The 272,846-nt window shown below is 39.6% G+C and overlaps 3 protein-coding genes across 8 annotated transcripts in view; 2 read left to right on the top strand and 1 right to left on the bottom strand.

The window, feature by feature from the left end:
- Positions 1 to 24,163, top strand: part of LOC114647068 (adenosine kinase-like) — a 594,211-nt gene extending 570,048 nt beyond the window's left edge. For all 4 annotated transcript variants that reach the window (XM_028795583.2, XM_028795585.2, XM_028795582.2 and 1 more), the window contains 2 exons: positions 3,541 to 3,627; positions 23,278 to 24,163. In XM_028795583.2, coding sequence (XP_028651416.1) covers positions 3,541 to 3,627; positions 23,278 to 23,402 — 212 coding nt within the window. In that variant the 3' untranslated portion in view covers positions 23,403 to 24,163. The remainder of the gene's footprint in view (positions 1 to 3,540; positions 3,628 to 23,277) is intronic.
- A 31,899-nt stretch (positions 24,164 to 56,062) lies between these two features.
- On the top strand, positions 56,063 to 243,060 carry kat6b (K(lysine) acetyltransferase 6B). Of its 3 annotated transcripts, none has more exons than XM_051922955.1 (17): positions 56,063 to 56,287; positions 64,586 to 65,472; positions 139,992 to 140,100; positions 160,449 to 160,564; positions 170,814 to 170,895; positions 171,144 to 171,276; positions 185,009 to 185,943; positions 192,802 to 192,923; positions 203,362 to 203,474; positions 203,722 to 203,863; positions 206,303 to 206,464; positions 211,952 to 212,045; positions 224,835 to 225,066; positions 232,031 to 232,190; positions 235,257 to 235,544; positions 236,832 to 237,126; positions 239,343 to 243,060. In XM_051922955.1, the coding sequence occupies exons 2-17, from the start codon at positions 64,855 to 64,857 to the stop codon at positions 241,760 to 241,762; spliced, it is 6,021 nt and encodes a 2,006-aa protein (XP_051778915.1). In that variant the 5' UTR covers positions 56,063 to 56,287; positions 64,586 to 64,854; the 3' UTR covers positions 241,763 to 243,060. The 3 variants fall into 3 exon arrangements, with proteins under 3 accessions (XP_051778915.1, XP_051778914.1, XP_051778916.1); XM_051922954.1 differs by having other exon boundaries at positions 56,063 to 56,316; positions 64,614 to 65,472; XM_051922956.1 differs by having other exon boundaries at positions 56,083 to 56,316; positions 64,614 to 65,472; positions 185,009 to 185,064.
- Positions 243,061 to 247,469: 4,409 nt separating this feature from the next.
- Positions 247,470 to 258,514, bottom strand: LOC114647063 (dual specificity phosphatase 29-like). Its single transcript, XM_028795573.2, has 3 exons — positions 258,336 to 258,514; positions 248,227 to 248,447; positions 247,470 to 247,915 (listed from the first exon to the last, which is right to left on the bottom strand). Exons 1-3 carry the CDS (start codon positions 258,512 to 258,514, stop codon positions 247,659 to 247,661), a joined length of 657 nt encoding a protein of 218 aa, XP_028651406.1. The 3' UTR covers positions 247,470 to 247,658.
- Positions 258,515 to 272,846: the final 14,332 nt, after the last annotated feature.

The raw sequence follows: 272,846 nt of genomic DNA, 5'->3' as shown, positions 1-272,846 counted from the left end.
TGCCAAGAGATTCAGATTATGGTCTGAGATGGCACAGTCAATCTTTAGTCTGAGGATTAACTGCACAGTATACATTTTCATTTTGCAGGGGATTTCATCATCTGTTACTCAGAACACACTACTCCATTACACGATAAATTTGCATTCACCCATTTTAAAACCGCTTAATAGGACTCAGGGTTCTGACAGTATTGGGCACAATGCCAGAGCCAACCCTTTATGGAGAACCAGTCTTATACAGAGAACATTCACGTACACCAGTGACAACAGGCAAATTTAGGCATTTTATACAGGCATGTTTTGAGGGTATGGGAAGAAAACCACTGGTTCAATACAGAATTGGCAAAGGTGTATTCTTTACTGAGAACAATATAGGATGTATTAGTTTCATAATGCTGTTTATAAAAGGTGGAGAAAACAACTAGGTTGAAAGAGCATGGTTGCCACAATGGCACCATACTGTATAAGTCGCAATAGACAAAACAAAGTATAACATAACAAAGGGACCAATATGGAAAGTCAAACACAGAATACAAACACAGTGAAAATGAAATATTTTAAATTGAGGTCAGCATTTCCGCTTGTTAGTTTTTTTTTGTTTTTTTTTTTAAATGAGTTATCTACTTATATTTGTTTCCAGATAACCAACTTTTGCCCTGTTTTAAACTTCTGGCACTTGAAAGTGGTAATCTAGACATGTACCAATATTTAACAGGTTCAACCTGTTCCCTACTAGTTGTATGGAAAGCTGTCTCTCTATCAGAGATTTTAAGCTCTTCAGAGGAAAAATACAGTATGTAATACATGGTTTAGTGTAAAAGGAATGTGCAGAATATGGAACCTAAGCTCAGTATTGTCATAACCTCCACTGTTTTGGTGGTCAGTCATCACAATTAGGCCACACTTTTTATGTGCTGCAAAACTACACTAAGGTCTTTGTATTTGAGAACTGTGTAACAACCAAAGCACCTACTGATTACCCTTTATTGGATACAACAGTTAAGACTAAAATACTGATAGCGTGTAATAAACTGATAAGTGGCTCCTGGGCTCAGGGTTCAACCATCACCCTATATGAGTTTGTACTGTACATGATGCCTGTGCCTCCCACCTCTGAAAGGCGAGCTTGTTACTTAATGGCAAACTGTCTTGTACCCAATGCTGCAAAGATCTGAACTCGATCAAGCATGTTTGAAAATGGGTGGATGTATTAAGTTAGGTGTTCCAGTGCCAATTTAAGGGGCACTTCTGTTGGACTAATCTTATTTAAGATGTGAAGACATATTAATGGAAGAGACTTGCCCTTACCATCAGTTTTGGAAACACTCTTAGCTATCTGATGTTCACACTTAGACTATTAAAAGCTGATGAACTTGTTGTGGGTGTAAATATTTGACTGGTTGTTTTCTTGCCTGTTAGCAGATTCAGAAAGAGACACCTATAAAAAAATGTAAATTTCAGTTTAGTGGCTCTTTGCTGTATGATAAGGCCCCTCGTGTAGAAGTAAGGTTTCCTTGCACTTAATAAGCAGTAATTATCTAAAAGAGTGGCAAAAGAAATACTTCTTGTTGTGCTTCATTTTACAGAAGGTAGCATCGTGCATTTTGCAGTTACTTTGCCAAGGCTTTACGTGAAAGCTTTGTGACCACTGGACAAGGCTTCTGCTTGCAAACATTTGCATATGGTTAATGTGGTTTTCTTTTGAGTTATTTATAATCCTTTACAGTAAGCAGCAGCGGGTGTGCTCTGTAAAATCTGACTCATTACTACCTTTAAGACTGCTCAGATCTTTCAGAAGCACTTTGTTCCAACAGTTCTGGTCTTGTACCTGTAATGTAAATCTGCTGCTTTAAAGAGAGCCCAGAATACAATTATCCATTTTCTTCTTTAATTGTTGAATAACAGAAATTGCTGCTAGTGTAATTTACATATAACATTTGCCTTTAATCATTTCAAGAGAGAGGTGGGCTTGTGTGCTTCATCTACAGAATTAATTATGCCAAGTAGTTTTGTTACTAATTAGCTGATCCTAAAAGGATCTTTATTTTAAATTAATTAGTTACCAAAGGAACAATCAACAGCACATTTATCTAATGGGAAGGGAATATCTATATTAAGAATGTTTCACTTATCCTGTCGTAAGAAAGGGTAGATTATTTCTGGAGAAGAAGGAGAATGTGGTCATTTGAAGTCCGGTGAGTTAGATTTGCTTTTAGGAAGCTATTAGGCTGTAAAGATAATGTGGACCTTTGATTTGTTCTAACTCTCAGTTTCCTAACAGACTAAAGTAATCAGAGATATACAGTATACTTTGTTTGTGTTTTGATTAAAATGTCCATCATATTGCAAATTCAGCCATCTCTATCAACAACTGTTTGATTCGTGCTAGGGATCTTAAAATTGTCATAATGCCTTTTTTATATACGATTTTTAAGATGCAACTCTGATCAAAGATTAGACCGGTTATGCTCCAACTGTGAAGTTGATTCCCATGGCATCCTAATAAATGCTCTTCTCATTATGGTTTAGTAGATAGTAGCATTGTTAATTTTTAATTGAGGAATGTGTGTGTGAGAAATGTTGTGTGCAAAATGCGTGAGAACATGTTGTGGTCAAACTAATGGTTCCAATGAACTAGTAGTAGATTCTGAGAGATTTAAAAAAAAATCCTGTCATCTAAAATGGTGGAGTTAAATGATCCATACAGAATTGTTTAGTTTAATTCATCTCACGTCAGGTTGTCACTGACATACTGCTTCAGTGAATGAAATGCCTACATTAAAAAGAGAAAAGCAAAATCCTTTGTTCCGCATGAAGCCAAGAGGAGGCTGCTGCCAATGTATTATTTCATCCATATGTCACTTTGCTAGTGATGACTTAAAAGGTAAAAGAACAGAGAAGCACCTGAGTATGTTTTGGAAATGTAGTGAATACAGTGTAAAGGACACACTTCTTGGAAGAGCACTTTGGAAGCCGCACTGGAAACAAAAGTGATTAGTAGTCAGTGTAGAAACGGTCGATAGGGCTTTGCCTTTGTTTGCCTTTTGAAGTGGTAATTAAACTAAGTCATTATCTCCAACTCGCTTAGCCACAGAATCCAGGTTGAGAAAATATGTAAGAGACAACCTTGTCAGTGGCAGTTGTAATTGTTTCATTATAAAGCTTTCTAATAGTTTCATTGCTAATCCATTCTGTTTGAACACAGACACAGCATGCAAGTTGCATATATTTATGGCAGGAAAAGAAATTGGGTATTTGAGTATCAGGATTAAGACTGAAATATTCTCTTATACTGAAGTGTTTGGAGTAAATTGTTCATTTGATAACAGAGGGAGAGAAAATACTGTTGAAATATTTGTTAAAAAAAAAAAAAAAAATTTTGACTAATCAAAATATTTATCACTCTCCTTCAAATTATAAGTGAAAGCTTGATGTAAGTCAAGGATAATGAAGTGTGTTTGTATTATGTGACTTACTGGCAGATATTTAACTGCAAGTACCAAGGAAAACTAAAGATGGTATCTTTCCTCCTGTTTCTAGGTGATGAAGTAACCATTTACCCTGTTTTAGAAATTGACCAGAAAGATATTGTGGACACTAATGGTGCTGGAGATGCATTTGTTGGAGGTATGTTCAATGTGAAGGTGACTCTGTTTGTTAAAATTAAGTGCCAACAAAATAATGTCATTAAAGAAATTAATTTTGTGAGTGTATTAGCCACTGTTTAAGATTCACCCTGAAACGTTAAGGATTCCTGCACGATGCAGGATGTTTAAACCATAATTTCTTTCTTTGCTAAGATGAGACATCAAGATCTATCAGCTTACGCCAGCCATCTGTCCACTTTCAAACCCACTTAATTAAACTATAGGGTTACAGAGGGCCAGGAACGTTGGGCTAAAGACAGGAATCTACCCTTAAGCAGGCACCACATTTGATTGGTATACTCATACATACTAGCCATTTTAGAGTTGCCAGTTAACACAGCTAAACACATGGAAATTTCAAATCAACAAAGATCATGCTATGATTCAAACTCAGGCTCTCTAAGGCTCTGGTGCCACTGTGCTGTTTACCAGTTATTACAGTATGCATATGTTAGGTTCAATTCTAAAATCCAGAGGATTTGCCTTTTTAAGTAGACTGTAATTAAGATGTGTTTTGGTGTGTTCAAATTATTCAGCTGAAGTGTGTCAAGAAACACTACTGGAGCTCCTTTAAACCAACAGCAATACATCTGCGTAATGCCTCACTATGACTGTGATAGCCAAGTCAGAACTTATCTTTCTTAAGAGTTTTCTTGCTTTATAGTTATTCCAGTGTGTGTTCAGACCAAAGTAAATGTGCTTATTTATTTATTTAGCTTCCCACTGGGAACAAATTTAGTTCTGTCCATCTATAAAGTTCTGTCTTTCTATTCGTTGATAAAGTGCAATAGCTTTAATACAACACTGAATTTGAGCACAAGACTTCGGAGTCTTTTTGAGGTAGCAGTGCTAGCTAGTGTGTTATTACGTTTCCCAGTCTAAAGACACATGGAGTCAATGCTAATGCAGCAGACTCTACAAAGCTCTCCTGCTGAACTTCAACATCCCACACAGAAGGTCTTACTGTACATCCTTTAGGGCCTCCATGATGTGTACATACATTTCTATTAAGTCTTTCTGGTACATGACCTGCATAATGGTTCAGAATCCAAAGAGAGAGCCATCCCTTTTGTTTAAGCTATACTTCTGATCAAACAATCTCTTCTGACATCAGCAATTTACTTTTTTCCCCTTGTACTGAAATTCAGGATTCACACACACACCTACCCCCAAATCTAAAATGTTGGACTTGGGGCCCGTTTGTCTGATGTGTAAAATGGTAACAAAAGAAAAAAAGGAGTGAATATATTATTACATGAAAATAAAAGCAGTTGCATGCTTTCATGTGTTTTTGTGTTCCAAATAAATTGTCTGTTGCTGTCACAAATTACAGTTTTAGACCCAATGTTAGGCAAAGTAATCACACTGCTTGATGCCATATTGACTGCCAAGGAGAGAATTTAACAAGGTGCAGAGTGATCGAAAGCCAAAAAAAGGCTAAAACAACCCGTGAATCATCTATATATTTCTTTTTTAAGCTCTTTCTATGGCTCTGTTTCTTAAATATTTAAAGTCCTTTTTAGCTGTTTTCGTTTTCTCTTTCAGCTTATCTTTATACTTTTTACCTTTGCAATTTCTCTTGTTTCTCTTAGGATTGATTTAAATACAGTGGTACAGCCCAATAAAATGTATTATTTTTCTTAACACTGTAACTGAGAGACATTTTTCTTGCCTTCTTCATTTCTCTGCCTTAGTTGTTACTGCTTTAGTAGAGAGCATCTACTTTGTAATCTTGTCACTGCTGTGTGTACTTCAAATACTGAGAAGTGCAGTCCTCACAACAATGAACAAAAACCTGAGCTGATGATTATGTGGCTGTGTTCCATGACCCAAAGCAAAGAGCAGGCAAGCTTAAAAGAAATTAACTTGCGGTTCAATGACAAATATTAAAATGACTATAGTGTCAATTGACTATATGGCTTTATTACAATGTGTTTAATACCTTTTTTCTGCTCTGTCAATAATCAATGAAAACGTCCTTAAATCAGCTTAGTCCAGTTTAGGGTTGTAGAGTAGCAGAAGCCAATCCCATCAGTATGGTGCTCAAGGTAGGAACCATCCCTGGACAGGGCAGCAGTCCATGTAGAGCCCAGACATCCCTGGGGCCCAATTTAGAGTCACCAGTTAACCCCATAAGCACATCTTTGGGATTTGTAAAGAAAACCTGAGTACACTGTGAAAAACATGGGGAGGACATGCAAACATGCATATGGTCAAAACTGGGCTTCATACTCAATGCTCGGTTCGTTAAGACAATATTCTCAACTTCTGTGTCACCCTGGAGGGAACCAATATTATTCAGTTGTAAAAAAGAAAAATTTGAAAGCCACTAAGGACATTTTCTGTGATGGACTGAACCCTGTCAGGGGGTACTGTCTGCCTCATGCCTAGAGATTGAGGGAATAGGCTCAAGCCCCAGCCCCCTGCCACCCTGGATTGGATTAACTAGGTTGAGAGTGTATGTTAGAAAATGATATCATAAAAAAGTGAAAAAGTCATTGCGAAATGTTGAAGAAAATACTGCAGCATTCCATTAGGCTGAGTGCAGGATTATTAGCTGTCAAGACGATGGCTGCTCTTGAGGCTTTAGCAGGAGGTTTGTGAAATACTGATAGAATACTTCCTTGTCACTCAAGTAAGATAATTCATTATTCAATTAAAGCTCCATGTCTTCTGTCTAACAGGAAAAGCGCTGGTAGAACTTTTCATTATTTTTAATAATTAAGTTCTCTTCAGTTGGGGTTTGTTTCTACAGAAAATTGGCAAGCATTGCTGCTGAAAAACTGTATCATATACAGAAAAGGCCTGCATACATTTGAATATCATGTATATAATACATCTATTGTACATATATGATGTTTTTTATAATGTGTTTATATTTTACAGTAGTAGTTATTAAGGCTCCATTCTGCAAGCTGTTTTGTTTTGCATGTGGAATGCCTAATACAGTTATGATAGTACATAAATGTGAGAAATTAATAGAATGCTATTGATATGTCTATGAGCTGGAGTTATACTTGTCAACTCCCAGCTAAGTATTTCTGCAGGAGTAAGTCAGACATGTAAACTAATAAAGAACAATGCAGATAGACAGTGAAGGTAAGATTCACTATGTAATCAGTTTAAATTAACGAATACAGAAGACAGCAATGGAAAATTTAATGGAAGATTGAAAATATGTTATTATGCTTCCAGATAATAAAATAATATAAAAATAAATGTACATCTTAACACCGAATAATTGATATAATTAAAGACTGTATGGTGTGAATATTTTTTGTGTGATAAATCTGGATAACTGGTATAATAAGAACCATTTTACTCTAATTGCCAAAAAGACCAAAGAAATGATATTGTATTTGACTTTTAAGAGGCAGAAAATTGCGTGTCCATTGTTCTGGGGAAGGAGTTAGAAATAGTTACCAAATATAAATAATTTGGAACAAACTAGATAATAATCATTTTCAAATACAAAAAACATATACAGGGTACTCCGAATGTAATCGTTAGTTATTTCTTTTCCATAATCTCAGACTGTTTAAAGTGGACAAGGACCTCAATATTGTTTTAGTGAAGTGTGATCCAGTCCATCATCACTTTCAATTTCATCTCCTAGTTTAGTAGTCTGACAAACCAAACCTTTAAAAAGCTCCAGCAGATAAACAAACTTGCCCCTAAAGTTATTGAGACTGACATAGATGATGTGGTAAGTGTGCGTCAGAGGGCAATGTTTAGAAAATTAAAAACTACCTCAACTGATGACAGTCACCCATTACAAGCAGAACTTCAGTAAATCAGGGAGAATGGTCACTTTAAAGACCCACACAAATTGTTTCAGAAAATTCCTTTCTTCCCAGTGCCATATATCTTTTTAATAACGAATATCAGAGATAACAAATTTTTAATAATTCCATGAGTGTATAAGTTTTTATGTGTATCATGTAATCATTTTAGGTAAAAATGCGTTATTAAATTGCTGGAACTAGTTGGCAAATAATATTTTTCAAATGATATAAACGTTTTAGAATTTCTGTACCAGCTTTTAATCTGTCTTGTCTGTATTTGTTTGCTTTATTTCATTACTGTCTATAGTCGTTTCCTCCAGGTGCTCCATTCTTCTCCCACCGTCCAAAGACATTAGGAGAAGTGGTGTTGCTAAACTGGCCCACATGTATGTTATGTTCAACCCCTGTGAAGGACTGGTGCCTGTCCAGGTCATGTTCCTGGCTTGTGCCCAATGATTGCTGGGATAGGCTTCAGCTTCCACACGACCCTGCCCTGCATAAGCAGGTTAGGAAAATGAATTAATGGATGGATATATTTGTGTATCAGAAACATAAGAAATATCAAGATGAAAGGATACAAGCAGGAATTGATCCATGAAGCCCCTGACTGCAGTCTGACATACCACCATCTGCACTACTATAGACCTGTACTAAGATCGCCCTTTCTGTCTGTTTATGTAGAACATCATCAAGGTTTTCTCAGATTTATCTAGATTAAATGAGTTTTTCCATGAGGTTGGAGTCTTAGGTCTCCGGTCCATGAGAATGATCCATTTGTGAAAACACTTTACCTTATGTAGTCTACAAATGGCCAAAAATTGATTGCCATTCAGTGACTCATGTTACTTTATACCACATATAAATATGTATAACCTGTATATATAAATGATTGTGTATTTATATTTAGTTTTACTACTCGCTCAGTCCTCCAAAACTCTGTTCCTACCCACATCACTGTGATTTGTCATCTCCACACATCCAGCCTGCACCTAAAATCTTCTGACTCTGCCAGCCTTGTTTGTCATTTACTTGCATGTGCTCTAACATTGCCACTCCATTTTCTCATGCCATTCACCAAATTTAGTGTGCTTTCTTACCACACTTCACGTCTGCTGACTCTGTTCCCTCTTTTGTGTTTTTGTCTTTTCTGTAAAATCTGTTTCATTCTTTGCAATCAGTGTTTTGAAGTTGCATCCTCCTATCTATACTTTTCAATAATTTTCATTACTTGAATTATACTAGTTTGTAGTCATTCTTATGTATATAATATTTGAAACACTGACTATGTGCTGGTGAAGTGCATAAAATAAATGATTTTTTTTTTGGAAGAAAGGAATTAGGAATTGTGAATATTAACAGAAAATGACAACTAAGCATTAAGTGGTTTTATGTTGTAAGGTATGCAAAACATTGACAGTTGCCACTGCAGGGAGAGTGCTTCAGTAGTGTAGCAACATAGAGAAGTATGATTGAAAATTAGCTGTGCATACACACAGGGTGTAAAACAAGCAAACATAAGAGTTTCTGCGGACAGTACAGTCATGAAGGTGATGGCATCACAGGTAACTGAGTCAAGCTGTGACCAATAAATTAAATATTAGCAGCAGTGTCAGGGAAGACTTTCAGTTTCTTGTATAATTCTCCAGAGTTAATCTCATAGAGCTGCTGTAGTGGTAGAAACAGAGACAACTGGCGGTACTGTGAGTTGAAGTGGGATGTGATGACGAGAGGGGCAGAACACAATATACTAATATGCACCAGCAACATCAAGCTCAGAAGCTATTCGTGGCTGTGGGGAATGGTTGCCTCATTGTCAAGGTTATCTATGAACTTCCCCTGACTAGGGAATCCATTCCCGGACGGATTTATCCATTCCCGGGAATTTGGGAATCCCGCATTTCATTCCCGGGGCTCCCGGGCATCTCGCATGTGAACGGTTTTAGAACGACCGACACTTATTTTTAATAAAACTACTGCAATATGTTGACACAAATAAAAGACTAACCTTATCTACAAGTAGTTCATGCTGTCATATAAGTACATGTATCTTTAGCTGCGGTAATAAGAGCGTAGAAAGCACAATGTCCTCACAGGTGACGCAGTGGTAGTGCTGCTGCTTTGCTGTAAGAAGACTGTGGAAGATTGTGGGTTCGCTTCCCCCGGTTTCTCCCTGTGTGGATAGTGCGCTTTGAGTACTGAGAAAAGCGCTATATAAATGTAATTTATCATTATTATTATTATTAACGTGTCCAGCGTGTGGTCGTCCAAGCAAGAGCGCACCTTCATGCAGAAGTACGCCAGCAGCTGAGAAAGCACGCTCTGCCTCCACTGAAGTAGGCGGCACAATCATCAGATACTGATACACTTGTTCTAAACAACGCCCGCGCTTGCCGTTGCTCTGAAACACCGCCATTTCAGCTTTTACTAATGCATCCAGTTTCATGTCATCATTCTGTGATGGCAAGTTTCTTGGCACAGATAATGCGGATGCAACAGACTGACGCATTGCAATTTCAAGTTGCTGTTCAAAGCTGTTGTCTGATGAAGTGCAAGCTGCAGCAATGGCGCCACCTTAATTATTTTCAACTATAACTCTGTTATTTCTCAATCGATTTTTACACTTTTACACGCTATACTGTATATGCGAGCTTGGCTGTTCCCGTTTTCCCGGGAATTACAGCAGTTTCCCCTGACCAGTGATTTCTTAAATTGTTTTTTCCATAAGGATGATTGTTTGTCTTGGGTCATATACTCCCAATCCAGTCTGTGTATTGCTTTGTCTACAGACTTCGACCACCTCATACATTACATGCATACTTGCAGATAAGGTGACTGAAAGTTTTACAAGCATGACTAAATCGCAGCTAATTGCAAGTTTGGTGCAAACTTGGATTTTTGTTCAAAGATGTGACAAAGTATTTACCTTGTCTGATTATTAATATATTTTCATAGTGAAATTGGGCACATTTTTTAATGGTCATTTACTATATATACAGAAGAATCAGATAGCTTTTCTCATGTGTTTGGATGAAATATTGTCAGTAATATAGTCTTCAGGAGTGAAAAGGTATTTTCTCTAAATGTCCACTTACCCCAGTTTATAATCAAAGGCAGATACTTGAATATGTCCTGCATCTCCAAAGATGCTTAGGTTATGTTAATTCACAATTCTAAATTGAATGTTCATAAGTGAAACTGTGATGGCCTAACGTCCAGAGATGATTACTACGTGTCTCCAGTGCAGCCCTGGTTTTAGTTAAGCAGAGTGTTGTGTGATGTTTATTGGTATGGTATGGGGGGTACTTTAAGTGGCAATCAGGCCTAATTTAGACCAGTTCATGTTAATTTAAGCCTGACTACCTTTATGCCCTTACCATTACAATAAAAGTTGCCACATCATTTCTACAGGTACATAATACAAATTAAAGGTTATAAAGAAAATTTCCAGACAACATTGGAACCCATATTTTTCAGATAAACGTAAAGTTGCAGAATGATTACTCTTTCTTAGAGCTAGGTGCCATGCCACTGTCTCTTTAAAAGCAGTGTGCCAGGTTTTTTTGTGAAGTCAAAAAGGACTACAGAAGAACAATTAGGGAACTGCAGTATTGTGTTGCCAATCCTAAGGTCAAAGTTCATTGCTTTATCATTAAAAAGGTGGGGGGAGTGGGTCAGTAAAAGAGCAGCATTGCAGAACTCAGCACTTACCTCATATTTGCCAAGATGCACCTCAGTTAAGATTGTGACCTGCACTGGGCAGTTTTGAAAAATCCCTGAACTCAGAATTCTGTGAGGAGACAAAAGTGGATAACATTGATTTATTAAATAAATAATAAATTTAAGCCGAGACAATTAAGGTAGAACTTCAAGTAGCAACATATAGGGTAACATAATAAATGTGTTCTAGGACTTGGCTAACTGTTCCTGTCTCTGCCTAACACATGTGCCTCATGCACTTACCTACCACAAACACATACTCACATTTTCCCTTCTCATTTCCAACATCTTCTCCTCACTCTACGTGTTCTCTTTTCCTCAATCTAGTTGATCCCTTGTCCAGCAATCTTTATGATTTAAAGTTCAGAGGCCCTCTGGTCGCACTGGGCCTTTAAGCTCAGTTCAGAAATTGTTTCCAGATTTTCTCCAGAGTCAGGAATAATCTAGGAATTGTCTGAGGCCATCCTCTTAGAGTTCCCAAGTGGCCCAAGTTATCCCTGCAGTCCTAGACCGCAACCTTTATTAAATGGCCATGGAACCCCAAGTTACCTGTCTGTTATTGTGGTTTTTGGGAGCCAATTATATAAGAGCGGGCCTTTGTGCTGTCCTTCCATTATACCAGTCCTATGTTGTAACTTCCTTTCATCAAAGCCCTGACCTATTACCTTTATTTCCACAAGATTAACATTTCTCAAATAATGCTTTATGTATACATGGGTCAAAATGTTTGGCTGGCGTGGACTATGGTGCTTTACGTCAGTAGAAGATGTAACCCTGTTTTACATAGTGAGAATCTGTATTGATTTGTGTTGCTGCTTTGGGACCTGAATGACTTGCCATCATTGAAGGAATCATGAATTCCACTCTTTGTCAAAGGATACTTCTGAAGACTGTGTGGCAGAAAGACAAGAGCGTCATAATTGCTTTAAGAAGTAAGAAATGTAACGTTTTTAAATGCCCTTGTCAAAATCCATTCCCAGATTTAGCTCAGGAGTTTTGACAGGACCTGAAGTAAACTGTTCATGCTCACAAAATTACAAATATCAGTGTATTAAAGAACAACTGCAAAAAAAAAGAAATGTTTGGCTGTAGTTATTGCTGCTGAGGTTGGCAATTGGTTATTGTTAGAGGGGCAATTACTTTTTTGTATCAGATTTTGGGTGTTACATAACTATATTTAAAACATTAAAGACAAAACTACATTTTGTGTTACTGGTTCATTTGGGTACCCTTTTATTATTAGTTTTAGGTTGACTGCTAACATTCAGTGTGAAAAGTAATCAATAAGGTGTCAAGTGCTTTATTATGGTAGTCATGGTGGATGCTAGTCTTGGGTAAGGTACTGTTAGAAAAACTGTGTTAGAAAGAGCCATTTCAGGCTGTAGTTAAAGTTGTTGAGTTTCTTACTGATAAGAGGCATCTATTATGTGGACAGGAAGACCTGTTGGGGATGCGATATGTGACATTTACCTAAACATCTACAAGTTATTGCACAGTTTGAAATGTGGGCCAAATGAAGCTGCCCTACATGACATCGTCTTCTTAAGAATTGGTTTTCTTAATGAGTTAGAAAACAAAACAATGATTTAAATTGAAAGATAGTAGGTTATTAACATAACACCTTGGGCCTCAAGTATAATGCAGTGACACTATAACATGGTGTACGGACAAAAGTGGAAATAATGCGTACACACAAAAAAATCCACATGCATAAATCTGTGTGTACACCAAGTTCCATGCACTTCCCCATTACAAATCCCAATGAACATGAAATTTAACGCATGTGCACGTGCCTACAGCCCCACCCTGACTCCTCCCAAAATTTTGCATATGCAGATCAATATAAATATCACCTTCCATTCAGTGTTTGGTTAAAAAACAGTGGAAAAGGCATGTGGAAAAAAAGAAGAATTTCAGCGAATGCAAAGTGTACTCCTGGGCGCTAGCTCCACACACACCTCTGCCTCGAAACTGCTGGGAGGCCATCTAGCTATGTGCTGACGTACTGTTCTGGAGTCACAAAATGCCATAGTGGATGCTGTAAGAGATGTGGCCAATGAACTAAGGAATATAAGGGCTGTATTATGTGATATTGACCAAAATTTAAATGAATTGGTTAAAAAATAAATGCTACATCTGATTACCTGTTTTTACATTCAGCAAATTACATGCAAACGAAATTGTAACGCTGTCCGATCTGGCTGATCATATGGTGGGTCAGATTCATCAAAATGTGTCTGTTCAGGTATATTCTTACACACTGTGACACACTTTCTGTGCACTATAGAGCAGCGCATTAATAGAGTGGAAATGCTTTCTGTTTACATAAGCAAATTCATTCTCTGAAGGTGCCTTTATAGAGTTGCAACAGCATCAAGCGCCACAATGGACTGTTTCTCTGCTCTGTACTTTGAGGTGACTCTCTATTCTTAGATGGACTGTTTGCCTTTTGCTGGCATCAGTTCAGCATACAGCTCTAAGAGGACAGATCTTGGAAATTGAAATCTACTTAGTAGCCAATCATCATTATCTGTAAATACTCTTTTAATTTTTCCATTTGCGATGTCTTTCAACAACACTAAAGCATCCATGGTAGTTTGGCCATTCTGTGTGTCATTATATTGTTACAGAATCATTACAATCAAGTGATTTAAATGTGTAAATGATGTACAGTTAATTTTGGTGTATTTGATAAAACCCGCATCATAGATGTGAATCTCAAAAAGAAAAGAAGACCACAAAAACAGTAGCACTGCTTTGACGCTGGGTGCCGCCAGTTTGCAAAACAAAACAGAACAGAAAAGTGCATACGCTAGGGGGGACCCTGCTATGAAATTGTGCATGGATTTATGGCAAGTTTAGTTTTTATACATCTCGAAGTGTGCATGCAAACAGACATACGCAGCATTTTTTTGTGTATGCACCGTTTATACATAAGGCCCCTGGTCACCACCATTTTGTCAATGATCAGGGCAGAGTAAACAAATAATTAATTGATTTTAAAAGTTCTCAAAGTTCTTTACAAGGATTAAAAGAAAGAATTATAATTACAAAATACAATAAATAAAAACAGACAGCATAATTAGACAAATAGATTAAACGAAAATTGATGTGTTCCTGACAGAATTAGACATGAACTTAAATTTCATTCAAATACACAGTCTTCAAATCCCTCATAGTTACAGTGTTAGATGTTTGAGATTGGTGCTATGGTCAGATGGCCAGGGAATAGAACAAAACAAGAATTCCAACCGACAAGAAGTTGGAGATCCAGTTGGTGGTCTCAGGCAGCTGAAGCCTAACTTTTCGCCATCAGGCAGGAACCAACCCCAGATGGGGCACTATTCCATTGTACAGCTTCCTCTGTTGCATCTCATAGTAAAACATGGAGTTGTACTATAGAATTGTGCCAGTGTAATATGAGAGGCTTCGGAAATGTTGTCGTTTGACACTTAGTGGCATGGCCTTAGGCCATCTGTCAAACGTAAGAAAGCAGACAATGTGCAAATGAAAGCTCTGTATGTTATTGTGCTCTACACATTCAAGGCTTTTAAAAGCAGCATGAATTTACTGAGTATAGTGTGAATGCTGGATTGTTTCATGCTCATGTTTTTAGAATTTCTGGTAGAGCAGCACGCTGAATTTGAAAAACGTGTTTAACGTGTGGTTTATCCATACTGAATGACAAATGGAAAACTAGTTTCTGGTGAGTCAATGGACAATGACATTTTACTCAGTGATGTTATAATCAAGAGGATGAAAACAAACCTATCACTACCTCCTGTTACTGGTGGGCATCTTCTTCCCTTTTCACTAAATAACTGTAACGGTTATGAGCATTTTCTATATAGTGAATGTAAAAAGAACTGAGGAAGTCATTGCATCAGAAATGGCTGTTAGAGTTTTTCTTCATAGCTGTTGATTATGAGCTTATGAAGGCGTTAGACTTTGAGAGCTTATAAGAACAGACTCAATGCGGAAGTACTGCTTATACAAAGATATTAGCTTTAGTTTTTCACAAGCTTTTTGTATCATTATCTCAATTGTTTTCCTATATAGTTTAAGATATTGGTCTGTCTACTGAACCTGCTTCTTCCAGTACAGAGGCACTAGGAAATGGAGTCAATGGGGTAGCACTGAGCACAAAGCAGGAACCACTTTGGCTGGGGTGCAGTCCATTTAAGTTGTAGTAGATTGTTTTGTTGTTGTTGGTTTTTCGTTATACTGTGGCGTGTTTTGGTTGTATGAGCTGGTCCTGTTTAAAGGTTCATCCTAAATCTAGTGATTTGTATTTGCATTTCCTCAGGGTGTCATTACTAGCATTTGCACAGTTATATTACCACTGTCATAAACAGCAGCTGAATGGCTGTCCTTGCCGACAGTACTTGTTTGTTTACTGTTGTGGTGATGTAGCCAGTTGTTATTGTCAACCTGCTATACGAATAAGAGATGTGTTGTTGACATGTGCCAGTTAGGCTGGCATGGGTGCTCTATGATGCGTGTTATAGGCTAATACCCACCACACCTTACATTTTAAATGTTGACTGCCTCCTTGTCTGTGATTATATTACAGTATACCCGTTTAACTACAAGGTCAGGATTTATAAAGATGGAGCTTTGGATTATTAAGGGTACACTTTATTTAACATTTAGATTTAGAAGAAATCATCGTGGGACACTGGTTAGCATTTCTGCTGTCTCACATTTCAAGAGTCCTGGGTTCAAGTTTTGGTCAAGTTGGCCCTCCATAGATATCTGCAGTATCTCCCCATGTCTGCATGGATTGCTCTGCCAGTTCTCTGGTTTTACTCCCACATGATCAGTTAGGTTAGTTAGTTGCTCCTTGCCCCCGATGCTGGATGCTGGCAATTGATAGATAAAGGATATATAGTGGGCATTTCCTTATCTTAGTACTACATTCTGAAGGGGTACCCATTAGATCCTGTCTGGGGGGGATTTGTCTTCAGTCCTCTCACAGTCCTGTTAAACTAACATTATGTAATTGTGGGTGTTGTGCATTGGTGTATCCTGTGATCATATTGGGGTTTTTAAGCTTTCTGTTGCAAAAATAGACTCCCGACAACCCCCACCCACCCATGACTGAAAAAAAGTGATTTTGGAAAATTTTGATCAGTAATTAATACACTAAAAATACAGAGAAAACCAATTTTAATATATAAAGTACATTGATACCAGTTTTAAAATCAGTGTTATGGCAGAAGTCATAAATTTGTGATCCACTTCTACAGCACAGTGTATTGACAAGTTACAGTGACATTTATTTTTCTTTTTTAATGCTTAGCTTTCTGTTTTTAAAAGTTCTCATCATCATCTCCAAATTTCCTATTGACTGATTTGCTTGTTAGGCGTTCATTGAAAACACAGAGTGACGTGGCTCTGCTTTTCAATTCCCTCAGTTTGTCTTCTTCAAATGAAGATATCTCAGACAGTCCTTTTTCATCGCAGCTCCTTCACTGTCAGATTGCTTTGCATTTTTTAACACTAAAAGTATTATTTGTCATTCAGTTTGATCTGCCAGGATATTTTTTTTCTTCAGTTTGTGGCTCAGTAACCAAGTCAGTGTGAGGAATTTTGGTTTTCCTTACAGGATGCCGAAGCTTTATTGTAGCCCAAGACAGATTTGTGGTTTGTGAATATTCCAGCATGTGACCTCTTATATTTTACCACAACTGGGATTTCCTTTTTTGTCGTTTTGGTCACAGTATTCAGCAGACAAATAGAAGGCCACTGACTACAGAATACATCAGAGAAATGTGCACGCTGTCAGTAGCAGCTTCAAAAACTGAAATCTCAAAAAAAAAAAAAAAAATTATTAACAGTCCGAAGAATACACACTACTGTTATACATGGAGACATTTTACTTTGGCTGTGTATTTCATTGTTTTTGACACTTGATGTTCTCTGAATACTTAAGGCACAGTAGTCCATCATTATCAGACTCATTGAATCTAGTTTTTTGTCACTGGGGGCTGGAGCCTATCCTGGGACCATCTGAGGCAAGGCAGGAATCAACTTTGAAAAAGGTCAATAGCCCAATTCCATATCACTTTATTGCCACACTGGGCAAATTTAGAGTCACCGGTTAACTTGACATCGAAGTGGTGGGGTGGGAGGTTTTAAGGGGGTTTGAAACCATAAGCACATGAAGAAAGCTCCACAAAGGAACAAAGGCAAATGAAAACACCACAGGACCCAGAGCATTGAGACTAAAACTTAGACCTCCGTAAGGCAGCACTTAAAACGTGGAACAAAACCTTCTCAAACCTGCTTAATTTATTTCAAGGTTGCTAGAATTGTAGCCCATCCTGACTGCACTAGGCACAAGGGAATCAACCTTGCACCAAAGTTTTTTTAGTTCAACATTCTTTTAATTAGTTTTTTTTATTCTGCTTTTACCTATCATTTCATTTTCAGTTTAGTTTTATGAAGTTTTGAACATTTCTATTTTAGTTCAAATTTCTGGAGACTTGATTTTTTTGAGAGAATCATTTTAAGTTTTGATGACTGAGAAATGCATGTAATGTCTCCATGAGGCTAGGATTGTAGAATAGACACAGCGAGTCTCTTTTTCCTCCAGCCATCTATTGCATTATCATCCGAGACATTTTGTAAAATGTCATACTCACATTATTGCAGTGTCCATGTCCTCAAGGAGCAGGCTATTTATTTTTAAACTTTAAAGTACTTCACTGGTACTTTGTGTCCCAGCATTCTAGACGTTCCTGATTTAATGAATAAGCTCTTGAGTTCGATCAACTAGTATGTCGTGGCAGCAGCTAAAAGTAAAACTTTTTTTGAACAATGTAGAATGTTTTTTTACCTTCTGTGGTAGGTTTTTGTAGTGTGTCACAGTCCCCAACCTCTTTATAGTCATCTTTGTGAAAGCAGTTTATATGAATTTTTAACTTAGTTCAGTTCTTTCTCTTTAATTTTTCTTCATAAAAATGTCTGTCTACTTCAGTAATACATTTTTCTTGTTACTATCTTAGTTATATTCACAGTACTCCCAGAAAATCCTTTCCCATTTACAAATAGTTCCTTGGTGTGTGTCTGTGATTAAACAAATGTTCCTTCTAGCTAGATGATGACCGTTGTGCTCATTAGGCTACATGTGGTGAGCAGCCAGTTAGTGAAAAAGGAAGTACAGTCAAAGGTAGGAAAAAAACAAATTGGTGTTTTTAAAAAAAACAGAAAAAAAAGTTTGTTTCCATCCATTTTTTATTTTAGTTTGTTTTGAAATATGAGGTTTTAATTTCCCTGTAGTTTTTATTTTTCATTATGCATTTAGTTTTTTTTTTTTAATTTGATTAACAATTTATCTCAAGTTTTAGTAATAGTTCTTGCTAATGATAACAACCTTACCAGGCACCAGTCCTTCACAGTGCCAATTTATGCACACTCTCACATTCACGCTCAAACAGGGCCAATTTGGAATCACTAGTTAACCCAACACAGGCCTCTAGGGGTATGGGAGGAAGACCCTGGAGAAAAAGCTGAGTTTGTGATGCAGCAGTGCAGCACTGCCTGGCCACCATGCCATCCACTCTTTAAGCTTAAAAGGAATGTTACTTCAAGAAACTGCACTCAAAATAAGCCATTTTCTGCTAAATTATTTATGTATTTTATTGTTCTTGAAAGGTGCCAGCATGATGGTAAAGTGCTTAGCACTGTTGCCACATAGCTCCAGAAGTCCTGTTGAAATCCTGGCTTGGTCACTTTCTGTGTAAAGTTTTACCAGTTATCCCGGTTTCTGTGAATTTTTCTTCCACATCTCAAAAACATGTACAGCAGTATGTTAGGCTAATTAAGTAAAAGGCATCTTCAGGCCCCGACCATGCACCGGGCCATCCTAGGGCATTTGAAGTTACTGCGTGACACTTAACCAGAATGGCAGGTGTGGGTGTGTGAAACAAGTGGGCAGGCACCCTATCCAGGGTTGGGTCCTTCTTTGCACCTGATATTGCAGGGTGGGTAGGCTCTGCCTCTTCACAACCTCATTATTTTATGGACTCACGCAAGTGTAATTTATACACAAACATGTTTGGTCATTAGTACTGTACTGTATTAACTAAACTGTTAGTTGTTCATTTTAGACTTTTTATGTTTTGTTTTCTCACACTATCTAGTCTAGTATCCTCTTAAATGAGAAGGCAACTTCTGCTTCAACATCCTATCCTGCCAGATTATTCTGTCATCTTCATAACAAAGTCCCTTTGTTAACTGCATGTGGCACTTTACATATCTTTACTGGAGGCCAAGCTGAATTGTCTGATCCTAAAATCTAGCCAAATTTTTCTGACATATTTTGCTGTCTTTTCATTGTTTGTTATCCTCACTGTTGTAGTGTCATCAGCACAGATTTATTCACAATATCTAATGGAATTTAGGACTGTCCTGAAGATTCCATTAATGACCTCACTCTCAATCGAAGTATACTGCTCTTATAAATAAGCAGTGTTAATGCGTTTACAATATGTGTAGGGTTATACTGATTTGGAAATTTTAAAAGGAGACGACAGCTCACACATATCGGTTAATATGTCTGTTCCTTATCTGTTTGAGAACTGCTGAAGCCATTCAAACCAAACCTTATGTGAACTTCCTTTGGGACTTGAGAAATGTCATGGGCTGAAATTGCCCTCACTTCCCCTTTTGATCCCAAGTGGATGTGATGCTGTGGAGGATAGGAAACAATAAGGAGATCAGCAGATCAGAGTGGAAGGATTACTTCTGAGGTGTTGGCCCGTTGTAAGCGTGTTAATGAAACAAACAGCCAATCTCTTGCACTCCAAGCTCGGTATCACTGACCTCACTTATACGCTTCAGGGTCTCAAGTGTAACAGAGAGAATGTCCTTAGGGCTCAGTCAGGGTCTCTGGTTGCTAATTTGATCATACATTCCATTCATACATGTTATTTCCTATGCATCCGTGCTGCTCGTATCCAGTAGTCTTATTTGTAGGTTACTTTTCTGCCTGCCTCTTAAAAGGTTAAACATGCTTCCAGCTTGTTTCCTTTGTCTACCTGTATCTTGGGGCGCTACCATGTCTGTGCCATTTGTATGAGGGCCTCGCTGAATTAAACAGTTTGGCTGCTCTCTTTTCTAATGGAAAAAAACACCAACAAAATTCTAAAACAAAACCGCAGACACGTGTTAATGATATTGTTATTATAGTGAAATATATACGTTAAAGAAATATTGATTAATTTTATCAGAGTGGTGGCTCTGAGGCTAGGGATCTGCACTGGCAATCAGAAGGTTGCCAGTTCGAATCCCGTAAAATGCCAAAAGGGACTCTGCTCTGTTGGGCCCTTAAGCAAGGCCCTTAACCTGCAATTGCTAAGCACTTTGAGTAGTGAGAAAAGCGCTATATAAATGCAAAGAAATTTTTTTTTCTCACTCATAAGACCCTAAAAAGAAGAAGAAGAAGCTGAACTGACTAGAAATACTGCTGTATCAGAGAGGAGAACCCTTAGGGTATCCACTCACAGCTTGAGGCTGCAGTATTTACACATGAAGAGCTCTAAATTTGTTGGCTCACAACATGACATGACATTCTTCAGCCTGCATAATCTAGTCCAAAGTCATGAAAGACCAGTTGCTATTTTAGTAGCAGTAAGCGTAATGCACTCTCTCCCCCACCCTGGCTGGGCCGCCAGTCCATTGCTGTACCCATACGTACACACGTATGCCCCCACTCACATGGCCAATTTGGAAACTCCGGTTAGCCTGACACAGACATTGTGACCTTGCATCTCTGCAAAGATCCTGGAGGGTTAAGCTGACTTAACCAAAAGGCAATTTCAGTTTTAATGTAGATGTAGGAGGCACACCCATACAAACACAGGGAGATCATGCAGGTTCCACACAGACATTGGGAAGGGTGTTAGATTTATGAGGCAGTAACTCTAACCACCAGGCCACAGTGACATCCTTAGACAAATCACAGTTGATTATTTTAGATCAGGGGTCTCCAACCTTTTTTCCCCTGAGAGCTACTTTAACAAAATGAAAATGGCCGAAAGCTACTCATGTTTTCTAACATTTATTCTCATAGCCTATTTCAACCCAAACAAACTGAATAAGCTTGTTTTGCCTGAACATTTACAAAATGTTGGTGTCCACGACTCACATTTTGCATTAAAACATCACAAAAAATATTTACGTCACCTGCAAGTGCATTTTGTATGTCTGTATGCATTTTCTAGTGTATCTCACACTACTGAATTAAAACATGAATGCTGTCAAAACAAAACAATGCAATTACAAATACACAGATATTACTTACTCATTTGTCATTTTGTTACATGTCACTGTTTCACTTCACAAGAGTATTCGCATGTCCATTTGCATGTGTGATGTGTTTTTAGTTAGTCTGATGACTGGCACTGCATGGAGTCAACAAGAGGGGTGTATGGTGGAGTGGAGCAACTTTGGTTCACTCTTATGGAGTCATTTAAATGTCCATCTGTCAGTCTTGTTCTCAACTTTGATTTCATGACATTCATGTCAGAAAAGGCAGACTACTCACAGAGGTATGCAGATCCAAACAAAGCAGACATTTTCAGAGCTGCTTGGTGAAGATTCTTATAGTTATCTGGCTCTACTAAGCTACAGAAATGCCGAGAATGCTGTTGAGACTTTAACTGCACATTATTTTGAAGGATTATGAATATATAATATATAAAATCCAATGTCAGTCTGTCTGTATGTCTCGTTCCTCTTTTCACGAGAGAACTACTTAACGGATTTAGATCGTTTTTTTTCTATAATTTGCTTGAACATTCTGGTTGAATTTGCAACTTCTCTCCTTTTGTTATGTATCGTAGTTCACTTGCGGCACCAATTTATTTGTGTGAATCCGATTGAAACGCAACTGGCCAAAGGGAGGGGTGGGGTGCCTCGGGGTGTGTTCCTCAACTCCGCTTAGCTAGCGAACGAGAGAACAATTGAATTCAACTTTGTTTAATATTTTAAATAAAGTGTTACTTAGGTCTTGATGAGTTTGAGTCTGGATATTCTCTTAAGTGTATGCCACATTGAAAAGATAGATTGCAGTTCAGATTGTGGATTGTGATTATGTGTTAAAAGGATCGTGATAGGATTTTTTGGAAAGATCGCCCACCCCTAATTTGACTAATCAAGTTTTCAAATTTATGTAGGATTCATTAACCTTTTGGCAAGCTACTTGGAAAGGGGTTGCGAGCGACGTGTTGGAGACCCCTGTTTTAGATATTATATAAGAATTAATTACCTTTCCTGCCTGCCTTTTGAATGAATGACTGTCAAATATATAAAATAAGCTAACATCACGGGGCTAATTAAAATGTTCAATACGAAAAATATACAGAATAATGTAATCAAAGTGACTGATATATATTGTAAAAAAATAATAAATTAGTACGATAAATATAAAATAATGAAATCACAGTAGCTAATATCTTTATCTAAACTTGTACTGCTTTCATTCTAAGAGCACCTTTCCAATGCTAATACACTTGACATATCGGAGTATAGCACCATTTTTTTAACAGCTAAACAACAGGCAAATGACATAACTTGCTCAGGGTCACACAGTGAGTCTCAGGCCGGAATTGCACCTGGCAGCACCTTCACCACTACAGCTCAGTGCCTTCTATTTTATGCTTTTTTCATTCTGTATGTTCAGTGACTAGAGTGAGAATTATTTTAACTAGCTTACTAATTACAAGTAAGAATCCTGAAAAAGAGAAGAGCATTCTGTCAGTCATATAGTTTTTACTCATCTACCCATTCATTTTCTGTTCAGCCATTGGTCTTTACTGCCTGTACCTAACCCAGGAAGAACCAAACCCTGCAGGCCACACTTACATTCATCCCCACTCAATTAACCTGACACACACAAGTCTTTAGCATGTGGGTAGAAGACCACTCAGCCATGGTACTGTGATACTACATGCTTGGGGGCAAGTGAAGCAACACAAGCCGACTTGGTGGAGTAATTAATTAGGACCTCTGCTGGCCGTTTTTTTCACACAATTCTTAAATCATGGCATGTGTTTCAGGCCATAACCTTTTAGTTACCATACCTGAAGGCTGTTCCTAATTTATTTCCCCTTTATCTGCAGGTTTCCTGTCCCAGCTTGTATACGAACGGCCCCTGGAGGAGTGCATTCGTGCTGGCCACTATTCAGCCAATGTCATCATCAGACGGGCTGGGTGTACATTCCCAGAGAAGCCAGAATTTCACTAAAAGCTGAGAATGAGTTCGGGAACAAGAGTCATCCCTGTTTCGAGGGGACAGCTGCCTCATCCTTTTACCACCAACCCCTATCTTTCTTTTTTTGCTTTTTAATTGAACCACACTTTCCCTCCAGTGCCTGCATTTTGACTTCTGTACTACTTTTCATCACATTCTGGTTAATTTCCGGTTCACAAAGGTGCATTTTGTGGATATTTTCTAATTACTTAATAGGAGACCTGGCATTATTTACAGCTCTCTTATTAAAAAGAAAAGTGTTACCTTAATAGCTTTATTAAGCAGATACAGTTAAATGTAATGTTCTTGTAATTGTATTTTAATATGTTGACTGACTATGTTTGCGGAATTTAAATGATACATTTTAGGCACAAATTCATGCGATCTCATGAATAATGCGAATGTGTCTATTTAAGTAATGTATTTTTACAGTTCAATTGTAATTACACGGTTGTGGCTGTTTTAAGGGAATTGTTTTATAATAATAAAATAACAAGAATTAAAAGAAAATTAAAGTTAAATGCAGAGATATTTATGCAGGATTTTATATCAAAACATACCAAAATAAATCTCGAAGCGCACAGGTTTCAAAACTTTATTTTTACTTTTTTTTTTTTTTTTTTTTTTTTTTGATGGTTCTGGACTTTTGGATGATATGGTCAGTGTGTGTTTCTGCAGGGATCAATTCTCTGTCTGTATTAGTTCAGTGCACTCTGCCATCTCAGACTTGAAGAATAAAAATGTCAACAACCCTACCTTGCCAGCTCTTCCTTTCTTAGTCACTCTGTTCATTTCCAGGGTCTGTGAATTCAGCTTCATGGTGGGATTGAGCACAACAGCTCCTCTGCTGCTGACTGAAGTGGCAGTCCAACAGCAAGATCACGCAGCTTTCGGCTGGATGAAATGTCAATGAATTCAGAACGCTGTGAGTCTTTAAATCTGCATTCTTAACCTGCTTGAGGGTCTTGTTTCCAGTTATAGGATTATATAAACATGCCTTATAAGGATTGTTACGTACAAGAAAATAAGGTTGCTATTTTAATAAGCTATAAAACATTGGATAAAGTTGGAAGAGTTAGTGGGCTCTGCGGTGGGTGGCACCCTGCCCAGGGTTGGTTCCTGCCTTGTGCCCTATGTTGGCTTGGATTGGCTCCAGCAGACCCCCGTGACCCTGTGTTCGGATTCAGCGGGTTGGAAAATGGATGGAGTTAGTGGGCTTGTTTGGACAAAAGATCAGAAAAACAGAAAGAAACCATATTGAGCTGCCAATTTAATTATAAGCTGCTGTAGAATATGACAAAGGAAAATTGACACAGCTGTTCCCTTAGTCCTCCCAATTGGTGACCTCCCATGTCCCAGCCTGGCCACCCTCAACCTGCCAAGTGTTAAGCAGTGCTAGCTGACAGCCTGACCATGATCTGGTTTGGAGGCAGCAGGAGCATTTTGAGTGCTCTGTCAGCCATGAATGTTAATGTGTCAACTAATGTAGACACCTGACATTAGGGAACATCTTTCTGAATGGTTAGCAAACATTGCTTTGTGTAATTGATTTTAAATGTATATCATGACACTCCAGACAGATGTTGTTAGTATTAAATGCAGAAAAATAATTTGAAATCTCAATGGGTCCTCCACTGTGATTTGAATCTTATACACCAGTCAGATTTGAATTCTGCAAATACAGTCCATGTGGTGTGATTAGACAGGCGCTGCCCGTGGCACTGCTTCATTTTACTTACCTCTTGGCATCCGGTGGAGGGGGCAAGCAACAGATGGTCAGAAAAGTGGCTTTTATACTTGAGTGGTTTAGGATTGCAGTGGTAGAGTAAATATTCAGTTATGCATTGGAAATCAATTATATTCTTGATTATTAGGAAATGAGATTTAGTCTGATGCTACAGTATGTAGTTGTCAACAGGTAGGAAAATGTGGAGTAGAAACTGTACAGTTGTTGGTTCATTCTTCTCCTTTGTGTCACTCTGTAACTCCAAGCTTAGCCTAGAGCCTACTGTCCTATAGTGCCTTACTTATAAAGGCCCTTGGAAGGGCGTGCATTATAATGGCACTTGATAAACGTAGTTTGTACAGTTAGGTCCAAAAATATTTCGACAGAGACAACTTTTTTCTAATTTTGGTTCTGTACATTACCACAATGAATTTTAAATGAAACAACTCAGATGCAGTTGAAGTGCAGACTTTCAGCTTTAATTCAGTGGGATGAACAAAACGATTGCATAAAAATGTGAGGCAACTAAAGCATTTTTTTAACACAATCCCTTCATTTCAGGGGCTCAAAAGTAATTGGACAAATTAAATAACTGGAAATAAAATGTTCATTTCTAATACTTGGTTGAAAACCCTTTGCTGGCAATGACAGCCTGAAGTCTTGAACTCATGGACATCACCAGATGCTGGGTTTCCTCCTTTTTAATGCTCTGCCAGGCCTTTACTGCAGTGGCTTTCAGTTGCTGTTTGTTTGTGGGCCTTTCTGTCTGAAGTTTAGTCTTCAACAAGTGAAATGCATGCTCAATTGGGTTAAGATCAGGTGACTGACTTGGCCAGTCAAGAATTTTCCACTTCTTTGCTTTAATAAACTCCTGGGTTGCTTTGGCTGTATGTTTTGGGTCATTGTCCATCTGTATCGTGAAACGCCGCCCAATCAATTTGACTGCATTTAGCTGGATTTGAGCAGACAGTACGTCTCTGAACACCTCAGAATTCATTCGGCTGCTTCTGTCCTGTGTCGCATCATCAATAAACACTAGTGTCCCGGTGCCACTGGCAGCCATGCACGCCCAAGCCATCACACTGCCTCCACCGTGTTTTACAGATGATGTGGTATGCTTTGGATAATGAGCTGTTCCACACCTTCTCCATACTTTTTTCTTGCCATCATTCTGGTAGAGGTTGATCTTTGTTTCATCTGTCCAAAGAATGTTTTTCCAGAACTGTGCTGGCTTTTTTAGATGTTCTTTAGCAAAGTCCAATCTAGCCTTTCTATTCTTGAGGCTTATGAGTGGCTTGCACCTTGCAGTGCACCCTCTGTATTTACTTTCATGCAGTCTTCTCTTTATGGTAGACTTGGATATCGATACGCCTAACCCCTGGAGAGTGTTGTTCACTTGGTTGGCTGTTGTGAAGGGGTTTCTCTTCACCATGGAAATGATTCTGCGATCATCCACCACTGTTGTCTTCCGTGGACGTCCAGGTCTTTTGCGTTTCTGAGTTCACCAGTGCTTGCTTTCTTTCTCAGGATGTACCAAACTGTAGATTTTGCCACTCGTAATATTGTAGCAATTTCTCGGATGGGTTTTTTCTGTTTTCGCAGCTTAAGGATGGCTTCTTTCACCTGCATGGAGAGCTTCTTTGACCGCATGTTGTCTGTTCACAGCAAAATCTTCCACATGTAAGCACCACACCTCAAATCAACTCCAGGCCTTTTATCTGCTTAATTGATAATGACATAACGACGGACTTGCCCACACCTGCCCATGAAATAGCCTTTGAATCAATTGTCCAATTACTTTTGAGCCCCTGAAATGAAGGGATTGTGTTAAAAAATGCTTTAGTTGCCTCACATTTTTATTTTGTTCACCCCACTGAATTAAAGCTGAAAGTCTGCACGTCAACTGCAACTGAGTTGTTTCATTTAAAATTCATTGTGGTAATGTACAGAACCAAAATTAGAAAAAAGTTGTCTCTGTCCAAATATTTATGGACCTAACTGTATGTTTCAAGGTATTTGGAATATGATGCAAGTAAACCTTATAGTTTTAACATTTAAAACTTTTTTTTTTAATTCTTTGATCTGTTTGCAAACTCTGCTGCTAAAATAGGCTTCAGTTCCAATGTGATCAGTGACTGGGACACAGTGGGCTTAGAAGCTTGGTCTGATCTTCAATTCACCCATTTTCTTAATCCATTTCATTCAAATCTGGCTTGTGAGCAGCAGCACTGGACACAAGGAAAGTGGTAGCCCTGGATGGGGTGCCCATCCATGGCACGTCACATTCATTAATACCAGTTAACCTGTCTAAGGGATGTGTGAGTAAACCCGAAGAAACATCCACATAGGTAGAGACTGTTCATCCATGCTCAGAGTTCTCAGCTCTATTTTATACTTAAGGTTTACAGATGAACACTGTGCAAAAAATACAATCTGCAGAGATCAATTCAAAATAAAGGAAAAGAGGATTTGAGATATGTTCAGTTTCACAGTGACTTGTCTGTGTTAACTGATGGTCTTAAAATATTCAATAAAATAGGAGGACGTATTCATGTTGATACTTGAATGTTTAATGGTAGACTTGACTGGTACTATGCTTAGGGTTGGTTATTAACTTATGGTTGAAACTGGGCTGGGCTGGGCTGGGCTTCAGCTGCCATGACAGTGAACTGGAGAAAGTAGGTTTGATAATGCATAGGTGGGGTGCTGATGGAGGTGATTCCATGTACTCTCACTGAGCTAATTCTTAGGAACACTATGCTATTTTGGGTAGGGCCTTTTTTTGCTCTGAACAGTCTCAGTTCTTCATGGCATGGATTCTACAAGGTGTTGGAAACATTCCCTTGAGATTCTGGCTCATCCATATTACTAACCGAGAATAAACCGGATATGGACGCAGGTACACGGCGATGGGACCATGAGACATAGTGCGCAGGCGCCTACAGCGCGCGTCTCATAAACCGCAAGCGAAGTGTGATCCACCGCAAATGAAGGAGTCACGGCCCAAAAACGAAAGAGCTCAACTAACGTAAATAAGACATGAAGCAACAACGCGCCCATAGCTAATGACTAACGACACAGCCACACAAAAAAGAGGATTCTGCGCTGCACCCCAGGGTCAAACGGAGGAGGCTACGGAGGCCCCACAGGTCCAAAAAGATAGTACGGAAGGCGCGGGAAAGTACGACAGGCGCCTACAACGGGTCCGGGTAACACGAATAAACGAACTCTCCGTATTAAACGTACGGCATCCTCACAACGAATACATATGAACTTCACCCAGATATTATTTAAATCCCTCAAGCCTTTATCTGCGACGACTTAGTGACGGAGGTGTTTGGAACAGCAATCACATTAGACCAGATACCACTATTAACACAACGGGCTATATTATTCATTAGGATTAATGAATATACTTCCTTTGTTCGTCATCTACACCTTTACACTCCAATATATCTCATACATTCATCAATGTATTTCGGATTACCCAACACCGGGGGTAGGCGAGCGACGCGAGCAGGGGGCAGAGCCCCCTTGTGTTGACATGATTGCATCATGCAGTTTCTGCAGATTTGTTAGCTGCAAATTCATGCTTCAAATCTCCCTTTCTACCACGTTTCAAAAGTGCTCTGTTGGAATCTAATATGGTGACTGAAGAACACAAAACTCATTATCATGTTCATTAAACCAGTTTAAGATGGATTTTGCGTTGTGACATGGTGCACCATCATGCTGGAAGTAGGCATGGGTAAATTTGTGGCCATGAAGGGATGTACATGGTCAGTAACAATACTCAGGTAGGCCATGGCATTCAAGCGATGATTGAGTGGTATTAACAGGCACAAAGTGTGCCAAGAAAACATTCCCCACACCATTACACCACCACTACCAGCCTGGACTGTTCACACAAGGCAAGTTGGGTGCGTGAATTTGTGCTGCCAGCACCAAATTCTGACCCTGCCATTTGTGTGCCAAAGCAGAAATCAAGATTCATCAGCCAGGCCACATTTTTCCAGTCCATAGCCATCCAGCTTTGGTGAGCCCACTGCAGCTTTCTGGTTTTGACTAACAGAAGTGAAGTGTGACATGGTCTTCTGCTGTTATAGCCCTCAAGGGTCGACATGCTAAGGATTCTGAGATGCTTTTCTGCTCTCCACAGTTGTACAGAGAGGCTATCCAAGTTACAGTTGCCTTTCTGTCAACTTAAACCTTTCTGGCCATTTTCTTCTTACCCCTCTCATCAATAAAGTGTTCCCATCCACAAAACTTGTGTTCACTGATGGTTTTGTGTTTTTCGCACCATTCTGAGTGGAATCTGGTGACTGTTGTGTATGAAAATTCCAAGAGATAAGCAGTGACATACAGTAAATACTCCAACCAGCCCATCTGGCACCAACAATCATGCCACGGTCCAAATCTGTGATGTCACACTTATTTCCCATTCTGGTGGTGCTGAGGTGTCACCTGCTGCACCGCTGCACTCGGGTCCTAAGTTGGGATCTTGAGGTGGTTCGTCGTGTGGTGGCTGTGTCAATGCACTGTATCAGTACCTGCTCCTTGTGACGATGCGGGTTCTGCTCCATGCTTCTGCCGCCTTCTTCCCTGCAACCTCTGTCTTTCTTCATTTTTCTATCTTTCTTTCTCTCACACACACTCTGGTTTCCTCCTCACTGCCTCCTGCAACCTCCGTTTCTTTCTTTTACTTTTCTTCTTCCCCCTGCTAGCTGTCTCGAGCTTCTATTTAATTACAGGGACGTGGATCAGCTGTGGCAAATCAGCAGCTCCCGGGAACAATTCTGGATGCGGACGACTCCTCATCTGTTCACTTAAGCGAGAATCACCTGCATCACGAATCACCCCAGGAACTGATCCGCAACACTTACTATGCCCTATCTCTAAGTCGCGATTGCAGCGATTATTTAATTAAAACTGGCCCTTTTGACATGAGCTGTGGACCCGCTATACCACATTCCACCCCCCATAAGCCTCCAGCTGCACAGGAGGGCTCCATGCCACAGACAACCCTGTGCAACTGGCGGCCCAGGTCCACAGCTCGGCCACACTACAACTGCACTAAAAATCGATTAATAAATAAAAGCACTGAAACAATCTCACAATAAAGCCAACCCAATCCCCCTTTAAAACAGGACATAAAAGAATAAGAACTTTTAAAAGACAATAAAAACAATCAATAAATAAATGTCCATTAAAAAAGCTCTGTACTTTACAATGTCCTCCTCTGGCTTGGGTCCATGGTTTCTTTTCAAAAAAAAGTCTGGCACCAATCCTGCTTGCTGCTCTGTCTCCTCTTCAGTCCCCACTGCCAGCTCATCCCACCGCTGCCACCAAATGTGACAATGGGAGCATGGATTGATCCCGCATCGTCACACTCCCAAACTCTCTGGTGTTTGAGATGAACATTTTCTGAAGTTCCTGCCCTGTATCTGCACAAGTTTATACATTATTGATGATTGGCTCATTAGATTATTTTTTATTTATGTATTAATTTACCAAGCAACTTCATCCAAGGTTACTTACAATGCAAGTATAGTACTGACAGAATGAAGGTGCAAGAATCAAAGCAACAAAGCTGACAAATTACCAATTACAATCAAGTACGTGCCATCTATCTATATGTATGCTATACAGTGTATTTCATAAGTATCTCTCCTGCTTTACAGAGGGTTTCTTGTTTGTTTGTCTGTCATTAGTTTCTATCTGTCGTACAACACCTTTCTTATCTACTGTATCTCTCTATTATTGGTTAGGCTGCATTTGCCTATTATTTCATATAGTGCCTTTCTTGTATATCCATTTTTATATTAATTTATCTCTCTCTCCCTCTATCTATAGTAGAGTAATAACCCGATAAATTTCTAATTTTCACTTAAGTGTGTACACACATAATAGTGTCCTGTTGTAACTTTCTGAAGATAATGAACTGTGTTAGATGTCATTTAACAACACACCAAACTGATCCTTTTTAATCAGACTAAGAGTTGCCAGAATGAAGCGCTCAAGTGTTAGTTCCTGTTTTAATGAAGCAGATCACAATCGACATCATAAGGTAGGTCTGTAGATAGGCAAGTTGTCATGTTGGTTTCTGTTCCCAAATATTCAGATGTTGCATATTGGAGTTCTTTTTAATCGACACTCAGTGCTGGTTTGGGTTGTTTTTGTTCATCTCCAGTATTATGATGTGGCACAACTTACTGTATAGCACAGCTTCCTTTACTTCATTATGAGTCAGAAGGGACCATTTGATTACATCAGTCTGATATATGTTAAAATATTTATGCTAATATATGCTTCTGAAAAAATCAAAGGAAAATGCAATTAACAACTTGTTACAGTGTTTTTTTTTCTTTCTTCATCAGCATTTCGTTCAGCTTCTTGCAGATGCTTTGGAAACTGATCTAACTGCTGATTGGTCCAGATCTTCGTCTTCATGCCAGCTGGCTGATTTGTTGTCCAATGTGGCAGATGGCAAAACATGAATGTACAAAAGATAGATTAAGAAATAAGGACATGTAATTCACAAAATGACTTTATTTAGTGTTGATAGTTATTTTCTGTTTATTTGTTTGTATTGTGGTGAAAAAGGAGCTTATTTCTTATTTCTGTGGCTTGTGTCGAGGCCTTGTAAAGGTTTGCATTCCTGAAAAGCAGACCTTCAATAAACAAAGCTTTGTCTGCAGTCTGTGACTTGATGCCAGACGTGTATATCACGAGTGCCACAGTGACAACTGGTACTCTGCAGTCTCGTTCCGCAAAGCGTGTGCCAAAGCTTCCTCGTGTAATCATCAAGTGTCTGACGCCACCACACAAGCCTGGGGTATGGAGAGGGACTCGCTGCTGGATTTTCCCTCAGGATCGTATGTGTTCAGAAGCACAATTAAAATTGGGGAGGCAGTGAGAATCCTCACTTCTCAGTGTGTAGAATTGCATGTGTTCGTGCACTACTAATGCCACCAAGTTCGGCTACTCTGAAACTCAACTGAAAATGAGTAGATTTTAGTATTTTGATTTATCCTCTCCACTTGTGTTTGTCTTCATAATTAACTACCCGTCTGATGTAAGTGATCGTTGTTAAATATAATTTGAAAATCACAAGTGAAAAAAGTGGCCTGTTTAAATAAAACTGTCGTAAGGATACTAGGCCTTTGTCAGGCTGCCGCTCTGGTCTGGGCAGATTTAATATTTACTGTTTCAACTCTTATGTGATCAGTAGGCTGTGAGAAAATCCAGACGTGATTTAAAAAAAAAAAAAAAAAAGTGAATGAGACTCGCTTACATGCTGAACTGAATGTGTCCTCAGCCAGAAGGAAACGCCAGTCCCAAGTGGGGAATTTGTGACAACAAACATTGCTGCTCTCCGCTGCCAGTAAAACGAGCTGATTCAGTACGAGGCGTGTTTGCATTGGTCACTTACCAATCTACGCTTTTGTTGTGAAGGAAACACATTGAGCAGGAGGTCATCTCAGTCACAATGTCTGCAGCTCCTTTCTCATCTACTTTGTAACCTCAGGAATAAGAAAGAAAGGGCCGCAGAGGAAAGGCCTGTGCCAGTGCTCATGTGCACATAGACAGTGACTGCGCTTGTGTGTGGCGGCTTATCTGCGATTTGTGCTGCATGAGGACAGAGGCCATCATTTGCTGCCAAAAGTTTCACAGTACAGTACTTAAAAAAAAAAAATAGTAGTGGAAGGGATTTACTTTTTTAATGGCAAGAAATTTTCTTTTTGCTCTTTCTCTGAACATGGAGGTATTTTTTTCTTACTAAAAGTTTTTAAGTATTAGGATTAGTTGTTTCAAAGCATAACGCAAAACATTCTGAAGTGTGGCGTGTTATTGGAAAAGACAATGATGTGGTTGGTATACAGTGTGAACAGTCAAGTGAAAAAGCAAGTACACGCCATGACTTTTTCTTTTTTAACATATGTGACATATCAAGACTGAGCTTTACTTAAACAGTGTCTTTCGATTAAGGTGTGGTGTACTCTGAAAGAAAAATTGACTTTGCAATATTTTGTTCAATGAAAAATGAACAGATACGCCATTACCTTCTGTGGCAAAAGTAAGTCCACCCTTGGCTGTAATAACTGGTGTTGCCCTCTCACGTTGGCGTTTCCTTTCACTGTCTAGCACAGGGGTCGCCAACTCCGGTGCTGGAGGGCCGCAGTGGCTGCAGGTTTTCATTCTAACCCTTTTCTTAATGAGTGACCTGTTTTTGCTGCTAATTAACTTCTTTTGAATTCATTTTAATTGACTTGCTCTTGAAGACTCAGGCCCCTTGTTTCTTTTTCCGTAATTAGCAGCCAAACAATAATGAGATACAAAATGAGCCAAAACAACTGGTGTCCATCATCCAGCCATCCATTATCCAACCCGCTATATCCTAACTACAGGGTCACGGGGGTTTGCTGGAGCCAATCCCAGCCAACACAGGGCACAAGGCAGGAAACAAGCCCCGGGCAGGGCGCCAGCCTACCACAGGTGTCCATCATACAATATCTGAAAATAAAGAAAGATGAAGGTCTCAGGGAATGTCGATCTGCTCAGGTCCACAAAACATTTTAGCAGTGCTCTTAGAAAAGAGAAAATCAATAATCTTGGAAATGTCTGCTGTTACACCATGAGAGCAGCAACAAGCCATAGAATTAAAGAGCGGGTTTCATTAACAACAAGAATTGGCACCTCATTAAGCAGCTGGTTGGAGTGAAATTGGCTGGAGTTTCAGGCCCTGACTTAGTTGGCTCACTCACTTCACATTACATTTCTGTTTGGGTGCCATTTAAGGAAAGAAATGAAGCAATTCAGAGGAGCAACTCTTTAAAAAGCAATTCAGTTAAAATTAATTCACAAGAAGTTAATTAGCAACACAAACAGGGCACTCATTAAAAAAAAGGGTTAGAATGAAAACCTGCAGCCACTGTGGTCCTCCAGGACGGGAGTTGGCGACCCCTGGTCTAGCAGTCTCTGCCATCTACTTGAAGCAAGTTTTCCCCACTCCTCCATGAAGAATTCTTTTGTTTGTGTGATGTTTGAGAGGGGACTTGCGTTCACAGCCCATTTCAAATCCCACCACAGCATCTTGATGGGATTCAGGTCCAGGCTTTGACTTGGCCATTCCAGAATTCTTTGCAGCCGTTCCCTGGTAGATTTACTGCTGTGTTTAATTGCAAGGTTGACTTAAGATTGAGCTTCAAGTTTCTGACAGATGGTCTTGCGTTATTCTCAAGAACCCTCTGGTACAATGAAGGATTCGCAGTTGAGTCTGTGAGGCTGAGCTACACAGGCTCTGATGCACCATAACATTTCCACCAGCTCGCTTTACAGTTGATATCAGGTTTTTCTGCTCAAATGCTGTCTTTGGTTTTCACCAAAGATGTCTTCTGGTACTGTGACCAAATAACTCTACATTTGCCTCATTTGGCCAGAGCACATTGCTCCAGAAGTCTTGGGTTTGTCTCGGTGTTCGTGGGAAGAATTTAGTCTTTCGCTGATTTTCTTTCTGGGAGACCCATGTAGATCTAAATTTTTGCAGCTTCTTTTGAATGTTAGACTACTGCATTTTGACAACAACAGTGGCAAGAGCTACCTGTAGGCCTCTTGAGGAAAATATGGGCTTCTTTGAGACTTTTTTCAGCGTTTTGCTCTTGGGCTAAATTTGCTGGATCTTCTGAAAGGTGAAATGGTTGGTTTTTAATTGGTTGGAGATCTTTTTAAATCCCTTCCAAGACTCCTAGGTATCTATAACCTTCTTTCTAAAGGCCTCAGAGAGCTCTTTCAACCTTTGGAATGATGATAACACACACTTTCAACAACGGAGAGCAAGCCAAAGTAAAGTCTGAGGTTTAAATAAGACAGACATCAGTGTGGTTCAGATGCAGCTGATTCTCATTTGAGGTATGGAGGTAGTGATAAACGTAGCGGGTACTTACTTTTTCAACAAATTTGTATTTGTTTATTTCAATAATACAATGATGTGATGTTTGTTACAGTATATCACTTTTAGCTATATATACCATTTAACTGAAGATCAAATCGTTATCTCCACATATTTAAAAAAAAATGTAACTTTTAATGTGGTGTACTCGCTTTTCCACATGACTACATACAGTGACTCTGTGGTTGTGACTCACAGCTCCAGGAGACTGGCTGCCTGAAGTGGTTATCTTCTGTCTGTACCCCTATTTCGTTAGATTAACTGACAACTATACAACTTCCTCATAGGTGTGTGCCCTGACGTAAACTGGCATACAGTCCAGAGTCGTGTCCTGCCTTACACCCAAATTTTCTGTAATGGATGTCAACGCCTACAACCCTGAGCTGGCCTGTTGTTGCTACTGGTGCTGTGTATGGGCGTAGTGAGTGTTGCTGCCATCTCACAATTCATTCCCCATGTCTGCTTCTTCCTCTGCTTGTGTGGGTTTTCCTCCTACGCACCTGCAGAGATGCTACCAGAGGTGACGGGGTGATTTCAAACTGTCCATGTGTGGTCTCTGCAGTGTACTGCCACCCTGGTCAGGACTTGTGCTCAGTGGTGAGGGAATAGGCGCCAGCCCTCCACCACCCTGAACTGCATTAGAGTGTTGATTTATATCCTTGTGAATTTTCAATCCTCAATCGTGACACAAGCCCAGTTCAAAATGGTTGATTCCCAGCTGTTGAATGAATCCGTATACAGCATAGGTGCTCCTCTAATGCAAACTGTAACCCAAAGCAGTGGTTACTCGTAGACGGCTTTTATTCCCTTGCCATGAATTGAAGAAGGTTTTCTGGGGTTTGTTGCTTTTGGTGATATTTTCTAAAACAATTGCTTAGCTACTGTGGGAAGTCCAGGATCTCCCCAAGTCATAGAGCCATTTCTGTTGTTATGTAACATGTGTGTCTTGGCATGTTTCTGTGATGGCAGTATGCCTCAGCCATACAAACTGAATTTCCGACAATCTGTAATCTTTTAATGAACGCTGGGCTAATTTGCATAAAGAGACACCTGTTTACAGCCAAATATTTGTCTGCTGTGCACTTGCCTGGTGTTTAGTTTTATAGGCCACACGTCTTTGCTGCGAGTATGTTGCTGTGTACACGTACTTTCAAACAGACAGTGGATAATTTCCAATTCGGAAACTCGTATTCCAGTTGTGATGTAACGCTGACATTTCACTTTAATCAGTTGATTAAAATAAAATCTATAACCTTGTCAGCCCAAAAGGCTATATTCTTTGGTCAAATTGCCTTTGGAGTGCTTATTTTTTTAATGTGCTTATTTTGCTCTTTTGTTTCTATGAAAAATGTAGTTTATCTCTAAATGCTCTTTTGTTTTTGAAGACCTACAGCATCCCTGCTTTTCTTTGAATAATCTATCTGGAATCTATCTGCACTAAAGTGGGAAGGTGAAACGTCACAACTCGGCACTCTGAACTGGACTGAGCACATGAATGCGGCATATGACATTAGGGGAGGGGCCCCAGCAGCATGCCCCGCCCACATCTCCACCCCTCCAATGTAAGCAGTAAAGTGTTTGTGGTTGGACACTGGCAGATCCTGCTGTGCTGACTGAGTTGGGGCACATGTGTACTCGAGGCGATGCAAAAATGAAGTCCTGTGGTCAGACAGGCCCCTGCACAGGCTTGTGCATACAGACAACATTGAAAACTATGGAGAATGCTGAAGAGCAAAGATGTGAAACCCATTTACATTACCGATACATCCTTTCAAAAGGCTTTGCCCAATTAACAGAAAACACTTAGGATTACAGTCATTATTGTATAACTCCACATAACTCCAGTTCTTAAATCCTTACACTGGCTCCCAGTTAAGTTTAGGGCAGATTTCAAAATCCTTCTTTTAACATATAAAGCATTAAATGGCCAAGGTCCGGCTTACTTGTCTGAACTTATCATGACTTAAAAACCAGAACACACATTAAGATCTCAAAATGCTGGTCTGCTTAGGATTCCAAGGATTAATAAAATAACAGTGGGAGGTCGAGCTTTTAGTTATAGGGCCCCTAAACTGTGGAATGGTCTGCCTGCTACTATAAGAGATGCCCCTTCGGTCTCAGCTTTTAAATCCCAGCTGAAGACTCACTACTTCAGTTTAGCACACCCTGACTAGAGCTGCTGATTAACTGTACATACTGCATCTCTGTTGTTAGTCATAAGCACTAAAACATTAGTAACATGATTGTTACTAACCCTCACTTATTCGGTTTCTCTTCTCGGTACTCAAGTTTGGCATTTGGTGCCACTGCCCACCTGCCAAGTTGTTTTGTCTGCCTAAGGTAAAGTCATCCCTGATGGAGGATCGCAGGAATCGTCGGGTAGATGGGTCCTTTCATCAGATTGGCTGGCCCAGCGCTGACTCAGCTGTGGAATGGCCAATGGGGGAGGCTGATGGCTGAGGTCTCCAGGACTCTAAACAAATCTAAATCATATTATGTGATACCATCTACTGTTAAATTCTGCTCCGTACTTGTAAAATGTTTATTTTTATGCTGTACTGAGAATTTGTTCTGTTCTGTGTATTGAATTGTATTGACCCCCTTCTTTTTGACATCCACTGCACGGCCAACCTACCTGCAAAGGGGTCTCTCTTTGAATTGCCTTTCCCAAGGTTTCTTCCATTTTTTCCCTACAAGGGTTTTTTTGGAAGTTGTTTCCTTGTCTTCTTAGAGAGTCAAGGCTGGGGGGCTGACAAGAGGCAGGGCCTGTTAAAGCCCATTGCGGCACTTCTTGTGTGATTTTGGGCTATACAAAAATAAATTGTACTAGCCAACCCGCAGTGTAGCATACGCAGCATAATTATGTATTGATGGGTGAACACTTCCTGAACAACACAGTTGTCCAAATTGGGTGGGTTTGTGGATACCACTGTGACTGAATGAAAAGATAGACCTCTGGGGAGAGCAACATATAATTGTCCGTGACTGAAAGTGGGATCATCTGTGACGAAGAAGGCCACGCTGGTGAAAGTTACTTCATCGGTAGGGCTAAGTGTCAGTACTTGTAGATTAAGGTGTAGCGAGTCTTCGTTGTTGACGCTTAATATAGCTTGTGTACTGAGATGTTCCGGAGTCACAGTTGAGAAACACTTTTTTAATGTCTTTTAAGCACAGGGGAAAAAATGAACATATGAAACATCCGTAATGTAATAAGCCACCAAGAAAAGTAACATTGCAACAATGCTATCTACGACCCGATCTCTGTAAACAGAAGTGAAAACAAAATCGAGCCCGGTGTATTCTTTAACTGCCTTGTGGCACTGTAGTAGTGCTGCTGCTTTGCAGTAAGGAGACTGTGGAAGATTGTGGTTTCGCTTCCCGGTTCCTCCCTGGGTGGATAGCGCTTTGAATACTGAGAACACCGCTATATCAATGTAACGAAGTATTAAGAGGAAATTGTGTTCGTGTAATAGTAAAAGGCAAATTATCCGTGACAAACAAACTGTTTTAAACGCTGCACACCAACCCGCGACGTAGTATACGACACATAATCACACCACTTTTTAAATGTTTTTTAAGCAGAGGGAAAAAAAAGAACATTTGCAAAATCCGTAACACTGCTTTCAGTAAGTACAATGCACACGCGTTTAATTTGTCGGCCACTTTTTGCCAGCCGTCTTTTCTGGTTTGGGCTGCTTTTGCAGTATTACCGCTTGGGCATATTAAATCTTGAAATCCTTCGAGTAACTAATTAACTAACTAACACCAACCCACCCACACACACAGCTTGTGTGAAACAAATGCGCCCATACTTTCATAATTTTGTTGCAGCCTATAGTGGAGTCAGGCACAGAGAAGGTCAGCTGGTGAGAGAGCATCTCGACTGTTGCAGGGCCTGCATCGGTGAAGCAGGTGAGACGCTAATGAAACAGAGGCACAGGGCTTATTGGTTTTTAAAGACTGCTTCCTTCATTGTGTTTTAACCTCAGTTTTAAAGAATTGTTTTAAGGATCCCATGGGATACCCCTCGCAAACTGTTTTAGACGCTGCATTCAGAAATTCACATCCCAGGACATTCACGTCCTGCTTTGGTGGGCGGGGAAACATTTTCCGTGTTCCTGCAGGACCATCTAAGAAGACGCATGTTTGTCGCGGATGCGAATTGCTGTATGTAGCGTGTAAAACAGTTTGCGATGTTGCATGCGGTCGTGCATTGTAACCGAAAAGTCAACGTGGCTCAGAGCTGCATGTGGACTGTAGCACAGACAAACAGAAATGACGGCGTGTTTTCCAAGGTGTCGCATCCGAGTTGGTGGGCGTGGCTCTGCGAGTTTTCGTCGTATCCAATGGTCTTAGAGTTGGTGGGCGTGGCTCCTTCCTGCATGCTTTTATGGGTGTGGGCGTGGCTCCTTCCTGCGTGCTTTCATGGGTGTCTTGCCCGCTCTGGCGGCAGCTTAGAGAATTATATAAATTGTATTGATTGTATTGTATTGTTATAGCTTTCCCACATTTGTAAAGGGAATAATAAAAAATAATCTTTACAAGTACACAAATGATACTGTAAGATTAAAATACTGACATAACCTTCAAAAAGGGAGAGTAGATACCACCAGCCAGAGTGGGGTTTCACTAGGCCTGAACCCAAAATGGGCCTCACCTCAATCTCAAAAGGCAGGCTTAAAGGCCTGCACACGCCAAAAATAAGCAAAGCCAACAAGTCCAGTCTGTAATTCAAAGGCACAAATCCACAGAGAATGCATAGATTACCATAAACCAGAAAAAGCCAAACAGTACTAACTGTGACGCACACTCCATCGCTGTCAGTGGTGCTCAACCTCAAGACGAAGGCTTAGAGTGGTTCTGCCCTCAAAGCACAAGGAAATATGGCCTTGAAGCACATATATGCAATAAATAACAATGCAGACTATATATGAAATAATGAACTATAATTAAATAAAAAAATCACATCAAATATCATTCTAAAACAATAATAAAAAGAAATATGAATATAAGCCAGGGAACCAAAGCGGCCGTAATATAACACAACCTAGTTCTTCGAGCAGCGGCACATCAGCACTTTGCCAGCACAGCCACAAGTGGACGAATGTTGTCACTTCTCTTAAGGCCCTGTCACATTACATGATTTGTGCAGCAACTTTTGTTCACAGTCTTCATTCATATAATCTTGGCAAGTCCAAGGCAATCTCCGTTGTGTAGTTTGACACCCCCCTGTGACTCAAGCTGACAAAATCTTTGAAGTCCTGGAGGTGAGCTTTGTGTATGTTTGGAAGCTGAAAGCCAAGGAGTGCTCACCTCAAAGTGCAACGCCTAGAATTCAGCTCTGAGGAATAAGGAACGTGGGTGTTTTGGACATAACAAACCGAAGAGAGGCTCGTTAGCTTGATGCCTCGTTTTACATATCAAAAAGAAAATAAAAGTACAGAGTTTGTAGCTGAACTTGCTGTACCTGCAAAGCCTTCATTCGTACTCTATTGCCACATTTTATCCCGGCTTCATCGACTGCATGTCATGAAACAATGTTGAGGAATTGGATTATTTCATCTGCTGGCTGCAGAGGTGACTGGCGCAATCCCCACCATTGACTTGCTGTGTGACCCCATGTAGGTAATCCCAACATACTAATTACAGAACTACAAATGTATGTAGCAAAACCAAACCAAAATCTCGTGATACACCGGTGTTCTGCCCATCCCAAACATGCAGATCAGCTTCACGGTAGACTCTTAACTTGTCCCTGTGAGTGAGTGTAGTGTGTCGGTGTGCTCCATGGTCCCCTTCACGTTTGGTTCTGGTGGGCTCCTGTCACCCTGATTTGGATTAAATATTAAAATTGTGTGTTTGTACCTGTACATCAGAGTCGTGGAGAGCCAAACAATAACCCAGGCACATAGCAGGAGCCAACCTTGGATGGGGCACCATAATGGGGGACTGTGTCATCGGGGGACATTGAACAGGAGGGCTTAGATTTTAAGGCCGCTGTCTTTAGTCTTGTTATAATAACACAACATTTTGGCAGTGCCTTAAGTTTTGCAAACATAAGATTGAGTGATTATTTTAGTTCACCTCTCCTCTAATAGGTTTCTTATTTATATAAAATAATTGAGAACCCATTTAGTGTCTTCACAGCATAAATTAGCACCAAGCAGACCATGCCAATCTTACCACGTTGACTTTGAGGCAGGCGTTGCTTCCATCATCAGTTGGAATATCGTCTACCCTGTCAGTGGTTGTTTCTGGTCTTTATTTTATTTCTTCACCAACTACGTGATCAGGCCAAGTGGGGAGATCCCACCCAGAAGCCTGAACCGCATGCATCATTCACCGGGCACATTCATTTTCTCTCTGAAGATGGTCGTGTCTGCTCTTGAGCACCACTGGACTGATTAGCTATCTACTCTTTCATTATATTTTCTCTCGCCATTGAAGCCTGAGGTTGAGCACTCATTAGCTGGTGGCTTATTTCCCACAGACGTTGCTTCGTCCTGACCCGGCCAATTATAGAGACATCTGATCCTTTACCTTTAAGGTCCCCAGTGCATTTACCTTGGATTCATTTCACCCCGGATACGGCCTGCCTCACAAGCACCCTCCAACGGCTTTATTCCCAGCAGTCCTAATGATCACTTAGTGCCAACTGAGTTAATCCTCACTTCCTTTGAATAAACTGAGCAGTGCTGGTGAGCCATTTCAGCACTCGGCCGCAAAGATGGCTCATATTCCTCTGTTAGTAAATCAATGACAAGTCATTTTGGGGCAAACTGGGAAGTCGAGTTGTTGCATAACGAGGGCCCCTCACACATTCTGTTACATTTTTTTAGTGAAATGTTTAAATGTTTATTCTCAATTCAATTCAAACCTTTATTGTCATTGTACACATACCTGATCAATGCAAATCCAAATGGACAACAACAGTTGTAAATGCTAATTTAGATGTAAAGTGTTATATCATTTGTATTTCTGTACAGAAATTAGAGTGTTGGATGACACTGGATACAAGAATTTAAGTTGCATTGAGCCTTCATAAAAAAAGAAAAACTCTTTAAATCTGTTAGTTTGAGTGTTGATTGACCTGTAATGCTTGCTTGAAGGAAGTAATTCAATTAAGCAATGACCAGGATGAGAACAATCTTTCAAGATATTAGTAGCCCTGTTAAGGCAATGAGAAGTGAAAACGTCCTCTAGTGAGGACAGTGGACAGCTGATAATATTCTGTGCCACAGTTATAACTCTTTGTAGTGCCTTCCTGTCTGCTAGTGGCCAGCTGGGATACTGGATACCACACCAAGGCCCAGTGTGTCAGCACACTCTCAATGGAAGAACGGTAGAAGGACACCAGCAGTTTCTCCACCATGCTGTTTTAATCCTTGAGTATGTTCAGGAAGTGTAGCCTCTGCTGAGCTTTCTTAACTACTGAGATGGTGTCAGCAGTCCGGGAGATGGGAACCCTTTCTATACAGACCCCATTTATGAAAAAGTGGTGTCAGGTCTGTACTGTTCCTCCTGAAGTCGTTGACTAATTCTTCTGTTTTTGTTGTGTTTACTGTCAGATCTCTGGACATCCTACCTGAAGACCGTTTCCTGTTCTTCTGAAATCACAGTTGTGTCAGCGGCAAATTTAATTTTGGTGTTTGTGGGATGGGTAAAGACACAATAATGGATATAAAGAGTGTATATCCATCCAGCCATTATCCAACCCGTTATATACCATACCATACCATACCATACCATTTTTATTTGTTAAGCGCTTAAAAACACAGCATTACAACTGACCGAAGCGCTGTACAGTTAAAACAAGCAAGACTAAAAGCAAAATATTAAAAACAAACATTAAGAGAGAATTAAAACAGAGACACTAAAAACAGGTCAGGGGACCCAATAAAACAGAGAAATAGCAAAAAGCAAGTGGAAATAAGACAGGTTAAGAATTAAAAGCCAATGTGAAGAAGTGCGTTTTTAGGTGTGATTTGAATGTGGCGACTGAAGCGGCTTGCCTAACCACTAAAGGTAAGGAGTTCCAGAGCCTAGGTGCACAGACGGAAAAAGCCCTTTCACCACGAACTTTAAAACGTGCCTTGGGAACGGTTAGGAGCAGCTGATCTGCGGATCTAAGAACACGAGGGGGATTGTGACGATGGAGCAAGATACTCAAGTAGGCAGGGGCTAGACCATTTAGTGCCTTATAGGTTAAGAGGAGTATCTTAAAATCAATTCTGAAGCTAACCGGCAGCCAGTGTAGGGTTTTTAAAATCGGTGTAATGTGTTGGCTTCTGCTGCTTCCAGTTAAAAGCCTTGCAGCCGCATTTTGAACCAATTGGAGTCTAGAAAGTGTGGCTTTACTAATACCATATAGGCAGGAATTAGAATAGTCGAGCCGGGACGTAATGAATGCATGGATTACTGATTCCAGGAGGTGGTAAGGCAGAATTGGTTTGAGTTTGGCAATTCGCCTGAGATGGAAAAAGCTGGATTTTACTGTGCTGTTGACTTGAGCATCCATTTTCAGGACCATATCCATTTTGATTCCAATATCCTAACGACAGGGTCATGGGGGTCTGCTGGAACCAATCCCAGCCAACACAGGGCGCAAGGCAGAAAACAAACCCCGGGCAGGGTGCCAGCCCGCTGCAGAAGAGTGTATATTGTGAGAGAAAATAAATGAGATCAAGGGGTCACAAGTTATTTAGGGGTAATATACTCATTGCACGTGAACTGTTTTGGTATGCTTTCCACATTAAAAATACAGCATCTATCTTAGATGTAGCATAAAGGGTTAACAAATATAGTCTACACTTGTTTAAGCATATCAGGAAACCAGATAAAGGTCAAGTGAACAACAACAAGAAGGTTCTTGGTGGTTTAGGAAATTGGCTGACTGTCATGTACACAGTAAGACTTGACTAGTTATCGTGTACACAGAAAATTTTATAACAGAAGGCTAAGAGCTGAATGTAAGAAATGTTTGAGAAGGACAAGAATGTAGTGGAAGGGGACTTTTATTTTGGGTATGTAAGCCGACTATGCTCTCTGTTGAAAATATCCCATGTCTTTTAAACAATTAGAATAAATGATGGTTGGTCATGGTTGTCGATGGATGGTTGTGCAAACTAATGGACCAATCAGAGTCAATGGCAGGTGATATGTAAGCATTAATTCAGCACTGTTATGTAAGTTCAGTTGTTCATAAATTTGAGCCTGTAACTTTACTCATTGACAATTCCATCAGCTGTGGTGAGAGATTGTATCCCTCTTCATGAAGAGAAATTAAAATATGCCATGGACAAGCTTCCTTCTGCCTGGTTCTTCAGGCTGATTATTTTTAGATTATTTATATATTTAGGTTAACTGCTTCTACCAAAATAATAATGGACTGAGGACACATCCATGCTGAGGATGAAGACAGGCAAGACAGCAGAGCCGAGTTTGACACTAAGTGGTTGGTTGGTAAGAAAGTCCTTAACCTAATTCAGACAGATTTATCAATAGTCTGTCCGGTAAAGTTATACTGAATGCAGAGCTATAGGCCCTACTTACTTATCTTACGATCTGCCTTCTACTGGAGAGGTACCCCTTTAGTCACAGCTTTTAAATACTGTCTGAAGACTTACTACTTCAGTTTAGCATACCCTGACTAGAGCTGCCGATTAGCTGTGCATCCCGCATTATTGTAGTTAGTCATTAGTACCAGATTATAAGTGAAATGATATTTATAAACTATTACTAACACTCATTTGTTCAGGAGAAAAACGCTCAGCTCAGGCATTCATGTGGACAAAACCTGGATAGGTAGAAAAGGGTTAGTGTCAGGAATTGGCGTCCAGCTGTAAAACGTAACCAAAACCTTAAAGATGGAATCAATCCCATCAGCTTTGGAAAAGCATCATTAAGAGATTAAACTCGCTAAATTCAGTATATGTTCGTTTCACATTTCTCCAGATTCCTATGTGGCATAGCCAATCTGAAATTATATGAAGTTGTCTATCATCCATCCATCCATTTTCCAACCCGCTGAATCCGAACACAGGGTCACGGGGGTCTGCTGGAGCCAATCCCAGCCAACACAGGGCACAAGGCAGGAACCAATCCCAGGCAGGGTGCCAACCCACCGCAGGACACACACAAACACACCCACACACCAAGCACACACTAGGGCCAATTTAGAATCACCAATCCACCTAACCAGCATGTCTTTGGACTGTGGGAGGAAACCGGAGCGCCCGGAGGAAACCCACGCAGACACGGGGAGAACATGCAAACTCCACGCAGGGAGGACCCGGGAAGCGAACCCAGGTCCCCAGATCTCCCAACTGCGAGGCAGCAGCGCTACCCACTGCGCCACCGTGCCGCCCTTGTCTATCATCATCACTGGAAATTTGTCAGGAAGCAAAACTTTAAAAAAAAACAAATGTGTTGTGCAGCATTTAGTGTTTTTGAGTGAGCTGACCATGATTATAATATGGATGGAATGTCTACCACTTCAGAGCATAATGAAAGGAGCTATATAAAGCACATACAGTATTGATTAATAAAGCAAAATAACAAAACCATACAAAGAGAAAGTTACATTTTTATGATTTCTTTTATTTGATAGTCAAGTTGTTTTCCACCTCTTAAAATGTCTTTTGGCAGAAAAGAACGAGACAGCTAAAAAGATGACAGGACAGTTAGCTCCTTATCCATATGCATAGTTGTGTAAAGTTTCGGGAGGATTGGCCTCATCTAAATTAATATGTTGTTTAACTTTTGTTTCTTCTTTATTTTGGCAGTTTGCTGGTAATTGCAGATCTCAACAGGAGATCAAAACGATTTACCCAAGGACCTTATGAAGGATGTGAGCTGTGCCTGTAAGTGTGCTGTTCTGCTGATGGATGGCCCAGGAACATCTTTAGGTTCTGATCAAATCTTTCCTTCAATGAACCTAATAGCCCTGTTATAACTGGCACAACACTCATTCTTTAGTCCCACATTCTGCTGATCTCAATTTTCAATTCCTTGTATTTACTGAGCACTTCTTTTTCCTTTAACATGATCTTCAAATTACTTGGAACAGTAATCTCGATCATATCAGGCAACACAATGTCAGGACGATTTGCTAAAATGATTCTGTCGGTAATTATTGGCATGTCCCACATGATGATGACTTCATTGATGTTAATGACCTTGTCGGGCACATGTTCATGGTATTTATCAGGCACTTGAACCCCAAGACATTTGTACTGAGCTGGCCACTTTATTATGTCTGTGTGCGTACTCTGCCTGCCTGCAGCAACACCACTTTTGTGTTCTTCAGCCTTGTTGCATAATCTACATTTACCATCAACTGACTGCTTCATGATGTTCTACTGATGGTGTCTGGTCCTGAGCTGCCATTATCAACTTCTCTGATTCTCCTTTAGATAGATAGATAGATAGATAGATAGATAGATAGATAGATAGATAGATAGATAACTTTATTAATCCCAAGGGGAAATTCACATACTCCAGCAGCACCTTACTGATAAAAAAAACAATATTAAAGAGTGATACAAATGCAGGTAAAACGGACAGTAACTTTGTATAATGTTAACGTTTACCCCCCCCCCGATGGAATTGAAGAGTCGCATAGTGTGGGGGAGGAACGATCTCCTCAGTCTGTCAGTGGAGCAGGACAGTGACAGCAGTCTGTTGCTGAAGCTGCTCCTCTGTCTGGAGATGATACTGTTCAGTGGATTCTCCATGATTGATAGGAGCCTGCTCAGCGCCTGTCGCTCTGCCACAGATGTCAAGCTGTCCAGCTCTGTGCTTACAATAGAGCCTGCCTTCCTCACCAGTTTGTCCAGGCGTGAGGCGTCCTTCTTCTTTATGCTGCCTCCCCAGCATACCACCGCGTAGAAGACGACGCTCGCCACAACCGTTTGATAGAACATCTGCAGCATCTTATTGCAGATGTTGAAGGACGCCAGCCTTCTAAGGAAGTATAGTCGGCTCTGTCCTCTCTTGCACAGAACATCAGTATTGGCAGTCCAGTCTAATTTATCATCCAGCTACACTCCCAGGTATTTATAGGTCTGCACACAGTCACCTCTGATAATCACGGGGTCCATGAGGGGCCTGGGCCTCCTAAAATCCACCACCAGCTGCTTGGTTTTCCTGGTGTTCAGTTTTAAGTGGTTTGAGTCGCACCATTTAACAAAGTCCTAGATTAGGTTCCTATACTCCTCCTCCTGCCCACTCCTGATGCAGCCCACGATAGCAGTGTCATCAGCGAACTTTTGCATGTGGCAGGACTCCGAGTTGTATTGGAAGTCCAATGTATATAGGCTGAACAGGACCGGAGAAAGCACAGTCCCCTGCAGCGCTCCTGTCTTGCTGACCACAATGTCAGACCTGCAGTTCCCGAGACGCACATACTGAGGTCTCTCTGTAAGATGGTCCACGATCCATGCCACCAGGTATGAATCTACTCCCATCTCTGTCACCTTGTCCCTAAGGAGCAGTGGTTGGATGGTGTTGAAGGCGCTAGAGAAGTTCAGAAACATAATTCTTACAGTACCACTGCCTCTGTCCAAGTGGGAGAGGGATCGGTGTAGCATGTAGATGATGGCATCCTCCGCTCCCACCTTCTCCTGGTATGTGAACTGCACAGAGTCGAGGGCGTGGTGGACCTGTGGCCTCAGGTAGTGAAGCAGCAGCCGCTCCATGGTCTTCATCACATGTGACGTCAGTGCGACAGGCCGGAAGTCATTCAGCTCACTAGGACGTGATACCTTTGGGACTGGGGTGATGAAGATGCGCTGTAGATGACTCCCCAGATCCAACACACAGGCCTTCGACAGTCATGGCAATACTCCATCTGGACCCACTGCTTTGCTGGCACGAAGTCTCCTCAGCTCTCTGCTTACCTGGGTTGCTGTAATTATGGGTGGGGGGAAACTCTCTCCTATGCTGGCATCAGCAGAAGGATGGGTGGAGGATGCAGTACTCTGAGTTGAGAGTGGGTTAGGGTGGTCAAACCTGTTAAAAGAAGTTGTTCATCAGGTTTGCTCTCTCCACGTCTCTCTCTTGATGGTGGCACCCCGCTTCGAGCTGCAGCCAGTGATGATCTTCATCCTATCCCACACTTTCTTCATGCTGTTATTCTGTAACTTCTGCTCCAGCTTTCTCCTGTACTGCTCCTTCGCCGCCCTGAGCTAGACTCGGAGTTCCTTCTGCACGTACTTGAGCTCATGCTGATCACCGCCTTTAAAAGCCCTTTTCTTCTGGTTCAAAATTCCCTTGATGTCACTTGTAATCCATGGCTTGTTGTTAGCATAGCAGCGTACTGTTCTTACTGGAACTACAATGTCCATACAGAAGTTGATGTAGTCAGTAGTGCAGTCAAAAACCTCCTCAATGTTCTCACTATGTGATCCCTGCCGGATATCCCAGTCCATAGTTCCAAAGCAGTCTTGCTCTGCCTCAGGGGACCACTTCCTGAATGAGTGCGTGGTTGTAGGTAGTTCCCTCCCTCTTGGTTTGTAGTGAGGCTGAAGCAGAACCAGGTTATGATCTGCTTTCCCAAGCACAGGCAGCGATTGGTGCTGTATGCGTCTTTAACGTTTGTATACAGTAGATCAATAGTCCAATTTCCCTGGGTGTTGTATACTGGGAGAAGGTAGGTAATGTTTTGTCCAACGTTACATGGTTGAAGTCTCCAGCGATTCGCACAAGTGCCTCAGGGTGCTGCGTTTGTAGTTTTGCAACTGCGGAATGGATGATGTCATCCATTTAGACTATTTAGACCGGAGCTACTTAGCCAAACGCTTCTCCATCACCTCATGGTCTTTCCAAGTCTTGACAGAACTGTCCATGTAATGGCTTGCTCTCGTGTACAGTGGAACCTCGGGTCACAAATATCTCGGACCACGTACAAATCGGGTTATGACCAAAAAGTTCACCAAACTTCTGCATCTGTTCATGACCACACACTCGGGTGACGAACAAGCCAGTTTCCCTTCCGGTTCGTACATGCCGATGATTTCCGTACGTGTTCAGTCTCTCCCTGTGCATTCCCTGTGCAGCGAGCAAGCGAGAGAGAGAGAGAGCTGGCTACGTAAGACCAAGAAGGCAGTTAAAGAATGCACCGGCTTGTTTTTAAAGAGACTGATTCGAGCAGTGTTTTAACCTCGTTGTATTTAATGAAGACTCTTTTCTATTGGATTTTAACCTCCACTTCACTTCTGTTTACAGCAATCAGTTCGTAGCATGCATTGTTGCAATGTTACTTTTCTTGGTTGTTTATTAAATTACGGATTTTTCAAATGTTCATGTTTTTCCCTGTGCTTAAAACTCATTAAAAAAAAGTGTTTACAGCGAGCGGTTCGTAGTGTGCATTGTTGCAATGTTACTTTTCTCTGTTCAAGGTTTTCTCAGTGTTATTCAATGTTTTTATATTTAGTTTACTATTACGCTGTGCATTCTATGGTATTATTAACTATTTTTATATTTAAAATCTTTACAAAAATATATTTACATAGAGTTAGTACAGTCTGGAACAGATTAATTGTATTTACATACAATCCTATCGGGGAAATTACTTCGGGTCACAACCAAATCGGGTTACGACCAGAGTTTTGGAACGAATTACGGTCGTGACACGAGGTTCCACTGTACGTCTATTTTCTCCTTCTCGATACAGTTCTTCAGTTGTGTTTTCTCATTCTGAGCTTGTTTCTCAGCTTCAGTCAGGTATTTCTCTTTTGAGTTTCTTTCTGGAGACAATATTTCACATGGCGGCATCATGTGCTGCATTCCACTTGAAGTGGAATTTTCAACTGGAATTCCCCTACAAGTTGGATTTCCTACTCAGAAACTGTGGGCTGGTCTGTCAAGTCCACATTTGTCCAACTTCAGATCATGACATCAATCTAAAATGGCGACGTACACTGCTAACTTTAGTGAAAGCTGTGCTATTATACTGTTTATTAGCACTTCTGTCTGCTTGTGTCTCATCAAATCAATTGTACACACCGCACTGTCCAATTATATCCATGGACATGTTGCTACTGTGTTTGGACGAGCAAAATATCACGTAATGCGTTGTTATCAGCTGCTGATTATTCTGATGGAGCACAACAAAGATTTTCCTGGACACATCCATATTGGTTTTCCAAATGTTTTTATTAAGTGCTGTCAGCTTGGGTGTGACATCATTCCCAGCTCTGACATTCAAATTCCGGGGTAATGGAATGCAACACATGTTCACACAAGCAGTTAGAGACCAATGCTGCGTTCCATTTACCTCAGATATCGAAGCTGGGAATGACGTCACATCCGAGTTGACCCACGTTCCATTAAAACATTCAGCAAAACAATACGGATGAATCCAGGAAAACCTTTGTTGTGCTTACTCGTATGGAATACAGACAACTACTGAACAACACATTATGCAGTGTTGACTAATTAATAAGACCTGAATAGACAGACGTACTAATAAACAGCAGATTACAACAGCTGTTATTAAAGCTTGCAGTGTAAGTCGCCATTTTAAATTGATGTCATAATCCTAAATCGAACAAATTCGGACTTGACAGACCAGCCCCGTGTTTTTGAGTTGGAAATCCAATGTACGGGGTCGTTCCAGTTGAAAATTTGAGGAGCATCCAACTGCAGAGATGCCAAGCCAAGCATTACCACAGTTTTTAGTCACTGGATGTAATGCTCAGCACATTCACTGCGTTAGTGACATTACCTTACGTCAGTACTACACGCTAACCACACTGACCTCTAACCTTAAATTACTCTTATCTTACAGCCGCCAAGAATCTGCACAGACGTCTGGCTCTACGGCTCAGCAGTTGGATACTGTATTACTGAAATTTCCGACTAGAAACTCGGAAGTTCCGACTTGTCTGTTCAAATGGGGTGAAAGCAGACACGAGTTCGATTTGTCCACGACCAACGCCATGTCTCTTACTATAAAGTCTAAGGACGTTAGCCTCCGATGTATGTCCCCGGTTGTAAAGACCTTTCTTGTCTTTCCATCCATTTTTTCGGTATCAGTTCGACTCTTTATTATTATTTTTATTACTATTATTGACCTCGAGTAATATAAACGCGTTTTTGGTTTTGTTCCATTCAGCAGCTCATTATTTCAGGCCGTGTTCGTCTTTCACAGAGACTCTAAATTCCGTCGGGGGCCGGGGCCAGAGACGGCTTCGTGCTGGCCGTTCAGATGCGCCGAGTCAAAGCGGAGCCCCGGGGTGTCCTTCACTGTCGGGTTCAGCGATGCACAGGGTGATGGATCGAATACGAGCCGAGATGCTGTCCGTGTGTCGTTCTGCTGGTAATTTTACGGAGCGCACTCTTGTTCAAAAGTAACTCACACGTCCCGTTTCGTTCAGTGTTCCTCTAAGGGTCTCACGGGCAGGTCCAACAATTGAAACGGCAAGTGCGGCTTGAACGAAGAGCCTCGGGCGAATCGGTGCAGCACTTTAACCGCTAGGCCAGGCTGGTGGTTCTGTCCGGGATAATTACCTGATAAAACAATGAGGTTTGGAATAAAAAAATGTGATTAGGCAAATGTGGAAATAAACGATAGCGGCGGAGTGAGACCTCCAGCAAACACCTTAAAAGTAATTTCGCGGCCAGAGCGAATGAGCTGCTGTTACTTACAGTGAATATTTAAAATGGGTGACGCTTTAAAACCGGGGGCCTCCCTGTTAGAGCCGCGCTTGTGCTTTGTTAGTGTTATGTAGGAAATGGTGGCCACAGCAGCCGCCCCATTGTAAAGTCAGGACGTCGTGTTCTTCAACTAGCGTAGTCCACTTTAGAGTCGAAGGTGGACTGGTGGTTGGTCTGCTCAGGCAGGGACGCTGTAGACGGGCGCTTCAGTCGGTAATGCAAGGAAAAGACCCGCACGGCAGGGGACAGCGCCTGCCTAGGACGTGACCTGTGTGTTGCCGCGCCGGTGATTTGTTCTGAACGGTTACTTTAAAATGTCTCGCAGTATTTTAGTTTTTACAGAAGTTTTAAACATGCAGCAGGAACAAGCTGTAAATCAAAAGTCAATGTTTTTTCCTCCTTTATCCAAGCAATGATAAAAAGGCATAGGCGTGGGCACTGCCGTAGTCTAGCGTTCCTTCCAGGGTTGCTTGCTGCCTGTACTGAAGATTTCTGAAAGGAGAAGAATTCTCACGTGTTGATTACAAGAAGCAAATAAAAGAAAGCCCAAAGTAAAGTGGAATAATTCCAAGTGCCGCCTTTTGTCACTTCACACACAGATCGAGCAGAGCCGGCGCCTATCCCGGCAGCACAAGGGGTGAGGCAGGGCAAGAGAGGTCTGGGATTAAATCAAACGAGCACGTTGCGGCAGTGAGACGGACACGAGGCAAGTGCTCGGGCTGGGGATCAAACCCGCGATGTCAGGAATGGCAGCGTTTGTAAAAGTGGATTATTTGTGTGTGCTCAGTGACAGGCGCTATATCGATCGCATATTACTGGAGGACCATCATTTCGATAGGGATGTAGTAATGCGTGCTACGGTGTGATTTATAATCACACTTTGTGTGATGTGAGCCTTAGAAACCCTGAACAGTGGCCTCTCTGAGTCCGGCAGGCTTTCAGGTTGTCGTTTAATAAAGCGTCCCATGGTGGTCGCGGAGATTGTGCTAAGTATGAATGTTAACCAATGATTGTGTTCGCATAAAAGAAAACATCTTACGATGATTTAAGTAGAGAAAACGGTGCCTTTTATCCAGGTTTGGTTTCTAAAATCATGGATCAATCCATCTAAACTCCTAACCTTCATATCCAGGGTACTCTCTCCGTTTGGCATAATGTGCAATTAATACATAGAGAGACCCGTACGCACTTACAGGCGGGAAGTGCGTTTATTAATTTAAGACCCGCTGTTTTCCAAGAAACTGAAATTGTCCTCCTTTTCATACGTATGTGAGGTCGCGGGTTGAAGTGGCGGCCAGGCCATGGTGGTTTCCTATATAGCGCCCGATGAGACCGGGATCAGCTCGGGCTTTCCAACAAGCCCTTACCAGGATAGGGAGGTTTGGGAAAAGAATTGCTGACCACTGGACTGACTGATCCACTTTATTTGGCCCTGCCTGGGTGCACACGAAAGGACGCCATGGGAGTGACCCACATTCAGCTCTGATGCCGCGGTGGGGCTGCGCCGCCAGCCCTCGAGCTCGAGTTTCCTTGGAGTCCGTGAAGTGACGAGAGGGATCAAAAGGTACGGCTCGGTCACAGGCGGCTTCTCAGGGCTTGGTCTTAAGGGTGCCACTGGAGCCCACCAGAGCGGGTATCAGCCAACCCACGATGACGGGCAGCGGAGCTTATTGATTTAAATGTGAAGAATTGAACTTTGAAAGTCGGGCGGACGTAAAACATAAGTTCTTGAATAGAGAAAAGTGGTTTGTAAAGACCCGAACCGGCGTATGTAATTAGTATTTAGTAAAATAAGAATACAACGGAATTTCTCGAATACGCAAAACGCTTAAGTGACGGTGTATATGTTAATGAAGACAATTGCCGAAACTCTTGCCATCAAGCATACGAAATCACATTTGCTTTACTCAAATAAATCACTGCTTCTTTTCTTACTGGGTAAGGTAGACGTTTGTGTTCAGTAAAGTTATCACCAGCACTTTCACACTTCAAACACCGCTAACAGAAAGGGGGTTTTCAAATAATTAGCACTTTGCAAATGTTGCGATCTCCACGATGGGGTAAGTAATGTCTAGCTTGACTGAGTGGGTTGAATGGATTTTCGTTTTATACCACGAATAATAATCACTTTTAAGCGATCGTGTAATTGGATTAAACCTGTTGCAAGACGAATCTGGAAAGTAATGGGAACGCCCCGTTGAACAGACCACGCCCCTTGCATAAATTAACGCGACCATTTGGAGAATGCACTCTGTTACGCTCTGGGAAAGAACCAACACTGGAAGGGACACTTGTTTTCACCGCGGTCACCAGCTACTTTCATATTTACGTTTTCGGCATCTGTTATTATGACTTTCTTATTCGGATGGCACATCAGAGGGACACAGTTAGTCGTATGTTTTTCAGGTTGGCGCACAGGCAAGGTGAAGAGATATGGTCATGACCATACAGTGCCATTTGTGGTATATGAGCCCATATTTTGCCATCCTGCCTCTTATGTTAATATACGTATAAAGTGGCAGATCACTCTCAAACCGGACTAATCCGGTTTCGAGAGGGTGTGGAAGCCAATCCTGGCGGCACTGGTACGAAGCGGTGCGAGTTCATCAATGACACGGTCAGGAACGCGTCACCAATTCAGAACATTTACACACAGAAATGGGGAACGAAACCCGAGTCCCTGCACCTCAATCCGTGAAACAGGGGTGCTAATCGCTGCGTAACCTCGCCTCACAGTGTCGTGGATTTCAGAAGAAACTGAAGTGCACAAAAAAGCAGAAAGGTAGGCACAGACGGGGATAACGTGCACATTTTGCGCCTACACTAACTAGTTCAGTACTAGAACCCCAGCTCCGTGGCATTCCAAGACAGCGCCGCTTATCGCCGGCCACCAGCTTTCTTGTATGTTTGAAGTCGTTTCTCCTTCTCAGTGACAATCAAACTTTCGGCGCAGAAGTTAAGGTGGGGGGTGGGCAAGGGTGCAAAATGGCACGTCCCTCCCGACGACTCACATGTCGATTCCTATGTTTGTGGATTGCCGAGAGCCGAATACAGAATCAGGCAAAGTGACAGAGGGGAGGGCAGTCCGCTCAAGTTTGGTGCACCGGTAGGTGCCGCTGGGGGAGCGAGCGACTTTGTCACAGCCCGCTATGTAGATTAACCTTTCAATTAGTTGTTATCAGGTCCTTTCTGCCTCGACTCGAGCTGTCGCGTGCGTCTGTTCGTTGCATTGAAAAGAAAGACAAGAGAGGAGGAACCTTTTGGAATTTCTCATTTCATCTGCGCATGAGAATCGCAGCGCTCTGCAAGAAGAGGAGGCGCACCGCTCGGAGACCCCCCATCCAACCTCCCCCAAAAACTTACAAAAAAGGTAAATGCAGAAATGTTTGGTCAAGCAGGCATTTCCCCTTCCCGAGCATCTGCGTTTCATTGCTCCGACCTGAGATTAGCTCGCCCGGCTCTGTCTTCTAGACGATTTTCCTGCTGATCCCACCCCCCCACTTAAGGATACAAGCTTAGCCGCGTGCACTTAAAAATAAAGATGCGAAAAATGCATAATCTTGACAATGAAGTGTGAAAATACACGCAAGTGTTCGCTTTGACGGAAATGCGAGCAGTGTTTTAATTGCTTCTATTTTGGAATGCGTCACTTGATCAAATTATAAATGTAACACGTTAAGCGCATTCGGAGGTGGGGGGGCGCAAGTGTTAATGAAAGAGAAGGGGGTCCTGTAATGTTAAAAAAAAAAACTTGACCCTCATTTTTAAGACGAAACGCGACCTCCAAAGCGCTTCCATTCACAGCATCTGTGGCCGCCGTTATGTGAACGTGGAGCCGCGACAAACTTCGTCGCAAGTAGTGTAGCCCTCTCGCGCCGTTCCAAGTCAAGCATCGATCGATCGATGATCCCCGCCATTAAAACTCAAGTGCGCCGATTTACTGTAATAAAAGTGGCCACTTGTTTAGAAAGCAGCGCTCGAGAATGGCGTTCAGATGGGTCATAAATAATCGGTAATTTTGTTTGTCAACTGTCAAGCTGGTTAGCCCGACGGCTTTTTTTGCCCGACGTCTGTTACGCGGCTCAATCATTCTGCACCATAAATCATTGGGCTAATCGCGAATTCTACTGCGCTTTATTTTTATCCAGTTAAGGAGATGGGATGTTACTCTCACAAGGTATGACTGACATTTATTTGAGCTAATCGTGCCTTTAAAGAGGCGTGTCGGCTTGACATAATTGACAGACACGGAGGCCAACAAGATATACAGCTGCTCGTAGGTGGGCGGGGCCCGAGGGGGGAGATGATTGACCGGATCTCTGCCAAACCAGCGGTTCGAGTTCCCCCTTGACGGCCAATATTAGCGTTGCTAGGGAGGGCTCACTTGTGTTGTAGGTAAGGTTTAATGAGACTCCATTGGGCTGTAATCAGTGTCATGTCGGATTCATGTAAACTACAACATTGTAACAAAATGGCGTCTGTTTAGGTAACACCAGCAGGCAGCAGCGCCGTCAACCCGCAGCCACTCAGCTACAAGAAGTCGAGGTTTGTGATTCGTCTCTTCATTCATTGTAGTCAGCGCTCAGCTGCGGCGTTAAGTTACCGTCATAAATTATTCAGCTGTCTTCCGCTGGAAGCGTAGATTTAAGCGAGATGTTTATTAGCAGGTAATTGAGTGGGAGCAACTTGAAATTCCTGGATGACATGATAATGATTTTTTTTTTTTTTTGGGAAGTGATGTTTTTGTTTCTGTTTAATTGAAATCCGACGCAGATACGCCGTTGCGTTCTCTGGGCGCCGTGGCTCATTAAACAACTTTGGACCGGCTCAAACGTTAAAGTTGACAAACAACCAAATTTAAAAGAAAAGGTAAGAATCAACGAACTGGGGGAGAACGAGTTGGTTGAAGAGTGCCGCGAAGTTGTTTCTTATTTTTTGGCGGCACGGTGGTCTCGAGCCCTGGGAAGGGATGCGGCGGCGGCGGCAGCTGCAGCTGCTGCCACCACCACCGAGACGCAGCTTGTGCCGATGCGGCCGCGGCTCTGGTGGCTCTCCGTTCCCCTGCAATCCTGGTTTGACCCTGCTGCTGCAGTAGAGAGCCGCGTTTGATGAGTGATCACAGGGGCTCGGGAGCAGGTAGAAGAATCCGAAAGAAAACTGCACCGCACGGGTCACCTGCTGGCGAAATGATGTACTGTACGGTTGCCTTTTTATTTTGCGCTTTCCGTCGTGCCGCTAGCTGCCGTTGAAGTGATGCGCTGGAATACACACCGCACTTTCGGAGCACTCCAGTCGCATGGGCACACGTGCGAGAGAGAGAGAGTGGGTATGTGTGTGGGGTGTGAGTGAGGGGGGCGGTGGGGGGTCTGGGCTAGCTAAGAGCAGTTTGTCGGCGCGATTAACACATGTTGGGTGTGTGTCGACGAAGCTGCGACCCTTTGTACCGAGCTGTCTGTCTGATAATTATCTCGTGCTTGAGCATCTGTATCTTGGCTATAAATTATTCATGGTGCGCGCACGCGTGCGTGCGTGCGAGAGTGAGAGCGTGCATATGTGGCTGCACTTTCCACAGCCTGCGCAGTAAGTGCACGATGGGTGGGTGCCGTGGATGCCACTTTGTACAGATCTCCGCCTGCTCTTTGTTAATGACTGCACGGGCTTTGCGGATGCAGATCGCCGTCCTTGCGATCACACCGTGGTGGCATCGAGAGGGGGACCGTCTGTCCATCCATGCAGAATGGCGTGTGCCCTGTCCTCTGTCTCTCCTATAAAATGCTTTTGATCCCCACGTGGAAAATGTAAGGAAGGTCGTTAACGGTCCGAGTGTATAGATATGTGCGCGTGAAAGGATCAGGCAGTGTGGCGTGGAGGTGAAGACTGTGGGTTCAAGTCCCGCTAGTGACCCCGTGTGACCAATTGGGGGAAAAACGCGAGAAGGGTGACCAGTGTTCTCCCTCAGATGTTGTAAAGTGAGCCCTCCACATTGCATTTACCCGAGGGCGTCTCAGCTGAAGTTTGCACCCTAGAAAGACGATCCAAGAGGGTCATTTTATTTGAGCGCCTGTGCCGGGACATGCGCGCTTCCTGGATGCGATGGCCTTCACGATGGCGCAGCCCCTGTGCGCACTTTGACTTTGGGTACATCCCATAGGTTTTGGAATGTGCTCTCCATAAACCTGCGGACCGGGTCGGCCAGTGTTCCTGAATGTTCTAAATCTGTGGTGCTCAACCTTTTTTTGGCTTTGATGGTTGCATTTTCAGTGATAATTCTGTATTGATAGTTGATATTAAAATCACTGCTAACATTTTCCATTGAATGGCATGTAATAACAAATAACAGTAGATGCATATTCTGCATTTAAAAACGGTGTGCATGATAGGTACTCTTCCCCCCCCCCCCCCCCCCCATTAGGAAGTCAACACTGAATCCAATTTAGTGTCGTTTTTGCCTTCTTACAGGGTAACCTGGGCTTGTCTGGTATTTATTTTATGTTCTTCACAAGTTCATCGCAGTCAGCAGTAGGTGAAGAGGGCGCCCAGAGGAGTGAGTTTCAGTTAGCGGGCCGCTGGCCCGTCTAGACTTTCGGTGCACACGTCTGCAGCACAAGGCCGGGCAAGCTGTTCTGCACTTGTGTGCCCTTTCTTACATTTGGCCCTCATTGAGGTGAACAGCCCCCCCCCCCCCCCCGTTCTCCTTGTGCCAGCTGGCATGACATGGCATACAAACACACTAGCATTGTGAAGCCTTGAGGTTTTTCATTTTTAAAAAAGTTGGAATGGTTTTCTTCTGCAGGTAGCATGCTTTGTTTGCAGATGTCTAACGTTTGGTTTTGTACCACACTGCCGATGATGTACAATGGCCACTGGGGAAAAGTTTATTTTGTACCTTGGGAGAAAATCTGCATTGTTATTTCTTTTAACATTCCTGTTTGGGTCCGGTTTTTAGAACGAATCTCGTAAGGTTGATATGGAGCTGGAAGAGTTTGAAGTAGGAGAAGCTGTGGGGCATTTGAGGAACGTGTCCATGTTTATTGGCTTTCTTAATGAAGCGTGTGGTATTTTAACAGGCGGGCATCTGCTCCTAACTGGGCTTCAGTTCCTCGGTATGCAGGAGCAAAATGCCCCTTAGAACTGAAATGCGCAATAAACGTTAAAGTGATGACTGGTCTGATTTTTATTTTTGTAAGTAGGGTGTCCCAGGGCCGTCTTAATGTATGGGCACTGACTGGGGGGCCCACAATGTTTCTGATGCTATCAAAACTGGGGCCCCAGCGCACTGCTTTGCCCGGGGGTCTATGATGCTGCTAAGACGGCTCTGTGTCCAGGAACGCCGGTCTGAATGGTACTGGGCATACGGTCCATTTGTCTGCCATTATTCTCACTTATACCTTTTTTGTAGCTCTGTGAGCTTTGCAGAAATGCCTGCCTTCTCCTTCTGAGTGCTCCTTAATGCACTTGGCCCATGCAGACGTTTATTTAAAGAAATTCAGGTTCTTAGTGTTTTCATAAGAGCAGCCATAAATTAATTTATTTGACAGCGAAGAACTTGACCCCGCGAGCTGACTGCACCTGGATCTGGGCAGCGCGTCCTCCAGGAGTCGGCCAGCTCCAAACCCGTTCTGGGCCAGACGTGCGCTTTTAATCGTATTGGGATTTCTCCAGCCAGACTTGTAATGTCTTTGGCATATTTGTGGGCTCTCGTGAAGTGCGGCTTTCCTTTCCATCTGTGCCGTACTTCAGCTGAAATGTGAAGGATATTAATATACACGTGAACTTGAGCCATTTTCTTGTTTTTAATGCTTATTTTAGAAGGCTGCCTCAAGATCCTCCAGTTTGCACCTCAAAGCCAAATGTTGTAACAGAGCTGCCTGTTCTGTGCGGGCCTTCAGGGCTCCTGTTTTCCTTGGGCTGAAAGATGGCTCATCTTCTGACTTTTCATTGTTTTATCTTATTTTAAATTTGCACACACTTGTCACAGCAGATCTGTGTTTGTTTAGTTCTTGGCCCTCGTCCTTTTAAAGGGCACCAAGTTTGAAGTCAAAAGTCTGTCCACCTCCTTTGGATTTGTGTGCCCTGTTGGCGTCCTGCCTTGGTTGCTGTTTTGTGTTGACGTGGACAGATGGATTGGCATCGGGGTGCTGAGCTGTTCGACATCGAGAATCTCTGGCTAATGGCGGCCATATTGATTAGTCTGTATGGCACTTGGCATTCTGTCATATTTTGTAACCTTTTCACTTGGTGACAAACTCAAGTGTGCCTCGGAGTCCACTGCTAAAACGTGTGGCTCAGCTGATTGTGAACCAGTCTTTGTAGCGCTTGATGTACATTTCATGATGCAGAGTTTTGCCATCCACATTCAGCAAATGCCATGTCGCTTTTATTTTTACTTGGCCGACACCTTTGGTAACTTGCAAACTGGTTTAATTTCTTTTTGTTTTTTTGCCAGTTAGAGCACAGGCAGGTGACACTGGTCTACAAAAAGTATTTTTTGTTTGCTTCTGGGAACTTCAGATCATCAATTTATTAAGTTTTTTTTTTACACTGATTTCATATATAAAATCGGAATTAAGCTAGCACTTCAGGTTTTTGAGATACACGTCATTGCCATTTTGACACTTTTGAATATCACTATAATATATCCACACAATATCTGGAGTTTGGACTATGTCCCACCAAAATTGTTTGAATGTGTTTATTCTGAAAACAAACCAGAAGATGATACCAGAGACACGTTAAAACACGTTTATGTCAATTGACCTCAATATAAAAGTGAGGTCAGTGTGCCCAAAAATGTCGGAGGCTCTTGCTTTTGCGCTTGTACTGCACATCCGTCTCTCTTTGCAAGAACCAACAGTAGTCACCCATCATGCTCGGAGTGAATTTTCCCCGATTATCGGTTTTCCATCACCTTTTCTATCTTGATGAAATCCTTCCCCATGCTCATCTCTGACATCACTTAGATTGGGTGGAAAAAAGTCGAGATGAGAATGTAAAAAATGCGTCTTCATTGACATTCTGGCTCCCGTAAGCTGATCTACTTTCAACATGATCTCCACAAGCTCAGCATAATTCTCTGCTCGGTGACTGTCAAGAATATTCTAGACAACTAAGTCGAATGAGGATGCTGATTCAGTGGGCTTCAGTTTCCTTATGAACTCATCGTCAAGCATCAGTTCACGGATTTCAGGGATAGCAAAAACACCGTCCTTAATTTTGACTTCACTTTTCTCGAGACCAAACTTATTTCTTAAATGCTGAAACGCATCGCCTTTACTGTCCAGTCACCCTAGTTGTCCTGGAACATCATAACTAAAAAATGGGACGCGCTGGACGAAAACGGTTTTCAGATTTGGTGTCAGCAAGTGAAATTTGTTAAAGTACAGGTGAAAGAATCCCAGTAGTAAAATGCTTGTTGACCAGTGTGATGTGACTCCCTCGTGGTGTGTCAGTGGTCAGTAGCAGGGTTTGAACCCACAACGTCAGGATTTGCAGCTCCATGTCGTAACTGCCGCTCTGCTCTCTTCGTGCTTCTTGGCCGGCAGGAGCACAAGTGTCCTTTTTTTGTTGTGAATTTAAAGAAAGTTCCGCTTTACTTGAGCAAACTTTGAAATTTTAACTTGAAAGTTTTGATTTTTTATTTTTAATTATTTTTGGTTGCATGTGCCACCGCTCGTGCTGGTTAGGCATGAAGTGTGCTACTGAAGTAGAGCTTCGGCACTGACATCCCCAAGGCCTCAGCTCCAGTTATTTGTGCAATTGGGGGGCATCACAGGAAAAAATGTTCTATTAAATGAGTTAGTTATTGGTGAAAATAAGCAGACTTTGCCGTGAAATTTTTGCCGGCTGGGTTTGGCCAGTCGGTGGGTACTTGTGGGAGCCCGTGGATCCTAGAGGTGCTGCTCTGTCCACAGCTCTGCCAGGGTAGGCTTCAGCATACTGTGACCCTGGCCTGGGTGAAGTGTGTTTGAAATGACTGGGTGGGCAGTTGAGGCCACTGTAGAAGCACAAGGGACCCTTGGTTAGCCAGTGCCCCTGTTAAGATAACTATCAGTCACTGTCCCCATGGTGCTTTTCTGGTCCTAAATCCAGAATAAAATGAGCCCAGCTTAGGCCTCAAATTTCAGTTGGGGAAAAATTGTGCTAGTCAAAGTGAATAGCTTCATGAAAAGTTAGAAATGGCCCAGAGAGCATTGCTATGTTAAAGTCCATGTCGCATTACACAACACTTCGAGTGTTTATTTGTTCTCTCTTGCAGACTCCATTTATCTAAGATTAGCAATTCTCAAGCTGCTGGGGTTTGCTCCTGTGATCGGCAGTTGTGCACTCAGACACACACTGGGGCTCGCTTCTGTGAGATTTTGCTTTAAGTGGTAGCGGTGGACTTGTGTGTATTTGAGAGCTGACAACCAGTGAGGACTCGGCCAGAAGTGCATTACATACAGTCCAGCTATGTGGAATAAGCAGTGTGGGTGTTTAGCACCTCACAAATGGGGTTGATGTTTTGTCGTTTGCATATCATGATTGAATGGGGTCATTTGGGTTGGGTTTAATGTTTGGGAGTTCGGCTGACATTAAGGCCGATCTCACCTTACCTGTAAAAGTATCTCATGGACACCGGCTTTCATCGTACATTGGCTGTCAGATTAAGTGGTGAGCTTGCGATATTTGGAATGTGTGAAACCGTGCTGGGAAGTCGTCATCCTCTGTTGTCTACTCTGACATACCCTGCTGTTTTAAATCACATAATTGGCCATCTTTGGGTGGTGAGATCAGCAGTCATCAAATCTGACCTCCCCTTGACTAGAGGTCATGTAATGTAACAGGGGTCAGATCTTTGGGCGGCTCCCTCCGTAGGTGTATACCGCAGCGTCTTTACTGATGAAGGCTTGTTAAGCAAGCAGGGAGCTCGGAGCCCTCGGATGAGCCATACTGGCTGGACTTGTAGTCCGCTGGAGGGGCTCCAGTAAGAATCGACATGAATCGTGATGGTCCTGGCTGTTTACAGTGGAAGAATTTTAAGCTAATCCAGAAACGGTTCAGGAGTTGTAGTCGAGATCAGACTTGCTGATGATGGTTCTTTTTTCTCCCCTGAAGAGATTCACTACTTCATATCAGTAATGCATAACTTTGTCCCATTTAAGTATCATTGAATGCCAGGGTGGGTGGTCGTTTGGCTTTGGCAAACCTTGGGGTTTGTCCAGCAGCATTGTCAGCTGGAGTTTGTCTTGTCCTCTGTTTTTCCTGGCCAGCTGACCATAGTGTAATGTTGTCAGACTGAACTCGGACTTTAGCCATTAGACTTACCATATATACTCATGTTAAAGTTCTCCTGCGGATAAGTCGGGGCTTGTATTGTATAATGTCGGTCATATAAGTCGAATGCGGAAAACTCCAAGAGATTGATATGCTAACGCCCACCTGAGAGAGTAACCACGGAGCACACTGCCTTTTTTTCTATGTATTGTGCCTACGTGACCACACGGTAATACCCAAACTATTCCAAAGTGACGTTTGCACTGATTTGTGTTTTGTATCTCACACCCTCGTACTCTATCGTAATCTACGATGAAGCTATCAATCAGAAGAAAATATGAAGCTGGTTTTAAATTAAGTTGTTGATGTGGCGAAAGAAATTGGTAACTGTGCTGCTGCAACAAAATTCGATGTGTCTGAGAAACTGGTGCGAGATTGGAGGAAGCAAGAAGATGTTAACAAAATATATATCTATCAAGTGTCATTTTTTTGAACGGGTGTATAAGTCAGGATCTGATTTTTTATGATTGATTTTTCAGGTTTCGAGACCTGACTTTTACACAAGTATATACGGTATTTGAGACTTGACTGCCTGCAATTAAATGTAATTTCATTTATGCTTAACTAGCTGCGTGTGGTGTTTGGGACAAAAAATAACCCAAAGACTCCCTAGCAGTTTTACGATTTGGTGAACTTTCAGGGCTGTGACGGGTCGTATTTTGTCCAAGATGGACATGTAGTCGAGTGCAGCTGACACAAACTGAGCAGGACAGATGTATGGTAGCTTGTTATGTGAACGTGTAACGTGCTTGTACCACAGAACTGAGTTTGTCTGCTCGGGTTGAATGAGAAGTGAGGTGCGTGTAAGTGCCATCTCCCCATAGTGCAAATCACACTTGTATGAACTTCTACATCTTCTGTGCAATTCACACCATCTCCCGTGGCTGTCGTTGAGTGTGAGCAGAGCGGGCTGCTCCACACACACACACACACACACACACACACACACACACACACACACACACGTCTATATGTCTAATTCCAGTAGGGGTTCTTACTCTGTGTGTATTTCTTCACCTATTTATTACATCATTATAACTTTTCCATTGTTTGTTAAGCATGTTAAGATGTTGTTTTCTCTTTTCACCCCCACTCCCCCCACATAGGAATTTAACAGCCTGCACCCCCACCCTGAAGAGAGTTCCCCCAAAAGAACCTTTCTTGAACTGCTTTATGATGTGATGTGACACACCACCACCACCACCACCACTGCCGCCCCCTTAAGTGTGAGTTCCTAGCATGCCAGGTTTAAGTCTGATGAAGTTTGTAACTTTTGTCTGATTTGTTTGGTTTGTCTGCCTCTGTAAATAGGACGGGGTGGAATGTGGCAGACGTGTCGCGTGTTTCTTTGTTCCGTTGTGCTCGTCGTGTTGAATTAAACTAAGTGTAGTGATGCCAGAGATGACTTGCATTGACGGCTGCTGCACCAGGCTATTTCCGACCACAGGAAACAGATTCACATTTTTTAAAAAAAAATTTTTCTAAGTTTTTGATTGACTTTTATTTAATTTTTTGGTTTTTGTCTTCCAGGATTCTGTCTCTTCTGGATTTCACCGAGGTGATCGAGACGATTCTATTGTGCTTTTCTTGTTTGCCTTTCAATGGCTCATTTTGAGGATTCCTTAAAAATGTGTCGTCCTCTTGGATACTCAAGTCCTGCTTTCCTTGGATTTACAGGAGTGCATTAAATTGTTGTTTTGGTGTAGTTACCTTTCTTCGTGCTTTGGATGCATTTAGTTAGATCAAGTGCAAAGAGAGAGCTCTATGGATAACTTGTTGTTGAAGGTAATTGTTCAATCATGGTAAAACTTGCCAACCCACTGTATACTGAGTGGATTCTTGAAGCAATACAGAAGGTTAAGCGACAGAAGCAGAGGCCGTCTGAAGAACGAATTTGCCACGCGGTTTCTGCTTCTCATGGATTAGATAAATTGCTTGTCCTTGAGCAGTTGGAATTAAGTGTTCTTGATGGCTCCATTCTTAAAGTCACAAACAAAGGCTGTGCATCATACAAAGACCCCGGCAATCCTGGTCGGATTTCCACACACTCATACGGAAACCCATCAGCATGCTTAAAGGGATCTATTAGAGGCTCTCCAGATCTTCGAAATGTGGATTGGAATAAACTGTTGAAGACGGCCATTGAAGGCCTAGATGAGCCCAGTGGTTCTTCACTGAAGAACATTGAACGATTCCTTCGGAATCAGGAGGACTTGTCATGTGTGGTGAGCAGCCCGCAGTTCCAGCAGCGGCTTCGTTTGGCAGCTAAGCGAGCCGTTAACAATGGGAGATTATTAAAGGATGGACCACTTTACAGGATGAACTATGGGAATTTTGAAGGGATCGGATCATCCAAAGCCAGTGCTTCCACTCGCTGCCCCCCATGTGTAACTCTTCTTCCGCATGAGAAAGACCAGGTAGGTTGCATATGAAGTCCAGCTTTTTCTTTCTGGTCTGAAGCTAATGGCATGGGAAGGCTGAGTACGGCCTGTTCTCTTGTTGAAGTTGACTGTTGCTGCCCCTGTTTAGCCAGTTCTTCTTTTGGTTACGTTTTAGACTGTGATTTGACCACATGTTTGAGATTTAGCGACAGTTTTATATGTACTGTGTCTGTGTATGTATATACATATATATATTGTCGTGGATGGCAGAGCCCTTAACCACCCAGGACGCCCTATTTTCAAGAGTTTCTACCCTGGACTGGCAGAAGGCAGCCCCCTTGGCTTACAGCAGGGCCACGGGTTATGAGCATGGAAGCTCAACCCTGCTGGGGCCTGTGGCCACTGCCAGGGGGCACCTGGACATTTGCAGGGCCCTATTTGGCAGCACTTCCACCACACTGAGAAGTGCTGCTGGAAGAAGCTCGTTGGGCACATTAACACCTTCAAGGTGCCAGTCACCATCACTCAAAGCCTGAGGAGGAGTGGAGGCAGAAGGACTGCTGGCAAAAGGGACTGTATTGTGCTGAGATATATATATATATATATATATATATATATATATATATATATATATATATATATAATATACACACACACACACACACACATACTTTATATGTATGTTATCCTACTTATCGGTCCATATTGGAAGTGTACTACTGTGCTCATTATGTTGAGAATTTATAATACTGTTTATTATCTGTAGTATTGTACTTCTAGTTGACACTGCCTGAATGATGAGGAGGAGTAGGAGATCCTCCTGGGTTTATTTATTTATTTATTTATTTTTTTGTGGTGTGGATGAGGTGATCTTTTATTACAAGGTTAACACTTGGGTGACCAGACAAGGCAAAAAAAGATCTTGCAAACAGTGTAACGGTAAATCTCCCGTCATCTGAAAGGGCGTTGGCAAACATTTTAGAGTTCAGTGTTCACTTTGCTGGATTAGCAGACTCCATTCTCTTTGTTGTCGTCATGCTTTGCTTACTCCTAGCAAACAAAGTTCAACTTGACTCAACTTAAGTCTTTGATGGTGACAAACCAATTAGTACAGTATTAGGCCATGTTAAATTTTCACATTTTTATGGATGGCTGTACGCCCAAAATGTATTTTATGTATGACTTGGTGGAACTTGGGAACTTCTCACCTTAACGAAAAAGTCCTGTGGAACCATTGATTAGTTTTAATTAGTTCATTAAATTAAATATTGAATGCCTTATGGGTTAAATTACAGTTAGGTCCATAAATATTTGGACAGAGACCTCTTTTTTTTTTTTTTTTTTTTTTTTTTTTCTAATTTTGGTTCTGTACATTACCACAATAAATTTTAAATGAAGCAACTCCGATGCAGTTGAAGTGCAGACTTTCAGCTTTAATTCAGTGGGGTGAACAAAACGATTGCATAAAAATGTGAGGCAACTAAAGCATTTTTTGAACACAATCCTTTCATTTCAGGGGCTCAAAAGTAATTGGACAAATTAAATAACTGGAAATAAAATGTTCATTTCTAATACTTGGTTGAAAACCCTTTGCTGGCAATGAAAGCCTGAAATCTTGAACTCATGGACATCACCAGATGCTGGGTTTCCTCCTTTTTAATGCTCTGCCAGGCCTTTACTGCAGCGGCTTTCAGTTGCCGTTTGTTTGATAGATAGATAGATACTTTATTAAGTGGGCCTTTCTGTCTGAAGTTTAGTCTTCAACAAGTGAAATGCATGCTCAATTGGGTTAAGATCAGGTGACTGACTTGGCCATTCAAGAATTTTCCACTTCTTTGCTTTAATAAACTCCTGGGTTTCTTTGGCTGTATGTTTTGGGTCATTGTCCATCTGTATCTTGAAACGCCGCCCAATCAATTTGACTGCATTTAGCTGGATTTGAGCAGACAGTATGTCTCTGAACACCTCAGAATTCATTCGGCTGCTTCTGTCCTGTGTCGCATCATCAATAAACACTAGTGTCCCAGTGCCACTGGCAGTCATGCACGCCCAAGCCATCACACTGCCTCCACCGTGTTTTACAGATGATGTGGTATGCTTTGGATAATGAGCTGTTCCACACCTTTTTCCATACTTTTTTCTTGCCATCATTCTGGTAGAGGTTGATCTTGGTTTCATCTGTCCAAAGAATGTTTTTCCAGAACTGTGCTGGCTTTTTTAGATGTTCTTTAGCAAAGTCCAAACTAGCCTTTCTATTCTTGAGGCTTATGAGTGGCTTGCACCTTGCAGTGCACCCTCTGTATTTACTTTCATGCAGTCTTCTCTGTATGGTAGACTTGGATATCGATACGCCTACCCCCTGGAGAGTGTTGTTCACTTGGTTGTCTGTTGTGAAGGGGTTTCTCTTCACCATGGAAATGTTTCTGTGATCATCCACCACTGTTGTCTTCCGTGGACGTCCAGGTCTTTTTGCGTTGGTGAGTTCACCAGTGCTTGCTTTCTTTCTCAGGATGTACCAAACTGTAGATTTTGCCACTCGTAATATTGTAGCAATTTCTCGTATGGGTTTTTTCTGTTTTCGCAGCTTAAGGATGGCTTCTTTCACCATGGAGAGCTCCTTTGACCGCATGTTGTCTGTTCACAGCAAAATCTTCCACATGCAAGCACCACACCTCAAATCAACTCCAGGCCTTTTATCTGCTTAATTGATAATGACATAACAACGGACTTGCCCACACCTGCCCATGAAATAGCCTTTGAGTCAATTGTCCAATTACTTTTGAGCCCCTGAAATGAAGGGATTGTTCAAAAAATTCTTTAGTTGCCTCACATTTTTATGCAATCGTTTTGTTTTCCCCACTGAATTAAAGCTGAAAGTCTGCACTTCAACTGCATCTGAGTTGTTTCATTTATAATTCATTGTGGTAATGTACAGAACCAAAATTAGAAAAAAGTTGTCTCTTTCCAAATATTTATGGACCTAACTGTAATTTAGGGAAATTGAGTGCCTTTAGTTTAGCTTGTTGTCCATGTTTAGTTTTTCACCCCTAGTTGTATGTTGGCCCTCTGCGTGATGATGCAGGTTTAATTTTACTTAACACACGCATGCTGGTTATGAATCTTATTGTGCCAGGAAGAGCTCATTGTGCAGGTTTGGTTTAACGTTGCCATCCTAAAATTGTCCTCCTTTTGGAGCCTTGTGTTTCGTCATGCCCATTTCCATCTTTTTATTAAAGATCCTCGCCTTCTCCCTGGTACCGGACAGAGCCTGAAATTTGTCCAGAATTGCAGATATCCCACAGAACTTCAGTAACTCCCACAAATTCTAAATTTGAACGTGTTCACACTGATAAGCAGTCTTTCTTGGTTGTTGCAAGAATATTCAATGTCCTTCTGGAAAGACTTTTTTTTTTTTTATACTTGCAACTATCTTGTTGGTTAGGAATTTATTTTTCATTGTGTACATTTAATTAAGCTCCCATGCATAGCAGGTCCCCGTTCTGCTGTAGTTGCTCTTGACTGGAGTGTTTAGCTGCGGAATTCGGCAGTTTGGCTGTTCAGTGGAGTTGTGCAGTTGTGAAGCAGGAGTTGAAGACACGGGCCCCACTCAAACTGCACCATCTATATAAGAAACTGTCTTTTTTAAATTGAAGGTTAAAAACGGGCTAAAGTACATTCTTGTGCTAAAAGCAATACAAAATTTCGAAAAGTGATTTCTTAGAAAATACATATTTGGTTTCATTTCTTATTTGACAAACCAACTGCTTTCAATTTGTGGCTTTGTTTTCTTTATAATGTCTATGTTGGGCTGACTGCCTTTAAACCTGAATTCAGTTGCACACACAAATCTGAGAGAATGCTCAAGGCTACCTTGCACAGTAAAATACGGCTATGGCTGCCATCTCTTAACTCTTAAAAAAAAAAAAAAAAAAAGGACATTTTGGCAAAGAAATGAGGACTTTGTAGGACGCTTTACCACAAATCCTCTTTACTTTTCCAATGGTTTACACATTTAGTTTGGTTTTGGCAAAAGTTCATTATTGTCTCAAAGAATATGTTCTGTTCACTGGCAAACTAATAATAGTCTGAGTCATTCTCAAACCCACTTTCTCTGATTCAGAATGAAAGAGACTGTCCTTACAGCACTGGGCACCGTGCAGGATAAAGGCCCAGACAGGGCACCAGTTCATTGCAGGGTCCACACTTGCCCACCAGTTCACAAAAGCCTGTGGAGCTTTGAGAATGTGTGAGGAAAACTGAAGTACCAAGGAGAACATTCAGGCTCCACACAGACAATCGGGTGCTGGCAGTGCCAGTCAGTCTGTGCCAGTGTGCCACCTTAGCATCCGCTGTATTTAAGTAAACATCTTTGATTGTTTAAACTAGGGGCATTCATGCTTGGAGCCTTGTGTTGACCGCTTAACACCTTAAATCGTCTGAAATGATATCCAAATAGGAAAACCGCAAAATGTTTTTCTCTCCTAGATTTTTTTTTTTTTAATTTTTATTCTGCTGGTGCAAATTTTTTGGAATGTCTGGAATTTTGATCAAATATAAGTGGAGATCTTTACCTGTAAAATTGAAGATTTACTTATTTAAACTTGTAATAATGGCTGATAACTTTATCTATGCAACATTTTATAAACTACTGTAAATTTTTTAAACTGATTTTGCACTTACCCCCATATGTTAAATTTAAATGGGAATTTCCCCCCAGTTTCAAAAATGAATTTCAAGCCCTGCTGGAGCTGCGTCTGTCTGGTCTTTATGGTTTGATGCCAGCTGCACATTTGCTTTGCTTTCGTTGGTTATACAGTGAAGCGAATGCTGGCTTTTATTCCAGCAGTTTCCAAATTGCTTCTGATTGTTTTGTAAAAGTGAAGTTTGAAGTTGTGCATTAACCACCAAGGCACTGTAATCATCACATTTCTTCCAGTTTTTTTTGTTAAGAGGGTGGGTTAGGGGGGACCTAAACAGAGGTAAATTTGAATAAGGAATGTATACTTCTTCAAAATAAAGTTTCAGTGACTGTGAAGATCGGAGACTGTCAAAGTTAGCTTTTGAAACTTAGGCGAGCCAAAAGAGAACTGGCAGGGTTGGTGCCGCTGGCTGGTGTGAGAAGAGCAAACAAAGTGTTTTCAGATGGTGCAAGCGGAGTTCAGGATATCATCTACTGTATTGATTTGTCCAATAACGTGTTCGAGTCCAAGCCGATCCCTACGTCTTCATACGCAAGGTGGAAACCACCTCTGGATGGTACCCTGTCATGCTCAAAATCGCACACTCCCACCAGCTCTTTTAATAATAATAATGATGATGATGATAAAGGTTGGAGATGTTGGGGTATGCTGAGTAGTTGTAGGCGATGTACGAAGTTACATTAATGGGGGGGGGGTTGGGATGAGATGGGAATAACATAACCTGGTGTACAACAGCATGGTATTGTAGCTTTTCACAGTGGCAGTGTTAATTGGTAGTAGGCTGTCAGGCTTTGGTGTAAAAGCCGAATTTAATGCTGTTGGCAGGGATTTGCTGGATTGCAGTTTGCCCGACCTTAGAGGTGTGTGTGTGACGTGGGTGGAATTCTGTAATCTGGCAGGCCTCGCTGCAGTAGCATTTGGTGTAACTCTGTAGCGGTTGATTTGTAAGTCAGGTCCCTCAATGTGGGTTTTAAAATTTTTTGATATCTCAGCCCTATGGGTTTACTTGTTTGGTAACAAACGTACTGCAGCAGTCAGAATAGTCTTCTGGTGTCTCGAGTATCTGCTGTGTTGTGCTGCTTTTCTTCAAGTAATTCACAAAGTGAAAGCCTATTTCTGTATGGCCTCACTGCTGATCTGCTCCTAGTATCTTCCAATTGCTTCCCCATTATTGTTAGCTGGGATGAGATTCATTCTGTCTTTTCGGCTTGATAGTGTGTGCTGTCATGACAGGAATGGAGCTGTAGCACTGAACTTAAACCACAAGGTCACCACTCTAAGCAAGTCTTATTTAATTTATTGTACTAGCCAACCCGCGGCATAGCATACGCCGCATAATTATGTATTGATGGGAGAACACTTCCTGAAAGACACAGTTGTCCAAATAGGGTGGGTTTGAGGATACGACTGTAGGTGAAATGAAAAGGTGGAACTCTGGAGAGGGCAACATACAATTGTCTGTGACTGACAACTGGAGGACCGCCATCGCACGCTCATTCAGCGATTCACATCCGCGACAAACGTGCTTCTTCTTAGATGGTCCTGTTGCGTCCACCCTCGTTCTCGAAGCATACACACCACCTGGTCATGTGCCCACTCGCAAGAGCAACTCATGGAGACCCACCCACCAACTCTAAGACCATGGCGTGTAAAACAGTTTGCGATGGTGGACGTGGTCATGCGTCGTAACCGAAAAGAATAATGAAAGTCAATGTGGCTCAGAAGTGCATGTGGAGTGTAGCAGAGATGATCGCAAATGACGCCCTGCTTTGTGAGTTGCTGCGTCTGAGTTGGTGGGCGTGGCTCTGCGAGTTGTCAACGTATCCAATGGTCTTAGAGTTGGTGGGTGTGGCTCCATCCTGCGTGTTCCATGGGTGTCTTTATCGCTGGCGGCTTAATGAATTGTGATATATATATATATATATATATATATATATATATATATATATATATATATATAGATGTACACTGATCTTGCAAGCTGCCTAGGTCAAAGACCATAGCCACATTATAATACAAAATGATAAATGGAGCGAAGCTGCAAAACCACATAGTCTAAGCTGACTCCGCTTTTTTTCTGTCCAGTTTTGATCATCTTAAGATTACTTCAGAATCTGAGCAGTCTAATATTTTGTGGTTATTGTTATACTGCCAGCTAACCAGAGTATACTTGTTAAAATTATTACTTCAATTTATTAAGTCATCCTCTGTTTAACACTTGTGATTTATGAAAGAACGCAACAACACTTTTGGTCAGAGGCAGCCGTCTTGAGGAGCTGTGGCGTGATTAATTTTTGGCTTAACTTTTGCACTTGTCAGATCATTAAGAAACCCGATATCCAGTTAAATGTAAAGCTTTTTAAAAGTCGGTTGTAGCTAAGCATGAACTGTTTGTGAGAAGAGTGTAATTAGCCAGTTAAGTTCATTGACCCTCCTCTGGCAGCTCTTGATTATTTGTCAATTCAGCCAGATCAAGGATGATTCTGGTATAAATTGGTGGTAAACGTCAGTCTGAAGAGAAAATGTTTGTCCTGCTGGTTGTCTTTTTCACCAGTCCAGCACCATATTCAGCTGACCAAACTGTGTGTCTTGAAATCGATTTTATTTTCTCAAGTCTCAAAGGTATTGATGGTTTGCTTAACTTAGTGGAGGAGGGCACCACAGATGAGTGTTCGAAAAGCTATACAGTAATCCCTCGCTATATCGCGCTTCGACTTTCGCAGCTTCACTCTATCGCGGATTTTATATGTAAGCATATCTAAATATATAACGCGGATTTTTCGCTGCTTCGCGGGTTTCTGCGGACAATGGGTCTTTTTACTTCTGGTACATGCTTCCTCAGTTGGTTTACCCAGTTGATTTCATACAAGGGACGCTATTGGCGGATGACTGAGAAGCTACCTAATCAGAGCACACAGTTAAGTTCCTGTGTGCTGATTGGCTCAGCGACGGAGTGCTGCATTAACCAGGAAGTCTCCTCTCACTCATTCAGCATTAACGTGCTCCTGCTACTGCTTCAGGGGCCGTGTCCAAGCGCCAACAGAAGATGCAAATGATTGCAGAAAAGGTAAAAGTTTTGGATATGTTGAAGGAAGGGAACAGCTACACTGCTGCAGGACACCATTACGGCATCAATGAGTCCATGATTCTTTTTATTTTAAAAAGGAGGAAAAGCATATAAGATCTACGGCCACAGTGTCCTTTAACCAGGGCGCAAAACGAGTTGCAAGTGGACATGATAAGGCAGTAGTCTGGATGGAATCTGCTTTAGGGATTTGAATTGAAGAGTGATGGAAGAAGAACGGCTGTGCTACACCGTTGCCTGAAGAGGCTCCTTTAGAAGAGCTGTAACGCTCTCCTGTGGGATCCCTGTTGTGCAGTAAAATTAAACTCATCGTTATCGGACAAGTCGTCGTGTCATTGTTGGTGAGTAACCATAATTAATTATCTACGTACAGTACTTATCACATGTACATAGTTTAGTGTCATTGTACACACTTTACTGTATACAATTTTTTTTGCATTGTACGTATTTATTGCTGGTGGCCTGTCTGTCGTAATGGCTGTAACATATGTGATATCGGAGACGCTCGATATCTTTAATATTTAGGTTTTACTGTATATAAACTGTGTTTACATACATAATTTCAACGAATCTTGCCTAATATCTAAGAGAATACAAAGGGTTTATGCTGTATAATTGTGCGGGAAATGCTTATAATAGTGTGGGAGAGTTTTTATAAGGGCTTAAAAATATATAAAAAGAACCATATGAACATATGGTTTCTACTTCGCGGATTTTCACCTCTCGCAGGGGGTTCTGGAATGTAACCCCCGCGATGGAGGAGCGATTACTGTATGCTGTATAAAAATGCAGGACATTGCACCAACTTTGTGTTAGTGGGCATAATCTAGTTTTTCCTGCAATCCTAAAGCCATATTTTATGCCAATTGTAATCTGACATAGTGGGTTTTCTTTGGATTACACTATATATAGATATAGATATTTGCTGCTGGTGATCCACAAAGGGAGAGAAAGAATCACGTATCATAAAGTAGTTTTTATTCCTGAGCTTTCAACCCCTGCCAGGGGCCTTCATCGGAGGATAATGCTTAGACATAAAAGAATCAAAGGCAATATATAGCAAAATTAGGTGGGGGTATGGCGGTTGCAGCTAGGTCAGTGTGTGTATGTGGTGGTGGGGGGGGGGGTATTGGTTGTAAAGTATTATTTATTATGAATATGTTCTTAAGTTTGCATATGCTGGGTCTATGTCTAATTAATGGCGTTTTTCGTCCAATAGCCAAGATTCAGCCAGCTCTCTGGCACTTTTAGTACTGGCATTAAATCTTTCTTGTACGTTTTCCCAGTTAAATGTATGTCCTGTTGATAATCAGGAATCGGAATGTTCGTAGGCTTGTGTGCTATTCTACGCACTGTCCTTTTTTTAATGCTAAAATCAAGAAATCGACAGCAGGAACATGAAACGCAGTTTATAGCATTCCATGCAGTTCTTGCCCAGCAGTGTATATATAGGACAAACCTCAAAAAGAATCGCAACACATATACAGGAACATTGCAACACTGTTAGAAGGAAGGACTTGTGATCACTGATCTATATGCATACAAAATCAAAAAAAAATATATATATAGATATCCATTATCCAACCCGCTATATCCTAACACAGGGTCGTGGGGGTCTGCTGGAGCCAATCCCAGCCAACACAGGGCAAAAGGCAGGAAACAAACCCCAGGCAGGGTGCCTGCCCACCGCAGGGCGTGCGCACACACACACACAACAAGCACACACTAGGGACAATTTAGAATCGCCAATGCACCTAACCTGCATGTCTTTGGACTGTGGCAGAAAACCCACACAGACACGGGGAGAACATGCATACTCCACGCAGGGAGGACCCAGGTCTCCTGACTGCGAGGCAGCAGCGACACCGACCGTGCCGCTATATAATATAATAAATAAATATATATATATATATATATATATATATATATATATATATATATATATAATATATATATACACTGTGTGTGTGTGTATAATATAAATATTGTTTGTGTGTGTGTACTAGCATCCCGTCCGAACGGCTTGAGCGATTTTCATGAAACTTGGTACACACGTTCTTCATTGGTTGACTAAAAATACTGCAGGGTGAAGTCAGCCCTAACCCACCCCCTTCTGGGTAGGGTGGGGGGGTGATCTTGCACTCATGTATGCATGTTATCAGGGCAAACTGGAGGTGACTGGCAGCATTCTTTTTATGTTTGAGCACCACCGCGCCCCTGTTGCTTTTGAAATTAGAGTTCTGTGTGTGTGTGTGTGTGTGTGTTTGTCTGGCCCGGAAGTGAGACGTAGAGTCGGGGTGAGGGCTCCAGCTCCGAGGATATTCAAGCGAGGCCAGCACATCGGGGGGAAAAAAAGAACCCTCCTAAGAAATACAGTCGCTTAGCTGCTAATGCACAAACGATGCGAGCACGTTGAGAAAACACGAATCCTCCTAGCAGAGAGATGCTCGGAGTAGTTCTGACCATTTCGGTACTTTCTAGGATCCCGTGCTTTTTAACAGTACGTGCTTACACAGTTAGTATATAGCAGGCAACTGCCAGCATTCTTTACGTTTGAGCAGCACCTCGCCCCTGTCGCTTTTCAAGTTAGAGTTGGCCGGTTCTGAGCGTCAACTGGATAATAACATTCATACATATATTACAAGACCACAAAACAAGCACATTAGTGAGTCTTTATTGTTAATTTATTTTTAAAGTTGTGTTTTTTTTTTTTGTTTTTTTTCTCAAACAATTAAAAAACAAAAGACACTTCATTTTCCTTTTGGGCAATGCTGGTATTTCAGCTAGTAGGGTATAAAATTATTTATTTGTATTTCTAATATAATCAAAATTAATAATTAAACTATGCTTGACACATTTTCTGCATTTTGCTTTCCTTAAACCTGACCGTGTATTGCATTGTAGGTTAGATGTCAATACCCTCGCCTATAAGATTTGTATAGACAAGAATGACTAACAGTCCCCAACATTTCAAAATTCTGTGGGATCCCTACAGCCATTAGAAGTTAAAAATGCTTCACTTTGGGGATAAGAGTTGTTCTTGTGTTGCATTTGACCCTTAGGAACCAAAGACTGCAGTCTGATGGAAACGAATCAAGCTTTAAAAATAAGACTGACTCGGCTCTGCCTGACAGCAGCTTTCCTCTTTCCGTCCGTGTTTGTTATAAAGTCATCCAAGTCTGTGGTGTGTTTTAATTTTATTTATTTATTTTTCCCCTCCTCCTCAAATCTTGTTGGGCTGCAGACTTTTTTTAAAAAGCAGCTTCATTTATTTCAGTACTGTTGTGGCTTGGGGGTTTGAGTTGCTGCCTCATGCATCTCACCCTGTGTTCTGTGCAGTTTACTTGTTGCTCCTGTAGCTGTGCAATGTGTTTTAGGCGTATTTTAATTTAATGTGCAAATCATCTATTGCAATAGCCCTGTCTGTCTGTCCAGTGCTTGAACCCCTGTGGATCAGTTTTGTTGAAATGTGGCACATTTAATCTTCAAGGAAATTTGTCAAGTCAGTTTTCGTTGAGGTATCTTGAACAGATCACACTGTACAAGTTTTTCGCATGAAAAGTTTTTTAGCAAGTTTGTAAAGTTGTGCAGCTTCAAACAGAAACATTTCTGTGTGTATTCAATTACAAGTAAATTTGCAGCTTCAGTTTTACCTTGACAGTGGTTATACCAACTTGTAGATTTTCTTTTCTCCTTTCACAGATGTCTCTAACAGCAAACGCATTTGCATTTGTGGGGGTAGGAAGCTGCTGTCAGTGGCTGATTGCGCGTGTGGGTACAGCAGCCCTCTTAGTGGCAAGTCCACTTTACCATGCAAGTAAACCTCTGTATGCATCTCACTTATCCCGATGCTTTAAGTTGTAATAGGTGCAATAAATTATCCTACTAACCTTAACAGTAGAAAATGTAAGCAAGAACAACAAAGGGGTATCCTGATATGAAGTACTCTGTGCCGTGTAAGTTGTTGTGCACAAAGCAAATATTTGGTACTGTTTACCTTGCACTAAAACTAGCTTGCAGCTCCATTATCTGCACAGTATATTAATTTACTATTTCACTGTCACTACGATTTCCTAGGGTGGCCAGGCATCCAGGTGACAGGGACAGTACTGCTCAAGGGCCCAACAGAGCAGAGTCCCTTTTGGCATTTTACGGGATTTGAACCGGCAACCTTCCGATTGCCAGTGCAGATCCCAAGTCTCAGAGCCGCAAGATATCAAACATCCACATAATATATTTAGAACAGCACTTTTGAAACTCCAAAGAGGGACGCTCTTATACCCCAGCTCCCAGTTTGATGTAATACAAGTATAATCGCATTGTTCAAACTCTGGTAAGGAAAGCTTGATTAAGACCTTTGTGGTAAATTTGCACAGCATTGCAAGGATGACCAAGAAGCGGGCAGAAACACAGCACTGCTATTTATTTGTTTCCACTTTTAAGAACTGTGTGGAATCCTGTATGGTCATTTGTGAATGGTGCTCCCCCTCGGATGAGATAAAGCAGTTGTTCAACAAATGACAATGGCCTTTATGCATGGGCGTACATGCTGTACAAGTGTCCCGGTTTTGGACTTTGAAAATCTGCTAACCCTATAATTTACAGAGCTACGTTCACTTCATATCCATAATGGCCAGTAACTGTAATAGAATTTGACTTTCACGTCAGTAATTTCCTAACATTTGTCATAACTTAATAGCTTTCTAAGTGCCATTTTATGAAAATTACTATGGCCAGACATGCTTAAAAAAATGTGTGTGTGTTTTTAAAAAAAAAAAAAAAGTTTATTTAGGTTATGTTAATTGGCATTTGCAGATTGTCACTGTCTGTGTATACAGGTGCTGGTCATAAAATTAGAATATCATGACAAAGTTGATTTATTTCAGTAATTCCGTTCAAAAAGTGAAACTTGTATATTAGATTCATTCATTACACACAGACTGATGTATTTCAAATGTTTATTTCTTTTAATGTTGATTAATTATAACTGACAACTAATGAAAGTCCCAAATTCAGTATCTCGGAAAATTAGAATATTAATTAAGACCAATGCAAAAAAGGATTTGTAGAAATGTTAGCCAACTGAAAGGTATGAACATGAAGAGTATGAGCATGTACAGCACTCAATATTTAGTTGGGGCTCCTTTGGCCTGGATTACTGCAGCAATGCGGGGTGGCATGGAGTCGATCAGTCTGTGGCACTGTTCAGGTGTTATGAGAGCCCATGTTGCTCTGATAGTGGCCTTCAGCTCTTCTGATTTGTTGGGTCTGGCGTATTGCATCTTCCTCTTCACAATACCCCAAAGAGTTTCTATGGGGTTAAGGTCAGGCGAGTTTGATGGCCAATCAAGAACAGGGATACCATGGTCCTTAAACCAGGTACTGGTAGCTTTGGCACTGTGTGCAGGTGCCAGGTCTTGTTGGAAAATGAAATCTTCATCTCCATAATGTTCGTCCGCAGCAAGAAGCATGAAGTGCTCTAAAACTTCCTGGTAGACGGCTGCGTTGACCTTGGACCTCAGAAAACACAATGGACCAACACCAGCAGATGACATGGCACCCCAAACCATCACTGACTGTGGAAACTTTACACTGAACCTCACGCAACGTGGATTCTGTGCCTCTCCTCTCTTCCTCCAGACTCTGGGACCTTGATTTCCAAAGGAAATGCAAAATTTACTTTCATCAGAGAACATAACTTTGGACCACTCAGCAGCAGTCCAAAGGCGAGACGCTTCTGACGCTGTCTCTTGTTCGAGAGTGGCTTGACACAAGGAATGCGACAGCTGAAACCCATGTCTTGCATACGTCTGTGTGTGGTGGTTCTTGAAGCACCGACTCCAGCTGCAGTCCACTCTTTGTGAATCTCCCCCACATTTTTGAATGGGTTTTGTTTCACAATCCTCTCCTGGGTGCGGTTATCCCTATTGCTTGTACACTTTTTTCTACCACATCTTGTCCTTCCCTTCGCCTCTCTATTAATGTGCTTGGACACAGAGCTCTGTGAACAGCCAGCCTCTTTAGCAATGACCTTTTGTGTCTTGCACTCCTTGTGCAAGGTGTCGATGGTCGTCTTTTGGACAACTGTCAAGTCAGCAGTCTTCCCCATGATTGTATAGCCTACAGAACTAGACTGAGAGACCATTTAAAGGCTTTTGCAGGTGTTTTGAGTTAATTAGCTGATTAGAGTGTGGCACCAGGTGTCTTCAATATTGAACCTTTTCACAATATTCTAATTTTCCGAGATACTGAATTTGGGACTTTCATTAGTTGTCAGTTATAATCATCAACATTAAAAGAAATAAACATTTGAAATACATCAGTCTGTGTGTAATGAATGAATCTAATATTCAAGTTTCACTTTTTGAATGGAATTACTGAAATAAATCAACTTTGTCATGATATTCTAATTTTATGATCAGCACCTGTATGGGATGGAGTTGTGTGAGAGTGGTCTTTGTGATAATCCTGTCTAGGTCTGTTTTCAGCCTTTTGCCCAATCTTGGTGAGGTGTGGGGGTTTTTTTTTTTTTTTTTTTTTTTTTTTTGGCTCCCTCATCCCTGAATTGAAGTGAGAAAGTGCTAGAGTCGACCTGCTGAACTCCATCCATTGAAGAACCGTGTTTGCACAGCCCTTAAACGCACCTGAAAGTTAAGCCATGTGTACATCTTTTACTTTGCTTCCCATGAGTACTCCAGGCATATTCTTCCATCCCAAAAAACTTACTGTGTGTTAGGTTAAATAGCAGTTTTTTTTGTGGATACCAACTGCTGCTTACCTCAAACAAGAACAAAAATGGCTGATCACAAATAGTTATCAATGGTTATGAGGGAGGAATATAAAGTAAAATAAGATTCCCACCCAATCCTGCATAGGAATAAGTGAACAACAGTGACTGACGCCAGAACACACGCTTTGAGGCACAGATGTTGAAGTTCGAGTGAGTGAGAGGTGATTATGAGCCATCCAGCATTGGACCTGCCACACTACAGAATGCCAGTTAGCTGGCAAATATGAATTGGTCTGAGTTGTGTGTGGGTGTTTCAGAGGGCATTTCGGTTGACTCTCTGGGTTGGTCCCTGCCTCGTGCCTAAAGCTGCTGGGATTGGCTCTGACCCCCTTGGATTAGGTTGGTTTGAAAATGGTGTGTAAATGTGTGTCATTAGCAGGAGAACAACTACTAGCATTTTCAATTTCATTCTAACTAAACATCAGATATGAAGTCTTTTTGGTTTATACTAGTTTGTGTGTTTGTTTTTGTTTTTTTTGTCGGTGAATAAATGAAACGTCTTGAAGCTTTGTCAATCTAATTTTGTGCTGGGTGTGCTGTGGCCTATTCCAGCTGAAATGGGCATAAGGCAGGAGACTGCCTTTCACAGCACTAACATTGACGGACACCCTCACTTAATTGAGAATAAGGTGAAGGTAAAAGCAGAGAGCTGCTGTTGGTTTTGCCAGATGTAGTGCTTAACACGGGTGATTGTCTGAGGCTCCTTAAGGGTCAGCTGGTCCACCAGAATGTTTTCCTTTTCTTAATCTGTTAGCTAATTTGGTTAATTTTTCAAAAAATGTATTAGCTGTAGCTTCCTGAAAATGTTAAATGAGGGGTGAAAGCCAAATGGCTCTGAAAATTTTTTGCCTGCTTTCGAAATAATAAGATGTGCTTATTTATTTGTTTAAAGAAAAAAGCCACTTTTCTGCCTCCTTCGCTGCTGCTTGTAAAAGTGCAGCAGCTTTCACACTGATGATACAAGTTTATATCACTCACTTCAGAGTGCTGAATCTGCAGAAAGCAAAGTGATGATGGAGGATAAGAAAAAAACATTCACTTCCCATCTTTACACAGAATCCCTTCTACTTTTTGTTATTTTATGCTTTGGTCATTAAGGACACCATCTTTAGTTATATGAAGGCCTGCACTATGTTGTTGTTTTTATGTGGTTTTAAACTGCACAGTGATGCAGTGCTTCTGCCTTTTGGACCCACTGTTGTGAGTGCAGATCCCATAATCAGTAACTAACTCTGTGGGGTCTGCACATTCTTACCACGTCTGCATGGTTTTTCCTCTAGTCCCCTTTCTTTTCCCCTGGGATCCTCAAGTCTGTTTTGTGTTGGTGAGTTTATGAATAGACTGGCTCTCTGCACATGATTTTTTTTAAACCCCCTTTTAAGCAGTTCTGAGAATGTTACAATACATTTTGAAACTCCCTTAGCCTAAAGTGTAGGGGGCAGTGGAGCACTTTCCAGCATCTGGCTGCCAGACCATGGAAAAACACACACCCGCACTGGGTCAATTGAAACTGGCAGATAACCTACTCTGCCTTTTTTTGGGTGTGTTAGGACAACCGTATTACTTGGAGAAAACCCCAGAGAACCGACGGAGAGCGTACTCCGTAAAGACCACAAACCCACGCTGTTGTATCCATGAGACTGCAGTGGTAACCACTGCAGTTGGCTTTTATACTTTGTATATGTGTACTCTCTGTGATGTATGTATGTATGTATGTATGTATGTATGTATGTATGTATGTATGTATGTATGTATGTATGTATGTATGTATGTATGTATGTATGTATGTATGTATGTATGTATGTATGTATGTATGTATGTATGTATGTATGTATGTATGTATGTATGTATGTATGTATGTATGTATGTATGTATGTATGTATGTATGTATGTATGATATAGCTGCTTAGGCATGGAGCAATTCTACTGTTTCAAGAGCTTCTTCTAAATCTGATGTTTATTTTTCTTCCAGTGTCCATGGCTGTCATGGAGCGTGAGTCCAGCAGTTTTGAGCAGGAATGCAATTTCATCTGCTTGTTCTTGCAGTCTCATACTTGGAGTTATAAATTTGAGTTTATGACCGTAGGGGAGAATCCAGGTGTAGACTGACCAGTTAATCAAAAGTTTAGTCTGAGGACTTCACGCCTCCATTACCGTCAAGGTCTGGTACATCATTATTAAAACCACTTTTAAAGCCACTATGCTGGTTATTTGTTCAGTCTAATAATTGCTTCAATTCTCTTTTGTGAGGAGGACCTCAAGGTACTTGAGCCCTTCCATGTAGAGCAGCTACTCACTCCTTGCCTACAGGAAACAAGCTGCTGCTGTTTGAGTGAGATGCAAGATTTTAGATTTGGAAGTGCCAAGTCTCTTCCCATTCACATCACACTCCGTTGTGAATATTCCAGTGTATGCCAGAGATCAGTCTGAGACCTAGATGGCCGCTTCATTTGTTAAGCAGTGGAGATTTAGCCCTTCTCAAACTTGATGCATCTTGATTATTAGCGGTACCATGATATCCTGTCAATGGGGGAATACCACACCAGTCTCCTAATCCAGAGGAACTGTGCTCCATTTCCAAACACCATTGCAGAGATGTGTTTTCAATAGCAGTCCCACAGTATCCAGTGTTTGGTCTATTTCTGGACTGATCTTGTCGACTTTTTCAGACTTTTGTCCTTAGAACTTTTTAATCACAGAAGTCACCTCAACTACAGAGATGCCCCAGCCAACACTTTGAGTGCCTCCTTCATACCCAACAGGTTTACAGGTTCTGCTAAGTGTTTTTTTTTTTTTTTTTTTCCTCCCACCCAAACTCTCTGCAAACCCACCTTTTCTGAGACTTCAAATGGTTTGAGACCGCCTATTCGAGATCTTTGGAAAGTGTTTGTCCATGGCTTCCCCACAGGTTTTTACTTGGCCTGTTGGTATTTCTCATGCATCCCTGGAAGACCTCCTTTCAATATTGCATGGAGGGCCTCTTTCTTCAATTTGTATCACAACATGCACTTATAACATTTTTCCCTTGTAGCTCCCTCCATTCAGTGTTCATTGATTTAAGGTCCGTTCAGATGTCCCTGGCTAGTGTTGCCAGGTCCACAGTTTGCTCACCTAATTGGGCTGTTTTTGATTGGTTTCATATGGGGAAATATTTACTAGTTTAGGGTTTTTGGGCTTCTTTTGTAAAAACTACAAGGTGTTTTGGGCTATCTTTTAAACTCCCTTTGCAATGTTAGCAGCCACACTCATTACACCAATGGGACCCTGACCAGCTCTTCCTTGAAATGGTAATACTGTGCTCAAACCTTCAAGGGGAAGCTGCTCAATAGTATGCTGTATGCATATAATGTTGCTCTCAAAACCCTGGGAGAAGAAGCTCCGCTCCCCTGCTCTTCAATGCTTTAACTTGTATACGTTAAGTATTGGGCTGGTTTCTTGTGGCACAAGGTGCTGTCTTGGATCTGGGAATTTTTCTAGGTCCTGGCAACCCTGTCCCTGACTTCCCCAAAATGCAGAACAATTTTCTTCCAGAAATCTGAGTACAATTCCTTTCTTACCAGAGACGTCTGCTGGTTACTCATAGCATACCATTACTTTTGATTTGGCTCTTCGGCATCTGGCAGTTGCTCCATCTGTCTTGAAATGGCTTATAACTGAGATGTGATCAGCTGATCATTCTGTGCATCTCTTTACCTGAGGGTCCAGAACATGTGTTACCTGTTCAGAGGCTGTGATTACAGCATCTCTAACAAAAACAGAAAAACATACTATGAATTGTTGTCTGGTACATACATGCATTATGTAGTGAAGTTTTTATTTGTGCAATTACTTAGAAATCCTTTTTATTTGCCAAAATAAGCTCCAGTGTATAACATCCATCCAGGGCAACTTTAAAGGAGGAAATGAAGAAGAGAGATCACCCTTGATTCAGAAGTTTGGTTTCAGAGCCATTGTGGAGTGTAGAGAGGACTCCACCTATATTTGCTCTTTCCCTATCAGAAGTATAATTCCAGGACCTAAGAACAAGTTTCCATTGCCATGGTCTCCATTTCCTTCCTGGATTCATCCCACTCTAGCCATTCACAAAACTGGCGCTACACCAATCCTTATGCTTCACCTTATAATTTAGATGCTCCATGCAGCTTTTATGGACTGTGCCTGACCTGACCACATGCAGTTGTCAATTAATGGCAATTCCAGGCTATTCTCCTGGACTGAATCCTGGTGTTCCAAATAAATCTAAGAGGACCTCACAGTGAACAGGAACTTCCATGACGTTTCATTTTTTTGAAATGTTCTTTCCTTCAACTGTCTCATTTTTAGAGTAGTTTACCATAGGAAACCCTGTTTGCATGGCTGTCAGCTGCTCTACTAAGCTCACTATTAGTAATAGGAGGTGTATATGCATGTATTAGGAGCATTATTGATTAAATGTTGTTTTTGCTTTTGCACAACAGTGACAGACTTGTTTTAAGGCATTCATTGAAATGGAAAGGGAGCATTTAAGATTAACATTTTACATCTGGAAATGGAATAAAAACCCAATGGCAAGCATGTTAAGAGAGCTCAGGTGGGGATCCTTTTGAGTGAAAGGAAGACAAAGGTCAATGCCAATACTAAAATACTACATTGTAAGACAAAGAAATTCTTTTGAGCCAGGGCATAAGGTATCCTATCCTATAAACAAACATTATAACCCAACTTATTTTACTGAGAAGGTACAAGCACTCTAAAGACTTAAGAACTGCTTTACCTTCCTTTGACAAGTTGGCAAGAAGCTCTAAAAGGATTTCCACCACAAACTGTTTTTCTACTTTATCTCCATGTTCCATTTTTTGGGAACACTGTCTTGTGCTTCCTGTTAATCGTATTTGTGGTGTTCTTGTCCAGTGAAATAAGTGAAAGCTCTGACAGTTAGCAGTATGTACATGCAAGTAACTTCCAGATGCTCCTGTTTATAAGGGGAAAAGTGCAGGTATTAATTTATTTCTGTCCTCTTGCTCATTGTTGTCTGGGTAGGTTCGGACTCCTGGCTGAAATTTCAGTTTCAGGAAATGATAGATGCCACTTTTTCCATCTGCAATGTGGAGTTTACAGGTCTGCTTAAAGCATTTTGGAATTTTAACATTCATACTACATCACTACACGTACCCAAGCAGGCAGCTTTCCAGTGTAAATATTTTGCCACATCTACAGTACATGCACAGGTTTATCCAATTGGAAATCCAGTGCTGAAAAGTGTCCTCATTATTAGAGGCCCTTACCAAGTGCCTTGTTCAAGTTAGAGTGATGGCTGTATAATGACATTTACATAATCTACTGTATACTCCCCAATTTAACTGCACCTACTGGGATCATTTGTGAGTTATTGTCAGCCTTGTCTTTTTACCACCTTCTCCTAGGTTTAATTTCCATTTTGAAAGAGAAGCTGGCTACTTTTTATTGGCTTTTAAATTGTAATTATTGACATAGAAATGTTCCCAAGCTTCTTAGGTGTTTAAAGCCCATGTTTAGTATATTTACATAACAGTGCAGGGTCAGTTATCCCTACTGTGAGCCACTTGGTGAAGCCTTCTTTCCAAATTGTCACATTGTTTGTTTTAGTTTAGTCCATTTTAATTCCTTATGTTTTAAAATGAGCCATTGTCAAAATAACAGAATAGTCTAAGAAAACTTTTTATCATTGTAGAATTTACAAAATCAATTCTGTTGCACCTTTTTAATAGCATGTGTCATCACAAGGTCTTTTAAAGAATGATTATCACTCAAATATATGCACAAGTCCATACAAAACCAAAGCTGATGCAGCATTGAGATAGGAGGGGAGCTGTGGTATTGCAATGACTGCTGCTGTTGATTAATAAATTAATAAATTTAAAAGTGACGAGGTTTGTCACTTCACTCTAATGCATGATTGCCTCATCAACCTCAATTGAGGTTTACTGTAACCTTCACTGGCCTACAGCTTCGCTTTCTTAATGCTTATGTATAAGGCAAGAATACAGTACAGTGTGTGTGTGTCATCATGGAATTTAATTGTATGTAAGGATATTAAAAAAAAAAAAAAAAAACTTACGCATATTTGTAAATGATTCATCTAGTTAGAGAATGTATTTTTGAGAACCATTTCAAATGCAGGAGTTTTTGAAATATTTGAATTTCTTGAATTCAAATGTGACTAATGATTCAGCACTACAACTTTTTATTAAATTGATGTTTGATTTTATTTGGGCAATTTAAGTCCCCATGATAACTTTTTTTGTGTGTTTTAAATATGAGAATATTGGCTTGAATTGCATTTAGTTTTTCCTTATAAAATACCTGTTCTGCCATAACTGTAATAAACATTGTGGGAAAAGTGCCTTGTTGCAAGAGCATTTTTAAACATGTTAATGCTCACTTTTTTGTTATTGACTGCTAACAATGGAAGCCATTTGGTTTTCAAGTCTTGGGCTTTGAATTGTATACTGAATACAAGCCCCTGGTTTCTAGGCATGGAGCTTGACTGTTGCTAGGAGATAAATTTCATTGACATGAGGGGCATGAGGACATGATAGCATGGTGCCAGTTATTTCACAAGGAGCAAAGTCTGCCGTCTTGCAGATGGTTTGGAAAACTCCTGGTGGTAGTTAGATGTGTGCTGATTAGCTCATTGAATTAAAAGCAACCTTTTGTTCCTTATTGTGTTCTGTGAACTGGTCAGTCTGCAGCTGCTCCTCTGTGCTTTATTTTTTTCCCTCCTTTATTAAATTACTTCAGGAGTTAATGTGGAGAAGAATGTCCATCTTATGAATGTGAGATAATGTTTCCTTTAAAAAAAAAAAAAAAAAAAAAAAAATTGGTAAACCAAATTGAAATAACCTGTACCCTTTAAGTACGTCTTTTAAATGGTGTTTAAAAAAAATACTTTGAACATGGCTTTCACATAAACTTGGGTTACTAATCTCTTTATGCTCTACTGAGGCAGTTCATTTGTTCTCTGTAATGGAAGTGATTTATTGAGAGAAAGAGAGAGAGATTTTGATATCCAATTAATCTAAAGTAAAACTTTTTGGATGAATGGTAATTTGTTCTTTTTATTTTAAATCACTTAAGCTAATCTTGTTTGTGTCGATTCCCATTCTAATTATCATGCAGACTGTCTGTGTAATAAACCTTGGAAGTTCGTAAAATATTAATACATTTCCACGATTGCAGATCCAAGCACTGCCCCTGTGCAGAAATGATATCCTGATCCTGTAAAACTGACGTCCTGTTTCACTTTTGTCACAGCTGCAACCACAATTAATTAATCGGGTCAATAAAATGTTCATTAAGAGACACATTAAGCCAGCTAGCCAAAAAAAAAGGCACAAAGTCCAGGGGGGACTAGAAATAATTGGCTCGTGATGATGGATGGGAGCAGATCTCATAAATTGAGATTATGAAAAACCGGATTTAAATTGTGAGTCAAATATATTTTGAGTGTTAATCAAATATTAAGTAAATGGCATTTAAGAAGGAAAGGCTATACAGTACAATCCCTCTTAAACGGCCACCTCAGGACTGGACCAATGGCCAGTTGCTGTTTTGGCCGGTTAATCCGACGCATACCTATTTTCATGTAGAAAAATATTTCTAAGGTATGTACTGTACCTCTTCGATGTTCCTGAAGAAACCATATCCACAAGGCTTCATCCATGATTTCGCACATGGGTTTTTTTTCTCGTACAATGACTGGACAGTGTGGTGTAGTGGGTCCACAGCTCATGTCAAAAAGACCACTTTTTAAATAATCGCCACACTTGCGGCTTAGCGAGTATGTGTGGCCAATTGGTTCCCGGGGAATTCTTGATGTGGGCGATCCTAGCTCAAGTGCATAGGTGAGGAGTCATCTGCATCCGTGATTGTCCCCATGATAAATAGAAGCGCAAGGTGGCTAGGGGGAGAACAGGAAAGAATGGGAGGTTAACGGCGAAGGAAGCAGATAGAGGAAAGCTGGTGCAGAAGAGCGAGAGAGCAGATTCGATAAAGCAAAGGCAGGCAGCTGGGAGTTGAACCCCTGCTGATGAGTGTTTGGCCAACTCTCGGTGGGGCTGAAGAAAGTGGTTGCTCCAGCTGAGTGGTAACGGAGCTGGAGTGACCGGTATTGAAGACGACTGGCTGTCGTGGAGGCTTTGGGCTGGTTAGCCCCGGCGTGAGTGTCCTGGCTGCTGTGGAAAGAACCCAAGTCTCGATCCGGATGGAGCCCAATGTAGCCAGGGATCGGAGGGCTACCGGACCAGTGTAGAAGGCAGCTGCACCAGCAGGTAGGGTGACTTCCCTGTTGCGAAGCCCAATGGGAGAACCAGGGGTGCTGCCAGGTAGAAAGAAGGCACTGTGGAAAATTCATAAAGGAATATGTAAACGGCAATCACTCTGAAAGTAGAAGCCCTCTCACCTTCCAGGAAAGAAGGAAGTGCATACATATAATATATAAAGAACTCAGGATTCAAATTTTTTTTATTTTAACAGGCCGGTTAATGCAAGGCCAGTTAAGAGGGATTGTACTGTAGTTGGAATTATGGTTTTCCTTTGGCATGCACATTAAATATTTGTAATTTTTAAAAATATAATATCTAAGTCCAGCCAAGCATATTGGAATGATATTCATTAATATGATCTTTGGGTGGGATATGTCTATTTGGAGGAAATAATAATCTGAAACTTGGATGCCACCCACTCTACATGGCACATTCTGCTGAGATGGATTTGATGTGAATGCAGCAGCCTGTTTAACGGGTACTAAAAGTGTTCTGAATCACAATGTTGGCACCTCAAGTAGCAATAAGAACATTTAGTGCCCTGATAAGACAATGGCATCTGTCCATCCATTTTTGGGGTTAGCCAATTGTATAGTCAAAGGGTTAAGAAGTCTCCTCAAAAGTTGTATAAGCATACTATATAAAATAAGTTGGATGTAAAATATTCTTAAGAATATGAATATAAAATATACATGCAACATGTACTTAACACCCTAAATAACTTGCTGAAATCTTGGTATGCTCCCCAACACCCAAATTCCTCAATATTCTGTAAACTAGACTCCATTGTCAGCATGCCATAGACTTGGGCTGAGTTCAGACACTAGTTTTGCAGCTGTAGATTGTTTTTGCTCACTGGACCTTAAAATGTCGTGATTAGTCACCAGCATTTCTTGGATGTTTGTTTACATCGCATTCATGTCTGAATTTTGGATATATTTGAATGTATACTTGAAGTTTTGTAATTGTATTGAAAATTTCAAATATTTAATTGGGATCATATAATTCTGAATCGTGCTGAGTATCAGTGTAGGATTTTTAAGGTTGCCATCTTTTATTATGTATGACTTCCAAGTACGGCCTGTTTGTGTTTTGTTTGCATAGCTACTGTGCTCCTCTTTGAAAGTGACGGCCTTCTGTCCCGTTAGCAGGGGCTGCCCTTTTTCCTTTTTCAATTCCGAGCTCCACTGTGGTGTAACTCTCATCCCCATCCCCCACCATCGGCCTGTTTGTATTATTGTCACTGTTGTGAGGAGTTATACTTGTAGGAATTTTCATTGTATCATGTATACATTATGATAAACTTGACCTTGAATCTTTTTATCGGTTGTGTCAAATATTTGCGTATCAATTAGAAAATTGTGCAAAGTTAAAACTCCAACAAAAATTTCTTGTGGAAAACATGTAAAACTAGCATAAAAAATTAAGAGCAAGGAGTCTGTTCAGTTCCAGTGTTGGGATGTGTGTGTGTGTATTGGGCAGCATTTTGTGTTATCTGGAAGTGCTGGAAAGTTTACTTGTCAAGCAGCAGATTCAGTTGTGGTCTTGTAAAGTTTATGTACTTATTACAGGGACATATATAAATTTCAGAATGTTAACCAATATTAGGATATTTTCAAGCTGCTTTTTTTTCTTTTTAAATGTGAAACATTTGTATTCTAATTATTGGCCCTGATGACCGCTTTGATACAAAATAAAGAATCACGCTTGGAGTATTTTCACAAAACCCATACCATAACTTCCCTAAAGTTTGCCTCTTTTGATGTGTAAACTATGTGCATTCTAGTTGCCCTTAGGAATGTCATTTGCTACATCAGATGTGTGGAATGTGCTCTATACTGATTTGAAATGCATGAGAATGGAGCCCAAGTTATTCTGAAGATTATCCTCTGCGCAGTTTTACTACTTATCATGTTTAGTCTAACAGTACACTGGGGACTTCTTTAAATGTATGCAGTGCTGTGGTCTGGGCCCCCTGTGACTTCTTAATTTACTTTTTATATTTAGCTTAATTGTCATATTGACTTGCTTGGATACAGTTATTAAAAGTAAAGCACTTGAATTCTGATTCAAACTAACCTTTATGGTTAACGACCATGGAAGAAGTAATAAAAAAAAAAAAACTCCTCCTGATTTTAATAGTTTTGTTTTACTGTACCTGTTTACATGTGCACACTTAATAACTTTCAGCCTTTTTAGCATGCAATGAATAGCTTCAACCACTTTTTTTCAAGTTATGGCACCGCTCTCTGTCAAACTAAGACACTAAGATGAGACTAGGACACAATGTGCAGTATTTAAAGTCTTAATACCCCTAACATTTTTATTTGTATGCATTTTCATGTAAAGCCATTCCTGTGAATATTAAAGTTTCTGTTGAATAATGTACAGTAACTACACATTTAAAAAATTACTTTTCTGTAAGGTGACCTTCCTAAAAGGCAAACCTAAAATGCTGAGGTGCAATTCTGAACCTTAAACCGCATTCTCTTAGAAGAGGCTAAGGCAAATGGCTTTTTAGGGAAAACGCCTGACAATGTCCCGAAATAGAATAGAAAAATCCTTCTTCATAATTTGTATGTTTTCATTGGAAGGCACTGCACATCCACAAAGTGAGCAGTTAGGGCTCCAACCCGGTCACCCTTGTTTAATTGAAACAAATGATCAAACAAAATGTGCCCTTGATGGCGTTAAATATACCAAAAGACCTCCGGGTTCCTTGCTTTAGGCTCCTTTCTTGGCTGTTAAAGCCACTCAAAGTCACGGAACAAAAGAGGAGAAGGTTAGTCCTAGTGTCCCCCCTCGATCCTGGTGGAAGTGCATAACTTAAGAGAACCCAGAGGATGATCCACTGATGCGCATGTGTGATGGGGTGGGAAATAATACTGGCACTCCTCCTTTTAGGGTAGATTGTAACTGTAGGCCATTGAAAAAACGTACTCATTAATTCCTGACCTGTGAGAGGGAGTGTTTTTCTGGTGTGGAGACTGGCTCGGACACAGACAGGCAGACACGTTCATGTCACCCAACACACGTTTATTTACAGTATTATATACAGTCATATTGTGCACACAGACCCCAAAGTCCTGGCCACAACACAATGCCCTCTCTCTCTTCAGGCCGCCTCCTTGCCATCCTCCCGACATCATCTTTCTTCCTCCCGACTCTTGACAATGACTGGAGGGAGGCGGCCCCTTTTATACACCCCTGGATGTGCTCCCCGGCAATCTTCCACCGGCACTCCCCAGTGTGGCGGAAGTGTCGGCTGTGTACCCGGAAGCACTCCGGGTGTCCCTTCTCTTACGCCACACCCGGAAGTGCTGGGGGGGGGAAGCGCTGGGGTCCAGGGTCCCCAAGGCATCAGGGTTACCCCCTGGTGGTGGCCACGGGCCCCTACAGGGTAGAGCTTCCAAGCTCTGTACCCGTGGCCCCCAATACAACCAGGACGGACGCCCCCTCGCGTTCTGGAGGAGCAATGAGCCCTCCTCCTGGGCGTCCCGGCCGAGCGTGAGCCCCGTCCGGGTGCCACACTGGGTTGAAGAGCATATCTTTTCATCAACCAAATGGACAGCCTTCTGTTCATTGACAGAAGAGCGACCCTTTTTTCTTTTAAATATTCTGACTTCTCAGTGGAGTCTTTCTGTTGGTGACACTGGCTGCGTACATCTCCCAGTCTAAATGTCTGCCAGTTTAGAGTGCTTGAAGGCTGGTTTAAACCTTACGAAAAGACAGATTTCTTACACTTGGCTTGTAAGAGCTGATTAAATCAAAGTTGAGGTGTGTAGATCACAAAATGTCTACATCTGTGTGTTGGCGAGAGTGGAGCCACAGGCATTTTTCTCCAAATAAATCCTGGCACAATAATTTGTGATTTAGTGAAACACCTTGCATGCCAAAAGCTACATTAGATAGTGTCACAGCCAGTATCTCTAATATATGAGCTAGTGCGTTGAGTTTTTACATGTTTTGCGAATTGAATGTGCTAAATATAATAACTACACACTGATAGAGACATGATTGTGGTCTTAATGCTAAGAAACCTAAAATTAATGTGTAAAAATGTGTGCTTTGAGCATGGAAGACAAAGTTGAGACCTGCTTGGGAAGGGTGTTTTAAGAGTTTAACAAGTATAATACTGTTGTAAGAAAATGACTCCAAAGTCGTCTTTCTTATCCATTTCAAACCCAACTTGTGGGGCATATGCACTAACATTCTTCATCACGCCTTCAATTTCCCGCTTCATAATCATCACTCTGTTCAACACTTTTTTTTTTTTCACCTCCAAAACACTCTTGACATACTGTTCCTTAAGGATAACCCATACCCCATTTCTTCTCCCATCCACACCATGGTAGAATAATTTGAACCTGCTTCCGATACAATTGGCCTTACTCCCCTTCCATTTAGTCTCTTTTGTGCACAATATATCAAGCTTCCTTCTCTCCATCATATCAGTTACCTCTCTCCATTTACCAGTCATACTGCCAACATTCAAAGTTCCTACCCTTCCACTCTCCTAACCTTCCTACTCTTCTCCTGCCTTGGGACACACCTTCCCCCCCCCAGTTGTTCTCCTTCGGCAAAGAATAGCCCAATTTCCACCAGCACCCTGTTGTCTAACAGTACTGGTGCTGGCTGTTGTTAACCTGGACCTCGACCAATCCGGTATGGAAATCTGGACTCTTGTACACACATTGATCTGGCAAAATTTTACACCAGATGCTTTTCCTGATGTAACCCTCCTTATTTATCTGGGCTTGGGACTGGCACAAAGAAACACATTGGTTTCGGCATCCCCCTGTGGCTGGGTTGGTTTATTGTAGAGAATCATGGATTTTTTTTTTTCCTCCTTTTGGGTTTGTTTTGAGTTGAGAATTTGGTCTTGTTGTAATAAGACTACTGTCAAAAGATTTCAACTGAGGTCTTACTGTATGTGATTATGCAAGGACAATAAAAAAAACTTTACATGTGTTTTAAACGAACAGGTCTCAAACAGGCCTCCGTTCAATGATCGACTTTGTGGTCGTGTCGTCGGACTTGCGGCCCCATGTCTTGGACACTCGGGTGAAGAGAGGGGCGGAGCTGTCAACTGATCACCACCTGGTGGTGAGTTGGCTTCAATGGTGGGGGAGGATGCCGGTCAGGCCTGGTAGGCCCAAACGTGTTGTGAGGGTCTGCTGGGAACGTCTGGCAGAGCCCCCTGTCAGAAGTAGCTTCAACTCCCACCTCCGGCAGAACTTCGACCACGTCCCGAGGGAGGTGGGGGACATTGAGTCCGAATGGGCCATGTTCCATGCCTCTATTGTTGAAGCGGCTGACCGGAGCTGTGGTCAGTGCCTGTCGTGGCAGTAATCCCCGAACCTGTTGGTGGACACCGGCGGTGAGGGATGCTGTCAAGCTCAAGGAGTCCTACCGGTCCCTTTTGTCCTGTGGGACTTTGGAGGCAGCTAATAGGTACCGGCAGGCCAAGCAGAATGCGGCTTCGGTGGTTGCTGAGGCAAAAACTCGGGCATGGGAGGAGTTTGGGGAGGCCATGGAGAACGACTTTCGGACAGCTTCGAGGAGATTCTGGTCCACCGTCCGGCGTCTCAGGAGGGGGAAGTAGTGCAGTGTCAACACTGTATATGGTGGGGATGGTGCGCTGCTGACCTCGACTCGGGACGTGGGGGGAGTACTTCGAAGACCTCCTCAATCCCACTAACATGCCTTCCAATGAGGAAGCAGAGCCTGGGGACTCGGAGGTGGGCTCCCCCATCTCTGGGACTGAGGTCACCGAGGTGGTCAAAAAACTCCTTGGTGGCAGGGCCCCGAGGGTGGATGAGATACGCCTGGAGTTCCTCAAGGCTCTGGATGTTGTAGGGCTGTCTTGGTTGACCCGTCTCTGCAACATCGCATGGACATCAGGGACAGTGTTTCTGGGTTGGCAGACCGGGGTGGTAGTCCCCCTCTTTAAGAAGGGGGACCGGAGGGTGCGTTCCAACTACAGAGGGATCACACTCCTCAGCCTCCCTGGAAAAGTCTATTCAGGGGTCCTGGAGAGGAGGATCCGTCGGATAGTCGAACCTCGGATTCAGGAGGAACAGTGTGGTTTTCGTCCTGGTCGCGGAACAGTGCACCAGCTCTACACCCTTAGCAGAGTCCTGGAGGGTGCATGGGAGTTCGCCCAACCAGTCTACATGTGTTTTGTGGACTTGGAAAAGGCGTTCAACCATGTCCTTCGGGGAATCCTGTAGGGGGTGCTCCGGGAGTATGGGGTACCAGATCCCCTGATAAGGGCTGTTCGGTCCCTGTACAACCGGTGTCAGAGCTTGGTCCGCATTGCCGGCAGTAAGTCAAACCCGTTTCCAGTGAGAGTTGGACTCCGCCAGGGCTGCCCTTTGTCACCGATTCTGTTCATAACTTTTATGTACAGAATTTCTAGGCGCAGCCAGGGTGTTGAGGGGGTTCGGTTTGGTAGACTCAGGATTGGGTCACTGCTTTTTGCAGATGATGATGTCCTGTTTGCTTCATCAGGCCGTGATCTTCAGCTCTCTCTGGATCGGTTCGCAGCTGAGTGTGAAGCGGCTGGGATGGGAATCAGCACCTCCAAATCCAAGACCATGGTCCTCAGCCGGAAAAGGGTGGAGTGCCTTCTCAGGGTTGGGAGCGAGATCCTGCCTCAAGTGGAGGAGTTCAAGTATCTCGGGGTCTTGTTCACGAGTGAGGGAAGAATGGAGCGTGAGATCGACAGGCGGATCGGTGCGGCGTCCGCAGTGATGCGGGCTCTGCATCGGTCTGTCGTGGTGAAAAAGGAGCTGAGCCGTAAGGCAAAGCTCTCAATTTACCAGTTGATCTATGTTCCTACCCTCGCCTATGGTCATGAGCTATGGGTAGTGACCGAAAGAACGAGATCGCGAATACAAGCGGCTGAAATGAGTTTCCTCCGCAGGGTGTCTGGGCTCTCCCTTAAAGATAGGGTGAGAAGCTCAGTCATCCGGGAGGGGCTCAGAGTAGAACCGCTGCTCCTCTGCATCGAGAGGAGTCAGATGAGGTGGCTCAGGCATCTGATTAGGATGCCTCCTGGACGCCTCCCTGGTGAGGTGTTCCGGGCATGTCCAACCGGGAGGAGGCCCCGGGGAAGACCCAGGACACGCTGGAGGGACTATGTCTCCCGGCTGGCCTGGGAACGCCTTGGAATTCTCCCGGAAGAGCTAGAAGAAGTGGCCGGAGAGAGGGAAGTCTGGGCATCTCTGCTCAAGCTGCTGCCCCCGTGACCCGACCTCGGATAAGCAGAAGAGGATGGATGGATGGTTTTCTCATTAGTAGCAGCCTTCAAAATGATTTATTATTTGTTAGAAATTCATTTGAAGATGATTCATCTATAATGTGGCTTCAGGTGTTTTTTTTTTTGGGTGAGTTCTCTGGTAGCTACATTCTGTTCCTGATGTACAGTATCTTACTGATATTTCGCTCAAGAAGGTCCATTACAAAGAGAATTGCAGCTATCAAATTGTGTGCAGGTAAAAACCACAGCGGCAGACTTCAACATCCATTCTAGAGAGGTAAAGATTGTGGCCGTTTTCCATATATGAGGATAATGGGGTTACATGAGGGTCAAGCTGTTGACAAGAACAGTGCATAGCTCAGAGAAATGGAGAACAACAGTTGTGTATTGGAATACCCCAGAAGGCAAGTGAGCAGTAGAATAGCTTGTGCGACCTGGGAGAAACTGGGTAATAACATTAGAGGGTAGTTTATCTACCAGGTGCAAGGAATGCCTGACTTTCTGTATTAAGTGGCAGACAGGACTTGGAGAATGGCATAAGGAGGAAGTATTTTCTGGAAGGTTAGTTGGGAAAGAGAGAGAGAGAGAGAGAGAGAGGAGGTGAATTGGTGGTCTAAGAAGACCACAGATGATTGACATGTTTAATTTTGTTCTTTACATTATACTGTGTATGTATATAAAAACAATAGCAGCAGTGATGTTTTCTCTGCCTACGTCTCCATATCAGGAGGATTTTTAACCCAAGGAGGTCAAGGTTCAGGCCTAATAAAGACAACTGATCCATATTTTGCAAATCCAATGAAAGATGAACCTCAGACCCCACAGGTTAAAAATATTCTGGACTGTCTAATAACTACCTTCCCCCCCAACAGTTACAGACAAAACTACAATCTGGGCTGCAGGTTGGCTAACTGAGGCAAACAAACACAAATGTAATGTCATTACTGAAGTCATTAAGTGCCGCTACAAAACACAACTTGAACACCTAGGTCGCTCGGAGCACATTCATTTAACCAAGATATGAACGTCTGTATGGACGGGGCCAAAAGAGTACAATAGACTGAAGAATAAGAAGCCATAGGAATGTCATAGCGACGGTTAGCCATGGATGGCTTGAGTTACTGCTGTTGACAGATGGTCACACATGGGACAAAATGTACTGAATTTGGATTTAAAGTCAAAATGAAATAAACTGGCCAGCCTGCTTTAGGCGGCTTTGTCTGAAATAGTTAACTGTTTGCACACCTGTGGTGCTCCATTTTCAAGTGTGAGTTTCTGTTTTAATAGGAGTGTTTTTATTATTTGTACTTTGTGTTATTCAGAGATTTGACATAATAAAACAAGAACATGAAAATTGAAATCCTCTCCTCTGTTTGCTAATAAAGGTTTCCATGAGAGTGTTTAACTTTTAATACTTGGCTTTTCATGTCCGGTGTGTCCTTTCCTCCCCAACCCCCCTTTGCCTTCTGAAATATACAAAACAGATATTGTCTACTGGCTTTTTTAAGCATTTCAGTTTAAGCAGTAATAAGTAATAAAAATAGTTTAATTTTCATTGTATACTGTTAATGTAAATATATTGGATCACTAAAAGTTCATCATGGAAAAACTGTCATCTTGTTTATCATTCAGCTGTAGGACTGTGCTTTATCCAGTGGGCTATTCCTTATCTCTTACAAAATTTTGACATGCTTCTAAATGATGAAGTGACCACCCATCTTGCTGTGTTGTAGTCTTCTCGCTGTAAGTGGTCTGTGAGTATTGAGAACACTGCATTAACAGTATGTTAATTGAGTGCTTGAAGTAATATATTGCAATATTACTCCTAGTTGAACAAAAAAAAACTAATAATAATTAGTGCAAATTGGTGCAGTGCCCTGTTAATTAGTGTGTAGCAACCCCAATGGCATTATATCTGAAAACATATGGACTCAAATTGCCCATGTTTGACCCCGTTATATTTTTAAATGCAAGTATTGCAGATGCCCATGCTTTAATTATTGACCTTCAATGTCTTAAACATTTACTTGCTGAACATTTGTTTCGTATACACACTTAAGTATAGTTTTTTTTCCCAGCTGTGATGAGTGGTCTGTGGCTTCAAGCACATTTTAAATAATCCTGGCCCGCAATATGCAGACTCTGGTTGAGGGGTAGGTGTGCACGATCACGCTCTGCTCCAGGGATGATGGGGGTGCACCTGGCTGATCGAGTATGCACGGTAAGTACGAGGGTCAGTCAGGTGCCTCATTACTGCAGAGAGAACACTGCCGCACATCTGTATCCCATTCAGAGAGGCAGTATATTGGGAGCCTGCATGGCAGAGAGGGGAGAAGTAGAAAAAAAAAACAAATGGCTGGAGAGAGAGAGTTAAAAGATGGAATAGAAAGGCAGAAGTGAGAGCAGGTGCGATGGGAGGAAGTTGGCAGAAAGGGACTGGAGCCCCAGGAAAGGAGTTGTAGCCAGTGCTCAATATGGGGCTAAAGGTTGGTCCTGCTGAGCAGACAAGGAGCAGGAGCAACCACCGGTTCTCCAGACGATTCTCCTGCAAAGCCAGGAATGGCAATGGAGAGTGAAAGGGGTAGAGACTGGGTGGTGCCTTATGGATTGCCATTGGATGGGTGGCAAGGACGTGAGCAGATCAGAAGGTTGTCTGCGCCTGTTGGATGACATCTCACCATGCCGCAAGAACTGAGCAGGCTGAGCCAGATAGATATTAATTTTAAAGGGAAGCCTACCATGTTTTAACCTTGTTTTTGTGGATTTATTTATTGGGTTTTAACCTCCCACGTTCACTTTGAGTCTTGATGGATTATTTAATGGATTTGAAGCACTGCACTATTGATTTGAATGTTGATTTGTTTTTGGATCTTAAATAAAAGCATTTGTTCACTTTTTCATCTACCTCTTGCCTGGCTGCATATGTCCTCATCTGCCCGGCTCATCTTGGCAATGTTAAGATGGTTGCAAGTCCCAGAGTCTCCTGGAAGGGACTAGTAGCGTGGAACTAACCCGCACTGTCGCACCAGCATAATTTGTGATTTAGAAGACATTTAATAATTTAATAACCCATGGAGCCAGGGTGTACTGTTTTTTTTTTTTTTTTTATTCTTTAAACTCCAATGCCATGAACCTCTAACCACAGCTTTTCATGTCCATAGTCCTTAAGAACTTTCTCCTTTTCAGAGTTTACCTTGCTGCTTCCTTGCACCCAGTACTGCAGCTACAGACATCTGCCTCCATGAACTGAAATATGCACTTTTCAAAAATGAAAGTTTTTAACCCAAGAAACCTTAATAATAAATTATAGAAATTTCATACTGTGCCGTCTGTATGGTTTACCAATTGAGTATCATTTATATGTTGAAATTTTTGTGGTGTTCAAGGCTCGTGTTATTGTTCACACGTTTGTGTTGATTAATCTTTGCTGTACAGCATGTTTTTTAATGTTTAAACCCTGATTTTGTTGGAAGTACCAGTACAATAAATATATACAGGTAGTCCCCGAGTTATGGACATACGGCTTACGAATGGGGCCGCAGCTGCTGCTTCATCTGTCTGGGGGATGCGACACAGGCGCCTCGGTCATCTCTGGCCTGGGGACGCTGCAAGCGGTGGCTGGAGGGGGGCAGTTTCGATGCTCGCACAGTGTAGTGTCCCTCGGGCGGCTCTGGTTGATTCATTCTCAGTGGGTGGCTGGTTGCGCGTGCAGAATGGAGGCTTGATGGGGTGGAGGGGGGCAGTTCGCTACACACCCACCACGCCACCACAGTTACTGCTCCTGCCTGGACGGAGGCTGGATGGGGGGGGATGGGGGGGTTTAGTTTCACTGCCACCATTTGTTCTCGGTGGCCGGCTGGTGATGATGCAAGCAGTGACCTGGTTGTGGCCGAACGGAGGCCATTGAGGGTGAATGGGGGGCGTGGGGGGGAGGATAGCATTGTAGTGTACCTCAGGTTGCTGCCTGTTGAATGGGGACGGTGGTGGGCGATTCACTACCCGCCTTTGGCCACACCTTGCTTGCTCTCAGTGGGCTGACACTGCAGGCAGCATACTGTATGCAAGTGGAGGTGACTGTGTGGTGGGCAAATGGTGAATCGCCCCTCGCCGCCCCCATTCATTCTCAATAGCAAGCCTGCTTGTACTATGATGTACTAAGCAGGAAGTTGCTTCTCATTCAGTACACCAGACGTGCTGACGAGGGGTGCCTTCCTGCTGTGATAGCGTGTACAGTGCTGTGCAGAAGAGCTCATATTAACCTTTTGTCTTCACCCTTCAAGAATGTCTCTAAAACCCAAATCTGATGCAAGTGCTGGTGAGACAGTAAAGAAGAGAAAAACCATCACCATGGAAAATAAAGTAGAAATAATGAAAAGGTCAGAAAGAGGTGAAACTCCATCATTCATTGGACCAACTGTAACCATTTATTAAAATAATGTACCTGTTCCGACTTACATACAAATTCCAAAAGAAATGGTGACTTTGAATATGCACAAAGTCATCTAGCTGATCTGAAGGTGACAGTAATGTCCACATTTCCTTAACATAGAAAATTTAAATTAATCAATAAGGAATCTTCCATCTCTGGAATTTATTATTTCAGTTGTTTAAAACTAGTATATTACAGTGGAACCTCTAGATACGAGTTTAATTCGTTCCAGCACTGAGCTTGTATAGCGAATTTCTCGTATCTAGAACAAACTTCCCCATTGAAAATAATGGAAATCCAGTTAATCCGTTCTGCACCCCAAATATATTAACATAAAAATCAATTTTCCTAACAAATAACACTGATAAATTATATATACTGTAGTCTACCTTTAATAAATAACACTGGTAAATAATATAACTGATTATTAAAAGAATCAAAACAGGTGTCCAAAATGCAGTAGAGCATTCAATAAATGTTTAAATAAATAATCCTTAAAACAGTTGTGAAGTGGAGGTTTAAAATACACAAGAATAACAATCCTTTAACACGAGGTTAAAACGTCAAAATGATGCCATCTTTAAAAAACAGATGACAATCCCCGGTGCTTCTTCTCTGTTAGCGTCTCACCTGCGGGCTCTGCAACAGGTGAGACACTCTTAATGCAGCTGACCTTCTCTACACCGTCCTGCTTCAGCTGTTTGGCTCGCCTGTTCAGCTCACTGTTCAGCTACACGCGAGCCTGCAGTCACTCACTCGCCCTGCCCGCCCGCCCGCCTGCGCTCGCGCTCTCTCTCTCTCTCTCTCTCTCTCTCTCTTTTCTTTTACTTCTTCTCCCCCTTAACTGGCTCGCGCTTCTCTATATATGCGGGGAGGACATGGCAGCTGCAGCCCATCGGCCACAGGAACAATCATGGATGTGGGCAGTTTCCCACCTGTGCACTTAAGTGAGAAACGTAGACACCGCAGATCGCGGCTCGCAACTGCTACCACGCCCCCTCGCTAAGCCGCGAGCTATACCCACAGCCTGGCTCGTGGCTCGTTACGCGAACCAATGCTCGTATTTAGATCTGAATTTTTCACTCATACTTTCCTCGTATTTTGAATTTCTCGTATACAGAGGTGATCGTATCTCGAGGTTCCACTGTATATGTAATTGTAGCCCATTTATGTCATAAAGACAAATGTAAAAATATGTTAAAACAAAACAATGTAGCAGTACAGGATAAGTTTGGTATTTTTCAAGTTGAAGATATTTCTTTACGAACATGGTATCGTATGTGTTGGTGGCCATGTATGAAAAGCAGGTATTGTATAGAATGCGTAGGAAATTTAGAATGTGTGACGTTTTAAGGCAAAGCATGAAATGTCTGTTACTTTATATATATATATATATATATATATATATATATATATAAAATATATTTTTTTTTAATATTAAAAAAAGCCAAATACCACTCATCATATAATCTCCCAAGCCATGAGGACTTGGGAGTTGAAATTTGGAATGTAGGTTACCCTTGGCCCATAGGTGCTCGCTAAGAAACGGTTTTAAAAATTTTGTGGTTCAAGGGCGAAATTTCATAGTTTTTTTTAGACCCGCTCGTATGTCTGTCCTCTTTTCACGAGAGAACTACTTAACGGATTTAACGGGGTTTTTTTTTTTCTTTTTCTATAATTTGCTTGAACATTCTGTTGATTTTGTGACATTCTCATCGCTTTAAGTATCATAGTTCGCTTGCGGTACTGATTTTTATTAGCGCAAATCTGAGAAGAGACTCATTGGGCTGCGGGGAGAGGGGTTGGGGCCCTCCATTCACGCGTCTGCCTCAGAGCGTAACCTTAACTCTGCTTAGTCAGCAAATGAGAGAATGACTTAACAGATTTAGATCTATTTTTTTTTTTTTTTTTTTCTTTTTTTATATTTAATTTGCTTGAACATTTCGGTTGATTTTGCAACTTCTCTTATTGTCTTAAGAATCATAGTTCGCTTGCAGGGGAGATATATTTGTGCTAATCTGAGACAGAGGCTGCGGGCCGAGGGGAGGAGGGCAAAGAGTGACGTCAGGAGTAGAGAGCTGGGCAGGGCCCTCCTCACTGTCCTGTTTCACTAATATGAAGGCAAAACTGCGGGGGATGGCTAGTATGCTATTTACTTTCCCTAGGCATTATACAGAACGATCAATTCTTTTCATACTTTGCCTAAAAAGTAAGTCATGAAAAGGCCTTTATTCAAAAGACATGAAAATGAAAAAAAAATATAAAAGTACAGGACTGTCTTAGGTTGCCAAAGACAGAAGTGCAAATGGCAGAAGTACTCGAAGTTGTGTGGGTGCCCAGTCACTCACTATTTTGTATGAAATTGCACATTGTATTTTATTTCCTGTGTGCTCAGCTAATGAACTAATTTTAACTACTGATAGAATATAGATATTGTGCCTATTTAAATTTAGGATAAAAATATTTTGCAAAATTTGTATAATTTATATAGCAAACCTATGACAATTAATTAATTAGTCCCCAGGTTACGGACATCTGACCTACGACATACGAACAGGGCCACAGCTGCGACGCATGTGCCTCAGTAACTGCTGCTCCGTCATCTTCGGCCCGGGGACGCTGCAAGCGGTGGCTGGAGGGGGGCGATTTCGCTGCTCGCGCAGTGTAGTGTCCGTCAGGCGGCTCTCGGCGGCAAGCGGTTTCACTGCCCGCCCGCCCACCACACATAGTTCTAGTTGGGCGGCTGGTAATGCTGCAAGTGGTGACCCTGTTGTGGCTGAACGGAGGCTATTGAGGGTGAACGGGAAGGCGGGGGTTAGCATTGTAGTGTGCCTCGGGTGGCTGCGTGTTGAATGTGGGGTCGGTGGTGCGGCAGACACTTCAGGCAGCATACTGTAGTGGAGGTGACTGTGATGTGGGCTGGTGATGAACTGCCCCTCGCTGCCCCCATTCATTCTCAATAGCAAGTCTGCTTGTACTGTTACGCACATAGCAGGAAGTTGTCTCTTGTCAGTACAGGGTGGTCCTGATATAATTTTGCAGATCCAGATCTGGATGACTTTGATTTATGCGGGGACGATTCCAGTTCGGCGTGAAAACGATTCTTCGTGTTGTCATTTCGCACACTTCTCGATGGTACAGAATTTTTCGGGGGATTTTCTATGTAATAAACTGAATAAGTTTTATAGCATAATGAAAATTGCATAATTAGATCTGGACCACCCTATACATCAGATGTGTTGACGACTGGTGCCTAATCTGCTGTGATAGCGTGTACAGTGCTGTACAGAAGAGCTCATGTTAATCTTTTGTCTTCACCCTTCAACAATGTCTCTGAAACACAAATCTGATGCAAGTGCTGGTGCTACAGTAAAGAGGAGAAAAACCATCACCATGGAAAATAAAGTAGAAATAAAAAGGTCAGAAAGAGGTGAAACTCCATCATTCATTGGCAGAGCACTTGGTTAAACTCGGTCAACAATAACATTTAGTGTACCTGTTCCGACTTGCATACAAATTCAACTTAGAGACTGTAGGTTTGTACTTATCTCGTACGTAACCCGGGGACTGCCTGTAGAGGAAATATTGGTCACTAGTGGAAGTATTTTATACTTTGCCGGTTTGCCTTTTGGCATTGCATAGAATGCCTAGGAATGTTTGAAATTTTGTTTCATATTTTGATGTCCCATTTTCAGCATTCTACACAATGCCTAATTTCACACATTGACGGTTTGCATTTACCACCACCTGTGTTCCACACTGGACATTTACAATGGAGGCTATGGGTCACAGAGCAAAAATTTAAACTTGCTATTTTTTTTTCCCAAGCCAAAACAAATTGAGTTTGATCTGTGTGTTGTGATTACACAAATATTGTAAAATAGTTTATGCATGTCATTGTTGAACACAAAAAAATTATTTTGAAAAACTGGCCATTTTAAAAGAAGACCAGCAGTGTGCAATAGCTCATCACTTAGTCTTCCTGCACAAGACCCTTTCAAGTGAAGACCAAATTACAGTATGCCAGTTCATACCATGTTATTCATTTTTGTTTGATTTACTTTATGTGAGAACTTACACAAGCGACTAGAAAACTTCTTGTCTTACCTTGTTAAAAATAGTACCAGGAATATGTGATAAAATTACAAACATACATGAGAAAAACGGAAGGCATATTTCTGGATATTGAAACTTTTTTCCCCCCACTTAATCTGTGTTTTTAAGCATTTTTTATTGTGTTCTGTGCCCCATAACCTCTACTGTAAAGTACCGGTGCCGGCAAGATAATGTTTTTAATTTTATAGAAAATGTTTAACTTCAGAACAGTTTTGCATGGGATATGCATATATACCATGTTTGGAAGTTGGGACTTGGAAAAATAAACTTATCCTTTTAATGAAACATTCAAGACTGTCTGAGTGAAAAAGACCATTGTAATGAGTTAATTTTCATTTGTGTGGGAGTGTGTGGTGATTTTTTTGTAATTTTTTCAATGCTTTGTATTACATACAAAACCAAACCAGAAATTCTGAAGATGCATTCTGATACAAACCTAGAAGCTGTTATGGAAAGGTATTTTCAAGTCATTTTCTGAGAGCGATAAACCAATCTTCATTTTAAGTACTATTTTTATGATGATGATAAATTAGTATTTTCTTAAGGTTTCTGAAATATGAGGTCATGTAATTTTTAAACCTCTTTTGTGGGCTTTGTTAGTAAAACAATGACACACACCTCACCATAAGTGGCTATCTACTGTACATCGGTAGCAACTTCAAATCATCAAATATTGGTGTCTCTCCAGATTACAATAACCTTTTAGAATTATTTAAAATGTTTGTCAGAATTTAAGAAATGCAAAAAATATATACATCATGGTGTGCTGTGGTGTTAAGATTCTAAATTAGTTGTTTGTATGGAGCTTCTCTTATGTAGACTCAATTTTCCTTTTTCTGTGTGGGTTCTTCTCCCAGGAACTCCTGTTTTCCTCCCACATCCCTAAAGACATGCACATTCTCTTAACTGCTGATGCCAAATTGGCGCTGTGTGGGCTGTGAGTGGGGCACCCCATCCAGGGTTATTTCTTGTTTTGAGCACAGTACTGCCTTATAGGCCCAAGCCTCTGCAATTCTGAATTATATCCAGCATTTCTGAGAATATGTACAGTATATACTGTATAATATCATGTTAGTAAATACTACTTTTATTAATTACTAATGTATTGTCTTCATAATTTGTGACATGTAATGATTGCCCATCTGACATGTTTTGAGATGCTGACTTCTGAGGTACCCACATTTGTTTTGAGCAAACCGCAGCTCTTACATAATGTTGCACTGGGTATTTACATTTGTTATAATGTTGGGTGTGTTTTTTTAAATTAAGTCCATTGTTACTTTATACACTGATATGTATTTAGTTTGACTTGTTTAATCAGGTCATATATAAAGTTAAACTTTTTAAAAACTGCTAGATATATTCTATAGTCCTTATCACTTAGACATAGCTGTTCTCTGTGGAAGGGGTTGATCTCCTAGGATGCAATTTTGTTAGCTAAGCAGTACATGATTCCATCACTTTTGATGAGATAGAAGTGTCAAGAAGGCATCCCTTGACACTCTTTACTGGAAGACTGCACAGCTTTCATCCTTTAACCTGGCTCTTTGAAGAGGCTTTTAACAGAATATTTCAAAGCTGTATTGAACTACCTGTAGACTTAAAAGTTAACCCTGGGTAGACATGGACAAGTATTTTAAAGCATCTTTTTTACATTAAGATGAAAAATGCTGCATTGAAACTTGCATTCTAATAAAATGTCCGTATATAACTCCCAAAGTATTTGCGTATATATTAAACATGTTATTGGTATGTTTCCAGCAGTGATACCAGGCGGTGTTAATGTTTTAAAATGTCTTTTACTACTTGTTTAGTATTTAGAGAAGCAAAAGAGGCAGGATTCAGTTCTTAATACATTATGATTTAACTGTTTTATACTCCAAATACATTAAAAATTATGGTTGTTGCTGTTGTTTTTGTTGTGGTTACCTCTCTCTCTCTCTCTCTCTCTCTCTCTCTCTCTCTCTCTCTCTCTCTCTCTCTCTCTTACACATATTTTGCTAATCCGCCAGGGCACATACAGTACAGTTAGGTCCATAAATATTTGGACAGAGACAACTTTTTTCTAATTTTGGTTCCGTACATTACCAGAATGAATTTTAAATGAAACAACTCCGATGCATTTGAAGTGCAGACTTTCAGCTTTAATTCAGTGGGGTGAACAAAACGATTGCATAAAAATGTGAGGCAACTAAAGCATTTTTTTTTTTTTTTTTTTAACACAAACGTAATTGGACAAATTAAATAACTAGAAATAAAATGTACATTTCTAATACTTGGTTGAAAACCCTTTGCTGGCAATGACAGCCTGAAGTCTTGAACTCATGGACATCACCAGATGCTGGGTTTCCTCCTTTTTAATGCTCTGCCAGGCCTTTACTGCAGCAGCTTTCAGTTGCTGTTTGTTTGTGGGCCTTTCTGTCTGAAGTTTAGTCTTCAACAAGTGAAATGCATGCTCAATTGGGTTAAGATCAGGTAACTGATTTGGCCATTCAAGAATTTTCCACTTATTTGCTTTAATAAACTCTTGGGTTGCTTTGGCTGTATGTTTTGGGTCATTTTCCATCTGTATCATGAAACGCCGCCCAATCAATTTGACTGCATTTAGCTGGATTTGAGCAGACGGTGTCTCTGAACACCTCAGAATTCATTTGGCTGCTTCTGTCCTGTGTCACATCATCAATAAACACTAGTGTCCCAGTGCCACTGGCAGCCATGCACGCCCAAGCCATCACACTGCCTCCACCGTGTTTTACAGATGATGTGGTATGCTTTGGCTAATGAGCTGTTCCACGTCTTCTCCATACAGTGGAACCTCGGTTCACGAACGTCTCGGTACACGTACAAATTGGTTTTACGACCAAAAAGTTTGCCAAACTTTTGCCTCGGTTTATGACCACACACTCGGTATACGAACAAGCCAGTTTCCCTTTCGGTTTGTACATGTTCAGTCTCTCCCTGTGCAGCGAGCAAGAGAGAGAGCGCACGACACACACACACACACACACACACACACACACACACACACACACACACAGCGAGAGAGAGAGCTGGATGCATAAGGTAGGAAGGCAGTTAAAGAATGCACTGGGCTTGATTTTATTTTCACTTTTGTTTACAGCGATTGGTTTGTAGCGTGCATTGTTGCAATGTTACTTTTCTTGGTGGTTTATTAAATTACGGATTTTTTCAAATGTTCATTTTTTTTCCCCTGTGCTTAAAACTAATTAAAAAAAAAAAAAAAGTGTCTTTAGCCAGCGGTTGGTAGTGCTATAGCGCGAACTATTGCAGTGTTAGTTTTCTCTGTTGTTCAAGCTTTTCTCAGTGTTACTAAATGTAAAAACATTGAATTTACTATTATGCTGTGCATTCTATGGTTTAATTAACTATATTTGTGCTTAAAAACTTAAAATATATATATTTACATACAGTTCATATGGTCTGGAACGGATTAATTGCATTTACATACAATCCTATGGGAGGGAAATTGCTTCGGTTCACGACCAAATCGGTTTACTACTAGAGTTTTGGAACGAATTATGGTCGTGAACCGAGGTTCCACTGTACTTTTTTCTTGCCATCATTCTGGTAGAGGTTGATCTTGGTTTCAATGTTTTGAAACATTGAAATGTTTTTCCTGACCTGTGCTGGCTTTTTTGGATGTTCTTTTGCAAAGTCCAATCTAGCCTTTCTATTCTTGAGTCTTATGAGTGGCTTGCACCTTGCAGTGCACCCTCTGTATTTACTTTCATGCATTCTTCTCTTTATGGTAGACTTGGATATTGATACACCTACCCCCTGGAGAGTGTTGTTCACTTGGTTGGCTGTTGTGAAGGGGTTTCTCTTCACCATGGAAATGATTCTGCGATCATCCACCACTGTTGTCTTCCGTGGACTTCCACGTCTTTTTGCGTTGCTGAGTTCACCAGTGCTTACTTTCATTCTCAGGATGTACCAAACTGTAGATTTTGCCACTCGTAATATTGTACCAATTTCTCAAATGGGTTTTTTCTGTTTTCCCAGCTTAAGGATGGCTTCTTTCACCTGCATGGAGAGCTCCTTTGACCACATGCTGTCTGTTCACAGCAAAATCTTCCACATGCAAGCACCACACCTCAAATCAACTCCAGCCCTTTTATCTGCTTAATTGATAATGACATAACGACGGACTTGCCCACACCTGCCCATGAAAAAGCCTTTGAGTCAATTGTCCAATTACTTTTGAGCCCCTGAAATGAAGGGATTGTGTTAAAAAAAATGCTTTAGTTGCCTCACATTTTTATACAATTGTTTTGTTCACCCCACTGAATTAAAGCTGAAAGTCTGCACTTCAACTGCATCGGAGTTGTTTCATTTAAAAATCATTGTGGTAATGTACAGAACCAAAATTAGAAAAAAGTTGTCTGTCCAAATATTTATGGACCTAACTGTATATTTTCAGAATTCATAATCGGGTGTAAATATTGTGTTTATAGATCATTGAACTCTGTTACATGTAAATAAAAGATGATAGTGACCTGTGATCACATGCTTATGGCAAAGTGATCTAAAAGCAATTAATTAACCCCATCCATATTACTAACCGAGAATGCTAAACCGGATGATGGACGCAGGCACATCCGGCCATGGGCCGTAGCTGCAAAAAGACGTACTGCGCAGGCGCAAGAAAGGGCGGACGGGATACACACCAAGAGGGGGATTAACCGAGAATGCTAAACCGGATGATGGACGCAGGCACATCTGGCCATGGGCCGTAGCTGCAAAAAGACGTACTGCGCAGGCGCAAGAAAGGGCGGACGGGATACACACCAAGAGGGGGATTTAACAGGCCCCTGGAACACAAAAAAAAAGAACACAAAACCACCCCACACACCCTACAAGCAACGGACGGGACACACACAAAGGGGGATTCAACAAGCCCCTGGAACACAAAACGAAAGAAGACGCTCGCTCAACAACAATCCTCACCCACCCCCCCCCCCCCCCCCCCCAATCAATAAGAAGTGACACCCAAAGCCACATATCTAAAGGAAACGTCCATATTAAACATACGTCATCTCAAAACCTTCACACTAGGCAGCATAGGTGGATCTCATTAAAATAAAGCACTATTAACCGTTCAACTGGAGAAAAGGCTCCATATTAACAGTGAGTGCGATCCTCCTTAATACTTATACATATTTCGCACGCTGAGGAACACACGGTCACGGGTACAAAACGATTCGGATCGGATAACGGAACCAAACACACGAACACGAATGAAACAAAAAGAATACACGGCGGCGCATACAATGCGCTTCGGAAAATACGTGAGAAAAAATGTCTCGGATCAAAAAACGCAAAGCTCAAGTAACCCCGTTACAGAGACGTGCCCAAATGAACAGACACATTGAACGTAGATGCATACGGCGCGCGTCTCAAAGTGCTGCATCAAAACAAGCACGATTTCAAAAGAAAGAGCTTGCGTCTCAGACATGCAAAAAAGGGAGCAAAGCAACGCGCATATGACCGGCCAGAAAACAAGCAAGCAGGACTCAAAAAGCAGAAAGCTCAACTGACCGACATACAAAAACGGACAAGGCACGATACAAACAATGCACGACGTAGAGTGAAACGGACTTTGCGCAAAGCGGAGGCGGATCAATTAAAACTCAAAAATAGCGCGTCACAAATAATGGACATGCAACAACGCGGCACTCAAACTCCACAAGCAAAACATGCCCGTCGCAGACATCAACACCAGACGTCTGCTAAACGCTTACGCCAGTTGGCTGACAACGCTTTCAATAATGAGTCCACTATTGAGGAAAATTCATTGGGATTAATGAATGTCATTTGCAATCATTGTCATTCACTTAACTTCACAGAAGAAACAACTGGCAATGCAAATAATGAATTTACACGTTGTTGTCAAAAGGGGCAGATTAGACTGCCTCCTTTACATTCATATCCTGAATATCTACAGAAGCTTCTAACTAAGGATGTGCCTGAAAGTAAAAACTTTATGAACTGCATTAGATCCTACAATAGTTCATTTGCTTTTGCATCTACCGGAGTACATATCAGGCCACCAAAAGGCAATGGCCCATACTGCTTTCGCATATGTGGTTAACACAACGCACTATATTATGTCCAAAAAATATTAATGTTAATCACATTATTAACCAGGTCATTTCATTACTTCCTGGAGAGACACGGCTCTTTCTAAGCTCTGACAAAGTTGACTCTGATGACGACAATGAACATCTGAATTTCCCATTAGAATATTTGAACACTCCTAACCCGGACGAATGACCACAACACAACCTTACCCTTAAAAACGGAACAATAATCATGCTATTAAGAAACCTTAACACTAAACAGGGTTTATGCAATGGCACACGGTTAGTCGTCAACACCATGACACACGATGTTATTCAAGCAACAGTTCTTTCAGATTCACTTGCTAACAATACTGTTCTCATTCTTGGAATTGACCTTACGAGTTCTGACCTAGAATTACCTTTTACATTGAAACACCGACAGTTCCCCATTAAACCTGCATTTGCCATGACCAGCAACAAATCACAAGGACAAACCATGGACAAGGTTGGCATCTACCTCTCTGAACCCGTTTTTGGACATGGACAACTTTATTTTGCCTTCTCATGTGTTCGACGTTCATCTCACATTAAAGTTAAAATTAAAAATGATCCATGCCAAGGAAGACTCATTCAAAGACTAGACACCATCTTTACTACTAATGTTGTATACAGAGAAATATTCCTATAAAACATTACTCTATGCCAAACACTCTATTTTGTATTTATATAGGCATCATCCAAACCTGCACACTATTCTATATCTAATTCATACATCTCACTCTTTGTCATGCCCCAACGCCAGGGGTTGGCGAGCGAAGCGAGCAGGGGGCGGAGCCCCCTAGTAATTTTAGAAAGGAAAGAAAAGCAGCAACATCTACTGAACATCAAGCAAATCTCAGAAGGCAAATATTATTTGATGGAAAACAAGAAAGAGAATGAGAAGACAAGGCACTGAAGCACGTAGACAAGCAAGAAGTAATCCTGAATATGGTCTAATGTGCTGTGGAAATTTTTAAAAGTATAGGTAGGAGTAACCTACTGGCTGCTTTATTGTTGTCCGTAAACGTTTATTGTAAGTAAAGCATGATTTTATGTTAGGACTGTAGGTCTACCGTTTGTATGAAGTGACACATCATGACTCACAACATAGAAGCTTCGTGGGTTAACTAGATTCTAAGCCAGAGTACAGCGGCACATTCCACTAGTTACAATAAAATATCTTTGTTTCATGCAACCACATTTCCTTCCTTTCTTTCCTCCCTCATACTGCTTGATCACCTTCATTTTTGTGTTGAGATCAATTCCCTTTTTTCCTGTAATTATAAGACAAATGTAACTGAACATAGACAACACTGCTGCAAGTAATAAACTGAGATTAAGATAAATGAGTCACGACATATGGAGCTGGCATGGCAAACTGTTGTTTGCCTATGAGACACGGTAGCAGTCACAAGTCAAATGGTCGTAAGACGCATAGGTTGTAAGTTGATGACTAACTATGTAAAAGAAAGTGTACTATACAAGTTATTAAGCAAATGGCTCCAATTCACAAATTTTTTTGTTAGCAGTTAGAACTACTTTATTATTTCCCATGTGATAACGGACATAGTGATCCATGTGCTGTTCAACTCCCTTCTCAGTTCATAGTCACAAGGGTGTAAGCTGTTTCAGCAGCAGTGGGGACAAAGTTGCAACTAACTCAGTTGGGAATTCAGGGCTGGAAGATAGGCCCAGATACTGGTACAGTAATTTCTACTGGGGTTACAAAATACAATCTGCAGTTTCTAAAGAATTCTGGAAGATCATTTATTGATGACTGTGAGACTTCTGTGACCTGGATTATGTTCCCACACAACTGTCACTGCTGTTGATTAAATAGGAGTTGAACAAGCTTTTTAGTTATGGGATGCACTTGGTTGCTCATTTCTGCAGTTTTTACTGTTTCAGTGTCACTTTCTGTGGTGTTGTATCTATAATAATAATAATGGATTTTATTTAGAACTCTTAGCTAAACTCTAGATGTGTTCTCACTAGAAAATTATACAGTCTTGGCATATATGATAAATGTTTTATTGAACAGTTCTTCTAGTAAACATTTGAAATAACGTGTAGACTTTTGTTGCTTGTGTATATATACAGAGAAGCACATTTATTAATGTGATTTTATTGTATAATATTTTAATCCATCCACATTTACTGAGTGTCAATTACTGTCTTTGAAAAGTTTTTTTTTTTTTGTTTTTGTTTTTTAAATAAGTGTTTAAATAGCCTAATAATGTTTGTTTAATCCATAGAATAGAAGAAATTAAAACATTTATTCTTTTTATCAAATTACTGAAAAGAAAACCTTTTACCTTTTTTGTTCTTTCTACTTGCTCATACATTGCTTGACACCAATTCATCTTGTGGATTATCACATAACTACCAGTTTAGAGCTAAATCAATGTTTCGCACTTTGCTGAACAACCCAATCAATAGCAGTCAGGACATGCTGCTGTCAAAAGCAAACTGCTGTTCATATTGCTAGGTTCCCTATAGGTTGGTGTTACAGAACTACTGTACAACAGATAAATTCCACCCTGCTGAGCTAACTTGACTCCAGTCGCTCTGTCAGTGCTTCAGACGAGGATTTTTTTTTTCTTTTTTCTTTTTTTATTTATTTATCATTCCTAAGTTGGATGGATTCTTTGTGTGGCAAGAGAAATGAAAAATTTAAAAGATTCACAACAGGACTTGAAACTGAAAACCAAATCTACCTTGTTTCATTATAAAGAAGAATCCTTTTACAGTTATCAGTAGTCAAAAAGCATAAAACGCTTGAATTTGTTTTTATGTATCAAGTTTTTGATGACCTTAATTTAATACAAGGAACATGAAGCTGTAATAACATTGGATTAATTTTTTTTAATGGGAATAATAGATGAAACTTAAGTGTTCTAAAAATAAGATTAATTAAACAGAAATAATCAATTTTAATCTTTTCATTCTGTTATCTAAAAAGTAATTTTGAGTGCAGCACCAGGGGCTCGGAGTAAGGACATTGGGAGCAAATCAGCAGGTCAGGAAGTCTTTCACTTAGTGTTCATGTTTGCAGTATTGAGGGGATCTTCGAGTAGAAGAAATCAAAGCTTATTTCAAAAAATTTGTAGTAGTTTTATATGCATCTCTTTTGGCTTTCTCCAGTGTGTGTTGCAGAGCGTGGTAGTTACCCTGGCACTATATAAGGCTGTATGTTGAATGGAATGCTAATTGTTCACAAGGCACATCTGCAATAGTTTACGTGAGAAAATATGAAAACCTAAGTCTCCACAGAAAACATGCGCAGATGTTGCATATCCCTCTGGCAGGATACCAATTAGACGATGGCCTTTTTTTATGTATAGTATGTGTTTGTCCAAACTTGACACTTTAATGTATCCTATGAAATCTGTTGCTCAGCCTCTGACAGCATCATATGCAGAATTACTTTTGCTTAAAGCATAGATGTAGGTTCTAGAGCAGTGCATGTGTATGAAATTCAGAGTCAAACTGAGACAGATTAATGATCTGTGAGGTCTGTCATGAAATAAATGAGTGATATTAGAGAATTTTACTGTAAATATTATTGTATGTTTAATGTGTTGTAAATAGGGCCTACCACCGTGGAACCATGCCTTGAAATTGTCTTCACTGACTTCTGTCAGTTCATTGGTTATGACTGCAGGCATTTGTTCACTCGGTCTTGCTAATTTCATGAAGGGCCATGTAATAAGAATTGTTTTATTTATTTTTTTTATATATTTACTGCTAGATGCACAGCGAAAGTTGTCCTGAAAAAGTTTGCACTGCTTTGGTTTCCAAGATGGTGGTCAGGTATATAAAAATAATCATTTAAATAAAATTAAGCCCACAGTTAAATAGCCAAAAAAGAACTACTGATGCAACGAACCAACAGAGAGAGATGTTTGAGCATGCAGAAGGCATTATGGAAACTATTTAGATTGCCGCATCTTTAAACCCAGAGCTACATCCGTTTCTATAGTTCAGTCCTTCGCAACTTTTCATTTCTCCTTTCTCATCCAGGAATCCAGAAATGACACAGTAAGCAGCAGTCTGCAATTTTTAAACCGCAGATATTGGTAATGGCTTGTTACCAATTAGTACCCCTCATGTAGCAGCTTCATGCAGATACTGCTGTTGGTAATATCGTTTCGTCAAATTGATGAGTCTGCCGAAGGCGATTGGAAATGTCACTAGGAGGCCCATGGCCATGATGGAAGAATGGTCCCGATTTTACTACCAGAGCATTTCAAGGCCTGAATTAAATGGTTTCTTGGCTAGGTTAAACAAAAATAAGAGTAGCATCTGACAATAACCCCGTAACACTGCATCACTCAGTGATTCTAGTTTAGTTCAGAAGGAACTCGAAAGCTGGTTTTGTTGGAGAGAAAAAAATGAATGTATGAAAAGCTAGAGGTCCGCTTTTGCTGAATGTAAAGTGCTTAATCCATTTTCAGGGAATAGGACCTTACACTGGTTATTTGCCAAAATTCAATCCCTAACATGGCAAGCCCCATATATTGCCAACTTCTGCTGAAAGAAGTCCCGTATTAGTTTAATGTGCAGATTCTAACAACAAAAGATGTGCAGTTTGAGAGTAAAAACCCTCATTATAAATGTGCGAACAGTATTTGCTGTATGCATTATTTTCACCCATCAAGGACTAGCTTATTACAAAGTGTTCAGCTCATTTGCATCATGTCAGTTGTCATAGAGAAGTATATTTTTTTTCCCTGCTTTTTTTAATGTTTAAAGTTTATGCAAGAAAGCTTTTGTTATTGTATGCAACTTTAAACCTATAATTATTTAATTATTGTCCAATATAGGTCACAAAATAAAACGTTGAAAATACCTCCTTTGATAGCCTCTTGGAGCTTTCATGCTTCTTTGTGTAGGCTCATTTTATTCTCTTAAGATGAACAAGATTCTAAAGGGACCCTTAAGGCCATTTACTCTTACACTTGACTTTTAAAATTGCGTGTTCTATTTTGCTTGGTTCGTCATATGCCCCCTTCTCTATCCTTTCATGTATCATACAGTTGGGATAATGGGAGCTCACTATCCCCTAGCTGACTGATTTCTAAAGCAGTTGACATCTTATATTAAAACACCATGTATTTGAAAGTGAAGGGCAAACATATAACACTCTCTGCAATCCCTATAGCACTCTGCATCAAGTGAATGATTGAGGATTAGTGTAATTAATATAAATCATGTATTTTGTTAGATTATTTTGATGCATTTAATTATCTACTATATAATAAAATACTAAGGTCTGTGTGTTTCCAGTTCCGCTGAGCAATCTAATTGGTCAGCTTGGCTTTGGTGAAGTGTTTGAAAGAGGAAGTGTGACAGTGAGGCACACAAGGAGGAGTAAAGGCATATGAGGAATGTTGCCCTTAAAGACAGGAGAAACGAAAGCAGACCGGAGGCAAGCAAGGCACCTAGAAATGAGAGCCTCAGAAGCTTGACGACGATGCCCTCGACAGAGGGGGTGCCAGGCAAGAGGTTCAGAATACAGAGGTAAGGTGCTGAAGCCACACACAGCGCAAGAGATAAAATTTTTAAAAATGTATTCCATTACTTGTCTTGACACGTAATAGGACTAGTATTTTATATAAAATCTGTACATTTGCACTATAAAATTTACTGAAATATTTTTTTAATATTCACAGTGATGTGACTGACACCCTCACCCTTTCACCTGTTTCTATGAAGTTTGAAAGGTCCTGCAAACTCTCATAGCCATACTTTAGATTTAACAAAATCAGTGATTTCTTTAACATTCCAATTTGTGATTGTCAAGGTAATCAAACCTTTTCAGATCATTTAATTTGGTTCTTCCCCTGAAAATGGGTTGAGAGTTTCTATTGTCAATTGCTTCATTTACAGTGAAATTCTTACTTGCATGTGCTTATCAAATAAATATCTTAGTGTGGAAGTACATAGTCTGGCACTTAAGACGCACATTACAGTCATACAGTGCATCCAGAAAGTATTCACAGCGCATCACTTTTTCCACATTTTGTTATGTTACAGCCTTATTCCAAAATGGATTAAATTCATTTTTTTCCTCAGAATTCTACACACAACACCCCATAATGACAACGTGAAAAAAGTTTACTTGAGGTTTTTGCAAATTTATTAAAAATAAAAAAATTGAGAAAGCACATGTACATAAGTATTCACAGCCTTTGCCATGAAGCTCGAAATTGAGCTCAGGTGCATCCTGTTTCCCCTGATCATCCTTGAGATGTTTCTGCAGCTTAATTGGAGTCCACCTGTGGTAAATTCAGTTGACTGGACATGATTTGGAAAGGCACACACCTGTCTATATAAGGTCCCACAGTTGACAGTTCATGACAGAGCACAAACCAAGCATGAAGTCAAAGGAATTGTCTGTAGACCTCCGAGACAGGATTGTCTCGAGGCACAAATCTGGGGAAGGTTACAGAAAACTTTCTGCTGCTTTGAAGGTCCCAATGAGCACAGTGGCCTCCATCATCCGTAAGTGGAAGAAGTTTGAAACCACTAGAATTCTTCCTAGAGCTGGCCGGCCATCTAAACTGAGCGATCAGGGGAGAAGGGCCTTAGTCTGGGAGGTGACGATGGTCACTCTGTCAGAGCTCCAGAGGTCCTCTGTGGAGAGAGGAGAACCTTCCAGAAGGACAACCATCTCTGCAGCAATCCACCAATCAGGCATCTCTGGAGAGATCTTAAAATGGCTGTGCATCGACGCTTCACATCCAACCTGATGGAGCTTGAGAGGTGCTGCAAAGAGGAATGGGTGAAACTGGCCAAGGATAGGTGTGCCAAGCTTGTGGCATCATATTCAAAAAGACTTGAGGCTGGAATTGCTGCCAAAGGTGCATTGACAAAGTATTGAGCAAAGGCTGTGAATACTTGCGTACATGTGATTTCTCAGTTTTTTTATTTTTAATAAATTTGCTAAAACCTCAAGTAAACTTTTTTTACGTTGTCATTATGGGGTGTTGTGTGTAGAATTCTGAGGAAAAAAATGAATTGAATCCATTTTGGAATAAGGCTGTAACATAACAAAATGTGGAAAAAGTGATGCGCTGTGAATACTTTCCGGATGCACTGTATGAAAAAGTTTGGGAACCCCTCTTAATTTTTTGAATTTTTGTTTATCATTGACTGAGCTTTCAGAGTAGCAACTTCCTTTTAATATGACATGCCTTATGGAAACCGTGGTATTTCAGCAGTGACATTAAGTTTATTGGATTAACAGAAAATAGATAGATACTTTATTAATCCCAAGGGGAAATTCACAAGAGTGATCAATAAATAAAAATAGAAAAATAAAAGTAGAAAAGTACTAGAAAATATGCAATATGCATCCTAACAAAATTAGACAGGTGCATATATTTGGGCACCCCAACAGAGATATTACATCAGTACTTAGTTGTGCCTTCCTTTTGCAAATGTAACAGCCTCTAGACATCTCCTATAGCCTTTGAGTGGCTGGATTCTGGATGGATGGTATTTTTGACCATTCTTTCATACAGAATCTCTCCAGTTCAGTTAAATTTGATGGCTGTCAAGCATGGACAGCCTGCTTCAAATCATCCCATAGATTTTTGATGATATTCAAGTCAGGGGACTGTAATAATACATTTTATTTATTTGTAGACGCTTTTCTAAACACTCAAGGACACTGAACAATAGATCAAACCGATTATAAACAAAAGTAAAATATAAAAATTAAAATCAGACAGAGCAATTGTAATCCAAGAGAAAAAGCAGTCTTAAATGAGTTTTAAGTTTAGATTTGAAAAGAGAACATGATTCAATATTTCTAAGCTCAGATGGTAGTGAGCTCCAGAGCTGGGGAGCAGAGCAACTGAATGCTCTGCTCCCCATAGTGGTAAGACGGACGAAGGGGACAGTCAAGTGGATTGAAGAAGAGGATCTAAGGGTACAGGAGGGAATGGCAACATGGAAGAGGTCAGACAGATATGGAGGGGTAAGGTTGTGGATAGCCTTAAAAGTTAACAGAAGAATTTTGAATTGAATTTGGAACTTAACAGGAAGCCAACGAAGCTGCTAAAAAACGGGAGTGATATGGTGAACAGAGGGGTTTCAAGTAATGATGTGGGCAGCTGAATTCTGGACCATTTGAAGCTTATAAAGAGATTTGCGAGAAAGACCAAAGAAAAGGGAATTGCAGTAATCCAGACGAGAAGTGACAGGCTATGAACAAGGATAGCAGTGGTGTGGGGAGTGAGGGAGGGGCAAATACGATTAATGTTACGCAAGTGGAAATCTGCAGACCGGGAGATGATGTTGATGTGGGACTGAAAGGATAAAATACTGTCAAGGATGACACCCAGACTCTTAACCTGTGGGGAAGGGGAGACAGAGGAAATATCAATAACAAATGAAAAATGATCAGTTTTGGATAATGTTGATTTTGTACCAATGAGGAGAACCTCAGTTTTGTCACTATTTAATTTAAGAAAATTTGAAGAAAACCAGGAATTGATTTCTGCTATGTAATCAATAAGTGAAGAGGGTGGAAAGGAAGCAGTAGGTTTGCTAGCGAGATAGAGCTGGGTGTCATCAGCATAACAGTGGAAACTAATGTAATATTTACGAAAGATATTACCAAGGGGAAGGAGGTAAATAATGAAAAGGAGGGGCCCCAGGATAGAGCTCTGGGGTACACCTGAAGTAACAGCGGTGGGTTGGGATGTGAAAGTTTTAAGCTGAACACATTGAGTGAGGCCTGAGAGGTAGGATATGAACCAGTCGAAGATAATCTATGATGATGAGTAGTGTGACAAATAGTGTCAAAGGCTGCACTCAGATCAAGGAGGATGAGAATAGTAATTAAACCAGAATCAGCTGCCATAAGGAGGTCATTAGTAATTTTATATGTGCCGTTTCTGTACTGTGGAGGGGGCGAAAACTAGACAAACTATTCATAGATTATTTTGAGATAAATGTGAATGCAGTTGAATAGCCACTATTTTTTTTTCCAAGAATTTTGGAAATGAAGGGTAGATTAGAAATAGGACGAAAATTACTGAAATTAGTCGGATCGGCACCAGGTTTTTTCAGTATTGGGGTTATTGCAGCAGTTTTAAAAGATGAAGGAACAGTACCAGTAGTGAGAGAAGAGTGGATTATAGCAGAGATAAGGAGGACCAGAGAGGGGAGGTAGGCTTTGACTGAAACTGTAGGGAGGGGGTCCAGTTGACAGGTGGATGGCTTAGACTTACAGACAAGATCTGAGATTTCTGAGAAAGTAGGAAGCTGAAAAGAGGAAAATTAGTGAGTTGGTGGGTGAAATTCAAATTAAGTTCTGGAGGAATCCGTACCGAGAGACTGAAGAATCTTCTGGATTTTTTCATTAAAAAAGGACATAAGGGAATTGCAAAAATCAGTTGAGTAAAGGTGAGAAGGTAAAGAATCCAGGGGTTGTGTGATATTATTAAGCAGTGAAAACAATGATGTGGTGTTGCCTTCATTGGAAGAAATAATGTGAGTATAATTAGATTTAGTTTGGGCAATACAGTCCTTGTAATAAAGTATATGTTTTTTTGTACATCTCTTTGTGAACGAAGAGTCCAGTTTTTTTATACAACCGTTCAAGTTGCCGGCCTTTGGCTTTCAAAAGCCGAAGTTCAGATGTGAACCAGGGAGCAGGAAAGGAGAAAGAAACGGATCTAGTTTTTAATGGAGCGACAGAGTTAAGAATACCATTAAGTCCAGTGTTATAGTGTGAGACCAGTTCTTCAGGAGTGGATAAATTATGAATGTCCATAAGGGAATCAATACTAGAGGAAAGAGAGTCAAAGTTAATATTCTTAATATTATGGAAAGACATGAGACGGGAAAGCTACAGGATCTCCAGACTAGATTATTAATTTAAAAAAAAAAAAAAAAAAATTCAGAGTTTACTGAAGTAATGGTTTGTCTTGAGGTTTATTAAAGTGTACACTCACTGTACAGTTAATTCACATTGTATCAATTAGTATCTTATTTAGAGCAAAGAAATGCCACTATACAGAGTTACATGTATATGTACTACATAGCACTTTTATTTTTCTCCTTTATATTTCATTTGTAAAGTTTATTTCCGTGTATAATCTAATATATAAAGCAGAGTCTGTTTGTTTGTCCTCCATACAAATCTGCGTTTGATCGCCACCAAACTGGGCATGGGGCTGATTTGTGACCGGGAGGTGGTCATGGGGTATGTTTGGTTGGGAAAAATGTCCTTGGTCAAGCACAGGACACCTTTTGACCGACACAACGTTCGCCACACGTCCCTGTACTTCTCATCGACGTAATGGCCGCACATTGCAACAGACATTAACGGCGGCGCCATCTAGCGGCATGTTTGGTCTTTGTGCATCCCTCTTTACTAATGTTTCTCAAGCATGAGAAAGCCAACTGCTTTCATCGAGTGAAGGGGAACTGCTGTATGGATGTAAAACGTGTACTCGCTTTCTGACTCACAGTAAGATTTCAGTCTTGGTCTTTCTGTCTGACTGGTGCTATGTGTTCGCTTTCCAATGTATTGTAAATAATGTACATTATCTCATTCTGGTGCTTATTCCGTATGTAATACCATGTTACACATTATAAATCTCCTGCTTTTTGCTAATATACCCATGCCACCAAAAAAAAGACATGGCATTAGAAAGTCAGCAGAGTCTATGTACAGTATGTTTTTGTCCTCCATACAAATCTGCTCCGGGCATCCGATCGCCACCAAGCTGGGCATGGGGCTGCTTTGTGACCAGGATGAGGTCATGGGGTATGTTTGGTTGGGTAAAATGTCCTTGGTGAAGTGCAGGACACCTTTTGACCGCCACAACGTTTGCCACACATCCCCGTACTTCTCATCGACAACATGACCGCACGTTGCAACAGACGTTAACGGCGGCACCATCTAGCGGCACGTTTGGTCTCTGTGCATCCCTCTTTACCAATGTTTCTCAAGTATGAGAAAGCCAACTGCTTTCATCGCATGAAGGGGAACTGCCGTATGGATGTAAAACGTGAACGACCCAGTGAGCGTGACTGGCTTTCCGTATTTGTGGTGCTATTTGCTCACTTTCTGACTCACAGTAAGATTTTAGTCTTGGTCTTTCTGACTGACTGGTGCTATTTGTTCACTTTCCGATGTATTGTAAATAACGTTCATTCATCTCACTCTGGTGCTTATTCCGTATGTAATACCATGTGACACATTATAATTGTCCTGCTTTTCACTAATATACCCATGCCACCAAAAAAAAAGACATAGCATTAGAAAGTCCACTTCCGATGCCACAATAAAGTCGATTTCAAGGCCGTTTCAAACATTGCACAAGATGTTTTCATACCAAGAATTCTGCTGATTCCGAATGATTTACCCTTTGATTTCAAACGTCTACAATTAGGCTGAAGGGCAGTCACTCAGTTAAAGGCATCAATTTGGAAAATCCATATTTTTCACACTGATGATGTTCTATAGTGGGCAATCCTCACAATTTGTTCATTTTCAGAGCCCCAAGATAAAACAAAAAATATCGTGTATCCAAAGGCTCTAAAATGACCACTTATATTAACTATTACAATAAAATGTCAATCAGAAAACTGTTTGTTCGATTTCTATGTTCTGTTTCTTTCATTTTGGAAAATAACCAGTTAGTGAATTTAGTGCTAGTGAAGAAATAAAAACAAACCCTTTTATGTACAGTGGTATTATGAAAAAAGCTTGTCTGTTAGATTTCTCCTCTTACATCATTTTTGACTTGCCTGATAATTGTTAGGTGAACTAAAACTGTGGGTTTGCTCAGTTTACAATGTCAGCCGTTTTTGTCAGCCATGTATTTTCACGCATCACAACTGAAGAGACCAAATTATTTAATGTTATCAATTATATGTGCATGGGACCACCATGACATGTGATGCTTTGAAAGGATGGGACTATTGACTTGTGCACTGCATCTGAGAATGCACAAACTATGAACACTTCTCATTGTGCCTCCTTTTGAATTATGGCTATAGTTCTACTAATTAGATGAAGAAATGTGATGCATGTCTTCCTCCAGGTCACATAGTGGTATCTGGCAATACCTGAAAGCTGAGTGGAAAAATCTGAACCTTTTCAGTTCATTTTTGTAAACATTGAAATATGGGTAGTGATGAAAATGTTTTGAACCTGAGATTTAAAGGATTACAGTGATCCCTCGCTATATCGCGCTTCGCCTTTCGCGGCTTCACTCCATCGCGGATTTTATATGTAAGCATATTTAAATATATATCGCGGATTTTTCGCTGCTTCGCGGGTTTCTGCGGACAATGGGTCTTTTAATTTCTGGTACATGCTTCCTCAGTTGGTTTGCCCAGTTGATTTCATACAAGGGACGCTATTGGCAGATGGCTGAGAAGCTACCCAACTTACTTTCTCTCTCTTGCGCTGACATAGGGGGGTGTGAGCAGGGGGGCTGTGTGCAGCTGCTTCCTGAAGGACATGCTGCACGGTGCTTCGCATACTTAAAAGCTCAAAGAGCACGTATTGATTTTTGACTTTGTTTTTCTGTGGCTCTCTCTCTGTCTCTTCCTGCTCCTGACAGAGGGGGTGTGAGCTGCCGCCTTCAACAGCTTTGTACCGGCGGTGCTTCGCATACTTAAAAGCCAAAAAGCCCAATTGATTTTTTTTTTGACTGCTTGCTTTGTTCTCACAGTTTAAACTTTTGAAAAAGAGACAAATGTTTGTTTGCAGTGTTTGAATAACGTTCCTGTCTCTCTACAACCTCCTGTGTTTCTGCGCAAATCTGTGACCCAAGCATGACATTCTAAAAATAACCATATAAACATATGGTTTCTACTTCGCGGATTTTCCTATTTCGCGGGTGGCTCTGGAACGCAACCCCCGCGATGGAGGAGGGATTACTGTATTCATCTATTCCTGTTTTTGTAAGTCAGCTATGATTGATTTTGTTTGTTTTAAAATGTCTTTTTAATTTTAATTCTTGCCTTATCGATGTGTACTAGAATATCAGCCCCCTTTTATATGTTAGTCATGCGGAAGGGCTACCTCATGCTATTGTGGAGGGGCATCTCACAAAGATGATGTAAGGTCTGGTTAGTCTTAGGCCAGGTTTATACTTCACGCGACGCATGCTCCAGCGGACGCTCCTGCTACACAAGCGTTTTACTATTTATACTTGTGCACGTACTTTACGTAAATCTGGAGGAATCCACCAGGCGGCAGTGCGAGATATCATCACGGAGAGAACAGGTTCGGGTTAGCAGTGTTGTGAATTGCATGGAACACCCATTAAATTCCAATGTCACCTTACTGCAATATCTCCGAAAAGGATGTTTAATGATTTAAATCCATCAATCCAGGGAAATGCCCATTCCAGCTAGCATTGGGCACAAGGCAGAAACAATCCCTGGACAGGGCATCAGCCCATCACAAGGTGAATACAAGCACTCACATACACTAGCATCATTTTAGTGTCACCAAATCTCCATATCTTTGGAAGGACACCGGAGCACACTATGGAAACCCAGCAGGAAAACATGCAAACTCCAGGCAGGGAATACCAGCGACGTGACTCCCTGCGAGACAGCAGTGCTACCGCTCTGCCACCGTGTCACCCCCATGTGTGTAATTATTAGCAGTATTCATTATTTAAACAAAATTAACGATTTATCTGTAAAATGTAATATACATACTTTAATGCATTTCATCATGAAAGTGATAAGTATAAATCTAAGGATTGTAAATGTGCAGAGAGTTGGAATATCATACATTTAATGTGTTCTGTGTGGTGATCTATTGCTGTTTGCTGCTGCTGTCGGGTCAGGAGGAATCCCCAGATAAAAAGTCGACACAAAAGATGGTATGTGAGACTTTTAAAGTGTATTGTGTCATTACGATCGGGAATATGTGACACTTAAATATCAAAGCACCACAAATGCATTTTGCTTCATCACATCGAACCATTCGTCAAACATAGAAGTGTGCACATCGATCCCAGAGGATCCTTAACGCAGCTTTCCATCACATGTAGATAGTAACCATAGTGACGTCACATTCCAGCTTTTATCACACTGCGCCCACACAACCACCCCCTCCACCCCAAACCCCCCCACCCCCCTGACATTTTGCTGGTGCTGCAACTTGTGCACGTGTCGCTTTAACTTCTGAGGACCTGTTCAGAGGATGTGTCAAAAGAATGCTGGGAACGCATGGCAGCCATGATGCATATGCATTCTGAGTGTGAAGTATAAACGAGACCTTAGTTGGCACTGAGAAGCAAATTGCACTAAAGAATGCAAGGATGATGGTGCATGAGATGGTAAGCATCATACGGATTAACTGGTCGGTTGAATCAATTCATGATGAACAGTTAAATGTTTGCACATTTGGTGCTCTTGATTGTTGACTCCTTTATTGAACACCACATTCCATTTTCCAAGTAGAATCTTCAGTTGAATGATTTAGAATGTCAAAAATATAATAATTTCACCCATCAGCCCTTTTATTTGTTTTTTGTTTTAACTTTTCCATGTGAAAAGTATTTGTAGTCCGTAGGTGCTTATTGCTTTCTTGCCACCATACATTTTCTTGTGATGATTGTAATTTGGAACAGAATGCTTGTCTTGTACCCAGAAGGCCATATGTGTATTTATACTACAGAAAACTGAGACCTCTTTCCCAATACAGAGGTTAGCAACATTTTTTTTCCCTTCACAAAGTGTCACGGTTGGAATTGCCAACTAGCTAAGTCAGCCAGACAATAAGTAATCAGCTTCTTGTAAATAACATTTTTAGACATAAACACGCAAAGCAGAAAATATATGGTATGTTTACCTAATAATGACATGAATGTGTTTTAATAATTTGAGATCAAATCAAAAACAAGCTTTTAACACAGTTTAACAATTTAAGAAATGCTCCCTACAATTTACTAGAACAACTTTCTCAAATTACTAACATTTCATAAATAACGCTTGGTTATTTTAGTGGGTTTTCTGATGCTGTCTAGTGATTAGCTATTTAGAGTCAAGAGACAGGTAAGTAACAGTTCAGTGAAATTTTTCTTAAAATAAAAAAGTTCCATACAATCAAGTTGAACTTGTACAACATATGACTTCATAGTCCAAGAAAAAAGATGAAAAGAAAAAAAAATCAAAGGTGAATGTCCTTTTCCCCTGATGTAAATGCGTATTCTAAAATTCTGTTAATTGAATCTTGCTATATTTTAAAAAAATCTCTTCTAATTGCAAATCACTGATCATGAGATATGCCCAAAAAATGTGACTGACTTTGACGCTTGTGTTGCCAGAGAAACTCTGCTCGTGTTTTAACAAAGGGTCCCTGCATAAGTGTAGGCAAATCGGAAGAGCATTCACAAACGTAATTGCTGTTGTCATACCTCTGACACTTATTTTATGTGCAGCTTGTGTCATCTGTTCAGTTTCCTGACGCTTGGATTTAGGAGGCACCGCTTCCTGAATGCCGTTGCTACTCTCTCCTTTTCCAGGTCATGGTGCACAGGGGAAGAGCACACAATTAGAAGCACTCCTGAGGCATCATAACATTTTATAATAAACTGATTTGATAGACACACAAATTACAAAAGGATTACAAACATTTAGGTAAAATTTGTGGTGTTAAAAAGGGCTCTAAATGTATGTGTGCGGAGGATTAAGCAAAGCAAATGATTTGTGATTACGTTTCCGTAACATCTAGGGGCATGCAGAGGTAGCAAAGTCAAGACACACTGTGTCTGTTTGTGTTAAATATGTAAATGTATTTTTATTTGTGGTTTCTCATTATGGTTCACTATCGTGTTGAATACTTTGTTTATAATTATTGCACAATATACTGAGCGCATAAGTGAAAGGGCTTATAATAATTTGAATTTCTAAATTAGGAGTGAAATTAATTCAGTAGCTTCCATTTCATAGATGGCCTTTTTATTAAATTTATTGATTTTTGTCAGTCCTCATTTTGCCTAGCTGTCTCCAGTGAAGCTAAGGGATGATGAAAATATAGGCGAAGAATGATTTTCTCATTGCTTGCTAGTGAGGTAGGGGTCCTGAGTTAGAGCACACGGTTGTTCAAGGACAGCTTAATTTGAAAGAGAAAGATTATCTTTTAAATAATATACACTTGCCTAACTGCCTTACATTTGTTCACATGTCAGCATGCTAATACTGCAGTTGCTAGAGACGTATTAGTGTTAGCACTGGAAATGACCTTTGCAGACTGTTGGAATTTAAATATTGTGCTGTGTTCTTAATATAAAATGATTATATTTAGGCCTGACTTTCACACAATCCCTCACACATACATTCACTATAACTTTTTTTTTTTTTTTTTTATATCTCTATTATGTGTTCATCAACTCTCAACTGAACTAATATGCATCATTTTTAATCGCCATCTTTACTCAAAGTAATGTTAAATTCCACCACATTAAAATGATGCTTCCAGAGTTCTAATATGAACTGTATCACCACTAATATCAACTTGCTTTATCAGCTACACTGGCTTTCTGTATGCTATTATCTTCAGTCCTTTTCTGCTAAAGTTACAACACTATTAATTCCAACATGCCAGGCTTATTTATGCAAGGTCATAGATGCATCATTCATATCAAGCAGAGAAACACCAGAGACTCTCTTAGCTTAGTGTGCTCATCATTGCAAAGACATGTTTCAGTCCTTAGTAACACTTGTTTAGCTTTGTGGCTCCTACTCTCTGAAACATGCTCCCTAGGTCTCAGTCACATCTTGTATAAGAAGACTATACTACTTCTTTCTACATCAATTTTTAATCTTTCACCTGAAGCTGTATTATGTAATTTTATTCTTCTGTATGGATCCTGTTTCAAGAGTATTGTCATTTTGTCTACTCAAGTTTGCCTCTTATGGACAGTTAAGTTTGAGTTTAAGGTGTTAGGAGTTTTATTCTACCATATTCCTGGCTTTGAAAATGAGCATTGTGTAAACTGTGCCCACTTTGTGTCTCATTATTGTTTGGTTGTTGGTAAAGGAAAAAAGTGCCTGTTAAATCTGAGAACTGTAACAAACAAGTCAGATAAAATTAAGGTTAAAGAAGTGGCTTCATTTAGCAACAGTTACTGGCCACTAATTAAAAAAGGTACTGAAATTAAAACCTGCAGCCACTATGTGCCTCCACACCTGCGTTTGCTTCTTGTCACAGCCTCCTTTCTTTGTCTTCCTCAACACTTCTTCAGACTCCATCCATCTTCAGGCCATTTTGTATCACTCTGCAAGTCTTTACCTTGATATCAGCTTGGAGAAGGCCACCCCTGGTCATTGCGGTCCTTTCATTGCAGCTGGCTGGTGACTTGTGCTGCATCATTACTGTTAGACTGTCAGCTTTTCTACCATCTTCATGACCAAGGAGGGTGATTGGCTGAATCTGGAGCTTTGAAATGCAAGCCAGTAACTCTGGAGTACAACTTTAGCTTTTATTTCTCTTCCCCCCCCCCCCACCAAATACTGTTTAAAAAAAAAAAAAAAAAAAAAAAAAAAAAGGGTTTGTCGCAATTATGATGCCAAATTGTGCTAACAATTTTTTTTGGCTGCAAGTGGTTTGCTATATCTTTTGACTTTATTAAACTAAACCACAGTGTGAAACACTTTGACTACCACTGACTTGTATGAATCACGTCTTTTGATTGAAAAAATATATTGCTAAAGTTTTGACATAATAGAAAGGAAATAGAATTTAATAACTGCTTAATTTTTTCCCTCCAATTAATTAGTCTAAGTAGATTACTTTCAATATCTTGAAGAAATAAAATGCAAAAATGTATATTTTATATAATGCCCAGTGGATTTCAGTGGGAGGCCAAAAAAATTAGCCCAAAAAAAAAATTAACCCTGCGAAAGTTTTTTTTACCAAAGTCGCAGCTAAATCCAATTTAATAAATAATGGTATTATGTAGCAAATTCTTCTGAGTCATTGTGTCAATTAAACAGCCTACAGTGAAAGACAGTGACAGAAAAATCAGTTATTGTTCATCACTTCAGAAAGATCTGGCAATTCCTGAATAAATACATACACTACATGAAACAACAAGTAGGCAAATTTTGGCCTGTGTATGTGTATAATACATAAAATGTACGTATAATAAAAATATTGGGTAACACATCCATTGATGATTATATTTTTCATCCTTCCCCATTGCAGAAATGAAAAAGACGATCTGTAAGACCGACCTACTATAGGTTAGTAGAGTTATGGAAATGAGCTTTCAGGATTAATATTTGCATTTAGAGTGGTTGAAAGTTAAGTTTTTTGGAAAAAAAAAACTGCATCTTTCTGCATACTGCATATGTTTCTGTGTTTGATCATACAGTATGTAGTGTTTGGTTCTTCAAGTGAGAGCTGCCATTGGGTGGTTTTATGCTGCATTATTTGGAAGGTCTGTTTTCCCTTTCCAGACTTAGACCTGCAATTATTAGCACAAAAGAGCCGGAGAGTATTTCCATAAGGCACCATAAGTGAAACTTTAATGATCATGTTATGCATCCCCATCTCTTTACTTTCCCTAATTTGACACAGTACTTCTGCTTTAACCACACCACATTAGTTTTGTGTGCTCTCAGAATGTATTTACAATTGTGGTTGTGAATTGTTAAGGAACATTAGTCTTTCTAGACCTGAACTACAAACAACCTTTGTCCCTTCTGTTACCTTAATCTTGTGTGTGCCATTATTCTTGAGTAACTGCACATTTCACTGAGTTGGATGTAGAAGTCTTCTGGGAAAGATAAATGAAAATGTGAATCTGGAAAGCTTTGTTACATGAATAACATGACATTGAATAAATGATTTATCTTTGCAGAAGGGAAACATTTGATAATGCATGATGGATAAAAAATTCATCTGTACCTTGAAACACTTGGTTTGTGATCTGTAGATATTTTTAACCTTGGCTTTGTTTTATTAATGTGATCAGGTGTACAGTAGGGCATTGAACCATTACTTCATTCAAGTATGCTGTTAAAGCACAAGTTTACTTTGCAGTCTTATTTCAAGTATTTAGTTTTTATAGCTTTTTTATAAAATGTATATTGGTAAATTACGCACATTCACAGCAGATATTTTGATTGTCGATTTGATCCTGAGCACTATTTGCACTTACATCTTCAAGCAAGTTTGAGCAAGAATCAATAGCAAACAATAAAGATGTTAAGTGAAATTTTGTTTTTATCATGAACACTCTCTTGAGATTACAAGGCATTCTTCATTAAAATGGACAAAGTCTAAACAATAGTACACTATAGGTTGATTAAACTGTTTGAGTGCTCACATAAGGTTCATATTGTACTATTGTACTTTGAAAGAGAAATGTTATTTGTGATTGTACAAAATACCACATTTTGTGCCCAGACACAGCTAATGCAATTGTATGCATCAATTGAAAAGCCATTTCTAGTCATCAGTAGTGAGATACTCCTATATTGTATTCAGATGTCCAAAAAATATGAACACAAAGGTACAAATTAATTTTCAGGTTTTTTTTGGCAGTGAGTGGCACAGAAATTGTGCTGTAGAAATATAGTTGCTTTTATCAGTGTTTGATTTGGCAAAAAACATTCTGATGATATCTAGTATTTTTATTGTAACAGAAAACTTCTATAATATGTAATCTACTATGCATTTTTGATTTTGTAAATTAAATTTTTTTTTTTTTTTTTTTTTTGAGATATGTGCTTTTCCACACACTTTAGAGTGACATTTTCTTTGGTTGTAAAGTTTGTTTATTTTTGGATAATTTCATAATAACAGACTGAAAATAGTTAATGATTTGTAAATATTGACATACTTGGTAGAGAGGAGGAAAAAGCAGCAATACACAAAATGTCTTTATTAGTTTAAATCCTTATCATTTAATATGAGTGATCTCTTACCTTTCAGTTTCAACAGAAATGCTGTTTTGTAGTGTAAATAGTGTTCCATTTGTCTGAACCTGCTTTTTTTCCAATGCTGGGTGACGTGTGTCTCTGCCATGCCCCAAAAACTGAACAAAAAAAAAGGATATTTTAAGTAGAAACATTTTATTATTTATTTGACTCTAGTAAATGACTTACAATTTTTTGTTTTTGTAATGTGTCATTTATGTTTAAATGAATACTCCACTGAAAACTTTCTTCCGTGTTACCCCATGTAGTTTGTAGTGATGGTTAAAAAAAACTAATAATAATCTGATATTTTGATGCACAATAGAGAGAATTTTTGTGATCGACGCCTATAATAACCAAAGCTGGGCCATGGTAATTGATATGAAAAAAAGGGTGAGGGTGGGAATGTCATGTTAATGGTGTCCTATAATCCACATGGCAACTATCCAATTGTATGCACAAAACATGCTTATTTGCAAAAATGTTAAATATATACTTCTGGAATAATCCACTCAAATCATAAACAATAAACTAAACCCTTTTAGAAAGGAAGATTTCAGTTGCATGTGAAGATCAGTTAGTGACACGGTGTATGCTCTTCTAAAGAGAGAGCAGTTCAAGTGAACCAAGAAAGGAATTGCAGAAATGTCTTGAACTTGCCAGAGTCTTTGTTCTGCTCATGTGTCTACTATAAGCAAAGCTGTTCTCTTGTCAACTGGTTTGGCCAAAAAGGAATAAAAATGTTTATAATTGACATGTCTTAACATTTCTTCTCTGATGTAATTGGTGTCCTCCTTTGAGAACTTTGCATATATTTTTTTCATCTGAAGTTGCATTTTCACTCTGTATTTCATCAATATGTTCTCCTGATGAGTCGATATAATTGTTTTACTCATGAACAGAAAACATTCCTGCACGCGCAAAAAGTTGAATATGTTTGAGCCCATTTTTTTTTCTTTTTCTTTTAGCCCAATTTCCAAGTTGATGTTGACCAAAAACCATGGGAGTGACCAGTGTTAAGCTTACCCTTTGATATTCTTTAAATCTGGCTGGTATTGTCTCCTCCCTTAACCACTGTCTTCAACTCCTTACTGCACTTTAGGAACAAACTTGACTGATGCTGTTAAAATGTATTTCAGACTATTTTTCGGTGATTTATTTATTTTTATTGTCGTTCCACAAACATGCTGTAGATAGATATGTGTATAGACTAGCATTCAACAGTCTGAAATAACCCAGAAATTGTAATTGTTTTGATAGAAATGCTAGTACTTTTAACTCAATAGACATTTCTAAATTTCAATTCCGAGGTTAAATATGGCTAAAACAGAACGGCTTTCTTCAAAAACCATGTCAGTGTATTCTTTCGTGAAATGAAGGTTATTCCATGCAACACACTGTTAAGAAACCTGGAGATTTCATGCAAAGGTGTCCACTACCCTCTTGAGAGAAGGGGGCAAACGGAATCTAACTAGAATTGAAGGTGTCAAGAAAAACGCCTTACTGGTACGCACAAAATACTAGTGTTTTCAGCAACGGAGAAATGAGAGGTTTAAAATGGGCAAAAGAATACATACCTTGGATGTTGGATTTTTGGGTGATTCCAAATTTTTACCCATTTTATTTAACCTTTTCGTTCTATGTGCAAGTTTCAGGAAAAGACCTCTTCTTCCAAGGCCAGCATCCCAGGTTCATCTTTTTTTGTGTATGTATGTGTGTGTGTATACAAAAAAAGCATGCTTTATTTTGTTCTTTATAATTTGGAACCATATCTCAAATATCAAACCAAAGCTTTTCATTTCCCTTGGCATCTGTCAGAACTTTGCCTCCACAGGATGCCTAGACAAGTAGTCCCCAAGTAATAGTACAGACGCCTCACTCTCTGCCACCCTGCTGCCTCGAACACCTGACAGTTGGCCCAGATGACTAATTGTCTAATTTTAACCAGCTGTCAGCCCTGGGCTTTTATCATATCTTCTGTTCATCCACAGCACCTACTTTCCCTGTTTTAATTCAGAGTCCTGCTGTGCATGTGGTTCACTGTAGAAACGTAGATTAATTCAGCGATAGAGTGATGCAACAGCATTAACACTTACTGTATGCTCGGTTATGATTTTTAGAGCTTGAATTTAGCACACTGTGGTGTGGATACATTCTTGGTGCATGTTTAGACCGAAAAATAAATAAAAATAACAAAGTTGCTTAATCCACTTAGGAGTTGGGGTATTTGGGGGACTGGAGCTAATTCCAACAACCCTGGATACAAGTCGACAAAACAGCCTTGGACAAGCAGTGCCAGTTTGTCTCCAGGCCATACACAATCAATTTTAATTTTATATTTCAATTTTCTTTTTGTCAATAGCCAGTATAATTGTAATACATTTTCTTAAGTTTTTAGTGTTGTAATAAGAATCACACTTTTTTTTTTTTAAAATAGATTTTTTTTGAAGTGTTGTAGCTGTTAGCCTTCCTTTTAAAGAGAGCCATTGTTCAGCTTGTAGTTCTGCTTAATTAATGTATACCTTGAAAATGCCCCTGAAGTCTGTGTTTTATATAAGTAGTACACTCTTTATTTCCAGCTGTTTATTTCCAGCATTCTTGAAAAGCTTGATAAGCGTGATATTTCACTGTGCTGGGATTGAAATATTCTCCCAGCATTAGTGATTCATTTGTATTTGAAATTCACACAGTTAAGTTTCTCTTTGTTGGTCAGAAAAGCCAAGCAAAATGACACCTTTTATTGGCTAACTAGAAAGATTACAATATGCAAGCTTTCGAGGCAACTCAGGCCCCTTCTTCAGGCAAGATTTAATACAGAAACTGAAGTTTCCTATGTTTATATACACACTCTAGGACAAGAAACAACATTGGTAAAAATTTAAGTGAGAGATTTTGAATGTAAAAAATTAATAGATTCATTCAGGCTAGGGTTAATTTAGCAAGAGAGAAAATAACAATGTATTGTCAAGATCTCTGGATAAGATAACTGTCCAACAAAGTCTTTTGAAGTTTGTAATGAGTTTTTTCAAAACAATGTGGGTCTGTAGACAGGTTGTCTGTCTGTTATTCTGAGAGATGTAAACAATCCTCATATCTGGCCATAAAACTCTTGTCTTTATTCAATCCATGTTGTAAAGTATTAAATTTTAGCATGAGTTTAACTTCCCATTCTCTTCTCTCTTGCTGTGTTTTGAAGTTGCCCATAAGCACTGTGACTTTAAAGTCCCTCTCACAGTGTCCATGGCTGTTGAAGTGGGCCGCCACAGGAACATCTGTGTTGCCATGTTTAATGTGGAACCTGTGTAAGTTCATTCTCTGGCGGAGTGTTTGTCCAGTTTCTCCCACATAGAGTGCAGTGTCAGGACATTTCATGCAGAAAATTAGGTAGACTACATTAGATGATCTGCAGGAAAATGATCCCTTGATGTGATGTTCAAGTCGGCAGTGTGGTATAACTATACGGTCTGTATCATAGATGTGGGCACATGTTTTGCATCTTTTCTGTAGGCATGGAGATGTGCCATTTTCTGTTGGTTCACTTAGGGAGCCTCGGACAATTAATTGTTGAAGGTTTGGTGGTTGTCTGTATGCCAGGAGGGGAGGTTCAGGAAATACATTTTTCAGTGTTTGGTCATTGTTTAGTATTGGCTGAAGTTCTTTTATAATTTTTCGAAGTGTTTCAAGATGTGGGTTGTAGGTGACAACAAGGGGGATGCGATCCTTGTTGTCTTTGTTTTTATATTCCAGAAGGTTGTCTCTGGGTATGGCAGAAGCTCTTCTTATTTGAGTGTCAGTTGTTTTCGGGGTGTAACCTTGTTTGATGAAATCTTGTCTGAGCTCCTGCAGTAGTTGATCACGGTCTGTTGGGTCTGAGCAAATACGATTGTACCGTATTGCTTGGCTGAAAATAATGGAGCACCTTATATGCTTGGGGTGGAAGCTATCACTTTTCAGGTAGGTCCGTCTGTCTGTCGGTTTGTGAAAAATAGAAGTTACAAGGGTGTTGTCTTTCAGTTGAACGGTGGTGTCAAGGAAGCTGACTTCTGTTTTTGAGTAATTCAGCTTCAGCTTTATGTTGGGGTGAAAACAATTATATTCATTATGAAAATGGAGGAGGTCCTTTTCACTGGCAGTCCAGATTATGAAGATGTCATCTATGTAACGGAGATACAACATTGGTTTTACGATGCACATTGACATGAAATCTTCCTCCAATTTTCCCATAAAAAGATTTGCATAGTGAGGTGCAAACCGACATCCCATTGCAGTCCCCATTTGTTGTAAGTAGCAATCCTGTCCAAAAGAGAATAGATTATGTGTCAGAGTGAATTTTATCATTTCTATTACTGACTTTGTGGGTAAATCATGTTGTTTGAGGTACATTTCACATGCCAATATGCCATCATCATGGGGGATGTTAGTGTAAAGTGCCTCAACATCCATTGTGGCCAGTAAGGTTCCCTCAGGTAAGGGGCCTAAAGCAAACAGTTTTTTTAAGAAGTCAGTGGTGTCCTGGATGTAGCTGGTTGTGTTACGGGTGAGGGGTTTAAGGATCTGCTCCACCCAACCTGAAACATTTTCTGTAAGGGAGCCAATTCCTGAGATTATAGGCCTTCCTGGGTTCCCTTCTTTGTGGATTTTAGGAAGCATGTAGAAGTAACCCATTTTGGGGTTCTCAGGAATTAAACTGTTTACATGATCCCTGATGTCAAGAGGAAAGCTACTTACTATTTTTTTTAGTTCCTTTTTGTAGAGATCTGTTGGGTCTTCTTGCAGTTTGTGATAATGCATAGTATTGGACAATTGTCTTTGTGCCACCTGTATGTAATCTGATGTGTTCATGATGACTAAAGCACCCCCTTTGTCTGCTGGTTTGATAATAATTTCTGTATTTTCCCTTAGTGAATGTATGGCTTTCCGCTCATCCCTAGTAATGTTTTCTATCCGATTTTGTTGCCTGTTTAAGATTCCTGTTTTCACTCTCTGTCGGAAGCAGTCTATATAATTATCCAGGGTAGAGTTTCTGCCAGCTTCTGGTGTCCATGTGGATTTATTGGTGGGGTTGTTGTAACTGCTTGTTGTTGGTTCCTGTGTGTTACTGTTTTCTTTCTTGTGGAAAAATTCTTTTAGTCTGAGTTTTCTGAAGAATTCTTCCATATCACTGCAGAGTCTGATGTTGTCAATGGGCTTTGCAGGACAATATGAGAGTCCCTTTGTAAGTACCGACATCTCTGCTTCATTTGGTGTGTATGAGGAGAGATTAACAATGCAGGTCTGTTGCTCTTTGTTTTTTGCTATTAAGTGTCCAGCTTTCTCTCGTAGTCTATGCAGCTTTTTCTTTTTGTTAACAATAAGGAGTTTCTGGAGTCTTTTGTAATAGCAATGGAGCTCCTTTACCATCTCCTGCCTGTCATTTCCAAGGAGCAGGATGAGGTCTTGGATCTCTCTTTGCGTGTTCTTCTTGATGTTGTAGAAAATTTGGATTAAGTGGTTTCTTATCCTTGCAGATGTCCTAAAACAAAGTTGCTCTGCAAACCGAGTATTATAAATGTGAATGGTTGGATTCCTTATCATGATGCCTTTCGGGATAAGATTTTCCTTTTTGCATTTAGTTAAGAAGGTGTCGCTGTCCATGTGTGACAGTTTCTTCCACCGGGTCTTCAGTTCCATGTAGTAGCGGTACATTTCGGTGTCTTGTATATCTGTAGTACTAGGGTGCTGTACCGTGTTAGCCATTATGAATGTAGAGAAAAGCCAAGCAAAATGACACCTTTTATTGGCTAACTAGAAAGATTACAATATGCAAGCTTTCGAGGCAACTCAGGCCCCTTCTTCAGGCAAGATGTAATACAGAAACTGAAGTTTCCTATGTTTATATACACACTCTAGGACAAGAAACAACATTGGTAAAAATTTAAATGAGAGATTTTGAATGTAAAAAATTAATAGATTCATTCAGGCTAGGGTTAATTTGGCAAGAGAGAAAAGAACAATGTATTGTCAAGATCTCTTTGTTGGTCACAAATTTCACAAAGCTTAGTTAATGTGTGTGTTAAGCTGCATTAAGTTATAAGCTACATCATTCACTTTGATACTGGGTCCTGCAGGCCTGAGAGTAACTGTAGTTTGTCTTAGCTATCCTCTTTATTGGTGGCCTGTTCTTGCTGTTAATCCAGTGTGGCTTCTAATTGGATTACTTGTTTTCAGAAATTAACAATTGTGTGGTGTTCTTTCTTTGAACTTTATATAGATGCTTATTATAGGTAGTTTACTGCACTGTGTTTTTCCCCTTTCCTCTATTCATCTTATTTTATGCATCAAGAATAAATATGTTGTGGTTAAGCAGCCAGTCAACATTGACATTAAGATGAAGGTGTATAACTGGTGCATGGAGCCTGTGCTGCAAATAAATGCTGTGGTCAGGTCAGGGTATTGTCACAACTCTGAACAAAAATGTTTCTAGATTGTGGCAATGGTAAATATCATCATTTGTGAGGGCATTTGTGAAAGGGTACAGAAACTTGTTATGGGTTGCATAATTTTAATTATTTGATATCATGAGGGGGAGATGCAAAAAAGATATCAAATATTTGTGAAGACTTACATGCACTGTGAACAAAAGGGCCAGAAATCCATGCGAGTTTCTCTCTTATTAGGAGTGCTCTTTAAAGTGATAGACTGTCTAGTTCGAAAGAAAGCAAGCATGTAAAGATTTTTGTATGTTTAAATGCTGATAATTTTAGTGGAGAAATAGGTCTGGAAACCTTTTACTGCCTTTATCAGTACACCCTGCTATTTTGTATATTTGGTGCTCTTCTATGTCAAGGAAAAAAAGTCTAGTGATGTAATTCAGTGTGACAGTTCTAATTAACTTCTATAGAAGTCCACAGCTCTGCGCAAACATAAGCATCCCCCTAGCACTAATTTCTTCTTACTAGCTGAATGTTTACACACTTGCAATTGGATAGGAATATAAAAATACATCTAAGCCTTAAGGCAGGTTTATACCTGAAGTGAAGAAGATCTGACATGCAGTATAGATATTCAGCACCAATATTAATTGAAGGTTTGTTTACATCAACCACATATGTAAAGCCCCTGGTTGAACTACTACATTTATTAATTTGGCTAAATAAGCAACACTGTGTATTAATTATGGAACTGCATTATGTGCATATCTTTTAAAGTAAATTGCATCTTTAAGTGCTCCAAGGAAAATCGTACGTTTTGAGCTGTGTAAATTGGATAAATAAGTCACCTGCCTCATGCGTATATGGAAGTTTAGAAATTGAGTTCTTCTTTATCTATCTTTTATCTGTCTGTTTATACTTGTGAAATTTATCAGTTTGCTAGGTTTTCTTGGGTAGCACCGTGAAATGACTGGCTGACCTTGTGTAACTTGGAGGGTAATCTGGATTTCTCGTATGTTTTAATCTGGCACATCTTCATAAACGGCTTATATTAGTGGAAGAGTAACCACATTTGTACACTTATACTAATGGTCAAAAGGTTTAGCACACCTCAGTTTTTCTTTAAATTTAATTGGCTGAAATGCAACGAATGACCAAAAATGGTGAAAAAGTAGGCAGTAAATTGCCACAGGTTTCATTTTAAAGTTAGAAAAACTGGAAAAAAGGAAATTTCAGAATATTACAAATGGGCCTTTTTCAAGGAGTAACTAATAGGTTACAGTCTACAGATGTTCTGCAGCAATTACAGTAAATTAAGCCTTACAAGTTAATGGAAACAGTTTGTACAGGTGTCCCAACTTCTGTTGATTACTTAAAAACCCACCATCTGTCTTAAAGTACAGTTGGAACAGACTGTGTTCTAAACACTCTGAAATACTACTTTGGAAAATATTCCAGTAATAATGGCAAGAAAGCAGCAATTAGCCAATGAAATGAGACCAAGCATTATTACTCTTAGAAATGAAGGTCTTTCATTTAGAGAAATTGCAAAAAAAAAAAACAAAGTGTCAGTGAGTACAGTGTTAATTGCTCCAAAGGCAATTGGAAACTGGAATAAACTCTGACAGGAAGAGAGATGGCAAACCCAAAGTCGCCACCCAATCAGAAGACAAGTTTGTGAGGGTCACCAGCTTATGTGATAGGTGTCTCCCAGAACAACAGCCTCAAGCACAGTTTAACCATTGTTCAAAAATATGAAGTCTGTTTTTGCTGTGAAGAGGAGATCCAGTCTGCAGTAGTCCATGATATTTCAAGGCCTATTTTGTCCTTTTCGGAATGATTGTCTTACTGCCACACGCCTAGTCAAGCCTGCAGCATAAAATCTCCACTTCACATTAGAAAATGAAACTAACTTGTCCACAGGCTCTGGAACACACAAGTGTGGAAGGTAATGACAATGAAAATACGAGGTGGAGTTGTGTAGGTACCCAGTCAAACCACAGGTTGTCACTTTGGAATAATAAAAACATCAGTGTGTTGCTTGTAATGCTAATAACACTTGAATGCCCAAAGAGTTGAAAATGAAAGCTTCCACCAGACCATTGTTTTTCATCAATTTAAATTGTATGTTTATTATAATATCCATCCAACTTTCCCCGAGTTGAGACATCTTCCCAAAGTGCTGTGAATATTCCATCTGTGTGTGGTTTCTATATTTAAAACAAAAACAAAAAAACCTATCTGCAAAGTGAGAAATAAAGGTGATTTACTTTTCCATTTTGTAAAAAAAAAAAAAAACTTTTTTTCTATGTCAACTTTTTACCTTTTTCATTCCATCTTTTTTAGCAGTTAACAGTGCTGAAATTTTGAAAGTTGTGAAATGTTAATGCTTATAAAATGTATTCTGTGCTTCCTTGCACAGGTTGTACTTTGAGAAATTGAAAGTGATCTGAATTGAGTTAAACATGCAAAACTTAAGAAGTGTTTGAATGTTTTAGAATATTTTCTTCTCTATAATAGCATTAAAGTGTAGAATGAATTGTTAGTGCTTAATGAAATCCTTCTAGATGTTTTGATCTTAATGTAAGTTTTGAAAGGTATTACTGCACAACACTAATGCATATGAGTGTGCTATAAACTGTTGTTTCAAATAAAGTCTCATTTAATCGTGGCAATTTAAACACCTTCTGATGTGTCCTGTGTCCAGCTCTCATTTTAACATTTTCTTCTTTGACATCTTAATTTTTGATTTTATTAGACTATAATACTGGCATGGTATTATAATTTTTCATGTTTTTCCCCCTTGTGTTCTTTTAAAAGTGTAGTTTGAGTGAATGTATTGAAGTTAAAGTACTGGTGGGAGCTTTTGTTCCCTCTTTGGCATTCTGGAAGAATCTAACTGCATTAATTTGTCCCAAGCAAAATGTTGGATTGTCCTCTGCTTATAGTGGGATTGTATGGTTTTGCAACAGGATGGCAGTGACAGCACAACTCTGTATAGATCACACATTTTTGTGATATGGAATAATTTAGGTTTTTGTAGCAGTGTTGTTGTCTGCAGCAAATATTTTCTATTAGCACAGTAACTGGTGAGTTCTTTATTTGTATATTTATTTGATAGATCAGCCTAAACCTGAGTATATGCAAGGATCCATTTTTATCAAAAACAAGAACATAAATTGCTCAGTAGCATGTAAGACAAAACTAATGGTCATTGGAGTGGTACACTTTGGCTCCAGTGTTTTGTACTGTTTCATTTCAGAAAAAAATACTATTTTGCCTCTTTTCTATAACTTTAAACACATTGCAGTAAACCATGTTATTGTTAACAGTGTTATTTAGTAGGCTTTTTATGTATTGGTAAGTCCTCTGAATGTGTTTTGACTTTTTCTCTTTTTTAACTGTATGTATTTGATTTCTTCTTTATGTTTTAGCCTCGTGCAGATCCAATCCCAATATGCAGTTTTTGTTTGGGAACTCGCGAGTCCAACCGTGAGAAAATGCCGGAAGAGCTGCTTTCCTGTGCAGACTGTGGAAGCAGTGGTGAGTAATAGTATTGATTTCTTCTGTATTTTAACCTGGCATTGCAATTTTATCATTTTCAGTGTTTTTTGTGATGTTTTTGGCCTACGGCTAGTGGCTGAAAATTAGCACATGTAGATAAGAATTTCACTAGTCTGTACAATACAATAATGACTCTAAACCTATTTTATAAATGCAAAACAAAACTATACTTGGCTTTTAGTATAATAATTTAGCCTATGATTTTGAGATGGAATAGTTCAAAATTTTGAAGGCCAACTCTTTGTTGTAGCAACCTCTTCTGTTTATCTTTTATGATGAACAGGAAATGTGACTGTCCTCTCTGTGGTGAATGGAACTTTCATGAATATCCTATGTTTGAGGGCCATTTCCCCTCCTGGTTTCTATAAGAGCTTCTCTCTGACCAATTACATGCCACGCGTTTAGGAGTTGGATATGGCTGCTGAAGGCCAAATTTGAAGCAGAGCTGGAAAGGACTGATCAAAGAATCTTTAGGTAGACTTGTGGGGATTCTACTGAAAGAAGTTAAGACAAGTACAGAGTTGACAAAAAGAATTAGGCACACATAAAATGATTAATTAATTTGAGAAGTGAATATGATGAGACTTAAAAGAATACTGTTTAATATATGGTGGTATGTGAGCTAAGAAGAATTACCCTTGCTCCTCAAGGTTCCCTACACTGTGAAAAGTATCTAAAAGGAATGTGGAGGGCAGCTGAAGAAAACAAGTTACCCTGTTAATTCCTCTCATTCGATTGTGGTTGATGTGATGGTTTGTTACTATACTATTGTATTTTATTTTTTATTTATTTATTTTGCATCAGTGAGAACAACATACATTAGATAGCCCCTGTACTTCACACTGTTTTTGAAACATTCTTAATATAACAAGTCAGTGTTGGGTATAATAGTAATTACTGGAGTTGTAAAGTAGTCGGGGTTATATAATGTGGATGTGGTGCAAGTTGATGGTGTTGGGTTTTTCTTTTTGTTTTTCCCTTCCTTGCCTCCTTTATTTTTTTTAATCTTTTTTAAAATGGAAAAATTTCAGTGTCTGATATTTCATAGAATAATATAGTGTGTGGCAGATTATGTCTGTTCTTAGATCAATTACATTGTGTTATTGCTTGGAAGTTCAGTATAATTTTAATCTAAGCATTTTGCATTTTTAGTGCTTATCATATAAAGCACTGCTTCCCCCTACTGAGACGCCGGATGGCGGACCAGAATCTCCTCGAAGCCGTCCGAAAGTCGTTCTAAATGGCCTCCCCAAACTCCTCCCATGTCCGAGTTTTTGCCTCAGCAACCACCGAAGCTGCATTCCGCTTGGCCTGCCAGTACCTATTAGCTGCCTCCAGAGTCTCACAGGACAAAAGGGACCGGTAGGACTCCTTCTTCAGCTTGACGGCATCCCTCACCGCCGGTGTCCACCAACGGGTTCGGGGATTGCCGCCACGACAGGCACCGACCACCTTAACAGCCACCGCTCCGGTCAGCCGCCTCAACAATAGAGGCACGGAACATGGCCCATTTGGACTCAATGTCCCCCACCTCCCTCGGGATGTGGTCGAAGTTCTGCCGGAGGTGGGAGTTGAAGCTACTTCTGACAGGAGGCTCTGCCAGACGTTCCCAGCAGACCCTCACAACACGTTTTGGGCCTACCAGGCCTGACCGGCATCCTCCCCCGCCATCGAAGCCAACTCACCATCAGGTGGTGATCAGTTGATAGCTCCGCCCCTCTCTTCACCCGAGTGTCCAAGACATGTGGCCGCAAGTCCAACGACACGACCACAAAGTCGATCATCGAACTGAGGCCGAGGGTGTCCTGGTGCCAAGTGCACATATGAACACCCTTATGCTTGAACATGGTGTTCGTTATGGACAATCCGTGACGAGCACAGAAGTCCAATAACAAAACACCACTCGGGTTCAGATCGGGGGGGCCATTCCTCCCAATCACACCCTTCCAGGTCTCCCTGTCATTGCCCACGTGAGCATTGAAGTCCCCCAGCAGTACGAGGGAGTCCCCAGAAGGTATGCCCTCTAGCACCCCCTCCAGGGACTTCAAAAAGGGTGGGTACCCTCTCATCTACCGGGGTAAACCCCAATGTACAGGCTCCAAGTCGGGGGGCAATAAGTATGCCCACACCTGCTCAGAGCCTCTCACCGGGGGCAACTCCAGAGTGGTAGAGAGTCCAGCCCCTCTCAAGGAGATTGGTTCCAGAGTCCAAGCTGTGCGTCGAGGTGAGCCCGACTACTTTCGGACGGCTTCGAGGAGATTCTGGTCCACCGTCCGGCGTCTCAGGAGGGGGAAGCAGTGCAGTGTCAACACTGTATATTGTGGGGATGGTGCGCTGCTGACCTCGACTCGGGATGTTGTGGGTCGGTGGGGGGAGTACTTCAAAGACCTCCTCAATCCCACTAACATGCCTTCCAATGAGGAAGCAGAGCCTGGGGACTCGGAGGTGGGCTCCCCCACCTCTGGGACTGAGGTCACCGAGGTGGTCAAAAAACTCCTTGGTGGCAGAGCCCCGGGGGTGGATGAGATACGCCCGGAGTTCCTCAAGGCTGTGGATGTTGTAGGGCTGTCTTGGTTGACACGTCTCTGCAACATCGCATGGATATCAGGGACAGTGCCTCTGGATTGGCAGACCTGGGTGGTGGTCCCCCTCTTTAAGAAGGGGGACCGGAGGGTGTGTTCCAACTACAGAGGGATCACACTCCTCAGCCTCCCTGGAAAAGTCTATTCGGGGGTCCTGGAGAGGAGGATCCGTCGGATAGTCGAACCTCGGATTCAGGAGGAGCAGTGTGGTTTTCGTCCTGGTCGCGGAACAGTGGACCAGCTCTACACCCTTAGGGAGTCCTGGAGGGTGCATGGGAGTTCGCCCAACCAGTCTACATGTGTTTTGTGGACTTGGAAAAGGCGTTCGACCGTGTCCCTCGGGGAATCCTGTGAGGGGTGCTCCGGGAGTATGGTGTACCAGACTCCCTGATAAGGGCTGTTTGGTCCCTGTACAACCAGTGTCAGAGCTTGGTCCGCATTACCGGCAGTAAGTCGAACCCGATTCCAGTGAGAGTTGGACTACGCCAGGGCTGCCCTTTGTCACCGATTCTGTTCATAACTTATATGGACAGAATTTCTAGGCGCAGCCAGGGTGTTGAGGGGGTCCGGTTTGGTGGACTCAGGATTGGGTCACTGCTTTTTGCAGATGATGTTGTCCTGTTTGCTTCATCAGACCGTGATCTTCAGCTCTCTGGATCGGTTCGCAGCTGAGTGTGAAGCGGCTGGGATGGGAATCAGCACCTCCAAATCCGAGACCATGGTCTTCAGCCGGAAAAGGGTGGAGTGCCCTCTCAGGGTTGGGAGCGAGATCCTGCCTCAAGTGGAGGAGTTCAAGTATCTCGGGGTCTTGTTCACGAGTGAGGGAAGAATGGAGCGTGAGATCGACAGGCGGATCGGTGCGGCGTCCACAGTGATGCGGGCTCTGCATCGGTCGGTCATGGTGAAAAAGGAGCTGAGCCGTAAGGCAAAGCTCTCAATTTACCAGTCGATCTACAGTGGTGTGAAAAACTATTTGCCCCCTTCCTGATTTCTTTTTCTTTTGCATGTTTGTCACACAAAATGTTTCTGATCATCAAACACATTTAACCATTAGTCAAATATAACACAAGTAAACACAAAATGCAGTTTGTAAATGGTGGTTTTTATTATTTAGGGAGAAAAAAAAAATCCAAACCTACATGGCCCTGTGTGAAAAAGTAATTGCCCCCTGAACCTAATAACTGGTTGGGCCACCCTTAGCAGCAATAACTGCAATCAAGCGTTTGCGATAACTTGCAATGAGTCTATTACAGCGCTCTGGAGGAATTTTGGCCCACTCATCTTTGCAAAATTGTTGTAATTCAGCTTTATTTGAGGGTTTTCTAGCATGAACTGCCTTTTTAAGGTCATGCCATAGCATCTCAATTGGATTCAGGTCAGGACTTTGACTAGGCCACTCCAAAGTCTTCATTTTGTTTTTCTTCAGCCATTCAGAGGTGGATTTGCTGGTGTGTTTTGGGTCATTGTCCTGTTGCAGCACCCAAGATCGCTTCAGCTTGAGTTGACGAACAGATGGCCGGACATTCTCCTTCAGGATTTTTTGGTAGACAGTAGAATTCATGGTTCCATCTATCACAGCAAGCCTTCCAGGTCCTGAAGCAGCAAAACAACCCCAGACCATCACACTACCACCACCATGTTTTACTGTTGGTATGATGTTCTTTTTCTGAAATGCTGTGTTCCTTTTACGCCAGATGTAACGGGATATTTGCCTTCCAAAAAGTTCAACTTTTGTCTCATCAGTCCACAAGGTATTTTCCCCAAAAGTCTTGGCAATCATTGAGATGTTTCTTAGCAAAATTGAGACGAGCCCTAATGTTCTTTTTGCTTAACAGTGGTTTGCGTCTTGGAAATCTGCCATGCAGGCCGTTTTTTGCCCAGTCTCTTTCTTATGGTGGAGTCGTGAACACTGACCTTAATTGAGGCAAGTGAGGCCTACAGTTCTTTAGACGTTGTCCTGGGGTCTTTTGTGACCTCTCGGATGAGTCGTCTCTGCGCTCTTGGGGTAATTTTGGTCGGCCGGCCACTCCTGGGAAGGTTCACCACTGTTCCATGTTTTTGCCATTTGTGGATAATGGCTCTCACTGTGGTTCGCTGGAGTCCCAAAGCTTTAGAAATGGCTTTATAACCTTTACCAGACTAATAGATCTCAATTACTTCTGTTCTCATTTGTTCCTGAATTTCTTTGGATCTTGGCATGATGTCTAGCTTTTGAGGTGCTTTTGGTCTACTTCTCTGTGTCAGGCAGCTCCTATTTAAGTGATTTCTTGATTGAAACAGGTGTGGCAGTAATCAGGCCTGGGGGTGGCTACGGAAATTGAACTCAGGTGTGATACACCACAGTTAGGTTATTTTTTAACAAGGGGGCAATTACTTTTTCACACAGGGCCATGTAGGTTTGGATTTTTTTTCTCCCTAAATAATAAAAACCATCATTTAAAAACTGCATTTTGTGTTTACTTGTGTTATATTTGACTAATGGTTAAATGTGTTTGATGATCAGAAACATTTTGTGTGACAAACATGCAAAAGAATAAGAAATCAGGAAGGGGGCAAATAGTTTTTCACACCACTGTATGTTCCTACCCTCACCTATGGTCATGAGCTATGGGTAGTGACCGAAAGAACGAGATCGCGAATACAAGCGACTGAAATGAGTTTCCTCCGCAGGGTGTCTGGGCTGTCCCTTGAAGATAGGGTGAGAAGCTCAGTCATCCGGGAGGGGCTCAGAGTAGAGCCGCTGCTCCTCCGCATCGAGAGGAGTCAGATGAGGTGGCTCGGGCATCTGATTAGGATGCCTCCTGGACGCCTCCCTGGTGAGGTGTTCCGGGCACGTCCATCTGGGAGGAGGCCCCGGGGAAGACCCAGGACACGCTGGAGGGACTATGTCTCCCGGCTGGCCTGGGAACGCCTTGGGATTCTCCCGGAAGAGCTAGAAGAAGTGGCCGGAGAGAGGGAAGTCTGGGCATCTCTGCTCAAGCTGCTGCCCCCGCGACCCGACCTCGGATAAAAGGAAGAAAATGGATGGATGGATGGATAGATCGTATAAAGCGCTGGTGACCCCATGCAAGGTTTCAGGGTATTGTGGTTGGATGGTCTAAGGATACTACTGTTTAAAATAGCTGTACTGCTGAATACATTCCAAGTACTTATCAGTAATTACAGAAATAATTAGTCAGGAATCTTTGGAGCTGCAACAAAATTCCTTAACGTTAATGTTTTGTTGTATGACTTTCAAAGAGGACACCTTCCTGGTATGCTAAAATTATATAAATACTTGTGAATAAAGACAAGTCAAATAATAATGAATTGTATTTATATAGCACCTTTCCCATGCCCAAAGCATTTCCACAGAAATTCCAAATAGGGCATATTCGACACTGGAAAGACATGATATCCACATAAAACACTAATTAAAGATAAGTACAGGAACCGAAACGCAATGGATTGGAATAAGAGACAATAAAACAGAAAAGAAATAGAAAATACTACAAGAAAACCCTGAAGAAACATTTTACATATAGCATAAAAGAAAATACAATGCTTTTCATAATTACAAGCTTTTATATTTTAACTTCTTTGATAATGTACTTACTGGAACAAAACATAATTTAAAAATAGTGTTCACAATTTGTCTAACAACAAAAATTATATAGTCTCGCACATTAGTTCAGTGTTTTGATTTTGGTATTGAAGCTGCTTAAATAGAAATACATGCACTTATCGGTTTTAATCGTTTTTAATCATTAATTATACTACTGCAATTAAAATATACATTTGTTATATTTATAGCTTTTTTTGATTTTGTTTTTTTTGTTTGTTTTTTGGTGCTTCAGCCAAACCTTTTTAATTCTTGTAATTATAAATATGGACTTACATTTTCATTATGCAGTACTTGTTTAAAAGCTTGTACTGTGTTTATTATTTATTTGTTTGTGTCAAGCAAGTTAGAAAATGTATGCATGACGAAACATTCAGGACATTCAGGTGTGTTTGAGGGCTGCGCAATCACTGTCCTCAGTGGTCTGAGTTCAGGAGGTCGGTTGAGGGTGCCAGAAGCTTTCCCACTGGAACTGGGCAAAATGCTGACATGTTCTGATCGATCAGCTGCCAATCTAAATCTATTGATTTTCACACAAAAAAAAAGGTCAGATGATTGGTAATTTTGACAGATCACAAAAGCTATATTTTTGAACCCCTCCTTTCCTAAGCTTTACTGTAATTTAGTTGTAGTGCTCCGTGCTTCTAATAAAACCCCTTCAGTGCAAACAAAAAGCAGCAAGTGGAGGCTAGTTTTAGCAGAGAGATAAGTGTTTGGTATATTAGCCTTTACGGTAAAGAAAGTGGAGTAATAAACTGAGAAAAAGAGCTACTTTAATTCAGACCTTTTTATTATTATTACATGATTTTACTGAACTTGTCCTCTGTTTTTCTGGGTCAGATTTTTCAATCAATTTTTTCCCACTTTTACTGAACCAATTTCCTTCAAACTTTGCATATGGTGACAATACAATATTTCAGCTACATGTTAATTAAATCAAATAAAAATATCTAATTTCCTTATACTTTTAGTGATTAAACACATGTATAGTGCTTTTAGCCAACACACATATATGAAAAATTTAGTGGTGTTGGTCAAGTGGCTAGCAAGTTGGACGTTTACACAATTTGTATTCAGCTTGCCCTATCTGTTTGCCTGGGTAAAAATTTCCAATCAATTTTTTACCCAGTTTTCTGAATAGATTGCAATATGTCATCAGATTTGACCTCGGATGTGTACATTAATTTACATTAAATTTAAATTTCTAATTTCTTTGTATTTTTAGTGATCACACATTTATTTATTTATTGGCCAACACTGCTAATTTTTCATATAAATGTGTGTTGACTAAAAGCATTAATATATATATAATTAGATTCAGGTTTAACCTCATTTATTTGGAATTCAAAACATCCATGCATCCATAGAGCCTCTCTACAATGACCTAAAGCAGAAGGTGGCATGGCACTACCTAACTTTCAGTTTTATTATTAGGTGGCTAATATAGAAGCTATAAGGACCCGGAAATCGACACCAGCTGATGAACATACACAAGCCTGGTCTGCAATGAAAATTAAAATCTTGCTGTACAGTACACCCCCAAATTTTGCGGGGGTTACGTTCCTAGAGCACCCGCGAATTGAGAAAAACCATGAAAAAACCAATGCCTATTTTTATAGTTTAAACCCTAAATATGACTTCAAAACACTTTTCATTTAATTTCAAACTTGGCTTAATACATTACCTAAAAAAAGAATGTAAAGGTAAACCCGTATACTGTACAGTAATGTACTGCTATGTCTCCCGCAGTGCTAGAATGTAAAATACCGATGTTACCGCTATATGTACTGTACTTAATGCAAGTGCGTTTTCATTGTCAGAAGCCTTAGAAGGTCCAGGGCGTTTCAACGACATCTTGGGGCTTTAAGCCTTAAACTGCCACATACTTGGGGGTTAATGCATCCTTGGACGCCAAATACTTTTTTGCTGCACTTTAAGTAAACGTCACAATTTACAAAGAAAAAGTGAAATTTTTAATGAAACACATTTTTTTTCATGCAAAGAGCATCACAATTACTGTAACACTGATCATTTTACACATTGCTAATGAACTTTAAAAACTATTTTAAAAACTACTGGAACAATATGTACAAGGTGTAACTGATGCCATGGATGAAATCACCAAGCCAACTGCGTTTGAACTGGCTGCACACAAGCACACAGAGGTAAGCGTTGATGCTGGCAGGCTATAGTGCAGTGGCTCAATCCCAGAGACAGTGAGGCTGCAGGGTGTCACGCTTGGGTCACAGAATTGCACAGAAACAGTGGATATTGTAGAGACAGGAACTTTATTCAGACACTTCAAACAAACATGTCTCTTTCAGAAGTAACACAAGCTCAGTATGCAGTTAGTTCTCGTTTAAAAGAATAGGCAAACATCATAGGGGAGCACAACAGGAGCAGAGGATGTCATGGGGAGGAAAGAGAAACAAAGCAATTAGCCAAAAAGGACAAGTGCTGTTCAGGCTTTTAAGTATGCGTAGCATCGTGCGAGAAGCATATCACGTGACAGAGCAGCCACAAGTAAGGGAGCAATGTGAAGGTAGTCTATCAGCATTTTTTTAAGAGGGTTTTTTTGAGGAGTGTTCGTGTCTTCTAGGGGTGCATTCAGACCCCCTTGCTCACAAGGGGCTGGCAGTGGTCAAGAGCTGACAGCTCAACGAATGTACAGCACTGACCGGTTGTGGCAGTTTAAGGGTTCAGAGGAACAAAGCAGAATACACAAGAACACTCCACTGGAGATGCATCACAGTCAATCAGCAGCAAGGAGAAATTAATAATGCTGTAGTGGTCCGGTGCCGCTAAGATTCACACCTTCGAGAAGACGGTGATTTATTTTTATGGGGGACATTCCAGGGACGCACCCAGCCTTGGCCTGACCTGCACGCACTCACAAACAGAGACAAAAACAAAGCAAACCGGTAATCAAACGGCAAATAAAGAATGTAATGAAAACAACGATACCACCCCTGTTCCCCTTACGGCGATTACACATTAAATACAACAAAGCACAAAGAAAACACACACAGTAAATCATGTAATACTGCAACGGATGAAATGTAATGATGAAAATAGATAGTCCAGAGATCTGCACGTTGAATGGGAATGTAAAGATAGTACTACCGGTAGTTCCTGAAATGGTGAAGACGGGTTCAGGAGCACTCTTTTTTTTTTTTTGCAGGATGGCTATGAATCCACTTACAGTCCTCATGTACACAGGCAGAAGACACAGTTCAGACGCCAATCACAAAACGATCTAGGACAAAACAAATAAGTACAGGTAACCCAACAGAAGGCAGACAGACAGGAACTTGAACAAATTACAAAAACTTTTTTTTTTTGCTTTTGGTCACTGGCCCCCTTTTTAAAAGCTGTGCTGACATCCTTTGACCCCAACAGCCCCAGCACCCTCAGCAGAAGACCAATCAGAGCCACTGCAGGGACTGCTGGGAGTTGCAGTTTCAAATTCTATTGGCTACTTTAACCATCCCAAGCTGCATTTTCTTCTACAATTGCTTCCTGTTCTCTCTACAGTACAGTATTACCACGAAAAAAGCCATAAAAATTGCGGAGGATATTTTGTGGTTTCCGCTAACAATTAGATAGGTTCTAAGGAAAAATCTGCAAATGACTGAGACCGCAAACTCTGAACTGCGACTTCGTGGGGGTCTGCTGTACTTTATACGCCTTGCCTTGTGCCCCAGTACATACAAACTCAGAATATGGAACCAATGCAGGAAGCACTGTAAGACAGAATACCTGTTATCTGTTGCACCTAGTGCTGGGCGGTATACCGGTTCATACCGAAAACCGTTTATTTTTGTTATGATATGGATTTTTCTTATACCGCAACACCAGTTTAAATTGCCTAAACAACGTTCAGAACATGCCGCTGCAGGAAACTGTTTAAGGGGGACCTTTTTTACTGCCACACTGGTGTTGCACAGGGGCTCTTTTTCACTGCTACACCGCTAAACAGGCGTGCAACCGGAGTACATGTGGTAGTGGAGGTATTGCGTGGTGAAAATCGACAGAGAACATTCTGAAACTGAAGCTGTAGCAGACAATAAAGTTGAAAATGATGACACAGAAGAACGTTTGCTGGAAAAAGGAGTCACGTCTGTTGTCTGGAGATACTTTGGATTTAAAAGGTCGGATGTGGACCATTATGTACAAGTGTGTGAATACTGTTTCTATACTACTGGATAATACTGCAAGCCAAGTTGTACTTGTTGTTTTTATTTTTTTCAATACTGTGTAATGTACCTGGGTACTGTGTAATAGTGTGACGACATGTTGACTTTATTCTCGACATTTCCACTTTAATCTCGCCATTTGTCGAGATTAAAGTCGACATGTCGACTTTATTCTCGTAATTTGTTTTTAAAGTAGAGCACCGTAAACTAACCTTCATCTTAAAATGAATAGTTAATTTACTAGATTTTCTCAAACCTCATCATAAGTTATGTAGCACATTAAATGCTTTGTGTTAAGTGTTCCCAGAGCCTTTTGCACTAAGAGGAGGTGTAGGCAACACACAGAATACATTAATTTCATGATATTCCTGCTCCCTGAACATTGTAATAGGAACAGACTCGACACACGTAAAAATGGTTTGGGGAAGCCATCCGTATAATGTTCCTAGCTGCAAAGGTTTTCTTTTTCATTCAACAGTGTTGTTGATTGTACCGAGTCCAAGACAGAACTGATGAAGGTTGGAAAAGATGGCGGTTTTAAATGGTCAGACAGGAAGTGTTGTAGGGTAACCAGAAGTGGTGTTTTTCTGACATCAGCCTGGGTGCCGGAACAGGAAGTGACGTTCTTCTAGGCGCCGGAACCGGAAGTGACGTTCTTGATTCAGATCAAGCCGTTTTCCCGTGGCTGGTCTGCAGAGACAACAGGAGAAGGTTTAGTGCATCCCGCCCTCCTCTGGCCTGGCGTGGAATTACCTTTACTTGGTCCACACAATGTCCCCCTACTCGCACGTGTGTGACAACATTTAGAATGCTAAGATAAATACTTGATATAATTTTCATGATGAAATGCATTAAAGTGTAGGGGTGGGCAGTATGACCAAAATTCTATATTACAGTATTTTTCTAAATTATCCCGGTTTCACGGTATTCAACGGTATTTTTTTCCCATGCATGAGTGGATGTTAACCACATTTTTCCACTGCAATTACTGGCTAAGAATAACCTATTCCACTGTCAAGAGCATTGTACAAAAAAAACATTTTAATGTGCACACAAGTATTAATACAGGTTTGAATGGCCCCATAAAGTGATAGTTTTCAAGGGGGTAGCACTAATGAAGAGAAGGAATCACATTTACAGATGCAGTCAAAATATAGAACCTTTTTATTGAACAAATTTTGCAAACAACTTACTATAATTTTGACAACATATTTTCAACCATCCAAAGAGGCATTTAGACTTAGTAAAATATCCAGAAGTGCTTGTCAAAAGTTGTATTGCACTGAACATGTCTTAGAAAAGGAATAAATAGTAAATATTTTTTTGTAAACCAGCTACACTTTCTGTTGTTAATGTTAACAATCTCTGTCCACTGACAAGTTAAAGTGACTTTTTAAAGAACTTAACTATCATTAAACTGCATATTTAAAATAATAACAATAAAAATAAATAATAGTATTATTACTGATAGTTGCACTATTACTCCAAGGCTTCAAGCCCAGGTGCATTACACAGTATTCACCAAATTAAAATAAAATAAAACTAGTGCAACTTGGTGATGACATCTTTACCAACTGAACCATAATTTAGGCAAACTGCATTAACATGGACCTTGCTTCAAGCTAAGCTATATACATAAATAATAAAACTGTAACTTGCATTTATAATACAATTTGTGGTATAGCCCTGCGGAATCGTATTAGGGCCAAGGTGAAGGAAAAAAAAAATACGGACACAGGGAAGAAAAAAACAAACTATATGGCGAGAATAAAGTGGACTTTTCCACTTTATTCTCAGTTTATTTTATAATTAAAGTAGAATGTCGTAAACTAAACTTCATCCTAAAATCAATGTTTAATTTACTAGATTTTCTCAAACCCCGTCATAAGTTAATGCAGCACATTAAATGCTTTGTGTTAAGTATTCCCCGACCCAGCTGTTGTTCATTACGCTTCTTAAACTGACTTCCTCCGCACTAAGAGGAGGCAGCGATCACCGCACAGAATCCATTCACTTCATGATATTCCTGCTCTCTGAAAATTTAGAATGCTAAGATAAATACTTGATATTATTTTCATGATGAAATGCATTAAAGCAGGTATTAAACATGCACGGTAGTGAGGCGGTAGTGCTGCTCCCTCGCAGTAAGGGGTCCCCAGGTGTATGTTCAGTGTAGAGAACTTTATGGCAGGTGTGACGAGGCTCCAAAAAACTGGATGTATGAATGGCTATCGCACAGGTTTAACTTAAATATTGTGTAAATGTTGGGTTTGTGATCTGATGGTCGGGCTTTCTTTATTGCACGCATTCTGTCTCTATCTGACGTACCAAAACCCCAGTTCCTATCCTTCCTTTTTCTTTCTCCATATAACCAATCACCACACGATAAACGTCTTTGTGAAATTAAAACTAGTTATAAACTTAGTCCACGAAGTGTTCAGAACTTTAAAAATATCTTCGTTATGCATGTTTAATTATGCCATCCATTCAGGGTTGCCCATCCGTGAATGAGTCGCCAGCACATCGCAGGGTGAATACGAGCAAAACATACACTAGCAGGGTCAACATAGCATAACAAAACCCCACGTCCTACATGACTTTGAAAGGAAACTGAAGCGCTGAGTAAACCCACCAGACAAACATGCAAATGCAAGGCAGGGTACACCGAGACACCTTTGCTGTGAGGCAGCGGTGCAACCTCCACGCTGCCGTGCCCCCACATGATTGATACATACTTTAATGCATTTCATCATGAAAATTATATCAAGTATTTATCTTAGCATTCTAAATGTTCAGAGAGCAGGAATATCATGAAGTGAATGTATTCTGTGCGGCGTTCGCTGCCAGTGCCTCCTGAGTACAAGAGGAAGTCCGTTTAAGAAGCACGTACCGATTTAACATGGCTCTGGGAACACAACACAAAGCATTTAATGTGCTATATAACTTATGACGGGGTTTGAGAAAATCTAGTAAATTAAATATTCATTTTACGATGAAGTTTAGTTTACGATGTTCTACTTTAATGACAAAGTACGAAAATAAAGTCAACATGTCGACTTTATTCTTGTCATAAGAGTCAAGATTAAAGTGGAAATGTCGAGAATAAAGTCAACATGTCGTCACACTATTACACATTACCCAGGTACATTACACTGTATTGAAAACAAATAAAACAAGTACAACTTGGCTTGCAGTATTATCCAGTAGTATAGAAACAGTATTTACACATTTGAACATAATGGTCCACATCCGACTTTTTAAAACCAAAGTATCTCCAGGCAACAGACGTGACTCCTTTTTTTCGGCAAAAGTTCTTCTGTGTCATCATGTTCAACTTTATCGTCGGCTACAGCTTCAGTTTCAGAATGTTCTCTGTCCATTTTCACCGTGGAATACCTACACTACCACTACCTAATTTAGTGGTGTAACAGTGAAAAAGGTCCCCACTTGAACAGTTTCCCGCTGCGACACGTTCCAAACGTCGTTTAGGCAATTTAAACCGGTGTTGCGGTATAAGAAAAATCCATATCATAACAAAAATAAAAAACGGTTTTTGGTATGAACCGGTATACCGCCCCGCACTACATTTAAAGCATATATTTTGACTGCATCTGTCATGCAATGTGATTCCTTCTCTTCATTATTGCCACCCCCTTGAAAACTATCACTTTATGGGGCCAGACAAACCTGTATATGTGTATTAATATGTGTGTATTAATATGTATGTACGTGTGTGTGTGTATGTATGTATGTATGTATATGTATATACACACACACACTCGCATACAAGTCTGTTCCTGAAATCTGAAAAATCGATCATAAAATCAGACCACGACTTATACGCCCATTCAAAAATGCGACACTTGAATTTTTTTTTTTCATCTTCTTGCTTCTTCCGATCTCGCATCAGTTTCTCAGACGCATCGAATGTTGTTGCAGTAGTGCAGTTACCAATTTCTTTCGCTATTTAAACGTTTAGAAGAAAATATGAAGCCAGTTTTAAATTAATCGAATTGTCCATTGTAGACGAGGGATGCTCTTACGATAAAGGTGTATGAGGGTGTGAGATACAAAAAACACAAATTGGTACAAACATTTCGGAATAGTTTGGGTATTATAGTGAGGTCACATAGACATAATAGAGAGAGAGAGAGAGAGGTTAGGGGCACACGCTGATACGGTGCATTGCCGCACCCACATAGGAAAAAAAAAGGCTATGTGCTCCGTGGTTTCTCTCTCAGGTGGGCATTAGCATATCATAATCTCTTGGCCCAATAGCGTGAGTTTTCCGCATTTGACTTATACGAGCGACATTATAAAATACCAGAGAAATTTTATACAGTAAAATCAAGTCCTGACTTATCCGCGGGAGAACTTTTCCGTGAGTATATACGGGATATATAATTTTTTTGTTACAGAAATGGTGAAAATTACTTTTATATATATATATATATACACAACTCGCCCACCCATCTCATATCCATATATAGTGACAATTTGTAAGAGCTAATTAACATAGCCGAAATAACTTTCCCAGGCATAGTATTTATTTAACATGTTCATTTTAGCAATTTAATGTGGCTTGTTTAACATGTTAACAATAAAATATTGTCGCATCCGGGGATGGAAACTACACAAACACCACAGACAGTGTTTTGGTCGGAGTAGCATTTTCATGTGTTTTTATCATTTATTTTAACATTACAGAACAATATTAGGTAATGATCAGGCTGGAGATGCAGAGGGCCTTGTGGCTGGACAGCTACAGAAAGCACAGTGCATTATGCAAATGAAACATCTGTTCAAGAGGAGGATGTCCTGGTAAAAGGGTGGAAGGAGTGCATGAGAAAGGGTTTGAGTGTAGAAGGTGCTGGAGCAGAAGCACTTTTCCTCTGCATTGGTTAAGGAGAGCGTCACTGAAAGAGTACCATGCTTCTGAGCCATAACACTGTTATGCACTGTTATGAACGTATAGATGCACAGGATTCCATTGTTTTTGAAGTATAAACAAATAAATGTGGGTGCTCCGTTTTTGTCTGCTGCTTATCCCTACTTACAATGTTGTTTAAATATAACACAAGCTGTTAAACAAGTGGGGGCTCCCTCTTGGAGTTTCCTGGACACTGTTGTAAATATATTGTGGCAGTGTTTGTGTCAGTGAAGCAGTGTTTACAGCACTGAAAATATTTATTAGATGGGTAGCAAGTTAAAACTGGAACATTTTCATATTCTTCAGGTATTTATCAGGACTGTCCTAGTCTCTGGAACATGTGGTCACCCTAGTAAATTATAGTGTCAGTGAAATAGTCATGCCACAGAGTCCTTCATTCATATCTAGATAATGTTTTGTTGTCCTTGCATGTATTATAAAATTTTATGGTTAGAAGATCCTTTAATTTACAGTGGTTTTCAAAGGATTTCAGCCTTTTGATAAGGGGACTGATTTTAGTTAGAGAATCTCTGGGATGTCTCCATAGAGTATTGAGCAGCTTGATTTGATTTAACGTTCAATCGAACAGCGACACTGCCCAGCTAGATTTTGAGCAGCTTGATCAGCTAACAATAGAGTCCACCCAGAAACAACTTGCTCTTGTACTAGCGGCGGCACAATTCATAACTTGCTTTTCGCTGACAGGCATCAAGCAATAAGAGGGTTGATGAAATTGCCTTGCTGGACCAGTGCCGGTCCATGGGGAAACATTGGGTGGAGTAAAATGCATGTGCACTGGTTTTCTTCTGTTTGCACTGAAGATTACAAAGTATCAACTCAAAAAACATTGCTGGGAAGATTTGATAAAGCAGAAACAACATGCTGATGGAAAGCTTTCCACATGCATTAGTTTTACTTGCAGATTTTGGGTTGCTCAGCCACCCGTGCAAACAGCGAGTTAGTTTTTTACTTGTGCGCACAGTCTGCTGGTGTTTTTATTAACTTCTGTTAGGGATATGTTCACCATCAGTAGTGAAAGAGGAATATATGCAAAATATACAAGACGAGTAGTATCTGTCATTATTATCCTGAAACAGTAAACTAATTTGTAGTTGAAGTCGATCAGATTGCTTTTGTTTTTTTAGATAGATGAGTTCAGATTCCCAATGCTTTTCAATGAAAGAAATTTTAAAACTTTATGCAGGGCAATCTGTTTGAGATATCTCAACGATAATTGAACTGTCTTGACAAATTTCCTTGAAGAAAAACACTCACATTTCAACAAAATTGATCCGCTGGGGGCTGAATTATTTTGTGCAGACAGGTTCACAGATAGAATGACAGATGGGCATGGGCTATCACAATAGGTGCTTTGTGTATTATAGGCAAATGCACCTAAAAATCTGTTGGATATGCACAAGATATTTATCAAGAAGACTAACATGTTTAACAAGCGAAATGGACACATTTTGCTGTTAAGCTAACAAGACTATTGTTTACTAAGTAGCAATTTCAAAATCTTGTTTCTTTGTCTAATTGAAAATGGCAGGTACTGTATTTAACAAAACATCACTCATTCTCTAACAAGATTTGTTCATTTTAATTAAACGACAAAAGAAATATGGTATCAGTACAGGTGGAGGAGCTCAAGGTCTCTTAACATGCACCAGCTCCTTAATGTCATCATGGAGGAGTGGAAGAGGGATTCCAGCGGCAACCTGTGAAGCTCTAGTGAACTCCTTGACCAAGAGAGTTAAGGCATTGCTGGAACATAATGGTGGTCACACAAAATATTGACAATTGTGGCACAATTTGGACATTTTTAATTTAGGGGTGTACTCACTTTTGTTGCCAGTGGTTTAGACATTAATGACTGTGTGAGTTATTTTGAGGGGACAGCAAATTTACACTGTTATACAAGCTGTACACTGACTACATTGTATAAAGTGTCATATCTTCAGTGTTGTCCCATGAAAAGATGTAAAATATTTACACAAATGTGAGGGGTGTACTCACTTTTATGAGATACTGTAGGTCTGAATTCATTAGAGTAGCCTTCCTTGCTGTTTGTCTGACTCCTTTGATTCCTTTTTAAATGCTATTATCCCAATCCTTTCTCTTTCGTAAAGTCTGCCTTAGTGCTCTCTTTACAGGATGTTTGCAGCAAAAAACAGACTTGTGCTGGCTAACTCAACTACTGTAATACCTTGCACAAAGACAAACTACCATAAAGCTTAGAAAAGCAGAGGCTAAAAAAAGTGCTTTTTGGGATGAACCAACTTACCAATCACAATTTGAGTCTTTTGTAGTGAAAATCAACTGATTTTGATTGGCATTTGATCAACCAGGGCATCTCTAAATTATGTGCAACTTGTCAACTATCCAGTCTTAAGCATAAGTAGTATGTGTACAGTTTGCAAGATTAGGTAACAACGTAACCTTTTCAAATCCTTCTCAATTCCATTTCAGTGTCAGAAGAGGCCAAAGCCTATCCTAGTAGCATTGAGCAGAAAGAGGGCAGCAGACCTTCACATGGTTCACTTGCCCATGCTTGCAACTTCTCTCACATATAAAACCAGTCAACCAAAACTGCAAATCTTGGGGAATATGAGAAGAAAACAATTGAGAGGCATTCAAACTAGGCCAACAAAATCCATGAGTGAGATTTAAAGCCTGGCAGGTAGATCTTGAAGTAGCATTGCTATTTTCTGTGCCACCCTGGTAAATTAAGTAATGAACGAAAAAGATTTTCATACAGTACCTTCCAGAATGTTTGGGACAAAGACACATTTTTCCGTGATTTTACCCCTCAACTCCACAGTTTAAAATTACAAATCAAACAATTCATATGTGATTAATGTTCACATTGCACACTTTAATTTTAGGTTATTTGCATACATTTCAGTCACACCATGTAGAAATTACCACACTTTTTATACATGTTTCCCCCGTTTTAATTTTCCAACATAGTCTGACAAGTAAATAAACTTTCCATTTCATGTATAAGCCAAAGTGGGGGGAAAAAAGTACATTACAAAAGTAAAAACCTGAAAAACTAACACGTACACACCTGAGATTTTCCAATAAAGATGAATCACTTTTTTCCAATGTAAAACATTTTTGTATCGAGTTAAAAAGTGTGTAAAAGCATTTTAAATGTTGCAGCAAAATGAATTGGGGTGAATAGTATTTAAAAGTAAGTAAAACTAAACTTCGGAAATGGTTATATTGTTTGCCAGTGAGACTTTATACACTCATCATTTAGATGTTTTAGACAAAAATTAGTATAGATAGAAGAGCTCAGGTAAAAGTATGAAAATTATGCGTTACCCAGTTGAGGTGAAACAAAAACCAAAGAAAAAAGATATCCTTATGGAGTGTGTCATCTTGAATAATAAGCATTCTAAATGAAAGTATCCTTTACTGGGTTTGAGCAGGGATTAGACAGTCCCCAAATAGGACAGACAACTTCATCCCTTGCCATACTTTATTTTCCTATTCCTAAAAATAAGTGGTAAAGATTTCATGTGTTTGTAAATATGCCACCTTTTAATGCATTCACATAGTGTGGGTGTTACTACTTTTATGCCAACTAGGTAGTTTCCAGTTATGTTTTGTTTTGGAGATTGAAATAAATTTGCTTTATTTTGCATAGGTAGTGCACATTTTCATGCTGTTCTGAGTTGCAGTGTATCTGCAAACCCAAGGACTGTGAAAATGGCCAATGTGTTCATTGACAAGAAAAGGCAGCTTAACTGAAACAGAAACTTAACTGACATGAATTCAACTTTATGTAAACTAGTGAAGGTAAATAAAAAGGAAGAGAATTCAAAATTTTTCCCAAGAATGACCTCAGTCTTTCTCTCTTTCACTATATGCAGTAGTGCAAGAAAAAAAGGACAAGATAGGAAAGGAGTCATTTAATCAGATTCTAATAAAACGTACTACTACATTTCTTACTGATTTGTAATGTATTACTTTTGAAACCTGTAATAAAAAAATAACCTAAAGGCACCCTCCTTTCCAATGCTTGCACTCTAACACTCACCGTGATGTGAGACAAGCTTCCTATCACTGTGTGAGGAGAGGTTAACAGGTACTCTTTTTGTACTATTGATCTTTCTCAGTTACCGTGTTTATCATATCAAGAAGTGCTGTGTTTGACACTGCAGAAGTTGTCACAGGAATTGGCTTCTACAGTTTTAACAATATGCAATGCCTAAAAGAGTACCTTGAGGAAGAAGGGATTCTCTTGTCATGTAAATCATTTATTCTAATCGGTGCACCCATCCTTGCATCTCCACTCCATCAGCAACTTGTAGCTTAAAAAAAATACATTAAATATGTACTGTGTAATTATGAAGCTTTGTTATTAATGCTTTTTCAAACAATTTATATGTTATAACATTAAATCTTTAGCTGCTCAAAATGTTAGTTACTATCTTAAAAGAGAAGCAGTTTGTTGGAATAGTTTAACATTATGTTCATAGATTCACTTTCTTTCAAATGAATGCCATTGCTTTTTCTGCCTCATTTAAACTCCAATTATCTTAATTGGTTCCTTAAATATGTGTAACAGTAGTCTTTCACTTACCTGAACACACAGTAATACTGATGCAGTGTGTTAAGATTTGATTTTGTAAATTGAGATAGTATTCTAAACTCAAAGTTTAATTTGGTAGGGTGGCATCAAATTGAGCCCAAATGCTTGCAGTTTACTCCTGATTCTGTCAAGCTTTACAACTGCTAAACCAAACTGGAAGACCCTAAGAGGAATTAAAAAAAAAAAAAAAAAAAAAAAAAATGTTAAATATAAGCAAACTGCTACATAGAATAAGGGTGTTTATGCTGAAATGATGCTAAGTTGCTGGTAAAGAGAATATTTGCAGCAAAGTAGATTTAGATTCTGAGTATGGTGCTTGGATACTCCAGTGTATAATTTATAACATAAATCCAAATGCTTATTTCACCACAAGGTGATTAATTTTGGATTTTTTTTTTCTTTCCTTTTTCTAAAGGTCATCCATCGTGTTTAAAATTTTCTGCTGAGCTAACGATCAATGTAAAGGCTTTAAGATGGCAATGCATTGAATGCAAAACTTGCAGTGCTTGTCGAATTCAGGGCAAAAATGCGGTAAGTCATCTGCAATGATACTTTGTCTAAACAATTTGTTACTTTAGGCTCTTGTAAGTTTTTTGTTTTTCATTTTCCTTTTTTCCCCATCAGAGGTCACCTTGAATTGTATTTGTGTGTATTTATTACTGTGCTATACTTAAGTATGAAATCAAGACTATTAGAAGAAAATAAGTTTTCATAATTTAATAAAATGTAACTGTTAATTTGATTGCAACGTATTATCAAAATCCAAAAATTATACTTCTAACCAAATAAGAAAACCTTTCAATTTTTAAATGAACTGTTTTACTAGGGAGCTTTGGCTGATGTGCTTTTATGCAATTTGGTGCATATCAGTTATTCACAGTAGGTGTGTATGCATAAATACTCCAGAAAACCGTATAATCATAATAGTATTTTTATTTGGAAATACCTAAAAGACTAAAATATGCAGTAAATGTTGCTGGCTTGGGACCGTTCGGCAGGCTGATACTGCAATTTGATGAGCTGTCTTTCTACTGGGAAATGAAAGGTTTAGAAATAAGAAATGAATGTTGGTTGACATGCTGTCTGTAGGGACCCCATTATAAAAAGAATCACAATCCTTAGACAGAGGGAGGTACAGTTATGTGTTGAGAGTGTTATTACTTCAATTTACAAAAAAAAATTTTTTTTTCTTTATGTCCTCCAACCAACACCAAACCACCACACCCAGCTCCAGCAGTGTTGTACTCCACAAGACTGTGATTGAAACCTAACCAAAAAATGCTGCATAGGAGTACTCTTCATTGCCTACATTCACATATATATACAGTAGCTAGGGCTTATTTTTTTCCCACTTTGTTTCATATTTTCTCACTTGTATACTTTAGACCACAAATGTTCCTGTTCTTGTGTATTACTTTGTGCATATTCTTTTAAGTTAGTAGTAGTGTGCGAACGTTATGCTGCATTTGTAATCTTGTGACGTGCTTTAAACTTGGGCATAGTCATTGTGGAAACAGTGCATTTATTTTAGAGTTTCTACTTGAAATGCATCTCTCTGTGCACTTGGCTTTGTCATTTTGAGGTTGGTATAAACATGTTAAGTTTTTGGCTGTTATTAGGAGTCAAATTTTAGATTGTTTTATAGTGCAGGCAACAGGGGACAAAACTGAAGTCAATGTGTATGAGAGTCATAATTTCTGTGCTTAGTGAAGAGTTAACTCATGAAATATAGAAAATTAGTTACCTCATGTTATATCTATAATAAGCATGGAGAGACTCAGCAGAGATTCAGCAGGTTATGATCAACAACATGTCAAAGTACTGTATCTGTTGAATTTAATAAACCTTTTGAACTGATGACACTGAGTCTAGCTTGTGCAGATTTAATTTTCACAAGATGGTAATGTCATGATTCAAGTTGTTCATTGCAGAGATTATTAAAATGTTTTGATATTAAAGGTTAAGCTTGGTGTTTTCAAGTCAAAGTTATTCCTTCACAGTCATGGTATATATTACTTTGCCAAATGAAGCTGCATTCTAAAGTGAGTCATACTTTATACATTTTAACAAATAACCTTCTCTGTGTTTTTTTTTTTTTTTTAATGGGGTTAATGGTTACTGTGGTCTTTATGAAGAAAAGTCTTAAAACTTAATAAATATGTCCATTTTCAAGTAGCAAAGATTTGATTTTAACTATACAGTCATATGAAAAAGTTTGGGAACCCCTCTTAATTCTTTGGATTTTTGTTTCTCATTGGCTGAGCTTTCAAAGTAGCAACTTCCTTTTAATATATGACGTGCCTTATGGAAACAATAGTATTGGATTAACAGATAATATGCATCATAACAAAATTAGACAGGTGCATAAATTTAGGCACCCCAACAGAGTGATTACATCAATACTTAGTTGAGCCTCCTTTTGTAAATAGCCTCTAGACGCCTCCTATAGCCTTTGATGAGTGTCTGGACTCTGAATGGAGGTATTTTTGACCATTCTTTCATACAAAATCTCTCCCGTTCAGTTAAATGTGATCGCTGCCGAGCATGGACAGCCTGCTTCAAATCATCCCATAGATTTTTGATGATATTTTAAGTCAGGGGACTGTGATGGCCATTCCAGAACATTGTACTTCTCCCACTGCATGAATGCCTTTTGTAGATTTTGAACTGTGTTTTGGGTCATTGTCTTGTTGGAATATCCAACCCCTGTGTAACTTCAAATTTGTGACTGATGCTTGAACATTATCCTGAAGAATTTGTTGATATTGGGTTAAATTCATCCAACCCTCGACTTTAACAAGGGCCCCGTCCCTGAATTAGCCACACAGCCCCACAGCATGATGGAACCACCACCAAATTTGACACTAGGTAACAGGTGTTTTTCTTGGAATGCGGTGTTCTTCTGCCATGTAAAGCGCTTTTTGTTATGACCAAATAACTCCATTTTTGTCTCATCACTCCAAAGCACTTTGTTCCAAAATGAATCAGGCTTGTCTAAATGAGCATTTGTATACAACAAGCGACTCTTTGTGGTGCGAGTGCAGAAAGGGCTTCTTTCTCATCACCCTGCCATACAGATGTTCTTTGTGCAAATTGCGCTGAATTGTAGAACGATGTACATATACACCATCTGCAGTAAGATGTTCTTGCAGGTCTTTGGAGGTGATCTGTGGGTTGTCTGTAACCATTCTCACAATCCTGTGCATGTGCCGCTCCTGTATTTTTCTTGGCCTGCCAGACCTGCTGGGTTAAACAGCAACTGTGCCTGTGGCCTTCCATTTCCTGATTACATTCCTTACAGTTGAAACTGACAGTTTAAACCTCTGAGATAGCTTTCTGTAGCCTTCCCCTAAACCATGAGACTGAACAATCTTTGTTTCCAGATCTTTTGAGAGTTGCTTTGAGGATCCCATACTGTCACTCTTCAGAGGAGAGTCAAAGGGAAGCACAACTTGCAATTGACCACCTTAAATACCTTTTCTCATGATTGGACACACCTGTCTATGAAGTTCAAGGCTTAACGAGCTAATCCAAGCAATTTGGTGTTGCAAGTAACCAATATTGAGCAGTGACAGGCATTCAAATCAGCAAAACTACAAGGGGACCCAAATTTTTGCACAGCCAGTTTTTCCACATTTGATTTAATTTCATACAACTATACTGCTTCACTAAAAATCTTTGTTTGGAAAACACCCCAGTACTCAGATGTTCCTAGGAAATGAAAGACACCACTGTTATCTTTTTTGTTGAAAGTAGAGTAAATTATTATGTGGGCTGAGAGGGGTTCCCAAACTTTTTCATATGACACTATTATTATTATTATTATTTGCCTGTGGCTGAGAAAAAATATATGAATCAATTAATGGATGGAAGATTGAGGACAGCAATTCTTCTTATTGGGCAGAGCCTTACCTTACAGTGAAGGATTGTGGGGATCATGTCCCTGGTGTTGTGTGGTTGGAATTTGCATATATTCCCCTTGGACTCCGGTTTCTTCCCACCTCTTTATAACCTGTAAGTTAGGTGGATGAGCCTTCCTAAACTGGCCTGTGTGTGTGTTGGTTGCCCTGTGATTGACTAGCATCCTATCAGAGAATTTGTCTTGCCTTGTGTTCAGTGCTTGCTGGGATGGGTTCCAGCTGCCCCACGACCCTGCCCTGGATAAGTGGGTTAGGAAGATGGATGTTCACCTATAATGTCTGTTCAGTTCTTGTCACTTGATTGCAGGCTAATGGTGATTTATCAGCTGCTCTAGTTTAATGTGTTTATTTTGTATAGTGGTATTTCTTATGCTTTACAAATGATGACAATTTTAATTAGGTGTATTAAAAAAACAATCTTCATTTATGCCAAATAACTTTCCTACTCCTTGTAGCAAATGTATTTCTGAAAGCTAGTGTGATGTGGATAAACTATATTCTGAATTTTGCAAAGGCTCCTTATTATGACATCTAATGAATGGTAAAAGGATTAAGGAGGTCTGAGAATGCTTTGATACAATTTCTGGTTGGGAGTGATATTAGTGTAACACTTACTTTTTAATATACAGTAGTACTGAGAATAGTGAAAATCAAAATAGCATTGTTAACAAGGAAGATAATTAGAGCAGCCCATATACTTCCAGTGAAAGTAAAATAGACTTTGCAACCACACTTGTTCGTTTGAAATAATGTTTACCTTACTGATTTATTACTTTTTAAAATTTTCAACAATTCAGTACATACACAATGCACAGTGTGAGTGGTAAAATAAACTGCTAAAAAAAAAATGGATTTAGGTCAGGTGAGCGTGGGAGCCAGTCAATGGTATCAATTCCTTCATCCTCCAGGAACTACCTCCATACTCTTGCCACATGAGGCCGTGCATTGTTGTGCACCTGGAGGAACCTTGGACCCACTGCACCAGCTTAGGGTCTGACAGTGGGTCCAAGGATTTCATCCCGATACCTAATGGCGGTCAAGGTGCCGTTGTCCATACTGTAGACGTCTTTGCGTCCCTCCATGGATATGCCTCCCCAGACCATCACTGACCCACCACCAAACCGGTCATGCTGATCAATGTTACAGGCGGCATAACGTTCTCCACGGCTTCTCCAGATCCTTTCACGTCTGTCACATGTGCTCAGGGTGAACCTGCTCTCCTCTATGAAAAGCATAGGGTGCCAGTGGTAGACCTACCAATTCTGGTGTTCTATGGCAAATGCCAATCGAGCTCCACAGTACCAGACACTGAGCACAGGGCCCACTAGAGGCCCTCAGGCCACCCTTATGAAGTTTGTTTGATTGTTTGGTCAGAGACATTCACACCAGTAGCCTGCTAGAGGTCATTTTGTAGGGCTCTGGCAGTGCTTACTCTGTTCTTCCTTGCCCAAAGGAGCAGATACCAGTCCTGCTGATTGGTTAAGGCCCTTCTACAAGCTGTCCAGCTCTCCTAGAGTAACTGCCTATCTCCTCTGACCTTGAGACTGTGCTGGGAGACACAGCAAATCTTCTGGCAATGGCACATATTGATGCGCCATCCTTGACAAGTTGGACTACCTGTGCAACCTCTGAGGGGTCGAGGTATCGCCTCATGCTACCAGTAGTGACACGGTTTTTGTCTTTAACTTTGCCAGTTAACAACCTCTTACATTTTCATGTTGCCATATAGAAAGAGTAGTCAGTGTGTTAGCATAAATTTGTATTTGCTGTTTGTGAAATTATCTTCTGTGCCTGTCTGAAGGGAAATTGTATTTATGCCTTAGTTTATTGTTGGCTGTTCTGTATATGGGCAGTTGAATAGTTTATTTTTTAACCCATTGAAATGTGAAATATATTGCTTTTCAAATGCTATGCACCTAAAAAGTACGTTAGGCTGCTCATTACATAAAGAATAAAACAGTGCCTATTGTTTTTGGGTGCTGCTGTTTCAAATTTGCCATCAGGTTGTAACAGTGATGCCAAGTGATGGCACTTTTTTTTACTTACTCATCCTTTGAGTGCTGGGACACTTGAATTTTATGGTTAATTGAGCCCCAACAGGAGTAAGGGTATCTCCAGTATCATTTACATTTTCATACCCTCCTATTGTTTAAAGTCTACTTAATCCAATTCAGTGTCCTAGATACAAAGCAGGAACCACCCCTGCACTCAATGCTGACCATTCACGGGGCGCACTCAGTTGCAACTCCAGCCAGGACTAATGCAGAATCACCAAAACACCTAATGCTGATGTGGGGAAAACCTTCAAACTAAACCCCAACATGTAACACAGTATCTGAACCCAGGATGTTTGGTCTGTCAATTAGCAGCACTAATCACAGGACCACTGCGTTGCCATCCACCTAGAACAGCCTATTTCAATACACCCAAAAATGCCATTGTCCTTTATTTCTTAAGAATACAATCTTTTTCGTTCCTTAGTAGTAGTTGTAAGCCCTTTACTACCTACACGACTACACACAGCATTTTACATTTAACATACGAGCATTTTAATAGATACTGTAGCTGTGTTAATTGTGTGAGTTAAAGCCACCCTGTTGTTTAGAACTGTGTGCTTTTTCACTCTTATTCTTTCTGTGTAATGATCCTTAAGCTATGCACAAATGAAGTTAGGAAGTGGTGTTTTGCTGCCTCTTGTGTGCAGGGTCTATTTGTCTTGGTTTACAATTAAACTGCAGCACCAGTGTAACTCCTAAGAGGAGAAATAAAATAAAAGTACAATTGTGGTTTGAAGCAGACTTTATGTTGCCATTGAAGTACGCTGCACAGCATATGGTGCACCCTTTTTGTTTAAACCAAAGATGAAGCCTTTACCTCCAATTGGTGTTTGAAGTAGGAGAATGGTTTTACAGGTGTTTCTCACCTCTGAAATGATATCTGTGAAGGACAGATGAACACCACCAACACCCCTTCCCATATCATCTAATTATATCTTGAAGATGCACCTACTATACACTGCAAATATCAAAGGCATGAAGTAAAATATTTTCTGTACAAAGTTGCTGTAATAAAATGTTCTCTTAGAATATGAATTTCCCATTTCTTTACACAGTGTGCAACTCTTGACAAATTGGTACTCTTTGAAGAAAATTTTAGAAGAACTGGTGCTATACGTGCTTTGGGTTGTTCAGCTTTTATGTGCCTGATATGTTAGCTGTTTAAAATCAGGTGCTCTTTATGTAGACCCTATCAGTTGATATTGAGATAAAATGCTATCAGCCAGTCGTCCACTGACAATTATCTGCCAAACCCCACCACTGTATTTTGTAACACGGGGCTTTTCAATATAAACATAATCAATTGAGCATGGATTGTTTACACTTGAGAGCTCAGCTGTAATGGAGATATGAAACATGAAATCCATTTTTCATTTTTGCTTGATCTGTTGTGTCCCTATGCATTACTACACTTTTGCGTTGGTGTTACAAATAGTTTTTCTTTGTAAATCATAAGTCACTTCAAAAAACCAAACTTTGTTGAAAAAGGTCAGTTTTATAAATGAATGGATGGTCATGTCCTTCTGAAATTGTGCCATCCACCCCCCACTTTGTTCTTTTTAATACAGACAATTAAGTTTTAATGGTAGTTTAATTTGTAAAAAGATATGTTAAGTTTGGATACTCCAATCAGGGTTTTTTTTTTTTTTATATATATATATTTTTTGTGTTTAATAGCTGAGCTCTTGCTTAGCCAGCCATTTAGAAACTTTATATTATGGTGGCATTTTTATAATTAATCTGCAGACCACAAGTGTTATGTGTTCATTGTTTATTAACAAAATTTAAATTCTTAAATTCATAAAAATACTAAAATAAAATCCTATTAAAACTTTTGTATTAATAAAACTTACAAAAATATCTATCCATAATACATCTGCCATAAAAGAAAATAAAAATGTCATAATTACAAGCCAGGATTCTAATGTTAATTTTTATCAAAGTACAAGGATAAAATGCTAATTAAGTTTACATGTAAAATTGGTTCATAAGCTAAAAAGGACATTGTTTACTGGGGAGCGAGGCAAAGTCGTCTTTATGTGCTCTTTCTATTTAAAATGTGAGGAACTATAGTTCACACACTCGCTCACCATCCCCAAGCAAATAAAAATGACTGAGTTCAAACCTTTTCAATCATTAATTGCTGCCAATGCCATACCTGTCTTGTCTTTTACTCTGCCTTTCCACTTCATGCACAGGACAACTCCTCAGATTCCCTTTTCAGAGTTTATTACTCCACTTTCTTTAATGTAAAAGCTAATATTCCTGTCTTCATTCTCTCCAAAAGTCTTACCATTGGCGCTCAGATTACAGGAAGTTTGACTGCAAAATGACACTGTTACTGTAAAACTTTGCATAAAAGAGCAATACAGCTTAATTTCCGTATGCTTTGAAAATCGGGGGGGGTGGGGAGTTTTTTTTGAGATAATTAATTTACCAACGGGGTGAAAATTGGCCAATTATGATCTGAAGCCAATTGATTGAAGCATCACTATTAAAAAGGTTCCATCCAGTTACCAGTTTATTACTGTGATATTTTTTTAACTTGGTTATTTGTTATTTTACAAGTTCTTAAACCACTTGTAACAGAAAGATATAACATTTTAATCATCCAATAGGTTTTGTGTTAGCTACATATTCATGTTTTGCTGTGTTAACTGCTAACTTGCCTTCTTTTTAAGGCTCTCTACCACCTTTAGTGGACTGACTAGATTAATAGAATGGATAGAATAAAATAAAGCCTTATCATACTTTTTTTTTTTTTCTTTCATTGAAAAGGGTAATGTTGGAAAAAAATTTATTTGTATTAGCATTACTTGTTTGAAAGCCATCTTTTTTTCCTGACACATTCTTTGCAAGTTTTATAGTGTCTGGAAGTTTATTCCATTGCACATTTCAAAATGTATTTTTTGATAAAAACATTAAACGTTGGCAGCTTAATCTGATGTAATTTACGTGCATAATTACTTATCTAGATGTAAATATTTTGAAGATGTTGTGGGTAGCTTTTATTTTGAAATAAGTAACATAAATATTAAGAGAAGTATGAGGAATCAAAAAACGTGCAAATGAGTCTGCGTTAAAAGGGTTAAAGTTGTGAAGAGCCTGTTCAATGTCTGCAGTGAATGGATACCTCTGCCAACACATATTCAGTGTCTTAGAGGACTGCTGGCCTGACACACACTGGCTTAAACAGGCGCAATGAAAAAATACATTTCAAGGGCACCTGTATTACATTTTTGCTTTAGCTGCAAAGGTGGAAAAAAAAAAAAAACAAACAATTTTAGTTTATTCCTGTATCATTAGTCCCTCAGAACTAGATGTTTGATATACTGTATGTCTGAAGACAACCATGAGTGACTTGTGCTTAAAACCGGATGGGAACAATTAGACAGCTCACATAGTGTGAAATTTCTGAACCAACCCAACTCCTTGTGAAGGTGACGCTCAAAGTGGGGGCGGTGATTTTGAACTACATAGAGAAATGGTGCTCACATAAACCTTGTCTGACAGAGAGCAAGCTTCTGATTGCATTAAATTGCCTACAATCAAAAAGGCTTCTAAAAAAAGACTCCTTTTAAACATAAAAATGTGTGCCACATCTGTAGAGTGCACATTGCATGAGTTATAAAAAAAAAAAATACAAACCGCCTGTTGCAAGGGCAAGCCTTTGTGTAAAATCAGATTATACATTGGCATTCAATGATGTCATGATTGTGTCTGAGCAATAAATGGGCAGTTCTTCCTGAAGTCTTGGTCATGGACCTTTCCAAAACCCACACACCCTGCAGCTCCAATCCATTTGAGGACCTGAAGGCAAACTGCCACCAGACAGAAACTCGAAAATGCACTACAATTATGAGACGAGCTGTATATATAATAGGCTGTCATTAAATTCAAAGCTGAGAAATTCTCTGTGACTAGAGTATCCATGTACAAAGAGAGGAGCAACATTGGATGTGTTCTTTAGTAAAAGTCTTCAACTTGTGCATAAATTTGCTGAAGTGGAGAATGTAATGCCAGCCAACTCTCGAATCTGAAATGTTGACCCCAGCCAATAAGGATTGTGCCCCTCCACTACCATCATCAAAAAAAACAAAACATGCTCTGTAAGTTTAATAGACAACAGAAACTATCTAACCCAAAAATGAGTTGTCACTGTTTCCAGAAGGAGCCTCCTTACAAGCTGAAATTTTAATTTCATTTTTTAATATTGAAAATGTAATAAATGAATAAAAATGTTCAGTTTTCACAAGAGAACAAAATTAATAAAACATATATAAATGTGTAGTGAAAAACTGTCTTGAGTATTGAACAGTGTTGTGCTTTATAATATTTTCCTCTGCCATGAGGTATTGTTTGATTATCGTAACGTGAGCCTAGCAGTTAGCTGTGAACAAATGTTCGGACTATGTGGTCAATTTCCATTGTGTAGCTTCTTATTTTAAATCTGCTGTAATGTTTTTCAATTAGGACCACATGAATTCTAGGCCATTTTGGAGTGCTAGTGTAAAAACATCCTTTTAAATGAGATCACTACTCTACAGTTTAATTTTGTTGACGCTAACACTTGGGTTTATTGCTCATTTTAGAGGTTTATGTAAGATATGAGAAGGTAGTTTAAAACAGACACAAATGTGAAAAAAGAAACTAAATCAGCTCAGCATTATTTCTTCTGATTTCATACCACCAATGATCCCTTTATTAAAAATGTATTCTTAAAGGAAAGTTTTTTTTCTGAAATAGGTGATAAGTTCTTATCGTGTTAATATGTTGTATTTACATTGTATTTTGCATTTACAGGAGGACATGCTATTCTGTGACTCTTGTGATAGAGGATTCCATATGGAATGTTGTGATCCTCCACTTTCAAAAATGCCTAAAGGTGATAGTTTTTATTTGTTTGTTTTTTTACTTTTGTTTTGTTAATGATGTAAAAGTCATGTGACTGCTTTTGTGGAGTTTTTTTCTTTGGTATGTTCAGTACCAGTAACTCTTTGGATGTGTTTTCCTTTGCTGAGTACTGCAGTTTATATGCAAAAATGTGATAAGATGATTGTAGTACAGAGTATAGTAAAAACAAAAGTACTGTGAAGCCATTTGCTAATTTACTATATATGATATTGTCAACAGGAACATGGATTTGTCATGTCTGTAGACCGAAAGAAAAGGGGAAAGCCCTGCTACATAAAAGAGCTGCCCAGATAAAAAGAAGATATGCAAAACCAGTTGGAAGACCCAAAAATAAATTGAAACAACTAACCATGTAAGTTTTTTATATATATAATATATATATATATATATATATAAAATATTAAGTTAATAAGTGCATACGCTTATTAAATTTTACGTTGTTCTAGATTTTAGGTTAAAAAAAAGCTAGTTCTTCTTGGTGGTTGGCTTATTGCTCCGAAAATTCACCACAAAAAGTGGCAAAAAAACTTTTTTTTTTTTTTTTCCTGTTTGACAGATTGGTATTTTGTATGACCTGAAAACATTTAGCCATTTTTTTCCATATCTTTTATATTTCTAATCCCACAGGTTTCATGTATTCTTCTGTTTGTAAGTGTAATTTGCACTGTTTTTATGGGCTAGAATTTTCACACTTACTAATTATTATGACATTTGAAAATTATTAAAATCATCAAGGGAAAGAATATCAATCCACATATGAAGTTCATTGGTATCTGATTTGAGAATACTAGATTATATTTCAGTATTTCAAGTGCATATTCAAGTCAACACAATCATTACTGGCCATTTACTTGCAACCAACTCCTTTCTTTCTTGTAAATTTAATATGGTAAGACTGTACCTCCTCTGTCATTTCATAAAGAGATTTCCACGTCCTTTTCCTGCCCCCTTGATGTTAACACTTACGTAGAACTGGGGTGTGTTTCATAGGAGGGAAGAGTGAATGGGGCTCAGACATTTTCTGGCAAATCGACCCTGCAGTATTTGTAGTGCCAGCATATTGCTGTCATCAGCCCTTTGTTGAACTGACACCAGAAACAATGTTTTCATTTGAATGTACATACACACATCAGGAAGATATTTGGTAGTCCTGCAGGTCAGCCATTCAAAGAGTTTTAAAGAGAAGTTTTTTTTCTCTATTTTTTTGCTAGAGTGAGTGGTTTATCAGTCAAAAACAAATTATCAGCACAATCACTGTTTTTGATACCTTTGAAACAGTGTCAAAAGACACTATATGTGATTTAGTTTTTTTTTTTTGTTTTTTTTTTTAATCTTTCAACAGACTCCACTGGCATTTGATAAATCCATAATTAATCCGCATTCTCTCCTGCAAATATACAATACAAAATTAAATAATACAATTTGCACTGACCTGCTTGCATGTATTTTGAAACATAATTGTAACCTACCTCACCCATTTTCCCTGCAAATTATTAAAGAAAATGGAAGAAACAAAACCTTTGATCATGTTGATTTGACTGATCAAAATCTTTCTGAATATTGTGTCCTTGTAAACATCCCCAGCTGCTGTTTTTTGTTTTGAAAGGTGATAGGCCTGTGTGGTTATAGCCGAGGATGACCCCCTTGTGATATTTACACAATTATTCCTATCATATTTACTTCAGGTCATTGCAGTAATTAAGCTTCCATGTTAAGTGATATTAAGAAAGCATGCTAGGATTCTCCGCAAGTATTTTTTTTAATACTTTTTTCCCTGTACTCGTGGATTTTCTTTGCCACTAACACCATAGATATACAGAGTTATGTGAATAGACATTTACCATGATGTTCCTTCTAAACACATTTTTATGACCTCTGATGTGTACAACAGGGAGAAGAGACACTTAAAGTTTACTAGGAAAAAAAATGCTGTCTGCCATTGCTTTGCTCCTTCATTTAATTTTTCACTTTTGTTCCATGCTTTTGTGTTTTTGGTGTGGTTAATGGAGATATGGTAGAGATTTTGATGTGCTTGGCTATGATCATATGGCACTGAATAAGACTGCAGTGAAAATGAGAACCGAGCCGCTTTGTATGTGGCCACTGTCTCACCTGAAAGGCAGACGGGGCTCATCTCCTTGTTGGAATTAGGCTAGAGTGCCTTCCAAGTACCCTACTGGAGTATTGACAAAAGTAAAATTTGGGTTAGGCAGTAAAATAAGTCACTCCCCAGATCCATCATGGAAACATCCCACTGCTAACCAAGTGTTTTGTATTACATACTGAAACAAAAATGACACTGCTGGCAAACTGGAAGAACTTGTTTTGATTTTGTTTTATGTATGTATTTCTTTTGACTGGAACAAAATTGTGGAAAACAAATTTCCACTTGTGGTCAGCAAAGGCAATCAATAAATGTGGCTTCCTGCCAAAGGAGAAAGTCAATAATTATGTACAACTAACTGTAGCTAAAATGAAATAAGTGGTTGGGAAGGGCTAACTGATAATCCAGACACACAGACCCTGAAACGAGGCTTTTATGCTGTTGCTGATTTGAAGTGGCTGGCCATAGATAAATGAGCCGCCTGTGTTTCATCTCTGTGATGCAGAAACTAGTAGCAGTTATAAGAATGTTAAAAAGTTATTCCAGTACAAGGTGGTATAGTTATTTCCTGTTACTTAATTTGCAATTACTTATTCACATAGTAGCAAGAAGTATTCAATGACATTGACAAGTAGTATTTTTGAGGCAGCATCCTCTTGTTTGAGGTGGTGGGTCATTTTGAAAGAAGGCTGACGTCTAATTGTGAGCAATACACTTTTTGATATGATTGTAAGTATTTTGAAGAACAAGCCATTTTTTGATTGTAATTACCTATTGTCATAGTTCATTACAAAACAGTGTGTTTGTGTGTTTACATTTCAGTTTAATTACTCTTATCTTTCTTAAATGGTTACCAAAGAACTGCTGCTAAAGTATCTGATGACTCTTGATTGACCTTATTTAAGTGAGTGCCATGATGTTTCAAGAGCATATTCTACAAAGGAACGATGTTCTGTCCCCTTTAACCTGGTTTAGTCAGGTTTACAGAATATTCCATTTAAATTTATCCCAGTCATTCACATCCTTGGATAGCAGTTTGACACCATCTAGTTCAATTGTATAATAGGTTTTTCCTTTAACGCTATACCAGGGAGGGAAATTCTCCAGTAACCGATCTTAATCATATATACCACATCTCAACTGCAGTTTTCAAGGTTCCTAATTAACATGAGAATAAAGGGTTTGAAACTCATTTAATGTATTCTTTTTTTAATTGCATTCCAAATACGTTTGAATTGTCCCCATCACACTGTGTATTAATGAACTAGAAAGGTGAGACTCAATTTTATAAACTATAAGGCAATATGTGCGTTAATGAAGATCAGAGTAAAGTGGCTTTTATCTTCAAGTTGAAGCATCTGCCAGCTAAAAGTACTTTTATTTTTTGTGTAATTGTATCTGCCTTTTAAGATCTGTCATCAAGTTCAATTAAATTAATCAACACAGAATCTTATCATAGCATGATCATCAAGACATTATGTAATTGTATGTGCGCTTTATTTAGATGTGCATTTCATTTTTATAAATTAGGTAAGATGTTTGATGAGAAGAGGTTTCTAATTGGATTATCTTAGTTTTGTTTTGAATCCTGCCTGATCGCTGTGATACAGGTATCGTGTTGTAGGTGTGGTTTTCGCTCAATATAGTTGCCAGTGTCAGGACTATTGGTTTATCCTTCAAAACGTTTGTCTCTAATGTGGAAGCATTTGTATACTTGCAAGTTCATAGTTGTCTTTTTGACTGAGTGCTGACAAGTCATGTTATAGCTACATTTTGATTACTCAACTGCCTCACTTCAGCATGCTTCCTGTATCTGATGAAAAGACCCTCACATAGAACGGAGTCATCCTAGATACTATATGGAATAAGCTTTGACAGTTGGAGACTCTTGGTACCATCTGCAATTGATCTGTTCAAGATTAAATACACTTGATGAGAATCTCTGTCACCTAGAAGCAAGATTCTGACTGTTGGTGCCATTTACATGTATTGTAATAACCCAGTTATTCACAAAAACCTGGTTTCTAAAATGTCACGTAAACACTTATTCCAGTTGGTGAAACCTGGTTATTGGTCTCTGAGATGCCTGGTTAACAGATGTAGATTTCTGTACGAGTAACCCAACTATTTGGTCATGTAGACCCTTAATACATTGCCACAGTTAGAAGCATTCACAAAATACTTTTCTTGAGACAAACGCTTAGGTGGTCAAGTTATTCCTTCTCCTGGATGAAATAATCTGCCTCAGTATTTCAGAAATCTGTGTATTTATGTTGATGAGCTGAATGTACAGTGCTAAGCTCAGCAGTGCAATGTCAAGAGCAATAGGATAACACGTAAAAAGTTATGTGCATTAAGTAGTATGATTTACTTTTTAAAGTAACGAATGGCCAAACGCAATACTTTATTTTATTGAAGTAAAACTGCCTTTGGTGGTGTTATCCTAGCAGCACTGGGTGTAAGGCAAGAAACACACGTATTGGCAAACCACAGCCCAGTGGAAAAGTGTGCTGCATACAGTCCGGTGACCACAACATATTAAAGTGTCAGTTTAGCTTTAATCCTGCTATATGTTGTATGTATGTTGAAACATGATCGGATGGAGCAGCGGCTAGCGTCCAGACATCAATTTTTTAGAGGCTCGGCTTGAATGAATGTTGTTTACTTTAGAGCACATGAAGGACTAAACTTATTCCTAAAACATAACTTTTTCACCGGTTTTATGCATGTTTTCTGATTCACTGTGGCTGATGATGCAGTTTAACTCTTCCTTGCTTTTGATTCTGTTCTACCAGTGCTGTCCCTGCTTTTTTTAAATATGTAAGACTTGCTTTCCTAATTTATAGTTTGCATCCAGTGTTGTATGGCTGTATTTGTTCTAGGTTCTTCGTGTTTTAGGAAGTCTTCTTCCAAGTTTCCAAAAAAAATTCAATTTTGTATATATTTTTAGGTTAGCAGTAATAATAAATAATAAAAAAAAAAAAACTTTCAGTTGTAGAGTTATTTGTAATTCTCATCATGTACACAGTATTGTGGCCTGGGAAACCTCATCACATTTGTTCACAGTTCTCAGTGATGATGTATTATACAATTGTTGCTAGTAGTTGTCTGCTTTTTAATCTATTTTTGTGCTTTTACTTTCACGTGTTTATCTGCAAAAACACTGATTTATATTAATTTATTAAATTTCCTGGTACAATTTAAACAGTGTTATGCTTTTGTTCTGCAGGAATGGTAAAGTGTTTATAAATTTTTTAGTCCAAACCTTTATTACCCTTCATTTAAATATTGTTAGTAATTCAAGGTTTCTTTGCATATAGCGTTCGTCGTTTTCCTTCTGATGCAATGAATGACAATTAATGATTCCGCTTTGTTTGCTTTATTAATGCTTTATAATAGAAGATGTTAAACATATTGGGCTCAAACTGAACAATATTTCTTAGTTGAAAGGAAAGTGCGTTTGATGCTTTTTAATTTTTTTGGTTTTGCTAATAGAGTAGTATGTCTGCCACTTGCTCTGAGCTGTTGCCTATCAAGAGCATCTCTCCCTCCATCCAGTAGTCTCTTTTAAAAACTTTGGGTTGAGGGACATTTGTAAGCAACATGGTTTGTGCAGTGGCTTTTTCTTCACAATTTTCCAATTGATGCATATACGGAATGCACTCCAATTCTACAAAAGACAGTTAGACATGACTGCAAAGTACTGGTGTGCTATGTTGACAGAGAGCAACACAGACATAGTTACTGTTGTAACCCATACACAAGGTGCTTTTACAAAGTATTTGTTGAATGGTGTATATGTGCATGTAACCAAGTCATTGTTTTAAGTATGTGTTTCTCGTGTTTTTCATTTAAAGGAATAATCCATCCAAAAAGCATGCATTTTGTAAAGTTACTTAACCCATGTGTTTTGTAGGGATGACAAGGAATTTTTTTAATGTCCTCTTTTCCAGGAGAACAAACATAATAAAATAGTATGATACAATACAAGCCAATGTTGTTTAAAGCTGTGTGATGGCAAATGATATGTGTGCCATATGGGGAGTCTCTCGATAATTGAGTTGCATAATCCACATTAGTTATCCAGTTGTTTACTCAGAACATGCAAAACACGTGCATTTTTTGCTAAAGTGTTAAATGCTTCCTGAAAAAATCGGTGCACATCATAAACAGGAAATGCAATTCATATATTACCAACTTTATAAATTGTAGATCCGTTTCTCCCCCTCATCCATTAGTCAAGTGTCCACTCATCATTTCAGTAGAACCAGTGAGCCAGTTTTTTGAACTTGTATTCATAAAATAATCATTTAATACTATGGTCACCTTTTAAATCATGGCATCTTTGATCATCAAACCATTGACACAACCTATAAACACATTTGTTTCATATCTTTGTTTCATTGCTATTCTGATTGTTTGTTGTCCTGACTCCTGTATATTACTGTTTATACAACTTTCAGGGAGCACTGTATTTTATGCAGAAAGAATTGCCGTAGCTCTTTTAGGGCGGATGTCGACTTTTGTCGACAGGAGGGGTTGAAGGCGGATGTCGACTTTTGTTAATGGCGACAAATCTCACTGTCACGTCACAGGCATTCCCTCTGTGCTTGGAGGAATGCTAGACTCGTTGACTCGGCAAATAAACATTGCGTGTGCGTGAGTTGCGAAATGTAAACAATGGCAAGATGGCACCGACATGTGAAAAGGCAGCGAAGCAAGTGCAGAAAAGAAAACACTTGGCAGACGTTGTTTTGCGCATTACCGCGGAGTCGGACTCTTGATTTTTCAGAATCGGACTTTATTGGCAGTGATCAGGAGATCGAGCAAGAGAGTTAGAAGCAGGCATCAGCTGATCAGACACCAGCCGATGCCGCGCGAGCGGATCTGCTGCCAGTTGAGTGCCTTCGCGCAGCCGATGCATGTACGGCAAGGTTCGCATGGGATAAATACACATACATTGATCCGTTGAGAGCCGATATGGCTACCGGAGTTTACAAGACGGCATGGCTTGTTTTTGGACACGACAGATCACCAGCTACTGTACTTCAGGCTGCTCTCTCCTGATGCTGCTTTTCAGCTACTGTCAGACGAGACAAACAGGTAGGCAGAGATTTTTTTTGAATCGCGGGCTGCCTTTGCATCGCATTCTCGTTATTCAAAGTGGAAACCCACAACGAAAGACGAGATGAAGCGCGCTGTGGCATTACAAATAGAGATGGGACAGAACTGGTGAGAACTTCAGGGAGCATTGGTCCAAACGTGTTTTGTCCCCGGGTGGCTTAGGTACGTGCTGCTGCAAAGTTTTATTCACTTCTGTAATAAACAGAAGCAAATCCCATGGGGTGAGCCAGGCTATAATGCCATACATAAAGTTCATAAAGTTTCAGAAGATGAAAAGAGGTGACAATACGGTTTTCATGCAGGCAGAAAACTTGGTGGCAGTGGCATGGCACGATGGCAAATGGGTGACTTGTCTCTCTACAGTACACACTAACAATATATGTGAGAAAATGCAGCAACAGACAATTGAAAAATAGGCATCAAAACAACACATAGAGAATTCAGGCTCATACAACATGCAAGACAGTAACATTTGTCAAAAGTAAATATTGTTGATTTGATATGTTAAACAATTGCTTTGTGTTCTTTTTTAAAAAATGTTAGTTTTTGGAAAAATATTCAGCCCTGGGAGAAAAGAAACAAAAAAAAAATTAGCCCTAAAAGAGTTAAGAGAAAAGAATAACAGATAATTGCAATGTGTATTAATATCAGAATTTCACAGGTTTCTTGTAAACATTATACAATATTCTTAAGCATTTGTATATGAAAATGTAACGGTTAATTTAGAATATGATATGAGAAGTACTGCTATTAACTAGTTCTTTTTCTTAAAGGCAGAGGAACACTGCAAACAGAATAGGTCTGAAAAAGTAGTTTGAAATTCATTGTAGACCTGATCAGAAAATGTAAAAATAGCCCAAATATATTGTGGGAAGTAGTTGGTTTCCCAGAGGGAGCACTTGTGACGTGTGGAAGTTTGTTCCACAGATTAGGTGCAAATAAGAATCATAGGGTCACAGGGTCTTTTGTTTTCTTTTTAAAGTGTCTGGAAAGAATAGGCACACAGTACAGTATGTAGGCAGACCAATTCATAACAGGTGGTTTGCAAAGGAATATTTGGAGAGACAACTGATTGCAGATAGACATGTGCATAGCTGTGACAAAGTTATAGGTTAATACAACAGTTTAAATTGAAAGCTAACAGGTTAGAAAATAAAACTAACGCGGATGTAGCAAGGGACAGAATATATAATCCATTGAACAAAGCTAATGCACGTCGAATAGCTCTGGTGAAGTTTAAAAATTGTCATTGGTTACACAGTAATCATGATCAAGCAGAACATCTAGCAATGTTGGCACCAACGATGTAGCAATGTAGTACTGGCTGTTCTTCTCATCCGGCTTAGTCCTTGTGGTATAGCAGGTCCACGGCTCGGAATAAAAGGCCAGTTTTCAAAGTACTCGATGCTTTGAGTGGGCATGGTAGTGTGGCGGGAGCGGTTCTCGGATGCAATGTTGTACAGGCGTTTCCTTGCTTAAGTGCACAGGTGAGGAATCGTCTGTATCAGTAATTGATGCTAGGAGCTGCTAATCACTGCATCTGTGTCGCGTCCCCATTATATATAGTAAGAACACGAGTTCGGAGGGGAGAGAAAAGAATGGAAAGACGCATTAAGTGGAAGTTAATGGACAGAAAGAAGACAGGAGTTGGAATAAGCTGGCACTTATCCCTGTCCTCCTGCTTCTTCCTGATGATATCTCGGGAGGAATCGCGAGGATGACTCCTGCCGAGCTGCCTGGAGCAGGAGTGATCGCTGTTCTCCGGAATGTCTTCTCATTGGGTGGAGCCTGGATAGGCAACGGTGGGAGGATGTCGCTCTTTCGCTGCGAGGAGCCTGGATGGGCAGCGGTGGGAGCGAGACAAGAATCCAGCAGCTCTCTGCAGAATGCCATGAATCAGGGGGCGGGGCCATGGGCTCGGTATAATGGATGTATGCACCTGTTGGTGTATGTCTCTCCGTGCTGCAAACCCTATGAAGGATAAGCCAGAGAGGCGTCAGTTTGAAGAGGGAAGCACCTGGCAGTGAAAGATTTTTAACGCTCCTGGTGGTATTACGAGGGGGGACCCAAAAATAACCGGAAATATTTTTAAAACGTGTTTAATTTAATTTTCTGTACAAACTACAATTAGTCTCCTTCAAAGTACTCTCCATTGGCAGAAATACACTTATCTAACCGTTTGTTCCATTGTTCGAAACATTTTTTAAATTCGTCTGAAGTAATGCCCATTAATGCTCTGGTCGTTTCTTGTTTTACCTCTTCGACGTCAACAAAACGCCTTCCTTTCAAGTCTTTTTTCATCCAAGGGAACAAAAAGAAATCACACGGAGCTAAATCCGGTGAGTAGGGTGGGTGGTTCAGGGTTGTCATACCATTTCTTGCCAAAAATTGGCGAATGCTGAGAGCAGTGTGAGATGGAGTGTTGTCATGATGAAAGAACCAATCGCCCGACTCCCACAAATCCGGGCGTTTCCTTCTCACACTGTTGCGCAACCTACTTTTACAAAAAAAATTCACTGAACACAAGTAGAACCTTCCAGACTGATGGCACTTGGCAGACTGACTTGTGAGGAGTGTAACTAGATCGCCCTAGCAGCCCAACCACGTACTACAAGTACCAACCTAACAAAAACAAAATTCCGGTTATTTTTGGGTCCCCCCCCTCGTATAACCTCGGTTTTATTGGATTATTTTAACCTCCGTATTTTTCACTGTTTTTTAATGGATAATTTATTTAATGACACTTTGTGATTGCACTGCAGTACTTATTTGAACACTTTTTGATTTTGACTGTTATAAAAGCATTTTTGCACTTTCCCCTTGCTTCGTTGTGGTGTTCTCATTGTCCAGCTCATCTGGTTGCATTACTGACAGTGTTCAGTTCAAGGGCTCCCAAAAGGGAAGTGGGAGTGTGGAGCAAGAACCCACATTGTCACAGCCCCTTTTCCTGCGTACAAAACCAAATTCCAGATGCATTCAGTGTTAGATCACAAAAAATGTTTAACTTTATACCAAATCTTGCTCTTTTTAACATGATATATTGTATCCATGACATCGTGCCCTTATAAGCCATTAGACTTTCGTCGATGCTGATATCATCATGCTCCGGAATGTAAACTCTTTAAAAATTTGCCAAAATGGCCTGCAATATCTCCCAAATTTTCTTCTGTTTTGTTGCTCATCAAAGTCGTCTTTGTTGGCAAGGTGCAGATATTTCATAATCGGTGAAAACCTATACTCAGATGTAATCTCTCCAAAGAATGGAGTTGCCAAAGTTTTATTCTTGGACTAGTACCATCACTGCTCAGGTTTTCCTACAAGTCCTTGCAATATCAATAAGCCTAAAATGGCCCAGATGTCAGCAGCAGCTACAGAAACAGTTCTTTTGATAACATCATCATTAAGAAATAACTCCAGGTAAGTAAATGGTTCATGTCTGTCCACGTTCATTTCTTTCTGGCTGCCCACAAAATCAAAATAAGGTGGTGCTGGTTTATTTGAAGCAAGGTCAACAGAGACCCAAACGTGAGCGTCGCTTTCGGATACATAACAATCATGTTTGGTTTCACTGTCCATTTCAGTTTCACTGAAAACAGATTCACTTTTTCATCATTGCTGATGAGAGGCTCTTCACTGTCACTGCTCATATCACTGTCAAGAGCATTCAACAATTGGGCTGAAATACATTTTTTATGAGACACCATTATTATTAGCCATGCCTACTGGTGAGAGGAGAAGACTTGCCTTATACCCATGCTAGAGTAACTCTTCGGACTAATAATTCTTTTAGCACTGTTTTTACGGCCTAAAAAGCTTGAGTCTAATGCTGATATGATGAACTAACAGCAGCTTACTTAGCATACTAATTACATATAATGTATTATTCATTGTGCAACCTCACAGGGGTTGTAATACTTACAGCATTTGTGAGGTAGAAGTCCTGTGCAAGGTAAACACATTGTGCATGGTGTAGGCAAAACTTGTTTTCCCTATTTATCAGACCTATTTTGTTTAATCCATTAACTAAAATGAGAAGTTTCTGAAGTCTTGTAATGATCCTTCTTCTTTCCTGACCCCAGTTCTGTGATTACTGTATATACCACTAGAGCCTAGCCAGGCAGAAACCAAGAGAGAAGGAAGTCATTGATTTAACGTGACATAATTTGTACAATTCTAATAGCTCACCATTGGTTTTAATTAACTGGGGAATTTTCATATTATAATGTTAGTTTTTGATTATAGGTATATTTAAAAAGTTCAGAAGATGAGAAACGGGGTGCTTACATTTTATGCATGTTACCATAAAATGTGTTACGAAGCAATTGTTTACTTGGGGTGGGGTTTTTGGTAGCTGTGGTTTCTTTTCTAATCCTTTTCTGAGGTCTTTGTCATTCCCCATATATAATATATACTGCTCAAAAAAAATTTAAAGGATCACTTTTTAATCAGAGTATAGCATTAAGTCATTGAAAATTCTGGGATATTGATCTGGTCAGTTAAGTAGCAGAGTGGGTTGTTAATCAGTTTCAGCTGCTTTGGTGTTGATGAGTTTAACAACTTGGACAACAATGAGACAATCCCCAAAACAGGAATGGTTTAACAGGTGGAGACTACTGACATTTTTCCCTCCTCATTTATTCTGTTTTTTCACTAGTTTTGCTACGGTGAGTGTCACTACTGGTAGCATGAGGCAATACCTGGACCCTACAGAGGTTGCACAGGTAGTCCAACTTCTCCAGGATGGCACATCAATACATGCCATTGACAGAAGGTTTGCTTTGTCTCCCAGCACAGTCTCAGTGGCATGGAGGAGATTCCAGGCAACAGGCAGTTAGTCTAGCAGAGCTGGACAGGGCCGTAGAAGGTCCTTAACCGATCAGCAGAACCAGTATCTGCTCCTTTAGGCAAGGAGGAACAGGATGAGCACTGCCAGCAGGCCACTGGTGTGAATGTCTCTGACCAAACAATCAGAAACAAACTTCATAAGGGAGGCCTGAGGGCCGACATCCTCTAGTGGGCCCTGTGCTCACTGCCTGGCACCGTGGAGCTCGATTGGCATTTGACATAGAATACCAGAATTTGGCAGGTCCACTTCTGGCGCCCTGTGCTTTTCACAGATGAGAGCAGGATCACCTTCTGCACATGCAACAGATGTGAAAGGGCCTGGAGAAGCCGTGGAGAAAGTTATGCTGCTTGTAATATCGTTCAGAATGACTGGTTTGGTGGTGGGTCATTGATAGTCTGGGGAGGCATATCCATGGAGGGATGCATAAACCTCTACAGGCTAGACAACGGCACCTTGACAGCCATTAGGTATCGAGATGAAATCCTTGGACCCATCGTCCGACCCTATGCTGGTGCAGTGTGTCCTGAGTTCCTCCTGGTGCACGACAATATCTGGCCTCATATGGCGAGATTATGCTGGCAGTTCCTGGAGGATGAAGGAATTGATACAATTGACTGGCCCCCACGCTCACCTGACCTAAATCCAATAGAACACTTCTGGGACATTGTTTCAGTCCATCCGATGCCACCAGGTTGATCCTCAGAGACTCTAGTTGCTCAGTGATGCCCTGGTCCAGATCTGGGAGGAGATCCCCCAGGACACAGTCTGTCATCTCATTAGGAGCATGCCCTGACGTTGTCGGGCACGCATACAAGCACATAGGGGCCATACAACCTACTGAGTGTGATTTTTGAGTTACTGCAATGAAATTTCAGCAAAATGAACTAGCCTGCTACATAATTTTTTCACTTTAATTTTGGGGGTGTCTTTGAATTCAGCCCTCTGTAGGTTGATAATTTTCATTTCAATCAAACGATGTGGCATCCTTTCATTCCTAACACATTACCCAGTCCATATCAGTATAGATATCCAGCATGATTTTTTTCCCCATTGAGATCTGATGTGTTTTCAAAGTGTTCCTTTAATTTTTTTGAGCAGTTAGGAGGTCTAAATGACCTGGGTCACCTAGGTATCGGCTCAAAGATGTGCCTGCCTGTAATGGACAGCAGACTGCCAAGATTCTTTAGCGTTCTTATTAAAAATCAAATTAATTTACAATCAGGGTAATGTCTTCAGATGAATCAGTGTGTTGGTTAAACAGATGAACAAGATAAAGTTAAATGATTACATCTGCTCACAGAAACATTTTCTCTTCTGTGACATTGAATGCTGTGGAATCCAGTACTATTAATTCAATGGGGTGTCTATAGTAACAAAATACCAGTAAATGTTCGCTTACAATTTGATTAAGTGCTGACCTTTGAAGCCAGTACTGTAGTAGCCTTTGCCAAGTTTCAGTGTACTTGCATTATTTATCTTTTAGAAAAAAATGCATTGCTTCTTACCTATATTTACATATCAAGTTTAATCTTGTATAAAATGTGAGTTTTATTATTACTTTTTATAACCATTAGCACTTAATATTGGGTCCTTATATAGCAGGACTTTGTATTATTATGGAGTTGTTTTCTGTGAGGATTAATTGATTTACTTGAGTATATTCTGCATATTCTTTCATTGTTAAAGCTTATGTGTTAGCGTCACTAGAATTTGTTTTTGTAATTTTTTATAATGAACTTTCATTTCTCAAAAAAGTGTTTGCATTTCAAAAATGTACAGTAGCAAGTTATAATGTAAATGTCACTATGCAAATATTACATTAATAAAATTATTTACTTTTGTACTATTCAAAAAAATACTTGCAAATAAACTGACATTTATATTTTGATGTTTGTGCTGCTATTTGTTTTTCCTGAGTGATTGATAGACATACTTTTTTTTTTTTTTTTAGGCTTTGATTGAAAATTAAAAAATATATATATACTTATTTTTTTCTTTTTTCTTCCACAGGTCTGTAGCCAACTCTGAAGGAACCTTGATAGCACTGGCAGGAAGGGGGTCACCTGGTAGGGGTCAAAAGATTAAAGTCTGTACCACACCTTCATCTGGTCATGCTGCATCTGTTATGGACTCAAGCAGCAGATTGGCTGTAACAAACCCCTCTTGGGCAGGTGACACTGCCCAACTCACCACCACCACGTTTTTCTCGTCCACATCCACTTCCTCTAAACTTAATAAGAAAACCAAAGGTCTTATTGATGGCCTTACAAAGTTTTTTACACCGTCGCCTATTGGCCGCAGGTCCCGTGGCGAAATAGTAGACTTTTCAAAGCACTATCTCCCAAGGAAAAAAGGCCCCCAGAAGCAGTCATACACTTCTCATTCCAGCATGGTGGCTACAAGTATCACCCAAAAAATAAACTCGCCTATCAATGCACACCCACCTCCCCCTGTATTACCTGGACAGAGTCCCAGTTCGCAGAAATCCAACAATTCCACTTCTGCTAACTCACCCCAGAGCTCTTCCAGTCAATCTAGTGTTCCTTCTCTTGGTAGCCTTCCTAATAGTAACCAGCTTAAGGGACTTTTTGATGGACTTTCTCATATCTTTACCGCTCAGGGACAGTCTCGAAAGAAGGGACATCCTAGTTATGCACCTCCCAAGCGTATGCGCCGTAAAGCGGACCTGTCTTCCACATCAAAATCTCTTTCTCGGCTGCATGGAAAAAAAGAGATAAAAAATAGGTTAGTTTCCAGTTCCTCATTGTCATGTTGGGGAATGTCAAGAGGACGCACTTTTAAGGCCGCTCATTTCAAGCGAACTTTCTTGAAAAAACACAGGATGCTAGGCAGAGTAAAATATAAAATGACCCCTCAAAAGGGGACCCCCACACCAGGGAAGGGGAGCTTGGGAGACGGAAGAATTATTCCTGATCGGGATCATGGTAAGCAAAAGGTCAAACTTCCAACCAAACCTGCATCCCGTCCAATAGATGATTTTAATCTGTTACATCGGCCTTGGACTTTAATTGTTGCTTCGCTTTATTAGGAAAGTAAACAAACTTTCCTTGTTTTTCTAATGCTGATTAACAATTGTTTTTCAACTAATTCTGTAGCAACATAATTTTATCTTTTTCCCCCTCCTTTTTTTCTTTTGCGTCTGTAGTGGCATTAGGATCCCAAAATGCTTCCATAAGGGCTTTGTCATAGTGCATGGCCTGCAAACTTCATCTTGCTCCCTTGCTCTATCCCTGCCACTTTCTTTTGTAGTAGTTTAGCCATTGTCTTAACAGCAGGTTCAGCAGGCCTCTCCATCCTACATTTGCCTGTGCTAGAAAGCTTTTCATAATATATTTTCATTCTCGCTCCGCTTCACCAAAAAGATCTTGCCATTCTGATTCTACACTGTGCATGTTTCATATCTATAATAAAATAATATTGTTCACTTTAAGCAGTGCTGTTATTACAATTTATTACACAAATAAAATGTTGATTATTTTTTAATGTTTTGTTTTTCTGTTTTATGATTTAAAAATCATAATTGAGTGTGTGTATGTGTGTGTATATATAAATATAAAATTAGAAAATGGAATGGACATAATAGTATTCCTTTACTTCTTTAGTTTCCAATACTGTGAAACTTAGTATAATAATTTTACTGTGAATCTTAGCACTGTAAGATGATTCTATACTTCGGACAGGCAACCCTAAAATCATTAACTATTTGTTGAGCAAAAATTCATACTAGAAAATGAGTTGAGTGTTTAGCTTATGCTTACGAGAAGTATAAGAATTTAGATATCAACTTGATCTTTGTTTTACATGTATGGATACAAAAGCATGGACAATGTAAACACAGTTGCTCTTAAGTATCAATTTTTTCAAATTAGATTTTTTCCATACATTCAGTTATTCAATGGAAAAATATTAACTCAAGTTAAGGTCCCATTTTTATCTAAAGTCTTTTTAAAAATGTTAGTGTTTGGAAATTAAAATTGCTGTTACTGAAATAAATTTGTTCGCTGGAACATCAGCTAATCGAAATTTTATCATTTTTTGTTTATATGTTTAAAAAAATAGCAGTGCAGGCCATGGTTTCAATTGCAAAGTTATTGAATGGAATACAAGTTGAATTATTAATGCTATATTAATGTGAAGGACCACAATCAAGTTGTTTTGTTGTTTTTTAAGGTTTTCAAAGCAGATACAGAAACGTATTCATAGATCTGGGTTATCAGTTCATAAATGTGTATTAATAATCATAATAATCAGTTGTGGTAACTCTCAAATCTGAGAAGAATGGCACTGTAGATATAGTAGTGCTGGTTTTCAGACTCAAGTACTGGTACTGAAGCAAATAATGGATAGATAGCTAGCTGCCCATAACTCCATTCTACCCTCACACCTCCCAACCTAACCTGGTTGCTTACTCATAAGCCCACCTGATATATTGCATAAACATGTGTTGCGCCACATAAATGCATGCCTCCCTACTTTGCTATAAGCTACAGTTTCCCTTAGAATTCTCCAGTGTGTCAAAATGTGTCTACATCGTGTCAAAGAGAAGGGGGAAGGTGGTTTGTTCACTGTGTACTCTAAACCAGGGGTGTTGAACTCCAGGCCTGGAGGGCCACAGAGGCTGCAGGTTTTCATTCTAACCCTTTTCCTAATCAGTGACCAGTTTTCACTGCTAATTAACTCCTTCCTTTTCCCTTCACTTTAATGACCTTGATTTTAAGAATTCACTCCTCTGAATTTATTCTTTTCTTCATTAAATGACAGCCAAAAAGAAATGAGATGTGAAATGAGCCATCAGATGACCAGCTAAACTGGGATTTCAAACTGCAACCAATCTCTTAACACTAGAATTACCAGAGCCTACGAAAAAACTCGTAGATCCGGCCCACCTTAAATCGCTTCTTAAAACCCTTCTCACCTCTCCGCCAGCGTCTTTTGTCATCTAAATGTACTGATAAAGACAAGCTGCCAGCAGCCGGCTATTCCATCCCCCCCAACGACTTAGAACGTAAACAAGCTTTTCCCAGCTCATGCCTTGATTGATTATCTGGGAGTGAAGTGGAGTTTTAGAGTAGAAATAATAAATTGTTATTTGCAACACACGCATTTCATATGTGTTGCATTTCTACAGTAATCTGTGTAAACACATTGTTAAAACAGAAACGGTTTACAATATTCTAGTAGCAAATGACAAAATGTAGGCATAAACTATATAATGTATGAAGCCTGAAGTCCAAATATCAAAGAAACACTTTCACAAAAGGTACAAAAAAAAAAGCCACCGCCAAAAAAACCCGTCTTAGTGTGCGACTTTGACACGCATTAGCTATCACTGCTTCCGTAGCGTAACAGTATCAGTCGCTGACTAGGAATCCAAAGGTTGTGAGTTCGATCCTGCACAACTCCATTTTGAGAAGTGTTCTTATTTTCACTATTTTAGAATAAAAAGATACATTTGATTTCAGTCTGTAATAGCCAGTGTAATTTATGATATTTGTAAAGGTTAGCTTTATTTTTTTTTTAAATTCACTTTTCATTGTCTCAGTCGAGTTCAGGATACTTCCCTACCGCCCCCTACCTGACACTGCTGTTTTCACATAAAGACGCTCTATAGTTCTGCAGTGTATCATGATACATACGACCACGTGTTTTTTTCCCCCAATATTGCCAGTCCCCACGTGTTGCTGTATGCTGTTTTTTTTGTACTCCCGGACATGCAGAGGAAAGCCTAGTGTAGAGCAGTAACTTCAGCGCTATATGCAATCATCAGACACTCCCCATCTGATACTGCTGTTTTCACATAAAGACGCGCTAAAGCTCTGCAGTGTACTGAAGTGTCTGCATGCACTTTTCGTGGCATTATATGTGTATTTTTTGAGCATGCCCATGTAGCTCAAACACAGGAACATATGTTGATGTAAAAGTATAACAAAACAGGTGCACTTTTATTCAAGACTATGACCGAAGAAAAAAGAAAGCAAGTTACAGTAGGCGGTTGATATGACAGCTTGCGTGGTGCAATGCTAAGAACTGCTGATTTCCATTCTATGCTATATAACTGTTAACATTTGAATCTGATGATTGCATATATTCAGTGTGCGCAAGAACATGCAGGTGGCCAGTTGCTGCGTGCTACAATGCACATTTTAAAAAAAGAAAGAGACAAATATATGTGACGTTTTGAAGAAATCATTTTATGACGCGAATATTACCAATCAGAAAACATCGTCGAAGTAATGCAATATTATTTGAAAACGAACAGTGTCAGATCGGGTGTGAAGTTATACTGGCGCTGTTTGAGTCAGATCAGAAGCTGAATAAGCAGAAAAAGCTACTGTTCTGACTCTAAGTAAAAAAGCATGAATTAATCAACAGAAATAACCGCGATTGACATTTTAAAGATAACGATTTACAGTGCATACCAATTTATAAATTCAATGTCCGTTTGAGGAAAAAAAAAAAACACTTTCTTCAAAGCTGGGAATCGAACTCGCGTCTCTGTAGCACGACAGGGCTGTTGTGCCCCAAGTCAGCAAACCGTAGCGTTAAGCCACGGAAGCTGTTGTATCATCCTTGAACCTTTTGTGAAAATGTTTATTTGATGTTTGGACTTCAGGCTTCACAGATTCTATAGTTTATGCCTACATTTTGTAACATTTATTACTAAAATATGAAAAAGTTTCTGTTTTAGCAATGTGTTTACACAGATTACTGTAGAAATGGAACACACATGAAATGCATGTACAGTAATCCCTCCTCCATCGCGGGGGTTGCGTTCCAGAGCCACCCGCGAAATAGGAAAATCCGCGAAGTAGAAACCATATATTTATATGGTTATTTTTAGAATGTCATGCTTGGGTCACAGATTTGCGCAGAAACACAGGAGGTTGTAGAGAGACAGGAACGTTATTCAAACACTGCAAACAAACATTTGTCTCTTTTTCAAAAGTTTAAACTGTTAGAACAAAGCAAGCAGTCAAAAAAAAAATCAATAGGGCTTTTTGGCTTTTAAGTATGCGAAGCACCGCCGGTACAAAGCTGTTGAAGGCGGCAGCTCACACCCCCTCTGTCAGGAGCAGGAAGAGACAGAGAGAGAGCCACAGAAAAACAAAGTCAAAAATCAATACGTGCTCTTTGAGCTTTTAAGTATGCGAAGCACCGTGCAGCATGGCCTTCAGGAAGCAGCTGCACACAGCCCCCCCTGCTCACACCCCCCTACGTCAGCGCAAGAGAGAGAGAGAAAGTAAGTTGGGTAGCTTCTCAGCCATCTGCCAATAGCGTCCCTTGTATGAAATCAACTGGGCAAACCAACTGAGGAAGCATGTACCAGAAATTAAAAGACCCATTGTCCGCAGAAACCCGCGAAGCAGCGAAAAATCCGCGATATATATTTAAATATGCTTACATATAAAATCCGCGATGGAGTGAAGCCGCGTAAGGCGAAGCGCGATATAGCGAGGGATCACTGTATTCCAAATAGCGATCTATTATTTTCATTCTAAAACTCCAGCAGTTCAGTCACTCCCAGATAATCAAACAAGCCATGAGCTGGGAAAACTTAGTGAACATTCTGCGACGGTGGGGGATGGAATAGCCGGCTGCTCCTCTTAATCGGCACATTTAGAAGACAAAAGAGAGGTGAGAACGGTTTTAAGGTGGGCCGGATCTACGAGTTTTTTCGTAGAGTCTGGTAATTCGAGTGTTAATGAGAAGCAGATTCTTGCCGTTAATTAAACCCATTATTTAATTCCACGTCTTGTTGCTGCTGTTGTTCTGCCACAGCAGACATTTCCAAAACTGTTGATTTTTCTGTTTTTCCAAGAATATCATCAAAATGTTTTAGTGACCTGAGAGATCAACCTTACCAAGACCATCACCTTTCATTATTTTCAGATATTGTGTGATGGGCACAGTTGAGGTGGTCATGTGGCGGTTTGTTTTGTGTCTCATTGTTTGGCTGCTAATTAAGGAAAAGGAGACCACAAAGGGATCTGAGTCAAGTTAATTAAAATTAAGGCAAAAGAAGTTAATTAGCAGCAAAAACTGGTCACTAATGAAGAAGATGGTTAGAATGAATACTTGTAGCCACTGCGGCCCTCCAGGACTGGAGTTCGACACCCCTGCTCTAAACCATGTGATGAGGAGAAGGTGGTTTAGGGGGAATTGTCGCACAAAGAGGCTACATCCACAGTACCATGTTTTCATTTAAAAGTTTTTAAACCAAAACAATTTCCATTCATACCTGCATTTTGACATTATTTTCAAAAGGATCCCTGTCCATAATGAAACATGAAAGCCATGACATAGACCCTCACTTATATTGTGCGTTCGCACATTGGGGGGAAACACCGTGAAGGAACTGTGCAGTGAAAACTTTAGTGCCCCATGAAAATCAGTTTCCCCGTGTGCTTTGTGCTGTCAAAAATGTCAATAGGCATAGGACTTGGATAGCGCCTTCACAGGATAGGAAAAAGGCATTTTTAAGGAGCTGCGGCGTATTGTCCCAGTGACACGTTAATGCCCTATTTACAGTTAATAGTAACAGTCTTTAGATCATGTGGTAGTTGTCTACAAATTTTAAAGTGAAACTTGAACAAAAAAAGCTAAACAGTTTATAAAAGTAATAAACGTTGGTTGGAGACTGTCAATGGAGTTATTTAAAATCTAATTTATCAAATACAATTTACTGTAGATGCATACAGGTAAACAGCACATCAGCCACCATGGAAAGCAACTCTCTTATGCCTGCCATGTTGGATTATTTCCTCTTTGACAATCTAGTGCTATAGACTCTTCACCTCGCAAGCTCGGCAGTCAGGTTCTCCTGTCTGTCCCTTTTTTTTAATACACATCTTTTTCTGTCAGTTTTCTCATACTGAAAATGTAGTAGGCTGCAAGGTGAAAGTTGAGAAAAACTTTTTTTCGTGCCACATGATGAAGGCTCTCAGTGATGCGTCCGTGGCATTGGTTCACATCTGCAATAAAAAGTACGATAAGTAGTGGCAGGCATATTGTTTGGCACAGAATTCACACTTTTGTTATTATACTACATGATCGCGTGGTGACCCATAGTTTAAGAAACACTGATCTAGTGTGTCATAAAGGGAAAGTGGAGTCTACAGTGCGTCACAGAGCGGAAGTACAAAGAGCTGAACACAAATTCTTTTTAAACTACTTTTTGCTGCTAGTATTCCTGGTACCATACCGTTTTAACAATTTACGTTTTTCTGTACTTTTTTGGTGGTACTTTCAGTGCCAGTATACCGAGCAACCCTTTTTTTTTTTTAATAATATAACTTTGTTACATTTGTTGTTTTCAGACAATTTTCTTCTTTAACTGTATTGATTAGCATTATCCTGGATTCTTTTTAATTTTGAGAGCTATTTATTTTCTCTGTTTCAAGAAACTACATGTGATCTGTATTGTCTGCTATTAAGCACTGAAACTTAAACAGGCTGCTTGTATGTACTGTGGTCAGATATTCTAAAACTGTTTGCCAGTTTTACTGTTTTGCTGTAAGTAAAGGCTTCAGGCAAATATTTAATAATGAAATCTATACATAAAACAATTTAATTTATTGTAATGTTTCTAGTCTTTACATAATATGTATCTAGCTTTGTTTAAGGCTCAATTCTCCCATAATGGAGTTTATTTTATAAGTCCATTTCAAAGTTGCTGATTGCAACTGTTTTTTAAAAAAAAAAAGAAAAAGTTGACTGCCTTTTTGTTTTCTGTTTCTGTTTTAGCTTTTGTATATTTAACACTTTAATCTTTCTAATGGCAGATAACAATGGCAAGAAAAAACTAAAGACAGAGAACAGCGGTGTGTGTATAGTCAACACCAAGGACAATGTTACCGAAGAGGATGTAGAGATGTTTAAAAAAGCTCAGAAACTTTCAGAAGAGGTAATTAATTAATAATTACCTAATATGTGCTAGCTTCTAACCATATGAGTGTCCATTAACGCATATTATGCAACCAGTTTTGGATAGCAAGTTAGCAGTGTGGCATAGTGGTTAAAGCTCTGGAGTTCAAACACTGAGTCTGTGGGTTCAGATCCTGCTACTGACTCTGTGTGACAATGAACAATTCATTTCCCCTGTCTGTGCTTCAATTGGAAAAGTAAAAGAAATTAAACTAATTGTATCTTGAATGATGCAAGTCTGATAGATAGATGAGTCAGCCAAATAACAATAAGAAAATGGGTAGATTTGTTTAATTTCAAAATTTAGCACAGTCTGGTGCAGACTACTGTAATTAACCTTTACAGCAAGTTCCTCATCAAGTAACATACAATGTACTGTGCCAATGGTTATAGCCTCCAATTGTTGTAGGATGAAAAACTCCGCTTTAGTGGGGTCAGGTGATCTTAACTTCAATTTTAGAAATACAATATGTGGGGATTGAGTTTTTACCTTTTTAAATAAAGTTAAATAAACAAAACAGCACCTAGGTCCCAGTTACAACTGCAAAACACAACATGCTTATGAAGAGTGATTTAAATAGCTTTTGTCATTCTACGGTTTTGATTTTGTATATGGTTAAAAGTTCTGTGTTCTAAAATACATTTAGTACAAGTTACTAGCATTTTTTTTCCCCCAAAGTTTACCTTTCTCGTGTCAGAACCAAGCAAATCTGAATGTTAAAAATCATAAGGTCCAATATCTTGTTGTTCAGTGAATTTCTAATTCTACAGAGCAAGTTGAAGGTTAGGCATATTATCTTCTGTACACAGTTTACATAGCCCCCTTTTCTCGATATGTAGGAGGGCAAGATTAGGTTGTACTCAATCTTTATTCTTTATTCACTTATAAAGAAAGATATTACTATGCTAAATTTTTAGCTGTGTTCTGAAAGTAGTTAAATACATATTTCTTAAAATAACAAGTTTCAGTCTTGTCTGTTTAAAATTAAGATGAACATATTAAAATTATGAGCTTACTGATGCTTCTCCTCCCCCCTTTAACCTTGCTTTTGGTGGAAAGTTTGTGTGCAACTTTCATATTTTTTTTTTTATATAATGAACATTGCCCAAGGATTAAATTTGGTTCTTACCTTGAACAGGGTGGACAGCTGCATGTACCTTCCTGACGTCAAACTTTACTATTAAGCCTTTGTTTTGTATCCCTTATCTCATTGGTTTTCCACCCTCTTCACCCCTTTTTGGCTCTCAATTGAATTCCGTCTAACTTTGCTGCTATCTTTCAGATTCTTTGAAGTTGAGCTCCAACAAATTTGGTTCTGTTTTTTCATTTTATTCCAGATTTACTGTTGCATTATCACAGAATTTGTGAGAGTTACCAGGTGTATTTACTAGGTTCATCTACTTCCACACTTGAAGATTAACTGCAGACACACACACACACACACACACACAGCAATCATATCCAGACAAAGTATTGAGTAGTGCCAGTTGCCAGTCACTTAGCAATGTTTCAGATAGGTTTCTTTACTTGGGGGATCACTATCACCAGCACTTACAAACATGTGGGAGTCCTCGCAAACTCTTTTGGTTATATACCACTTACCAACCAGCCAATTTCTTACTTTTACCACAATTATTCTAATTATTGAGGAGAGGCCTTGTAGCCTTGATTAACCCTGTGGGCAGGAATGCAGCACTCTTCCCACACTATGTGGCTTTTTACTTTCTCGTATATTAAGTATAGGGAAAGTATTGGAATCCTCCAAAATTCCATTTCGAGATTTTGATGAATCTCAACATTTCAGACCTCCCAGAATCCGAAGATACCATTTTTTGGAATTATGTCTGTGTGTGTTTAAACACGATAACTTGCGTACACTTCCACTTAGGTCAGCCAAATTTTGCATACACGTATTAGGTACAAAATTTAGATTTCTGTCAACTTTTGGGCTACAGTTAGGTCCATAAATATTTGGACAGAGACAACTTTTTTTCTAATTTTGGTTCTGTACATTACCACAATGAATTTTAAATGAAACAACTCAGATGCAGTTGAAGTGCAGACTTTCAGCTTTAATTCAGTGGGGTGAACAAAAACGATTGCATAAAAATGTGAGGCAACTAAAGCATTTTTTTAACACAATCCCTTCATTTCAGGGGCTCAAAAGTAATTGGACAAATTAAATAACTGGAAATAAAATGTGCATTTCTAATACAGTTGACCCTTGACTTACAAACTCAATTCGTTCACGAGGGCTGGTTGTAACTCAAGTTGGTTGTAAGTCAAGACTGTTTTTCCCATCTATATATATATAAAATCCCTGTGTGCGTCCAGATGTCCGTGTGTGGGTGTCTTCTGGTGAAGTGCACATGCGCGGGGCACGGTGCGATGCGCGATATTACTGTCGAGAGAAAGTTAGAGGCGTTCTACGGAAATACAAACCAGTATTACTGCGAGAGGAAATTAAAGGTACACAATACAGTGACGCATATTACAGCCACATACAAGCCAGTATTACTGTCAGAGGAGATTAAAGGCATATTACCGACGCGCACGCCTGTATTACCGCCAGAGAAAATTAAAGGTATATTACGGACGTACAAGCCAGCGGACGTACAAGACAGAATCCTTCAATAAGGGCGCGCATAAAAAGGCGAGCCTCAAAAGGGCGACCTCAATTGGGCGCAGCGAATAAAGGCGTGCGTAGATAATTTAGTCGCCCTTTTGAAGCTCGCCTTTTTGTGCGTGCCCTTATTGAATAGAGTCGTACAAGACAGTATTACTGTCACAGAAAATTAAAGACCCACAATACACGGCGGCAGCCCACGAAGAACGGTCAGCTCAGCAAGTAAACATCAACAAAAGAAAGGCTGAAAGAGAGAAAAATACAACCAACAAAAGAATGAGGTCAAAGTCTCTTGCCATTTAATATAGACTGTTCCTACTAATGTTTATGCACTACTGTTCTAGCGCCCGTTATTGTAACGGGCCAAATGACTAGTAAGAAATAATGGAAATGCCCTTAATATGTTCCGAACCGCCCACAGCAACACTTACTTGACTTTTTTTAATAGAAAAGGGTTGTATAACGTGCATAATTTACCAAAAAAACGAATAATTTTTCTATTGTACTAACCAAAAAGTTATAAAAAGTGCCTAGCCTACCAGAAACAACAATTTCATACTGTACTCACCATTTAAGTTGACATCTTTGGCTTGCAGGAAGGAAGGAGGAGGAGAATGAAATGGAAGGTGGTTATTGCTTGGAAGGAGTTTCCTTTAAACAAATCTTTTCTTTGTAAAATTGTCGAGATGGTGGATTTCGACATGCTGTACATATTAGCGAGATCAGTCACACGAACACCACTCTCATATTTCCACACAATTTCATTCTTCGTTTCGATTGTGATCGCTTTCTTTACCTTCGCTTCCTTCCTTAGCAATTATCGAAATAAATTATATACATCACTGCACTGACCAAAATTACGTCCACAAAGATATGTACAGTATCTGGGCTCCGACTGACTCTTACAAATGCTCTCAGCTGTTTGTTTACAATCGCACAAGCGGATACATGTGACCGCATTCGGTTGTAATGTTGGTCGTAATTCAAAACAAAAATTTTGGTCGTAAAGCAAGTTGTTCACATGTCAGGCCGGTCGTATATCAAGGGTTGACTGTACTTGGTTGAAAACCCTTTGCTGGCAATGACAGCCTGAAGTCTTGAACTCATGGACATCACCAGATGCTGGGTTTCCTCCTTTTTAATGCTCTGCCAGGCCTTTACTGCTGCGGCTTTCAGTTGCTGTTTGTTTGTGGGCCTTTCTGTCTGAAGTTTAGTCTTCAACAAGTGAAATGCATGCTCAATTGGGTTAAGATCAGGTGACTGACTTGGCCATTCAAGAATTTTCCACTTCTTTGCTTTAATAAACTCCTGGGTTGCTTTGGCTGTATGTTTTGGGTCATTGGGCGGCGTTTCATGATACAGATGGACAATCAATTTGACTGCATTTAGCTGGATTTGAGCAGACAGTATGTCTCTGAACACCTCAGAATTCATTCGGCTGCTTCTGTCCTGTGTCACAACATCAATAAACACTAGTGTCCCAGTGCCACTGGCAGCCATGCACACCCAAACCATCACACTGCCTCCACCGTGTTTTACAGATGATGTGGTATGCTTTGGATAATGAGCTGTTCCACGCCTTCTCCATACTTTTTTCTTGCCATCATTCTGGTAGAGGTTGATCTTGGTTTCATCTGTCCAAAGAATGTTTTTCCAGAACTGTGCTGGCTTTTTTAGATGTTCTTTAGCAAAGTCCAAACTAGCCTTTCTATTCTTGAGGCTTATGAGTGGCTTGCACCTTGCAGTGCACCCTCTGTATTTACTTTCATGCAGTCTTCTCTTTATGATAGACTTGGATATCGATACGCCTACCCCCCGGAGAGTGTTTTTCACTTGGTTGGCTGTTGTGAAGGGGTTTCTCTTCACCATGGAAATGATTCTGCGATCATCCACCACTGTTGTCTTCCGTGGACGTCCAGGTCTTTTTGCGTTGCTGAGTTCACCAGTGCTTACTTTCTTTCTCAGGATGTACCAAACTGTAGATTTTGCCACTCGTAATATTGTAGCAATTTCTCGGATGGGTTTTTTCTGTTTTCACAGCTTAAGGATGGCTTCTTTCACCTGCATAGAGAGCTCCTTTGACCGCATGTTGTCTGTTCACAGCAAAATCTTCCACATGCAAGCACCACACCTCAAATCAACTCCAGGCCTTTTATTTGCTTAATTGATAATGACATAACGACAGACTTGCCCACACCTGCCCATGAAATAGCCTTTGAGTCAATTGTCCAATTTCTTTTGAGCCCTTGAAATGAAGGGATTGTGTTAAAAAAATGCTTTAGTTGCCTCACATTTTTATGCAATCGTTTTGTTCACCCCACTGAATTAAAGCTGAAAGTCTGCACTTCAACTGCATCCGATTTGTTTCATTTAAAATACATTGTGCTGATGTACACAACCAAAATTAGAAAAAAAAAAAGTTGTCTCTGTCCAAATATTTATGGACTTAACTGTATTTCCATTGACCAGAAGTGGTAATTTACCTTTTATTCATGCAGATACAGAGGCTGATTTATTCAACTTTTATAATAATTGTTCAATATATTATTAATTTGATTTGATGTTGATCTTTATTGTACATAATATAAAAAATATAATCATTGTCTTGCAGTTTACTCCTCAAATATCCATCCCCATATCTGAGTATACATGAAAGTCTAGTGGTTTCCCGATTTTTATTATTTCAATCACTCTAGATAAAAGACAATGTAAAAAAAAAAAATTAAAACATGGTATTTACTGATGTTGATGTTGGCACTCATTGGTTATGTTTTCTGACGTCCAAATCAGATGGTCTGGTCTCTTCATCTCTGATGTCGCTTCCAATGTTGTTGCCCATCTGTCATCAGTTTTTGGTCCTTTAGACAAGCCATATTTATATTAAAATTTCATGTGGTTCTTTGGGATATGTGACATTTTACACATTTTATTGGCTGGCGGTCTTTGTAATACTGTAAATAACCCTGCTCAAAACCTTTGATCTTTTTAGGCACCTTTTATTTTTTTCCTCAGTTTAATAAACTAGTTGATACGAGTTGCGGTTCTTGCTTGTTTTTTGTTCTTAGGTTATAAACTAATTGAAACAACTGCAGTTTTAAACCAACTGAAAGACATGCATTAAAGTTATGAAGTACTGATGCAATACAGAAGGAATATACAAGAAAGGATGCTTGCAATGCCTGAAATTAAAGTCCTGCAAATCTAGTTCATCCTGGTTTATGTGAGCAAAGTAATTAAAACTTAATATAAAAATATAAGCAATCTGCAGTTTCAAAAATTGAAGATTTTCCACTCCAGGACTGTAGTCATATTGTTATTTCATATTTTTTAAAAAGCTGAGAAATTATTCATTTTTGTGCAGAAATGGTGTTTGCAGACCTTTTTGCTTTTACAGTAATGCTTTTCATATTGGTGTCCCATTTCCTTTGTGCACTGGTCCCCTTTACATATTCATATGCTCTGCAATCTTTTTGGGTAGTCAGGGTCCCTTTCATTCCTTGACCTTTTGTCTAAACTCTTTGCCTAAATGTAAAGTCAGTCCTTAAAAAAGGGCATCTCTCAGTTCTTCCCTATTTCATCATTTATTCTCCCCTATTTCATTTTTTTTATTTTTTTATATTTTGAATATCTAATCAGGTTTCAAATCAAACTGGTCACTATGCTATATGCACATCTCTGGATGCAGGCACAAAGCCTCTTGTCATTTCAATCAACTGGGATTCAGACTGGATTCCCTTCCTGCCTTTTAAAGAAATCAACAATTCCTGTAAAACATTCATCACTATTTTATAAATATTAAAATAGTCCATAGAATTAACTCCTTTGAAAAGATGTTTAAAGAGTGTAGTCGCTGTCCCAATTTGTAATGTATGCTCTCATTTTTATTGTCTTCCTTTTTTATGTTTACTGCCCTCCTGCTGTTTTTTTGTAATTCTTCATTTTCTGCTGTCTTTTGTTTGCTTTGGATGTTTTTTATTCTCGGTTCTCTGTTGCTTTTTTTTACTTCTGGATTTTTTTTTGTTTTACTCAATTTCATCCATTTAATAAGAAGTTGGTTTCATTAGGCTCTTTAACTGTGTAGAACCTTTTGTTCTCACTGTAAAAACCAAGAGCACTTTCTAATACTTGCCTAGAAGAACTAATTTTAAACTTTTAAAGCGTTCAGTTGAACGTATTCATTTCTCTTCTCTATTTACTATGTTATCTCTAGAAAAAAAATTATTTTGCTGTAATTGTTAGGCTTGGGTAAAAATTTAGATTTTTTTTCCCCCAATTAATCGTTTTTTTATTGAAACAATTTAATATCTATTCTTAAAGTCTCAAGATCAATCTTGTGAATTTCTGTCTTGCTTGTACAGTATTACTATATGTAGATTTTTTTGCTTTTCTTTAATTTTTGCGTCCGAACCAGTAGATGGTGCTAATGCGCCTGCTAAGGCTTTGTATGGATAAAGCACTTTAATACTTTGTGCAAAATGGTGTGTCCTCTTTAACTGAAATCAGTGTCTTTGACACTACCACCAGATGTGTGGACATATAACAATGATGTGTTGGTAAATAACTGCATAAAAGCAAAGCCATAAGCTGTGCAGCTTTGAAGTTAATTATTGGTGAAACACAACAAATTTAAGAAATCACTTATCCCAACGTCACCCACAAACGTTTCAGTTGCCATCCAAACAAGTAGAGCCTAAACAATCTGCACTGGAGACTGTTTAGCTCCAAGCTTTTGTAAAAGTCACTTCCTGCACAAAAAATAACAATCTATAGCAAGTTTTTTTTTTTTTATCTGTAAAGATAAGAAACCCAAAAGGTAAGAGTCCCTACCACACACCTCACCTGGCAAAGCAAGCAGGCAGTTGTTGGAATTTTCAGAATTTTCAGTGGAGCCTGCGATACAAAAGTGAATGTGTGCTCAAAGCAGCTGACTTGAACTAGCACCATAATAGCACCATTATCAGTCACGATGGCCGGTTCTCTCTTTTTCTTTATATTCCATTCATTTAATGCCACTGTCAAAATGCGTTAGCCCTGATCCTCGTTTTAAAATGCTTCCTTTCTGTCTGAGGACTGTTGGGAGACATTTTCGAGACTGATTAACATTACTGCTATACGTGAAGACCTAAAGAATTGTGTAACTTGTGGAATTACAGAAAGACACAAGTCCTCCAGCTGTATCTTTAATTTCGACTAATTAAGGATTATTTTAAATGTCCTTTAGGGGAATAAATTTGGTTAACAGTTTTAGATGAAAGGTGTCTACATGGAGATTCATAACACACAAACAAGTTATTTAATAACATGTATTATTAAAGAAGCAATATTTGATCAGTTTATAATATTTTTCGCAAGATGATATAGATGTTTTATAAAGTAGATGCCATTGGGTTGTATTAAAACAAGTAGCCCCCCATGATATATGTTGACTCTGATGTGGCAATACATGTCTTAGTTAAATTATGGTCAATTATGATCAATTAAACATGAGCAAGGTCTTTGTTTATTGGGTGTCCATTATGTTTACTTCTGAAATGAAGCGTCACTGCACACAGTGCTGCAAAAATTGTATAAAGATTGTGGACTAGGAGAAACTGAAGAATCATTTCCTAAGAAAACCCCCAGTTTTGAAACAATGGAAATGTGTGTAGTCATGTACTATGTGTAGCACATATTTGATTGCTTGCCTCAAAAGGCACACATAACCAGTAAGTATTAACACTGACTTGCTTTCATGTTTCCTCATTTGGGTGGGCTTACCTTGCGTGACATGCTGTGCCAGTGATGAAGACATCAATTCAGATGAAAAATGATTGCACAAGCAAGACAAAAACACTGTTTGGTTTGCAGAGAAAAGATTTGTGAATATTGTTAAGTCGTGAAAGTATTTAAGCATACCTTGTAATTAATAGAACCAAAATACCACTGGGCCTGGAAACAGGGAAAACGTTTTTTCATGATGCATCCACATGTAATAATTTGAGTTGGTTTGTTTTTAGAAGTTGCAAAGATCTTTATTAAGACATGCTTATTACATTTTACATTTACAGTATGTTTTGTTGTAGGTAATGCTTTCAGATTAATACACACATTTCATTCATATAAGACTAAACCTTTTTATATTGTTTTAGTGTTAAATGTTCAGCCACTACATTCAACAGTAGTTGAACACTACAAGAAAGTTTTTTTTTCCAGTGGTACAATTCCTAACCGGAAATGAATGGATAGAGATTGCTTAAACAGTAAATATAGAAATTAACAGATGTATTCTCCCACTACCAGTTACTGTATGTTGAATCCTCCTCATTACACACTTTACTTTGGTACATATTGTAGAAGGGAATAATTGTGGATAGAATTTTTAGAAGATAGAAGTTTACATTTAAATAAGTAAATTTTACTAAGAAAAAATATTTTTAAAAGACTGAACGTATCCCACACAAACTCCTGTCACGGAGTTGACGTCACACGTCAACTGCTCCATCCCTTTTGCAAAAAGGCAAATTCACATGGTAGGTTTGCTTTTGTTTTTTATTGCAGCTAGCATTGTGTTCACAAATGACATTAATTTGAATCCATTTAAGTGGGCATAGCCCTTGAATGTGATTTTGCTGTCTCCTCCATAACTCTTTTGATGGAAATGATGGAAAAAGAACCACCCAGTGTTTGGAGTGAAGAATTTTGGTTTACTTCTCTTCCATCTGCTGACTTTTATCCTGCATTCACTTTGCATTATTTTAATATGATGTATACTGTTCATTAGAAACGTTCACAAAGGGAATGTGACATTATTGAAGAAATTATCGGTTTGATGTTGAGGTTACTCACCTAGAATAAGAGTGGTTTGCTCTGTTGTAGTCCGTCAAATTCAGATCCCTTGTTTAGAATGGTAGTTAAAGGCTATTGTAGATTCATGAAAATATTGTTTTGCCTGCGGTGATGTTGCTGTTGCACCAGTTGATGGTGGTAAACCCAGAGCAAGTCCTTGTAAAAAGTTTCTATATTGCTTGTTAATTTATATCTGCTTCCTTATTTTTGAGCGGACACGTTGGGCGCCTGTAAGCGAAATGAGGTACCAGTATGGGATTGTTTTAGTGCAACTGGTTAAGTTAAGTAAAATAAGTTCAGCAATCCAGAAAAATGTTAGTCTTGGAGCCATCATTCCTCTGAATCAAGAGGAGCCAGCTGCTGCAGTTTCGGCATTTAATACCAGAATTTCCTGGATGCTTGAAATGGCCCACTTGGAAATGAACTATGGGCAAATCCCAAACATGGAAGAAAGATTGCTTTTCTTGGTTGGCCTGAGAAAAAGCTGGATACTGATTGTTTGATCAGTTCAGTCTGTTAATATAGTTTGATAAACAAGTATATTGGCTTTGTACCTGTTCAGCTACCCGCAATGAGTAGGTTTTTGCCAAACTATTTTTGTCATGTTATAGTTATCGAGTTATAGTGTTGGATGAACAAAAGCAGCGAAGTGCCTTTTAAACAAAAACAAAAATGATATAAATATAGAGCTGTGAAAATAGTGGTGGATTTTTTTTTTTTTTTGGTGCCTTAGAGCGGTGCTTATTTTGGTCTTTTCTGGAATATGCTTGGGCCCCATCAAATCTTCCACCTGCTCTAAGTAGTAGTAGTAATAATAATGCATATTTGGAAGGTTTTTTTTTTTTAAACCTTGTCCTTCAATCATATGAAATTAATTTTTTTCTTGTAAATCTCAATATTAAACTGATAATCCACAGAACCCTTCCATGTTAAAGCTACTTACATTTTATTTCTTCTTTTTCACAGAAAGTTAGGTATGCAGGAGTTGCAGACCCTGGCCGCTATCCTGCAGTAATTGAATTTGGGAAGTATGAAATACACACTTGGTATTCCTCACCTTATCCACAAGAATATTCAAGGTATACTTTTAATATGCTTGTTAATGAGATATATTCATGAAATATGTAATACAGTGTTTTAATATATGTAAATCGGGTCATGCTTGGCTTTATATGGTCAATTTACTGGCTTCTTAAAGACAATTTCAAATAAACTAGATTAGTCTCCGAGTTAATTATTGATCTCTGTATTAATTATAATTCTTAATTATATGATTAAATGTCCTTGATGAGCTTCCTCTTTGAAATATTTTTTTCACTTCCACAGGTTGCATAAGCTTTACCTTTGCGAGTTTTGCCTTAAGTACATGAAAAGCAAACACATTCTTCAAAGACATTCAAAAAAGTGTGGTTGGTTTCATCCACCAGCCAATGAAATTTACAGGAAGGAAAATCTTTCTGTTTTTGAGGTAAGGTGTATGTAAAAAGTGGTTGCTTTCTTATGTGTCATTTAATTTTAGAATGTAGTCTCAACTACATGATGTCTGTCGATGTAATCGTATGTTGTAGATTTAAAGTAGGTTAAAAGTGTACATCTAACCAATAGCTTATTTAAGTTTTATTTAAAAAATGGCAATATGTAGTGTGTCTTAGTTGTTTCCTGTTTAAGCGTTCTCTTTAGTACTTTTTAAGTTAATGTCTGTATCCCTGCAACTCTATATTGAACTCGGCAAATGAATAACTCACATTGTTTTGGGTAGGTTTTAAATTATGTGAAATATGCCTTAATAATTTCATGCATTCACAAAACCTGCAATAAGCACCTGTTGCCATTCATCATGACTGTCTGTGTGCTTGAAACCACTTGACTCATTGTGGATTCTGTTGACATTTAAGAACTTGAAAAATGGAATATCACAAATAAGGCGTGTAGTGCAAATGTTGAAAATTTCAGTAGCTCCCATTTAAAAGCATTGGTGCGTTTTTGAACTTGTCATTGTTTAAACAGAATAACATTCTTTGTGACTTCAATTACAGGTTAGTTTACGGTTTCAAGTTTATGTTGAGAGAAGTTTATTTCAGCTGTTGTTTTGAATGTTTGTCATCTTTCTGATGGCAAAATAGACCTCCGGTATAAATTAATGATGACATTTGTGCAAGCCTCTGCAACACCAGCTCACTTCTCCTACTGCCTGAAATTGTACCAGGTTAGTTAAATGATCGTTGTGACCATAACAGTAAAAAATGCAAGCAGGGAGAGCATAAAGTCATTTATCCAGAAATGAGTGGAAATGAAAGGAGTCCTCTAAGCTGTTATACATACAGTGAATAAACGTATACTGCGTATTTGTCGCACTATTAAAAAAAAAAAAAAATTAAAAAAAAATCACATCTGCATTATGTGCAGATTATATTTCTCTGTCAATATAATTCACCAGTTAATTGCCACACACACCTTTGGAATGTAGAAGGTCACCAGAGCATACAAAGGAAAACCCAGATATTTAACCAGTGTGCTGCTGCACTTATATTGAATTTCTAGATTTTCACATATTTGACATTCAGACATATATTTCAGTCATATAAACAGCCTGCCCAGAATTTCTTTATTGGTTTAGTTTTTATTTTGTTGAATCTCTTTACATACATCACAGAAGCATCCACAGAAAATATAAGTATCCAAAAAAAAAAAAAAGAGTATTTGAATTTTAAAACGTTTATAGTTCTTTTGGCAATTTTCTTTTAACCAATTTCACACACACACACACACACACACATACACAAAGTAAATATGTGATTTCACAGAATATGAATTAAATGTGGCAGAAATATAAAAGTTTTGTCTTTAACAGTGTGGATGCTAATATTAGAACTTTAATTGTCCCACAGGATGAAATTTGGCTTTTTACAGAAGCTCTTTAATCAAACTGGTGGATAAATAAGTAAATAAATATACACACACACTTTGGTCTGAACAGACACCAGAATGACTATAAAGCAAGAAAATTGTAAAGAAAAATTCTGATTTGGCTGTTATAGTCACATTGAAGCTGTGTAGACATATTGCTGTTGGTATAATGAAGCCCCAGTAGCATTTCTTGTGAAAGAAAAGGATTAACAAATTTGAAAACTTATTTTACACAGTTCTTGGTGCTAATTAAGGTAACTCAATACAGTATAAAATTGTATGGTTGTAAAAGTCATAAAAAACCTGAAGATTAAGACCAATCTCACTCGTTGTTTAGGTGGTACAGTATGAGTAGAGTGAGGTGATATTGATGGTGTCGGGACGTCCTCACAGGTAGGGACTTGGGTCCAGAGACACCATGTGAATGAGCACATTCAGTGTCAAATTTGTGAGGTTTACATTTGCAAATCGAGGTTCACCTAAGTTTGTGACAGAGGCGTTCTCTGTCTAAAGTGTGATTCATTCATATCAATAGTGGCCTCACATTCGGTTATATTTAGTACCCTAGCCATGCAAAAGTCAATTTGGGATTTGTCCGATATCTTCTGAAGTGCCTTGAGCATGGGAAAGGCGCTATATAAATAAAATGTATTATTATTATACTGAAATAGTCAATACTTTGTGCCACAATATAAATAATGTTCATTAAGATAAGTATTCATTCTGCAAAATTTAATTTTCACTATATATAATGTCAGGTGCTAAAAAATAACTAAGTCAAATAATTCAAAAATTGCCTGTATTTTTCCGAAAGTTCACTTTTCAGCAAGAGGATTTTGAGAATTTCTGAAATTGTAACCAACAGTTGACTGTTGCTCAGAAGGAATTTTTAATATTTCAATTGATATTTTGCCTTTTAAAAGCCTAATTAAAAATTGTAATTTTTCTTTCTTTATTTTTGAAGGTTTTTTTTAATCAAATGTTTATACTCTCCCTGTAGGTTGATGGAAACATAAGCAAAATATTTTGCCAAAATCTTTGCTTGTTGGCAAAGCTTTTTCTTGATCACAAGACTCTGTACTATGATGTTGAACCTTTTCTGTTTTATGTTCTTACGAAAAATGATGAAAAAGGTTGCCATTTGGTTGGATACTTTTCCAAGGTAAGCATCTTTTTTTTGTACATGTGTGTATGCATATATATATTTGTAAGTGTTGGTGTATACATGTGAATGTTCATGTACTTTATATATGTACACATCTTGTGTATATATGTATTCTTTATACCTCCTGAGTAGTGTTGTGTTTTTGCAGCAATTTTTTTTCGCCAAATATTTTCATGAAAATGCGCAATGTGGCTTACATAGATGAATATTTTTTTTTTCCCACCAGTGCCTCATTACAGTTTGTGAAGCCAGTGTGACATGACACCGCTGTAGTAGCCATGTGCAGAACTTTCTCTCACACATACTGTAAGATCACCACCCTACAGTATCTGCTTTCTGCATGAATGATGTTATGACCAGATCTGTACTCCAGCTGGATTTGCACCTCACATACATTTATTTAAATAATAAATAACTTGCAGTATTATATATATCCAGTAATGGTTCTCATAACACTGATCCCTCACTGCCCAGATCCACATCATTAATTATGCATGAATAATTAGCCATGTGCCACAGGTACCAGTCAAAATGAGCCTTAAAGGAGCATCCTATTCCCATCCCAAGTCAGGAAATGCAAGACCTTGTGAAATAACTACTATTTACAAGACATTTCTTTCTTCTTGATAAATGATATGTGGGGAAACAAAAGATGTTCCAGCTGCTCCCTGAGCTCGCACTTCAGACAATGAAACAAGCCAGTTCAACACTAACGCTTCCTTGCACAGTCAATGTGTGCCCCAAGACTGGAACTGTGTGAGAACTATTAGGAGAAACTATTGGTAGATAATATCCCCTTTTGATCCAGGATTGCACATCTCTTCACAGCCTCTAAGGCATTTATGTCCTTTTTGTTCCTTGAGTGGAATTGCACATAGTACTAATATTAATACTACTCTAAATATGATATATTTTCCTTGTGAAGCACTGCAAAAAATTTTGAACCCTTTAAAATTGTTCTTTGTGTTAATTTTAAAGGGTCCCTGGTTTTTTTTTTTTTTTCCCCCAAGAGATTTCTATTACAGTATATCATTGTCTGTATCCGATTAGTTGTCCGTTTCATCCACTATTTGTGACTATCACAAACAATCTTTGTAGTGTCTGATGCATGGCAGGGACTTTCCCAAGCACTCAAGCAGGAGTAGAATAAATTGTTGTTCTTGTTCTGGTTAATTTCATCTTTCTGAGCAGAGGGATGTTGTATCCATGGCACCCCTGAAAAAAAGTCGAAGGACTTAACAAAGTTTGCTCTGATCAGCCTTCAGGGCATTAAAGTTGGCTCTTAGTCAAAGGAGTTTTTCGGATTTAGTGCCATTTGGGGAATCTTGGACTAGTATATACTTTTGTTCTTTGAAAAAAATTAGGAGTTTAGGATTTATCAAACACAGCGGGTGGGCATTAATCGTTGGAGTGCCATCACACCTGGCCTTGGCTGTTTTATTCGCTTGGCTAAGCGGCACAAAATTGGTAGGAATTATTCTACTTAAGAGCATCATTATTAGTTTATCAAAATAATAATTGGGTAAGAGCCTCACTTTCAGTGTATTCTGATTTGTATACTGTTTTGGGATATTATTTACACACTAATTACTTATTTGTTGTTGACTTTGCAACATTGTGGACGTTATGTAAATAAATAATTTAAATTAGTTAATTATAGTACATGAAGAGAAGTATTAAATGGGAGAGACTGAAAGGTCGGCAGTGGAGAGCATCTAGTGTGTGGTTATACCCCAGCAAGTGTTACATTGCCCCTCTGTTCAAATAGATATAATAATCCATATCTGATAAAACTCAGTTTTTAATTATTTTTATTATTTTTGAACACTGCCACCCACTCTTATTATCAATATAAAAATTTCGGCAAGTCCCAACAACAAAGTTCTTTCATATATTCCACAGTTGCGTGTTGGGGACAATTGTAAAAGGTGTTTGTCATGCATGTATGCTTTTGAAAGTAGTGCCTTGGACTTAACGTGTCATCTAGATCATCACTACAGATTATTGTTAAACCACCTGGTCATTTCATAACAAATGGTAGGTAGTAGTGGTAGGTACCTATCTTAAACCTGGAAATACTTTCACATTCCTCCAGTATACCTAATACTCTTGTTAAAAATAATGTAAATTACTGCAGCATTTGCATGAACACTGAGTCAGTCTCTCTGCCAGTGGCTTGGTCCTTTAAATTATGTTCACCACCTATGGTCCCCTGAATATCTCTGTTTATGAATATTGATATCAAGAAGTTTCATGGCCATGCTGATAACACTTGTGACAGAGGGCACCCCCGTCTGGTTTACTCTAAAGCAAAGCAATTTGTTATTTTTATTGATACTTCTATACTAGAGTGTTATAGTTTAATTAATTTACATATGTTTGGGTCAAACCAACATTTACCTAGTAAAGTAAATAAATAAACCCCCCAAAGCCATTTGGCTCTAACAGAGGATTTTTCTACATAAAGAGATGACACTTCCACAGGAAGATAAATGGCTGCTGAGTAGCATAGTAACATTCGTTGCAGTTTTTAGGGTATTTGTCTACCTTCAGAAATTCTGTTTGATCTGCAAAATTGTAGATTAAAGATTTTTTTCCATTATTTTTCCTTTGCCCTTATCTTTAAGGACTGAATGTGCATATTACAGACCAATGTCAGCTAATTTTTAATTTATTTTTTGGAAAAGACTGAAATTTATTTAGGTTAAAGCCTTCTTTACCTCCCTGAGACATACAGTAGCTGGCATATGGAACTTGTTGTAGTATTTTTTTTTTTTTACGGTACATTTCAGCTGGGTCTGGACTTGCAGCTTCCCCTATGTGTAATAATGTTACAGTATCTTGAAACTCTCGGATGGTTATCTAGCTTCTGTATTCAGCTCTGGCATATCAAGTCTTTCAAAATAATAATTGGGTAAGAGCCTCGCTTTCAGTGTGTTCAGATTTTTATGCTGTTTTAGAGTATTATTTACATACACTAATTACTGATTTGTTGTTGAATTTGTGACATTGTTGATTTGTTTTACTGCATTTTAAACTTTCTTCTTATGTAATTGTTAATGCCAATCTGTTTAAAAGGGAGAGCTGCCAGTTTGTTTTCTGAGAGTTACCTATGGGCATGTATCGGCTTTCTGTACCTTTTCCATTTGTTAGTAAATTTGTCAGAAGTGCTGCACAGCAGTTCCCACTAACCTGAGAGAGAAAGTAAGTTGTTAAAATGGATCTTGAAAGTCCTTGCTTAAATAAACTTCATCCATTAGAAAAGTGCTATATAAATGTAATTTATTATTATTATTAAGGTCTTCACTGAAATTGAGATGACAACCAAAACTTTTCTCACTCAAAAAGGTACCATCAAGTGCTTTGTCTCCTCATTGTCAAAATATCAACCACTCTTATAAGCTGAGATCTAACAATTCTTACTGCTGCCTTATTAATTAGGGCACTAATTAATGTGGCCTAAAATATGAAATGATCTTCATTTAAGTTTTGATAATGGGTTCATAATCTGGTTTAATAACACGCAAATCTGTCTTTTTCATGTATTAATTGGATACAGTGACCTAATATTTAGTGTTGTCATTGAGAATAGTATGTGAACCTCGGAAACAGCCAGATACTTCAGTCACATTTAAGTGTGAATGTGAGGGCCCTTTTATATATTGAAAATGTACAGTATTTTCCTTCTCTGTTCGTGTGCTGTAGATGATGTAGCTTTAAGAAAACAAGTTATGCTTGTTTGTTTGAAGTGGTTTTCCAAACCTTTTTAGTTTTATGATATTGACCTTTATCAATCTACAGTCAGATACTGTACAACTGTTGAGTAAGTCATAAACCAGGAAATCAGATAAATGCAGAGTTTAAACTAGAAGATGTAGATCTCTCATGCACTGGCATAGAGGAAGCACTTTTTATGTACTGTTCAGGCAGGCCAGATTACTTGGATCATCCCAAAGAATAATGAATGGAAAAGTTCCTTCTGAGATGAAATGAGGCATTTTATTATACCAAAAAGAAACCCAGCAATACAAGTAATGCACTTGAAGCATAAAGATGAAAGTGTAATGGTGTAGGGCTTTAGAACTCAGAAGTCGTGCATTCAGTAAGGGAAATAGATCAACAATGCAGTGGACAAAGAAGAAATGTCATGCTTTGGAATGACTTCCTCACTGTCTTAAACTTAACCAAGTTGAAATTGGCTTAACGTAAAATGTAAGGCATCGCTAAATATCAATGAGTTAAGTGAATTTCTGTAAGGAAGAAGGAGTAAAGCAGCACCAAGTGCATGTGTAGAATTGATCAGTGATTAAAAGAAAGGTGTAGCTATTGTTGGAGGTGCCACTAGTAACAAAGACCAAAGGTTCACATGCTTTTATCAAAGACGCACAGTGCTTGATCAGTGTGTTCAATATAGCATGAAAAACTGCAATATTATTGTTATTGATTTAATCAGATTCTCTTTATCTGTAGGTCTTAAATGAAGAATGGATCACATTTTAGGTCAATTTAAGGCAGCAATACAGGTAATTCTAAAAGGTGCCCAGACTCTTCTTATCAGAGTAGTGGTGAGTTTTATGGTGAATGCAGATCTGTTTCATTTATTTGTTTACAATTTTGCAGTTTATACTGCAAAATACTTATCAGCAATGCTAAAATAGTCTAAAATAGATTAAGTTGTAATAGGGTTTTAGTGAATTCAATTCTTAATACTGGCTTTTTTTGTAAACTTGACTATATTAACATCAACTTTTCCTCTAGCATCACCTAAGAGTCACTAAGACTGGAGGGGTGCTTTTGAATTGGGCAGCATCAACAGTTGCTGGGCTATTTACTGAATGTTAAATTCCATTTAAATTCCAAAGGTTTTAATATGAAAATGGCATTAATTGAAACAGACATAACAAGAACTCTTCAGAATGCTCAAGTAAATCAAATGACATTTATGCACATCACCTTAACGGCAGTTAATCTTTCTTATGATGCAGATTTGGTTCTGCTCTTCAGTATTTTGTCTTGGAGCTTTTGTGGAAGGCTTTCATTTTGACATAGAGACCTATTAAATTATTTCTTGAGATGCTTGGTTAAATGTCAAAGTTTTGCTTTTCTGCTGTCTTATTTAGAGATACAAAAGGATCACACATTTTTGTCAGTGGTTTGTTCTTCTATTCATTTCTTTTCACTTTTTAATGTGATTAGACTTTACTGTATGCTGAAACTGATTACTTGCACTTTAGGTGAGTATTTAAAAGAAAACCATTACATCTGCTTGTAGAGATTTTTTTTTTTTTTTTTTTATATAACACATGGGGAAACTATATAATCACAAATATGTGGTGTAGATCTTTCCTGTAGTAGTATTCTCAATTCACCCACCACCCCGAACCCCCCCCAACCCCGTTTGTAATTGAAGGGCAGAGTCAGGTGTTACATATTGTCTGTCTCAGCAGTAGTTTGACATACCTGGTTTCTTTCTCCTTCCCTCAGGAAAAGCTTTGCCAGCAGAAGTACAATGTCTCCTGCATAATGATTATGCCTCAGTACCAAAGGCAAGGATTTGGAAGGTTTCTCATCGATTTTAGTAAGTGCCTTGTTCTGTTCAGTCTCTATAGTAAACCCTAAAAAATACCCCATAAGCATAATGCTTTTTAGTAAAATGCCTCACTTTTAGGGTTTATGCTTATGATCCGCCGAAATTGTATGTCTGTGTGGTTTTTAATAGATTTACAGTGTTGCATGTCTAGATTCTGTTCTTATTTTTTAGATCCTTTATTTATTTTGGCTCCAAGCTCATACACACATGGAGCTTTTTTGATAGTTATTACAGCTAGGATTGATAAGTACTCTTAGAGGTTGAAAGCTCATGTAAAAAATTTTACCATCCTATAGTGGAACATAAAATATGTTGTTGATATTGGGGTGTTTGTTTTTGTACGTGATTCTAATATGCATCAGCTGTTAGTGCATTTCTTTAAATACTCTAGAACCTCCATAAAGGATGTATGGAGTACACTGGGAGAAATCACTCTGTGTATCCTTTTTAGTAGAACTCTTTTCAGCCTTTTTTTTTTTTTTTACTCTAATATCCTTATCCAGGAAAAGATAGCAGGGAGATTGTGCCTGACCTGGAGTATGCAATGCAAATGTTGTGTTAATAATTTTACATAAGTTGAGTAACTGGAATAAATTCTGGCATTGGAGTTTTTAAATATGATATATACTCGCGTTTAAGTCGGGTCTTGAAACTCGAAAAATCGATCATAAAATCAGACCCAGACTTACACGCCCATTCAAAAATACCACACTTAGATTTTTACATTTTCTTGCTTCCTCCAATCTCGCATCAGTCTATCAGACACATTGAATTTTGTTGCAGCAGCGCAGTTACCAATTTCTTTCGCCACTTCAACAACTTTTAATTTAAAACCAGCTTTATGTTTTCTTCTGATGGAACGTTCCATCATAGATAAGAGATGCTCTTACGATAAAGGTGTAAGAGGGTGTCAGATACAAAAAACACTAAACAGTATAAACGTCGCTTAGGAATAGTTCAGGTATTACCGTGTGATCACATAGGCACAATACATAGGGGAAAAAAGGCTGTGTGCTCTGTGGTTACTCTCTCAGGTGGGCGTTAGCATATCGTAATCTCTTGGACCAATAGTGTGAGTATTCTGCATTCAACTTATGACTGACATTATAAAATACTGGAAGTTATACAGTAAAATCAAGCCCTGACTTATCCGCGGGAGAACTTAAACGCAAGTATATACAGTACATAGTTTTAAGATTTTTCCGACTATTTTTTAAAAAGCAGTATTAGAAACACAGATGTTTATTTATTTCACCCACATTAACTCTGCTTCCATATACAACAACTGCACTGATCTTTCTTTTTTTTTTTTTTTTTGGATGTGGTTGTTGGAGTTCTTTCAATTAGGCAAGAACAGTGAACAAGGTGGCAATACTATTAGAGTAACTGATACAAGGATGGAAGTCCATAGGAATGTTTTGAATAAATTTTGATCTTGATTTGTGTATGTTTTGTTTGAATGTATGTAATGGATTATTATTATTATTAATGTTTACGATCATCATTGTGTACAGAGTACAGATATGTATGCAATAGAAAATATCTTTTATAAGATTAAATTTAAAAATGAGGCACTTGTGGTCACACCATTAGATTACACTGGAGTAAATGAGTAACATCAACCTGTATTTGTTTTCAGGTTATAAAAAAAAAAAAAAGCCTCTTCAGATGCATGCGGGCTCTTGATGTTTATTTTAGAGATGCATAGTGCTGACTCAATTGTAAATAATCTATTACTGGTTCAGAGTGTGAGCGTTTGCTTTGTTAAGGGTACAGGTCCTTAATGAGGAATATTCAGTTCATAGGGTAGCCTCTTATTTTTCTGTAGCCGTGTGTGTTATTTTGGAGGTGTTTCTTGAGGCTTCAACCACAGGATGAGACCACCACTTGACCTAGACTTAATGCTGTTTAATTGCTGAAATAAATACACCTCATTCTGATGTCTTTTTTCCCCCTTGTATTAATTTATTGTAAAATTGCTAGTGATGCTCCAATCAATTGACTGATTTTTTTCACTACAGAAGACTCCGATCGATGAAATGCAAAGTGGATAATTGCAAAAAACTTTTTTTTTTTTTTTTTTTTCTCAGCATTTGCTTTTCAAAGCTTTACAGTAAATTGTAGTTCATTTTTGTGCAGGCAATTACAATAGCTGAGCTACCACACTTTTTTTTCTTTGCTGCCAAGTTCCTGTGAACAGAAAGCAGGAGGGCAGATTTTATTAGAGAGAGATGAGATTGGAATATTAGCCTATACTTTAAGTAAGAGCGGAGTAAAAAAAAAAAAAAAAACTGAGAAAAAGTAATTGGAGGAACTTGTCCTGTGCAATTAGTTATACAGCAAGAAAGTGGCTTTAAAGAATCCAGTACTTTTTATTTTGTAGTTGCATTTAAACAAACACTGCTTGTCTGAGTTTGGAAAGAAAGAAGAATTTCAGGTTGCTGCTTAGTAAATAGGCTTGTTAGGTTAGAAGCAAAGTTTGTCTATTTTACTTGTAAACTTGTAAAGCATGTTAGCCTTGTATGTTGTTCACAAACCTCTTATGAACATTTGAGAAATTTGTGGCTTTTCTTGTGATGTGATTGTGTGTGTGTCATACAGTAAGTTTTGGTAAGAAACAAGTACTGCATAATTCAAGTGATAATTCATGTTTATAATTATACCTCAAAAATTAGGAATATTTTGCTGGTACACTGGAAAAACAAAGAAAATATGTATAAATATAGTAAATGTATATTTAAACTGTAATAAAGCCCTAGTGCAATGATTAAAAAAAGATTAAAACCTATAACTGCATGCATATTTACATTTGTTTTGTTTAACTGCCAATATCCATTAATTGAATCATTGTGCGAGTATATGTGTGTACATACATGCATAAACATACAACCATCTCATTATGACATAGTCCTTTACAGTAAAATAATTGCATCCTAGAATGATGAATGTTTATGCTGGCAGAATTTACAGTCATGTTGGCATGACAATCTAGTGCAAACTTACAATATGCTGTCTTTTTCAGAACTCTGTTTGTGAGCTCAAGCAGCAATTTCATCTTAAGTGAAAAAAACCGAGAACCAGAAATTTATATTAAAAAAAATTGAATTTGTGAATCAATTTTGAATTGTAAACAGATTTTTTTCCTTGCATGCTTAATCTGATACATAAAGCAAAAACTTACCTGAAATTGGCTTAATTTAAGGGCAATATAGTGTAAATTGATTTAAATTTTCAAGTTCTGTGCTTTTATTTTGTATCCTTATCTTAACCAGATCTGTCAAAATGTACTACTTAGAGCATTTAACTGATCCATCCATTATCCAACCCGCTATATCCTAACTACAGGGTCACGGGGGTCTGCTGGAGCCAATCCCAGCCAACACAGGGTGCAAGGAAAGAAACAAACCCCGGGCAGGTCGCCAGCCCACCGCAGGGCGCGTGCACACACACACACACACACACACACTAGGGCCAATTTAGGATTGCCAATGCACCTAACCTGCATTTCTTTGGACTTTGGGAGGAAACCGGAGCACCCAGAGGAGAACATGCAAACTCCACGCAGGGAGGACCCGGGAAGCGAACCCAGATCTCCTAACTGCGAGGTAGCAGCGCTACGCACTGCGCCACCATGCCGCCTGCATTTACCTGATGTAGAAGATTTTTCGTAAGATGCCTATATTTTTTGATTAGTTGTGGAGAAAAGCCAAGCAAAATGACACCTTTTATTGGCTAACTAAAAAGATTACAATATGCAAGCTTTCGAGGCAACTCAGGCCCCTTCTTCAGGCAAGATGATTAGTTGTGGTGAACAAACTGTACTTTTATATGTAAATTATCGATACAAATTTAACTAGCATAAGGCAAACGACAAATGGCTAAAGTAGCCTAATAAATATCAAGGATGGGGAGGCTTCTTTCTCCATTACACAATTACCTTTTCTGCATGCCCACCATAGCATTTACTCAAGCAGTATATGGAATGCTGTGTTTGAGGTTAAGAGTTGTAGCAAATTTTCTGAACCTTGGCATGTCACACGTTTTATAGACTTGCCAGTTTCAATGAATAAATCAACTGGGGCTTCTTTGTGTTATCAGTTTTTAGAGAGACAGATTGAAAGGAGGGAGGGAAAATATATTTTACAATTATTTTGGTAACACATTATTTTTACCATATTAGATATTTTCAGCTGTGAATGTAAAACTAAGAAACAAATGCAAAAAAACACGTTAGCAGGTTTTCCTTTAAACCAATTTACAGACTCTACGCCCTTTGGGGTGGCACGGTGGCACAGTGGGTAGCGCTGCTGCCTCGCAGTTGGGAGATCTGGGGACCTGGGTTCGCTTCCCGGGTCCTCCCTGCGTGGAGTTTGCATGTTCTCCCCGTGTCTGCGTGGGTTTCCTCCGGGCGCTCCGGTTTCCTCCCACAGTCCAAAGACATGCAGGTTAGGTGGATTGGCGATTCTAAATTGGCCCTAGTGTGTGCTTGGTGTGTTTGTGTGTGTCCTGCGGTGGGTTGGCACCCTGCCCGGGATTGGTTCCTGCCTTGTGCCCTGTGTTGGCTGGGATTGGCTCCAGCAGACCCCCGTGACCCTGTGTTCGGATTCAGCGGGTTGGAAAATGGATGGATGGATGCCCTTTGGTCAAGCTACCAATAAACTTTACCAGTTGTTCAGTAGTGATGCTGAGAGCTCAGTAACTGAATGAGATTTATATCGCTTCTTTATAAAAAGTACTGTAAACCACACGTTTTGATTGAACCACTCTGCTCATGTGTGCAGACCCTGTGAATCTCTCTACAGGTGTGCCAAAGATCTGTTTTATTTTCAAAAAGGATTTTTCCTTCGTGAAGTGACAGGTAAATTCTTTATCAAAATGTAGACCCTGTTTTTCACTCGTGATTTTCTGGCAGGGCAGAGGTTTTGTTGACCAGCACATCTCAACTTCAGGCTTTTAATTATGTGCAACTGGCACTAGACCACATGTACACCTTGGGCATTCAGCAGGGAACAGTCTGTATCTGATACATCTGTCTTGCATTTTGAAGGTCCAGGGAATGGCAACTTTGAAAGTTTTGTAGCACTCTTGTTACACCATACACATTCTAAAGAGGCATCATAATTTACTGGTTGAGCAAAGTCCTCGCCTCTGTATGTTCTCCTAGCATTGCAACTACAGTCTATTATGGAGTCGCTGTAAATTTATGAAATTTCATTAGCATCCCACAGTATATTGCCTTTAGCTTCATGCACTTTCTGTTCTGACCCACCTGTATTTGTCAACACTCACACTCTGTCACGAGCAGCCGTTCACTGGCGACACATTAACCCATAGAAGACTGCAAGTGGGTATACATACAGGGGTTAAAGAGGACTTGATTGGCAAGCCTAGTAGCAAGAATATTTCTTTGAAAAACAAAGAACAAATATTTATTCACATTTTGATTAATTTTGGAACTACTGCAGCCCAACCTAGCTCATGTGTAATTCCATTTGTTACGTGATAACATTTTTTGAGTTATTTGATTTCAGTTACTATCAGTGTTTATTAAAAAAAAGTCTCAGATGTACAAATCCAAATACTGATGTCTGTGCATTGCTTTACACTGATAATACACATACTGTAGATACTGTATGCTGTTTTGAAGATGGCCTAATATGCTGCCGTGCGTTCCTTTGTTAAAGTGAAGTTAATGATTTAATAAAGTGATAAAGAGACTAAAATGAATGTGCATCTGAAAACATGTAGGTGGTCCGTACATTTTCACTGTTTAACACGAAGCATTAATATTTATTAAAATGTGATTTTATTTATAGATGGTGGAACTTTAAATAATAAACATCATATCTGCTGCATTCCATATAGTAAATAATTGCAAAGGTGGGAGGTGGCCAATTTTTTAGTTGATTTTAGCTGGTTAGTATTTACTCTGTTTAGGGAACTAAATTTCAGGTACTCTGCATGTCTTTTTATTCTTTTGGTTTTTGGAGCTGATTGCTCTCTGACTCTGCCTTTCTCTTTAGCTCATAACCTACTGTGCAGTGCAGATGTAGGGATCCTGTGGAGCAGCTTGCAGCAGGCTGATGATTTTTGTGTAATTTTGTTTGCTTTCAGATAAGCTATGATGAGTTTCAAACACTATCTTCCCAGTTACCCCAAGACCTTTTTGTTTTATTTTGTATCTGGTATGTTGTAATAAGAAGTTGTTAAATGTTTGCTTTATAATCGGTAGTGGGGATACTGAGCAACTGTGGAGTGACTTACAACTTGCTGTTGATTATTTTGTATTTTTCTGTTTGTTTTCAGTTGCTATTCAGTCTCCGTTGAGGTTACAAATAAGAGATAAAGTAAGCAAAATTAGACTGATGGGGCAAAAATGTTCTCAAATAGCTCAAGACATCGAATGCACAATTGTTTAGCCTCCAGCTTAGCCAGTCCCAGCAATCACCAGTAGGTTGTGTCACTTATGTAGATGAAGGTTCTGTGTATGTTAATGAGACAATCTTGGTTTGAAAATTAGCAATGTGAAAATAAAATTTCAAAATTACGAATGCATTTGAATTCAGATCCAGTGTAATTGGGCACAAAGATTCTCTGACAAGCTCAGGGAAGTAGTCTGCTGTGACCCTTTCAGCTTGCCATTCAATAATTTAAAAGAAAACAAAAAACCCTTCTAGCCGTAACTGAAGGTAAATTCAAGAAAATAAATGCATTACACTTACATAAAGTTGGTGACATTTTTGGCATAAAAAGCCTGGTGGGGCCATATCAGATATGTGTGCAGAGTTTTCTTAGACATTAATTTAGCCAACTAATAGCATTTTTCCCTTGTTTCGCTAATGTTTACAAACCATTCACGTCACAAAATTTAAATCAAACAATAAGATGTTAGTGCCTGATTTTTGTTGCACAACATCTGCTGTTACTGTGCCTCACTGGCCTGTAATGGCCTGTAAAGTTGAGAAACAGCACTGTACAGAGTGGTGTAAGTGTAATAAAGTGAACTTGTGGCCTGAGTGAACCCATAATTCATTTATTTTGAGACAAAGTAGCTTTGACAGATGTGATAGTGAGTGTATGGCTGGTGGTTTTTTGGTAACTGGCTGAACCCTCAGTTTTTCATATGGGCTGTTCTGTCCATTGTGACATCAATCACATCATTACATGTGCCAGGTAATAGGGACATTCTGCTGAAACACTGGCACCATAATCCTTTCCCTAACCCCAACAATGCAGAGTATGGGTGCTCTAATGCCACACATGGTCTTGGATGTATCCCGATGTGCTGCGTGAGAGGCTGTTTTACCAGCCAATGAAGTTCTGCAGCCTTGCGATTGCATATGTATGAGGTTGATACACATACTCTATATATGGATGTTTCAGGATGGCATTAGAGGTGTGTTCACGTACACACATTTACAAGGTGATCGTGGTTTATTTAAAGGTAAATTACATAGAACTGTGCACATGCCTGATTTTATATTTCTGTATTTTTATTTATTTATTTTTTGTCACTTCTTCTTTCGGCTGCTCCCATTAGGGGTTGCCACAGCGGATCATCTTCTTCCATATCTTTCTGTCCTCTGCATCTTGTTCTGTTACACCCATCACCTGCATGTCCTCTGTCACTAAATTTTATAAATGATGCCCCTGTATGCAATACAAGCCAGCATGCCTTGGTTAGTTTAAACTCTTATGCAGCTCAGGTTCCCCACGGACAGAACATAGAGGAAGTGGATATTGTGCATAGATCACAATTATTATTTCTTTTTGCCTGATTTTTCTGTGTAGTGCTTAAAGGATTTGGTTGATTGCATGGGCATGTAACTGTGCAGCATGTAAAGTCCTTTCATTTCTGTTTGTAATAAGTTAAAATAAGTCATTGTTTAGTTTATATTGCTTTTGATCTAAACACTCTAAAACATTGTAACAGTTTAACATTACATTACAAATCATTACATTGATATCTAATTGAAGCTACCATAATGTCAAATTATAGTGGTACAGGAGCTCAACAGGCTTTTCCTGTAAATAAATTATGTATTCTGTATTAATTGAGAAATTACATTCCAGTTGCAATTCTTAAATGATTTTTGACAGACCTAGTGTATGGTTTTGTTAGTACTCCGAAGGCTTAAAATAAAATGTCTTCAGTGATTTGGCAGATCCGGTGTGCACTTTTATTAGTAATCCACAGATTTAACTTTATAAATGTCAAGATTACCACTTAAAATAAGCTTATTTGTCTCTCATAGTGTAGGGGTAACAGAAATGAGCATGTGCTTGTGTGCTGTATTTTGTTCCCCCATTTTCTTTAAACTTTCCAGTGAATTTGCAGTATATTTGGGGCTCCAAGTAAAGGTATCTTGATAACAAGCTATCGGTGACAGCCTTGTGATGATGATACGGTTCTCTTTTTTTGTTAGAGCATCTACTTCAATTACATCAGTTCTCCCTGGATGAGATTTTTCCTTCACCATTGTATTATCTTTAGCATTTTGTCAGGCATTTTCTAGTAGTGCAGTAGGTAGTAACTTTCATTCACATGTTAGTACTAAACAATTAATCATAATGTAATTGTTGTGGAATCTGGCAAATATTTATTATTTTTTTAATTTTATTGATTTTTTTGTAATCATTCCATACAAATAGATCAATTTTTACAAAAATAGGATTGAAAACAAATCAACCCCCTCCCTTGAGAGAGAGAGCATGGCCAACGGAGTAAAACTTAAAGCTACTAAAAATAAATAAATTGATGAGTTTAATAGGCGGATAAAGATAAATGGAGAAGAAAAAGAAATTGGAAGAGAATCTGCTTCCTCAGTGCTTTAAGAGCTTATTCTAAAATATTATTGATTAGATCCTGCCAGGTTTTGAAAAAGTTCTGCACAAATCCTCTAAGTGAGAATTTGATTTTTTTCCAATTTCAAATAAAACATCTAATTCCTTAAATTATTTATTGATGTATATTGGAATGTTTTGAAATAAAAAGAGAAGCTTAGGAAGGATATTCATCTTAACAACGTTAATTCTTCCAGCTAGAGTGAGATGAAGGGTTGCCCATCTATGCAAGTCTTGCTTGATTTTTTCCATACAGACAGCAAAATTTTGTCGATAAAGAGCTTTGTTTACTTGTGATATTTACCCCATGGTATTTAGACCGATCTGCAATAATGAAAGGGAAGGTGTCCAATCTAATATTGTATGCTTGTGAATTCACTAGAAAAAGCACACTTGTATTCAAATTAATTCTGAGAGCAGAAATCTTTTGAAATTCTGTAAGTGCTGTTAAGACTGCAGGCACAGTATTTTGTGGGTCTGATATATACAGTACCATATCATCTGCATATAGAGAAATTTTCTGTTCAAGTCCTTCTCTGATGATCCCCTTTATCTGATAAGCATTTCAACAGTGAACTGCCAGTGGTTCAATGGTGATTGCAAATAGCAGTGGTGACAAGGGGCATCCTTGTCTGGTGCCACATTCTAGTTTAGTTTAGCTTCTAGACTAGTATACAGTAGTTTGATCCATGCACAGATGTTCGGGCCAAACCCAAATTTCTCTAATGTAGTGAAAAGGTAGTTCCATTCAATCATATCAAATGCTTTTTGTGCATCCAACGATAATATCATCTCTGGGGTGTTTGACTTTGCTGCTGAATATATTGCATTAAACAGGTGTTGAAGATTGGAAGCTAAGTGTTGACCTTTAATAAATCCAATTTGATCTTGTGATATTACTGAAGGCAGCACTTTCTCCATCCTTCTAGCTAGGACATTGGAGAGTATCTTAACATCATTATTCAGAAGTGAAATTGGTCTGTATGATGCACATTGTAATAAGTCCCTATTTTGTTTAGGAAAGACGGTGATTAATGCTTGGCAAACAGTTTGAGGTAGAATTTGATTGTCTCTAGCTTACAGAAGCTAGAGATCTGGCAAATATTCTTAAAGTACATTTCTCTTTAATTCAATGTCTAATATTATGGTATAATGTACTAACTTATTACTGTATTAACATTTTTTCATGCTAGTGGAGAATTCATTGTGTATTCCTCTTAAACTGTTTTAGTTGTCCTAGTTTTGACATTTGCATTGCTCATAAATAAGGTGTTGTAAAGCCAGTAACTTCTATTGGAAGACCTTAAGTGCCCTTTTAAACAAGCCAGTTTTTTTTTTTTTTTTTTTAGTTTTTAAGGAACATACTTAACTATGCATCACAAAAAAGAAAAATGACACTGTGGGCTTTTAAATGTACTTTGCTACATTAAGATTTATTTTATGCCTATTTCCTCTTTTTCCTTTGTGCTAGCATACTGTGTGGGTTTTTTTTTTTTTTTTGCAATTACACTTATTCTATTCTATTATTGTGACTATTAAACCCTTTGAGTTATGAGCATTAAGATAAAGAATTGTTCAAGTGAAGGAAAAAATGTTAAACTATTACTGTCCAATTTCTATCTGCTTATGTGGAATTAATTTCTGGTAGTAACATTACATAGTTGTTTTTAATACTGTAATTTCCTTAAATCTGTGAACATTTTTTTAAAAATTCTAAGTAATGTAACAACCTCAATTAATCAGTCACTGAATGCAATTTACTTTTCTTGAGTCCTAAGTGAGCTAAATTGTTTTTTTGCACAATGAAAGTGTGGTTCAGTTTGTTTAGTATGAATACTGAATACCAACTGCTTTCATTTCATTTGAGCACTATTAAACCATGTCCAGAAAATAAGTTGTTCATGCTTAACCTATAGAGAAAAGATTATATAGTATATCATGATTTTAAGAACTAATCCACCTTAATAAAAGGACAAGTGATTCTGTATCTATCCAGTTGCTTTGTCTCTATTATATGCCTTTTGGTATGGAATTTGTAAAAGCTGCATTAATGATTGTGATGCGCCATCTGTTGGAATGAAAAGCCTAATGGTTTTTATTACTACATGCATTACAAAATACATTGCAATAGATGGTGCACTGCAAATGCCAATGCTGTATAAATCTAACAGAGTAACTGCCCCAATGACAGAAATCTGCTTATCCACCTTGAAAGGACAAGTGTCTGGTTGTATTTTTGTGTGTCCATCTGGTTGGTAGGGTTAAAAAAAAAAGTTAAAATCGGGGGGGGGGGGGGTTGGTCAAAAATGTTATTAAAATACCAAATATGGGACTGAATAAAAGAAAATTAATTTTACTGGCCTACTCAGTTCTCCATTATAGGTTGACAACTGCTATATGGTAGTGACTTTCTTTCACCTACTTGGATAACCAGTCGAAATTTATAGCTGTAATGCTAATGACAATTTCCGCGAAGTAGACAAACCCCATAAAAATATGAGGTCTACATTGATTACTTGGATTTCAACCCATCTTAGATGGGTAGCACAGCTAGTTTTCTGTATTTTCATAGAGGTTTGTATGAGAATTTCAGAGATTTTAATTGTAACTACGTCTTGTCGGAAGAAGGGGCCTGAGTTTCCTCAAAAGCTTATTTGTATTGTTAATGTTGTCATCAGTGAAGAGGAAGGAATTATTTTCAGTGATATAAAAAAATCTGCCTTTTCTGTTTGCAAATGTGGCTACTCTATATATTACCATGAGGAAATACAGCATGTCACTCAGCTGGAGTAGCTAGCCAGTGCGTGGCTGTGTTGTCAATATGCTTTAGAGTTGGAGTTTTTAACCTACATTCAAGTATGTTTAAACAATAATATATATAATATTTGATTAGAAATAATGAAATAATATTCAAATCCTGGTTATAGGCTCAGGTGACAGCTCTACTAGTTGTGTGTTGTATCTACTCTCTCATGTATATCCGATCGTAGTCTTCTTATAGACTGTTTGTATACAAAGCTCTGAATGTTCATCTGTCCTGCTTACCCTGTTTAAACTGTCAGACTCCTCAATATCTTAATAATCAACTTTCATTAAATTCTCGTTCAACTTTCTCTGTCTGGAACAATTTTTGGATGTAAACATTCAAGCTGATACGTCACCTTTTCTAATTTGCTTTTGTTTTTATCATTTCCTTTTAAGTAGCCATTATTTATTTAATCAGTATTGCATTATTTGGCCTTTTACCTCTTCCTCTTTAATAAACTGTATTGACTGATTGTTTAATTTTTCCTGTAATGTTATTTTACAAGGGGAAACTGATGACAGACTAATTAGTGCAGTAGCATTTTAACTGCCTGTTCATGGGCTCTTTGTAACTGTCTCTCTTGGATTTGCACTTTGGTATTGTTCTTTTTTGGATACTTTTGGTTTCCACCTGCATGACAAAGACTTTTTTGTTAAACTGTTGATTTTAAATTGATGTGGTATACTGGAGTGTCCCTTATGATGTGTTTGTCTTTTAGAGAGCAGCAGCAGCATTAGGGACAGGACAGGAAGGAAGCAAAGTCAGTTTATTAAACGGATTGATGATACTAATTGTCTTGTTAAATGCCTCATAGTGGTTTGTCCTATGAATGGTTTTCTATAAGAAACCATGGTTTGTACGTATATTAATACTTATAGGTACTATTTATATCACACCAAAACCTATTACTTTTAAGTTTGGACTCTTATTAGCAAAATTGTTACTTGTATATCTGACAGTTAAACGCACAATTTTCTCAACTATGGTTGAGATAAAATAAAATCCTTTTTTTTTTTATTCTGATATTTTTTTTCTTTTCTGAATATAAAGCATACTTTTTTGGTTAGAATCACATTTCTGCTTGTTTGTCTAAATAAGGTAATGGCTACAAATTTTTGTATTTGTAGGTTATCTTCTTTCTCGACGTGAAGGTCAGCCGGGGTCTCCTGAAAAGCCACTGTCTGATCTTGGCCGCCTGTCATATTTGGCATATTGGAAAAGTGTCATATTAGAATACCTGTATTATCACAGAGATAAACATATGAGCATCAAGGGTATTAGCAGAGCAACTGGAATGTGTCCACACGACATAGCTGCAACACTTCAGCAGCTTCGAATGATTGACAGGCAGCATGGCAGGTGAGTGTAACAGCCAGAGAGTTAAGATTTTACCTCCTGTTTTTTTGGTGAAGTACATAATTTAAGTTGTCGATTATAATAAATGTATGACTTGCTAGATTAGTGCTCTCTAACCGAAAGATGTTCTGTCATTAAGATACCAATCCCAGGCATTGACTGGAAAACTAAATGAGCTAAATAACTAACGTATGAAATGAAATATTGACTGAGGTAATTTTAATCCGTGAAAACTGCCAGAAATGCTTGTCTCTTGTCATTATTACAGAACCTTGTTATTGTGACTTATGTTAAGAGAGATGCCTCAAAACCCTGATTAATCAGAATTGTACAGTTAAATAACCTACCACATTTAATGTTTAATATATTTTTTACTTGAGTATTACTTCAGATATTGAGTATTTTGAGTAACTAAGCATCACCATACAGTATTACCATATCATTAATGTGATGTTTACCCTAATGGTATTTGTATTACCCCCTAATTTAAGTGACATAATAAAGTAGTAATCCAAATTTAAAGACAGCTTTAGAGTCTAAAAGAGCTATACCCATCCATGTATCCATCCATTTTCTAAACCCACTTCTCTGGAGCAGGGTTGCAGCGAAGCTGGAGCCTATCCTCGCCAGCATTACCATAAGACAGGAACAATCCCTGGACAGGCCTGCATCCCACTGCAGGGTGAGCAGACATGCACACTCACACCCGAACACACACACTCACACACCAGAAGCTGTATAAATGTGTATGCCCTTTTTTTTATTTTATAACTCATAAGTAAACTTTTTTTTTTTACTTCCCAGTTTCAGATGTTAATTTTACAAGACCGCAAAATCATACGCCCATGCATGAGAATAGCCATTAAGAACAGGTGTGTGTGTGGCGGTGCGGGTCCAGCTCCATCTCCATCTCCATGCTCCCTCTTCCAGTTTGGGGAGCCATCAATAGTAATGACTGGGATGAGTTGGACAAATGAGGACGCCACAAGAAGCAAGGGAAAGGTGTAAAAGTGTACAGTGCTTTAATTCACCAAAAAAAAGTGTGTGCAGTGCTCAAAGTTTCATAAGTAAATAAACCATAAACACGTGAAAGAGAATCCATAAACAAATCCTTTAAAAGAAGGTTAAAATCAATGGGCTGGAAACTGTTCCTTTTTAAAAACCCGATGCCTCCTTCCTTGTAATTTGCTTATCCCATACGGGCCTTGCGGCAGGGATGTCACCCTATCAGCAGACGCAGCTGAACTTCAACGAGTCCAGTTGCCTTCCATCCCAGACTACGTACAGACTCCCTCACCGGACTGAGACTTCGGTCCCCAACAACCAGGGCGCTCATGCTGGGGTTCTCCCTCCTAAGCCTCTTTGAACTCCGCTGTCTTATGCCGAGAGTCGTCCATAATCCTGGTCACTCATGCTCCTCTGATATGCTCAGCAGGAGTAACCCAATCCATCCGCCCAGAGTGGTGTTCTTCATGGTTGGCCAAACACTCTTCCAGGGCTCTCCTCCCAGCTGTCTGCCTTTTCTCACCAGCGAGCCTGCACTCTTGCTCGCTCACTCACTCCCACACCGGGTTTTATGGCCTCCTACCCTCTTCTCTCATTGTTTTTGTTTTTTTTTTTTCTCCCCATCTACTGTGCCGGTCTGTACTTATATGGCTCCGTGGACTCATCGTCTCAATCACACACCGCAGGAAGCTGATAAAGCAATTGAGAACGATCGCACCTTCACGCACAGGTGCGTCTTGCCCAGTTATCCCATCAACTCCCTGCAGTTGTGCGAGTGCACCCACTGAGACTGACAAGGCCAAACAGATTATTTATTAAAAACTGGCCATTCGTTCGGAGATGTGGACCTGCTATATCACAGTGTGCCATCCAAGATAATGCCAAAAACCTGCAACATCACAATGAAAAGATGTCATAATCTAAGTTGAAGGCCAAGCTTTGCCAGGAGCGACTAATGCTTAAAGATGGCTCTCACAGTTGGGGATCTAGACCTGATCTCAGAAAAAGTTAAGTTTTATACTGTTGGTATATATTTAGCACAAATTTGAAAAGAAGCTAGTATTTGGTGGTATTTCATTCTCATTAAGATTTTCATAGACAACTATTTTTTTTTCTGCCAAAATCACTTTTATCATAACCTTGACTAGTTTTCAGACTCTTTGATATCTCCATCTTTCGAAACTATTATAACTTTCAATTCGTCACATGTTGGTTTATTATATATGCAAGCGTGATCTTTCGAATTCATATAGAAATACAAGAAAACTTCTTTGTATTTTGCAAATAAATTTTGTGTAGAGGGCGATACTTTTGGACGTATGGATATGTATTCTTTATTGGCTGCAGAATTTCTAATACGTCCGATTGTTTAACTCTTTTGATTCTATGTTGCATCGCTTCTCCGTGATCATAAATATAAACCTGACCGAATTGTGGTTTCTTTGAAATTAAACTTGTTGCTTTAATTGTTGCGGGACCACAGATTCTCTTTGCATATGGTCCTGAATCATGTAAATCTACATTTTGAGCACTGAATGATGCGAACACGAACAGATTATTGTAGATTCAGATATTTTGCCTGTAGTGTTTGTGGATTTCACTTTCACCAAATAACAAATCTTTAATTTCTCGCAGATACGCCTCTTCATTGGGAAGAAACACTACTTTTCCCTGATGGCAACACGAATTAGGCGATCTACAAGTCTCTGACTTAAACTTTAAAGCCTTACAATGTCTACATACTTCTGTCATATCACCTATGTCCATATATTTGATCTCTTTTCGCTTTTCATTTATTTCACAGAGTAATAATTTTCAGAGTAATAATTGGCACATTAGTCTAATTTTGCGGGACCTGAAATAATCTCTCTGAAAAAGTCACATCTCGTCCCAGGGTAAAAAGTCTCATCGCAGGATATTTTTTTTATTATAATAGAGAGAGATAACACTTTAACTTTATTGACCTCAAAATGTATTACAGCACACACATTACAGATCATTAAAACTGGCAGTATTACATATTATTCAGATCAAATAAGTAATATACCAATGTTGTTTCCTCCCCCGCTTGGGCCTGTTAGGTTGTCAATTCCACTTGGTTTGGACATGTGCAGAGGAGAGATGCTGAGTATATTAGGAGAAGGATGTTAAGGATAGAGCTGCCAAGGACGAGGAAAATAGGAAGGCCTAAGAGGTTTATGGATGTGGTGTGAGAGGACATGCAGGTGGTGGGTGTAACAGAGCGAGATGTAGAGGACAGAAAGATATGGAAGAAGATGATCTGCTGTGGCGACCCCTAATGGGAGGAGCCGAAAGAAGAAGAATATATATACACTTTATTGTATTGTAGATTGAAATGAATAAATTTGCCAATTTTGCCCATCGGTCTTCACTCCATAACCCATGATGACAATGTGAATTATGTTTTCAGAGTAGTTTGTAAATTTATTAAAAATCAAAAGCTAAAATCCCTCATTCACAGAAGTATTCAGACCCTTAATTCAGTACTTCTTAGAAACCCCTTTGGCAGCAATTGCAGCTATACATTTTCTTGGGAAGTCTCTACAAGCTTTGCACACCCGGATTTGGGTAGTTTATCCCATTTCTTCCTAGCAGATCTTCCCAATCTCTGTTAGATTGGATGGGAAGCATCTGTAAGATGCCATCTTCAGGTCTCTCCACAGATGTTCTTTGGGGTTAAATTAGGGCTTAAATCTGAGCCAGTTAAGGGACAGTATGAGGCTTGTCCCAAAGAGATTTCATCTGCATGGTCTTTTTTCGCTGTATGCTTCAGGTCTTTGTCAGACAGGAAGCTGAACTTTTCCCCCCCATGCACTGTGATTTTCACATGCACTCACTAACCTTCTTTTGCACTTTGGATAAATGTGTTTTAGTGTCATTGATTAGTTTGATTTCAGTCTGTTTATTATAAATAGCACTTTACTCTGTACAATTTCCAAGTCTATAACTGTTCTTGGTAGTCCTTTCTTTTGCTAGGAGATTATGAACTTCTTCATATCTGAGGATTTAAAAAAAAAAAAGTGCATTTTGAGCATATGACATTCCACTGTCTGTAAACTTTAATTTGCCCTTAATTTTTATGATTATCTTTTCCTCCTCAGCTATTCCATTTGTACTAAATTACTAAAAGATATGAGTAATTTTTCATCTTTTCTGCAATATTTGTCTTTAGCTGCCAGTTAGCTTCTTGAATATCCATTTAACTATTGTCCTCATGCCCTCGTATACACCTTACACATACCGTATATATATATATATATATATATATATATATATATATATATAGCTGTTTTTATTATTGCAACTTCTTTTTTATTTTACCTGCTTCAGAGTTTTCTTTAACTTCTTTATGCTTACAAATTTTTGGGTGAACTTGACCTGTATTACAATGTATATGTAAAACATTTTTAAATCTGTTACACTGATCCTTGACTGTTTCTACACTGAAAAGCTTACCCCCAGTTTATCCCTTTTAGACTTTGCTGTATCTGCATACAAATTGCTCTACTGAAGTTTTTGCATTTGTGTGCTGCCAAAACCACTGTGAAGTGGATTGTGTTATCGGTTACTTGACCCTAATTCTTCAGTCATCTCTACACCCTCAATTCTTTCCTGGTTTACCAATTGGAGTTTTATTTATTCCAGCTGTGAGACTTCAGCAATATTGTCCATATTAATAGCAAGTGGAAGATAACAAATTGCTAAATGTATCTTTTGGCACCTTTCGTGAATGTGAAATTCAAATTCAGAATGAAGTATAGCAATATGAGCTGTATGTTTGGCAAGGTCCGCATCCTGTTTGAACACTCTCCCTTAAAATTGGGGACTTAAACAGGCTATGACTCTTGCATCCGACTCAGGTTATTGTACAGCATGAAAAATATTTGTAAAAGATAAATTACCAGCACTGTACCATAATTGAGTTGAGCTCATCTACAGTACAAAAAATATCTTCCTCTACTAACTTGGTGAAGAAGCTTTTTACTTCCGATCTCATTGGCACATAGGCTGAAATACAGTAATAATAATACATTTCGGTTTACATGGAAAACCTTGTAATGTCCTCATTTCAAATTTATACTGATTTGGTGCAGTCTCTGAGTCACTCCTCTGACATTTTGCTTTCAGGGGTGCTAATAAGCAGTTCCATTTCTGATAAAAATCACAAACACACATGCTGAACAGAAACAAGCAAGTAGGTAAAAATTGCATACTTATGTGTGCAGCACTACCAACTGTTTCCTATTCATATAGTTAAAGCTTAAATTATTTTTGGATGACACCACGTGGTAATTTGCTACACTAGATAGCTGTAGCATCATCACCTCATGTTGGATATTCTACGAGTTGCCCATAGGCTGTGTGCAGCCAGTAGACTGTAGTTTACCATCCCCAGTCACTATGAAAAATATTCAATATGGTGACAAATTCTTTGCCTATACTGTACATACAGAGATGCTTTGAAATGCAAGCTGGCTAAAGAAGTAATCTGTAGACAAGAACAATTGGTTTTCATAGTTTTGCGACATTGCAAAGGACAGTAGACAACTTTTCAGCCTGTCAGTAAAGTGTGGTTACTCAGAGAAGTTTTAAAAGTACAATATATAGTCTTTTCCTGCCTTTTCTACCGGTTGTGGCATACTCTTCTTAAAAAGACGTCATCGGCATTTTTCGGTTTTTAGAGGTAAAATGTTTAAATATATTTAAAAAAAAAAAAAAATTACTTGGTATGTCATTTTGTCTTTGAAAATAGCTCCCTACCTTGTTTCCTCAGGCTAAATTGTTTGAAGAAGCAGCATTTCTGGTGGTTCATCTCTTCACCATTGTAGTCTCTATGGTCATTTATAGTGTGTAGAAACTTTTGGGATAAAAATAAAGCAACCAAAAAGCTCTTTTAAAATGTCAGTAAAAACCAATAAATTTTGGTTGAAATGAAATAATCTCATTCCCATTGGTTGTAATTGGCTACAAGTTATTTAAACAAATGTATTGTCCACAACAATTTTTTTTGATACCTGGAAATCCTAGGATGTATAATTTTTAGCCATGTATGATGTCAGACAGAGATGTATGTAAATGTTTTTTGATTATTTAATCTTGCTATTACCCTTGCACAAGAACATTGCCTGATTTCTGCATGCCAACTTTAGGCTTGCTGTTCCTTCCTTCTAACACGTCCTCACAGGTGGCACAGTGGTAGTGCTGCTGCTTTGCAGTAAGGAGACTGTGGAAGATTGTGGGTTCGCTTCTCGGTTCCTCCCTGTGTGGATAGCGCTTTGAGTACTGAGAAAAGCGCTATATAAATGTAATGAATTATTATTATTAATTGTCATTAATATTACTCCTGTGCAATTCATGCAAGCAGCCGCAATACCAACGCTTTCTGAGGCTCCTGAATAAAATTTGTGGGATTTATTCTGTTTTTGCTTTGTTTTTCTTCTGATACATTTATGACATTTAGGTGTGTGTTTTACTGTAAAATTACAAGTTTAGATTTGAGTCAAGTGATTTGTTATGTTAATTTTAGTCTCGGGAATATTAGGAATTCTTCATCAGACTGCGCCAGTTTGTGGTATTCCTATCTAAATAAATAAAATGAACTGCTCCAAGTTCCATATATAGTATGTGTCAAATGAAGATGTGAAAATGAGACCTTTAATAGTTCAGTTTATTTCAGATATAATTTAGGTATAGAAACCAGATAAAGAAAATGAGTTGAAATTATGATGTGCCTACGTGCATAAGAATTGAAACTAGATAATGTTTTACTTTGCTTCTTGTAGAATAAAAACTTATTTTATAGTATTTAAGTTTTTCCAGAGTGCATCACTTATACTGTTAGTGATAAGGTCAGTAAAGGTTGTCGTAGTAGCATATTTTGGTCTTTTTGTTTTTTACCAAAACCCTGCTAAATTACACCTTTATTCACACTCATTTTTAGGTTTGTAATTATTAGAAGAGAGAAACTAATCCAAAAACACATGGAGAGGCTAAAAGCTAATCCCCGGGTAAATACAGTAGATCCTGACAGCCTCCAGTGGACTTCAATAGCACCGTGCAATGCTGCTTTGTCTGAAGAAGAACGAGAGGCTGAAATGGAGGTATGTGGCATTTGCTGTCCTTGAGTTAAGGTGTCTTGCTTGCCTCATGAAGAACGGGTAATATTTTTGTACAGTGGAACCTCTAGATACGAGTTTAATTCGTTCCAGCACTGAGCTTGTATAGCGAATTTCTCGTATCTAGAACAAACGTCCCCATTGAAAATAATGGAAATCCAGTTAATCCGTTCTGCACCCCAAATATATTAACATAAAAATCAATTTTCCTAACAAATAACACTGATAAATTATATATACTGTAGTCTACCTTTAATAAATAACACTGGTAAATAATATAACTGATTATTAAAAGAATCAAAACAGGTGTCCAAAGTGCAGTAGAGCATTCAATAAATCTTTAAATAAATAATCCTTAAAACAGTTGTGAAGTGGAGGTTTAAAATACACAAGAATAACAATCCTTTAACACGAATTTAAAACGTCAAAAGGATGCCGTCTTTAAAAAACAGATGACAATCCCCGGTGCTTCTTCTCTGTTAGCGTCTCGCCTGCGGGCTCTGCAACAGGCGAGACACTCTTAATGCAGCTGACCTTCTCTACACCGTCCTGCTTCAGCTGTTTGGCTCGCCTGTTCAGCTCACTGTTCAGCTACACGCGAGCCTGCACTCACTCGCTCGCCCGCCCGCCTGCCTGCCTGCCTGCTTGTGCGCGCGCTCTCTCCTCTCTTTTCTTTTACTTTTTCTCCCCCTTAACCGGCTCGCGCTTCTCTATATATGCGGGGAGGACATGGCAGCTGCAGCCCATCAGCCACAGGAACAATCATGGATGTGGGCAGTTTCCCACCTGTGCACTTAAGTGAGAAACGCAGACACCGCAGATCGCGGCTCGCACCTGCTACCACGCCCCCTTGCTAAGCCGCGAGCTATACCCACAGCCTGGCTCGTGGCTCGTTACGCGAGCCAATGCTCGTATTTAGATCTGAATTTTTCGCTCATACTTTCCTCGTATTTTGAATTTCTCGTATACAGAGGTGATCCTATCTCGAGGTTCCACTGTACTTGCGTTAGACTTCTGATGTTAACTTTGATCGTAAAATTGAAGATGTACATTTTGTCTTAAACATAGTGCTAGCTGTTTCAGACAGTTATTTTAGTTTTCCATAGGTAATGATTTAAAGAGCCAAAACTGTAGTGCATCAGTGAACTTCTCAGTTTGTTCTTTGTACTTGACACAACTTGGATTTCAGATTCTCTGTGCAAATCACGTTTGATTTTAAAATAGTATGTGTATAACTGTGAATATACACACTAACCTTGTGTAATTGCATATGTATATACAGTAGTCCATGAATTAAACTTGGGCGGTCTCAGCTTTATACACACAGGCAGAAAGACAAAGGAGGAAAATAATGTACCATTTTTAAATTCTGCATGCCTTGTTTGTACACGATAAGGTAGAAGATGTGCTCCTCCAACTTTTGTTGTCTCATTTAACGCACATTCAGCGTAATAACACTCATGCTCCACGACTACCCTTTGCAATGAACAAGAGAGAGCTAGAGTATTTGAGGAGCAAGAAGTGACATCCACTCCACCCTTGCTGTAGTTATCTTGCTATTCCAGTGACCTCGGGTCACGTTACCCCAAGGAAAAGGGAGATGAGTGGTGGCGCTGTGGCTAAGGATCTGCACTGGTATCTGGAAGGTTGATGGTTCAAATCTCATTAGTACCAGAAAGGATTCTACCCCACTGGGCCCAGGAATCAAGGCCCTGAACCTGAAAAATTGCACCAGGGGCACTGTGCAATGGCCAGCCCTGAACTCTGACCTCTAAAAGGTCATGCGAAAAGACAGTTCCCCCAACCGGGAATTAACAAAAGTATATCCAACTTAAAAAAATAAATACATAAATAGAATAATATGGTATGTGACACAATACTGTTCCAACTCTTCCCATCTCACCTGTAACTTCATACATGGTGGAGCCTGTGTCTCCCTCAGAAGAGCATTACTGAGTAGAGAGGTGTTGACTTTAGAGCTGCTTTTGTACATCTGCGTTTATTGGCCAGGTACACTAATGTGTACTAGGAATTTGTCTTGATGGTATTTGTGCAACATAACCAGGATAACACAGAATACAAGAGAGAATGAAGATAGAATATGAAATGAGAAAGTGTAGTACAGCATACAAACTATTGACAGATAAACACAGTGCCTGTTTGAAGGGGTGTATGCAGAACCACTTCTGGGATTTGAAAGGGATTGTCTAGGGACATGAACACCAGAAGTGATTTCCTCCCACTGTTCCTATTGATGAGTCCCTCACTCATTCTTTATTAGTGACATTTTGATGTAATGCACAACTTTATTTTGAGAAAAATAGTATTTAGGATACTAGTATATCATAATTTAATACTCAGCTTGGTTAGTTTATATAGGTATGTTGTTTTTCATTGAAAGAGTCTAGATAACGATGTTGAAGCATTTTGACTAATCAACTTATCTAATTTGTGTTGATTTGTGATTATTTACCTGGTGTCTCAAAAATCTCCTGCAGCCAGAATGCTGTCTTTCTGAAAACATTTAAATTAAAAGAAATGACCGTCTGTGCACACTTCATACTTCTAGATGGACTCGACTAATCTTTACAATTGAAGTAATGTGTGCTGTTTATTGGGTTTTCTTTATAAGAAAACATTGCTAACACATTTAATTGTTTTGTGTGTATAGGTAATCCTTTACATCTGGCGTTTGTTGAAAATGTATTCTATACATTTTTAAAGAAAAAATTGTTTTAGGAAAACTGAAGCGTTTTTGTAATTAATTTTGCCTAAACTGTGTTAATTAACTAGCGTGTTATAATGATTGTCAGCAGGCATGTAATTTAGTGCAAAATGACCTCAGTTCACTGCATTATTAATCACACTAAATATTCCATGAAATGTAATCTTCTGTGGCTGTATATCTTAACTGCTGCAGTGAGACCAAGTACTAATCAGATGGCATTCTCTCAGTTCATCTACTCTTTTAGTAATCATAACGTCCAGCGTAACACATTGGTTTAATAATGAAAATGCTTTTGACATTTTTATTCCTGCTTTATTGTACAGGCTGAGCGATTAATGGAACAGGCAACTTGCTGGGAAAAAGAAGAACAGGAAGCATTTAATGTGAAACTAAACAGCAGACTGGCATCTACAAAAATGACTTGTAAAAATTCATTAACACGATCTTCCGAGTGCCTTCCCACAATTCCAGAATGGTCAACCATACAGTCAAAAGAATGCAGTGAGAATGAAAATGAGGATGAAGAAGAGGAAGAGGAGGAGTCTGATGCCCAACCAGCTTCTCCTCCTGTCCTTACAAAAGCACAGGGAGTGCTAAACATAAAGAGAAAGGTATATAGTGTGTAGAATTTAAAAAAGATGCAAGAAATAGTAAAACATTATTTTGATGTGTTTTCTTCTGCAGGCCAAATGCATTAAAAGCTGGATGAGAAAAATGTGTTGCTTCAGTGGTAGCTTAAGCTGCAGCACAACTTTGAAATTTAAATGAATGTTTTTATGTAGACGGTGCGGCATGACACTGCACATGACCTTTCAGCTCCTCTCTTGATGTTGGCTTGTGAAATACTGCCCCCTTGTGCCTGTTTACAGTATTGGCTTCACTACACAAACACATCGGGGTCTCCTAATCCCAGCTGATACTTGTGAGTTTCATACTGCTCTTCATCTTATTGTGTGGCTGCACTCAGCAAAAAGTAGTTCTGTAACTTGTGAGCAGTTCATTTTTTCATATCATTTACTTTTTTTTTTTTTTTTTTTAAGTTAATCTGATCATTTACCTCAAAATATTGCTCCTTCTCTAATAGTGGCATAGGAGAAGCTGGGATACTTGTGATCTACTTCTACAGTTGAAAGCTGCCCCCCACTTGGGGTTTGGGGGAGAGGAGTGTCTGGATTAGGGCCGTCTTGGTCTGTAGGCGGATTGCAGGTTCTAGATAACGGGGTTCAGCTCCTGCTTTGACTTTTTGTAATTAAGTGGATGTCATTTGTAGTTGGGCTCTCACAAATAGTAACGTTCATATTGAATATCACAATATGAACATTGTGTTACTCGTATTATTCTCATATTAGTGAGGTTCCAAACTTTGAACTGTTCTCCAGAGAACAGGTTTGTTTTAAACACAGTGGATATATATTTTATCAAGGTAAATTTTATTAACGCTCTCAAATCACTATCAAAATGTGTTTACACATGCCATTGTATACCCACCGTGTCTATTTTCTTTTAAAGTTGGCTACAAACAAGTGTTTAGAAGGGTTAAGGATGACATATACATTATTTTCCGCTTCACCTCAAACAGTTTATATACTGTATGTTAAATTCTTTATTGACTGTGAGTTTCGGTGAACAAGTGAAACACAAACTTAATCATATTCTTATAAAATTGTTTGGTTTAGACTTTTTAACGTAAGAAGATCAAACAGGCATTAAACTGATAAAATATAATGACACTGGTGGCGATAGCTTTTATAAATTGTGACTGTGCCCTGCAATGGAGTGCAGCGCTGCTCCAGTCCCTGTGATCCTCAGTTGGATTACTGGGGTTTGAAAATGTTTGTTGTTTTTTGCTAAATGCTAATATATTGTGTTCTAACTATTATTGTAATTGTATGTTTCAGAGGCCAGTGTTACTCAGACGAAAAAGAGGTCGTAAACGCAGACATGGCAATAGCAGTGTCACCACAGAAACAATATCAGAAACAACTGAGGTGTTGAATGAGCCATTTGAAAACTCCGATGAAGAAAGACCAATGCCACTTTTAGAACCAAACTGCAAGATGGATGGGGAAGATGAAGATGAGCCATGTGTTAAGAGAATGGTCAATCGTCATGACCGGCAGAAACATGTTAAAACTGAACAGCTTGACAATCATAACTGCAGAAAAGCTATTGCAGAGGAGATGCACAGTAAAGGTATGCATCTTTTTTTTACTTATTATACTTGTATAATGAATAAATATTACAAAAAAAAAGTATACCAAAAATTTTCAACATGGTTATATTGTTAAAAAGTAGAATTGTTAAAAATGTATACATTCAAGCGTTGCCAAATTATTTATGGTATCGTTTGTGTTTTTGTAAGTGTGCAAAAAAAAACCGCTCTTAAGCCACACATTTATTTTTAAATAAGTTACTTAGGAATGGTAGCTGCTGCCTCGCAGTAAGGAGGAGACCAGGACTTGTGTCTTGGGTCCTTCCTGCATGGAGTTTGCACGTTCTCCCCATGTCTGTGTAGGTTTTTTTGCAAGTTAGGTGGGTTGACAATAGTAAATTGACCCTTGTGGGTGGGTTGTGGTGAGTGTGTGTGTGTGTATTCGCCCTGCAATGGACTGGCAACCTGTCCAGGGTTTTTCCTGCCTTGCACCCTTTGCTACCTGGGATAGGCTCCAGCACCACCTGCAACCCTGTTCAGGATAAAGCCATTTAGAAAGTGACTGCCTGACAAGTAAAACCTGACAGTTAAATTGGTGTATGTGATGACAACCCCTGGAACTTGGGTCTCTTTGAATAGGTTTTAGAAATTAGCTAAGCCAAAGCACTCTGACAGAGATCAAATCATAGTTTTACATCATCAAGAACATAGTCAGTGGCAGCAACAACATGTGCAAAGCAAAGAGTCCAAATGTGAACGTTTTGGTTCACAAAGACGCCAGTTTATCACAAGGAGAACTGGTGAAAAGTACATTGATGCCAATCGGCAGTCTTCTGTACAGGGCAGTGGTGACGCTGTCCTGGTCTGTGGGTGAAGTACAGCCAGTGGTACAGGATGAGGACTACTGAGAAATTATGCTGAACTTTTCAGTAACAGTTTATTTGTAAAAACTTAAAATGTTTCTGTGTTATGATCTCCCCAAGCACACTACAGTAGTGAGCGCCACATCACTAAAGCTTTGTGGGATCGTTTGCAGAGAAAAGTCAGCAGAATTTACCACAAGAAAACTTGAAACAAGTTATACAGCATTGTACCAAAAGAGATTTCTTCAGCTTTCATTAAAAGGATACCACTAAAAATATTGACTTGTTTTAAAAACAGACTTCAGTTTATTTGTATTTTATGATTTTCTTCTTGTATTAAATAATCATGCACTGCTAAAATAACTAGCTTTAAAGATATTTTTGCTGGGTGGCATAAGACATTTACACAGGATTGAACCATCTGTAAGTGGCGCCTTAGGCCACAATTTTTGCATACTTAAAGGATCATTTTCACAGTAGCTTGCATTTGCTCTGTTGTCCCATCTCAGCTCTGCTCCTGCCGAGATGAGAGCAGTTCACTTAGAGATGATCTGAAATTGGCCGAGACGGTAAAGCAGGGCAAGCAAAGAAGTGCAGTGATTAAACCCCCCTTATTTTTAATGTCTATATTTTCAACATGTGTTTATTCAGATGACAAATTCATACTACAGCTAAAAATTTATAAACATATATACAGTGTTCCTGAAATCCTTTGATTTATAAAAAAAAAAAGATCTATACAGATATTCCTTTTAGTCTGAAAAGTTAACTCGTGAGAGCAGTGTCAGTGTAGGTTCTGTTAGAAATAGCAGCAATAGCACCAGTCAGTGAGGTCCTCTGGTACCACAAGGTAGGCAGGCCCCATCTGAAAAAATAGCTGGATTTAAAAAAATGGCTAGATAATTAAGCTGTTCTTCTCTTTATTTCACATGACAGATTGCATCTGTGTTGGCAGATTTACAGAGCCAAAGCCTAACTTGGTAGCCGTTGATCCACAGTAGAAATTAAGCTTGGATGAGAGCATTAGTCTACCTCTGGGCACATCTCATACCAGGCCAGTTTAGTGGTGCACGTCAGCTGGAGAGTGTGTTTGTATTGTGTGAAGGGTTACAAAGCATAGGGTGAGCACATAAACCTCACGGGGAAATCGCCACAGCCAGTCCTCTAATTAGGGTACAGGAGCGGAGGGGCAGCATCACTTAACCATTGTGCTGTCACACAGCCGGCCTGCCTTTTTAAATGGAAACGAGGAAAAACTCAAACAGTTAGCTTTTACTACAGTAGCCGCCAAGGTCAAAATTAAAATGGCAATATTTAACATCTCTGTATCAGGTTTAATGAGACGCATTCTGAAACTGACTATTAGTAATGTTTTTTTTTTTCTTTTAATATAGATGTTACTTCTATTGGAAGTATGTTAAAAGGGAGCATTGAAGACAATCCTGAGCCTGTGAAACGCAAGAAGGGCTGGCCAAAGGGAGTTAAGCGTGGTCCACCGAAGTGGAGACGTAAAAAGGAAAGGAAAACTGGTTTTAAACTGAACTTGTACACTCCACCTGAAACACCAATGGAAGCCAACCAGGTCTTGACAGAAGAACAAAAGGAAGATTTGGATAAAATATCATCTGTTACAGAAGTAGATGGTAGCCTCAAAGAAAGTGACCTAAGTGTGACGGATCTTGGACAACCGCTTTCAGAACCTGCAAGTCCAGATGAGTTGCATCCAAAAATGGTTGAAGAGAAATCAAGAAGTGAAGATAATTCTGATAGTAGTGATGAATGTTTAGAAAGTCTTGACCAAGTAGATGAGAACCAAGGTGAAAACCACTCCGATAAAACGGATGAAGATATTTCGCAGGCTCATGAACATGACGATGAAGATGAAGAGGAAGAAGAACCTGTGCAAAATGAAGATCATGATGCTGATGATGAAGATGACAGCCACGTGGACTCAACAGAGCTAGAGAAGGAAGAAAGTGCACCTGAGGTTCTGACAGAACCCACCGAATGTCAGGAACCCTGTTTTGATTTGAATACTGCAGTAGAAAACGATGATGATGATGATGATGATAGCAGCAGTGGTAACAGGAGAGACATGGAAGTGGATGATGATGACCATGAGATTGTTTCTGATTCAGAGTCTGATGATGAAAATAGCCATCACCTTCATGAAAAGGAAGAGGAACACAATTCTAAAATGAAAGATGTGCATTCAGTTTGTGCAGAAATAGATAATGAGACTGTGCAGGCAGTACAGTCTCTTACCCAGGAAAATAATGAACATGAGGACAACTTTCAGGATTGTGTGGAGACCCAGGAGGCCTGTAGGAGCTTGCAGAGTTATACACATGCAGATCATAGCCCTCAGATGACCATAATGGATGACTGTCAACAGTCAGATCACAGTAGTCCAATTTCATCAGTTCATTCTCATCCTAGTCAATCAGTTCGTTCTGTAAATAGTCCAGCGGTCTCTGTGCTAGAAAACAGCTATACTCAAATTAGCCCGGATCATAGTGCCATATCTGTGCCATCCTTACAAAACATGGAAACCAGTCCCATGATGGATGTTCCTTCAGTTTCAGACCACTCGCAGCAAGTCGTCGATAGTGGATTTAGTGACCTTGGCAGCATCGAAAGCACAACGGAAAATTATGAAAATCCTAGTAGCTATGATTCAACTTTAGGAGGGAGCATTTGTGGGAATAATTCTTCACAGAGCAGCTGCTCATATAATACGATCTCCTCCAGTAGCCTTACTCAGAGCAGTTGTGCCGTGACACAACAGATCGCTAATATCAACGGGAGCTGTAGCATGATGCAACAGAACAGTATCAACTCTCCTCAGAACTGCAGCGTCAAATCTCCCCAGGGATGTGTTGTTGAAAGACCACCCAGCAACCAGCAACAGCAAATGTCTCAGTGTAGCATGGCGACCAACTTTTCCCCACCCATGCAGTTGACAGAAGTTTCTGAATCTGGCAATCCAAATATTGGAATCTATGAAAGGATGGGCCAGAGTGACTATGGAGGTGGCCATTACCCACAGCCCTCTGCTACTTTTAGCTTAGCAAAACTGCAGCAACTGACTAACACCCTTATGGACCATCCATTGCCTTATAATCATTCAGCCTCTGTCACGTCCTATGCAAACAGTGTATCTCTGTCTTCACAGCTGAGTAACACAGGACTTGCCTCTTTATCTCAGTCCCCACATTCTGTGCCTGGAGGACCCCAGGCACAATCCACAATGACGCCCCCTCCCAACCTGACACCACCACCTTTGAACCTCCCCCCACCGTTACTACAACGAAACATGGCTTCCCCAAATGTGGGGATACCTCCCGCCCAGAGACTCCAGACACAGATGCCCGTCAAGAGCCACGTGGCAATGCGTGGCAAGTCTGCACCCCATCAGCAACAGTTTTATGGGCGTGCTTCCCAAACAGTAGCCATGCAAACACCTGCGAGAACATTAGCCATGCCACGAATGAACATGGGGGTGAATCTAATGCCTGCTCCAGCATACAATGTCAACTCGATGAACATGAATATGAACACTCTGAATGCTATGAATGGGTATCGGATGTCTCAGCCAATGATGAATACGAGTTATCATGGAAATCATGCCTATATGAATCAGTCGGCACAATATCCTATGCAGATGGGAATGATGGGAGCTCAGCCATATCCACAACAGCCAATGCAGGGGCCACCACACAGCAACATGATGTACTCGCCAGCCAGTCATCATAGCTACATGAACACTGGCATGTCCAAACAGTCTTTGAACGGCTCATTCATGAGGCGATAGTAGTAGTCGGTCTCCTTTCTTTCTTTCTTTCTTTCTTTCTTTCTTTCTTTCTTTCTTTCTTTCTTTGTATTTATAAGTGCATACTAGCTCACTATGCCCTCTGTGTGTGTGTGTGTTTTGTGTTTTTTTTTTTGTTTTTTTTTGTTCGTCTTTGTTTTATTTAAAACCAGCACTTGGTGTGAATGCAAAAAAAGTTGCGTTGTTTGGATAATATTTTTCTTTTATGAAAAGCCTTACGTAATCAAAACTGAAGATGACTTTTCTAAAGTATTTTAATCAAGTCATGAATGCAGCCTAAGTTATAAGGATTTTTAAAATGGATGCTTCATGATTGGACTACTTTGTCTGGCTAATGGAGCTATTTAATGTGCCTGCTATCAAAATGCGGTTTGGGACGTTGTGCTCTTTTAATAAGTTCACCAATGTTGAATTTGTGTTCCACTCTTCTGCCTTTATGCTGTATCATTTAAGTTATTGTATTTTCCCAGTATGGTGTCACTTAGCATGCTATAAAGTCTTTGTTAGTGACAGTGCATAAGGTAGTACTGTACAAGTGTTGTACTTAATAGCAAGCCATTTTATACATACTTTGCCTTGATTAGGTTTTTCCCTTCAACGGGAGTGAGATGAAACTATATTTTTGTTAAATCTAAGATTGTAAAAATTGTATAACTTAGTCCTGTTTCAGTCATTACGTTTGAAAGGTTTTATTGCGAAATGTGTAATTCAGTACTTTTTTGTAACAGATTTCCTGAAATAAGGCAGCTTTCTGTTTTATATAAAAAAAAAAAAAAAAGAAAAGAAAATTGATTTCTGTCTAAATAATGAAGCATATTATCTGTGTTTGTACCAGCACACTTCTGAAACACGTCAAAGAACAGCTCCAAAAACACGGCAGAATTTGGAAAGCATTAAGTTATTTTATCAAAATGCCTTTAACCTTACACTTTCATTCCATCTGTAGATTTTTCTATCTTTATAAAATGTTGGAAATATATTTTACAGAAATATAGAGCTGTAGCCTGTGAATAGACCAAGCTAAGCTAACAAATCGCATGTAAAAAGCAAATTGTATTTGTGTCTGTTTATATTGCTTTTTTGTAGCCTTTGTACTTGTACAGAATGACTGTTAGGAATGAAAGGAAAACCTGGGTAAGTGTACAAAATAGGACAGAACGAGAGTCTTGTATTTATCAGTTCTTTTTAGTCAGTCACTAAAAAAAGAAAAAAAAAAAATCAAACCTTAAAAAGAAATGCTGTACATTTTAACAAACAAAATAAATTATGATGAGCCATTATTGTGTCATTGCAATCTGCGGTCCATGTGTTTAGTGTCTTTTTTACGCACTGCAGTTTCTTAGCCTTCTGGTATACGTGTGCAGAGAGGAGGTGTGCCTCAGTTTAATGCTAGTGTAAGACTTTATAAAAATCAATGTTAATACGGATTTGTTAGATGGTAACATTCAGTCTTAAAACTGAAATCTAAATCTGTTTTAGCAGCGGTCCCCATCTTGTCTCTTATGGCCACACATGCTGCTGTTTCAGGTTGCAGGACAAAAACTTGCCGACCGTCAGTGAGGTGCTGCAAACACACGCGGCTGGTAACTCTTTAGTTTGGGTACGGCAAACTCGCAGCTCTCGCTCATTTACTGTCACGCAACCAGACGTTAACAAAGGGGTTTTTTTTTTCTTCTCGTAATTCTGTTTATAAAGCACCAGGCTGTTCATACCTGTGCAGTGTGACATTTGATGTGCCGGTGAATTGACTTATGAACACACGGGTCTTATGATGAAGTATGTGATGTCAAGAGGGAGACGTGTCACGTAAGCGACGTCTGACCGCTCCAAAGTGAAGTCCTTTTAGTAGGCCGCATCACACAGATGAAGAGTCGCTTCACTGAGGCTTTGTGAGGGTTATGGTCGCCAAAAGAAGCCTTTTAGAAGGTCTTGTTACGTACGAGTAAATGAGTAAGAGATGGGTTTTTTTTTGCAGTACCTAAACTAAAGTGTAATTTTATTTACTTGAAAGATAAAGGATATCTTTATATATAATACGCCACCATGGCTGTGCGTTTGTCTGTCCAGGATTTTAAATCACTTGTAGCTAGCAAACCGTTTGACCAATTGACCTGAAATTTGGTACACACATACTACGTGACATCGTCTATCCGCTTTCAGGGTGATGGTTGACCTCCAGGGTTATTCTATTCCTCTTTTTATTTTTAATTTATTGTAGAATCAACTCTCGGTAGCAGCCAGCAGGACGGCCGAGGGGTACATGCGTACAGGTGCCGTTCTCATCCCTGCCACCTTCGCCGTCACTACCTCTACCTCTTCAAATCTTAAATCATTCTTGAGGCAGATTGAAGACCTAAGTGCCAAGTGAAAAATTAAAGAAAAAACATACCAAGTAATTATACACAAACGCTGACTTAATCAGTTTTAACATGAAAAGATGCTGACGAAAGAAGAGAAGTGGGCCGCTAGGGTGGAGAAAACGAGAGCTGCTCAGGAAGCAGCAAGCGCATCAACCTCTGAGCAAACAAATGCTAAACGTACAGAGAAAGAGGAGGAAAACTAGGAATACTCAAGTCAAATGTATGTGCGCCATTACTGGTCTTTTTAATAATACACTCGCTGGCCACTTCATTAGGTACATCTTCTTGTACCAGGTTGGACCCCCTTTTGCCTGCGGTAATTCCTCATGACATAGGTTCAGCATGGTCCTGGAAACATTCCTCAGGGATTTTGGTCCATATTGACATGATAGGATCACACACTTGCTGCTGATCCATGCTGCAAATCTCCCGTTCCATCACATCCTAAAGGTGCTCTATTGGATTGAGATCTGGAGACTGTGGAGGCCATTTGAGTGCAGTGAACTCATTCATGTTTAAAAAACAGTTTGAGATGATTTGAGCTTTGTGACATGGCACGTTAACCTGCTGGAAGTAGCCATCAGAATGGGTACACTGCAGTCATAAAGGGATGGACATGGTTAGCAACAATACTCGGGTAGGCTGTGGCATTTAAACAGTGCTCAATTGGGTAACAAGAGGCCCAAAGTGTGCCAAGAAAATATGCCTCGCACCATCATACCACCAGCACCAGCCTGAACAGTTAATACAAGGCAGAAAGGATCCATACTTTAATGTTACTGATGCCAAATTCTGACCCCAACATCCTAATGTCACAGCAGAAATCGCGCCTCATCAGACCAGGTGACATTTTTCTAATCTTCTGTTGCCCAATTTTGGTGAGCCTGTGTGAATTGTAGCCTCCGTTGCCTGTTCTTATTTTACAGGAGTGGGCACTCGGTGTGGTGGTCTGCTGTTGTAACCCATCTGTTTCAAGGTTTGACGTGTCGTGCATTCAGAGGTTCTCTTTTGCATTCTTCAGTTGTAACGAGTTGTTATTTGAGTTACTTGTTGCCTTTCTATCAGCTCAAACCCGCCTGACAATTCTCCTCTGACCCCTGGCATCATCAAGGCATTTTTGGCCAGAGAACTGCCCTTCACTGGACATTTTCACCTTTTTGGACCATTCCCTGTAAACCTTAGAGATGGTTGTGTGTGAAAATCCCAATAGAACAGCAGTTTGTGAAATAGTCAGAGCAGCCCACCTGGCACCAACAACCAGGCTACATTCAAAGTCACTTGAATCGCTGATCTTCCCCATTCTGGTGCTCGTTTGGACTTCAGCAGGTCGCCTCAACAGCGACTCCAGGCCTAAATGCGTTGAGTTGCTGTTTTGCGATTGGCTGATTAGATATTTGTGTTAACGAGCAGTTCTACCTAATACAGTGGCCGCTGAGTGAATCTGCTTAAATAGGTAGTCTTGCATCTTACATACAGATCAGAGTCCAAAGAACACCGACATCACCTTATGTGCCAACATAACAGACATTTCCCTTTACATTTGGAATAATCTTAAAGGGACAGGCTCACTTGTTACATGCAGATCACAAACGAGGAATCTCAGACATTACCCTTAAGACATTAATACACCAACATAAAATCACATTTCCAGTTTCCTTTTGTGATGCGATGTTTTGTGTTTAAAAAAAATGGACAATTTCTCAAAAGCAGTGCGAGTTTCATAACAAGGCACTAAGCTTGACCTACTAATTCATGTTTTAACATGCACAAGGTTTTGTAAGTCGTCTTTAAATTGAATTCCCCACAGCAGTTGCCCGAGATAAAAAGACCAATCCAGTAGCCGTGCTCATTTGTCGCCATACCTTTATTTTGTTAATTTATCTACATTTTGACAAAATTACTGACCCCCCCCCACCTCTAACAGATACCATGTAAACTCAAAGTAGTGTATACAAGTTGGAAGAAGAGACCAACGTAATACAAGCAGTGCCCCTTGCCAGTATTCCCCGATTTGTATTGCTGGCACTCAGTTAACAGTGACAATGGTGAGTTCACTCGGACTGCGCAGGGTCTCTCTTTAGCATGGCATTGTTTGAGATAACCGCACAATGTTTAGATCAACAACTGCTTGTATTCGCTTAAATTTAAAAACAAAAACTACTTTTAAAAAAACCAGCTGTCTGTCTGAGATGAGGCTTTGAAAGCATAAATTGGTGCCAGTCAGACGCCCAGTGTTCCTGTGCTGGGCTCCCGTTCTCTGTGACCAGCGTGTACTCCGTACTCAAGGCTGCGTGCCCCAGTACTGGGGCCGTTTATTATTCAGTTATGCTCAAGTGGGTATTCTTCTTCAGCCTTGAGACTAAAGTTATGCGCTTGTACTTCTTAATCCAAAATGTGGGAACAGTCTGTCAGATGAGCTTGTGTGCCATGGACTTTTATTTTTTGCTGTGTCAGTTTTCATATTCAATTATTTTATGAGGTACTCTTCCGTTATTAAAACTGGTAGAATAAAAACTAAAGTTTACATTAAAACACATCCTAAATTTGTCCCTGCTGTCTTTTAACTTAGGCCTTAATATGTTTGATTTTGATACTTCGTTACTTTATTTGACAACGTCATTCTTACAACAGTCTATTAGAAATGGAAATTCAGTTCCGTTATTAAGTTGTATCAGTTAAAGGGGCCATGGACTCAGTAATGAACTTAAGCTTATTTAAAGCGTCCTACCCAAGCAACCAAAAACAAAAGGCTTCGGCTCTCGACACACAAGTCCCCTTGTAAGTCTTGCAGTGAGCTATACGGCAAACAGACTTCCCAGGTAAAACTGCAAAAATGAATCAATTCTACAGAAATGTTCAGCATATTTCAAACATGACATAAGACAAAAACTGTTCTTATGGCTCACTATCCATAATCCTTGTCTTAGTGATCTACTAACGGTGACATGAATGTGAATTTGGTCTGCCTTTTTAAATGTATTGTATATTAGGACTGGGCCGCCATGGCTGAAAGCTAAGAAATCAAAGGACGACTCGGAGACTTTGATTCTGTGTCAGAGCCACTAGGTGTGCTGTGCTGCAGTCTTGGTACTTTTACAGAAGTATTTGGTCAGCGTTAAAGTTAATGAGGAATGAAGGGTTTCATGTTAACTGATCAAAGCTGAATTTTAAGGCATTGTGCGTTTTTTAATAACCATCAGTGATGTTCATTGAAAAGTGGAGACTACTTAGCGCCTGTAAACACAAACAGCACACGCCAAGTGGTGCAGGTCAGCATTTCTACAGCGTTGTTTGTTTGTTTGTTTGTTTGTTTGTTTTAGAAAGGAAACGCCACAAGTTAAAGGTCTGCTCCAGGCTTTGTGGTATTCGGCTCAACAATTTATATTTTTTGGTTGACAGCTATCAATCCCTTTTTGTTTTTCATCTCCTTTGATTCCTATATTTTTATGAAATAATTCGGTAATATGCTGGAAATCCATGGTAAGTGTTCCTAAATTCCTTTTCATTCCACAAAAATGTTAAGTGATCACTTTGTTCTCCTCATGGTCTACACCATTGGAACTGTTCTCATTCTTTGCATTCTTCCTTTCTAGAATGAGGTTTATGTCGAGCTGTCTGAGCTGCTTCAGGAAGCCACGGTTGGGCAGTATGGCTCGGTTTTTAAGCACTTGATGAATTGCTTCTACAACATTCATGTTCTTGTAGATCATCAGGTAAGCCAGAACCAGAGAGGCCGATCGACTTCTTCCCATGGCACAGTGTACCAAAAGCTTATCTGGAATAACAAGCAAAAAAACAAAAAGTTCATTTTCTCATGCTGTGAGAACAAACAGAAGCCGTGTCGGGTGTTTGTGTCTCGTTATAGAACACGAGCTGGGATTTCTGTTTTTAACTTTCTTCCACAAAGCTCCCTAATAAATACGGTGATGAACATTCACATGCTTTTAACTAAATATGTGTGAGGTTAGAAATCACAAAGAGGAACCTGTCAGTATGAAAGGATGCTTCATGTCTAGAGAGAAAATGTGGTCTTGGGTGTGTGAGACCCGTCTGTACTTGAGCGACACACTGCGGCGCCAGGCTTACTTTCAGGGTTGTTCAGGGTCTTGTCGATGAACTTTGCAGCTGGGTAGAAGAACTGGCTGAGATCGAAGCCGGGCAGGTCTTCGGCTTCCACCCCATAATACTCGATGTTCATGTCGCTGTAGTACTCTGGTCCGGTGCCAACATTCCACTTGCCATCTGCAGCATTCAGAATGTGCGTCATGCCCATCTTCTCCAGATTATAGCGATCTAGCGCGGTCTTTCTGTAAGAACAATACCAATCGGTTTTAGGTACAGACAACAGACCCACTGATGACTTTTTGTTTTATTTATAAACACTGTTCGCTGTTTTTCCTTCATTTCTTGTGCTGTTTCCTTAAAGGGTTGTGTTGTTCATCTTTGTTACACATTGCTCAGTTCCTGTAGTTTAATTGTAATATTGTATGTCATAAAATACACACAACCAATTTTCTTAAATTTTTTTTTTTGTTAAAAAGTTTTGTTTTGATTTCAAAGATACGCCACTCTGCGCCTTCTGCAAAGTGCAACTCTGCTCAGTTACAGTATAGCTGCTCATCACACTGCCTCACCTCCCTGTCCACCATGACACGGGCGTACTGATGTCTGTGAGACCTCGAAGGATAGCGTCAGGGTGTTTCAAGTCAACATTTCTTCACAATCAGGCTTCGCCCGTGTATTAGTGAAACAGGACGGTGAGGAGGGCCCAGCCCAGCTCTCTACTCCTGATGTCACGCTTCCCCCTCCCCTCGACCCGCAACCTCTCTCTCGGATTAGCATGAGTATATCGCTCCTGGAAGCGAACTATGATTCTTAGTGCAATGAGAGAAGTCACAAAATCAACCAGAATGTTCAAGCAAATTATAGAAACAAAAAGATCTAAATCCATTAAGTCGTTCTCTCGTTCGCTAACTGAGCGGAGTTAAGGTTACGCACCGTGGCAGACGTGTGACTGAGGGGGCCCCGCAGCCCGATGAGTCTCTGATTCATCCAACCCGCTATATCTGCTCTCTCAGATTCGCGCTAATAAATCGGTACCGCAAGCGAACTATGATACTTAGCACGATTAGAAAGTCACAAAATCAATGGAATATTCAAGTAAATTATAGGAAAAAAAAAATCTAAATCCGTTAAGTAGTTCTCTTGTGAAAAGTGGACAGACATACAAACAGGTCTAAAAAAACTTTTAAGAAATTTCGCACTTGGACCATGAAATTTTTAAAACCGTTTCTTAGTGAGCACCTATGGGCCAAGGGTAACCTACATTCCAAATTTCAAGCCCCAAGTCCTCATGGTTCAGGAGATTTCGTGATGAGCGAGTCAGTGGTATTGGGCTTTTATATATAATATCCATCCATCCATTATCCAACCTGCTATATCCTAACTACAGGGTCACGGGGGTCTGCTGGAGCCAATCCCAGCCAACACAGGGCACAAGGCAGGGAACCAATCCAGGGCAGGGTGCCAACCCACCGCAGTATATATAATATATATAATATAGAGAGAGAGAGAGAGAGAGATATATATATATATATATATATATATATATATATATATATATATATATAGAGATATATAGAGATATATAGAGATATATATATATAGATATCTATATCAAGGCTGGGCGCGTTAACGCATCAGTTAACATTGACAATTGTTTTATCGCACATTAACGCAGTTTTTGTTATCATTTTGAAGCTTCAGTCTCGCTAGCGATCGATAGAGATCAGTGATCATCTTGTTACAGCGCTTTTCAATACGCTTTTTCTAGAAGGAAAGTTAGCTTTGTTGATTTGACCGCGATTCTCTGTGTGTGCCTCAGTAGCGAAGAGCAAACGGCTTCTCCAATGGCATGTGGAGAGATACCAAAGTGAATGTTCAAAGCAGAATAATCTGTGGATGACTTATTATCCATATGATCGCTGAATCGGACCCTGGTTTGTTGGGCTCTGATTTTGATGCAAGTGATCTGGAGGTGGAGATCGAAAGTGAGGTACCAGCATCAGCTGATCAAGATGCTGAACCCGTTTGTGTAGCTGATGCACCTTTGGTAACGTTCGCCTGGAAGGACAGACGCTTATGATGACAGGAGGTACAAACCATATTGTGTCTCACTGTAACTTACTTACATTAAGTTGAGATTTACAAGACGTCTACTGTATAAAGGGAATACTGCTGTTAAAAACCACCTGATTTGTTTAAAGTGTTTGCAAAGCACATACACACAATACACTACTTTTGAGTTCACGATTTAATTTTGCGCATACCAATGTGATGGTTGTGATTGTCTGCAATTAATCGTGATTAAAAATTTTAATAGTTGCCCAGCACTAAAAAATATCTATATATTTATGAAATGCATCACATAAAATTGTGTTCTAAAGTGAAGCGTTTTTCATAAATTTTACAAACACTTTGTTCTTGCAGCTGACAATTGAGCTAAACGCGGCACGGATCCACAGGTGAATGAAAAGGCCTTGAAATGTACAAATACGTCTGTTTTTCAAGCCAAAAATGTTAGCAAGTATTATTCCACGGCCTAACTTTGGACACATTTTGCACAGCAGGGTATCCGTGTTGTTTTAAGTAGGTGTTGTGAGATTCGGCCATTTTAAAAGGAGACCGGCTGTGCGTGTCACTACGCCATCTACCACATTCGTCTCCCTCAGTGGCCGTGTTTCACTCCAATGGAGGTTGCGGCCTGTGCTATGGGGAGCAGGATTTTGGCTCCAGGGGTGTGCGCTCGCCTCATAGTCATCGCCAAGCACCTGTTCTTGATATAACTGAGTGCTGATATGCAGATGTGATTTGATGTCTCTGTTCTCTGGACAAAAAAGGCACACTTATAAATGCTTGTATTCTTTCATTATACAGAAGCCTGTTTCTTTGTCACCAAGATTGCCTCCTGTCACTAGATTTATATTAGTTGTGTGGGAGAGAATACTAAGCAGGCACATGATATGTAATCAAGTGACAAGAACTGAACATCCATCGTCCTATTGCACTCATCAGGGGGGGTCAAAGGGCAGTAAAAGTCTCTGGACGGGGTGCCAGTCGATAGCAGGACAAACGCACACGGGTTACTTTATCATCGCCCATCTACTTAACCTGCATGTCTTTGGAATGTGGGAGGAAACAAGTGCATCTGGAGAGAAGAAGCAAACTCCGCACACACTTGAACAGCAGCCTCCTTCACTGCGAGGAAGCAGTGCTACCACCGTGCCACCTTGCTGCCCAATAATCTTCTTAATTTCTGTCCTCAATATCTTCCACCCATAGCACGTCTCCAGTGGTACGGCCACTTAATCCTCATCGATGACCAGTCATTGGCAAAGGCAGCCTTGTGTCTCACCTCACTAGAAAAGCAGCCATATGGGCGCCCAAAGATGTGCTGGCTCTGTCTGTTGAGGGATGAGCACCTAGTCAGCAGCGATCACCAGTGAGAAGCAGACCCTCCATCAACACAGGAGTAATGCTAGCGAGATGATTATTCATATTTTTCTCCACTATAATAGTGATGATAATCCATCCATCTTCCTAACCTGCTTATTCAGGGCAGGGGCGTGGAGTAGCAGGGGCTTAGGCCAGCAAACACGAAGTGCCAGTCCATCGTAGGGTGAACACACACAGGCCACTATAGCAGCTACAATTTGCTGTCCTATTATTTGAGTGGGTTGTCATAATGGCAGCTGTGAGCAGACAAGCAAACAGGAAATGTATTCGTACCTCAAATAAAAAGTTCCAAGAAGCCCTGATAAAATGATCTTTTCTAGTTTCATTGTGTTATCACAAGGATGCCTCCTAAACGTGGAGGGCATGTTTTCTTGAATTGAAACCTTTGCTGCTCCAAAGTGGACATATCTGGTAAGTTGAAAGGCTTTTTCTATTACCTACGGCCCCTTGTACTCTTTATCCCCTTTGTAAGATGCAAGAACAAATTATTTTTAAAATACACTTCACTTCACAACACAATTGTATTGGCAAATTAATATACAGTATACCATGATTGTGAAGAGTTTACTTTGACTTGGAAAAATATCAAACATATTCTTTGAAGCTTGGTTGATGTTTCCAAAAATGGCATCAGACATGGAGATCATCATACACACGCAGATGAAGTGATGCGGGCACAGAGCTGTGTATCCAGACTTTGAGGAGAAGCCGGTGACATGGATGCCAGAGTGATGAGTGAAGGTCTGAATACAACAGAACAGGTCATCAAAGCCCAGGAAAGATGTGCAAAAATATTTGAAGTGCATCATCTGGTCATCGTGTAGGTCAAGCACTCCTGAGAGTTTTATACTTGCCCTCCCTTTACCGCCTTTCACTAAAGGGTCTGCCATTACACAGTTTCCCTTTTTCTTTGCAGGCACAACTCTTCTTCCATCAGCAGGGACTCGCTTCCTCTGCTGTGACGTTGACCAAGTACTGTCGCCTAAGGACGTGCCCACATTTTAGCAAGGGCAGCTGCATGAGACCCCCCACAAAAGTGTTTTTCACAGCAGTATTGCTGGGTTTTCAGGCGACTTTATTCACTTAATTATTTTCAAAAAATTGCCATGCGGCTGCCTTAGTTAAACGTTTTTATCCACCGGTGCCCCGTGATGCTTTACGAGTCTCGTGTGACTTGCAATCTGCATTCCTAGGTGCTTCTGGGATAGATGGCCATAGCAACAGCAAATGCACTCTCCCCTAACAACAAACATTGTGACAAGACAGTTTCCTACTTTTATCATTTTACCAGTAAATGAAAAGCCATTGTTAGTTTTAGATCCCTTGAAGTTCAGAGCCTCTATTTGGATACGTATTTATTGGAAATTCATCCAGGAAACGCTACAAAAAGTTACCGACTGCTAATCCTAATTGTAATGCCAGTCTCTTGGCTAACAATCTGTTAGTAACGATAGGAGCGCAAGAGATGGGGAGAGAGAATATTGTGCTGTGCTATCGTGATGTTGTTGTTCAGAGATGCTGTTTAGAATCAGCCATTTGCGACGGACTCTGTTGGGTCTGCTGTGGGTCACCAGTGTGCATACCTGAACAACTGGCACAGAGTGGGCCAAACCCATCTTCGAGTCTCCGTATCGGAGTGCTGGGTCCGTAGCCAGTGGCTCACACCACCAGGTTGACTTTGTCCATTCTCTAGCGCAGGGTTGTCCAATTCCAGGCCTGGAGGGCCGCAGTTGCTGCAGGTTTTCATTGTAACCCTTTTCATAATAAGTGACCAGTTTTCACTGCTAATCAACTTCTTTTCTTTGGCCCTGTTTTTAAGGATTCAGTCCCCTGAATTGATTCTTGTCTTCATTAAATGACAGCCAAACAGAAAGGAGATGTGAAACGAGCTAACAGATGACCAGTTAAACTGGGGATTCAAACGCCAACCAGTTTCTTAATGAGATGCTGATTCTTGCTGTTAATTAAACCCGCCATTTAATTCCATGGCTTGTTGCTGCTTTCATTCTGCCACAGCGGACATTTTCTGTTCTACTGAGACTTTCACCTCTCGTTATTTTCAGCTATTGTGTGATGGGCACAGGTTAGCTGGTCATGTGGCGGCTTGTTTCGTGTCTCATTATTGTTTGGCTGCTAATTAAGGAAAAAGAAACAACAAAGGGGTGCGAGTCGCGTCAATTAAAATAAAGGCAAAAGAAGTTAATTAGCAGCAAAAACTGATCACTAATTAAGGAGATGGTTAGAATGAAAACCTGCAGCCACTGCGGCCCTCCAGGACTGGAGTTCGACACCCCTGCTCCAGTGGGTTGGCTGTGGTATTGGCTGTGCTGTGCGATACGTTTCCCCAATTTTAAGTGAGTTTGTTTCACCGTGGGGATGGTTTGCAATTGCTGCTACTGGGTCATCAATAAATTAAAAGACAAAACTGGGTTGCAGGACCATAAAGGTTGAGAAACACTGGTGGAAGAAAGGTGGTGCAGGCCAAATGGATTAGAATTACCCAAGAGTCAGAAAACGTGAGACCCTGCGAAATAATAATACCGAAAGATTTACTGTTGTGGTTGGTTTTGTCAGTTTCTAGCACATGACCCTGTTGGTTCCTATGGCCCTCGGCTGTTAAGTATGAATTGCATAATAAATCGGTGTATGACTGATGTAACGGAATTCATGGGACCATACAAATATTTTGTTATAATGGGAATTTTGCTAGAACGAATATGAGGAAAATACATATACCATCGTGACCGGGGTCGATGGCGATTGTCAATCTCTTAACGGCAGCAGCAGCAGCACAAGGACGGCTCTGTAGCTGGTAAGCGGTAAGCTGAGGGCAAAGCAAATGGAAAGATTGGAGGAAATCTGGACTCGCCAGCTCTGTGACCTAGGCGTGACAATACCTGTATTTAAAACAAAAAATATATTTGAAAATGAGACATTAGACGTAACTTTAATAGAAATACAGGTATGAATACCAAATGAAAATGACACGTTGGTTGTCTTAACTCCCCCTCCCCGAGTAAACTGACATCATTTTGTTTATTTGGTCATCAGCACAATGAAACTCACACAGTGTGGTATCCACACGTGACCCACTAACCCATGCGGACGCTCAGTGGAGCGCGGACTCAGAATTCGGCCATTCCTCTATGATGTCACACCTGCCCGAGACGGGAAATCTGCCAACACACCGTCACTTTCTTTCGGCCTAACAAACTGTTGCAGGGTTCCTGAGACTCGGCAAAAGTATACGCCTGGCATGAAGTATTTTTTTTGGATCATATTATCTTTGGTGGCCATTTTTAGTCGATAAATCATTTATTATACTGAAATTTACATTTCATTAAAACGAAGTGCATTAAACATAATGATGTATGAACATTTGTCTGGGCCAACAAAGTATTTATTTTGAAAATTGTTACTTTGGTATTCACTATAACAGGATTTGACCTGCATATATATGTATATTTATTTTGTAATGCATATAGTAATAAAATGCTTTACATTTGTCATTCCAACAGATGACACAAACATTTGTAGTAATGCATTTTATTATTACAAATTTTTGTGATGCACCATCTGTTGGAATGACAAATGTATTGTGTTTTATTACTACATATGTTTCTGAGATAGACAAACGTAGCATTTTACTCTTGTCAGTTGAGACTGATCTGATTTGGAAACTGGATTTTACTGATCTGATTGAGGACTATGCTGCACAGAAATCCAGAAAAGCACAAGTTTGAAAAGCAAGTAGTTTTCTGTTAGTAAACAGAATGGCCAGTGCAGTCAGTGTTTGATATTCCTGCTTTTGTAGACATTTGCAATGGAGGCAATCATCGCCTTTTTAGACTTTGGTTTGTGGTAGTTACTTGCCATCTGTGTAGCAATGGCTAATAAAAGATGTAAACTCTGAAACAGCATACTTTGCCTCTCATGATTTCAGACAGTAAGCCTGTATTTTTTCTGTTGTTAAGATTTTTGACATTCATTTTAAAGTGAAGACGCTGTAGTGGTCATTTGCTTCGCTCTGTCACTCTGACACCTTCAAGGTGGCATGTATAGCACTCGCAGTGCTTTGTGGACGTGGGAGGACCTCTTGTTCTTAATCCAGCCCTGCCTACTGACTAGTAGGATATCAAGATGGCGATCATATGGGCTACCACAAGTACAAGTGCATTTGGGTCACCAATGGCACACGCGCTTTGCATTACAGTCTGTGCATAAGCTTCACACGGTAAGTATTGTAGCACCAGCGCGGACTGTCATAATGTACTCTTGTTTGATCTTTACATGGTTCTTTGAGGTGGCTCACTATCTTTAAAAGGACTGCTCGCTGCTGCAGCTGGACTAGATGGAATTCTGTTTGTGACATTGCAGGATTGCCGCTTTTCCAGGCGCACCTGCCGCTGGCTTTGAAGCTGCTCATTTACATGATGGAAAGGCAGCTTAGACCAGGGGTGGGCAGATTCAGTCCTGGAGGGCCGCAGTGGCTGCAGGTTTTTGCTCCAACCCAATTGCTTAATAAGAAGCCCTTATTGCTCAAGTAACACTTCAGCTTCACTTTAGTTGTCTCACTCGTTAAGATTTTGAACCCTTATTGCTTATTTTAGTCTTAAACTGCTGAATTCTTGGTTTTTAATTGCTCCTAATTAGAAATAACATGCAAATGACAAAAGAGACCAGCATTTCTCCATTTAGCTTGTTTTCATTTACACCTGTGTGCATTTATCATGCACTATTTGGTTTAATTAAATACTTGGAAGGAAAGTGAAGAGAAAAAAGCGAAGCACTGAGAATTACTCATCTGTTTTAGACTTCAAATCATTTGGGTGATAATCTTACAAAGGAAAATAAATCTAGGATATGAGAATGACCTGACATGGCAGAGTTAAAGCACTAGCAAGCCATGCAATTAAATAATTGACAAGGATTGTTTTTTAATTAAGCAACTGGGTTGGAACAAAAACCTGCAACCACTGCGGCCCTCCAGGACTGAATCTGCCCACCCCTGGCTTAGACGATGGGTGGCTCGTACCTGACTGATGCAACTCATCCGCACTGATACAATATAAATAAGGGTTTAAAGTGCTAAGAAGCGTAAGCCAAATCAGTGAAACTGTGATAGAAATGAACCTGTGTGGGTATGGCATTGAGCATTAACAAGTAAGGAGGAGCAGGAGATATTGCACTGATATGGTGCTTTTCAAGAAACTCCAAGCTTTACATAGAGAGGGGGGGAGCCACTTCAACCACCAACAATGTGCCGCACCCTCCTTTTTGATGATACCACAGTCATTTTGCACCATGTGTCACTTATTAGAAAGTGAAGGAGTGAAAAAGACATTTGGCCAGTAGGGGACAGAGAATGATTACGGGACCCAAAAGACCAGGCTTTGATGAGCAATTTAGGACCTTTTATGACCACAGAGTGTCAAGACCTTGGTTATAAGTCTCATCCAGAGGACGGTGCCATTTTTGCAGCACGTTGGCCCTGTCACTGCACTAGGCCACTGGTATACACACTCGCACAAAACACAGGCTCAGTGCACCCTGTTGGCCATCCAAGTGACTAGTGTAAACTGTCAGGATCTGAAAGCAGCATGCATTAAAATCCTGCTATACTAAGCTGACGTTCTTGTGGCAGGCTAGGCTCCTATAAGTAAAGATCCACTGCTTCCATTAAGCTCTTCGAACGTGTACGCTACTGATAAAGCGCATTTAGCAGGAGGTGTGGCTTGTACCTGTCAATCATTGCGCACGGCGCCGTGAGCTCCGCCCTTCACGTGTTCCACAGACGGATGTAAACATGGCGGCGTGGCTCTTATTTATTGGTAAGACCTCAGTTAAGAGTAGGAAAAGTGCTTTAGCAATGCTACATTGGCCCAAGCCGCTTGGCATAAAAATGAAGCAATTGTTTAATAATGTAAAAACAAAAACTTTGTAGCACATGAGGAAAGTATAGTGTGCAAAAATGCAGACAAACCTAACAAGGTCCTTGACCGACTGCGTAGGACTGACTGGGAGATGAGGTTTTTAATCTTTGTGCCGCTCGTCGCATTTGTTCACACGTTGTCCTTTTAACTGTTTGTTATATGAATGGCGTGTTAAGCGTGTCACCGAGCTCGAAACGCGGTTCGGACGGAGCACTAAGCCTCTAATGAGCGTTTCGCCGGGGTGGCAGACGTCTGCTTTTCTGGGTTTTAATACTTCACCTTCAAAAGTAACGGGATTTGTCTTCACCCTCCAATAACGACTGACCTAAGGCGGGGCCCTCAAACAGAAGACAAACTCCCCATCGGTTTACCAAGAAGCGCTGCGCCACTCCTTAGAAAAAAGCGAGCTCGTTCAGCGCTGAGGCCACTTGTGTCTTTCCGTCTGTGCTCCACAGGATCTCGTTACCTAATCCTAGGGTGCCATGGCGGCAGAAAAAAAAAAAATGATCGAGTGTTGCGCTGACTGCTTTTAAATGGAGATTTGTCGCCTCTTGAGCGTTTACGCTCCGCCAAGATTGCCTGCTAATTCCGTCACATGCCGCGAGAAATACCTCCAGGTTTGCAGCCCGAGACGTTACCTTGAGCCTTCATTTCTCGCCTAAGACATCGGTGACCCCTGAGCCCACCCTCGTTTGACAGACGGAGTGTAATGCTGACCACTTTGGACGCCCCTCTTGAAGCACTTACTCATCGCCGATGTAGAGGTTGGGCCACACTTCGTTGACGTGTGTGAATTTCACAGTCCCGTGCCAGAAGAGCCGCTCCAGCTCGAAGGCCCCAGGTGTTGCGTATTCGTCATCTGGATCGGCCTTCACTGCCGCGTAGGCGTTTTTCTTCTTTTGGTTCTTAGTCCCAATTGTTGTCATTTTTTAAATTCTTTTTTCAATGTCTCTCCTTCTCCGAAATGTTAGTTACCTGAAAAGAAAACTTGTTTTGTAAATGTTTAAAACGGCAAATTCATTTCATACATTTATCACTAATATGCAAACCGCCTGTTTACGAGCAAACGACAGATTTTTAAAAAACCAACATCTGTTCTGGCGTTTCCCTGTAGTGTGAATGAGTGGGAACTCCTGCATCAACTGCGACATTGTTGTATTGCAAGGTGTGATTTACAGCTCCTCGGTGCCCATTATGACTTCTGTGATACTCCTCTTAAGTTTGTAAAACAGAATGAAACGGCAATATTCTGTCAACAGCATTTCATTAATTGTCGGCTTGCACTGTAATCCTTTAAATGTTAGAGGACCGCTTGGCAGCATCCTCTGAAATCGGTAATCACCGTAATGCTGCACTTCCATATGTGTCCCCTGGCAGGTTGGAGTTATGACATTCCATGCATGATAGGTTCAAGTTTACAGTTAGAACCATTTTATAAAAGTGCAATTTTCATACTGTAACAAAAAGTATCACACAGAGGAACATACTTGCATTGGTATTACAAATTGTAGTCAATGATTTTAATAAAAAGAAAAAAAAATCCTTGTTTAATGAAATGTTTTTTACCAGTCTCCTTTATACATTCTTAAAAGCATCCACCTACAGATTCAAAATATGTAGATAAACATAATGTAGATATATAAATCATTATTTACAGATAGTAACCTTTTGACAGTGCCACTTTTATTCCATACCTCATTCACTTGTCCTCTGAAGTTGGCCAAGAACTTAAAAGTGTGCCCGCGACTCAGGACACCCTCTTGCTAGGCGACACTGAAGCTGAAATGATATTTTTAGAATTGCTCGTCCACAGACTCTGCCCTTTGCAGTGCTACCCTGCCAAAAGGGTGAATCTTCCCATGTGCCAATAAAACTATTCATATCCCAGTCCGTGTAACCTTAAACCTGAAGCCTGCAGAAGTGCTCATTGACAAATGGTCACTTTACACAGAGAGCTGGACCCACTAGACTTGCCGCCTCTATAATCGTTTTAAAACGCTTTTCAGCATCTTCAGTAACAGACCCCAGTCCAAGCCCTTGGTAGTTGCGAGACACCAGTCCTAACTTAACAAAGCGTGAAAACATGATTACGCACTTTTTATTTTATCATTCAAGTCACTTCTTGCCCTGCTCAGTTAGTTACACAGGTCACTTTATGTGACCTGGAGGTGCTCTGCCATGTGGGACAGTGCAGTGAAAAGGCGAAAGGGGCAAACTGAGAAACCAGGCTTACAGAAAGCACTTTGACAGGTGCCTCATAAAAATCTGCTCTGAGCCGTGGCTGTTAACACAGAAGGAGACTGGAGAGGAGATATAAGATTTAGAAGTTTGTGATTTGAACTTTAAGCTTGACTGTCAGTTTTTCATAATTGATACACAGAAGATCTCATGAGATTAATGAGGCCATGCTGATGTTTTCAAAGACCACATAATATCAGCCTCGTCCTTACAAAGGCAAACCTCTTATAATAAAGGAATTTGTCATTAAAAACAATTGGTATAAGAGGCGAGGCGTTGTTTTCCCTCTACCTGTTTGTTCTTGATAGATAGATAGATAGATAGATAGATGGGATTAATAAAGTATCTATCTATCTAAGGGGAAATTCACATACTCCAGCAGCAGCATACTGATATAAAAAACAATATTAAATTAAAGAGTAATAAAAATACAGGTAAAAACAGACAAAAACTTTGTATAATGTTAACGTTTACCCCCCCGGGTGGAATTGAAGAGTCGCATAGTTTGGGGGCGGAATGATCTCCTCAGTCTGTCAGTGGAGCAGGACATTGACAGCAGTCTGTCGCTGAAGCTGCTCTTCTGTCTGGAGATGATCCTGTTTAGTGGATGCAGTGGATTCTCCATAATTGATAGGAGCCTGTTGAGCGCCTGTCGCTGTGCTACGGATGTCTAACTCCATACAGTCCTCTGGAGATGTTGCTGTCTAATTTGTGGGCTCGTTCATAGTGGTAGCAGAGTTAAGTGTTTTAAGTGCTGCTCAGTGATTTTAGTTGTTTGATGTGTTGATCAGAAGTTGGCCATTGAGTTTATATTTCATTGTTTTGTCTTTTTCAGCTCTTCTTCCATTCATTAAAACACCTATGTGCAGAATAGCGGGTTTATCATATTTTAATTTTTGCTGGTGGCCTGTTCTTTCTTTGGTCCTACTTAACAATTTCTTTTAACAGGGGCAACCTATGCAGCCATAACTTGTTTTTTTGCAGGGGGTGGGAAGTTAGATTCTCTAGTAGAGCTCAAGTGTCCTGGTCCCTTTTTTCCCCCCACAGTGTCGACTTTGAGTTTTAATTAACTTACTAGGGGGCTTTGCTCGCCAACCCCCAAAACGGCCTGCGCTACGCACCAGCCACTTCACGTCTCTGCAGCTCTTGCTATGAAGAGGGGGGCTCAATGCACCCCAGAGAGACTCGGTCGCTCCTCCGAAACCCCCTCTTAAACGGAGATACAATGAGAAACAGGTTTTTAACGCCTCTTTGCTCGAACAGCTGCCCTCTTGCTGCTGCTGCCGTGCTGAGTGATCTGCATCTCACGTAGTGCACTTCTATGTCCATGTATTCAATCTCTTTTCACTTTTACCTTTTCATCAATATTGCATTGAATTTTGATTCCATGTTTGGAATTACATCGTGACAACACAACATATAACTGCCCGTGAGTGAATATCGTTTCTTTCTCTCTACAAGAAATGTGTCTGACAGTAGCAATCACATGAATGAGAAATGATTTCTCTCACAGGATTTCACTTTCACCAAACAACAAATCTTTTAATTCTCATGGATACGCCTCTTCATTGGGAAGAAACGCTACTTTTGTTTTCCCCAATGGCGACAGAAATTAGGCGATCTACAAATCTTAACACTATATCCAATCTTTTTTCGCTGTTCCGTTATTTCACCGAGTAATAATTTCCATTTGTTTGCGCTAATACGATCTTTGCTATCCTTTTTTTGAGACTTTCGAATTTTCGTACTTCCATTTTCTCTAACCTTCTCTGCATGTGTACCGTGCCAACGTTTTTGAATTCTTTACGACATTCTACTTTGTCATCTACAATTTTGTTTTATTTCCGGCCCCTGGCGTGGTTAAATCTCTTGGCACAAAGACTCGTCTCGCGGGATGTGAAAGTGTCTCTCTGAGAAAATCACGTCTCGTCTCCTTCCAACCTTCCAAGATTTTTTTTTTTATAATAGATGTAACATGAAAGACAAGAATTAGTTATGAGTATTCTGTCATTAATAGTCTACATATCTAAAGCCTGTGGGAATAACAATACCAGTTTGTCACGCCAGCGAAACCCATTTAATGATATGCTAATGGTTTTGGACACACTGCAGGAACCAAGCCTGGATAGGGCATGCGTTAGGTACAGGGCCCATGCATGCTCCCACCAAACCAGATTTGATTGCGGTGTGGAAGGAGAAAAACCCATGCAGACCTGGGAAGAGGGTGCCGACTCAACAAGGACAACAGTTTGCAACACGGTTTTACATGTCAGATCTGCTTGGCAGCAGCACTGGGTCACTGTGCTGGCCCATGTCAGGCCGTTTAGATTAACGTCAAATAGAGATGTCAGTCTAACGCAGGAGGAGTGCTTATTAAACTGAACAAAGCAATTGTATATTTTCATTCTCCCTTTTTAATATCGCAGGCCACTTGGCAGAGCAGGAGTTTTCTGGAGTGGTCTGTAGATAGTAAGAAGGCTGGCAATTAGAAGTGTGGAAGGTTGATCCGCGCTGGAATTAAATGCAATCCAATGTGTTAACCAAATTGCAGTGTGCCAGGTACATTTAATTTTGCACAGTTTTATTGTGTCATAACTAAAAACACATCCACCCAATAATTGATTGTGTTTTGCAATGGCACTCAATTTTTGTGTCCGTTTCAAATGCTGCACAAAAGCATGCTGTTTTTCTTCATGTCCATACATCGTGTGTCATAACTAAAAGCAAAGCAAACCTACCGCATTTCACTTAGCATCTTCTCTGAGTTCAGTTCAGCTCCATGCATTAATCCTGACAAAACAATGTGTTCAAACGGCATCAGGTGGGGGCAATGGGGAGGGTCATCAAAAGTCCGGGTAAGAGGCGTTCAAATCGCCAAGTGTGTTCACTCAGTGCTCGACGAGGTGAATATGGTGTTGACAAGGTGGGAGGTCCACCATCTCCTTGAACTGGTGGAAGCTTGCAATGTAAATGACGATTTCATTCTGTCTTTTAGACTGTTTGCAGATCAAGGCCAATGTAGTAAAAACCGCAACAGGTGGAAAAGTTCCAGCTTCCTTAGAACTAATTCAAGAGCTAATGTCCCAAAGTGCTGCATTGTACAGTTATGAAGATCATCAACCATGGCCTCCATACATCAATATTTCTAAATACCTGCTCTTTCATAACTTCTTGATATATCAGACAGGACTAACGAGAACAACAGGACAACTTTATGTAAGAGTAACCTTTTTCAGTGAGGCCTAAAGCAAACTTCTCACCATCTGGGTTAACATTGACAAACCCTATGCCTGACGGCAGAATACAGAAATTTTTAGAAGTGAAACATCTCACTATTAACACCCCCCGTCCCCACAACGTTCACCCTATATTGCTCCATCCTATATCTCTGAATGCCTTTCACCTTACACTCCAGATCGTAACCTTAGATCTTCAAATGAGTGTCTGCTTAATAATTCCAAGAGCTAAACTTAAAAGAAGTGGTGAGGCGGCCTAAAATGTGGAATAGCCTGCCAATAGAAATTTGCCAGGCTAATACAGTGGAGCACTTTAGAAAAGCTGCTAAAAATGCATTACTTTAACATGACTTTCTCAGAACTTCATTTTAGTGTAACTCTAATATTCTGTATATGCATTTAATTATCATTTTTATAATGGCTTCACAATCTGTACTAACCCCTACTTTCTCTGCTGTTCTGTTTCCAGTTTTCTGGGGTGGCGATCTGCACCAGCACCACCTGAACAAAGCACCGTGATGTCCCTACATTAATGGATTGAGGCCAGAGGTCCACATGACCGTCATCATCAAGTTCTTCCATGTGAAGCCTGGATACCATGAGGACTGACTGAGGTCATTCATGTTAGTAGAATGCCCAGAGGGGGCTGGGTGGTCTCGTGGCCTTGGAACCCCTGCAGATTTTGTTTTTTTTTTTCTTTTCTCCAGCCATCTGGAGTTTTTTTGTTTTTTCTGTCCTACGTGGCCATCGGACTTTACTTTATTCTTTGTTAATTAGCATGGCCATTTTTTTTCTTTTTTCTTCATCTTTTAAAGCACTTTGAGCTTCATCATTTGTATGTAAACGTGCTATACAAATGAATGTTGTTGTTGTTGTTCGTGTTTGGTGTGATTAATGCGTGGTCTTGATTCGAAATGCAATACAACCGGATGCTGCCCCTAAGTGAAATGTGTTTGCTTTTAGTTACGACACTCTGTCTGTGGACATGAATTAAAATTTAATACGCATTCAACCAACTGACAAAAAACATCAGCTGGCTAAGGCACTGGAATGTATAAAACGTCCTTGTTGTGCTGTACTCCTAAACAATCAAACTTTGGATTATGGTGCCTTTCTAGTGTCCACCATCTTAAATCGGTTTACTTGTATGTCTTTTTATAAGACTGTATGGTTAGCAAGGGAGTGCAGAGGCAACAAAATGCACCAAAATGGCCGTGGACATGGAGAATCCATAACAGGGGAAATGGGCTTTTGCTGGAGAGTGGACAGACAGAGAGAGGACATCAAACTCTTTATCCAAATGTGCACAGGAAAGCCACATCAGTTTTAGAAGAGAGCCACGAGGTTCAAGCAGAATTCTGTCAGATAAACAGAAAGCAGCGGTGGTCAGATGTGGTCTCCGCCTTTCTCTTTGCAGTTCCACCTGATCATCTTCTGTCATCTTCCTTTCAGCTGAGCAACTTGTCATAAATACAAGGTAAGAGATTTTTTTTTTGTATAGACCGTGTAGTGTAAGATAAGTGTGACTTTGCTGTTGTTCAATGGGTAGTCCGGGGAAGTAGAACTCCAGCTGCCATAGTGACATATTGGTAGGCCAACACCACTAATAGAATTCCACACCCCTTAGGAGAATCTTTAACATCTCCTGACCCCTCAGGAACTTGGTAAATAGCAATTGCTTAATAAAACCTGGCACCATTATGATCTGATCTGACTAGACTCTGAGGCACCATACACCATATGAGATGTTGTCATGCTGACCTAGTCACCTCCAAGGCTAAAAGATCATCAGCCAGCCAGTCAGGGTTACGCAAGCTAACCTTGTGAACCGAGTTCAGACTGCAAGTGGGGACATCTAGATGGTGTATGTTTGTTCATAGGTCCTTTCTAAAATGTGGTTAATTAAAAAGAAACATTTCTGACTCAGGCTTCTGCTTTAAAATAAAGTGTTGGGTGCACCTATAAAAGCCACACTATGCAACCACTTCTGCTCATAAAATGAGAACTACACAGCAAACTGAGTAAGGTGGACCATGCTTCCTTTTCCCAGCACTGATCCCCTGAAACTCGAGATAGGAAATCCCTCCAACATGTCCCGGGTCTCCTAGTGGAGTGCACCTGGCACACCACTCATGGTAGGTGTTAATGAAACATCCTGACCAGGTAATCCAAACTACTTTTGTTCCTTCTGCCTGGAGGAGCTGGGGCAGCAATATCTTGAAATAAAAGTTGGCCAAGACTGTTGGACCCCTCAAAAGCCTCAGTTTGAACTATTGTATCCATTGTCTCTTTATTTTGGTCACTTTCTAAAAGCTTATTGATGATGAAGTTGCAGATTGAATTGTACACCATAAAGCTTTTTGGGAGAACTGTGGTCCTGTTTCACAACCCCATCTGGAATGATGGCTTCAGTACTGCGGATGCTCCACTCACTGTTCTGCAAGTCAGTCATATAATCTCAACCATTATCTGTTGTGAACAAGGCTCTGAGGTTCTTGCACTTTTCAAATTTGACTTTTTAACACAATTTGCATAGTAGTAGTTTTGTCACGTGCACAGAAAACTTTCAAATTTTAGCATGTTCAACCAACATGGACCACAGTGGCAAGGAAAAAGTCTGCTTACCTGATATAAAAGTATTACACAAATCCAGTTTAGTGTGGTGACGTGTATATTTCAGAAGCACAAATCTTATGTTCTGTACAGTATACTATATATTCAAGAAATGCAACCTGTGACCATCAATTATAAGACACCATGCCTGACAGAGCTGTCAACCTCCCACAGCTTCTCAAATATCATGACAGTGGAATCTGCCTTGATGCTCCTGAGTTCCAGGTTCAACTAGCATCTGGAGTCACCTTTTTTTGTTTTTTAAGCAGATAGAACTTTTCCCTTATGCCAGCACAGTGGTAACTTCAGACAACACTTGAAAGGAGCATTAATCAGGATGTTCCATCCATCTCGAGCACCACTTCTGTAACCTTGTTACTGACAGGCTTATTAGCAGCAGAAGTAAAACCAAAATCTGAAAGGAACTTTATGGTGATGTAGATTAGGGATGTAACACTACAGTCTCAAACCTGCTTTACCCATTTCAGATTCGATGAGAGCCAGAGCCTGTCGGCAGCCCTGGGGACAAGGCATTAAAGTGTCCCAGCCTATTGTGAGGTCCACACACCCTCATCCTCACTTACACTAGCTAGATAACCTACACAGCATCCCTTTGGGGCTTTGCGTGGTAAACAGACTATGAGATAACACTAAGACTCAAAAGACAGCAACAAAGTGCAGGGTTTATGTTTGTACGCAATCTGCGGAGCAGCACAACTAATCACTGTGCAGCCCCAGAGTCGTGTCATTGATGAGAATTGTGAAATAGTTGAAGGTACTGAAGTGTATGACTGTGTGTTTTGTGATGTCACTTATCTTAGGTTATTGAGATGAATTTTTCTTGGAACTTTCAAAGGTTTGTTTTTCCCAATTAATTTTACAAGAATATTCCGGGTGTTGGCTGTTGAGGTCATTGTACTTCTGAGGGATGATCTCACTTGGCTTTGTGGTTTGTCCCCGACTTACTGTGTTTGGAGCCCAAGCAACACTCTGGAGTCATGAGGATTACTTTATGTGCCAGGTATTTATGAGAGTGATCTTATGATAGTAATTATGTCCTAATAATAGCCCTCTGTAAGATAAACATAAAATGCCACCTTAAATAAACTGTATTACAGCACTTCAGTTCTATGCATTACTTTTGTTCATTCTCTTCAAGATGACTTTGACATATTAGTGGATCCATCCTGTTGTACGTCGCCTTGAAAGCCTCAGGTCCACATTGTAAAGTTTCTTGTGTGGTCCCCACCCCACACCCACTAGTGACAGCCAAGCTGTTGTCTGGCTTTGTTTTCAGAGTTTGGTCAAGTGCAGGGTGCAGGTGATGGACGTGAACGAAGTGCACTTGGCTGCCTTCTAACGCTCCATTTGGATTAGTGGTTATGCACATATTCTTCTTACTGATATATTGAATTAAAGGTAAAAATATGAATTGTATGTTAAATAGTCTTTTGGTTTATTATAACGGGTTCCTTCTAATGTGCCATTTTTATTTATAAAATACAGATCTTCTGTGTGGTGTCTTTTAAATGAGCTCTTTATGTTGTACCGCATATGGTCTGTTGGATGAACAAATGTTTTTCAGAGAAGTCTTTTGCTGAGAATTTTTGACATCCTCTTATTTTTATAGAATTTGAATTAACAATTATTAAATCGCTCAGCATCCTTTTGTTGAGCCGTCCTTTCACAGGGGAGCTCCATCTCAGTAAGAAGCTCACACATGTTGTTTTCATGACCTGTCTAAAAATTGAGATATGCAAGGGTCTTGGGAGCTAGGAATTGCCCAGAGATTGAAAGCAATTGCTTCTAACGGAAAGGCTTTACATAATTATGAATAAAAATGTTGAGCAAAGCCATTTACTTGTTCACTGTTCCTTACAGATGAAATCTTATGACTTTGACAAGGGGATGAGTACTGGGACTTGATGATGAAGGCTGTTAACATGTCGTGATGGTGATGTTGGCATGGAAGTCGGAATTAAAGGCATCGTAGCTGGCAAAATTCCCTCCTCCAATAACTGATATCCATCCTCTTGATTTGAAATGTAAGCTAAAATATACAGACTTTATGATTTGAGGATGTTTTGTAAGAACAGTCCATCTGGAATTTCACAAAGAGGAATGCTATAGTTGGAGTGTGCTGCATAAACCCCCCATTGTGATATAATAATAAAGTTTAAACGTGCAGACTGGCTTGGCAGGAATAACGCAAACCCGTATGCTGGAGTCCATTATGATGCTGCAGTTAGAAGACTTGCTAGTTTATAGTTTATGTGGCATCCTAGAAACTTCACCAAGTAAATCTGAGGGGTGTTTATTTGACTTGCAAAAAGTAAAATGACCACACAGGAGTGACAGTAAGTACAGTTTTATGATTATGTTTATTATAAATAGTGTGACCAGACATTCTGTATTTATCACCCAATATACATGCCCTGCCTTATTTGTAAATCTTATCTTTTATTTTGTATGTGACTCATTTTTTATTTAAGTAGCTTATGCACTTGTACCCAATGTGGCCATTCATTTATGTACACCTAACAGGAGTTCTTTTCTTCTCCTTTTAACAGCATACCGTTTAGCTCAAATGCACATTCTAGAGCTCATCTTTTCACAGATGGTAACGCTATTTCTTTCTGCCTGACATTTTCTCCAGTTGACATACAGGTTAGATGAAGTGATGTTGCTAAATTGGCCCTAGATGATTGTGTGTGCCCGTTTGCTTGCCCTCTGATCGACATAAGATTGTTTCTGCCTTGTGCCCAGTTACTGCTGGGATAGGCTCCAGCTACCCCATGGCTCTGCCCTGGAAAAGCAGGTTAGGAAAATGAATACAAAGATGTATAGTAACAAATTAAAAACAGACCATACAGCGGTGGCCAGCATTTGCTTTCATTTATGCTTGTCTCCAGATGTATAACTAGCTATTGGGCAACTCCAAAACTCTTGTGGGCAGTGATGGGGACACCTTGAAGTATGTAGCTGGGTGAAGTTGGCTACAAGATCCAAATGTGAGTGGTGAGTTGCATACCATGGATTGTCCAATATGGGTAGCTAAGATAGGACCACCCCAGGCTGTTCTTGGCAAGGATATGGATAAGCACCTCTCAGAGGAGGCAGTGTAAGAAGCATCTCATGGGTGTGGATCATGTTCTGTAGCTGAGCTCACAGTAATAGTTACAGTGGCTATAAAAAAGACCCCCCGCCCCTTCAAAATATTCACATTTTGTTGCTTTGCAGCCTGAAATGAAGACACATTCAAAAAATATTTCTCCAGGTGTAGATACTCAATGGAACTTCATAACCGTAAAGTGAAAGATGTAATAGCAACAGTTCAGGAAAAAATAATTTTTTTTTTTTTTAAGGAATCCCCCCCAGCCCCCATGTATTAGTAATTTGTGGAACCACCTTGTGCTTTAATTACAGCCATGAGTCTAATGGGATCCTTCTGTACCAACTATGCACGTTGTGATGGATGGCTGGCAGCTCAACCCGACCGGGACACCCCGAGAAGGAAAAGATGGAGGAAGGCAGCAACTTTTGGACACTGCCTCCCCCCAAGACACTAGATGGCAGCTCCCCTGGAGTATACTATTGCCCCAGATTCCTGCAGGGTATCCTGGGACTTGGAATGTGGTTTCACAGCCCTGTTGGGTGCTGTGGGTTCCACCAGGGGGAGCTGTCAAAGGACCGGGGAAGTCATACTTTCCCTATAGCTTGGAAGTACTAATAGATGATGTGGACAGGAGCGCCAAAGTACTTCCGGGCTGACTAAATAATTGGGAGTTTTCCATCTTATCAGGAAGTGCTGGCAAGTCCCGTGGAAGGAAGAACAGAAGCACTTCCGGGTCAGGCACTATATAAAAAAACTACTCAAGACCCAGCAGGTGAGCCAGAATTGAGAGGAGGGAGACCAAGCTTGTCGGAGAGGAGATAAAGAGAAGTGTGTGTGCTTAGTGCTTGTTATGCCTGTGGGAAACGGGGACGGCATTGCCCACAGGCAAAGAAAAATAAAAGTTATTTGTTTTGTCAGTGTGCCTCCTGTGTCGGGTTGAGCACTGGTATATGGCCAATCATCTTTACAGAACTGTTCAAGCTCAGTCACATTGGATTTCCTTTTGGCCTCAGTATCTTCAAGGTTCTTTTTATCAAAGTTCAAATTAGACTTAATGTGGCCCTTCTTGAGGAGTAGTGCTTTTTTCTTGCAACCCTCCAGTACAAGCTACATTTGTGGAGCATTTGTGATATAAATGTAAAGATTATTGTCACATACACACAATGACCACTCATTGCCATAAAGTCCTGATACTCTTTCAAAGTTGCCATTGGCTTCTTGGTAGCCTGTCTGACCGGTCTCCTCCTCACTCTTCTATCCAGTTTGAGAGGACGGCTTGATCCGGGTAGGGTCCTAGTAGTGCTAAACACTTTCCACTTTTTAATTATGGACTTTACTGTGCTCCTATGGATTGCTAAAACTTTTTAAATCTTTTTGTATCCATCTTTTGAATTGTGCCTATCCACAACTTTATCACTGAGTTCTTTTCAAAGTGCCTTGCCACCACTTGTCATGTGTTTGCTTTCAGTTGTACTACCAAGCACTGGGATGCTCCAGGAACAGCTGGTTTTATGCTTACAGTGGACCACTGGTGGACGCCAATTACATTGGTGTGCAATGGAGAAGGTGATTACTTACACCTGACTGAGTTTACAAGTATTTTTAGGAGGGGTGATCCTTTAACCATCTCAGTGATTGGGATGTTTACCTCCTGAACTGTTGCTATTATACTTTTCACTTGGCTGTTTCAACTTGCATTGAGAAAATTCAGCCGGAAAAATATGTTTTGTGTGTCTTCATGTCATGGTGCAAAGCAATAAAATGTGAATATTTTAAAAGGGGGGGGTGATTCTTTTTCTGTACCCACTGTATGTGGCCCCAGTATTTGCACTGTGAAAGGTAATGTTTGTGCTGTACTTGGTATCTAGTCAGATCAGTCTAAAGTTAAAGTAGGGTTCTGCTAATTGTGTGTCGTTTCTATTTGTAATTTCCATCTAGTTGACTGTGTCTAGTTTAAGGACATATGGATTGCATCTTTGCTCTTTACAGATGGTGATGTCTTCTGATCTGACAGTTATTTCCAAGATTGGAATATTTTACAGCCGAGTATGACACAGCTCCACTTCTCCAAACCTTTGGTCATAGTCTTGCCTTAAAGTGAGTAATAATGTTTGTGCATGTGAGAGAGTGCCCGCCTGAAATGAAGAAATAACAGGAACTCTGAGGCCTTTGTGAGTTGGATCAGCTGACCTGTACAGAAGCAGCAAACAGTGGCTCCAGAATGTGAAGCAAATTCTTTTTAAACAAAGCTTTATGGTTTGCTGCTCTCTCTAGTCCTCCATTCTCACTTATGGCCATTTAGTTTTGAGATGTGATGGACAGAACTGCTGGTTGTATATACAGTTAGTTTAGGTGCAGGATAGATTGGCTCATTTGCTACAACTGGATGAGTAATTTGAGAGCTTTAAGTTGACATGCTGTTCTTCCAGATCAAGAGGCGTAGTTTGAAGGAATTTGGGCATCTTAGCAGGATGTCTGCAGCCACATCATACAGAAGATGGATCAAGGAGGAGACCCAGCAAATTCCCAAGGAAGTGTGTCTCATAGTTTGGTTGGGAAGTTCCCATATTGCTTTGGGGAATAATTGCTTGAGTCATGGAAGACTGATCTGAACAAGTCAGCCTGTGGACCACTAAGAATAGAGGGTCAAAAATGACACAATATGTCTGAGAAGCAGGATAACCACTGCATGTTATACATTGTCAGTTCCACACCAAGGTCTCCTGCATCAATTTGCAGGTTATTAAAAAATGCATTCGCCAAGGTCTCCTGCATCAATTTGCAGGTTATTAAAAAATGCATCAAATTCGCCATGATATACAGTAAATGCTTGCCAATTCACTTATATCTGATAACGGTTTCTCTGGAAGTCTTACAATATAACTGAGACCTGGAACAAAACTTTTACATTATATCTTCTGGCTGGGCCATATTGTCACTTTTTAAAACTAAAAAAAAAAATAGCATGAGAGGCACAATCTGTGCACTTAGGGAGCGCTGCAATGTGTTGTGGATTAGAAGAGAGATTATTCTAAATTATTACACAAGATATTAACACTTTTATATCAGTTTGAAATTAGCTAGAGAGATATGAAAATTCATTTTAAATGTATCTGTAAAATGTGATGTAAACTTTTTCTTGTTCGCAAATGTATAAATGAAAAGATTTCAATTATATGTAATTTAAAAATTGAAATGGGTTTCCTAACTCCTCACTAACCATGGAAAACACTTCATAACAGAAACAGTTTAGTGCTTCCACTGACGAACCTTCACTGGCACAGCAACATTTACTGTATCTGTAATACCACAAAGGGTACTGAACAATTACATTATTTGAGTAAACTGATCTTCTAACTGGAAATATTTAAAACTCGCTGCATTTTAGTGTTTCCAGGGATCCCAGGTCTCCATTTTCCATTTTGTATTTGCTCTTCTTTTTCTGCCATTCATACACCTAAATTTCAGTGTTAGTTCTCCATGTACTGCTCTAATCTTGCTCTTGAGCGGCCTCTTTCAGAACAGAACCTTTTTGCATTCACTCCAGTTCTCCATCACAAATAAGCTGAAATGGCATTAGCTGCCATAAAGTCAACTGTGTATATTGAGGCAGTAGACTTTGACTGGGGTAGGAAGTAAAAGCATGCTTCCCATGTCATCACGATACTCCCATAAAACAAGCTTTCAGGAAAATGTCTGATGCCTTCTCAACTGTCATACAGGGTATTGTTTGATGTTGTCTTTTCCTGTGTACTTTCATGATGCAGCCCTTTTACAAAGGGTTAATATTTTTATTTTTTGTGTGTGTTCTAAATAAATACAAACACAGAAAGGTCAAATTATTGAAATTTCAAAATATGACTTCCAGATGTCATTTTATAATGTAGGAAATCATTTTATTTCATTATACATCTTTTATACTCCAGATGTTTAACTCAAAGACCTTCTTTATCTCTTAATTTACAAAGCCTACCCAAGGTTCTTGCTGAATTTCTAGAGAGATCCTTCAAGGTTTCTGACTTTGAACACTTTTTTCAGGAAGATCATTAGTATAAG

This window comes from Erpetoichthys calabaricus, chromosome 2, assembly GCF_900747795.2.
Source record: "Erpetoichthys calabaricus chromosome 2, fErpCal1.3, whole genome shotgun sequence".
NCBI classification, from domain to species: Eukaryota; Metazoa; Chordata; class Cladistia; order Polypteriformes; family Polypteridae; genus Erpetoichthys; species Erpetoichthys calabaricus.
This window is presented reverse-complemented; position numbering and strand designations above follow the sequence as displayed.

What these genes read in the sequence shown, in the direction of transcription:
- kat6b (XM_051922955.1), top strand. Translation starts at nt 64,855, where the DNA reads ATGGTAAAACTTGCCAACCCACTGTATACTGAGTGGATTCTTGAAGCA. An exon ending in AAATTGAAACAACTAACCAT is followed by an intron (nt 171,277 to 185,008) that starts GTAAGTTTTTTA and finishes TTTCTTCCACAG; the next exon opens with GTCTGTAGCCAACTCTGAAG. An exon ending in AAAATCTTTCTGTTTTTGAG is followed by an intron (nt 203,864 to 206,302) that starts GTAAGGTGTATG and finishes CTCTCCCTGTAG; the next exon opens with GTTGATGGAAACATAAGCAA.
- LOC114647063 (XM_028795573.2), bottom strand. Translation starts at nt 258,514, where the DNA reads ATGACAACAATTGGGACTAAGAACCAAAAGAAGAAAAACGCCTACGCG. An exon ending in AACCTCTACATCGGCGATGA is followed by an intron (nt 248,448 to 258,335) that starts GTAAGTGCTTCA and finishes TTGTTCTTACAG; the next exon opens with AAAGACCGCGCTAGATCGCT. An exon ending in GACCCTGAACAACCCTGAAA is followed by an intron (nt 247,916 to 248,226) that starts GTAAGCCTGGCG and finishes TTGTTATTCCAG; the next exon opens with ATAAGCTTTTGGTACACTGT.